Here is a 288,358-nt window from a genome sequence, read left to right as displayed (position 1 = left end):
CAATGCCAGTGATTACTTTCCATAAACTGATAGTAAGGCTCTATTGCTGAAAATAACATTCATTTCTATCATTTAATATGGAATATCTGAGCTAGTGCATGATTAGAAATTTTGCCTTTATTGATTAGCCCTCATGGTAGTAGAAGCTAATTCTGCTTGATACCAAAAGATAAAGGTAATCAGCAATATTACCAAACTACAAACCTGTGACTTACAACAGCAAGACATTCTAGCTTAATAATAAATTGTTATGGGAGCAACCAGCCACTTTGTGATTCCATGAGATAAAGCTCAGACCTACACTGACAAAGTGGCTTAGAACCCCAAACAGATATGTCACGGTCTTAAGGGATGCCTATTATTATTATTCTGATAAAGGAACATAGCAATAAAACATCTCTTAATGTCAGCTGCCTATACCCATAGATCAGTGCCTTGCCCAATCCACATCAGAGAAGCTTCTTCTTCTCGTGGATGGGAAACCCCCAAGTGCACAATGTGTAGAAAGTGACAGACACTGGAGCATTGAGTCCTAAATGGGATGTTTTGATTGAACCCCTCCCCACAAGGCTCAGGGAGGTATGAGGTGAGGAGGCAGAAAACCTGTAAGAGCCAGGGGTGATGGATAACTCCAAGGAAACAGTGACTTCCAGGCACAGAAGGACTGATGTACATATGAACTCATGTAGACTGTAGCAGCAAACACAAGATTTGCACAGATTCAATCCTGTAGTCCTAGCACTGAGAGGGGGAAGTGTTCATATAATTCTTTGAAACTTTTTTTATACATATAACATATTTTGGACATATTCACCGACGCAGCATTCCTCTCAATTTTAAAAATATACGTATTAATTATATATATATAATATATATTTTATATATATATATAATTCAGTGGGTTCAATTTGTGCTGCCGGTATATGGACAGGAGTTGGGCATTCATGAGACATGATTGACCAAAGGGGTTCCAGTTCTTAAAGCAAACTGACTCTCATTCCCCAGAAGAGATCAACCATCAACAGCTCCTCAGAAGCCCCGCCCCTACAAGGGGCGTTCCCTGGGGGGCGCAGCTGTCTACTCAAGGTCCACAGGTAGCGCATGTGCGGGTGGGCAAGGCTGTTGCAGTGGTAGTCAAGGAGGCCCCTGTTAAGCTTCGGGCTCCTTCAACACCATGGAGCACACACCTCTCCACAGCCGCTGCCAAGGAGCTGCTGCCTGTATTCGGTCACGGCCAAGGCGTGGAGCTGTTCAGACTTGGGTGAGCCCGGGAAGCCGACCAGTGAGAACTCAACTTATTTGAGGGAAGTCTGGGCTTGAGGAGCGGTCGCGCGCAATGGCCTCTCCGCCTCGTTTGCCCGCGGCCACGCGGGAGTTGCAGGGCCCGGGTCAGGCGAGAGCAACGCGAGTGGTGGACCCTTCTCCCTAGCATCCGTGGTCAGGGGTGAGTGGCGCGGCAGCCGATCCCAGCCTCCATGGATCCGTGTTCTGCTGACAGCTTCATTGGCTCCTCTGGGACTTTCCTCAGATGGACAGGTTCTCCGCGTGGACATCGCAGGAAAGAGCTCCCTGGTACAGTGGATCTGTCAGGTAAGCACTGTGAGCCCTGGCAGGCTTAGGGCATTTTCCCACCCTTTCTCTGAGGGAGGGGGCGTGACCAATGCTCAGAAAACTGCATTCAGATCCTCAGCTGGGGCCCTAGTGCATACCCAGCTAGTTGCTGCTTTTGGTAAATAGAACTCATGGGATGCATGAAACGATGTAGAAAACCGTTTTCTTCTAGCTGAGAAACTGTCTACTCCCATTCCCACCCCATCTTGCCTCTGAAAGATTAGGTCACGTTAAGTTTCTAGATCCTACTGTGAATTCAGGAATTCACAATGAAAACTGGATTTTAGTGTTCGGTCTTTGCTTTTCTACTCCATAATGAAGCTATTTTGAGAGTTCATTGCCAAAGTGATGTATCTTTTCTTGCTTACTACCGTCACTCCCTTATCATCCCCATTTATTTCCAGAAGTCGCTCATTCATGTTTTTAAACCATTCCATTTTCCCGGTCTGGAGAAGTGCTCAGGCTTTTGAAAGGTCATTGTCTGTAGAGGGGTCCCCATGAGCTGGGATGACTCTGAGATAAATCGATGTCATTTTGTACTCCTTCATTTCTTGGGGGTTTACAGACTGCATTAAGCACGTGCCTTCTTAATTTTGGGGTGCATTCATTCCCCTGCATTTCGTTGACTGGAGTTATGCTGTGATGATGATTCTGTTTTAATTCCCCAAGTGGATCTGGCTTAAGCATCCTATCATTCATATTGAAACTCAATGGTCATGTCATTTCATGTTAATTTCAGTTGCATCTCTTTGGCATCTGGAGAATGGTAAGTTCTTTTTATGAAAAAAAGATTAGGAAGTGAAGCCTTAAAGGTAGGGTTTGTTTCTGTTTTATTTTTTTTTAATTGCCAAAAGATTTAATAGAAAAGAGCCAGGCAATGGTAGCATACACTTTTAATCCCAGTGCTTCAGAGGCAGAGGCAGGTCAATATCTGAGTTTGAGGCCAGCCTGGTCTACAGGCTGATTTCCAGGACTGCCAGAGCTATATAGAGAAACCGTGTCTTGACAAAACAATACAAAACAAAAGGAATTAATAGAAAAGAAATACAATATTGTGGAGTTTTTTTTTCCCCTGTTGGCAGAATATAACCCCGTCAAAACTAACCTGGACTTTTATGTCTGAGGAACTGCTTTTTCACCCTCTGCTGCTGGAACGTCTGAGTTCTAAACAGGTATCCACTGATCTCCCTGTTAAACTAATTTTTGTTCTGGCCATTCAGTCTCCTGCACTTTCTCTAGCACTTGCTGCTCTCCTGTTTGGCCAGCAGGGAGCCACAGAGCCAAAGCCCTTGGATATTTCTAAACTAGCAACATGGAGTTCCCTGGTGAAAATTGCAATCTGCTTTTTCAGTTTTACCCAAACAAATCCTCTGCAGAAACAGTCTTTGATCTCCACTGAGGAAGGGCAGGGAGCAGAGGTTAAGGTTATGAAGTTGTTTGGAGGAAAGGGCGGGTCCTAAAGACAGACAGAAGGAAAGTTAAGGCAGCAACAGGAAGGCTTTCAAGGCCAAGAGTCCCTTCTCAGACGAAGAATGTGATTAGAACTGTCTACACTGAGAGTTTGATCCCAGATGTAAGGTACACGGAGTGATTTGGAGGAAGCCGATGGAAGCAGTCACCTATGAGCCTTGTCAGACTGAAAGCCTGCTTAGATAGCTAGACCTCTGCTGCTTCTATTTCTCCTTCCTCTGAGACCTGACTCAGAGCTATCATAAAATCTATGCCTTTCTAGAATTATCCATTGCACTGACATCTTTTTAAAAAAAAACATTTATTTTTTACATTTATGAATGTTTTGTCTGCATTTGTTAATGTCTGGTGCCCGTGGGGACCAGAAGTGGGCACCAGATCCCCTGGAACTGGAGCTACAGCGGGTTGTGAGCTGACACATAGGTTCTGGAAACCAAATCAGGGTCTTCTGAAAGAGCAGCAAGTGCCCTTAAGCTGTGAACCCTGTTTCTAGCCCGGGACACTGGCATCTTTATAGCTTCCCCAAAACAACTTAAAGGTGAAAGTCAAGACAAAGTCAGCAGGTTCTGTACCATCGTGGACACAGTATATACCAACTTTCTCCCTTGCCCCTTTTTCTGTGTGAAAATCTGGCTGCAAGTGCCCAAACCCAACTTGAACAAGAAGAAATTGGAAGTGGAATTTAGTGACTCATGGGCTCTTAGGAAAATCTGAAAAACTAAACCACAGAAAAGGCAGAGCCACAGCAGCATTTCAGACTTAGCGAAAAGCCAGAGCTCCGGCTCTGGCAGCAGGGCTGGCTCCCCATCTCTCTGCCCCCTTCCCAGGGTGTCTTCATTCCTTCTTCTACAGACAGCTTTTCATTTGTAAACCGGCACCCTGGTTTTATCACAACATCTAAGTGTGGTTTGTTTGGGTGCAGGTGCATGTGTGCATACATGCGTGCATGTGTGAGCAGGTCACTCCTCAGGTGCCTTCTGCCTTTTGTTTAAAATAAGTTCACTTATTGGACTGGGACTTTGCCAAGGAGCCTAGAGTGGGTGGCCAGGGAGCTTCTAGGGATCCGCCTGTCTCCATCTCATCTTAACACCTCTGAGATCACAAGCACATGCCATCATCCCCCAGCTCCAGGAGATCTGACACCCTCTTTTGGACTCTGGGGCACTTGCTCTCTCTCTGTCTGTCTGTCTGTCTGTCCATCTCTCTCTCTTGTGCACGCACACACACAACTGAAATGAATTTTTTATATTTAGTTCTTTTAGTAGCCAGGTGCAAGGGGGAGTAGGGAAACTGGAGGGAAGGTTTAGCAGGGAAGAAAAAGAACATGAGTGCTTTAGGCTCTGAGACCGGCCAACCCCAATCCTATCCAGAGAAGACCTATTTTTAAAAAAAAAATTGGGGGCTGGAGAGATGACTCAGTAGTTAAGAGCACTGGCTGCTCTTCCAGAGAACCCAGGTTTGATTCCCAGCTCCCTCATGGTGGCTCACAACCATCTGCAATTTCAGTTCCAGAAGATCCAGTAGCTGCCTCTGGCCTCCACAGGCTCCAGACACACATGCGATGGGCAGAGACACATGCAGGCAAAATACCCATACATACACAAAACTAAGATTAGCTAAATAAAACTCTGGGCCTATGAGATGCCTACCACCAAGTCTGATGACCAAATTTCATCCCTAGGAGCCTCGTGGTAGAAGAAGAAACCCTACTCCCCCTGGTTGTCCTCTGACCTCCACATGCATGTTATAATATGTTCACATACCCTGACCTCCCTATATACACACTCAGACACACAAATAAATAGATGAAGGTAATACAAATACTTTTAAGATGTTTGGCTTTGAGGAACTGAGGATATAGCTCAAGTAGAGTGCTTGTTGAGTATGTTGCAACCTAAGGTTTAATACCTAGCAATGCAAAACAAATATCTAGCTTTATATAAGTTATAATTTAAAGACTACTATAATACAAAACGGTGGGAGATGAAAATAAAACAACTGGTGGAACTTAGGAGAGTGCCAGTCTCTTGCTTTAAAAAGCATACAGTGTTTCATCTGCTGTGGAGAAAAATGCCCTGATCTGTTATTGCTAAAGCCAAGCAGCTGAGCCAGGCAGGGCTGGGCCCACACCACAGCCTCTTCTAAGGTAAGCATCTGACATCAGACGGGAAGTGGGTGGTGCTCCTCACAAGAATGACTTTGTCCTTTAAACCAGGCTTTTCAGAGCCAGCAGCAGGCATTCATAGTAAAGGAATGGGGTCCTTTCTGCCCTTTAAGTGAGAAGTGCAGACATCTCCAGGCCACAGGGACACTAGACCCCCAGTTAAGAAGTTGGAACTCCCTACCCCTGCCCAAGTTAGACAGAAAAATGTGGAGCTAAGTTCTGGAGAAGAGCAATCTAACCCTTCACCTCGGGTAAGAGTTTCCCCATGCAGTGAAGCTCTGAACACTCTTCCACCAGTGTGAGTGGTGATAGATGCCCCAAATGCTAGCCAGTCATTAAAAAAATAGTCGATTTAACTTAAGACTTACTTATCAGTTTTTTTAAAGAAAACTATATGAATCTGGGCATAACAAAGTAGCCGCAGCATCTTAATGTCTTCTAAGCTCATGAGATGACTTCCGTCTCAGTCATAATGACGACTTAGTTCCCGCACACCTCTTGTGCTGCAATCAACACCTCTGGGCCACTTGATCAAGATCATATCTGGAATTTATCCCACCATGTTGCTTACACCTTTAAAATAATCTTTTTAGAGAAGGAAGGTCTTTCTGTCACCCAGGATTCCTCAAGTTCACTGTGTAGCCCAGGCTAGTCTTAAACTCACAGCAGTTCTCCTGCCTCAGCCTTCTGAGTGCTGTGTTACAGGTGTATATTCCCACGTCTGACTCTCTACCTGATGTTTTGAACCCTGGCACTGATCAAAACCCAGCTTTCACTATTAATTTCATTAAACTTAGTATTTTTGTTCCATCAACCTCTCCTTCCCCCAGTGTTTTCCATCCTCTTGTCTTATCCACTGGTTTCATCCCTTCTCCCTGGCCCTGACTCTGTGACCAGTGGCTTCCATCCTCCCTCCCTTCGCCCTGGTGATTCTGAGTCTCTGACTACCTCCAGCTGTCCGTGAGCCTATTCTTGGTTCCTCCTCAAATGGTCCAGGCCTGCTGAGCTGTGCTAGAGTCAATGGCTTCACCTCTCCAGGTGACTCACTCCTAGCGTCGTGCTCTCCAGCCTGGCTGAGCACCTGTTGCTGCAGAGTGTCTTCCATGCTCCCACAGGGTCGGCTTCCTGTCTCCCTCCCTTCATTTCCTCTCTCAGTCAATCCTCTTTCCAGGAATGACCTACTTGGGGTAAATGGGACTGGGACCAACCTGTCAGCTTTCTGCTTGCCACCCCAACTCTTCTCCCACGACTCCTCACTCTGGATGGGAGGAAGTAGCTTTCCTCCCCTCCCAACCTTGCTGCATCAAGTGTCCCCGTCTTTCTGTCGTTTCCCCCTCACTGACCCCTTCCCCTGACCTGCAAATAGTCTCATCCTAAAAGCCACTCCTTCCCTGTCCTGTTGTCCTCTCTAGCTAGGACTCTGGCTCGCTCACTTCCTTCTTGTTTTTATTTTCCTGCCTCCTGGGGTCCTCTCAGTTCACTACCTCCTGACTGCAGCCTTGCAGCTCTGCAGGATCTGTTCCCCCGAAAAGTCACCAGACTCATCTTTTATTATTACATCAGATGGCCCTCCAGTTCCTCAGGCTGCTGCTGTCCTAGAGCCTCTCTTTGAATTCCTTGCCTCAAATTGCTCTGCCCTGATTCTTCCTAAGTCTCCTGATTTTTTTGTTGCTCATCTCACCATTCCCCCTTTACAGGTGTGTGTGTGTGTGTGTGTGTGTGTGTTTGTCACTACATATGTGTGGAAGCTAGAGGCTGATGTCAAGGGTCTTCCTTGATCACACACCACCTTGTATACTGAGGTAGACCTTGAACTTACCCTTCCTGGCTGGTCTGTCCAGCCAGCTTACTCTTTGGAATCCTCGTTACCACCTTCTCGCTGATCGTCATGCTCTCCTAGCTTGTGTGTTAAGCAGAGACATTTCCCTAGCCTGACCCTTCCACCCCCTTGAAAATCATTATGATGATGTGGTATGCATGACATGCATGCCACACACATGTGGTGGTCAGCGGACAACTTTGTGAAGTCCATTCTTTCTTTCCACCTTTATGCGGTATCTGGGGACTTAGTTCATTCAGTTCAGCAAGTGCCTTTACCTGCTGAGCTAAGGTCATCTCACTGGCCCACCACTTGTTGATAAGTCTCCAGTTTCTTTGTTATAGGAGAAATAATATATTCTTTGGAGTAAGATAGAATGGTTTGACTACTTATTAGAAGTGTGACTTAGTCATGTTTCCCCATATAAAAATGGCATAAATTACAATGATTTCAACGACTGGGTCTTATCTTAGTTTGCTCTCCATTGCTGTAATAAAGCACTATTACTAAAAGCAGTGTTGAGGAGGAAAGGGTTTGTTTGGCTTATACTTCCACATCAAAGTAATCATCATGGGAAGTAGGGGCAAGAACTGAAGCAGAGGTCATGGAAGAACACTGCTTACTAGCGTGCTCCTCATGGCTTGCTCAGCCTGCTTCCTTATGCCACCCAGGACCCTCTTCCTGGGGTAGCTCCACCCCCAGCAGCCTGGGCCCTCTCACACCAGTCAGTAATTGAGAAAGCATTGTGCGGATTTGCGTATGGACAGTTTGCTGGAGATACTTTCTCAATTGAGGGACTCCTCCCAGATGCCAGCCAGGTCTGATGGCAGAATGAGGTAATGCATGCATTCTCTCTCTCTCTCTCTCTCTCTCTCTCTCTCTCTCTCTCTCTCTCTCTCTCTCTCTCTCTCTCTCTCTCTCTCTCTCTCTCTCTCTCTCTCTCTCTCTCTCTCTCTCTCTCTCTCTCTCTCTCCTTGTCAGTGGCTAACTAGAATAGGCATTGAGTACACTTGAGTTCTCTTCTTTCCCTCACATGCCCTCCTCAAACTTTTCATACCAAGTAACTTCTTATAGTTTGCCTCACTTTCTGAAATGCTTTGGAAGGCAGTATTTGGAATAAGCACTGAATGCAAATTGTTGTTCTGCTGTTGACCAGCCCTGTGACAGTAGCTGTGCTGCTACTCATGACCTTGGTTTTCACACCTATCAAATATGAAGAATCGTTCCCAGAGGGATCAGGGTGTGCAAGCAAGGTGGTCAGTACGTGAAAATATGTGGTCAAATACTTAGCACAGTACCTGGCCCATAGGAAGTGCTCAGTGGAAGGCAGTCATTTGCAGAGTTCTTGCTTGACTTGTGCGCACGCACACACACACACACACTTTATTTTATATACACTGGTGTTTTTGCCTTTGTGCATATCTGTGTGAAGGTGTTGGATTCCCTGGAACTGGAGTCACACATAGTTATGAGTTGCCATATGGGTGCTGGGAATTGAACCCAGGTCCTTTGGAAGAGCAGTCACTGCTCTCAACTTCTGAGCCATCCCTCCAGCCCCACAGAGATACTTCTCAATGTGTATCTTCAGTCCAAGCCCCATGCCTTGTGATCTGAATCTGTATTTTGTCAGCTGCCTGGGAAACATCCCCACCCCGGTGTTCCACAAATAGTTCAGACTGTGCCCAAAACCGAACTGTTTGCTTTGCCCAGTTCTCCAGATCACCTTTATCCCTATAGCACTGCCAGTCAGTCAGCTAGTGCTCAGCATTGCTTTCTGGGTCCTTTCCCTCAGTGCCACTTCCTGTCACACCTTTGATTTGTTTCTGGAGTGTCATCTTCTACCTGGTAATGCTTTCACTTAGGGTCTTGTCTTCATCACTTGGTCTCTTCATTGCCTCTTTTGACAATGGATGTTCCTTATTAAAATTGATAGTTGCAAAGATTGGTGAACCATTAATTAACATAATAAAGAAGAAAGGGGGGAGAAAACAGAAATACATAAAATTAGAAATGGACATGGAAAAATAGCCACTGAATTGGAAAAAATGACAAAAGAGTATAGATCTCTGTATAGATATGTGGCCATTTTTAGGAAATTAGACAGAAATAGAAGGTCCCATGGAGAAATAAATAGACAAGACTAGTTAAGAAAGCAGCAAGATCATTTTCAAAGAAAGAGAATTGGCCATAGAAGATATTAACATATATCTCATGGGGATGGGAATATAGTTCACTTGTAGAGTACTTGCCTAGTATGTGTGAGGCCCAGGGTTTGACCCTCACCACCCTCGTGAGGATCATGGTCTGACCTGGTCGTGGTCACCCTTGGCTTCTTTGTGAATTGGAGGTCAGACTGGGACACACAAGCCAGCTGTCCCTCCACAAGCACCTGGGAGGCTGTCACAGAAGGATCACGAGTTTGAGGCCACGCTGGGCCACAAAGTGAGGCTTTGTCTTAGTAAATAGACTCTGGGTAGCACATTTTGGTGCTGGTGCAGGGGTAGACATAGACGAGTGAGGCAGAATAGAAAGCCCAGAAATAGGCCCAGGAATTTATGGAAATTTATTTTTTTTTTCTTTCTTTCTTTTTTTTTATTTTTTTTTTCCTCATGGTTTATTTTTTTTTATATTTAAAAATTACCATCTCCTTCCCTCCTCCTCCCCCCTCCCTCCCCTCCTTCTCCCCTTTCTCTCCCCTCCTTCTCCCTCTTCCCTCCCCTCCCCTCCACCCATACCTCCCCTCCCTCCCTCTCAAGGCCAAGGAGCCATCAGGGTTCCCCACTCTATGCTAAGACCAAGGTCCTCCCAACTCCCCCCAGGTCCAGGAAGGTGATCGACCAAGCTGAGAAGGCTCCCACAGAGCCCGTCCATGAAGAAGAATCAGAGCCCAGAGCCATTGTCCTTTGCTTCTCAGTCAGCCCCCGCTGTTGGCCACACTCAGAGAGACGGGTTTGGTCGCATGATCCATCAGTCCCATTCCAACTGGAGTTGGTGATCTCCCATTAGTTCTGTCCCACCGTCTCCATGAGTGAACGCACCCCTCTCGTTCCTGACTTTCTCCCTCATGTTCTCGCTCCTTCTGCTCCTCATCGGGACCTTGGGAGCTCAGTCCAGTGCTCCAATGTGGGGCTCAGTCACCTTCCCCATCTGTCGCCAGCTGGAGGTTCCCTCACGGTCCTGACTTTCTTTCTCATGTTCTCTCTCCTTCTGCTCCTCATCAGGACCTTGGGAGCTCAGTCCGGTGCTCCAAGGTGGGGCTCTGTCATTTTCTTCATCTATCGTCAGGTGGAGGTTCTTCTTATTATCTTCTCAAGGATCCCAAACTTATAGGCTCGATGTCCTATAATCATGGCTAGAAACCGAATATGAGTGAGTACATCCCATGTTCATCTTTATGGGTCTGGGTTACCTCACTCAGAATAGTGTTTTCTATTTCCATCCATTTGCCTGCAAAATTCAAGATGTCATTGTTTTTTACCGCTGAGTAGTATTCTAGCATGTATATATTCCACAGTTTCTTCATCCATTCTTCCACTGAAGGGCATCTAGGCTGTCTCCAGGATCTGGCTATTACAAATAATGCTGCTATGAACATAGATGAGCATATGCTTTTGTTGTATGATTGGGCATCTCTTGGGTAGATTCCCAATAGTGGAATTGCTGGGTCCTGGGGTAGGTTGATCCCGAATTTCCTGAGAAACCGCCACACTGCTTTCCAAAGTGGTTGCACAAGTTTGCATTCCCACCAGCAATGGATGAGTGTGCCCCTTACCCCACAACCTCTCCAGCAAAGGTTATTATTGGTGTTTTGGATTTTAGCCAATCTGACAGGTGTGAGATGATATCTCAAAGTTGTTTTGATTTGCATTTCCCTGATAGCTAGGGAGGTTGAGCATGACCTTAAGTGTCTTTTGGCCATTCGAACTTCTTCTGTTGAGAATTCTCTGTTCAGTTCATCGCCCCATTTTTTAATTGGGTTAATTGGCATTTTACCGTCTAGTCTCTTGAGTTCCTTATATATTTTAGAGATCAGACCTTTGTCAGTTGCAGGGTTGGTGAAGATCTTTTCCCAGTCAGTAGGCTGCCTTTGTGTCTTAGTGACAATGTCCTTTGCTTTACAGAAGCTGCTCAACTTCAGGAGGTCCCATTTATTCAATGTTGCCCTTAAAGTCTGTGCAGCTGGGGTTATGCATAGGAAACGGTTCCCTGTGCCCATTTGTTGTAGAGTACTTCCCACTTTCTCCTCTATCAATCTCAATGTGTTCAAATTAATATTGAGGTCTTTAATCCATTTGGACTTGAGTTTTGTGCATGGTGATAGATATGGATCTACTTTCATTCTTCTACAGGTTGACATCCAGTTATGCCAGCACCATTTGTTGAAGATGCCCTCTTTTTTCCATTGTGTACTTTTGGCTCCTTTATCAAAAATCAGGTGTTCATAGGTTTGTGGTTTAAGATCCGGGTCTTCTATACGATTCCATTGGTCAACTTCTCTGTTCTTATGCCAATACCAAGCCGTTTTCAATACTGTAGCTCTGTAATAGAGTTTGAAGTCAGGGATGGTAATGCCTCCAGAAGTACCTTTATTGTATAAGATTTTTTTGGCTATCCTGGGTTTCTTGTTTTTCCATATAAAGTTGATTATTGTCTTCTCAATCTCTGTGAAGAATTTTAATGGGACCTTGATTGGGATTGCATTGAATCTATAGATTGCTTTTGGTAGAATTGCCATTTTTACTATGTTGATCCTCCCAATCCACGAGCAGGGGAGATCCTTCCATTTTCTGGTATCCTCTTCAATTTCTTTCTTCAAAGACTTAAAGTTCTTGTCATATAAATCCTTCACTTCCTTGGTTAGCGATATTCCCAGATATCTTATGCTATTTGTGGCTATTGTGAAAGGTGATACTTCTCTGATTTCCCTCTCTGCTTCCTTATCCTTTGTGTATAGGAGGGCGACTGATTTTTTGGAGTTGATCTTGTATCCTGCCACGTTACTGAAGGAGTTTATCAGCTGTAGGAGTTCTTTGGTGGAGTTTTTGGGGTCGCTTATGTATACTATCATATCATCTGCAAATAATGAAAGTTTAACTTCTTCCTTTCCAAATTGGATCCCCTTGATTCCCTTATGTTGTCTTATTGCTATTGCTAGAACTTCAAGCACTATATTGAAGAGATAAGGAGAGAGTGGACAGCCTTGTCGTGTTCCTGAATTTAGTGGGATAGCCTTGAGTTTCTCTCCGTTTAATTTGATGTTAGCTGTCGGTTTGCTGTAAATAGCTTTTATTATATTTAGGAATGACCCTTGTATCCCTAATCTCTCCAAGACCTTTATCATAAAAGGGTGCTGAATTTTGTCAAATGCTTTTTCAGCATCTAATGAGATGACCATATGGTTTTTTTCCTTCAGTTTGTTTATATGATGGATTACATTAATAGATTTTCGTATGTTGAACCAGCCCTGCATCTCTGGGATGAAGCCTACTTGATCGTAATGGATAATTTTTCTAATGTGTTCTTGGATTCGGTTTGCCAGTATTTTATTGAGAATTTTTGCGTCAATGTTCATGAGTGAGATTGGCCTGTAATTCTCTTTCTTGGTTGAGTCTTTGTGTGGTTTAGGTATCAGGGTAACTGTAGCTTCATAGAAGGAATTTGGCAGTGACTCTTGTGTTTCTATATTATGAAATACCTTAAGGAGTATAGGTATTAGGTCTTCTTGGAAGTTCTGGTAGAATTCCGCATTGAAACCATCTGGTCCTGGGCTCTTTTTGGTAGGGAGGTTTCTGATAACAGTTTCTAATTCTTCGCGACTAACAGGACGATTTAGAGCATTTACCTGGTCCTGGTTTAACTTTGGTATATGGTATTTATCTAAAAAACTGTCCATTTCTTTTACATTTTCCAATTTTGTGGCATACAGGCTTTTGTAGTAAGATCTAATGATTTTCTGAATTTCCTCTGTGTCTGTGGTTATGTCCCCCTTTTCATTTCTGATCTTGTTAATGTGCGTGTTCTCCCTCTGCCGTTTGATTAGATTGGCTAAGGGTTTGTCAATCTTGTTGATTTTCTCCAAGAACCAGCTTCTTGTTTCATTGATTCTTTGGATTGTTTTCTGTGTTTCTATTTTGTTGATTTCTGCCCTCAGTTTGATTATTTCCAGTCTTCTACTTCTCCTAGGTGAGTCTGCTTCTTTTTTTTCCAGAGCTTTCAGGTGTGCTGTTAAGTCACCAATGAGTGCTTTCTCCGTTTTCTTTAAGTGGGCACTTAGTGCTATGAACTTTCCTCTTAGCACTGCTTTCATTGTGTCCCATAGGTTTGAGTATGTTGTGTCTTTGTTTTCATTAAATTCAAGAAAGACTTTAATTTCTTTCTTTATTTCTTCCTTGACCCAGGTGTGGGTCAGTAGTTGACTGTTCAGTTTCCATGAGTTTGTGGGCTTTCTGGGGGTAGCATTGTTGTTGAATTCTAATTTTAATCCATGGTGATCCGATAAGACACAGGTGGTTACTAATATTTTTTTGTAACTGTGGAAGTTTGCTTTGTTACCAAGTATATGGTCAATTTTCGAAAAGGTTCCATGAGCCGCAGAGAAGAAGGTATATTCTTTCCTATTTGGGTGGAATGTTCTATAGATGTCTGTTAAGTCCATTTGGTTCATTACCTCCATTAAGTCTTTCAATTCTCTGTTAGGTTTCTGTCTGATTGACCTGTCCATTGGTGAGAGAGGAGTGTTGAAGTCTCCAACTATTAGTGTGTGTGGTTTGATGGCTGCCTTGAGTTCTAGAAGTGTTTCTTTTACATAAGTGGGAGCTTTTATATTAGGGGCATAGATATTCAGGATTGAGACTTCATTCTGAAGGATTTTTCCTGTTATGAGTATAAAGTGTCCCTTTCCATCTCTTCTGATTGATTTTAGTTTGAAGTCAACTTTGTTGGAAATTAGTATGGCCACACCCGCTTGTTTCTTAGGGCCATTTGCTTGATAAACCTTTTCCCAACCCTTTACTCTGAGTAGGTGCCTGTCTTTGTGGTTGAGGTGTGTTTCTTGTAAACAGCAAAATGTTGGATTCTGTTTTCGTATCCAGTCTCTTAGCCTGTGCCTTTTTATAGGTGAATTGAGTCCATTGATATTAAGTGATATTAATGACCAGTGGTTGTTAACTTCAGCCATTTTTAGTAGTAGAGTTTGTGTGTTTCCCTTCTTCTAGTTGTGCTGGTGAAGGGTCGCTAGATGCCTGAGTTATTGTCGGCGTTGTTGGACTCCTTGGTTTGTGATTTTCCTTCTATTACTTTCTGCAAGGCTGGATTTGTGGCTGCGTATTGTTTAAATCTGTTTTTGTCCTGGAATATCTTGTTTTCTCCATCAATGGTGAATGCAAGCTTTGCTGGGTATAATAGTCTAGGCTTGCATCCATGTTCCCTAAGTGTCTGTAGCACATCTATCCAAGCTCTTCTGGCTTTCATGGTTTCCATTGAGAAATCAGGTGTAATTCTGATAGGTTTCCCTTTATATGTTACTTGACCTTTTTCCTTTGCAGCTCTTAATATCTGTTCTTTATTCTGTATGTTTTGTGTTTTGATTATTATATGGCGTGGGGATGCTTTCTTTTGATCCAGTCTATTTGGTGTTCTGTAGGCTTCTTGTACCTTCATAGGAACATCCTTCTTTAGGTTGGGGAAGTTTTCTTCTATAATTTTGTTGAATATGTTTTCTGGGCCTTTGAGTTGTAATTCTTCTCCTTCTTCTACCCCAATTATTCTTAGGTTTGGTCTTTTCATGGTGTCCCAGATTTCCTGAATGTTTTGTGTTAAGAATTTGTTAGATTTGTTTAGTTCTTTAATCTGTGAGTTTATTTCTTCTATAGTATCTTCAGAGTCCGAGATTCTTTCTTCCATCTCTTGTATTCGGTTGGAAATACTTGTCTCTGAAGTTTCTGTTCGTTTACTCAGAGTTTCCATTTCCAGTCGTCCCTCAGATTGTGTTTTCTTCAATACCTCCATTTCATTTATCAGGTCTTGTACTGTTTCCCTTACCTGTTTGATTGCTTTTTCTTGTTTTTCTTGTTTTTCTTGGGTATCTTTGAGAGATTTATTTATTTCGTCTACCTTTTTGTTTGTCATCTCCATTTCTTTATGGCAGTTTTTTACCTCCTGTTTAAAGTCCTCTATTATTTTTATAAAGTACTGTTTAATGTCGGTTTCTTCTATATCTTCTGGGGTAGGGTGTTCAATTCTTGTTGTTTCGGGATGTCTGGCTTGTGGTGATGTCATGTTGCCTTTCATGTTGTTGGAGGAGCTCCTGCATTGGCGCCTGCCCATCTCTTCCTTCAAAAGGAGCGCGGAGGTGTTTGGTGTCCCCAAAGAATGATGGATCCTCCCCAAAGAATGATGGATCCTCCTGCAGACTGTCAGGTCCCCTTGCAGGCCAAGCAGCTCTCAGACAAAGGCCTACCTTGCTCCGGGCAGTCAAATGCAGGAGGGGACCTCCCACCGGCCTGGGTGCACTCAATTCCAGGTCCCCAGAGCCCAAACAGGCTGAGCTGTGGGATTTTGTGGCCCCAAAGACGGGAGGATGAGGCAGGGGGAGGGGGGGAGGATTCTGGGTGCAAGCTGGGAAGGGACAGGGAGAGAGAGGCAGTATCCGGGGAGAATAACCCCTGCAGGAAGAGCAGGAAGTGTGCTGGTGGCAGGGGGAGTTGTGGAGAGTCGGTGGTCCCTCACCGGCAGCTGCCGAGGTTCGGGCACTCACTCCTCACTCACCCCAAAGAATGATGGATCCTTCTGCAGACTGTGAGGTCCCCTTGCAGGCCAAGCAGCTCTCGGACAAAGGCCTACCTTGCTCCGGGCAGTCAAATGAAGGAGGGGACCTCCCACCGGCCTGGGAGCACTCAATTCCAGGTCCCCAGAGCCCAAACAGGCTGAGCTGTGGGATTTTGTGGCCCCAAAGACGGGAGGATGAGGAAGGGGGACGGGGGAAAATTCTGGGTGCAAGCTGGGAAGGGACAGGGAGAGAGAGGCGGTATCCGGGGAGAATAACCCCTGCAGGAAGAGCAGGAAGTGTGCTGGTGGCAGGGGGAGTTGTGGAGAGTCGGTGGTCCCTCACCGGGCAGCTGCCGAGGTTCGGGCACTCACTCCTCACTCACCCCAAAGAACGATGGATCCTCCTGCAGACTTTCAGGTCCCCTTGCAGGCCAAGCAGCTCTCAGACAAAGGCCTACCTTACTCCGGGCAGTCAAATGAAGGAGGGGACCTCCCACCGGCCTGGGTGCACTCAATTCCAGGTCCCCAGAGCCCAAACAGGCTGAGCTGTGGGATTTTGTGGCCCCAAAGACGGGAGGATGAGGAAGGGGGAGGGGGGGAGGATTCTGGGTGCAAGCTGGGAAGGGACAGGGAGAGAGAGGCAGTATCCGGGGAGAATAACCCCTGCAGGAAGAGCAGGAAGTGTGCTGGTGGCAGGGGGGGTTGTGGAGAGTCGGTGGTCCCTCTCCGGGCAGCTGCCGCGGTTCGGGCACTCACTCCTCACTCACCCCAAAGAACGATGGATCCTCCTGCAGATTTTCAGGTCCCCTTGCAGGCCAAGCAGCTCTCGGACAAAGGCCTACCTTGCTCCGGGCAGTCAAATGAAGGAGGGGACCTCCCACCGGCCTGGGTGCACTCAATTCCAGGTCCCCAGAGCCCAAACAGGCTGAGCTGTGGGATTTTGTGGCCCCAAAGACGGGAGGATGAGGCAGGGGGAGGGGGGGAGGATTCTGGGTGCGAGCTGGGAAGGGACAGGAAGAGAGAGGCAGTATCCGGGGAGAATAACCCCTGCAGGAAGAGCAGGAAGTGTGCTGGTGGCAGGGGGGGTTGTGGAGAGTCGGTGGTCCCTCTCCGGGCAGCTGCCGCGGTTCGGGCACTCACTCCTCACTCACCCCAAAGAACGATGGATCCTCCTGCAGATTTTCAGGTCCCCTTGCAGGCCAAGCAGCTCTCGGACACTTTATGGAAATTTAGAATGTGATAAAGTAGTGTCTCAAATCATTGGAATAGAGGGCTCTGTTTATATAAATGGGTGCTGGAACAAGTGGCTAACCGTTTGGGAGAGGATAAATTAGAGCTGAATTTCATATCATATAAGAACTCCAACTGGATATAAGATCTAAAAGTGAAAATGAAAGCATACAAGGAATGTTTCTCTTACCTCTTAATTTATTTAGCTTTCTAACTATGTTTCAAAAATTAGGGGCTTAACAAAAATTAAAAACAAAAAACTCATAACACTCCACCATAAATAAAGTGATTACCCATTAACTGGACAGAATGTGTGACATAACACAAACTAGGATCTGACATTCTTAATATATGAAGAATGCCTGCTTGGGGCATTCAAATCCATTTCTCTCCTTTTCCTGGTCTGTCAGAGTGTAAGGAGTCCAGCCACTTTGTCCCAGCTCCGGGGATTCTGCCATGCTTTCTCTGCTGGAGATCTTTGTTGTGTCCGTAGGTTGAATGCTTGCTCGGCATGCATAAAGCTCTGGGTTTGGTCTTCAGCACCACGTACAACCAGGCATTGTAGCCTGCCTAGAATCCCAGAATTTGGGCGGTAGAGACAGGTGTTCAGTTTTCCTTGACTACATAACGAGTTCAAGACTAGCCTTGGACCCTTCATGAGACCCTATCTCAGAGAGAGAGGAGAGAGAGGAGAGAAAGAAGAGGAGATGAGGGGAGGGGAGGGGAAGAGAGGAGAGAAGAGGAGAAAGAAAAAATTAAAAGCCACCAGAAAGGCATGATATCCTTGCCAAAATCTATAACCTGAATTTCATCGTCAGAAAACCAGGGGTAAAACTAAAGACCAGTGAGATGAATCAGTGCTTGCCACCAATCCTGAATTTTTTGATCTCAGGACCCATGCAGCACCCTTTTAAAAAGTAAATTCAAAGGAAGCCTGTAGATTATGTAAATGGAAGTTCCCTGTTTTGATTGCTATGCTGTGGTTCTCTCGTGGTGATCTGAATAATGAGTATAGATGAACTCTTTGTATAGTTATCTTTTAAAAAAAACAAAACAAAACCAGGATTTCATACAGTCAAAGCCAGCCTCAAACTTGCTGTGTAGCTTCTGATCCTCCCTGCCTGAAGGTTACAGACACGTCATCACCATGCCCACTTTGAAGCCAGAGCCTTTTATATGGCAAGCTGTCTACCTGTGGAACCATATCCCCGGTCTACATTTACCTTTTCATGAGCCAGAAATTATTTCACAGTGAAAAGTTATTAAGTTAAAAAAATAATCCTTAGGGGTTTTGAATGACCCTGTCCATGTGAGCCAACAATGGAAACAAAAGGAAAAACAAGCGAGGAAAAAAAGAAAGCAGAGAAATAAGTAAGGGAGCTTCACACATCCTCTACCTCCGATGCACTGCACTAGGGTGAGCATTCCTGCAGGCTGAGGAGGCACTCTGGCTCTTCTTTGCCTTCCCATACATCTATGAAAGATGAAAGAGAAAAGAACCCGTGGCTGAGTTGGTATTTTTCACACTCAGATGGGCATACAGACATCAGGGATCCTGCTAAAACACAAGTTCTGATTTGACAGAGCTGGGAGATGCTAAGAATAGTCTGCTTTCCCAGCAGATTCCCAATTGATGCTGATATGGCTGGTCTGAATCACACTGAGCAGTCGAGAGCCACTTAGTGTAGATGAGAGGTACACAAGGGACCCATGTGTCACCTGTGGAGGGGTGCTTTAGACTAAAGAGCATCCTTCGAGGTTTACCGAATCCCTTACAGCTCAGAGATGCATTAATTTAGGTGTGGAAAGAACTTGTGCCTTGGGTATTAAATTTAAATCCCATAATTCATGGTTCACCATCTGGGTGGCCTTGAACAGCTTCTTTCACCTTTATTTTGAGTCTCAATTTTTGTGTCTTCCTCATAGTTAGAATATCCAAATCAGTCAGATTAACAAGAGAAAAACTGTTAAGCAAGAGAACTAGCATAGCTTTGGACAGAATAGATGTTCTGAAACTTGATGGCTGTCACTGTTGCTGCTGTGAACCCCCACTTGCTGGAGCACCCGGCAGGGATTAATGTGTGTGAGACACAGTTACGAGCCCCTCTGTTGTCTTGCCATGCATCAGATAGAGAGGACCAGTGGTCAGTTTTGTATCCTAGATAATTTGCTTCTTTGCAGCCAAGGCAAGGCTATGGTTACTTAAGAGAACATTATCTTGACCTACTGAAAAATCATGTCCCTGCCCAATAAACTTCTACAGTAGCTTAGGTGCAGACCTGATAAAATGTGACAAATGATTCTCTCTTGGAAGCAAATATATGTTGAGAACTTTTTATCCTAAGAAACAAATAGTTCTGAACTGTACCGTGATGTAGGTGTATCTTCTATCTATCTGGTGATTTCATTGATTAATTAAAGAAACTGCCTTGGCCAGCCCTTAGGTGGGTGGAGTAGACAGAACAGGAAGAAGGAAGTGAGGTAGATGGCTCAGTCAGATGCCACGCCTCTCCTAAGTTAGTCAGACAATTGCCCCACCTCTCCTCTCTGGGGCAGACTGCTGTGCCTCTCCTCCGGGAGAGAGATGCGATGAAGCCAGCCACCAGGTCAGACATGCTGAATCTTTCCCGGTAAGACACCACTTTGTGGTGTTACACAGATTATTAGATATGGGTTAGTCAAGATGTGAATAAGAGGCTGGAACTAATGAGCCAGGCAGTGTTTAAATGAATACAGTTTGTATGTTGTTATTTCGGGTAAAGCTAGCTGGGTCGCCAGGAGCCGGGTGGCAGGAATGCAGCCTGCAGCTCCCCACTACAGTACCGACTCCCTGCAGAGATCTTATTCCCACTTTAGGTCTTTGGAGTTTACTGACCTCTTTGTCACTTTTGCTTGTCAACCTCTTGAACTTCATGCTGGGCTAATGCCTGATGCCCTGTTCATCCCCTTGTAGCACTTGCCTTTTCCAGGTAGCAAGTTTGTGTGTGTGTGTGTGTGTGTGTGTGTGTGTATGTGTCCGTGTGTGCGTGGTGTGCATGTGTGGTGTGCGTGTATGTGCAGTGTGGTGTGAATACATGTGTGTATGTCTGTGTGTGGTGTGGTATGTTTGTGAGATGTGTGTGTGTGGTGTGTGTGGTGTGCATGTGTGTATGTGTGGTGTGGTGTATGTATATGTGGTGTGTGGGTGTGGTGTGCATTTGTGTGTGGTATGGTGTGTGTGTGGTGTGCATGTGTGTATGTGTGGTGTGGTGTATATATATGTGGTGTGTGGGTGTGGTGTGCATTTGTGTGTGGTATGGTGTGTGTGTGGTATGCAGGTGTGTGTGGTGTGGTGTTTGTGTGGTGTGCAAGTTTGTGTGTGTGTGATGTGGTGTGTGTATGGTGTGCTGTGTGTGTGGTGTGCATGTTTGTGTGTGTGTGTGGGTGGGTGTGTGTGGTGTACATGTGTGGTATGTGTATGGTGTGCATGTGTGGTATGGTGTGTGTATGTGTATATAGGCCAGAGACTGATGTTGGGATGCCTTCCTCCATCACTCTGTGTTATTTTTTGAGACAAGCTCTCTCACTGGACCTGGAGTTTTGGTAGACTGTCTGGTCAGGGACCTCCCATGCCTTACCTGTCACCTGTCTCCATGCCAGTGCTAGAGTTAGAGGTATGCACACCCACCATGCCCAGTTTTTTATGTGGGTGTTCAGGATCCAAACTCAGAGCCTTAGACTTGCATTTATACTAGCAGTTGACTCACTGAGCCATCTCCCTAGCCCTCCTGCACACTGTGTGAAGGTGGGAGATCTTTGTAGTCCCGTGGGTTGCGCTCAAATGATTGGTGAGCCAATTAAATGACACACAGAATCCTTCCTCACAGAGTCTGAGGAGTGTGAGAGGATTAGGGAAGGATTTCTAGAAAGAGTGACACTTGAGACTTTACAAAGTATCGGCAGGCAGAGGGAGGTGCAAGGGCATGGGAGAAACCATGATGCACTTGGGGAAATGTGTGCTGTCTGGATAGACCGAGGCATGACAGGGACATGGAGGAGAAGGGGTGTCTGAGACATGTCTTCTCACTCCCTCCCCTGAAGAAGACAGTAGGGCCAGCAACAGCGGAAGGTCACACAAATCATCACAGATTCCCAAGGTCTACTCCCATTGCACAGCCAAAGTCTCGAGTGAGGCAGAGCAGACAGGGCCTACTACAGGGCAGCTAAGAAATGGGATTTATCTTAAGGATAATGGAAGACCAATTAAGAACTTTAAGCAGGAATGCTTTGAGGGTGCATTAAAGGTGGCTGATATTATAGACAGGCAAGTTGAGCCAGTTGTAGTGGCACAGGCCCATAATTCCAGCACTTGGAAGGTAGAGGCAGGAGGATTTCTGAGAGTTCTTGATCAGTCTGGTCCATGTAGCAAGTTCCATCCAGCCAGGACTTCATCGTGAGACATGATTATTTCAAAATATAAATTAGATGAGAAAGATACAGGAAAAAAGATTAGCAGTTTTGTGTGTTTTGAGACAGGAACCCTTGTAGCCCAGGCTAGCCTGAAGCTGGCTCCATCTCCCCAAAGCTGGTATTGCAGGTGTGCATCTTTACCCCCAAAGCTGGTATTGCAGGAGTGAGCTTTACCACCTCAGTGTTACTATTAATGCCCTCTCTGCTCTGAACTTCTTTCCCCTAAGTCAGAGCACAGCACTCACTCCCGAGGTGTCCTTTGCCCGGCTCCTCAGGCAAGACCTTGGATCATTGTGTATCAGTGCATTCTGGGGATGAGTGTCTCGCTCACATTTTCTGCAGTGAGCTGGTTAGCAAGGCAATGTAATGCATAGGCAGTGCTAACTGGGTTTTAGAACTTCAAATGCTGTGTCCTAGTTCTGGGACATTGGGGAAGTCATATCACTTCTCCAAACATTATCCATAAAGTGGAAATAATACTGGCTTTACGGTTGTGATAGTTTGAATGTAATTGGCCACCATAAGCTCATAGGAATTGGCACCATCAGAAGGTGTGGCCTTGTTGGAGTTGGTATGGCCTTGTTGGAGGAAGTGTGTCACCATGGAGGTGAGCTTTGAGGTTTCCTATGCTGAAGATAGGCCCAGTGTCTCAGATCACTTCCTGTTGCCTGCAGGGATCAAGATGTAGCTCCTTCTCCACTCTCAGCTCCTCACCAGCACTGTGTCTGCCTGTACGCCACCATGTCCTACCATGATAATAATGAACTAAATCTCTGAAACTGTAAGCCACTCAAATGTTTTGCTTTGTAAGACTTGCTGTGGTCATGGTGTCTCTTCACAGCAATAGAAATCCTAAGATGATGGTTGTTTTGGGTTGTTTATATATTATACATATTTGTATATATATTTTATGTGTTTATATATAGTATTTTAATGTTAGATATAATATAGCATAGAGTATGTAGTATATTTTAATATATTATATATATTTGAGAATAAAGTTAGATGATGCTGGTAACAATGACCATGATTGGCAAGATGGCTCAGTGTGCAAGTCTGACATCCTAAGTTCAGTCACCACGTCCTGCAAGATGGATGGAGAGAACCAGCTCTTAATAGCTATCTTCTTACCTCCATGCTTGTACCATGTAATGTGCATAAGCACACACAAAATAAATAAAATGTAAAAACAATCAACCCTTTGGTAAGCATCAATTTTGTGTCAGACCCTGGGCCAGACACATTCATTGAGTCTTTAAACCAGAACACCAGAATCAGTAATTAAAATAGAATACCAGAAACAGGGCTGAAGATACTGCTCAAGGGGAGATCACTTGCTAGCACACACCAGTCCTTGGGTTCGATCCTTTGTACCACAAAAACAAGACAAACACCAGAAATGGTGTTTAGTTTGTGCAGGCTCTCAATCAATGTTAGATCCCTCCTGTCAATTCCTGCTGGTCATTACAGGTCCTATAGCTTAAGTAGCTGATGGATTATCGCTTTAGCACTGCCTTCCAATGGCGATCTCCAAAAATCAGCAATGAAACTAAGGCAAATTTCATCTGAGCCCAGGAAAGCAGCCAGTAAGTAATTTCCGGCTTCCTTTAATAATTTTCAGCTTCCTTTCACCCATGAAATGCTTGAGACTTAGAAATCAACTGTACTTTAACCAAATTATGATTTGATATCATTAACCCTTGAACTTAATTTTGAGGTTCAGGATTTTGGGCTGTTGCAGAAATGAAACATCTGCCTTCCAGAATGTGATGTTGTTTGTGTGCTTTTGAGATAACAATGTCTTTCTTTTGACTAGGTGGTGACAATAAGCATCAGAATACAAATTGTGCTTAAAAGGAACCTGGAATGTGTAGGGTTGTGTATGGGTTGGAATGAGTTCCCTAAATGTCTCAACCTAGAAGCCTCCTCGGTTCCTGGCAGCAAAGGGCCCCAACTTTCTGTGAAGTAAAGGAAAATGCTTTTTAGTCCTCAGAATCACGGTCCACTTGGTGGCTTTCTTTTCCTTCCCCGCATCAGTCTTATATAACCAGACCCCCTTTGACAATATAAAACAGAGATTAAAACTAACTCTCTAGCAATCCTAGGATTATGGGCTCAGGAGCGTAAATCTTCTGTCGAGGGTGAGATGACCGCACCCACTTCTCATGCTAGAGAAAGCAGTTGTGGGAGGCATACTTACACATGCCCATATACATAAAATAATAATAATGTTTTAGATTTGGGAGCATTTGTAAGTTCAAAGTTTTAGATTATGGATGATAAACCTATATTATTTTACTGATGAAGTTTACAAAGCTCAGCCACTTTGCAAGTTCATAAATATTGAAGTATCCAGGTAAAGGTGCAAACCTAATTCTGTTTCAATTCCAAAGACCTGACTAGAGAAATGACTCAGATATTAAGGGCATATATACTGATTTTGCAGATCATCTGAGTTTGGTTCCCACCACCCAAGTAGGGTGGCTCACAGACTTCTGTAATTCCAGCTCCATGCCCTCTTTCTTCTAGACTCCAAGGTCATCTGCACTTCTTTCTTTCTTTTTTTTTCAAGACAGGGTTTCCCTGTAGTTTCTAGAGCCTGTCCTGGCACTAGCTCTTGTAGACCAGGCTGGCCTCGACCTCAGAGATCCGCCTGCCTCTTAATCTGCACTTCTATGTACACACACACACACACACACACACACTCACATGCACACATACACACTCACATGCACATATGCATGCACTAAAAAAAATTTTAAAAATCCCCAAATCCTTTTTAAGCATTTTACTTTTCCCTATTTAAAAAGATTACATGTGGACTAACAGGAAGTATAGGCACAAAAGGATAAAAACGAAATCTCTTCTACCTGTATTTCTTCAACAGAAACTGTGTCAGAACTTTTGTTTTCTGTGACACAAAGCAGCTTAAAGAAGGAGGGTTTGCTTTGGCTCACAGTTTGAGGAGAAGACCAGCAGAGTGGGAAGAGTGGTGGCAGGGGTTCGAGGCAGTCGGTCAAGTTGCAGCCACACCCAGAGGACTGAGCAGTGAGTGCTGGTACTCGGCTCCCTTTCTCCTGTCCCCCAGTCCAGGATCCAAGCCCAGGGAATGGTGCTGCCCATTTTAAGGGTTCTTCCCACCTCGACTTACTTAATTAAAACACTCCCTCACAGATGTGGCCAGAAAGGCTAACCCAAAGTAAATAGTTCCTCAACTGAGGGACCTGTTTCCTAGGTGATTCTGTACCCTGTGAAGTTGAGCATCGGTGTTGGCCATCAGTTACTCATCCTCCATTTGTGGCGTAACCGGTGTTGTTTCCAGTTTTGTTTTCCCAAGATCCAGATTTCAAAACGCTGTCTTTTTGTAGGTGTGTGTGTTTCTGCAAATTGAACTGGGCCTTGAACATGCTAGGCAAGTGCTCCACAGCTAAGGTATATCCCCAGCCTGAAATAACCTCAAGGGGCTGAGGAACTGGTTCAGTGATGCTTCATGTGCAAGCATGAGGTTTAGAGTTTGAATCCCCAGTACCCATGTTTAAAAAGCCATACATAGTCACAAATGCATCTATAACTCCAGCTGTGGGGGATAAAGACAGGAGGATCACTGGGGTTTGCTGACCGCCACCCTTGCTCCAAGTTCAGGAAAAACAAAACAAAACAAAAAGTGTTTCAAGGGAATAAAGTATATAGTGACAGAGCAGATGCCAGCTTCTTCCATATGTGCATCCATGCACACACATGTGTGCACACACCACATACCTCATATACACTCAGATGTACATAACAAAAAGAGAAAACCTCATGGTATCTCCCTAATTTTGTATATTTAGCCTTCAGCTTTTCACTGAGTTCTTAACCTGCATATACAGTGTCCTGTTCACCACTGTTTGAATGTCTTACATGCAGCTAACCAGAACTTCATATTTCTTTGTCCATACCAAGCCCTTTACCATCCTTGCCCATCCCCACCTTCCATTTTTGTCAAGGAACACTTCAAGTCATTTTCTCACTTGCTATTGAGAACTCTTAGAAGTCATTCCTAAGTATTTTCTTTCCCTTCTGGACCACAGCCAGTTCTTAACATGTACTTTCTGCTTTGTATTCAAAATATATTCAGTATCTGACTTCTAGCCAGCCATTCTCTTCTATTTTAACCCTTACCATCCTTATCTCTTGCCTTGAATATTTAGAATCTCTTTCTAACTAATTTCTCGGTTTCATCACCCCTCATGATCTATATATACACACAGTCAACTTTGGAAAACAAATACAAACTTGTTAATGCCCCCATCATGTCTGAAAGTCCCCACTGGCTTTTCATTACCCTTGGAATAACATCCAGGGTCATTCCCGTTGGTCCCCAAGGCCCTGTGTGACTGGTCTTGCTTAGCTTGGTCTTGCCTCTGATAACTCCACTCTAGCCACACTGGTCTTTTCTTTCTCATTTGAGACAAGGTCTGATGTCGCCCAGGCTGGCCCAGTACTTGCTTTGTAGCCACGGCTAACTTCAATTAATCTGATTTGATTCCTGATCCTTGTGTCTCAGCCTCCCAACTGCTGAGATCGTAGGCATGTACTACGTGCCTAGCTAGCCACGCTGCTCTTTTTGCCCCTCAGATAGGCTGAGCTAATCCCATGTTGGGGTTTGTATGGCTCTTCAGCCTGGCATGTGCCCTTCTGTCTTAGTTAGTTAGGGTTTCTGTTGCTGTGAAGAGACACCAGAACCATGGCAACTCTTCAAGAGGAAAACATTTAATTGTGATGGATCATCATCACGTCAGAGAGCAAGGCTGCATGCAGGCAGACATTCTGCTAGAGATGGAGCTGAGAGTTCTTTCATCTTGACTCTCAGGCAACAGTAAATGGTCTGAGAACCTGGTATGGCTTGAGCATACATGAGACCTCAAAACCACAATGACATACTACTTCCAACAGGCCACACCTACTCCAACAAAGCCACACCTCCTAATAGTGCCACTCCCTTCGGGAGCCATTTTCTTTCAAACCACCATACTTTCCTAAATATAAATATTTCTTATTCAGACTTTTTAAGACTGTATTATTAGAAAGGCCATGATCACTATTCTTTTCTGTCTTTATTTTTACCCTAAATTATATTAAATGTAACTTGTTATATTGTTGTTAATCTAAGAGAGAAGACACTTTTTTACCTTGTTCCCTGCTCTCTGTTGTACCCAGAACAGTGTTTGGAACACAGCGTGAATATTTGTTGAATTAATGAACGTACACTCAATAACTTCACAGGACTGTGGGTGTACACCTGAAAGACTGAAGTGTTCTGAAAGTTTTTCATTTTTCTCCAACAAATTCCCCTGGTGCATACACCAGGACTTAACTCACTCCTTTGTTTATGGAGACTTTTAGTGTTTGTATCCCCTCCCTTGTTTGCGCCTGGCTGCTATGAAACCTTGATAATGTTCTTCTGACCTTATGTGTTACTGTTTTGTTTCCCCTCTCCTAACAGCAGGAGAAAAACTGAGTGGCGTACAGTTGAGTCCCAGTAACCAACAAGAGATGAAGGATAATGTGGAGAGATTGCTACAGTCTGTAGCTTCCAAAAAGATTCGCATGCATCAGACTTCAGCTAAAGGTTAGTCAGTACTTCATCCTTGGGGAACGGAGCACTTAACCTTTACCGGTGCTGGCCAGTTTGGCAGACTCCCGTGGCCATGTGGACTGGAGTAGGATGAGGGTCATGGTCTTATGTCCTTGTCCCATGAAGACAGGTAACTCCTTAGGTGACAGTTATCAAGTACTGAAATCCCAGTGCTCCAGAGACCTGGTTGGAGGTGATAGCGCTCTATTAATTTGAATTGAATATAGATATGCTTGAGTGTGGGGGGCAAAATTAATGATACAAGAAAAAATGACAAAATTGAGATAATAATTTTGGAATGTCTCATTTAAATTTTCACAAATGAAGATGGATCGTGTTTTCTGAGATCTTTGGGTTTTATGATCGAGTACTATTACAAACCCTCATAACTTAGGCTTTTCCATTCAATTTCCTAGAAGAAACTCTTTCATTATTTTTCTTTCCTTTCCTCCTTTCCTTTATTTCCTGAAACAGGACCTTATGTAGCCCAGGCTGATCTTGAAACTTCCATGTATACAGCCAAGGGTGACCTTGAACTTCTGATCCTCTGGCTTCCACCTCCTCTGTAGTCACATTACAAAAGTGCACTATCACCCATCTTTATGTGGAGTTGGAGACTGAACCCAGGGCTTTGTTAGTGCTAAGCAAGCACTGGAGTAACTGAAACACATCTCTAACTACTGCCCAGCCTCAATATGTGTATTTTTGAGACAGGGTCTCACTGTGTAGCCCTGGCTGGTCTAGAATTTGCTGTATCCTAGGCTTTCCTGAAATTAGGTGTTTCTCCTGTCTCTGTATCTTAAGTTATGGGATCAGAGACAGATGTGTGCCACACTCAGGTTAAAGGGAAAATATTTTATAGCACTTCTTTCTTCTTCTTCTTCTTCTTCTTCTTCTTCTTCTTCTTCTTCTTCTTCTTCTTCTTCTTCTTCTTCTTCTTCTTCTTCTTCTTCTCCTTTCCTCCCCCTCCTCCCCCTCCCTCTCCCCTCCACCCTCCCCCTCCCCCCCTCCCCCTCCCCTCCACTCCCTCATCCCCGTCCCCTCCCCCCTCCCCCTCCCTCTCCCCTCCACTCCCCCCTCCCCCTCCCTCTCCCCTCCTCTCCCTTCTCCCCCTCCCCTCCCCCCTCCCTTCCCTCTCCCCCTCCCCCCCCCCTTCCCCTCCCCTTCCCCTCCCCCTCCCCCTCCCCTTCCCTCCCCCTCCCCCTCCCTCTAGAAGAGTATCCAGTGCTCATAACCACTGAGCCATCTCTCTAGCCCTGCATGCTCTTTTTTATACTGTCTGAGATCTTTTGCATTCCCGTGTGTGTGTGAGGTATTTACTTAACTCTTAGTTACTGTACTTGCTTAGAACATATTCCAGTTCGTGGCTGAAACATTTAAGTGCTCAGTAGTCGCATGTGGCCTGCAGCTTGCTTAACAGATGATATCACCCTATTATACTGATCTCTAGACCTTGGCATGTACCTTTTCCTGAATTGTTCTTATCTCTTCTTCCCTATTATCTAAGAAGTAGCACTCCATTCTTAACTGAGGACTCACTTCCTCTAATAAAACATCCTTCAGAACTCCAAGATTATATTATCTCTCCACGAATTGCTGAAGACCCTGTACCTCTTTTGCCTAATTGTTTTATTATCATACTCTATGGTAATTGCCTTTAACCTTCTGTGTCCCTTGTTGAACACGGTGTTATGAAAGCAGAGACTGCCTGTTTGTTTACTATATCACCAGCAATATATAGTAAATGCATTAATCCATGGCCTCTGCCTCCCTCTCAGTACCTTTCCATCTGTCTTGTCCTTTAGATATTGTGGAAGGAAACCTGAAGTCCATCATGAGGCTGGTCCTCGCCTTGGCAGCTCATTTTAAACCTGGCTCGAGCAGGACGGTGAGCCAGGGGTGCGACTCCAGAGTCCCTGCACAGAGTCAACAATCACACTGTGCTAAGGCTGTGGCCCAAGGAGCAGCTGCCGCTCTGGCTGATGTGTGCCGTGATGTGTCTCGGTCAGGACAGGATGTCTTCTGGTATAGACAGAGGTAAAAACCTGGGAGGGGAACTGGCCCCTCTCTCTGGTATTTCTTTGCTTAGATAATTAACAGTGCAAGTAGATGGACATATTGACCAAGCAGACCCATGCTGCAGAAGCGACCACAGAATAGAGTGGAGGTTTGGGAAGGAAATCCTAGTGGGGAAAGCTTGGTCACTTCTGGATGGTACTAGATAATGAACCTGGAGCTCCCCTGTAACTATGCTACACCCTGAGGCTTTTGTGTCTTCTTTTGAGAGGGGTCTTATGTTGCCCAGTCTGGCCTTGAACTCATTCTGTAGTCCAGACAGGCTGTGAACTTGTGGTTCTGCTGTCTTAGCTTTCCAAATAGCTGGGATTATCAGCCCAGCTAAGCCAGGCTAAGCCTTTTCTTTCGAGATGTTTACTTTGCAGCTAGCAGAATTTAAGTAACCATGTATGTAAGTTTGCTCTCATGCCAAAAATTTAAATATATGTGGTTGGCACAGTGTTTTCTTCCCTGGGAGATATGTAGTCCATCTGGAGGAGGCTGTATCTGGAATGTATCCACAAGACTAATCTGTCTTGAAATTTCATGGCAGGAAGTGTTTTGAGGGTTGTGTGGTTGCTAAAGGTGAACATGACCCAAGGTGTCACAGAGTGGGCAAAATTACTTGTCTTTGTGTTTGCCTTCCCTGCTAGGTTTTAAGTGCCTTAGAAGAAGGAGTTTTACGTTGTTCACCTCCTAAATGTGTGTATTAGTGTGTGTGTGTGTGTGTGTGTGTGTGTGTATAGACAGGATCTTGCTACCTATGTAGCCCAAGCTGGTCTCAAACTCCTGATCCTTCTGTCTCTTCCTCCTGAGCTCTGGAATGACAGGTGTGTGATAGGCTGCCCGGGTGCCTTATTCATCTTCTTTCCTGGAGTGCACACCAAGAGGCAGGGTATCTTTTCTTGCAGAGCTGACCTAAACTGCAGACCTAACACTGTCTTTTCTGATCCTCTCCTGCCCCTGCTTTACAGGAATAGCACCATGGATGAGGAAATTGAGAACCCATACTGGAGCGTTCGAGCACTTGTGCAGCAATACGAAGGACAGCAGCGGTCCCCATCTGAGTCTAGCTGTTGCAGGTACGTGTGGCCTTGCCATCTTTACCCTTCCAGCCTTGGTAGAAAGCTGAGCTCTGGGGGAGTTTCAGATTCAGTAGCAAGACCAAAAGCACGAAGGCACCCATGGGGTTGAGTACCATACCCTGCCAGGCTTGGGTCTGGAAACCTGACTGGGGTACCGAGGGAGCGAAGAAAGGGCAGGCATTGAAGAAATGACTCATGTACATAAAAAATGTGGGGTCTGGTGGGATGTGCAAACCTTGCAGCATTTATTAGGTACATCACAGAGGGGAGGAGTTAGCTAGTCTTGGTAGGTCTCTAAGTGAACAGTCTGGGCTATAATCATGCAACACCCCTGAGCTGATAGTTTGGCACGGGCTGGTCAACCATTTGTGAACACTCATACTTGTACACTATCAGTGTTTGCACTCAGACAGAGGAAGCCTTTACCAGCTCTGAGCCCAACCATTCTGAGGAAGGCCTTGCCAATTTCCCATGGGTCTGAGGCAGTGGTCCTTGACATGACAGCGCCAATGTCAGTATACATTCCCTCAGGTGTTTATCTACGCTTGACTAATTCAGTCATGGCTTCTTCAGCTCCCCACAAACTGGTGTGTGTGTGGAGCTTACTGCTAGAGGGCTTGTCTTGCTGGAGGCCCTGGGTTCAGACCCTAGTGTTGAAAAACAAAGAGCACCTAACCTCTTTTGCTTCCCTCAGTTTATCTTTGGCATTCAAGGACTAGCTCTCAGCACAGCCTGTGAAGTCAGTGTTGATAGAAGAGTAGGATACAATGCTAGTGAATTTCCCACATATAGAAATTGCAGCATCCCAGTGACAATAGTTATCTCTGGCCACATGGGGGTGTGACTGGAACCCTCAGAGTTCAGTCCAACCCAGTGTTTGTGCCATCAGCTGCTAGTGTTTATGAAAGTCAGTTCCTGGGCCCTGTCCGGCAGGCTGAGTCTGATTCTTCAGTTATAACCACAGAAGGCTGGAGAAAGGATAGGAGAATGTGCAGGACTGTCTGACGCATTAGCGTTTCCACAGTCATTTATAGGACTGTGAACTGGGGCACATTAGTATACATTAAGGTGGGATATGGGTGTTTGTGACTCTGGAAAAGAGGCTCTCTGCATCTCTTAGCGCCCAGGGCAGGGGGCAGAACAGGACAGTCTGCTTTAATAAAGTCTTGACCAATGTCAAGTATAGTGGCAGAAAAGGATTACTCTCCTGGCTCATGGAGATTATGCACCAATAAATACATCCCCAGCCTACTTGCTAACTTGATTTTGTTTCTAAATTATATTGAGCGTGTCCTCTAATGATCTTTTCCCTCCTACTCAAACCCAGCATAGTCTGATCTATTTAAATTTAATTGTGCCTTGTGTGTATTTTCCATAATTTTTTCTTCCTCCTGTTTCTTTTCCTCATACAATCCCATCCTATTTTGACAGACAATTTTCTCATTTATGGAGGTCCTGTGGACCTCTTTCCATTAACTTAATATACCACTAACCTAGCTCAACCTTGAAATGCTTACATATAATGGGGGTAGTTTCTATTTCTGACATGGATCTCTAACAAACATTTCACCAGTAAACATTTCAAAGTGTTCAATGCACTACCTTTACAAGTCTGTGTAAGCCTCATCTCTATCCACTTAGAAGACATTTTGACCAGCCCCCAAAGAAACTCTCCTGTGAAGCAAGCAGTAGGTGTGCTTTTAATGAGACTCAAAACCACTGCTTTTTTTGCTCCTGGCTGGGACTATCTTTGGCTCTTTCCCATATCAAAGGCTGTTCTGTTGTCTAATGAGGCCTATTGCTTCCTGCATCTCTGCTGGCCTTTGGCTCTCCTGAGCCTGAGTGTGCCTGTGAATTAGAAGGAGAAGGGAAGAGAGCTTGAGTCCCTACGGGTGGCTGCTTCCTTCCTCCAGGCAAGACTCAGACTGCTGCTGGAGGTGTGAGATCAGTATGGGGGCCGCTAGATATCAGGCTGTGTTGGGCTAATGGTAGCCGAGGAGATGTGTCAATGATTACATTCCCTCTGTTGTCCTCTTCTTCCTGACTGTGCTATGTTCTTTGGGATAGGGTCAGCATTCTGCCAGCTTCTTCACTGACCCTCAGGAAAGGAGAGGGCTTCTAGCAGGTTCTGCCATTTGCCCACTTCCATTTGGGCACCTGTTGACCCTGTGACCCCTGAAAGAACCAGCAATCTTACAGACATTGGAGCTTTGGGTGGGGTATAGCTGCAAATAGGATAGACATCCATGGTGTCTCTCCCTGCTGCTCCCTCTCCCCACCCCCGCTGCTTCTCAAGGATGCCCTAGCAAAACAAAGCTCTACCCTCCTGTTGCTCCAGTAGACAGGCTAAATTCTCACTGTACCTAAGCAGAACGATCCTTTGGGGGAGGGTGTACGGACGGACAGACAGACATACTAACCACTAGAGGGGAAGGAAGGTGGGAGCAGCAGACGGGAGGGCATTATGCTGGTTTGCTGAGGATGGGGGTAGCTCCAGTCTCTATCCTGCCTGGGTCTCCCATTCTACATAGAGCGGAGCGAGGAGATTAGATCAGTCTCAAACCGACCTGTCCAAGGAAGGAGGGGTCAGAGAGGTGCAGCAACTAGGGAGGGGTCAGAGAGGTGTAGCAATGTCTTCGCTGCTGTCTTCCCAGCACCAGGACCATCAGATCCACGCGGTTTTGCCACTGCGCTGCCCATCCCCCGCTGCTCCCCGAGCTCTGGTCACCCTAGGTCCAGCCAGTTCCGGACCACGCCCTTGGCCCCTGCCTTGGTCGGCACCCCTACCTGTCTGCCCAGTGCTGTCGGCTGTGCTTGGGTCGAAGCCTGGCCCTGTGTGGCCGCATGTGACAGCCTGGAAAGGGGGTAGGGGGGAATAAGGGGGGAACGGGAAGGGAGGGATCAGGAGGTGGTGCCGAGCAGGAGCACATCACACTGCCTGTTTTATTTTTTTGAGGAAGGATCTAATGTCTCCCAAGCTGTCCTCACACTGGCTTTGCAGGTTCACCTTGAGCTTAGATCCTCCTACTTACACTTCACAAGTGCTGAGATTATAAGTGGAGCCACCAAGACCAGTGAGGACAGCACTAGTCATTGAACACAGTACTTGCTACATGCTAGGCAGGCACTCAACAACTGAGATATGTCTACAGTTGTTGTCTTTATTTTTCCGCTATTTTTTTTCCTCCATTAGTCAGAACCTCGCTATAACTTACAGAGCCCTGTAACTAATCCTGCTTTGGTGTCTTTCGTGCAGTGCGGAGATCATCACACTCAGCCTGAGGCCTTTCATCATGGTGGATCCACTATTTCAGCTTTCCTCTGCCAATGGATCATCACACTTTTGCCAGCAGCCTGATGAGTGCATTCTCTAAGTGCACCTGGGATTTAGTTTTCTAAATCTAAGCCTATGGCTTCTATGACTGTACCCTTATACCAAATCCTACACTGTAATCAGCCCTGGAGGTTCTTCTGTATGTGTTTTCAAACATTTGTACTTCAGGAAGGTGATGTTTTCTCATCTACTTTTATCCTAACATGGCTTCTCAGGAATATTTAATTGCTCATATTGATGAATAGAGTGATTTTAAGGAAGGAACAAGAAGTTTCTGGGCACTATTTAAAAGCATAGCTTATTTCTCAAAATGGAAACTACTATGGGCCTTCCAATCAAGCTAAGGGAACTCTAGCTTTAGAATGAAGAGGTGCTGAAGAATTTCTCCTGTGTTCCGAGAGAGGCTTATGGAAGGGAACCTGGGCTTCTGGTCATTTCAGGAAAGCTAATTTGCATGGTGGCAAAGGCTGTTCCCCCTGACATCAGCAGTCTCTTCTCTGCAGAATCTATTGTATCCTGGAAAGCTCCTGGAATCCAGTGATGCCACCAGTGATGTTGCAATACCAGCTGCCCTTAGGCCATTCCTTCAGTGCCTGTAGGGTACACCATTAGAGATGTTGTCAAGACTGAGGAGTCTCCATGGGAGAGAGAATGGTGATTGCCGTGCAGAGCGCAGAGAGATGCAGAAGAGTAAAACAAGATCAAATGAGCAGCTCTGGCAGAGAAGCAGTGAGTCCTGGGCAGGAGATGTTGAGCTTCCTGGAGGAGGTGGGCCTTCCAGGAATGGGGCAGAGGAGCTAGAGACTCTGAGATGCAAATGGGCTCTCCTGTTCATCATCACTCCTAAAAGACAAGGATTCCAGAACATTAGTTTGTCCATTCCCTAATCTAGGAGCTGGCTATGCCAAAACTGTTATGTGGGAATATCTAGCTTTTACATTTATTGGGGTCTTAGGATATAATTTGGAGGCAGAAGGAGAACAGCAGGAGGTAGGGAGGCATTAATGTATCCCCACTTTAGGACACACCTTACTGCACCTCATACTCAGTAGTTTCCTTTAGGCTCAGGGACTTTTCTGACACTGGCCACATGGGGAGAAAAGTGCTTCTGGCCAAGACATTGTGTCCCCAGACTGTACAGCAAAATTCCTCTGACCACCTCTCCCTGACAGTGACCCACTTAGGGTTCTGATCAGCAGTTGAGGGCAGCAGTTCTCTAGGGTAGCCAAGCAACTCTCAGAGGCATGGTACTAGGGCAGAAATTGACCCTTTGATGCCAGCTTCCATGTTCTGGACTGTCAGTGGGGTGATTTAGTGAGTCTGCTGATCATGTTCTGCCCCTGCGTGACTTTTCTATTCACATCCCTCCAGGCAGCAGATCTGGGCTCCTCACAGCACCTGAGTGCTTGTGCACTCTGTCATTTTTCTCCTGGTTTCTGAAACCACAGGCAGGCCATGTTTCATCCTGTGCTGCCGTGAATAAGCCTGAAGAGGTGGTCTCTGTTTTCAACTGAAACATGTGTAGAGAGGCAGAGAAAAACCCCTGGCTTCTTATGTAGCCACATCTCTACATAGTGATGGGAGAGCTGACATCCACAGAGGGGGCATCTCAACCTGGCCTAAAATATTTGGATTTTCACTTGTTTCCAGACATGATCTCTGTGTTTGGCCTCAGGGTGGTCGGTCTGTCCTCTATGCCTTGTCCTGTGCAGTTTCACTTGTGTTCTGTCTACCCACAGATGCTGCCGTGGAGCCACAATCCCACCCAATGCTCCTCCCCAAGGAGCAGATGAAGCAGGAAGTGGATAGGCGGACCACAGAACTGCAGCTGATCACCAGCCAAAGAAATGAGCTGCAAGATCACCTGACCTTCGTCAGTGAAGATACCACGGAGAACAGGTATTCATTGTTTCAGTCTTCAAGGGATTTCAGCAATGTCACCCTCACCTTTTTCCTTGAAGGTTTTGGGTTCTCAGGTACCGGACCTCCAGATTGACCCACATCTGAACTTCTCAGAGGACAGGCAGACCTGAAGCTTTGAGGGGAGGGAGATGGGGACTCTAGCTCTTCTGCTTTCTCCAAATAAAAAACAGAGCGCGCAGTCTGAGTCACATGACTCAGGGATTGAGGCAGGAATGTGTACTTCCCAGCAGGCATTTGGAAAGGACCTGATAGGTGAGGGCTTCTGTGAGATACAAGCTGCTGTGACTGTGTGTTCTCTTTGAACTTGCCTGGAAGGTGACTGTGTGCTGGAAGCTCCTGGGACTCATCACAGTTCCTCTCTAGTTTTGTGCCTTATAACCTTAGACAATACTGCTCTGTAAATTTCTTTAGCATGTAAATCTCTCTCTCTCTCTCTCTCTCTCTCTCACTCTCTCTCTCTCTCTCTCTCTCTCTTTCCTTCTCACCCTCAGGTGTTTTGTGTGTGTGTCTTTGTGTGTGCCTGTGTGTGTGTCTGTGTGTGCGCACACACATTTTCAGGTCTGTAGGGGGACAAGAGAATTTGCCGGCCCCAGTTTCCAACTGTTGCTAGTCTGAGGGCAGGGAACCCTACTTTAAGCAGTACTTCTCTTACCCTACATACTCACTTTCGTGGCCCCTAGGAATCCCTTGGAGAAGTTTGTATCGCTGTACTGCTGTTGGGCCTCTACCCCAGAAACAGGTGTTCTGTCTAACTGTTCAGTAGTCGTCACGCAAGACCTAGAATCGCAGTTATGAAATGTGAGAAACGTCATTGCAGTATTTGGTGTGCCAAGACTTGTGGCATAGACCCTGGGAACTTCGAGAGCTACACTGAACCTCTAGTCACACTCAGTAAATTCATGCAGCCACAGCAATCCCCATCTACAGACCTCAGCTGACCTAGGGCAAGGATAACAGTCTAATAGCACAAGGAGTTCCGCAGTATAGGAGCCAGAATGTGGCACCCACTGGGCTGTGGTGGAGCAGGACACAACCTGAGTTCCCTTGGTCCTTGAGTCATCTGTTCACAAGATTCTTTCCTCCTCTTTCTAGGCCATACCACAAGTCAAATAATTCCTATGAAGAGCTGAAATTGGATCATACAGAGATAATGTCAGAACTAAACAACTTGGAGATTGATTACATCGAAGCATCAAAGAAGTTCAGTGAGCTGAGGAAGGAGACAATATTCTATCGGTAAGTGCCCATGTAAGTGCCCATCGTGACATGGACCCCAAAAATTATGGAATGACCATATATGCCTTTACTTTTCTCTGGATGGAGCATCCCCAACTCTGGTTCATACCTTTCTGTTTCTTTTTTTCCTTTTTTTAATTGATTTTATTAGGTTATACATTTTTCTTTTCTCCCCTCCCTGCCTCTCCCCTCCCCTTCAACCCTCTCCCAAGGTCCCCATGCTCCCAATTTACTCAGGAGATCTTGTCTTTTTCTACTTCCCATGTAGATTAGATCCATGTATGTCTCTCTTAGGTTCCTTATTGTTGTTTTAAGTTCTCTGGGATTGTGATTTATAGGCTGGATTTCTTTGCTTTGTGTTTTAAAACCACTTATGAGTGAGTACATATGATAATTGTCTTTCTGGGTCTGGGTTACCTCACTCAATATGATGTTTTTTAGCTCATCCATTTGTCTGCAAATTTCAAGTTGTCATTATTTTTCTCTGCTGTGTAGTAGTCCATTGTGTAAACGTACCATATTTTCCTTATCCATTCTTTGGTTGAGGGGCATTTAGGTTGTTTCCAGGTTCTCACTATGACAAACAATGCTGCTATGAACATAGCTGAGCAAAAGTCCTTGTGGTGTGATTGAGCATCCTTTGGGTATATACCCAAAAGTGGTATTGCTGGGTCTTGAGGAAAGTTGTTTCCTAATTTTCTGAAAAATCACCATACGTATATCCAAAGGGGCTGTACCAGCCTGCACTGCCACCAGCAGTGCAGGAGTGTTCCCTTTGCCCCACAACCTCTCCAGCATAAGTTGTCAGTGCCGCAGTTCCAGTCACCTCATTTGTCACTCCATGTTTCTGAAGGTTGCTCAGTGCTCCAAGGGTTTGCTCTACTCCTGTGGAGTTCACTGCCTCAGGCCAGCTCTGGCCTAGGTTGCCAGCTCAGACCTGTTTCTGAAAACATCACTGTCCTGGATCCACTCCCAGACTCGGGTGCTCCTAGACCTGCATAAGTCCTGGCCTACTCCCTCAGAAGTCCCAGACTCACGTCTGGACCTGCAGGGGTCCTGGCTCAGGACTACTTCCTTGAAGGTCACAGACTCATGCCCTGATCCGCAGAGGTCTCTAGTTCCTGCCTACACCCTTGTAGGTCCCAGACTCATGCCTGGACCTGCAGAGGTCTCTGGCTCTGGCTCATTCCCTCAGTGGTTGCTCCCCTGTACCTGCTCCTGTGAAGTTTGCTGTCTCAGGTCTGCTCTGGTCTAGGTCGCTGGCTCAGTCCTACTCCTATGGAGTTTGCCATCACAGGCCCCCTCTGGCCCAGGTCACTGGCTCAGTCTTGCTCCTGTGGAGTTCACTGCCTCAGTCCTTTCAGCTTTTTATCAGGTAGCCTTACCATGCAGCTCTTGGACTTGTGTCTCTTGGACTCAGTATTGCCAGATTTGAAAGAGACTGTTAGCCCTTGCTAGCATTGTCCTGTGGCCTCAGGAGCTTCTAGATAGAAAAAGGATTTGCACTGTGAGGGGAATGTCACGCAGCCTTGGGTGTCTGAAGCTCAGGTTCAGGGTTTACTGATCAGGTGACTGTAGAAACTGTAGATAGACCATACTCACCATAGGTCTCCTGTCTTCCCTTGGAGGATATTTTCCCACTACGTGCTGATATTTTGCCATTACTAAAGACAGGTAAGGATAGTTGGGGGACTCCTTTCTATTGTAGGAATGTGGATCCTTTGTGATGTTTCGGTTTTTCTTAGTAGTTTGATACTTTCTGGTACCAGCTGCTCCCTCATTTTGGCTTTCTGAATGTAGCTGTCATAGCTTTATCAGACTCTTGGCTATGTCTCCCATGAAACACGAAGCCTTTTGGGGTGCTGTTTCCTGGAGACAGGAGTGTCAGGAAGAGGCTGGCAGGGACTTACTATGCAGAGTGTGTCCCCAGTGGTCTGCACAGTCGACTCCTGATGGAAAAGACTCAGCTGAAGAAGAAGGTTGTCATACTGCAGCAGGAGAAAAAGAAACTGCTGGATGATTGGGCCCTGCTGAAGCACCACTTGGAGGACATGACTGTGATTTGTAATGACGAAGAGGAAAAGACCAGTGACCTCAAACCCCAGCAACAAGAGGTAGGGCAGGCAAGTAAGGCTAAGGTCTGGCACCATTTGCCCATTTGACTGCCCCTCTGCCCATCCACCCACCTGTGCTTTCACCCATCACCTTAATCATTCATGGTCCCACCCAGCCACCCACTCACGCTACCCAGGTGTTCATTCCAGTGTCCACACACAAATACTTCTGGGAGTTAACCTCTTAAGAGAAACTGAGTTTTGGGCAAGCCATCCTTGATACTCTGCTTGAAGCTGCAGTCCAGAGAAGGAGAAGGGTCAAGAACATATCACACACCGACATGTGCACAGAGCTTTGAGTGAGTGCGTTTTGGGTCCTGGGGCTCATTTGCTCAGCAGGGCTCATGAGACATCACAGGTAAGAGGCAGTTTGCAAGGAGGAGATCCCCGTGCAAGTGCCAAACCAGGGCTTCTCACAGTCATGGACTTGTGGCCTGCAGTCTTCTTCTTACTTCCTGCATCCCAATGTTTTCTCTTCACTTTGCCCAACTCCTGGTTGACAGTGACAGAAGCTTGAGTGGCAGCTTGTCAGCCCTGTTTTCTGTGGTTTTCAGTGCTGCACAGTTCTCCAGCCCAGCAGTAAATACTCTGTGGTTACTGGCTGATCGGCTGGGGGCTTTTGACAAGATGGTAGTAGAAGGTGGGAGATTTGGGCCTTCAGGGGAAGAAGTTTTTAACAAGCTCAATATAATCTGGCCAAACAAATCATATTTCCCCCAACAGTATGTGTGTGGTGTAGTGTAACTTTGAGGGTGTTCTGGTACATCATGCATGTATGCAATTGTCTATAGGAGACCATTGTGTTTCTGGTCAGTCTCTAACTAGAATCAGGGTTTCTTAGTCCCCTGGATGTTTATACTGTTTAGTATGCTTAGCTAACCAGCAAGCTATTCAGATCCTTTTGATGTGCTTAAATCTGTACAACTGTCTGTAACCCTCCAGTAAGAAAACAATCTTCTAATAAACAGGAGTCCAAGAGATTGGAGGAAAGCCTTCAGTTCCTGCAGAAGCAGAAGGAAATGGTCACGCAGGAAAAGGACTTGGCAGAAAAGCTGCAGCATGATTTTGAGGTCTCCCAGATGAGGTAGGTACCAGGCTTTTGAGGTTAAGGTAGAGTCAAGTGGGTCCCCTTTACCTGGGATTTCTGTCTTTTACGGGTCTGCTCACATATACAGTTTCCAGGCAGAACCAGGGAAAGAAAACCTTAGAGAATTGTGCTGGTTCAGTCAACAAGAACTTCTCTTTAGAAAACAATGCATCTGATGTTCAGTGTGTCTGTAGAATTGAGTCTCCCTTTCTTCCTTCTGAGCTCTCTTATGTTCTGAGCAGGAGTTTCTTGAACTGGCAGAAATCTGCCTGCTTCAGCCTCCCAAGTGATAGGTTTAAAGGTATACATCACCACACCTGGCTGAAATAACATTTTTATTTAGGAAAATTCCATGTGAAGAAAAGATTCCCACCTTTGAACACTGCTCTCAGCAACAATTATCTATTTCCTGTGCAAAGCATTCTCTGGATAGAGTAGGTTAAAGACGTTCCAGGATGACCAGCAGATACCTCAGCCGCAGGATGACCCATGCAGCTCCAAACCTCTTCTGGATGTGCTGTAACAGACTCCCAGTAAGAGCCAGGATGCAGATTCCCAACTCTAGTCCTAAGGAAATCACAAGTTTTTGTTTCATCCCAGAGTCCTGGCAGGGTCAGTGTTCTCAGACACACATTTCAGGAAATGCTGCGCTAGTATGAAAAACACTCTCGTGCATGTTGGTCATGTACGATAGTCATGTACCTCCTTGACTGAGCTAGCCTCATGACCATGTTCAGCTGCCCAAATAGAAACACTGTCTTATGGCTATCAATAGAATGAAGTGCTTGATCAGTAACTCATCATCAATAACAAGTGTATTTTAGATACTGTTGGTTATCATATTAATATCCTATTGGTATATACAAAATGATTTCCCTGAACTGTAGGATTTTTGTCCTAAATTTTCTAGTAGAAAAGACATTATCCACACTCAGTTTAAGATATGAAATGTGTTTAGGGCTGAAAAAATTCTAGGTCCAGCTACTCTGTGATCATCTTTCTTTGGAGATACAAACATGATACCAGTTCAAAGGTCAATGTTGATTGTCCAGTACACGTGAAGTTGTGGGAGGTGTTAGCTAGACAGTTGATGCAGCATGTCCCCTCCTGACCTGTGTCTTAACTGCTTTCCTCTCCCAGGTTCAAAAGTCTTCAGGCTGAACTTGAACAGGCCACAGCCCAGGATGAGAACCAACTGCAGAAGGAGCTGGTACAGCAAGAGCCACCTGTTGCCCCTCATTCCCAGCAGCTACTGAATTCCGGGGATGCATTGTCTTCCTCAAGTTTGACGTCTTTTATGTAATAGGCCCTGATTATGCCTAGTCAGTGACCCAGCATTACTGCTTCTGGGCCTTGACACACATTCATTCTTGACAACGCTTTAGTGAGAACTGAGGAAACCAAGGGAAGTCATGGACAACTTGTCATTCTACCTCCTAGGATCTAGGCCTCCTCAGAAACGGACGCCCCTTTGTGGCTATGAACTCAGAAGAGGGAAAATACCTCACCCTTGGGGAGGATGGGACCTGAAAACACCAAAGAGAAATCGCTGTACACATCTTGACAATGTTGTAACAATTGGTGACTGTCTTCGCACTGTGTCTCCAAGGCCAGCCACAGGGTGTAGGTCTGTGCTGTTCAACCTGCAGCAAGACAATGCTGCTTAACTTCATTTTCTTCAGTTTTTGTTTAGGTTTTTGGTTTTAGTTGTTTAGGTTTTGGTTTTGCTATTTTGATGTTATTTGTTCTCGTTCTTGTTTTTCATAATTTGCTAAGACTTTTCACTGTTTATTTTGACTGCTTTTTAAAATCCTTTTCTGAGAAAAATGTGTTTTTTATTAACTAAAAAAAAGCAATTTCAGCTCTTCACTCATAAGCCCATCTTTTTAAGTCAGGTGTGGTGTCATACTCCTATAACCCCCGAACTCACAGGCACAGATAAATTTCTGCAAGATCTAGGCATCATGGGCTACATAGTGGGTTCCCAACAAGATAGGGAAATACAGGGGATTGATGTCGTGGGTGGTTTGTTCCGTACATACATACTTTCCATACTGTATTCATGCCGTCATGTTTTAGCTGACTGTAAAGTATGTACTCTATGAACACACTTTCATGAACTGGTCATAAGGACCAAATTATTGAGAAATACACATTTGTTGCTGTATAGCCTCTCAGGCAATAGAAGCATTCATCATGGGACTATAAAATAAATCAAGCCAGAGTTTTCTGCCTCTGTTTTTCTTGCAATACAATAGTGATAAGAACAAAACACAGATAATAGCCTCCCAAGTCATTTCAGAAATAAATTTTTACAGTGGCTGTTAGTTTTGAACACATAGTTGGTGTACTTTTCTTTTTAAGCTTATTATTCTTATTTATGTTAATGAGTAGGTTACCTGTGACCCACATGGGTGCAATTCCCCAAAAGGTCAGAAGAGGACACTGGATCCCATTTTGCAGATGGTTGGCACCATTTGAAAGCACCAAATTCTCTTAACCCATGAGCCATCTCTGCAATTTCTGCTCTTGGTTTTTGACTTCCAGCCCTATGTGCTGTATTAGTCAGACTGGATCACCCCAATCAAAGAGAGAAGTTTCTGGATCCATGTAGGGACGGGCACATGCAGGAGGCATGCTGGTTTTCTTCGGCTTCCTCGTATCTGTGTAGGGTTGTGGTGTCCCTCCTGATCCTGTGGGCTCAGGATCGTTCTCCAGCATCACTTCTGGTCAGTGTGGGACAGATCCGTCACTTTTCATCTGGTGTAAGATGTAGATTGGGCACATTCCTTGGTGGGAGTTCCTGCAGAGTTTTGCAGCTGGTGTGAGTTTGGAGTGTTAGCACCTGGTTTTGACTCTAACTTCTGTGTCCACTGCCTTCTGTTTGAAGTATGCACATCTTATCTGAGAGCTTCCTAAAGGTTCAAAGTCTATGAGAAACATGGCTGTGGGTAGACTCAGAACACTGAGATGTCCTGTGTGGCTGGGAATTGCTTTGGCATTTGTCTCATGGGGAGCTTCACGTACGAGGCTTTGGCATGAGGAAATTGACTTAGTGAGGCACTAAACATCATTTTAAGAGCCAAGTAGTCCATAAAATGTGGAGACACAGGTTGGAGATCAAGAGAAGAGAAAGTGACAGGAAATCCAGGGCTGGTGACAAATGCCTTCAATCCCAGGACTCGGTAGTCAGAGGGAAGAGTTCAAGGCTAGCCTGTTCTCCATTGCAAGTTCCTGGCCAGGCAAGCTACACATTGAGACCCCGTCTTCAAATAACATCAAAGTGAAGTAAAGAAGAGTGAGGAGGGCTAAAATTTGAAGAAACCCAGGCACAAGCCAGAATACAGCAGTCAGACCCCAGGACATGATTAATGGCAGTGAGTCACCATTCCTGACCTTAGCTCCTTGTGCTGACAGCTGTGGAATGGAAGAACTTTGCATGCCCTGGGCAGAAACCTGCATGACCTTAGCCAGTGCCCATGTCAGACAAGACCCGTGACCTCAGCAGGAACTTCTTAGATGTGGAGCTGGGATTCTCTTCCCTAACCTGTGGGGCTTCAGCACTGCTGCTCGTTTTGCCTCTGTGCCCATTCTACCTCACGCTGCCCCTGCAGGAGCTCTCAAGGTGCATCCATGCCTGCACGTGGGCCAGGTCTAGGCCCACAGAGGTCAGGACACAGTCATGACTTCCCACTTCTTGAATATGCTTGATTTTCCACTGATGGACTCGTGTTAATACATTACAGTTACGTATTTGTTCTGTTTGAGAGACATACAGTGTTTGTTGTTATTTTACTTTGAAATGGGAAGCTATAGAAACAAAACTAATTTCATGGCATTTCTGGAAAAGCACCGAGGATATGAGGTCCAGTGTGGGATGGCTAGGCCATGGCTAGGCCCTGACTATTTGAATTTAACTGCCTTAAAATCAAAGGGAATAGAAACTTTCAGGTTCTGAGTAATGCGAATCACTTTTTTTTATTTTTTTTTTTTTTGAGGCAGGGTTTCCTCTGCAGCTTTGGAGCCTGTACTGGAACTAGTTCTTTTTTTGATTTATTCATTTATTATGTATACAACATTCTGCCTCCACGTATGCCCACACGCCAGAGGAGGGCGCCAGATCTCAGTACAGATGGTTGTGGGCCACCATGTGGATGCTGGGAATTGAACTCAGGACCTCTGGAAGAGCAGCCAGTGCTCTTAACCTCTGAGCCATCTCTCCAGCCCCCTGGAACTAGCTCTTGTAGACCAGGCTGGCCTCCAACTCACAAAGATCCACCTGCCTCTGCCCTTCCCCCAACCCCCGAGATCTGGGACTAAAGGCATGTGCCACCACTGCCCCGGCAAGTCACTTTTGAAGGGCTCTGTAGCCCTTGGCTCCCAACTGAAGACTGTACATCATTCACAGTCCTGAGGAAGAAGGGGTGGTTCCCCTAAATTCTCTTATGGACAGAGGTCCTGGGCAGGGTCACCTCTTACTGTCAGCAGCATGTTGCTTATATATAGCGAGTCCTATAATAATCTGGACCTTGGGCAGAATACCAAGGTCCTCATCAGTGGTGTAGCTGTCTAAACTCTACCCTGAACTGAATTCTGAAGTGTGGGGTTGTGGGTATCAAGTGTAGTTAAATAGCCCACCTCATTTCAAATGGGTTGGCTACACTTAATATCTAGCTGAGGAAATGGAATGCCTCTGATAACTTCTGTCTAGCTGCTTGAATGGATCAGTAGGGTTTACCTCAGACATGACACTTCCTGTTAGGGCAGCATACCTCAGGGAAAGGCAGAGATTGTCGTAGGCAAAGTACTATGCTAACATCAGTGGCCGTTACTCAGTAGTTCAAATGGTCATACCCCAGTTTCATCTGCTCTCTATGTGGACCTAAGGAAAGGCAGGTCCTTAGATTAGAAAGATCATTTCATCTTCCTCTTTATCTCCCTAAGATGGAAGACTGGTAGGGGAAATGGTAAGCCTTTTCACTAGAAAGGATTGGTAGGTGAGGCCTTGGACGTAGTGTGTGTCTTATTCGTGTGTTTTATTTGTTGAGACAGGGTCTTATGTCTCCCCAGCTGTCCTCACAATGACTTTGCTGGTTCACCTTGAGCTTAGATCATTCTGCATCCTCATCATGGGTGCTAAGATTACAACCGAACAGCAGATGATCCCATGAATTTGTTATGTTTTGAATATTCACACAGGCAAATGCTAACTGAAAGAATCCCATAGTGGCCAACACCTTGCAGGTTTAGCCTGCTGTAGAACTTATACTTCTTCACAGCCCAGCTAGACAAGTCTGTGTATATTATGTCAGCAAAGGGCAGCAATTCATCAGAAAACATCCCTAGTGTCTCAAAAAATGCTGCATGAATAAGCCAAGGGCTTATCATTAATAGAAAAGAAGTTCTGTAAAATTCAGATACTGTTCTGATGCTCAACAACTGTGTCAGGTGTTCATGGATCATATGACCATCAGATGAAAGGCATGTGTACAGAATGTGCCAATCCAAAATTATCCAGAGGCAGCATGGCACCCCATATCCAGTGCAGGGGGGCCAACTTCCAGCCTCTGGCTTATGATGAGATCTTGCTGAGTATAAAGGGAAGATACATGGAATCACTTGTGCTTCGTGTGACAGTAGAACAACTAGACAGTACATCAAATGTTACCTGTAGGGAGCATGACCTAAACTTATTGCCAGTGTACCTGCAGCTTATGAGAATCAGACATGACCCTAAGACGACGTAAATATATCATAACCTTATCAATCTTAAGCTTGAGTTTTCAGGACAACTCTCATTTTCTGATCTTTGCGAGGAAAAGATCCTCAGAACCCTACAAATTTTTCCTCATGCAGACCTGATTCCCAGCAGGAGAATCATAGTGGATTAGAGGTTTAGCTTAACCCCACAGGTGACAGGAAATGAAGTAATTTGGGGGTGAGGAGGTGTGTGAAATAAGCGTGTTTGAGGAAGAGGGGGAACTGATAATACCTGTGAAGGTGTATGTTCCTAATGATGGAGCAGGAGATACTGTGAAGAAAAAAGCATGAGTTACTGTAGACTTGTGAATGAACAGAGGTCAGTGCATAAGGCTCAGCAGCCAGTTCAGAGCTGAGGAAGTTACACTGTATACAAACATGCATGCCTATGTGCAGGATGCCTGAGGAAAATGAAAGATTTGTGGGGTTCAGGACAGAGCACCAGGGAGACTCAGACTGCTAGAATCTGTATGGTACAACAGTATCGGTGCACATTAGGAAGATGAACTTTCAGAATGTTTATATCCTTAGGAATGGAATGATTGCAAATGAGGAAAAGCCTTGACCCAGGTATACTTAGATATGTCTGCAAATGGAAGTGTTTGGGACACCACTCTAGCTAAGGATGCACAGGGAGGGCTTCAGAAAAGAACTGAAGCAAATCCAGAGGTGCTGGACCTCCAGGAGGAGTCCGTGAGTGTAACCAGTGCTCGTTCTGATGGACCATCTAGGGCACTTTAGTGGACATGACTCAAGTGAATTCAACAGTCTTTGAGACAAAGAGTGTAACAGGCTTATCTGACCTTGGTGAGAACATGACATACGAAGCCCCAAAGAGACATGGCTATGCTCAACTTGAAAATGCTGTTACAACACTGGCCACCTTGCGACCACCTGCCCAAGGCCAGCTACAGGCTCTAGGTCTGTGCTGCTCGGTCTGCAGTGAGAGACTGCTGCATAACTTAATTTGTCATTTGTATTTTTGTTTTGGTTTTTTATTTTTGTTTTTTAGGTTTGGGTTTTATTATTTTGATATTATTTGTTCTTATTCTTGTTTTTCATAATTTCCCAAGGCTATCATTCACATTTTTAAAAGCCCCTTTTGAGAAAAATGTACTGTTTATAAATAAAATAAAAAGTGATTTCAAACTCTTCACACTTGAGACAAGTTTGTTTTGTCCGGTATGGTATCACATGCCTGTAACCTTAGAATTCACAGACAGAGATGTATCTCTGTTACTTCTAGGCATCATAGGCTACATAGTAAGTTCCCAGCCAGTCAGAGCTACACAGGTTATTGGTGTCTTGGTTTCAGACATCCTGGCTTGCTCCCTGGATACACACTTTATGATGGAATCAGTATCTATACTGTATCCATGCTGTCATATATTTACCTGCCCATAAAATATGGTGCTCTATAGACAAACTTTCAAGAAGTGCACAGGCATTACACATTATTAAGAAATATACCTTTATTGCTCTATAGCCTCTCGGGATATAAAAACATTCATTATGGGAGTATAAGAGAAATCAGGAGACCCAGAGCTTTCTGCTTCTGTTTTTCTTGCAATACAGCATCAGTGATAAGCACACAACACAGACCTTCCAAGTCACTTAGGGAAATGACCTTTTGTAGCTGGTGTTGACCTTGACCATGCATTTGGTGTTTTTCTTTTTATATTTATTTATTTTTATTTTATGTGAATGGGTGTTTTTCCTAGTGTACATTTGTATTTCACATGACTGCAGTTCCTGCACAGGACAGAAGAGGGCAACAGATCCCTTTAGCGATGGTTTTTATACTCCATGTCAGAGAGAACCAAATGCTCTTAACCTTAGACAGCCTGGCATCTTTGGAGAGCTCCTGTGTCCACACTGATCTGTGTGGGTTCAGGACCATGCTCCAGCATCACTTATTGTCAGGGTTGTGGCAGATCTGTCACCTCCCATCTAGGATAACCATGTACATTAGCCACATCTATGAAATGAAGAACTGACATGGACCTACTTGGGCCTTGGTGTGGGGTAAGGAATCCTTGATAAGAAAAGGCTGCAGCTAAGCAGTGTTGAGAGGAAGCTCCAGAGCAGCCAGAGTGCATGGAGCTGCAGCAGAGGACACAAGCTTCTGGTGGAAAGCATGCCTGTGCAAGCCTGGCTCATGAGAGGAACATGCAACGCTGCCCTTTGCCATGGCAGATCTCAGAGCATATTGAGGAAGGGTTTTTTTTCTAGGTGACTGTTTTTAATTGTAAAGCTCCTGGGGGCAGATCCTATTTCTGAGACTAGAAGTGAGAAGAGAGCTCAAACCTGTGGGTCCCCAGTCAGGTGCTGACAAACCCAGGCATTTACAAGCTCAGCAGGCAATGAAACACAGTAGAGACTTTGGTTACTCTCTGCCGTAGGTCACCGTCTCTTTCTGAGATGACCCTCACACAGAAGGAGCCATCGACACACTGGAAACTAGGTGAGACTTGGGTTAGGCCACACTGCTAAGTTATTGCTACATTGATTGGGTCTCCTTATCTGTTTTAGTACATGAAAAGATCTTGGGACAGCTATGCCTTACTCACCTGTGTGTCCTCAGCAGAGTAGCTGCTTTGGTAAATGCTGCCAGATGGGTATTATACTGGCTTCCTCTACTGGCATTTGTGCAGGTATATAATAATTTCTTGTCAGTCTTCCTCAGTCTAAACTGTCCTTATTTCACAGTGTAGACTGTGGACTTTCCTTTTATCTCCCAAATAACTAAACATTCCCTGTGTTGAAAGCATTCTGTCAACCATTCTCAAGGACCAGTGTTGGACTGGACAAATGCACAGCTGACTGTCTTTATCCAGCCTACCCTGTATTGTTGTAGAAGATGGGTGGAGGTTCAGACCCTGGATGTAACTCAGTGGTAGAATAGTCACACTGCCCTAGGTTTAATCCTAGCAATAGGAGCTGGGGGAGAACAATTAGGAATTCAATTGAATCTAGAGGTGCATCTGACAACAGAAGGGAAGGCTCCATAGAGGCTTTTTATTTCTCTAAACCATTGCCTCCCCTCAACTCCCTCCATGGACTGCATTTGTTGAATGTATTTTCACTAAAGCAATCATTTGTTCTTGGGGTAGAAAGAATCTACACCATATAAATAAAGCACTGATATATACATACTGAGAACATAAATACAGATACATAGCTTATTAAATTTCATTGTTGAGGAAATCGGCTGGTGAAATGGCTTAGTGCCGTGGGTAAAGGTACTTGATGACAAGGCTACAGACCTTGTTTCTTCCCTGGGTCCCACATGGTAGAAAGATTGAACAAACCTTCCCCAAACTGTCTTCCGATCTTTATGGGTATGTGCATATGCACCCACACACCCATCACAACTATTTTTTAAATGACTCAGAAGTCCAAGGTGAAAATGTGTCTGCAGACCTATCAGTAACGTCTTGTAGCTTGCTAGTAAACACTGGAAGAATAGGATAGGATACTTTATCCTATGCTGCAGCCTGTCGATGTGGATGTTCTCACAGAGGCTGTAGTGTGCATCGCCAGTGTGGAGAACAGCCAGAGCTCCATCTGTTACGTGCTGCAGTTCCCAAGGAGAGGAAAAGCCTCTTCTTGTGGAGAGACAGCAAGGAATAGGGCCTGGGATGGAGATCACTTTTGAGATCAAGGACCACACAACTTCCTTCCCATAATACTAAATGATTGGCCAGGATTTTGTGCTAGCCCCCACTCCAGAACTCAGTCCATTAGGCTTCCTTCTGTTCTCTCATCGGATTGAAGGTAAATGGGCTGCCTTTCTCCCTGACCCAGACAGCACACAAGCACTCCTAGGTTAAGAATATGCCTGACGGTCACTGCTAGCAACAGAATCAAGGACATAGTGTCCCCAGTTCTTGCAGACACCCAGACCCATGCAGAAGCCACCTGGTGTGTCTTTCTTGCAACAAAGTTCAGTGTAGCATTCCTGGTCTTTGCTCCTTACCCTACCTGCAGCTCAGTAAAAGCACTTTGTGCCCCTGAGACAGAAGTCTAGATAGCCTCACCTGTGCCCTTGTTCCTAGCATCCCTAGGAACAGCTCCTCAGATAGGCAGCAGCTCCTGGCCACCCGTGCCTGCACCACATTGTGTTGGATCTGGAGTGCTTGTTATTCCACAAGCAGTGTCAACACCATGCCTTCTGGACTGGAGCAGGCCCTAGTCAGGCATCCTTGATTCATCCACGTGTCAGTTGCCATGGCATCTCCATCCCTCTCCACCTGCTGCACTCATGTAATATATCAGTATTTGTTCCATTAGAGGAACATGGATTTTTGTTATTTTACTTTGTTCCCCAGAAGGTACAGAAACCAAAAACCTGGCCTCAAAGCCTCACCTGCAAAGCAGGTTAAGTGAATGTGACCATTGGGGATATGGGAAGTCCTTCTGTATATGTGTTGCTTTTATTGGTTAATGAATATAGATGCTTTGGCCTACAGCAGGGCAGAATAGAGTAAGGCAGGAATTCCAAGCAGATAGAGAGGAAAAAAGGTAGAGTCAGAGAGATGCCATGTAGCCACGGAAGGAGATAGACACAGGAACCTTACCAGTAAACCACGAGCCTCGAGGTAAAATACAAAATAATAGAAATGAGTTAATTTAACATGTAAGAGCTAGCTAGGAATATGCCTAAGCTATTGGCCAAGCAGTGTTGCAATTAATACAATTTCTGTGTGATTATTTCCGGTCTGGATGACAGGGAACAAACGAGCAGCCTCTGCCTACACATTGGGAATTTGTAACTGAGCGGAGACCTTTGTAAGGCCCAATGTCCTTTAAAAGGTCTTCTATATCTGCATGGATAAGCAATTTTGTTGTTTAGTTCTGAGTGTTTCCAAGAGTACCGAAGTCAGGCCATTCCCTGTGACTTGTTGAAGCATCACTGGAGCTTAGAGCATACTGTAGATGGCCTGGATGATGCACAGCTGGTCCAAGCCATCTGCACTGCCTTATGCTGTGATCCACACTCCTCTGAGATGTGAGAAGTCTGTCCCACCACCCAGAGCCAGAGAGCACACAGCACTAGCACTGCTACGTCCAGGCAGACACCAGCTGCAAAGTGGAAGGGACCTGACAATGTGGGCATTTACTCAGACTGACAACAGCTGGTTTATGGAAGGGTAAGTTCCCTGATAATAGGAAATGGACTGTGAGGAGGCAGAGGATCTGTAATGATCATTCAATAACTCCTCAGGCCTCCAACGGTTATTTCTCATTGCCAGGATCTCTTAGCATCTGGGGTCCATGCAGCACCGGGTAGCAATGAAAGTCACTGTCCTGGAGGCTTTGCTGCTGAGACAGTGTGGCCTTCATGTTGAATTGCTCGGTGCGGTTGGCCCAGGGCCGTGAAGAAATGACCATGGCCACGGTTCCCTCCCTCTGGAGAACATTCTATGGGCCTGTTCTCCTTCCCTTTCCTGCCTACATGAGTTGATTTTGTTCCTCCTTGCTCCCTGGACATTGAGATGACAAGAAGTAGTGATTTGATTCTGCTTTTGTGTGCTGTGTAGCCCAGGTTCACTTCCACAATGGCCCAGGTGGTCTAGTTTTCTCAACCTCTACAAGAAGCAATTGTCTGTCCAGCAACTGAGGCACATGCATTTGATACCAGCGGAGGTAGAAGCAAGAGATCACTATGAGCTTGAAGCCAATCTGGTGTACACAGAGAGTTCCAGGCCAGCCAAGTAGAACGGTTGAGTGATTAAAGAACTAGATGTGCAAAAGAAAGAAAGCAAAAGCAAGATATCAAAATATCAAAGCAATGTTTTCTAGAACACTTACATTCTTCATACTTCTCCTAGTTGATTTCCTAACCTCTGAGTTTATGTTGCTAAGAAGTTCAGTGTGGCTATGGATGTTGGGAGCAGACACTGAGGTATGTTTTTCTTCCATGCTGAAATGATCTTATTCTCTAGCCCAGGCTAGCTCTTCAACTCCAGGTCCCTCTTCCTCAACTTCCCCAGTGTGCCTAATTGTGAATGTTTTAAGAAACTGCACACAGTGGCACAGGCCTTTAATTCTAGCAGTGGGGAAGCAGAGAATCTCTTACAGGGAGGGCTGCACAGAGAAATCCTGTCTCAAAACAAAAGAAGAACCAATAACGATGATGATGATGATGATGATAATTTAATAAGAACAGTAAAGAGAAAACTAGTGGAAAATCCAATGAATCTTACATAATACAACAGATCCAAAATATCATTTCAACAGCTGTCAGCATGAAAGCTTACAACTGAGACATTTAGCAGTAGGAGTAGAAGTAGAGATGGAGTGGTAGTAGAAGCATTTGTCTGGTGTTCAGAAACCCAGTGTGCAGCTAACCTCTAAAAGCAGCTCAGATTCAGGAGCTCAATACCTCATAACCAAGGCTGGCCATCCATTCAGTCTCACTACTGGCCAAGGAAGTTCCCACTAAATTCCTCTTGGGCCTTACACTGACCAGAAGTCATTTCCTGTATCAATCACCCTGACCCTAAAGCCAAGGTCCAGTACAGTGGTTCTCAACGTGTGAGTCATGGGGCTATGACTCCTTTGGGGGTCAAATGACCCTTTCAAGGGAATGCCTAGAAACAATGGGGAAACTAATATTTTTACATACAATTTTTAACAGTAGCAAAATTGCAGTTATGAAGTTAGCAACAAACAATTTTATGGTTGGGGTCATCATGACATGAGAAACTGTATTAGAGGGTCTCAGCATTAGGAAGGTTGAAAACCACTGGTCTAGTGGGAGGTCATTAATTCTCTGTCATAAAAGTCAGAGCCCCTGGAATGACGGACTCTAGTATCAACCTTCTTTGAAAGCTCAAGGCCTAGGCTTCTCAGCTTCTCTTCCCAAGAGGAGCCCAGTGGAGGCAGGAAGTTCAAGGCTTCAAGAACCAGATTGCTGGCTGGCTGAGTAGCTAGAATATTTGCCGCTCTTCCAGAAGACCTTAGTTTGAATCCTAGCACGGGAGCTGTGTGGATTACCTGCTCTAGAAGATCTGATGGTCTTCTGCCTTGGAACAATCTCCCACATGTAGTATACCCACAAACAAACATACCTCCCACATATACATTAAAAAAAATCTTAAACAACCATGTTCCCATGCTACTCAGGCTGTCCCAAGCCAAACAGACCTGGCTGACTTGTTCAGCTCACACATTAGGCCAAGTGGACTATGATAAGTGTTGAGTCTGAGCTGTATATCATAACCTGGGGTTGATATTAGAAATAAGCCAGAGGCTGGGGAGTTGACTCAGCTTTTAAGAGCACTGGTTACTTTTCCAGAGGACCCAGGTTAGATTCCCAGCACCCACAAGGCAGTTCCTAGATATCTGGTACCCTCACATAGACATACATGCAAGTTAAATACCAATGCATATAAAAATAAAAACATATTTTAAAATAAAGCTGAGCAGTGGTGGTGCACATCTTTGATCCCAGTACTTAGGAGGCAGAGGCAGGAATATTTCTGTGAGTTCGAGGTCAGCCTGGTCTATAGAGCAATTTACAGAATAGCAAAGGCAATACAGAGAAACTGTGTTTTGAATAACTATAAAGGAAGAAGAGGAGGAGAAAGAAGAAATAATCAGGCTGTGAAAATGGCTAACTGGGTAAAGTGCTATCCACACAAGTGTGAAACCAACATTTGGATCCCAGAATCCATATAAAGCTAAGCATGGGAGCTGCTGTATCCTTCTAATACTAGTGTTCCTATGGTGAGCTAGGATTGAGATAAGAGAACCAAAGGAAACACTGGGGCCAGTATTCCAGGCATACACAGTGGCACAAACAATAAAAACGAACAGCTTAGATGGCTCAGCTGGTAAAAGAACTTGCCAAGGGGTTGGAGACGGGGTTGGAGTTATGGCTCAGAGGTTAAGAGCACTTGGCTGCTCTCCCAGAAGTACTGGCTTCAATTCCCAGCAGCAACATGGTAGCTCACAATCTTCTATAATGAGAGTTGGTGCCCTCTTCTGGCTTGCAGGTGAACATGCAAGTAGAACACTGTATACATAATAAATAAATAAATATAACTTTAAAAAAACAAAACTTTTCACAAGTCTGATGACCTAAACACTTGTTTCTTGGAACTTGTGTAAAGGTGGAAGAATAGAATAGACCCCACAAAGATCTCTGATCTCCACATGCAAGTCATGTCATCCATACACCTGACCCTATACACAATAAAAAATAAAATCCAAAGAGACCCTGTCTCTAGATAGAAGGTAAGGATCAACGCTTAAGGTCATCCACTGCCCTCAACATGCATGCTTTCACTCACACAAACACGTATGCACACATATTACACACACACCCTAACAACCATACACACACAGCCACAGTTTAAAAATCAGCCACAGCAAATTTTCCCAGTTAGCCTGCACTGTCACACAGCTCATACAGCCATCTCTAAAATACTACAAGGTAGGTGTATTAAATTTTAAGTTGGCACTAAACTCATTGGCCCAAAAGTAATGGGTCTAGACCAGAATGTCCAAGTCTCAAGTCCTAGTCACCATTCTGCACGCCCTGGGAATTAACCATCCAGAGGTGGAAGTCTGTGTGCATGCTTTAGCAAAACTCATTCTGGCCATCACTGCTCTGTTTCTATATTGGTCAATTCCTGCCTCATCCCTCTCCCTCCTCCCTTTCTAGGATTGTCTTGAGCACAATGATCATGAGTGTAACAATGCATAGGCCTCCCAGCACTGGTGTCATTGTGGGCTGCAGCTGACCTGACCCTCTTTAGTCGTCCTGACACTGGAACCTCGTCTAAGCTAGGTGTGCTTCATATCGCTCCCTGTCTGTCTCCCCAAGGAGATGTAAACAGTTGAGATTTGATTTGGTGCACAGTGCTCATCCTCAATGCTAGCACAAAGCCTGCTGTACAGTAAGTACTTTAAACCTACAAGTCGAAAGTAGCATGTGGTGGCCCATAACTTTAATCCTAGCCCTCAGAAGGCAGAGGCAGGTCGATTCCTGTGAGTTTGAGGCCAGCTTGGACTACAGATTGAGTTCCAGAACAGGCAGAACTATATGGTAAGACACTGTCTCCAAAAACAAACAAATAAAAAGTAGGTTTAGGAGTTGCTCAGCAGTTAAAATCATTGGCTGCTATCGTATAGGACCAGGGTTTGATTCCCAGTAGCCACACAGAGGTTCAAACACACTCTTCTAGTTTCCAGGAGCATCAGGAACACATGTGATGCTAAAACATACCTGCCAGCAAAACACCCATATACATAAAATAATAAAATAATCATTAAAAAGAAAGAAAGGGGGGAAAAGCAAAAAAAGAAAATAATATAAAAATTCAAGTCGGGGTTTATGAAGTGACTCAGAAAGTAAAGGCTTGCTGTCCAAACCTGGAGACTTCAGTTTATTCTCCAGAATTTTCTTAAACTTGGAGTGAAAGAAAAAGAGTCCCCACAAAGTAGTTGGTCTTTTGACCTCCATATGTGCACATACACAGAAAAATAATTTGTAAAAATAAAAAGATAAAAGAAATTTTCAAAAAGAAACAGCCAAAGAACTGTCAGATTCGTCAGGTTGGAGGTGTAACTCTGTGATAGAGCACTGGAAGATCCTGTTCCCGTAGTTAGCACCAAACCTAAAGCACATTAAATATGAAAGAAAAAGTGAATTCAGCTCCGAAGAGTGAGGGTCCTGGAGCCCAGCAGACCTCACTGGAATCTCAGCCAAGTCATTTGAGGTCCCCATGGCATTGCTCCTCCTCTAACCAGGAGCTGGGCTCAGGTGGCCACTTTGCTGCAGATTCTGCCTGTTCAAGAATTACATGAGCCAGAGGTCTCCTGTTCTTGAACTTTTTCACAAAGGCCCCATTGCAATTTTGCCAGAGAGGGCTCTTCATAGAACAACAGGCTGTGACCCTCCTTACTTCCTCCTCCCCCCATTTCTGGACTCCAATCCTGGCCCCCAATGCTGGCCCCCAACACAAGAACCAGAGCCAAATATTTCTAGCATAGACCACTATGGGTGATTTATTTAGGGGTCTCCAAATAATCACTTAAGTGTCACCATGGCAACTCTGCAAGTTGCCATGGAGATTGGAGCAGGAAATGTCCCCATGGAGATACCTGGGAGAAGCCATAGGAAATCATTACCAGGTGGAGGGGTTTGGAGAGGGGGGATGGGTGAACACATGGAGAGTCCTGTGGTCTGTTCTCTGATATGAGGAGGGAGGGGAAGGAGCAGAGTCAAAGAGAGCAGCTTGGAAAGGCAGGAGAGCTTATTATTTCCACCGGTGCCACAACCGCCTGATGAGAAGCTGCTAGAAGAAGCCTGAGGGATTCAGAAAGGAAGGACAAAACATGGGTGGCAGCGGAGAGGCCCTGGGAAGGGTGGGGGTTTATCCTATGTGGTGTTTTTGACTGTTTATTCTATGTGGTTTGTCTTTCATTTGGATTTATTTTATCACAGTTTGCAACTATTAACTGATCTTATCATTGTGATTATTGACCATTTCTCATGTTGACTACGTTGTCTCCTTAAACCAATCTCACATGGCAGGAATCACCCCTGTGACAGGAATCACCTCTATGACATGGGTGAGGAAACAGTGTCCACACCATGATCCACAGTCATCTCAAAGATTGCAGGAGCCAGATTCAGGTTTCTCAGTCTCCTTCGGAAGTCTGCATTTTTAAGCAACTACATTCCAACTACAGCACCGTCACACACGACATAACTTTGAACTTAGCCTTCTGTGATCAGTCCTTTTCTTTCAGGGATTAAAGAGGGAGCTTCCTGAGGAGAGGTACCTGAGCCTGCAGCTTCTGGAGCCCACAGCAGCCATCACCCTCACCCACTTTGCTTCTACACTCTATTCCACCCTTTACCAGGCCTTGTTCCACAGCACCCACTCTTGCTTTAAAGCCTTGAGATGGATTCCCATTCACAGAGAGCCACCCTGATGAGGGAACTAATATGGGAGCTCTAGAGTCAGCAGAGCAAACCTGGCTTTACTTTTGCCTCTGCATCCAAGGCCGAGTGTAAGACCTGAGCAGACAGCTCAGCTGACGCACTTGTACCTCCCCAGACATTCCACACCCCAAGTTAAGCTGGGGAGAAAGGAAAGGTATTAGAGGAGAATTAAGGCGAGGAAGTGACTCAGCCCAGCACTGGCCTGCAGGCATCTAGGAAAAACCCTCCAGAGACAGGGGCCCTGGGAGGCTCAGTTTGCAAACTGACCTGGAAGTATTGCTCCATGGCCAATCACAGCGAGTGCAAGGGACTAGCTGGCCAAGCTCCTGCCCTGGCCTGCCCCCCTAGAGCATCCCTGTCTGGCTAGTACTGGTGGGATCAGTGGGTTTACATTCTGACAGGCCTCATTCTTATGATTTGTGTGCCATGTGGGGAATGGAATCAGGCTAGGGAAATGGCTGGAAGCATGAGGTTCTGTAAACCTTGGGAGACTCTGCTCCTGCTGAAGATGAGCATCTGATAAGTGGAAACAAATCCCCTGAGGTTCAGAGACAAACTTCAAGGTAGCAACTTTGCAATCTGACAGTTCAAGCTCAAGTTGTTACTATTTGTTTGTTCATTTGCTTGTTTAAACAAGGTTTGTCTGTATCCCTGGCTGTCCTGGAACTTGCTCTGTAGATCAGGCTGGGCTAAAACCTTGCTCTGCCTCCCAAGTTCTGGGAGTAAAGGCACCTCCCTGCCAAATTCAAGGACATGACTTTTGCCAAGATGCTAACCTTTCAGAGACTGTTTCTTCATTGAATGAGCCCCGGGAACAAAGCCAATTCTGCTGTTGTGTCATTCACTCTTATGTTTACCCCATAAACGTCTGACACACAGGGTCGCAGCTCAGTGCAGACTGAATTTTAAGGAGTACACCTCCTCACTCTAAATAACACGGCTACTATGGGGAGCCTGTAATCTTTGCACTTGGGAGGTTAAGGCAAGAGAATCTCAAGTTGAAGTTTAGACTCAGCTTCCCAGAGAGACACTGTCTTAAAGACACACCAAAAGCACAAAGAACCCTAGTATTGGGGAGAAAAGAGAAAGTGGAATTCTTGTGCTTTTTACAAGAAAGATAACCCAACCAAGTTACAGCTCCAGACCCGAAAAATGTTTAACACACAGACAGATCTCCTTCCATCACCGCACCCACACTTACCTGGGCAGAGAGGAAGGGTGGAACCATGGCATCTGCGCATCCTGGGTCACCACTGACCATCTGTTGTAAATACTGCAAATAAAGTGTGACAGAGACAGCCCAGTGAGCAGGGAGGAGCAGGCGGGAAAGTGGGTCATGGAAGAAGTGGAGCAGAGCTGTGGGAAGATGAGCAGATCCGACCAGCCCAGAGATTTCTGCTTCTCATACTTAGCAGTTTTGTGGCTCTGGGGAGTACTTCTCAGAGCTCTTTGAACCTCAGTTTCCTCGTTTGTAAAAGATAATAAAATACCAGCATTATAATGCTGCCGAGAAGAATAAATGAGCAGCTGAACACAAGAATAGGCTCAAGGGGCTGGAGAGATGGCTCAGCAATTAAGATCACTGATTGTGCTTCCGAAGGAACCAGGTTCAGTTCCCAGCACCCTTGTGGCAGACCACACATGCCTATAACTCTAGTTCTAGGGGATCTGACACCCTCATATAGGCATACAAGCAATCAAAACACCATATATATATATATGTATATATATATACATATATATGTATATGTATATATGTATATATATATGTACGTATGTATACACACACAAATATATATATAAAATAAAAATAAAAAAATAAAGTTAAAATAAGAATAGGCTCAAAATAGATGTCCATATTCTGGAATTTCTACTTTTATTAAAATTATTTTTGTCATTGTTATATTTTGGTTCATGTTGTGCAATGATTTCAGGTGAAGCTTAGGCAGCTTGGGTTTGATTAAGAGTGTCTCTCATGGATAAGATGAGTTCAGTCTTGTTTCAGTAGCTGGAATCCTTGGATTCTCTTTGTGGCAAGGACTTCAGATTTCCTTGCAGTACCACATAAATGTGGGACTGGACTGGATGTGTGGCCATCCTGCCTAAGTCTCTATTGCAGTGCCTATGTGTCAGAGAGGTGGTAGATGGAGACTCCTTGGCAGAGGTCAGAAAGAAAAGCCAGGCTTAGAAAATCAGTTAAGGACTGGAAAAGAAGGCTGGCAAGGGTGGAACAGAAAAATTTGGCTCTAAAAGTAGTTCTCCTCTGACCTATTGTGCAGTCATGTAATCTCACTTACCTGGGGTGAAGGAGTGTGGTGTGTGTGTGTGTGTGTGTGTGTGTGTGTGTGTGTGTGTGTGTGTATGAATGTTGTGTGTGTGTAGAACCATAACAAGCTCACAGCCAGCCTGAGCGACTTAGTGAGATTCTGTCTCAAACTTGGTGAAAAGTTGTCCAGATGAGGTTGCTCACCTGTAATCCCAGGACTCAGAGTTGGAAGCTGGAAAATCAAGAATTTGAGGTTGGCTTGAGCTTCATAAGAACCTGTTTCAAATAAACCACGAGGGTAGGGAGGAAAGATTTTAAAAGTGGTAAAATGTTTGCCTAGCAAACAATCCTCTAGACTACTAAGAAGAAAAACATCACACACACACACACACACACACACACACACACACACACACCATAGAAGAAAAAGTACAGATGTATGTTGCACAAGGAAGGGGCCCTTTTGTTCCTTCCCTGCCACCTGGCTAGCTTAAACCCGAAATAATCACACAGAAACTGTATTCATTTAAACACTGCCTGGCCCATTAGCTCTAACTTCTTATTGGCTAATTCTTTCATCTTAATTTAACCCATTTCTATTAAATCTGTGTGTTGCCACGTGACTGTGGCTTACCGGCAAGATTCTAACCAGTGTCTGTCTCAGGCAGGAGATCCATGGCTTCTCTGCCACTCTGCCCTTCTTCCCAGAATTCAGTTCTGTCTACTCTGCCTACCTAAATTCTGCCCTATCAAAAGGACAAGGCAGTTACTTTATTCAACCAATGAAAGCAGCACATAAACAGAAGGACCTCCTACACCAGATGTAGAAATTTCAAAACCATGAGTTGATGAAGTGACTCAGTGTGTAAAGGCACTGGCTGCCAAGCTTGGCAACCCGAGTTTGACCCCCGGGTTGAACATGGGGGGAAGAGAGAACCAACTCCTGCAAGTTGTCCTCAGGCTCACACATGCCATGGTACAAGTATGCCCACTCATGTATATACACACACAAGTACATAAATGTAATAAAATTATTTTGGAAACAGATTTTAAATCCAGGCATCTCTAAACATTGTATTGTCTAGTGACATAGATATTCATGGCCCAATGATGTAGGAAAGGCAAGGTTCTCTCCATATTTGGGACACCGGTTGGATGAGGGAAGGGGGACTAACAGCATGATGCTAGCAGGGGGCTACAAAGGCTTTGGAGGTTCTGGAAGGTTTATTGCTCACAAGAGGGAGCATGGAGTCTTGGGTGTGTAAACAACAGTACACACACCTCTGATGTTCTCAGAATGGACAGAGACCTTAAGGCAGGGAACATTGACAATGCTGTGACAGTAGAAGTGAGGCAGTGTCTTTCCCCGTCATTTCCTGCTGTCTGTGACAAATTCCACTACCATGTAGCACTTATTCTCTTGGATTACTATTAACAATAGTCTGTCTTTCTTTGCCATTAATTTATTCATTCAGCTGACAATTAAAGAATGCCCTTAAAGTGTTAGCAAACAGGAAGGGATGCCACCGAAGGGAATAGCCAATAAAGAGGATCCTCTGGGCAGGGTGGTATGGTGACATGCCACTGATCCCAGCACCAGGGAAGTAGTGGCAGAAGGATCTGGAGTGTGAGGCAAGTCTGTGCTGCAGGAGACCTTATCTAAAATAATAATAAAAATACAATAAAGAAAAGCCTGGCTTCACAGTGATGAGAGGAAAAGAGACAGCTGTAGAGGAGCTGAAAACGTGTTCTGTCTGACAGCCCAGTCTGGATTTCCAACAGCAGGCAGAACCCTCCCTAGGCACCTAGCACAGCCAAGGACAGGGGGACACTTTCTGGTTCTGGGGACATGGAGGCCTTAAGAATAATTCAGGTGAAGCTCTAATTCAAGCAGAGTCTCTTCCTGGAGGGGACTTCATAGGGTCCTGTATCCCTGGAATCTTACTGATAAGATTCTCCATGGTGTATATGCAGGTTTATAACCCCAGATGTCCTGGACTGAGACAGGCCACTCTGTTGTCACGTGCATAGTCTGGGGATACATCTGCTCTGTGCTGAAGCAAGGTGCATCTCTGTAGAGGACAAAAGTCCTAGTGCACAGATAAGTACTGGAGAAGCCAGGAAAAGTTAAACATGCAAACTTGTCTCTTCAAAGAAAGGAGATGTTTACCTGTCTTCCTCCCAGAATGCTGGGCAAGGCTGTAGTTACACAACCTTTGATCCAGGCTTCACCCACATCCCCAGAAATTATATTTTATTTATCCCATAACCCTTTCCCCTAAATCTTAAGCCTTGCTTCTAAATCCATTAAACCCATCCTTATGAGAGATGTGTGTTGTGCTTTACAACAGCCTAAGTGACTCCCGTGTTATATTAGGGCCAGGCCAATCCTGACTCCCACAGGTATAGTGTTTACCCTAGTCCTTCTCTCTAGACCTTAAATCTTGAGCATTGCTTCTGAGTTAACAGTACCCATCTTTATGGAAGAAGCCGTTGTACTTTGTAAAGAGTTTCAATGTCAACATGTCTTAGGCTGAGTTAATTGTTTTCAGATATTAATTTTTTTTCAAAATTGTGCTGTGCTTAAATATGGCTAACATAATTATCTGGTGTCAGACTTTAGAAGTCTGAGCCAGTTATGGACTAAGTTGAGCTGATCAGAGATTCATTCTTGTCTCTTCCTTGATCATGGCACTTCTGGCCAAGAAGCTTTCAGGGATTCCCTACGTATCTCATTGTCTGGGAATCCTACGTGTTTGTGAGACCAAAATGGATGAAGAATAGATTAGCAAGAACCCTCTGAACCCTCATTCCTCTGAAATGCAAATGAATCTTTCAACTATGGAGTACCCAAAGAGTCAATTAGCATATTCCTCTGAAATGCAAATGAATCTCTCAACTATGGAGAACCCAGAATCAATTAGCATATTCCTTTGAAAACATTCCAGAAAGGTACAGTGAGAAGGAAAAGAGCTGGACTTGGGATGTGTGTGTGTGTGTGTGTGTGTGTGTGTGTGTGTGTGTGTGTGTCACTTTGGTTTGATTTTTTTCAGTGCTGAGACCTGGACCTAGGGCCTTCAGTATCCTAGGCAAGTTTTCTACCACAGGTCTGAATTTTAATCCCCCTTCTCCTTGGCTACATTAGTTGACTTCTCTGTGACTGCTCAGTAGACAGGATAAGAATGGTGGCTCTGAGGACTGAGTCTATACTGGAAAGCTGTGGAAACTGGGATCACACTGGGCTTCACACTGACATCTGCCATCCCTTGGCTTCTGTCTGGTGATGAAGAGGAGGGCAGTGTTAGGTAGGAGTCATTCCAGGGAAGGAGAAGCTGCCTCCCTAAAGAAGGTAGGGTCCTGCTCACAATCCTGAAACCAGAAGACAGAAATGACATGGAGGACCGAGCCCATGGCACAGCTGTGGTAGGCCTTTTCTGGTTGGGAAACTTCCATGGTCACTTGTTTCTCTGTGCACTACTGCTCTGAGCCCTCTTGCTTCACATTATACGGCTAAGCTGAAACTTGCAGTTTCCCAAAAGGGCCATGAACTTGCTCTTCGGGAGAGGTCCACCTGCAATAAGAAAACTCATCTTCTGCCTGGATATCAAGGTCCTCCCTGGAATAAAAAGGGAAGGAACCAGACTCCAGGTATGTTCAGAGTAAGTGAAAGTGAGTTTTATATGGCAGCTGAACTGAGGTGAGAGGGTCCTAGACAGTGGGGAAGTATCAGATGGTTCCCCCACATTCCAAGGCATTTTCATCCTAAAAGATTTATACTCAGAGTTATTAATCTAGTTCACAGATAAGGCAACTGAGCCAGTCACCCAGGAATTAGGCCAGTAGGATGTACAAGAATTAATTTAGTTTAACTGAAATGAGTAGAACACAGGCTCCTTGTTCTCATCTTGCTCCAACAGACAGGATCACACACTGTCCCTGGCTTTGGGTAAAGGTTTAAAGACAGGCAAGCTAGTGGGGGAGATATGGGTGGCTCAGGTGTGTCCTGTTCCTCATCAACGGAAGATGGAGGTAGGCTACGTAAATACAGAGCATCCTGTGTGACTGCATAGAGAAACAGGTTGTGGTTTTTGGGTTTTTTTTTTCCATTTGGTCCTTCATCCTGACTCACTGGAGTCTTACTCATAAGATACTCCATGGTGCAAGTACAGGCTTATTATCCCAGAGGGCCTGGCCTGAGGATGGTGCACTCGTCTGGAAAGCTAGTGGAGGGAAAAATGTGCAGAGCTGGTGTTTGTTTATCTATCTTGGAAATCAGGGGTAGATTTTGTAGAGATATGGCTTGGCTTCCTGAACGGACTGCTTAGACAGTGGGCTGGCTTTTGAACTGGCTGCAGGCTCTTTGATTTTTTTTTTTCTGGTGTGATTTTTTTTTTTTTTTGAGACAAGGCTTTTCTGTGTAGCTTTGGCTGTCCTGGATTAGCTCTTTAGACTTGGCTGACCCTGAGCTCCCAGAGATCCTCCTGCTTCTTCCTCATTAGTGCTGGGATTAGCCTGGTCTATAAAGAAAGTTTTAGAACAATCAGGGTTGTTACACAGAAAAACCCTGTCTCGAAAAACTAACTAATATTTGTATATATTTCTTAATTTTTTTTGGCCAGGCCTGGTGGTGCACACTTCAACCCAAACAGTCACAGGCAAATGCTGGTGAACCTCTATGATTTCACAGTCAACCAGATCAATATAGCAAGTTCCAGGCCAGCCAGAGGTACAAAGTGAAACTCTGTCTCAAAAAGAAAAAAAATATGTATTAATATATACATGTTCCTAGCACATATGTGTCAGGCTGGCACAGAACACTGAATTTCTTGGAACTGGAGTTATAGGCAGTTATAAGCTGCCTGTTGTGTGTCTTAGGAACTGAACCCAATGTCAGGTCCCAAAGAAACCTGGGACAAAAGGCTAACTCTGGTGCCTCTTAGCATACCAGTGACACCCTGATAGCCAGGTTCAGTCAGTACTCATGGTCCTCTCTGTACTTCTTACCCATAAATTTTGCCAGTTCAGGGGCTTCTCTTCCCTCCCCCCAGCTTCTCATTCCCACGTATCTAGACATTTCAACCATAGGCTGTCTTGATTCTTCTCACTCCCTTGATTCTCTTGGTCCTCTGCTCATGGCCAGTTGTGGCATGAGCACAACTTGCCCATCTTGTCTCTCTTCCTCTCTCACTTCTTCCCCTTTCTACTCTCATGGTCAGGTTCAGTCTGCTGGCCATGCTCAGATGCCTCTGGCTGTACGCTCCCTCATAGCTACAACATAAACTCCTCAACCACACCATGAAACAGCCATGCTCTCCTTTTACCACCCAGGTCCTCTGGATGAGCAGCAAGTGCTCTCACCCACTGAGCCATGTTCCCAGCTCCAGAGTCATTTATTTTATATATAGCCTGGCCATTGTCCTGTGTCCATTTGGTTTCCCAGACTTGACAGCCCTTCACGCAATAGTACCCAAGATGTCCCCACTGAAGTGTTCAAATCCTTGTGTGTCTTGGTCTGCCTTCCTTCTGGTGAACACCCTATCGGAAGTGCCCTAGCCTGGACACTTATGGCCATGTTCATCTGGCAGCTGCTTTCCAGCTGTCGCTTCTACGGAAAGGAGGGGAGTTTAGAGGGGTGACCTTGAGAGTTTCCTGAGGACGGTGATCCCATCACTTGACAGCTTTTCCGTCCTGACCAAGTTCACTGGCCTCTCTGAGCCTCAGTGGGGGACATGCACAGTTACTGCTGTCCCATGGTGGAGGGGTTGAAAGAAATGTTCGAGAAAGAAATATTCCAGCAACAGTTTCTAAGCTGGACTAATTCTCCTAGCAATTGGCTTCTTCCTCTGTGGTACTTTATGGCCTCTGAGAGCCTCCCTGGGCTGAGGCGACTTTACATCTGCCTTACACATGTCTCCACCCACTTGAGAGGACAACTCTTAAATTTTAGCTTGTTCCTCAGATGCTGGCTTTCATTCTTTTGAAAGCAGGGACTGCTCTTATGCACTAACAAGTCCTTCTAGACACCTCAGCTACGCTGCACTAGAGACTGCTCCTGTAGGATAGAAGGCACACTCTGCCAGAAGAGTGGAAAGACATGAAAATGCCGAAACTCAGGGAACTTATCCACAGCGTGGAACCAGTCAGGCTTTCCTGCCCATGCTGTCCCTTGAGAAGCATCATGGACGACTATGGGGAAAGTATCAGAATAGGGTCCACTTAGCACTCAGGAAAAGGGTCCTGTTCTGACCTGCTCGTGCACAGAGCTGTGTTTATCCATGGAGTCCCTTGTCTCAGAGCTGAGCTTTTGTCTACAGTAGAAAATGGAGGTGACCTCATCGGAGTTCTTGTATGTATCTCAGATCAATTATTGCAGGTCATCTCTCTGTTCCCAATTCATCCTTCCAACAAAATGCTCAGAGCCCTGCTTTCCATGAGGACACGGACTGGGGACAAAGGTTGACATGTCAGTGTTTAAAAGGATGACAAAGAAGCAGTCAGCTCAAAAAGGAAGCTGCCAATATTCCCTCCACTGAAGTTCATGCCAGTGAGAACCCTAGGAGGGAGTACTGGCTTTACATCCAGCATCCTGGAGGCAGAGCTATGCAGATCTCTGCAGTTTAAGGCTACGCTGGTTTATGTAGAGTCCTGAGGTAGCCAGGACTACATAGAGAGAGTCCTTGTCTCACAAGACAAAAGAAAACAGAAAACAGAACAAAACCAAAACAATGTAAGAGCCTCAAGACCATAACTGGGTCTTGAAGTAGGAGGGAGACAATTACTGAAACAATAAAATACTTGGAGTTCTGCATTAGCAGACCTTAAAGGGACCGAGTGGTTTCCCTTTAAAACCCAAAGAAGGGTGTTATTAAGAATGAAAATTGTAAAAAAAATAAAATAAAATAAAAAAAAAGAATGAAAATTGTGGGACAGTGGTGGCAAACACCTTAAATCTCAGCACTTAGAAGGTAGTGGAAGGTGGATCTCTGAGTTCAAGGCCAGTCTAGTCTACAGAGAGATTTCTACAACAGCCAGGGCTATCAAGAAACCCTGACTGGAAGCCTCTCCCACCCCCCAAAAAAGAGAGAGAAAGAGAGAGAGAAGCCACTGTTAAAAGGATGGAAGAGGCAAAGGTAGAAGAGCCCCTTCAGAGAACAACTTTCATCTCTGGGCCAAATTTCCCTGACGAGTTTCAGATCAATCTCCAGAACAAAAGAAGGGTCTGACTTCTTTCTATAACTTTTAAGAGATGGTTGGACATTTCACGACTCATCCTGTAGTTCAGCACAACATGTATGACACAGAGCATTGAGGAGTCAGGTTCCATAAAGAGAGAGCTGTCAATCAAAGCCCAGACTGCTTAACTCTGTTCTAGAGAGAGAGAAAGAGGGAGAGAGAGAGAGAGAGTCAGTGTGTGTATGTGTGTGTGTGTGTGTGTGTGTGTGTGTGTGTGTGTGTTGCAGTGAGGCATGGCTTGATTCTATAGAATCAGGTTTAAGGAACAGGTCCATGTGATTCCCAGAGTTCAGTGGTACGTAGTCACTAACTACAGAATGTGATGGGTGCCAGGTATATCTCAAGGACAGGCAGTGGATAGGTGGGCTTCTATGGAAAAGACCTTTAAAGTTAAATTGGTGCTAGGCCCCTCGCCCATGTTCTGTCACTTTGCTTCTTTTAAGCCTCAAGTGCTTCTGTAGCATCTGCCCCAGGTCTCCATTGCTCTAGGTCCTGTGCGGGATCTGAGGGAAATAGCAGCCAAGAGTTCCTGACCCCAGTGTGTTTGGGGAGGGGAGGGTAATATACCATGGAAAACTCATGAATTATGCAATAGGCAGTAGAAAGAACAGTTATTGAAAATGCAAACTTGCTGGGCAGTGGGGGTGCACACCTCCAACCCAAGCACTTGGAAAGCAGAAGCAGGCAGATCTCTGTGAGTTTGAGGCCATTCTGAGCTATAGAGATAGTTCCAGAGATACACAGGAAATCCTATATCCAAAAACAGAACAACAACAAATCAAAAACAAACAAATCAATAAAAATGTAAACTTCTCCAAGGGAAAGTAGGAGAGTTTTCTGTATCTAAGAACGAGAGTTTGCTCGGGTAATGAGGAAACAGAAGTAGGGACCAGGGCAGAAGTCACATTATTTTATTTTAAAGATTTATTTATTCTATTTGCTTCACTTGAGTGTTTTGTGTACATGTATGCTTGTATGTACACCATGTATGTGCAGTGCCCAAGAAGGCCAGGAGAGGGTTTCAGATCTCCTGGAACTAGAATTATGGATGGCTGTCGGCTGCCATGAAGGTACAAGGAACCAAACACAGGTCCTCCGGAAGAACACCAAGTTCTCTTAACCGCAGAGTCATGTCTCCAGCCCCTAGAAGGTGCATCGTGCTGGTGCAGGATAGGGTAGGTTACTTGCTGAAGCCTGGGCGCAATAAGAGGAGAAAACCTGTACTTTGACCAGAAGGCAGTTGGGAGCTAGTGAAGATAGAGGAATCTAGAGGTTCTAGTCTACCTAGACTACTCAACAGAGAAAACTACTAAGACCTTCGTTCCACGCACTCTTAAACCACCAGCACTTTTCCAAATGTGACTTCAAAAGAGATTCTGTAGAACACACTCCTCCTGTTTGCTAACCAAGAGGAGGGATAACTAAGGGTGGGAGCTGGGACTGGATTGTTGGCCGAAGTTTGTTTGCGCCTGAGGATGATACCTGGCTGAGGGCTCCTGAGGAAAGAACAGTGAGTTCAGGAAGGAGCAATAACTGGCTGGGGGTTTGCAAGCTGCTTCTTAGCTCTACCTTTGCGGAAGTGCAGTGAGTAGCCTCGGGGCTAGCCTAGCACCTGGCACAGGCCAGGCACTCAATCAATAATTACTTATAGAGTCATTAACCATTAGGTAATCCTTCCTCCAGTTTAATCCAAAGTTGTCAAAGACTTCCAATCTCTGATCCCAGGATTCTGTCTTGGATCATGTTCTCTGGGTAGGATTCTTTACTTGAAATGGGCTTCTCCCACATTTATCTTTTAACCAAGGGCACTTGGCTTTGGGCCATTCCTGAACTAGGAACAAAGCAAAAGGTAAGAAAATGTCTTCAGGGTTCACAAAGCTAGAGAGAGCCAAATTGAAAGTAATTCCCACCCCCCCCAAACAGGCCTTGATCATTTCATAGATAAAACATTTCTAATGTTTCATAATAGAGTTCACTTTCATAAATAGAGTTCCACTTCCAGGACCCTGGGTGTATGCATGTGTGGCGGGGGTGGGGGTCCTTCCTTTAAGCAGCACTGGAGTTGGCTAACTGTAGTTCCCAGGTGGGATGGGGAATGGGGCCTAAGAATGATGTTTTTCCACTGACAGCCACCCACATGTCCACACTCACACTCCGAGGTTTGCACTCACACCGACATGCCTCTGTCTGCCCTTAGTGCCCTTGCCTGTCCTCCTGCACCTACACTCTTACAGACAGCCTGTTTACCTCTACAACAGTCACTCATGTGAGCTGTCCTCTAAGAACAGCTGTCTGTAGCCATCAGCGCATAAAACCCAGGTCAGAGGCCCCTGCATCTCATCTCACTCAGCCAACAGCAAGACCCAGTGTCTAGTTCTTTATTTGGAAGTTTCCCCATTGATCCACTGAGGACTCTGGATTCTGCCATGGATGATAAATCCCAAGCAAAGCCTACTGAGAGCCTGGATGTCATCTGTTTGTACCCTGGGTTGTTTGGAGGGACTGCCAAGGGTACAGCAGTTATGGGAACATTTTCTGGAGAGAACAAATGATTGCTTGCCCCCACAGAGACTGAAACAAACCATTCCATCCAAGCACAACTTGGTGAACCAATAGGTTTAATTGGGGCTACTTACATGGGCATGGGCAACTTCTGGGTGATTATACTGTTGAGAGAAAGAAATCTCTCCTACTAACTGTTAAGTGCCTATAAATCCTCAGGGAAGGATGGGTCTTTTGAGTTCCTCATCTACAACAACCTTAAACTGTGTATACATTCTCAAGGGGTGTGGCCTGAGAAGCCCCTCCTCCTAGGAATTGCTAACTTGGGGCTATCTCTGCTGTTGTGGAATGATACCTCTGGCCAAGGCGTGGAAGTTCCTCATAGAGCCTCAGCACCGCTGATTACTATATGAAACTTGTACAATATTAATTGGTTCCTTTAAGATTCTGCCATGGAATAGGGAGGAGTTCAGGTGGCCCCACACCTCCTTGAGGTTTCCCCAGTCAGTGTCTATCTCAAGGCAGAAAGCAAGAGGGTCAGTACCCAGCTGGCCTTGCAAGCTCATTCAGGTTGTTGACAGGTCCCTGCAGAGTTAGGACTGAGGTTCCTCTCCTTACTGGCTGTCAGATGGGGACCACCATCTCAGAACTCATCTCTGGTGTCCGGACCCCTCTATCTAACAGCCAGTAATGTCGAGACTAATGCTTCCCACGCCAGGAATCTCTCTGCCTTCCAAGGCTGTCTACAGCTTTTTCTTGAGAAAATGCTTGGCTTGGTAATTAGATTGGTCCCTCCTAGTCTAGGGCAGTCTCTCAGTTTTTTTTAAATTTATTTAGTATGTATACAGTGTTCTGATTGTTGTGTCTCTGCAGGCCAGAAGAGGGTGTTTGTGAGCCACCATGTGGATGCTGGGAATTGAACTCTGGAAGAAACAGTCAAGTGTTCTTTTTTTCTTTTTTCTTTTTATTGTTTTTATTGTGCTATACATTTTCTCTACTCTCCTCCCTTCATCCCCTCTCCATTTCTACTTTCCAGTGACCCTCACACTCCTAATTTATTCAGGAGATCTTGTCTTTTTTTCCTTCCTATGTAGATCCATGTATCTCTCTCTTAGGGTCCTCTTTGTGGTCTAGGTTCTCTAGGATTGTGAATTGTAGGCTGGTTTTTCTTTGCTTTATGTCTAAAAGCTACTTATGAGTGAGCATATATTATATTTGTCTTTCTGGGTCTGGCTTACCTCACTCAATATTTTTTTCTAGATCCATCCATTTGCCAGCAAATTTCAAGATGTCATTATTTTTTTCTGCCAAGTAGTACTCCATTGTGTAAATGAACCTAATTTTCTTTTTTAAAAATATTTTTTATGATTTATTTAACTTGATTTTATGTGCATTGATGTGAAGGTGTCAGATCCCCTGCAACTGGATATGCAGACAGTTGTGAGCTGCCATGTGGGTGCTAGGAATTGAACCCTGGTCTTCTGGAAGAGCAGTCAGTGCTTTTAACCACTGAGCCATCTCTCCAGCCCCTGAACCTCATTTTCTTTATCCATTCTTCAGTTGAGGGGCATCTAAGTTGTTTCCAGATTTCAGCTATTACAAATAATGCTGTTATGAACAGAGTTGAACACATGCCCTTGTAGTATGATATTTTGGGTATATACCCCAAAGAGGTCAGTGTTATTAACCTCTGAGTCATCTCTCCAGCCCCCAGTCTCTCAGTTTTAATTAACCCCATAACCTTATCCATGCCAGCAAAACCCTTTAGCTATGCTCTAAAAGACAAAAACAAAGAAAGAAAAAACTATTTGTATGTCTCAGGACCTTAAGACAGGGGTGTCTTTGGTATGTGTGCCTATTACAAGGACAAAGAGAACTAAGTTGGCAGTGGTAACATGTCACATGTCAGCAAACAGGGAGATTAAAATTTGAAATGAGAAGTGCTCTGGAACAATGGTTTTACCCTGCAAAGATTTGTGGTTTTTTTGTGCTTGTTTAATAAATGTTGATTGGCCAGTAGCCAGGCAGGAAGTATAGACAGGGCAACCAGGCAGGAAGTAGAGGCAGGGCAACAAGAATTATGGGGAGAGGAAAGTTTTAGTCTGCAGTTGTGACCCAGATGCAGAGGACACAAGATGTGACTGCCTAGCTGAAAAAGGGTACTAAGCAACGTAGCTAACATAGACAAGAATAATGGACTAATATAAGTTATAAGAGTTAATAAGAAGCCTGAGCTAATGGGCCAATCAGTTTTATAATTAATGTAGATCTCCGTGTGATTTTTTTTTCAGGATTGAATGACTGTAGGACCTTGCGGGACAGAAAACCTTTGTCAACAATGAGCCTTACAGAATATTTCATTCAGGACTTGACCATAATTCTAAATTTTCTTTAGGTCCCTGTAAGATTATCAGCACCCCCAATCAGCAGGAAGTAAACTATGCCCACATTCTCAAAATATAGATTATGGATATTTATCTTTGTTTAGAGTGTTGGTTACAAGTTGTATGGATAATGGTCAGGAAGAAAGCTAAACAAGAGAAAGTTGATTCAGAGTTCTTGTTTTGAAAAAAAGGGGGGGCAGAAGTGTTGTGGGACAATGGTTTTACCCTGCAAAGATTTGTTTTTTGTACTTGTCTAATAAAATGCTGATTGGCCAGTATCCAGGCAGGAAGTAGAGGCAGGGCAATGACAACAAGAGAATCTGGGAAGAGGCCGTCTGCAGTTGTCACCCAGACACAGAGCAAGCAAAAAAGCCACATGTCCAACACAGATAAGAATTATGGACTAATGTAAGTTATAAGAATTAGTTACTAAGAAGAGCTTGAGATACTGGGCCAATCAGTCTATATTTGATGTAGACCTCTGTGTGATTCTTTGGGACTGAACAGCTGTAGGACGGGGTGGGAGAGAAAACCTTGGACAACAGAAAAGGGCTGGTGTGGTGGCCCAAGTGGTGCTGCTCTTCCAGAGGACTTGGCTCGATTCCCAATACCCATATGGTGGCTCACAACAGTCTAACCTAGTAACAGGAGACCCTCGTACCCTCTTCTGGCCTTTGAGGGCACCACAAATGCAAGTGCTGAGACCATATATGCAGGAAAAACATGCATATCCATAAGATAATAATAAAATGAATTTTTTCCTAATTTGAAATGAAAGTAAGTAGCTAAGAGTCCAAAGCCTTTGCAAATAGGCTGGTAATGGCTTCCTCAAGCACAGTACAACTCAAGTTAACACAGAGAATGTCTGTGAGGCAAAGGGTTAACACTCCCTGGCAGGCCTGTGCCTGCAGAGAGCCTGAGGAGACTCTCCCCAAAGCTCTACTTGCCTGATCCTTAGAGCAGGCCTGCATTTCTGAACAGGGGCACCCTTAGAAGACTCCCCTAGCCCAACTGTCTCTGTGAGGCTAGGCAGAGGAGAGGCATGCTGCCTGTGCCTCACAACCATGAGCTGGCTGCTCTGAAGAATTCTTGGTGCTGTGGCAAGCTTTCCACCTTCCATCACTTTATGGGGCATCACAGAGAGCTTGTGAACCTCCCTTGGGTTGTTCCCTTTTGTGGTGTTTTTTCCCCCTGAATTCCTTGTATGTTGTAGGAGGCTGCTTCTGCTCAGCACCAAAATAACCACACAGAAACTGTATTAATTAAATCACTGCTTGGCCTATTAGTTCTAACTTCCTATTGGCTAGCTCTTACAGCTAAATTTAACCCATTTCCATTAATTTATATTTTACCATGAGGCTCGTGGCCTACTGGCAGGGTTCCAGCTGGCAGCTTTTGTCTTTCCCCTCTGGCAGCTACTTTGCCTTCTTTCTCCCAGCATTCAGTTTAGTTTTCCCCACCTACCTCTATTCTGCCCTGCACAGGCCCAAGGTAGTCCTTTATTAACCAAAGGTATTCACAGCATACAGAGGGGAATCCCACATCACTTGTAGGATTTTTAATTATTAGTTTATTATTTTTATTGTTATTGTTGTTCCTTCACAGTGCTAGGGATCAAACTAAGTACATATATAAGTACATATATACAGAGTACATACTTCATCACAGTGCTAAATACCTTGTTCACCAAAAGTGAACTTTCAATGTTAAACACTTTAGTTCTTTCATTTATTTATATGTTCACTGAGTAATTTTTTAAAAAATCCAGTAACATATAACAAGTATTGTACACTAAAGAAACTCAGTTCCTGTGACTTGTATATAAATTTTGTTACACAGCTAAAGGGACAGTAGTAGGGAGATAGAGCAGGGAACAAGGTACAACATCCCAACCCCCCATACTTACTACCTGAATACATTCTAAAGGGAAAAATCTGTCTTTCAGTCCTGAGTCTGTAACTCTTTATTCACGAAACTGACATCATCTGTGAAAAGCCTGTTACGACACGCCACCTGACACCAGGCAGTCTTCCTCAGAGGGATGCCAGGAGAGCGCCTGCCTTAGAGCGAGCCCCGGTCTTACACTGTTATCCTATCATGCTTACCTCTATTTTGCACACAAGAAAACTGAAGCATAGAGGGTGGCACAGCATTACCCAGCTGGTTCACTGCAAGCTAGCCTTTCAGTAAAGCACTCTGACCAGCAGAAGTTGCCTGTGCCTGCCAGATGGTAGACCGAGCCAAGCGTTTTACAGCTGTCCTATTACTTAACTTTCCTAAGGACTCTACTAAAAAGAGGTGTGTGCCCCCAAGGTGGAAGAACAGGAAGCTCAGGAATGGTAAGTAAGCAGCTTGGGGACACAAGCATCAAGTGTCTGGTCAAACTTCCAAATGCTTTCTCTAAAGGAGGGAAGGTATATGGGGAGATAGGCATAGGACTGGACCCGTTATGGAGCTAGGAGTGTCCGTGCAGGGTGTGGTGGTGAGAGGAAGGGCAGGAAGGTGGTAGGAGGAGAAACCGGAGGTGCTAGGAGGTAGTAAGGAAGAACCTGTGAAGTGGCTTCAAGTTAGTGGGAGAGAGTCAGGTTTATTGTATCTGTTTTCTTGTTGTTTTGGTTTTTGGTTCTTGTTTTTGTTTTTATTGTACAGGTGCCCATGAAGGTCAGAAAAGGATGTTGAATACCCCTGGAGCTGGAGTTACAAGCATTAGTGAGCTGATGTGGGTGCTGGGAACCAAACTCAGTCTTCTGCAAGAAAAGCTATGGCTGAGTCAACTTGTCATCCCAGAGAATCATTTTCTGTGGTGAGTTATTGTCAGAAGCCGGGTTGCAATGTGCCAGACACAAATTACTGTCGCACAGGATGTGAGATCAGGTAACGATTCCTTTCTAAGAGAAAATAAGAAAGGACAAAGGAGGACCTCTGAGAATGGAGAGCTCCAATCCTATGTGGAGAAAGGGAGGAGATCTGGCAAAGCAAGTGGAGAGAATGTGTGTGCTACTGCGTGGGTGAGTGGGGGTTCAGAGTATGGAGGAGCTTTGCTCAAGGAAGAGAGACTCTTCCCTGCTTTTTTAAGAACTGAAGGGAAAAGAAAGGTGGGTAAATCAAGAGAGAAATTCTTAGGCAGTTGAATGAGGTGACCGTGGTTTGGAAAATGAAGACATCATCTTTTTCTTCATATTTCTCATTGATTGGTGTGTCTGTGTTTCCTAGAACTTCCATAACAACTGGACACAAATCGGGGTTTAAAACAATGAAGGCTTACTGGTTCACAGTTCTTAAGGAGAAAAGTTCAAAACAAGGGCTTTCCAAGTTGGCTCCTTCTGGAAGCCATGAGGGAGACTCTGTCCCAGGCCTTGTGCCTCCTCCTGCTGGTTCCCATAGTCTTTTTTTCTGAATTGAACATACACTGCCCCAGCCTCTGCCTTTCCCTCATAGGCTACTGACCCCACGGGTATCTGAGTCCAAATTTTCCTTTTTAGAACATTTATTTTGGCCAGGACGTGGTAACACATGCTTTTAATACCAGTATTGAGGAGCAGAGGCAGGTGGATCTCTGTGACTTTGAGGCCAGCCTGTTCTACAGAATGAGTTCCAGGACTGACAGAATCCAACTCAGGTCATCGGGGTTGGCAGCAGTGAGCCACTAAGTCATCTCACCAGCCTTTCCTCTTTGTATAAGCACACCGGTCTAATCCAGTACAACCTCATTTTAAGTTGATTATTAAAGACCCCATTTCTAGAGAGGGGAAAGCTACAAAAATGAGTTCATGCCAAGGTGATTGGTTAAATCAACCCTAAAACATTAAACATATCCATGGGCTTTCTCATCTAGATTTATATTTCACATAGCCCTCAAGAGCATCTTATAAAGGACAAAGGTCATGTGCACCTCTGCCCAGACCCTACTAGGAAGAACTCTCACCAACTCTGTTTCCTTGCTGATTCTTAAGAAGGCTTCCTGGAACAAACACTTATTCTCTTCGCCGTCCTTTGGGAGTTACTGGGAGACTACATCTCTTCTGTCTCAAGCACTCTTTAGATGTAAAACTTACAGTTTGTTCTAATCATTATTAGTATTCGTTTTTAACCTTTCCTCCCTCTCCCCACTTCCATCTTCCCCTTTTCACTTAGATATCTATTAATCCAAATAAGAACTGAGGTGGGAAGGAACCTCGGAAATGGGTTAAGTAGTGACCAGCCAGAGAGAAGGTTTCTTAGGGGCAGGAGAGAGAGAAAAGATCCAGGAAGTCTGAGCAAAACTATGGCACCATGATAGCAACCAACCTTCATTCCCCTAAAACCTCCTGTCACAGTTAGTATTAACTATCAACTTGACACAGCCTGGAATCACCTGAAAAAAGAGTCTCGGTGGAGCGATTGTCTTTTAAAAAGGTTGGTCTTTGAGCTTATCTGTGATATGGGCTTGTTTTGATTGATAACTGAGTAGGGGAGCCCAGCCCATTGTGGGTGGTACTACTCTGGGCAAGTGATCATGAACTGTATGAGGAAGCTAGCTGAGCGTCATCCTGACAAGCGTTGGCTCTGAGTGAGACTTCCTACCTCCACTTCTCTCAAAGAAGGTACTGTGACCTGGAAGTGTAAGTGGAAATATCAACTTTCTTCCCCTAAATCGGTTTTGGTCATGGCGTGTGCCACAGCAACAGAATAAATATGAAAGCTTGCTGAGTCACAAAAGTCCAGACTATCTGAACAGAGAGGGAGCTGCAGAGAGTTTGGCCCCATCACATTGGAATCCATGACTGGTTATAGAAGCCTTAAGAATTGACTAAAGCTATCGAGCCCAGCCCAGAAAACACAAGATCACAATAATGCTGAGATTAGTTCAGCACTGCAGTGAACCCTGTTGAACTTACTCATGAAGCCACAGCCGAGAACCCTGGTCTGATGCTCCTCTCATCCTTTCTCCCGAAGAAGAACCAGATGAGCAAGGGTAGCTGGTTCTCTTCCCCCTTGAGCATCATCCCGAGGTACTGGGCATCTCATGAACAAAGCCTGGTACTTTCATTCTAGTCACTATACGGTTTGTTTTCCAGAAATAACTTTGTCTTTGGTCAAAGAGTTAGGAAATTTAAAACACATTTGCTTTGGGCAACAGTTCCCTAGAAAGAGCTCTTGACTAGTCTCAGCAAGTGAATCAGTGGTTGCAAAGCAGAAGTTTGCAGACTTCCCTGGGATGCAGACACACCAGCACTGTGGAGGCTGCTGGGGGCAATTGCTTTGGATCCAGGCAAGGGTAAGTAGTAGTGTATAGATGGCTATCTGTGGCTGAAATCATTAGGGGAAGTAAGGTAACTCTGTAGTTTGCTTCAATCTTGGGGTGACACCAAGGGGGTGAGCATGTGCCAGAAATCTCCAGAAGCTCACAGTAAAAGCTATTTACGCACACCCCACTCCTGCAAACATCCAATTGCCTTTGACTGTGACGCTCAGATACAGGTGAGCAGGATGCTATTAACTGTGCTGCAGGTTGGGGGATTTTATTGGGAGATTTTTCTAAGAAAATCTTGGAATGGGGCCCGATTCTGGAGAGGTCTTAAATGGGAGACATCTAAGTTTAGTGGGGGGAGGGGCTCCATTGTGTCTTCGGTTTATTTTGAAATTCTCAGGAGACCCTGGATTAGGGGCAGTATGTGAACCGGGAGGGAGTTGTTTTTCCCAACAGTTTAGGGGCTACGGGCGGGTGGGGAAGGGGCGGGACCCTTCCTCTCCTTCTACCGTTTTAGTTGCTTGCCACCTCCTCCAGGCCAAAGGCGGGCCAGGGAGGAGAAAAGCCAGAGGGGCGGGCCACAGTTGTGCTGCCCCGGCGTGAGAGCCTGGTTGAGCCGGGCAGGAGCCGTCGGGCGCCTGGCGATTTCCACCCCCGCCCCCACCCCTGCTCCGCGGCGAACGCAGTGTGCGGTGAGGCGGTGGGCACGGAGGTGGAGCTGGAGGGGGCATGCTTGGCTGCTGCAAGGCCTCGGGACGCGCCCCGGCCGTTCCCACCTCCGCCTCCTCCTTCTCCTCCTCCGTCTCCTCCTCCTCTTCCAGTCCCGCCGCCGTCGCCGCCGCCGCCAACATGGCTGCGCCCCGGAGCCCGGGAGGCGGCCTCTGAGAGCGGCCCGATCTTCTGGGCCCAAGGCTCGCAGGCCCCAGCCCATGGGCCCCGCCGCCTCGCGGCTCCCGGTACGCTAGGCTGCCGCCCAGCTCGGCGTGCAGCCCGCCGGCCTCAGGGAGTCCCGGCGCCGTCCGGCGGGGCGGGGCGGGGCGGCGCGGCGCGGGCCGCCACCATGGAGCCGCAGCGCAGGGAGCTGCTCGCTCAGTGTCAGCAGAGCCTGGCCCAGGCCATGACCGAGGTGGAGACCGTGCTCGGGCTGCTGGAGGCCGCCGGGGCGCTGAGCCCGGGCGAGCGGCGGCAGCTGGACGAGGAGGCTGGAGGCGCCAAGGCGGAGCTCTTGCTCCAGCTGCTCCTGGCCAAGGAGCAGGATCACTTCCAGGACCTGCGTGCCGCGCTGGAGAAGACGCAGCCTCACCTGCTGCCCATTCTCTACCTGAACGGCGTCGTCGGGCCGCCGCAGTCCGCAGAGGGCGCGGGTGAGTGGCAGTCCCGCGGCCCCTCCTGCCCGCCGGCCACCCCTTCTCTCAGCAGCTCACAAGGGGCTGGGGGCTGGGGACTGGGGGGAGATGAAGGCTCCGGTCTCGGCTATTGCTCTACCTGTATGGCGCGGGTGACACCTTTCTTAGAGTACCTGGGGAAGGGGACCCATGCCTGGACCCGAATTCACACATCATGTCCCTGTCCTGCGGGTCTCTAGGAACAATAACCCCTCACCGAAAGCCTTGTTTTCCCTCTCCTGGTTGCTACTGCTGCAGAGTCCCCCGGAGGCCACCAGGTCCGGTGGCAGGGCGGAGGGCGGAGGACACCACCGAAGGATGTCTGTCGGTCAGCCGCTTTTCTAAGTGACTAGCCCTTTGGGAGCCAGAGGTTGCAATCAGCAATAGGTTATATAGGCCAGGGGCAGAAAGCCTAAGTTTTGATCCCTGCCACCCCGTTTTAGGATCGCTCGTGCCTTTTCACTTTGTGACCGTATCGGTTTCCTTCTCGCTGATGGATCTCAGTCTTTTAACTTGCCCAGATTTACTGTGAATTATGCACAACGCCTTCCCTCGGTTTCTCTGGAAATTGTGGGCCCGGAAAAGTTGAGGAAGTTGCATTGCACCATGGGAAAATCTTAGTAGTGGTTGCTGTGGCACGGTTCCCTCCCTGAGAGTTCTGAGTTCCCGGTGGAGGAGCACTGGTGACTGATTCCGTTGAGTGTTGCCCTTTGGAACCCCTGTGTTCTTGCTCCTGAAAGTGACTGATTTGGAAGTGTGTGTTGGGGGAGGGGTACTGCTGGGAGTTTGTTCCTAGTGGTAGACTTGTCCTGACTGAGCTGGGGAGAATGGAAGCCAGCCTCCTAGACAAGGAAGAACACATAGTGCAGAGGAAGGATGAGGGCTGGCATGCATGGTGTGTGTTGTGGCAGGAACTTTGCCTTATCACATTTAATCACTGTTAACAGCATGTGAACTATCTATTATCCCTGCTTTGCCGGAGAGAAAAATGGCTTGCAGTGGTTAAAATGCTCAGGAAAGATTGAATGCCAAGAGTTTTGAATTGTCTTGTTGCTTTTCAAAACATACTCAGAGCCTGGAAACAGCAAGTGTACCTTGTGTAGGTCTTGCCCTTGTTTTAAGTGAACCAATACAACAATAATCAGTAAAGACGCATATGTAAAGAATAGTGAATGAAGAGCTGGAATTTAAGGACCAGATGTTGAGGATACCCGTTTATGGGTCTGTTTTAGAAAGGGAGTGATTTTATTAGGTGTCTCTGGTAGCAGTGATCGTCTCCATGGGCCATCTCGACCCTACTTTCTCCGGTTGGAAGACACTGACATACCAAAGGCTGAAATGCCAACCACATAACTGCATTTCACTGGTGGCCCTGCCATTTACCCCTTAGGCTTTGGCACTCTTTCTTCAGACTTGCATTCTGTCCCAGCAAGTATGGTTTATTGGAGTTCATGGGCAAAGTCAGTAGTCTCTTTGAATAGCCCTTTGAAGTTTCAGAAGGGCCTGTCACATGCAACTGAGAGGATAAATGACCTAATCAGAATGACTTTTCTCTTCTAATTGCTTCTGTTTAATTTTTAAGAAGGAAGTTTGTCGCTGGGCGGTGGTGGCACACGCCTTTAATCCCAGCACTCGGGGGCAGAGGCGGGCAGATCTCTGTGAGACTAGTGTCAGGACAGGCTTCAAAGCTGCACAGAGAAATCCTGTCTCGAAAAACAAAACAAAACAAAAAAAAAGGAAGGAAGTTTTTCAAAAATCTGTTTCTGGAAGTCTTTCTGAAAAAACAGAGAAATTAGAGGACATCCAAGAAGTCCTCACAGGGGTGAGTATGCATCAGCTCTAGGATTAGTCTCTGGACTAGAGGAACTAGTGAACAAATAGTCACTTTTTACTTACACCCCCTCCCCATACCTGGCAGTTAAGTGCTTCTCTGGTCTTCCCTCTAAGGAGCTCTTGACCTCGAAGGAATGGGTTACCTTAAGGTTGAGATTTATCCTTAGGGCTGTAATTTTTTTTGATCCGTTTCCCCACACTTTAGAATTCTCTTGCTTCAAAAAGGGTCATGAAATCCTTAGAAAAACAATTGTCAAGGAGGTTATTTAATAGTCTAGAAGAAATTAGTATAGCACTTGATATGGCAAGAGCTTTTGGAGCCTTCTGTGGACATGGTGTGTAGTCAATGGGCATCTGTGTGCCTTTGTAATACTGTGATCAGAGGAACTCAGGGTTAGGTTGGTGAAGCAGGGGCTTCTGGGGCTGAGGTGCCATCATTTCCATCTCAGTGACTTGTGACAAACCCAGTGTCATGGAGTAGAGTCTTAATCTTCCTTACATTGAGTTCCCAGGGCCAGGTGTCAGATATCAGGAAGGTCAGAGGGCACGGAGGTGACAGACATCAAGAGCCTCCCTCTTATTTCTCAGCTGACCATGCCTTCCCGCCACCTTTTCAGGAGACTATTGGTTGTGAAGAATTCTGATATCTTGTGTACACAAGGATTTGGAGGGAAGGAAGCAAATTTCTTTGTCCCAGCTGGTGACAGCGAGAGGTGAGAACTGCCCCTCACTGAGTGACTAGAGTCTCCATGTCTTTTATTGTATTAGAGTTGAATTTGGTCACCCGTTTTGTGTTTCATGAATTTGATGGTGGCATATGATTTCTCTCACAAAGATACTGAGTTCTGCTTCTGTGCTCAGCCTCAGTGTCTGCATCTACATGATGGAGTTCAGGGTGCTCTGCTGCCTGCCTCAGTCCTCAGGGGCACAATGTCTGCAGCTCTGGGGCTTGGCTTGGTGGGCTGGACTGCAGGCAGGCAGGCAGGCAGGGGTGTGTCCATGTATCTTGATGCCTTTTTTGGGCAATAGGACATTGATGGGAGATGGATCTATTGAGTGACAGATCCAAGAGTAGATTGTGTACTAACTATATACTTTCCTCCAATACTCTCTTCTGTGCCACACTTCTCTTAGAAGACAGAAATTGACCGCCTGCTGGTTCACCCGCATGCTTAGAGTTGTCTTTGTCCTCTGCCTGCTTCTGTATTTCCTAGAAAGTAGTTGACTTGCTGTCACCACATGAAGAGAATGGCATAGGATTATCTGCTGAAGAAGTGGAGGAAAAACTGGAGCAGGGACTGGTACTTGAGCTGGAGCTGAAAGGGAACTCACCTTTTTTTTTTTTTTAAGATTTTTATTTTATTTTATGTGTATTTGTCCAGCATTTTATATGTGCACGACATGTGCACCTGGCACCTGCTGAGGTGAGAAGAGATTCAGAGTCCCTGGAACTTGAGTTACAAATTGTTGTGAGCTGCCAAGTGGATGCTGGAAATTGAACCAGGGTCCTCTTAAACACCAAGCCATGTCTCCAACTCCCTGAAGGGGAAGTTGGAATGCAGAGAGGGATGTAGGGAGGATGGCAGACACTGCAAGGACCGTTTGTCTCCAGCTGCAGAGAGTAGGAACTGGGACAGGGAGAATTGCCATTGGCTCTGAATGGATGTGGGGTAAGGAGGTCTCAGGGAACTGTGGTCCTGGGTCCAGAGAGAGGGTTGGGTGTTAAATACAGGAATTATAGAAGGTGAAGCTGAAGACTTTTTTTTTAAATTAAATCCTTCTCATTTATTTGTTTGGATAGGAATGTGCTATACATTTTCCCCCACTCCCCTTCCACCCTTCTGTCTCCCCTTTCACCATCCCCCCAACCTCCACGCTCCCAATTTATTCAGAAGATCCTGTCTTTTTTTCCCCTTCCTAGGCAGATTCATATATGTCTCTCTTAGGCCTTTTCTGTTTTTATAGGGTGTTCCTCTGTAGCCCAAGCTGTTTTCAAACTTGTGGAAGTCCTCATTCCTCAGCCTTCTGACCTAGACTCCCTCCTCCTTTTCTTCTTCTTTCCCTCTTCATTGAAAAAGGAGTGACCCTGCCAGGCTTTTCCAGAGACAAATGGGGTGGCTTTGTGTTGCCAGGTGTAGGCTATGTATTATTTTGTGATGGTTACCTGGGCCTTTGGTTTTCTCCTGCCTTTGGGCACAAGGTATTTTTGCTCAGTCCACTCTGCCACGGGGATCGTCGGGGAAGAAGCAGAAGTATAAACTCCAGTCCTCATTGACTTCCAAAGTTGTGTTATTTGAAGAGATGTGGCAGAGGAACCTGAACACTGTTGTACTTTCTAAATGGGGGCAGGTTGTAGTTAGATCTCTTTTATTTAGGGCACCATGAAAACTTGGCTCAAACCATCTTAGGCAAAAAGGACAACTAATTGAAATACAATAGTCTTAATGACTTTTCTTAAGGCAACATGTCTGACAGTGGTCTCATAAGATTATATTACTTAGTGACATTTCTATAAGTAAATTCCAAGATGGTTATATAATGGTAGAATCACCTAAACATATATGTTTCAGACCATTACCCCAGTGTTAAGTGACATATAGCTACATTCTAAAACAGTTGATGCCTGAATACTTTTCCATAGGCCTGAAATGTAGCCTCAGGTCTCGTGGGCTTTATGTTCACTGGTCCTGGCTAGAGAGGGAAGGCAGCTTTATCCAGTCAACCCAGGCAGAATTGTCTAATTGTCTTGACTATATGCCATACACCCATTTGAGGCAGAGTGGCTGTGGCCAAAGTTAGAAGACTAAGGTTGGTTTTGCTTTGTCCCTGTGAGAGTGGTCTGTTCCAGACAAGGCAGTTTTTAAAGAAGCAATTTCTCCAAGGGAAGATGAACAGGAGGGATATTGTAAAGATATAGACATTACGCCTGACACCATCCTTAGTAAATCGAAAAGACTAAGTCATTGCTAGAGTGCGCTGTTGGTGGTCAGGCCCTGCCTGAGCAGGGCGGTTAGCTTTTCTAAACACATTTCTTCCTGTGTTAAGTCATTTCAGGCAATTAATGGTGGTGGAAAAGCTGGTGGCCAACTGAACTTGTAGAATTCCAAGTATATGTACCCCTAGTGTTAGGTGGCCTGGAGTCTCTAGTTTGTCCATCCATGGTGCCTGTCCATCCATCCTTCCCCAGAGAGCTCTATATTCTAGAGCCAGGGTCTCTAGGATGCTAACACTTAGGTTAGCTTCCTCCATCCCTGTCACCTGACCTGCTGTGCCATCTTTAATCCCCTGGCTCCTGACCCAGGAAGGACGATGAACAAGAACATGAAAAAAACCTCAAAAAAAGTTGCACAGATACCCTAGTCCGGTCAGCATCCTCTCCTCTTTCTCTTCCGTCTTTCCCAGCAGTCACTGTCTTTGAACAAGGCCTGGACTGTTCCCTGTGAGGCTCCAGTTCTGCTCTCTGTCAGTGTTGTTCTGGGAAATTGAGCCCTGTGTCACCCATCCCTTTTCTTGCCACAGGTTGGCAAGGGCTTCTACTCCGCTTGGATAGATCTTAGCAGTCATGTGTTTAGCAGGTGGGGGTGGGTGTTTGGAACTGGGGAGACTTCTGAGCTTAAAGAAAACTTTACATTTTGCAAAAGTGATTGTTTTTAAAGTTTTCTTTTGTAATACTTGCAGTTGGGAGTTTTTATGGAAATTTTATGATGATGTAGAGCCTATTCCATATTTATTTATTTATTTATTGAATGATGGCGCACTTGGACAATTTTAGCAGCTCATGCCTTTCCCGGCAGGCCTCTTATCAACCACACTGTCAGCAAGCCTGTTGGGAAGCTGAGTCAAATGGGCCAGTGAGCCTGCCTGCTTCTCAGTATGTGTCTTAATATGCTATCTCAGGTCCTATTCTCCTTTCCCAGAGTTCTGCCCAAATACAGCAATTATAAAACACACACTACTTCAGGGTGCTGTTTGACAATGGTAAGGACAAAGGAAGGGCATTTTGTTAGTGTGGTGAACCATTTCACATAATAGTGGCAGTAGGGACCTGAATGGGATGGAGTGTGGAGGGCCTGTAGCAGTTCCTTGTGACCACTCCAGACAGGTGTTGGTGTTGCTGGCTCTGTGGCTGTGGGTCCCTAGCACAACATAATCTCCAGGAGGTGACATACCCTTTGAACATGTCTCAGATGCACACATTAATATTGCCACTCTCACTATGGAACTGCTGGTATGACATTGGTTTCTGAAGTCATCAAGCTCTCTCTCCAGGTACCAGCAGTGTAGGGCTGCTCCAGGGTTGTGTGGAGCAATCCAATATCAGCTAGGTGTCCTTGAAAGAGCCCCCCATGGGACCTGCTTTTAAGTGCCCTCGGTCTTGACCTTGGCTCAGCTTCTTGGCTTCCTGGCCCTTGTTCAACAGCAAAAGACCCAATTGGTGTGGCCCTGCCTGGGGAGTTCCTCAGCCCTGTGGGGCTCTGAACACTTTTAGACCCAGGAGGTGTGGCAATTGTGTTCTAGCTGCACACTTGGTTGCTGTTATTCTGCTTTAATGTTAGTTTTGAGTGGTGTTTGATATGCTGCCTGAAAAAGTAAGTAGAAGGAGGAGATATATTTTGTCTCAGTCCCCCCCCCCCACTTTATAGGAAGTACCTGTGTCTTCTGGGGCCCCAGTGGGAGGAACACTGTGCAGTGATTTCCTGGGAAGCTATGGGCTGCAGAGATGGCGGGCAGTGAGCAGGAGCATGGACATACATCGCTGGCTGGAGGAGGACTGCTTGGTGTGTTTAGCAAGGAACTTTAAACGGGATAGGACTAGAGTAGGGACAATGGAATTGTTTTTTCCTTTTTATTCTTCATCATTTGCCTAGAACAGATTGTAAATCTTTGTGTTGTGTCCCAGTTGATGTTTTTGAAGTAGAATTCTACGAAAGTACTGCAGAAGCATTTTTACCTGAACAGGTATTTAGAGTGTAATGTGTTGACTGTCAGCCCTCTAACCTGGGCAGGATGGTGACTGCCATTCATTTCAGTCTAAGGATCATGACTCATTTGCTGAGGGTGTGTGTGTGTGTGTGTGTGTGTGTGTTTAATTATAGTAAGACTTAACATACCATAAGACTTGCCCTGAGCCATTTCATTTCACTTTAGCGATGTATATATAAAATGTGGAAATAGCATCTTAAGTGTGCATTTCAGTGGTGGGTAGTATTTTTAGACTGTTGTGAGGCCCGTGTCATCATCTGTTTCCAGAACATTTCCATCTTATAGAAGAGTGTCTATTAAACAACTCTCTACTGCTCCCTCCCCCGCCCATGATAACTACTCTACTTTCTGCTTGCATGAACGTTAATTAATTTAGATATCTGTTATTGATGAACTCAGTATATCTGTCTTCCTCGTGTGTGTGTGTGTGTGTGAGTGAAAGAGAGAGAGAGAGAGAGAGAGAGAGAGAGAGGTATGTATATATACACACACATGTGCAGAGGATAGAGGAGGCTATTGAGTGTCTTCCTTCCCTCCCTCCCTCCCTCCCTCCCTCCTACACTCTCTCTCTCTGTCTCTCTCTCTCCCTCTCCCTCCTTCCCTCTCTCTCCCTCTCCCTCTCCCCTCCCTCCCTTCCTCTCTCTCCTTCTCCCCTTCCCTCCCTCCCTCCCTCCCTCCCTCCCTCTCTCTCCCTCTCCTCCTCCCTCCCTCCCTCCTTCCCTCCCTCCCTCCTACACTCTCTCTCTCCTTCTCCCCCTCCCTCCCTCCCTCCCTCTCTCTCCCTCTCCCCCTCCCTCCCTCCCTCCCTCCCTTCCTCCCTCTCTCTTCTTCCACCTCCCTCCCTTCCTCCCTTCCTCCCTCCCTCCCTCTCTCTCCCTCTCCCTCTCCCCTCCCTCCCTTCCTCTCTCTCCCTCTCCCCCTCCCTCCCTTCCTCTCTCTCCCTCTCCCCCTCCCTCCCTCTCTCTCCCCCTCCCTCCCTCCTACACTCCCTCTCCCCCTCCCTCCCTCCCTCCCTCCCTCTCTCTCTCTCTCTCTCTCTCTCTCTCTCTCTCTCTCTCTCTCTCTCTCTCTCTCTCTCTCTGGAGATAAGGCCTTTTGTCGACCTAGAGTAGTTGTTCTTGTTGGTTTTTAGCTATGTTGGTGGCCAGGAATCCCACAGTCCTCCTGTTTTTCCCAGATCCCTCCCTGTCCCTGCAGCATTGGTGTTAAAGTTATGTGTGGTCACCCCTGGCTTTTTATGTGGGTGCTCACCATCTGCACTCAGGTCCTCAAGCCCATTTCCGCAGCTCTTCAGTATTTGTCTTCTAGAGCCGACTGTAATGGCCCATGCCTTTAAACCCAGTACTAGGGAGACAGGCTGGCCGAGCTCTGTGAGTTCCAGGCCAGCCTGGACTACATACGAAGTTCTAGGACAGCCAGGAATACAAAGTGAGACCCTGTCTTGAAAAACAACAACAACAACAACAAAAAGCAACACATTTGTCTTCATAGTGTATGACATATGCCAGAATTTCCTTGTAGAGGTTGAATGATACTCCGTTCTTGATACATGTTGTACTTTCCTTGTCTGTTCGTCAGTTAGGGACACTCAGTGGTTTCCCCCTGTTGGCTGTTGGGATTCATGTTGCTGTGAGTTACATTATGCACATATCTATTTAGTGCCCTTACTTTTCCTTCTTAGGACCGTGTAGCAGCTCCATATGTGAGCTTTTAAAGAGCTGTCATATTGGCTGCTTTCTGTCTCTAATACCTCAACTTGGGATTGGGTGGAAGCCTATTTCTAACATTTTCTATGGTCTAAAATGTAAGTGTAATAAACAATCGCATATGCACATTCATACACGTTTGCGCGGGCATACACACACACACACACACACACACACACACACACACGCTTTCTTACACATAGAGACCTCCAAATACATGTTGGTGAGTTGCAGGCAGCTCCTTTGGATTGCAAGGAATTAATTTCAGAAGTTACTTGTGAATCCTTTGAGGCCAGAATTTAACCATGTCGTCCCAGCAGAACTCAGAGCCACAGCCAAGTGTAAAGCACTCATTTCCTCCTCTTTTGCAGTACTAATAACTTCATCCCAAAGGCCTTGAAGTATGCTGGGCATTTCTGCTCCCTAGACCACTCGGCTTGCTTTCTCATCTGGAGTCCAGGGTACCAGCTCTATCAAGTTGTTCTTTGAAAAGGCCGAGGTCAGCATTTCCCCAGGAAACTTGCCCTGAGCACTGGTTTGATGGGATGTGTTTTTTCCCTTGTCCTGACTCTGTGGTCCAGTGCTTTTGGGTAGTGCAGCTTTGAGCAGGCCTAACTTTTTACCATTGGGCCCTTGGGAGCCATTGTGGGCCAGTGCGCTTTGGGGCTTTGCTCGAATGGCTCCAGACTGAATAGATCACAGTCTTTTCTGTGGAGCTTGTTGTAGCATCCATGTTCAGAGCAATACATACGAGAAACCTCGGCATTACACATGGTGTTGGAGCACAGCATGTATTACTTATTTTCATTTCCTCTGGTCCTCTCATTTGGAAAACCCAAGCTATAAACATTCTCCTTCTTTTAGCTTCCAATGCCCGCTGAGCTAGACACGTGCAGGAACTGTCAGAATTTAGGTACGTGTTCTTATCGGGCCTGGTGTGGCTTAACTGAATGAAGTCAGATTTCATGAACGTTATTCTTTGAGATGCTTTTCCCCAGGACCAAAGCAGCGGGACTGGACCTTGGGCCACAAGTCAGTCCTTGGAAGGATGTATGTGGGAACTGCTTTGGTGTCTCAGCTGCGACAAGTCTGGGAAGACCTTGTAACTGTCCGTCAAGAATAAGTCTTTACTGAGCCTTTGATAGGAGCTGGCCTGGAGAACAGAGAAGACGGTCTCTGTTCTGAGAATCTCATGGAGGGTGGGTAACTTTGATGAATGGCCCAGGTGGTTTGAATGGTGTAGGTGGGATTGGAACTGGAGAGCAAGGCTCCAGGATTAGAGGCGGTTGGATGCTGCAGATGTACTCTTGAGGGCCTAGCAATTTAGGTTTACATCCTAGTATTTCCTATCTGAGCTCTGTGACTCCAGCAGCCATCTAACCTTTGGGACTACCTTTTCCCCATCTGTGGAAGGGATTAGTAGTGTTCTCTGAGGGCCTTGGTGAGGGCCACTGTCTCTCTGAGAACTGCTGAGAGTAGCAACAGCCTCAGCTTATATATGGACTCAAAAAGCATCACAAGACACATGCCAGGCATGGAGTTAGAATGAGAGAAGCTCAGGGAAGACTTTGGGGTGTCTATCAGCGAGGAGGATATCAATCTTTGGTGGATTGGTCCTTATGGAGGAATCACCTGCCCTATGAAAAGGACAAAAGCTCAAAGAGGTGAGCACAGGGAACTGAGAGAGACAGGGAGGGAAGCTGCACTGGGAACTCAAGGAGACTGGGAGGGAAACTGCACAGGGAACTCAGATACAGGGAGGGAAGCTGCACAGGGAACTCAAGGAGACAGGGAGGGAAGCTGCTCAGGGAACTCAAGGGAGACAGGGAGGGAAGCTCAAATGAAGCCTTTTAAACGCTTTGTCTTCTCAAGCATTTGGAAATGGACTGGGTGATAGAAGAGGCAACCCTGTAGCTGAATTGGCTTCTTCCAGCAACCTTAGATTCGTATATTTTAAAACAAATCCCAACTAGCCTATCACTTCTCTTAAAAATATCTCAGGTCTGTCTCAAAACAGCCAACACTCACCCTAGTTTTGCCCCAGCCTCCCTCATGATAAGACTTCTCAAGAAAGCTCAGTGGATGTGATTCCAGTATTGCCTATTTGTGTGAGGGCCCCACAGCCTTTGATTGGGGTAATCATGACAGATACAGTCACAGCTTCATCTTTCTGTGCGTCTGTCCCCTCCGTCACTTGTCAGTATGTGCATGGTCCTTACTGCACTTTTTGCGGTCTACTGTCTTGACTCTGCTAAGTGCTGGTCCCACAAAGGTTACACCCATATTAGCGTGATCCATGAAAGGACTCTGGGCCCATTCTGAGCACCCTGCTCTGGATTTGTTAAGCCATCTCCATGCCAAGCTGGCATTACGTTTTCCTTGTCTTATCAGGTAATTTGTTTAAATATGTATCTTAACAAGGTCTACCTGTTACATTTAGTTGATGCCATCTGGGAATCTTGGGAGGAATTAGGGAGCCGGGTCTCATCATGTAGGCTGGTACTTCTAAGAAACTGTCTGTGATGTCCCTTCCCGAACCCCATGCCTGGAGAGAGAAGAGGTACCTCACAGCTTCATTTCCTTCATTAGGGGTGAGTTCTGGCTGGTTCTGGAGACTGTTGTTTATGGAGCCTTCCTTCCACCTGCTTACTCCATGTACTTTTGTAGGTGTCCTTTTGAGGTGAACCATTTTAAAAATGACAAATGGCCCAATGTGGCTAATGAGAAACCAGTCCCTGCTACCCAGGACGGTGCTGTGGGAGAGTGAACCAAAGCCCTATTGGCCTTCTGGTCAGTTTTTGTGAGGTAGTTACACTTTATTTATTTTTGAAAAATTCTTCTTGGGTTTAAAATAAAACAAAACAAAAACTGTCACTAGCTAGCTCAACCCTACATTTCATAAGAGAACTATTATCCTGTTGACACATTAACCAGCCCCTGTGAGCTGCCTGTGTAGGAAGCAGCACCATTGGCGACAATTGCCTGTGAATGGGTCTGACTTTGGCAGGAGGGACCTCTGTGTGGCTTTCTGTGACAAAGCAAAAACCTCCCAGCTGCTATTCTGCTTGCCACTAAACAAAGGTGAGTTATGTCTGTTTTTTTTTTTAAAGATTTATTTTATGTGTATGAATGTTTTTGCCTGCATGTATGTGTCTTAACCACAAGTGTGCCTGTGGCCCATGGAGGTCAGAAAAGGGATCCCCTGGAGCTGGAGTTATGAATGGTGGTAAGCTGCAAGTGGGCACTGGGGATTGACAGCCAGTGCTGTTAACCAATGAGCTGTCTCTCCAGCCCCTGTGTCTGTTTTTATAGGTGTATTGTTCTCTCTCAGTCCAACTGTCAGTGTGATACACGTCTGACTCTTTAAGATGGCCCTGGACATGGATATGAATCTGCCTTCTTTTGACCTTTGAGAAAATACTTTCCACATGTGGTGGAAATCTGTCCAGTTGTTTTTTTTTTAAATACTAAGATAGCAGAAAAATGGAAAGAAGCAGTTTTATTTGTATTTCTGTGTGTGAGTGTGTGTAGAGATCAGAGAACCAACCACAGGAGCCAGTTTTCTCCTTCTGTGTTGTGGGCTGTCAGCTCTGGAGTCAAGTGCCCATACCTGCTGAGTCATCTTGACAACCCCTTTATATAGTCATTTATTTATTTTGTTTTTTCGAGAGAAGGTTTCATTGTATAGCCCTGGCTGTTCTGGAAAATGTTATGGTTTTGGTCCCTGTCCCTTTAAGAGACAAGCCACGCCCACTCCCTCCCCCATCCGCTGAGGCAGGCTGATCTTCAGCTTCCGGCCTGAGCTCACTCTCTTTTCCATCTTCCTCTCGGAGAGGCAGCTTCGCTTCTGCCTCTCTTCTCCCTTCTCTGTCCCCCCCCCTCCTTTCAACTCTTTTTTTTTTTTTTTTGGTTTTTCGAGACCCCCTCTCCTTTAATAAAGCTTTATGCCTATTTTCTGTGTCTGTGCCATTAACCCGCCGCTGCACCGCCTGTTCACCCGCTGCCCTGGTCACACGTGTTCTGCGAGTCTCCACGCAGCTACGCGCAGCTGCCCAGCTAATACCTTTTTAAGAACAAAATTGGTGCCGAAACCCAGACCAGGCTGGCCTCAAATTCACAGAGATCCTCCTGCCTCTGCCTCTGGAGTGCTGGGATTAAAGGTGTGGTCACCACCGCCTGGATTCCAACCTCTACATCTTTAAATGTTAAGTGTAATTTGTTAAAATGCTATACTGTTTTGAAAGCAACATGATGACCTTTTCTTTTCTTTTTTCTTTTTCCTTTTATTTTTCCCTTTTTGTTTTTTTTGAGACAGAGTTTCTCAGTGCAGCTCTGACTGTCCTGGCCTCAGACTCACAGAGACCCGCCTGCCTCTGCCTTCTCAGGGCTGAGATTAAAGGTGTGGCCACCACCGCTTACAATGACCTTTTCAATAGTTGCAACCATCTCGATTCTTTCCAAGTCACCTTCCTTTCTTTTATGACTTTCATTTTAAGTATTTATTCATTTATTTACTTATTTAATGTGTTTGGGTCTTTACATGCATATCTGTGCACCACATAAGTACCATTGTGTCCTCAAACAGCCAGTATCCTAGGAATTGAGCCCCAGTCCACTGGGACAGCATCCAGTTCTCTTGACTGCTGAGCCATCTCTCCAGCCCTTAACACTTTCTTCTTTTAAGCAACCTCAACTGGTTGTTTATATCATATATATGATTTATTATTTTATGTTTATGGATGCTTTGTCTGCTTGTACATCTGTCTGTACATCTGAAGAGGTCTTCTGATCCCATGAGACTACAGTTATAGATGGCTGTGAGCCACCTTGGGTGCTGGGAATTGAACTCGGGAACTTTGAAAGTACAGCCAGTGCTCTTAACCACTGAGCATTCTCTCCAGCCCCAAGCAGCCTCAAGTTTTGAGCATCATGGCTGGAAAGGCTCTTAGAAACTACTCTGCCCAGGTTCCTATTTTATTCAGAAAAACTAGCCGTCCAAGGATACAAAGTGACAGATCTGGGCCCAGGATCTCCTTTCAGTCTTGGAACAGCCTGGCTGGGTATCTGGAAGCTTGGCCTGCTTTTTTCCTCATGTGGGCCTGGCTTAGCAGTGAGCATGGGCAAGAAATAGGATACCCCAGTGTACCAAACCATGCTCCAGCTTTATTCCCAGGCATCGAACCCAATCCTCTACCAGCCCATGCGGTTGATATTTGTGTTCTACAGTTGGGCAAACTAGGCCAGTGTTGAGAGGTCACTGCTCGCTCAGGCCACCAGCTGCTCCAGGGCTGGCAAACGCTGGAGTCCTTGTCAGTTTCTTCATAAAGGCTGCATTTGTTCTCTCCTGCAGGCCTTCCTGTGAAAGTTCCCATTGAAATTTCTGGGTCCCCAGCCTGGGATAACCCTTCCCATTGCATCCCATCACTGATGCATCCAACCACTAGGCTCTGAGCACCTGTCTCCAGATAGGGCTTTTTGAACAGTCCCTGAATGTGAAGTCTAAAATTAGTGCTGAGTCAGACAATGGGCCTGACTTTGGCAGGAGGAGCCTCTAAGTGGCTTTCTTCCTGTGACACAGCAAAAACCTCTGACTGCTTGGTGCTTAGTCACAGGTCAAAGTTCAGGCAAGAAAAGCTTCTCTGAGTCTCTGGCCTCAGGGAAAAATTCTTTTCCAAAGATAAGATGTTGGAGGCCCACAGACCCTGAGCCAGGGCTCACTCAGATGGCTGGCTTCAAAGGGATTGGAAGGGAGAAATTAAAACCCTAACTTGGGGGCTCTGCACTCCTTCCCTGAAAGCAAGTTAGATCTGGTGGAGCCCAGTGTTCAGGGGCTTTGTGTGAATTCTTCCATATTCACACGTTTTTCTTCTTATTTCAGATAGAAAATGGCAGGTGACCTGTATCTGTTGTCACAGGCCTGCTCTATTTTACAGACCTAACTGTCCTGCCTCCAGCTTTTCACCAGACTAAGTTGAACTGGTCACCTGTGTAGGCCTCTTGCACTGGATCCTATGTTTTAGAGTGAAGCCCAGCCACATCAGATTTTATCTGTCTGTCTGTCCTTGTCTCCTTCCGTCAGCCTGCCTCTGGTCACTGCTTTGTAGTAGACTATTAAGTGCCCAGGCTGCCAGGACGAGGAGTCAATCCCATCCATGAGTAATGAATGCCTTACACCCATACTGAACCCTGAGAGTAGACAGCCTGCTGTTCCTCAAACATTTTCCTTGTTGTTCCTTGTAGTTCAGTCTTGGTGCTTTTAGAAACACAGGAAGCTGCCAATCTTCCTTATTGTCTTCTTGCTTCTCACCTGGTTTGTATGTAGTTTCTAGGCTATTGTGTGTAAAACCCTGCAAGATTATCAGAAGTCAACAAAAAGAAGGCTCAGCCTCCTTCCCCTGTGGAGTTTGACATCTCAGTGGGTAGCCCCAAGTGAACGAGCAGGTGTCTAGCAATACTGATGGGTGGCTTGGACTCATGGCTGGGACCTAAGGAAGGGGAGAATGTACAGCAAGCTGAGCTGGATGCAGGGCCTGAAGACTAGAGGGGGCTGGAGAGGAGGAAAGAAGGAGAGAGGCCTAGTAAGGGTGGTGCTCAAGGCAAAGGAAGGCTGTTTTTGGAGACATGACAGAGAATCCTTTCTGTGAATAGAGGTCTGTATGGGAATTCAGGGCTTCTGAACAGGGCATTTACTCTGGACAGAGGCGGGTGGATGCAGACATAGACCAACTGACCTTCCATATCTTCCAAGGGGTCTTATTGGCTGTGCATTGGTGAGTGGATTGGAACACCATCTTTTCCTAAATTTCAAGCCTGAGAATACTGCTTGCAGGGTTGGGAGGTGAGCATCTGGGAGTCTCTGTAGAGGCTGTGATGTGGTCCCTTGTGGGGATCTTCATTCTGGGGAAAAGAGAGTAGTTAAGCAAGGTGGCTGAAGGAAATGAATGACCAGCTCTCTAGTTTTGTCCCATGTCCCCTGTAATCTAGGTCTTGGTGTTCTGATGTCTGAATCCATCCTGTTGCCTCTGTTCAGCTACGAAAGGTGCCGGTGTGGCATAAGAAGCGAGCCCCTGCCTCTCAGCGGCTGGATGCTGAGCAGGGGGCATCAGTGCTGCTCCCTCAGTCATATTTGCATTCCTCATACCCTTCAGTCCCTCCAGCAACCCAGCAGGGGCCGGTTTGAGGTCCTGGTGTGAGTGTCAACGGCTGGCTGGCCTTCCCTCTGTTTCAGTTTCCTTATCTGCCAAGTGGGAAGAGTTGATCTTGAGAACTAAGGGGGTTACTGTCTGTGAGTAATCAAGAGAGTTGCTGTCTGCAAGTAGTGCCTGGAAAAGGTAAATACTGGGTCAGCCCTGCTTTTATCTTTGTATTGCCACAAGCAAGTGGCTCAGGGCCACCCTGGGGCTGGAGCCTGGCAATGACTTTTGGGGGACACATGTCTCTATAATATCACAGGTTAAAAACACTTCTGTTCCCTGCCCCCACTCCTCCACATTGTAGAAGTTCTGATCTATAATGAAGTGAGCATAGAGGTTCTGTGTGTTTTGTGACCTTTAGTGCGGTTCGACCTTGTGGGGACTAACTGAACAGGTGTACACCACCACAGGTGTTGGCAGGTCATGTGGTGAGTGTCATGTGATATGGGTTCCACGTCATAGGCCTTGGTAGTAGGACCAAATGATTGTAAATAAGAGTTGAGCCATTGCTGCCCGCTTCAACCGTGGCCTCCTTGGGAGGGGCCTGATCCCTTGGAGCAGAAAGAACCAGTGGCTGCTTGTTGGTCACTGTGTGATGTGCTCCTGTGCAGTTCTCACGAAGAGGCCACGGGGTCTCACAGAGGAGACTTCTTCAGATTTAGTTTTATTTTCTGTCATGATTGTTTTGCCTGTATGTATGTCTGGGCACCACATGCTTGCAGTGCCTGTGGAGGTCACAAGAGAGTGCCAGCTCCTGGAGCTGCAGTTACATGTGTTTGTGAGCTGCTGAGAGCTGAATCTGGGCCCTTTGTAAGAGCAGCAAACGCTTTAACCACTGGGCCACCTTTCTATCCCCAACAGTGGAGGCTTTTGTTGTTTGCATTTCCCATGACAGACACCTTTCTGGCTATTGTGACAGGGTGGTAAGGAAGCAACACTGAATAAGCCTTGGGCTCTAGCACTTTCCACTGGAGACAGGCAGGAACTAGAAAGCTGGAGATTGTCAATGGCCAAGGCTATGGAGCTATGGAAACTCCCGCCTCAGCTGCTGTGGCTGCCCCAGAATTATTGGTATGCCTTCACCAAAGCCTTGCCTGAGGTTCTGTCCTGAGTGTCACCCTCCCCAACCCCAAGTTCTTTTGCAAGCCTGGAGGGGAAGGTCCAGGATACTTACTGCCTTGTTCTATGTTGGAGGGGTGTCAGGGTCGGTGTCCATCCCTGGAGAGCAGAACGTAGAGATGGATGAGTTTGAGCCTGCAGTCACCAAAGCAGTAGTTGCCATGGGACAAATGACATGCATACATGATAGGCAACATGGTACACCTTAAAATTAATGCTTAGCCAAGCATGGTAGTGTACAAATTTAATCCCAGCACTTGGGAGACAGAGGCAGGCGGATCTTTTGAGTTTGATGCCAGCTGGTCTATGGAGTTCGGGTAAACTAAGGCTATACAGTAAGCCCTGTCTCAAAACAGCAATAACAACAGACAAACAAAACATCTAATGCTTGGCAGAAATGAGAGCAACAGAGTGAGGTGGGCTGGTGACACAAAACACCTCCTGTCGTGCAAGAGCATGGACACTGCCCTCACATCTGTGGTGTGGGAAGGATCTGGGCTTACGAGGAAATAAGCAAGACAAGGGAGAGAGAACACCGCTGCTTTGTTGCAGCTGTCTTCAAGAGAGGACCTCAGCTTTGCCCCGTTTCCAACCTCTGGCTCTGGTGTCTGTGGGACTGGACCGGGCTGGCAACCTCAGGCAGATTGCTCACACCAAAGGGGCCTTATTGTAGTGCTATCCATGCTGATCAAGCCACCCAGAAGATGAGTGGAGTGGTCGTGGTTCATAGGACAGTAATGCAGTTGTGATAAAGGCAAATGGATGGATCTAGAAAACATCATATTGAGTGAGGTAACCCAGACCCAGAAAGACAAATATTGTATATATTCACTTATAAGTGGCATTTAGACATAAAGGAAAAAAAAGCCTAGAATTGACAATCCCAGAGAACCTAGGCAACAAAGAAGACCCTAAGAGAGACTACATGGTTCTAATCTACATGGGAAGTAGAAAAAGGCAAGATCTCCTGAGTAAATTGGGAGCATGGCAGTCACAGGAAAGGTTAAAAAGAAAGAGTAGAGGAAGGGAGGGGAGCAGAGAAAAATATATAACTCAATAAAAACAATTTTAAAAAATGTTCTGGTATTTGAAACTTTGGAGTCGGGATGCTGAAATAGTACATAATTAACAATGATATTCATAGGCAATTTGGTAGATTTGAGGGACCAAAAGGGAAATAAGGCAGACAGTCTTATCATACGCACACACATACACACACACACAAACACACACAAACCCAAAACCTATCAGTAAGCCTTCTTTTCTTCTTCTTCTTCTTTTTTTTTTTTTAAAAAAAAAAAAACAAAACAAAAAAAAAACAGGTCCATATCTGCAGCCCCAGCATTAGGCTGGTAATAGAAGGAAATTTAGTAGTTCAAAGGTAGCTTTGGCTACATAATGGGTTAGAGGCCAGCCTGGGCTACATGAGACCCTGTTTCAATAAATGAAAACAAAGTTATAAAAAAATTCTTAAAAGAATGAAAAATGGACCCCACTGAATGATGTTCTTGACTGGAAGTTCCTCCTCCTCCCCATAAGGAAGCACCTTCTCCTCGCACACAGGTTCTTACCATGTCTGTGCTCCTCTGATAAGGCCCTGGAAGTGGTAGTGTTAGGTCAAATGGGGTGCATGCTTTCAAGGATGTAGGAGCAGATCTGAGAACACATTGTCTTCTCAACTTTTCCATTCCCAGTCTTTGCACTGACTCCTTCAGATCACTTGAGAACTTCTAAAAGACGTCCTGAAAGAACTTTCCTGAAAGAAAGCTTTCCCGAATCAGAACCCAGGGATGAGCTGGGCCCCAGGAGGCTGTTTTGTTCATTTGGTTGTTTATTTTGCAGTGGTGTTGGGGATAGAACCTGGGTCTCAGGTACGCTAGAGATAAGTGCTCTACTACTGGCTAGAGATAAGTGCTCTACTACTGAGCCATCCCAAGACCCCAGCCCTGGTTGCGATTTGGGAAAACATGTGTTGCATCTGCTCCGTGTGTGTGCCCTTCTAAGAAGGGATGCAGAGGTTACATGTGTTTAGTCATTGTCAGGAGAACCTTGGTGTGAGTGCAGGTCTGGGGCTAAGTGGATGAGACCAGCCCGATTCAGGGACACCGCTCTCTCATCTGTAAACTGGAAGTTTTAGTGTGTCTTTAATTAGTTCGAATGCTCGCTCTAATGTAAACACAAATTTCCCTCATTGACGTCACCAGGTGGGAAGGATGTCACAGTTGGCTTGGGACTGTGCTGCCAGCTCTGGGAACTGAGCTCGGAGAGAAGTGGGTCAGGACAGAGGGCTCGTCTTTCTACCTCTTTCCCCAAAGGGATCTCTGGCTTATATACTGTTGGAGCCGGCACTGTGCCCCAGGCCAGCCCTTCTTGGGCTCTTTCACTCCAGCGTAGAGTAACTGCACCTACACCTTGTTGCTATGCCCTGGTTTAGGAATGAGGGTGGCAGGGAGCAAGCAAGTGTAGGAGGATGCAGAGGAGACCTCAAGGCCCCCCCACCCCTTTCATGAATAGCTCCCACAGTTCACTGGTACCACTTTTCTCCTGCTGTGTATGAGTTTTCTTGCTGGCAATAGCTTCATCATGTGGACCCTGCTGCTGTTATCCCAGTTGTTTAGTTTTAATCACCCAGGGTTGAACTCCTTGCCAGCGTAACTTCTGGGAGGCCAGCCACTCTGTTAGCACTTGTCCCAGTGAACTGCTGTGCCTGCCCTGTGTGTGAGGTCTGTAAGTCTAGAGGTGAAGCGCATGTCCATTTCCTTATTCACAAAACATGCTACCTGGTGGTAGTGTCAGGAAGTCCCATCCACATCCACGGCAGGAAGCTGGTGAAAACCAGGCAACTAGGGACTGAGAAGTTGTGCTTCTCAGGAAGGTAAGAGACAGGACCCCTGGGAGGTAGCTGTGAGGAAGAGTTTGATTTTAAGGCCCAGCTGGGCTGAAGCACAATCTCCAGAAGGAGGTAACTTGAGACCTGGGCACGGAGGGTTGAGCTGAAGTTCATCACATGATAAATAGGTGTCTCCCAGGCAGGGTGCGGATTTTGGATTGTGCGGTGGGTAATTATGGGCACTGAGATGGCAGAATAATGGGCTGGTGAGGGACAGGATGAGTTAGAGTGGGAGGTAGGGGCCTTGCCTTGGACCTGACCTCCATATCTCCTTCTGTTTCTGGACTGTGGCTTGGGCACAGTGCTCTCACCTGTAGGGTGTAGTTGGTAAGATGAACTTCAGAGGGTGGTGTTAATGATGTAGTGGGTAGTACACAGTAGACCCATGTATGCCCACTGTGTGTGCCCACCGTGTATGCCCACCATGTGCTTCTTTCCTTCTGTTAAGTGCTTAGTGAGACTTGATGACTTTGTCCTACCTGGTGTACCTGAGGGAGCCTGTAAGGTTGTGGAAGACGACGTCTGATAGTATGCCATCCCTTTCATATTGTGCTCAGGTGTGTGTGTATTTTAAGGACTACCATGTGATCTGAGGGAAAGAAGCTTTGGGACATAGGATCTAGGGACTTGTACTGGATGCCAGCGTGACACAAGCTTAAGTCATCTGAGAAGAGGAGCTTCAGTTAAGTAAATGCCTCCTTAAGATTGGGCTGCAGGCAAGCCTGTAGGGCCCAGCCCATGGTGGGTAGGGCCATCCCTAGGCTGGTGGTCCTGGGTTCTGTAAGAAGCCAGGCTAAGCAAGCCATTAGGAACAATCCAGTAAGAAGTGTGACTTATGACCCCTGCATCATTTCTTGCCCCCAGGTTCCAGCCCTTCTTGAGTTCATAAGCAGAATAAACCCTTTCCTTTCCTACTTGCTTTGGGCTTGATGTTTTATCATAGTAAGAATAGTAACTCTAAGAAGACAGGGCTGGGTACCAACATCGCGTGGCATCATTATCTTACCCCTGACTCTGCTGGCCACTGGTGGAAGCCTAGAGCCCTGGCAGAGGTTTAGGTGAGAAAGACTGGGTTATATATGTATCCCTGGTAAGCCAGTTACCCCTGAGGTAGCTCACAGAGCTGGAAACTTGCTGAGTGGGATTCCAGCTGTGACAAAGGAAGGTGAGTGTCATCAGTGGGTAGAAAACTGGACCAGAGCCTGTGTACACAGGCCAAGCTGGTGTGACTGGACCGTGACCAAACTCACTGTGGTGCCAGGGAACTCGTATGGACCCTTTATCAAATCTAGCATAGCTAAAGGAAAATCTGTACTGTTCCTGCTTTTCAGATGGGGACTGAGACGCAGAGAGGTCAAGCCACTTGCTTATCTCAAGCTAGTCAGTCAGGGTTTGTCTCTTGGCTCCTGGGGATCAAGAGCACCCCCTTGAACTGGGCTGGGAATTGAGCTATGTGGGGGTGGTACGAGGTTTCAAGTTGATTTCTAGTTTTTCCTTCCTTTTGTTTGAGACAGAGTCTCATTTTGTAGCTTTGACTGGCCTGGAACTTACTATGTAGCTTAGTCAGGCTGGCCTCAAACTCTTGCCTGTTCTGTGCCAGCCTCCCAAGTGTTCTCATTACAGGAGCAAGCCACATGCCCAGCTATGGTTTGGAGGTGTTTGCCACCAGTTTCCGCTGGCAGGTTTTTGTCACCTGAGAGGCAGAGCTCCATCATGAAACTGATCATTGGTGGGACTTTTGCCTCCAGAAGTTGTGAGCTCCTCAGCATGGGAGGCCTGGGTGGCCTCCTGTCCTGTTTTGACTGTTGCAAAAGGAGCCAGCACTTACGTTGCTAAGGTGACAGTTACATCTGATCTCATCCTTGCCAATCTCAAGACTTTCCCATTCCTCCACGTGTGTTCATGTGTGTGTTTATTATACACACTTTGTCAAACTCCCTAGGACAGTGGTCTCTCTCCTTGATGTGGACAGGGGTATCTCAGAGAACCTAAGAGATGGTGGCTGCTGTGCCCTGGATAACTGCAGGGACCTCAGTGGGCAGTCCTCTGGTCTGGGAGAACCTAGGGACAGAGTCTTCCAGGCTGGCCTCTGATCAGCAGGCCGTGCGGAGTGGACCAAGGCAATTCTGTTTCCTTCTGCGTAGGGAGTCACCACACTGCTGAGCTTTTCTGCTGGCTGATTGGGTACCATGTCTGGGTGAGAGGAAGGTTCCAGGATTGCTGCTTAGACCCTGCATGGGTCTCCCTCCTGATATCTTGGTGTCTAGCCTTCAGTGACCCTGCACAGCCCAGGAGCCAATCTGACAGGACCAGGGACCACTTCCTCAGATACACACAAGGTCCCCAATCCTAAGGAACAGACCTGGAGTCCAGCCTGGTGACTCATGTGCCCTGGGGAGTTGCTTCTGCGCTGATGCCAGCTGGTATCTTCCCAGGGTCGGATTAAAAGATAACTGTTGGAGGGCTGAAGCAAGCTTTAGTAAGCACGCCGGGGGGGGGGGGGGGGTTGGGGGGGTGGGGTGGGGTGGGGGGGGTGGGCAGTTCTCTAGATCCCAGCACTGTTCTGGTCCCTCTGGCTCCTTCCTTTCTCTCCTCCCATGCCACACCTAGACGGCAGTCAGCCAGCCCATCTCCAGATGCTGTTGCAGGCTGTCTCCATCAGCTGGTCACCAACTTCCTTTGCAGAGGGCTTCTTAAATCCTAGTGAGTACTTTCAACAGGACTGGCTTCCTTCTCCCTCCTCCAGGTAAAGCAAAGGACCCAGGACACCACCTTCCTACTGCAGGGGGAACAGCAGTGTGGAAAGGAATCTGATAGAAAGGCAGAGGGCAGGGAAGTGCCAGGCCACTTCAACTAGGCCCGGCCAGGTCTGATGGACACAGGTCTGTCACACAGTCCCTGCCCTTGCTGACGGAGGAGGCTGTCTTGTCATAGGCAGGAAGGTGCTTGCCTCAGCAGCAGCTGTGCAGCCTGCTTGCAGCTGTGTCTGTGTGGCCCTGCACTCCTAGATCTTCAGTGAGCAGTCAGGACTTCAGAGGGCAGTGGAACTGGAACAGGATGCTCTGCTGGAGTAAGACCACCATCAGGTTCCTGGAGGCATGGGGACAGAGTATTCTGGGAACCACACCCTTTTTGGCTTATTGTCTATTTTGCAATTAAGATGTAGCACTATAAGCTGTTCCTTACTCAATAGCTATTCATTTGGGTACACAAAACACAGTGACCTTCATGCAGTGTTACTGGCCTGGTTTTAAACTGACAGTTAAATGACCTATCTGGGCTCTAGAGTGTTTTCTTCTGGTTTTTCCTCTCTACTTCACTCCCCTCCCTCTCCTTTTTTTGTCAACCTGGAACTTACTATGTTCCTGTCCAGACCACCACATGTAATTGGGTAATTGGGATTTTCTGTTTATTATTTTGTTGTTGTTGTTATTATTATTATAGACAGAGTCTAACCATGTAACTTGCAATGTAGACCAGGCTGGCCTTGAATTCACAAAAATTCACATGCATATGCCTCTTGAGTGCTGGTGTGGATTAAAAGGCATATACCACCATGCCCAATTGTTAAAGATTTTTAAAATTTCATTTTATTTTTGAGATGATTATATAATTACATCATTACATATTACACCATCCTTTTCCTCCTCCAAACTCTCCCATGTACCGCTCTTTGCTCTCTTCCAAATTCATGGCCTCTTTGTTTCATTGATTATTGTGTATATATGTGTATACATGTATATATTCCTAAATATAACCTGATTAGCCTGTATAATGTTACTTGTATGTATGTTTTCAGGGCTGACACATTTTTAATGGCACTGGTTTCTTCTACGTGTTTATTTTCTCTCTCTCCCTCTCCTCCAGGGAGACAGGGAGAATGACACCCCCCAGGCAGTCTTAGAAACCTCAGAACTTGAAAGGTCCCAGAGATCAGCTCTCCTCCCTTCTAGACAGTTTGCTGTCAGATTCTGGAGACTTTCCCAGTATGTCCATGTAAGGTTGGCTTGTGTGTTCTAAATCACTTCCTTTTATGAAATGTGTTTCTGGACAGTTTAAACTACCATGCTGAATTTTCAAGTACCCAGGACCAAAATGTGCCATTGCCTTGAGGATTGCAGGTTATGCGACCTAAATTGGAAAACCCAGAAGCATCTTTTAGGCATCTCAGAACTTTCCTCTGCCTTTGGGGTTGGGTAGCTGGTCTTAGTCTCTGCTTATCTTGCTTGATCCTTGGTAGAGCCTTTGCAAAACAGCACACAGCCTGGGAAGGAGGAAGGACAGGATGAACAGATGGGGAGGGAAAGGAAAAGGGAAGGGCAAAAGTCTGTTGGCTAGAGCCTTGTGCCTCTGCTGGAGAAACCAGGTTGACTGAGCCATCATAGAACTGGGTCAGGCTGAGTGCTGGTTCATGGCATCCATTCCCTGAACCCTGGTCACTTCTTCAGAGGCCACCTTGAGAAGAGATAGAATGGTGACCTTGTCCTCTGGTGGGAAAGAGCAGAGGTGGCATGACCTCTGGGTGGGTGAACAAATACTGGAGGAGGAGAGGCAAGAGAAAGAAAACTGCCAGAATAGCAAGGAGGGTCAGGAGCCTTTGTGGATGTGTGGCTGAGGTTTAAAGAGGGACTCACTGTGAGGGAGGGAGCAAGGAGGCTAGACTTGCCTGTCTGTAGAGCTTAAAGCCTTAAGGAGATCTCCAGGAGAAGTGAGCAGCGACTGACTTGACAGGGCTGCTTCAGCCCTGTGAACTAGAAGAAAAGATTACTTCGATTTCTAACTTGTGCTTCACAACAATAAAGCATTTGTTTAGGACATGACGAAAAAGGTACGAGAAACCCCAGAGGGAGCTACCATGCTAAGTGCTGTCTTAGTTACCCAACAGTCCTGGGCTGTGGACACTGTAGCATCTCTGTGTTATAGCTAAAGAGACTAAAGCACGGCTTGGCTAAAAAAAAAAAAAAAAACGGGCCTGAATCACAAGATAATTGGCTCATGAGCTGGGATTCCTGACCAGGTAGAGTCAGGCTCTAGAGCTCACACCAGTAGCACCCCCAAAGTCCTGGCTTCCCTTGCACCTTTACTGTATGTACCCATATCAAGGGTACTGATTCCAAGTAGGTGGTTGAGGCCATGGGCCACCAGGCAGTGGATATGCTGGATCTCTGCACCTCCCCACACTTCCTGTAAAGACCTGGAACTAGCGACTTGGCTTTTATGAAGGGGGCTTTGGCCACTTCTCTAATTCCCAAGGGACAGAAAGGTGACTCTCATGTGTGAGGAGGGATTGAGATGGCTGCTATTGGGAAGGGGTGGTGAGACAGCAGTGGACTCAGCTCAGGTGAAGTTCTGGGTACCCCTCATGGCATCCTCTGTTACTCATATTCCCTCTAGATAGGATTAGGAAACAGGGTGAGTTCCAGCCCACAGGGTGTAGTTATCAGTGCTCCTTTATACTGAACTTCTGGTCACTTTGTCCCAAAGCTTAGGACAGTACTGTCATGCTTGTCTGTTGCATTCAAGAAACTGGCTGCCCAATCAGACATGGATTGTGGGCATTGCAGGTTGCATATAGGGACTCTCAGGAGCTGCCTCTTAAGACCCAGGTTTTGAGTTTGGAGTAAGAGATAGTATGTGCTTCCTGAGGCACTGAAGACAGATACCTCTGAAGGCTTACTGTCTTCCCATCATCAGTAAAGCCTGATGGTGTCTGGTCCATTCTCATTGCTTAACAGGATCAGGGAGGAAGGAGTGAGCTGACAGATGAGGAAGACATGGTTGCATTACTGGAGCCTCCAGAAAGGACTGAAGCAGGTGTGTGTGTGTGTGTGTGTGTGTGTGTGTGTTCCTCACTGCACATTTGTGTTTTGTTAGCCATGGCTTGGCTTCCCTGTGTCTCTGGCCAGCTCTCTGGATCACCTATTCACACAGCACACTCTACTTTTGTTTATATTTTTTGGTGCTAGGGAGAGGACTTAGAATCTTAATCTTGCTAAGCACATGCTCTTTCACTGAGCTGTATTCCCAGCTCTTACTTTTTTTTTTTTTTATTAACTTGTAAAACACTGGCAGATAGAAACTGGGGCTATTATTGTAGACAACAGGCTGTTTTCGAAGCACAGCAGCCTTGTATAGGGCACCTGCTGGTTCAGGGCCCTGCAAGAGCTGCTAGAGCTAAATAAAGAACTGCCCTGGTGCTTAGGGACTCACTGGCGTGACAGTGACTTGTTAAATGGTCAGTGGCAATATGATGCACAGGAGTGGCGTCCAAGGGGACCCCAAAGGAAGGCAGAATCTGGCCCTGCTGGCATCTGTTTCCTTATCTGTCAGAGGCATACACTATACTATTTGGCCTTTGGAGACCCTCTGTCTTAACATTCTGAGACTCTTACTGGTAACCATGTTGCTTGGAGGTTAGGTAGAGCACGCACATGTAATCTCAGCCAGCTTTGTGCTGAAGGCACTTCCCAGATAGAAGGGAGAGCTAGTAGTGTTCTAAACATTTATCTGCTCCCAAGCAGGCCCTCATTCGCTGATGGGTTGGCTACATTGCTTTGCTTTTCCAGGTAGTGTTTTTTTCACAGGCAGCTTCCCTTCTGCCTGTATCCCATGCCAGCTAGCTGTTTGTGGGTCATGGTGTAGGGAGGGAGTGAGGGCGTGTATGAGATGTAAGCAAAGCAGGGGTAGATACTATTTTATTGGCTGGGACATCACCTATAAGCTGCTGCCACCACTCATCCCTGAGATCTGGCCTGTGAATATGTCTGAGACTTGGGGCACCATAAATAAAGACCAGGAGGGCAGGGTGAGATAGACACTCTTGGGGCTCATATTGTGGGGCTGACCTACAGGGAAGTGTAGGTGGAACAGAGGATCCTGTTCCCCAGGGCTCACCTTTCTGGCCGTGTTGTGGGGCTTGGTCCAGGTCTGAAATTGGTAGAGCTGCCGTGCTGTCATTTGCCTGTGCTGTGCTGCATGGGTGAGCTGTCTGCACACCTGCGCATCCGTCTGCCTGCAGCACTGTTTCTCTGAGATGGAGTGCTGGGCAGTTGTGTTTTCAAAACATCCAAGTATCTATTTCAAGTGTCTCCCTTTAGCTCCCTTCCCTTTCCTCCTCTCCCTTCCCCTCCTCTCCTTTCCCCTTCCTAATCTTCTTTTCCAGTCCCTCTCCTTCCCTTCTTCTTTCCCTTCCTTACTTCCTCCTTTCTTTTCCCCATGAGCTTTTGTTGGAGACATGGTCTCATATAGCCTAGCTTGTACTTGCTGTGTAGGTTAGGATGTCTGTGAGCCTCTGGTTCTCCTGCTTTCACCTCTGAGAGCTGGCTTTAAAGGTGAATGCCACTACACCCTGGGTTTATGTAGTTCTGGGAGCTGAATTCAGGGTTTTATGCATGTTAGGGAAGCACTCTACCAACTGAATACATCCCCAGCCATACCCGCATTTTCTTCTCCTACATCCCTAGTATTTCAAGGTACCATGTGCAGAAGCAGAGGTGCAGTAGTCTGTAATTAACCCCGCTTGACCCCTTCTGGTATCTGGAAGCAGAATACTGGCCATATTCGCTCCTGGCAGGTAAATTGCTGACTGTGTAACTCAATATCACTTTACTAATTATCTGGTGTAGTCACAGGGCACCCTTGTTACCACCCATCCACCAGGGTCACAGTTCCTGACTGGGCCAACTGGTTCCACTAATGCTCTGGGCACTCATGGGAAACAAATGGTCTTTGTGGTAGACGGAGGGTGTTCCATCTTGACCATGTGACTGCACTCAGGGCAACTGGCTTGGAACAGGTACCCAGAATAGACCCCATTTTTCTCCATGTTGTTGGAACAGAGTCTCAAGAATTATTGATCCCCTTCTGCTGTTATCGAAGACTTGTTTTCCATTTGTGTCTAGAGACTTCGTTGGTTTCCATTCCATACTTGCACATCTGGAAGAGGTGCGTCTGAGGGTTGTGGATCTTCCTGATTAGATGTTTACTCTGTCCCCTTAAATGTAAGATCCTGTAAGGACTTTTGGGAGCTCCATTGTGTCTACTTGGGGAACTCTTCCTCCCTTTTAGAAGGGGTCTCTTCATCACCCCCACTCCCAAAGCAGTATCATCACTCACTATGAAAGCCCACACTTTTAAGGTGAACTTGGTTTGGGACAGAACTTGAAACTTGAGAGGAAAGTGTTCTTAGTAACAAGTTGGGATGGTTCTTAGAGATGTCCTCATTTTAGAATGCATTTTTTCCAAGTTGTGGTAGCAGGAAATAGATTTGAACATGTGAATCTGTATTTTGAGATTCTTTTAGGAGGAACCAGGAAAGAGACTTAGGATAAAAAAGTATTTGGGCCTTTTGAATGGTTCCAGAAGAATTATGTCATCTACAAACCTTGTCTATAAGCTCTGGCAATGACTTAGTAATTCTCTGACTCTGTCTGTCCCTCCCTCTGCCCCTCCCTCCCTATTCCTTCCCTCCCTCCCTCCGTCCGTCCCTCCCTCCCTCCCTATTCCTTCCCTCCCTCCCCTCCTCTTGTGTGTGTGTGTGTGTGTGTGTGTGTGTGTGTGTGTGTGTGTATACATGTAGAAGCTAGAGGTCAACATTAGGTATCTGCCTTAATTGCTATCTCCCTTGTTCTTGAGAAAGGTTCTCTCTCTGAACCCAGAACTCAGGATTTGGCTACTGGTTTATGAGGAGCAAGCCCCAGGGATCCTCCTGTTTAGAGAGCTCCCCAATCACTGGGATTACAGAGACCTGCTGTTCGGCCTTTTATGTGGGTATAGGGGATCAAATGAGGGTTCTTATCAATGTGCAGCAAGCGCTTTACTGACTGAGTTTCCTTAGCTCTCTTGGTAATACTCCTGCTTCAGTTCTGTTCATCCCAGACTTTTGCTGTCCTCAGTCTCTGTTCAGTTTTTTCACATTCTCTTTTCCCCGCTCCTTTTGCAACACAGTGCAGGTACTCAGGAGGGGAGGGTGTGCCAACATGCGTGCTGGTGGGATGAGAAGAGCAGCTGGGTGACCCCTATTTTTGCCCCCTCCCATCCCTTATAATTTATTCAGCAATTCCTACATGCACTCCTTGCCTGCTCTGTGCTAGCATCCTGGAAGCTCCCTCTCCCCGCTGGCCTGTCTCATCTGTGATGTAGCCACCATGTACAAAAAGCTGTCAGAAAATGAAGAGCAAGTTGTATTCTCAGAGTGTTTGCCCCAAGGAAACTGTGTGTTTGCACAAAACCTATCTGACAGTTTCCATTTAAGCCAAGAAGCCTGGAGCCCTGCAGGCCCTAGGAAATATGAAAACTGGCACTTTGTGGGGCTGCTGATGGTTCCTCGCTGTTGGAGCCCTGCCTGCCATGAGAGATCTGAATTTTCCAGATGAAGATTGCTGGCTGGCTCTGGGTGGCTGCTATTGCCACAAGCACACCCACTCTTGTCACTGTGGGGCCTGTTTTTCTGCCCCCAAGGTCTTCTCTGTGTTTTTCTGAAATGTGATGAAATGAAACATGCTTTTAAAAATACATAATTTCTGGTGGTGGCCTAGGCAGGCGTACTGGCCTCAGCACCCACACTTCTGCCTTTTTTTTTTAAATCTTATTTTGGCTGATGTGACATTGGCAATGACAACTTGGATTTCTTTCACTTGTTCTTGGTAGTCTTTCCAGATACATTCCTTTTGATCAACTAATTTCTTTGCACAGAAGCTGGAGATTTAAAAGCATGTCTTAACTATGTTGGTTTACTTTTCCTAAAGAGTGATTTTCCCCCCTCTTGATTTCCAAAGCAATATAACACTAATTTAAAAAAAGAAAAGGAGAGAGAGAGAGAGAGAGAAAGAGAGAGAGAGAGAGAGATTAGAATTTTACACAGTAAATTGCTTGTCACCCTATACATGCATGCTGGGGGGTAGGGGTTGGGTTGGGGCAAATGGCTTCAGCTTTTGAGTATCCAGCAGGAACAGCCTGATGCCTCATGGGTGACAGACAGGTGGGCTCACGAAACAGACAGAGGCAGCTTGGTGGTTATTAGAGGCTTAGAGCTCAGAGATAGTGCATCTGGTGGGTCTTGGGTTATCTATTAACCTCTGAGAGCCTCAGGGTTCTTAGCCATAGAATGGGGCTAGAGGCAAAACCCCTCTCCCCAGCATGCTGCAAGCTAAGTATTGTTTCTATTTGCCTGTGTTTCATGGCGGGCACAGAGAATGGTATTTATATTGGAGTGGGCAACACACTGCCTGGTATGCCTGGGCACTGGGTGGGTGGGAATCCTAGACACCGTGAGGAGAGAAGACCTAGCCTGCCCTTAGATGATCAACAGACTCAAACTATAGAATTGCTTTGTGCCTTTGGGGACAGGCATACTGTGGTTTTATTTCTGTCCTTTGTGGTTGCAGATGTGGGATTTTGGTTTTAGTTGTTTTTTTTTTTTAATACAATATAGAGAAATACTTTCTCTTATTGCGCAAGGTCAACCCTTTCTCCCTAGGGCTTGTGTGTAAATGATAACCCACATCCTCTTAGCATTTGAAATACTTTTACTCTCCTTCCCCTTTTCCTGTGGTTGTCCCTGGGCACTCTGAAGACATTGTGGGGCCAGACTTTGCCTGAGATGGGTCAGGCAGCTCTGCCTTCTGCACTGGAAGTAGCAGCTGCTCTCTGGAGGATGAGATTGGCCATGTTCTTGGGCTAACGTTAATGTGAGCACTTGGGTCACTGAGATCACTGAAGAAAAGGGGGAATTTGCTGGCAGCATTTTGGGGAGTTTCAGGGAGGGGGCTGCTCAAGGTTTGTCCTCCTGCTTTGGTAGGGCCAGAGGATAACTTCTACAGCTGTTGTCCCTGCTTGAATATGTGGGTGTGGTAGCCCATTGCTCGGCTCTCAGCAGGAAGCTCCTTGCCCCTGTTTTGAATGTGGCAGAGGAAAGATAAGTGGATTCTGTAGGACTGGGCATGTCATTGTGCCCTGCAGTTTTGGGAACCAACTCTTTCCTCTGAAGGCTACTGTTTGACAATTCATGCCAGGTGCTAGGTAATTGGCAGTGGCGATGATTTCACATGGTGTCACTTTATCTGAGAGGATGTCTGGGATCAGAAGACTATGTCTTCAGGCAGGGCTTTACAAAATGAATCGGAATGAAGAGGCGGGCACCATTTTATTTTTCCTGAAGGACTCTTTTCTAATCCTAGTCATTTAAGAGGCTTGCAGAGAGCTGGAGTGATGGCTAAGAGGTTAAGAGCCCTTGTTGCTCAATCATGAGCTCCTAGCACCCACTCTAGTATCTCACAAACACCTCTAGCTCCAGTTTTACAGAGATCCCTGGTGGGCACCCGCACACACATGTGCATGCACACTCACACAGACTCAGACACGTACACACCCATAAATAAAACGGAGTTCAACAAAAAAGTTTGGAGAACAGATTGGATTTTGGAATTTAATTCCAATTAGCAATCAATTATAGTAAGCCTGCCAAGTACTACACACCATAAAATAGTTCATGGAGGTCGTGGGCCAGCCCGTAGAAACCCAAGGCTGATACTCAGTTCTTCATCTTGCACATGGCAGACATCACTAACGAGCCCTGGGCTCTTTTTCAGATCTGTAGGCTCAGGCTTTTGGAGCAAAGTCCTTCAGACAGGGCATGACAGATCTTTTTAGATGCCCCTTTTGGGTTTCTAGTTTAATATAAACCCATCCTTTCCCTGGTGGGAAAAATGCAGGCAAATCAATCACCTACATAACTGCCTCTCTGGGAAAGCATTTCTGAGACTCACATGACCCACCCAAAGAGGTTTTCGCATGCGTGCGTGTGTGCACGCGTGTGTGTGCGTGTGCGTGTGCGTGTGTGTGTGTGTGTGTGTGTAGGCCAGAAGACAACCTCCCCATGAGAGAAGATTTCTCACTGGCCTGAAGTTCACTGAGTAGGGTGGCCTGGCTGACTCTTGACGCCCAGGGATACACCTGTCTCTGTCTCCCTAGCACTGGGATGCAATTGTGTAACATCAGACTCAACTTTTTTCTTGAATCTTGGATTCTGGGATGGATTCTGGGGATCAACCTTGGATCCTTATGCAAGCATAGAAGCACTTCATTGACTGGATTATTAGCCCTGTTCCCAAAGCGAACTTTTTTGCCTTCTACTCTTTTTAGTATGTGTTGAGGTATATCAAGCATCTTCCTCCTCCTCCTCCTCCCCCTCCTCCTCCTCCTCCTCCTTCTCCTCCTCTTTTCACTAATAGATATGTATCTTCATCATCTCCATCCCCAGCTTTCTCCTTTTTATACAGTTCATGATCCCAGCAAAGGGAATGGCACTACCCATAATGGGTGAATGGTCTTACCTCAATTAGTGCCATGCAAATAACCCCCATAGGCATGTGCAGAGTGATAATTGAGAGGAACTGACAAGCCACCCTAGCCTATAAGAACAAGCTTTCATTTAGACATGGAGAGAGGGATGGAGTAGGTGTCACACAGGTTCTTCCTAAAAAGGGCTTTCTACCAGTGACCCTTCCAGGAACTGGACAAAGGCTGGGGACAGTCTGCCATAGCCAGTTCACGAGCCCTGAACTGCCCACTGCTCCCTTGCAAGCAGTACCTCAGAGGCTACCGAGACAGGGTTTTAGAGCACTTACTGGGTGCCCAGCTCTTCAAAGGATGCTGCTCCTCTGTACTCTAATTCCTCCTCTCATCACCTGTTCAGTAACCAGGGAAGAAACACAGACTGTGCAAACAGCCACTTAGGGTCACACAGTGGGGCACACTGTGAGCTGACCACAGCCACCTGACTTCCTGAGATGATGGGAAGCAGTGGAGTCTGTAGGACAGGAAGGCTAGAGATCCAGGGAGGGGAACCAAGCCCAGCCTGGGTACAGGAGCTGGCCAAGGCAGAGGCCTCTCAAAGATCTTCATCCTTCCTGTGTGGCTCCTAGGGTTCTAAGAGAGTGTATTTCAAGACAGGTTGACCATTGGTAGTGCTGTCTGGAGCCCAGAGGAACTTGGCTGTCACTCCCTGCCCCATCCACGTTGAGCGTGGTACAGGGCAGGGCAGTACTGCGGTCAGGCTCTTCCAGTGGCTGGCCCAAGTCAGGTTGGCTGCAGACATCACTAATGAATGAATGTGGTCTTGACTTTTTGCAAGCCACTCCTATACCTGGCCTACCCTGCCCCCACCCTCCCCTGAGGCATAATTGTGGTCCAGCATCCTCTTGCCAAGCCCCCAAACCCTGCCTTGTACGTCTGGTACCTATTGGATGCTAATATACCACCCATGCCAGTCAGTGGTGACAGCAGGGAGTCAGGCTTGTTTTCATGATGGAAGACAGTATTAAAGGTTGTCTCTGCTTGGTTCTGGTTGACAGTACTGGGCCCTTTCCACCACATAAAGCTCAGCCTCTCTGAAAGGAGTTAGTGTTCCCAGGCACTTGCTTGTGCTGTTCACAAACCTTCTGCTGGTGGAGAAGCTGCTATCTGACCTGACCTTTCTTCCCAGTAAAACAGGCACCAAATGCCCCACACCCACCAGCCTAGCAAACAAGAAGGGCATGTCTTTCCATTAAGTCTGGTTTTGCACGCTTTGTTTTCTCTCCTGTTTCATGGTATGGGTTCCACATTGGAGAACACATGCAGAGAGTCAGAACTGGCCTCTGAGTTTCCTGAGGTTCCATCTTCCAGATTCAATATCTACAGCATTGAGCTTCAAGCAAACTGTGCTTTCATTGCTCTGTGCCATTGTCCACCTCACGGGTGCCTGTTTCCATTGTCTGGGTGGTCTCAGCAGTGGACTCCTTGCCACTTTTGCAAATTAGATTAATAGCCCTAATGATGAGCCCAAAGGGGGAAGAGAAGGACCATTACTGTGCTGTTTTGTCCAGCTGAAGGCACCTGTTCTCAAACTTTGCAAGGAGCCCTATAGTGTTACTTCTCTGTGTGACAAACCCTAATGTACAAATCCAGTTGTTTCTGGTGGCTTGTGCACACTGAGGACAAGTCAGACATGGTCTGGATCTCCAGCTTTCTGTGCACAGAGATGGTTACCATCTTCCACCCTAAGGTTCATGGGCAGGACTCCTTTTTTTTTAATAATTTAAATTTATTTTATGTACATTGGTGTGAAGGTGTCAGATCCCCTGGAACTGGAGTTACAGACAGTTGTGGGTGGCCATGTGGGTGCCGAGAATTGAATCCAGGTTCCCTGAAAGAATAGCCAGTGCTCCTAATCACTGAGTCATCTCTCCAGTCCCAAGGACTTCTAGACTGACATGCCTTAGTCTGTGTGTGGTACATTCATGGTCACCCCTCTAGTTCTCTGAAATACCTGAGTTTTGTCAAGCTCTGTTGTTGGGTCTCAGGTGTACAGCTAGAACAGGGGTTGCCCTCCATGCAGCTCTTCAAGAGGTTTTCCTAATCCAGCACCACAGGAGCTGAGCAGTAAACAGTGGCTCTCACTACCCACCCTTCCCTCATCTCCATAGACAGGAAGAGAGTGGCTCTCCAATGAGCGCTGGTGATGTTACCTGTTCTCTAGGATGTCCTTCCACCTCAGAGCCCCAAGTGCTCTGATTCAAAGGGGAGCACATGCGTCCTGTTTGCCCCTAATAGCTCTCCCTTAAACTCCTTGAGTAATTGAGACAGCCTTGATTTCCTCCTCTGTAAAATGAACCTAATGACCACCTCAGGGTCATTATGGGTGTTAACTGAAGCCAGGTCTGCACCGTGAGCCAACATGTGCACAGTCTTAGCACTTACTAGGCTAAGGACCCATTAGCTGCTATCCTTGACTATTAAAGAGAGTGCCACACAGTCTGCAGTCTCTTTATGGACTGGATTTCATCACCAGCAGTCTTCCATTTAGGGAGTTGAGAAGGGTAGGGCAGGAAGGGCTTGCTGCAGGCTGGTTTACTGGAATCTAATCTCAGCAGCTTGTGCTTGGGGCCATGTCAGGTGTTGTTTCAGACACTCTGTGATTCCGTTGGTCTTCACAGGACCTTCACAAGGGACCTTCCCCAGGTTACCAGGTGCAGAATTGATACACAGAGAGCCCGAGGGTGAGATAAGGGTGGATTGGGGAGATAAACCCAGGGGAGCTGGGACTGGTCACTGCACTAGTCACTACTATCTCTTTTGGCCTACAGGCTCTGATGGGAAAGATTTTCTTTTTTTTTTTAATATTTATTTATTTATTATGGATACAATATTCTGTCTGTGTGTATGCCTGCTGGCCAGAAGAGGGCACCAGACCTCATTACAGATGGTGGTGAGCCACCATGTGGTTGCTGGCAATTGAACTCAGGACCTTTGGAAGAGCAGGCAATGCTCTTAACCTCTGAGCCATTTCTCCAGCCCGGGAAAGATTTTCTTAACCCTCCTAGCAAGTGTGCAACCTCTGGAGCTTCTGAGCCTATTTCCTCTCACCTGACCCAGGGCTCTGCAGAGATCTGTGGAATGATTGGACACGTGGGTTATAGTTCTTCAGGTGTGAGCTGTAGGAGGACAGCAGGGTGGGGCAAGTACCACTGTTGATACTTGCTGTCTTTGGGCTTTAGAGCTGCCTGAGAGTACCAAGCCCATTCCCTTGTGATGGAGTGGTAGGAGCTAGCCTGTCTGGGACCATGCTGTCTCAGGATAACTGGTGATCAGGGACCTCTGTATGCTAGCTCAGCAGTTTTTAATTTCTACAGTGAAAGCCTATTCACTCAGCCCTTTACAGGTCCAGGTGAATGAGGGGGAGGGTGTGAGGGACAGCCCAGGCCCTTGTAGGCTGCTGAAAGGGGCCTGGGAGTGTGGGGCCGTCCCTTATCACCACAGTTTTGGAAGTTCCTTTGAAGTTGGTCTTGGTGACCTGGCAGGACTGAGTCACACTGTAAACAGAATCAGCAGACCTTACCTCTTCTGAAGGACACAGATAACACTTGTGGAGGAGCAGTCCGGAGTGGCACTAGGTAAGCTGTCTCCCAGAGCTACCTACTTCCCCCAGGGCATTTGTGGAAGCTCTCATCTGCAGCCCACTCCTGTCTCTCTCTTTTAGCCTTGCTTCTTCCCTTGGTCCCTGCACCACGACTCTGTGGCCACATGTCCTGGGGCTTCCTAGCAATGCAGTCTCAGGTCCTGCCTTCATCTACCCTTTAACCAGGTCCCCAAGCAATTCCTCAGATGGTAGAGAACCTGCATAGATGACCCTCAAGCTCACACATCCATCTGAAGCTTGTCTTCTGTGGGAATGTCCATGTATGCCATTTAGGTTTCTTTAAGTTGCTTAGGATCTCACAAGATGGCCCTTGGGTCGCAAATGTTGACGAAAGCTGGGCTGATTCTATAGTGTCCAAAGGCCTGGGCTTCTAGGTAAAGAGTGTTCCACAGAAGCTTTTTAGGGTGCGTTACAGTTCAGGTAGCTTTAGCAGTCCCTTCTGGGCCTCAAACAAATTGTCACATTCTTATGGCTACTGCAGATGGAGGGGCTAGACAGGGGCATCTAAGTATGCTGGACTGAGGTGGGACTCCTGGTATCTTCAGGTTTGATTGTGAAACCCCAGAGGGAAATGACACCTGACAATTACCCCTCAGGAAGTTATCAGCTTTGAAAGGACACTGTGTAGCTTTGTGTGTGTGTGTGTGTGTGTGTGTGTGTGTGTTTAGTTCGGGGGAGGGGACTAACTTCCTGCCTTCTGTTAACAGTCCTGACACATAGGGCCTTGAAGACAATAGTTATAAAGACAAAACACCGTTCAGACAGTGTCATCTTTGGGTCCTTTCCCCTAATGATGTCCAAGGCTCTGAGGACGTTGTTAAAACAGTACCCTGTTTTGTCTCTATCAGTTACTCCTCACACCCACCAGCCTTGCCAGGGCAAGAAGCCCTGCCAACTGTCTGTGATGAGGGGCCAGGATGATGACCAGAGATGCAAATAAAGATGTCACTCTGCCCCAGGCAGGCCACACAGCCTAGTCAGGACTTTGGGGACAAGGAAGAGGAACAGAATGTGTTGGTTGCAGAAATGTGAAATGTACTCCCCCAGCTAGGGAGGATGCAAGGCAGGGAGGACGAAGGGCATCTGCCAACCTTAATTAGCAGTGGAAATTTGCCGTGGGGAGGAGGAGGCAGTGTGTGTGTGTGTTTGGGGGATGGGAACTGCTTTACTGGAAGATGGGACACTGTGGATGCACGTAAGAGAAGGAAGCAAGTGTTCCATTCTGGCAGAGGTGACTACAGAGCACAAGCTGACATGCCAAGCTGAATTGAGTTGAACATAGATTTATGAGGGTGTGACTGGGTGCATTTATTTGCGCTGGCATTCCCAAGGCGGTATCATTTCAAAACAATCTACCATATAGTGGCTGGCCAGCCTTCCTGGTCCACATAGAGAAAAAAGACGGAATCTAAAAAGATGGCTCCTTAGTTTCGAACCAGCTAGCTCCCTTCCAGGCCTTTGTTTTCATAGGTGGACCTCATCGCCTACTCAGTCTCCTCTGTCCTCTGAGATGCTTTTTGGTCCTCTGGAGGTTTCCTCACTATGCCTGCTGCACCAAGTGTCCCTCCCATTTTCCTTCCCTGTTTATGCCCCCTCCACTACTGTATCTCTCTCTTTCTTTCTTTCTTTCCCTTCCTTCCTTCCTTCCTTCCTTCCTTCCTTCCTTCCTTCCTTCCTTCCTTCCTTCCTTTCTTTCTTTCTTTCTTTCTTTCTTTCTTTCTTTCTTTCTTTCTACTTTTTCCTTCTATGATAACATTGGTCTTGGGGACCTAGGAAAAGAGGTAGAAGAAGGGAAGAGAAATTTCTGAATCTGTCCCCTTCTGCCTCTGGGTAATTCTTAGCAACTTTTTCACGTCAGATCCCTAAGGCTTGTTCAGAGCCCTTACAGCAAAATCCTACCTGTGCTCACCCACCTGGTTCTGGGAACAAAACATTCCTCTTCATACCTGTTTTTGCCACCTCTGCCTGGCATGCTTTTCTGCAACCCCCAACCCCCCCCCCCCCCAGTGTATTCTCCCAATGGCATTGGTTTGCTTTTAATTTTGTATCAGTTTTGACTTTAGAGAGCAATATATACACTTATTTTTTACTTATTTGTCACTGATGCAAGAGGCCTTATGTAGGACCAAACCTCTTCCTCACACAGGCTGGAATCAGGGTCCAGCAGGATCCAGTATGCTTTTCTTAGCATACTGAGTGCTGCCCACCCGATATCTCGGTCCGTAGGTTGGTTCCTGAGGTTGGCAAGTTGCACCTGGCATTATTTGAAACTAAGTATTTTTTAGTTTTGATGGTGGTGTGCACCCAATAAATTAATGACATTTTCCTACTCACTCCCAGTGCTCCTGTCCTCCCTCATGGTGTGTGTGGGCACCAAACAAAATGTGCTACTCACTGTTTGGTGACTTTATAATTGTTCATAAGTTTTTGAGTAACTTGATTCTTTATTATTAAAAATCATATTACATTTATTCTGTGTGTATGGGGAGGGCATTTTTTTTCTTTCACCATGTGGGACTTGTAGCACGTCTAATAACCTAGAGACAGGTGCTGGAGAGATGATGGCTCAGGGGTTAAGAGCATTGGCTGCTCTTCCAGAGGTTCTGAGTTCAATTCCCAGCAACCACATGGTGGCTCACAACCATCAACAATGAGATAAGGTGCCCTCTTCTGGCCTGCAGCATACATGTAGGCAGAACACTGTATACATAAAAACAAACAAACAAACAAATCTTAAAAAACAAACAAACAAACCCAGAGACAGATATGGTGATCAGTCTGAAGGTCAGAAAAGCAAAACAGCCAGCACTGGCTCTTTCCTCTACCTCAGTCCGAAATGGTGATCCTGCCTCCAGGAATCTCAGAATGAGACGGTCTGAAAGCTGTCTCCTTCCGTCTTATATTCCTCTCTAGTGCCGGGACTAAAGGTGTGCACTTCTACTGCCTGGTTTCTGTGGCAAACTAGTGTGGCTACTGAGATTAGAGGTGTGTGTCACCAGTGCCTAGTCTATAAGTGGGGCTGTTTTACTCTCTGATCTTCAAGCAAGCTTTGTTTATTAAAAATACAAATGAAATACCACTATAGGACCTGGGGATTGACTTAGGTCATCAGGATTGGTGGCAAGCACCCTTACCTTTTGAGCCATCTTTATGGCCATGTTTTTACTAATTATTATTGTTATGTGTCTGTCTGTGTGTGTGTGTGTGTGTGTGTGCACACGTGCACGCGTGTGAGTGCATGTGCGTGTGTAGGTCAGAGGACAGTTTGGTGGAGATGCTTCTTCTACCATGCATTCTGGGGATTGAACCTCAGGTGTTCATGTGGGACAGGAGGCAGCTGGCAGACTGGACTTCCTCTGCCCATTGATCAGATCTAGAGCAGCGGGGTGTGAGTGTGGAAAAAGAAAGGTGAACAAAATGAGTCAAGTCCAGATACTGCCTACCACACCTCTCTGTGGACCTGGAATCCAGGTTCCCAGCCCTGGTACAGCAAAATGATGTGACAGAGCTTGGGCTGTGGACTAGTGGCCCTTCTGGGTAGTAACATATTGGTCTCCCTTTGTGTCCCCAGGCTCCACCTACAGTGTCCTGTCCATCATGCCCTCAGACTCGGAGAGCAGCAGCTCCCTCAGCAGTGTGGGTAAGTTCTCCCCTGTTGGGGACGGGGGTGGGGTTTCCATGGCACGGGACATCAGTTCTGCCATCTGATTATATGTGAGGTCCTCCTCTGTTGATGACATTCTCATTTTCTCTTATCAACAAAAGTCCAGCTTTGGTGTTAGAGGTGGGTGTGGGAGGCGTGTTTCTTTACTTTATCACTCATGAGGTACCTACTCTGGGAATCTGGTCAGTCCCCCGAAAGCTTCCTTTTGAGATTGACCCCTCATGCTTGTCCTCTGCAACAGGGGTAGTGTGTTGTCCTGGCAAAGTAGCCACTCCATGCTGAAATGGATGTTTCCCTGAGCCTAGGAGAATGAAACCAGCCCTGTCTCAGCTCTCTGGACTTGCGCTGGCAGGAAGGCCAGGTGACTTCCTAGCCTTCCCACGCTTCTGTGTGTGACCTTTGCCCTGTGAAAGCTCACAGAGGTCATTTGGTCCAGTCATTGTGCATTCCTGATACAGAGAGATGGGAAAGTTGACACCCACCGAGGGGGAGTAGCATCCTTAGTTTCCCATCCAGCAGGGTTGACATCTCACTGGCTTGCTCACTTTCTGAACGCTTCATACCAGGTGTGAAGTAGTGTGTAGGGCAGGTGGTGGTACCTTGGCAGCTGGATCTTGGGGTAGGAGACTAAAAAAACCTTCTTAGAGCATGGGGGGTCAGTGTGATCAGAGGCATTCAGGTGCCAAGAATGGGCTGCGTGTGTGTTCCTGGGCTACCTTAGTGATGTCTCACAGTCTGGGATGTCGGCCATGGAAACGTGTCTCACAGTTCTGGGGGTCAGAAGTCCAAGATCAGAGATTTGGCAAGGCCGTGTGCTCTCAAAGGTTCAGGACAGCAATTCTCACGTTAGAGTTCTTCATGGATCGCCCCCTCACCTCCCACCGCTCCTCTCTCTGCCTCTCTCTGTGTACATATGAGTGCTGAGGACACTGGCCACAGCAGGCTCACGACCTGTCTTGTTCCGCTGTGGCCTCAAATTGCTCATCTGTAAAACATTGTATTTATAAATAAGGTTCACATTCTCCTTTTTCTGGATCAGGACTTCACATCTGAAAAGAGCACATTTTTAGCTCTCATGGCGTCTAGAGCACAAGAAGGACACACCATAGAGTCTGGCATTACAGTTTGACAACGGGTGTGGCTCTTCAGGAACAGGACTGTCAGGGTAAATAGGCTGGTTAGGTGAAGCTTCTGTTTCCTGTGTCCTGCTGCCCTTCTCATCTCTAGTGGATATTATAGACACATTCACGTTGTCACTCTGAACTGGTGGTTTCACCTTTCCATGGAGCATGTATGATCTCACAGGGGCTCCAGAGAGAGGCTCTGCCTCTTAAAGCATTTGTTGCTTATGTCGGCATTTGCACATGAGCAGGAAGATGGGATTTATGTTTTTCTGGTGAGGTCTCTCTGTAGCATGGGCTAGTTAAAAATTCTTTCTGAGTACAGGGATTACAGGCATCATGCCTAGCTCAATAGGCTGAACTCCAAGGCAAGTTAGCCCTTGTGCTGAGGATCAGCAGTGTCCCCAGATGCTTCTTGAGAATCATGAGCAGTCTGAGAGTAATAAGTCTTTGATGTATGTTCCATTGCAAGCTCAGCCTGCACTGGCTGTGCCCAGTTCTTTCATGGAAGAGCTGGTTGTGTTTCTGTGGTCAATCCTCGCAAACTCACAGGAACCAAGATTTGCTTTTCTTCCTCTTCTTCTCCACACCCACTCCCTTAAGCAGTAAGGAAATGTGTGACCTCATATAACAGGCATGGCTATGATCAGACTGGGTACACGAGGCTGGGGCTCTACCCCTCCGGAACATGGCAAGCTGCCTACAACAGCAGTTTAGCTTTCTTAGCCAGATCTGACAGCACCCAGGGCTGTGAGGGCCAATATGGAGTTACTACCAGGTGGCTATCCACATTTAAATGCCTTAAAATGAAGTGCAATTTCTAGTTCCTCAATTACACGAGTCTTATGTAATTGATTCTGTAGCTACCCGTGATCAGGGGTTTCCATCTGAGATGTTACAGGTGAAAATTCAGATGATGTAGACAACCAGTCCCTTAATGTGATCAAAGGCACCTTCCCCAGAGGCCTTGGGCAAGGAAGATGCCCTCTCATTGAGGGCATCAGAGTCACTGGTTTGTCCTTACACCTGTGGCCTGGACCCTGTGTTAACATGCTTGGTGCATCAGGGTTGCAGATTCCTGAGCATATGACCATTGGAAACTAGGTTAGGGCTCACCACCTGTAGTTAGCCCACCATGCTTGGGTGAGCAAGGCTCACCACCTGTAGTTAGACAGTTCCTGTTGCCCCAGTGCTGTCCAGTGAGAGGCAGAGCACGTCATAGGTACAGCAGGGTGGAGGTGCCTGTAAGGACAGGTAGATACCCACTTTTATTTGTCTTGGTTTGTAGACCTTAGGAAAGGTAAAAACAAGGTCCTTAGAGTAGAGAGATCCTGTCCACATTTCTGCTTCATCTCCTCAAGATGAAACAGTGGAAAAGAGCAAGTTGTGTTCAGCAGAGAAGGCCTTGGAAGGTTAGGGTTGGAGGCAGAGGCTTTCGATTTTGTTTCTGAGACAGCGTTGTCCTAGGTTGCTCTTTGCTGCAGTGATAAACACCAGGACCAAAAGGGACCTGGGGAGGAAAGGGTGTACTGGACTCGCACTTCCCGGTAACCTTCAGTCACTGAGGGAAGTCAGACAAGAACTCAAGCGGGAGCAGAGGCAGGGCCTGGAGGAGTGCTACATCGTGAATGCCCCTTTGCTGCTGGCTAGCTTTTCATACCTGCCTGAGGAATAGTCTGTCAACAGTGGGCTGGGCCCTTCTACATCAATCAATAATTGATTTCCCCACAGACATGGCAGAGGCCAATTTGATCAAGACAGGTCTTCAGTTGAGGTTCCCTCTTCCCAGGTGGTTCCAGTTTGTGGACAGTAAACACTAACACCTACAAGTGTCTCATGTGTCCCAGGCTGGTTGTGAACTCGCCTTGGAGACAAAAAATATCCTTGAACATCTTACCCTCTTGTCTCCACTTCATTAGTGCTAGGGCTTACAGGTGTACAGCAGCACATCCAGTGTATGCTAGTGTGGGGACTAAATGCAGGGCTCCCTGTGTGCTAGGGCAGTACTCTCCCAGCTGCGCTACATATAAGCCCATGTTTTGTCTGGTTTTTTTTTGTTTGTTTGTTTTTTAGGGACAGAATCTCACAATGTAATCCAGACTGGCCCCTCACTTGCCAGTCTTACTTCCTCAACTTCATAAATCCAGGATAGGGCTACCACACTCTGCCTAGAAGTGTTTTTGTATTTTTTCTAAGTGTCTGAGGGCTTACTCACTACATCAGTTTCTGTTGTCAACAGCCTGGTAGCTACAGTGTCCCCTCTGCTGAGGTGTCTTGGGAGGTAGTTTTGAAGATTCCATATCCTCAGTGTGAAAGCAGTGAGGGTCTTCCCGGGTGCACCCCATGCTTCTGTTTCTCCTCCTCGTCCACCCTGATCCAATCCCACAGTAGTCTCTCATTTCTCATCTTGAGTAAGGAGGGAGGCCTTCAGGAGCGGGGAGACACTCCCTGGCCCTGTTTGGGAAACCTTCAGCTCCAGCAGATGGAGGTAGTGCGAGGTTTCTCATGAACCAGAGAGATGGATCTCGGGCTTGTGGGAAGGCAAGGTGTTGAAGGATTTCCTTGTATTCCAGGCAAGGTTTCTGAAAAGAGTAACTTGGCTGTTGTGGGAGGAACCAAGTCAGCAGGGAAGCAAGGAGTATTCCCTGTGATCTCAGCATTTTCTTCCCTGGGCAGCCTTTATTATTATTATTTTCTTTTCTTTAGAGACAGGTATTCATACAGCTCAGACTGGCCGTGTACTCATTATAGGATGACCTAGCAATTGTGATCCTTTTCACTCCTCCACTGTAGTGCTAGGATCACAGGTATGCACTATGACCCTGGTTTCTACAGTGCTGGGATCAAACCCAGGGCCTTGTGTATGCCAGGCAAGTTATCAACCAGTTGAATTACGTTATCCCCAGCCCTTGGACAGTCTTTTGTTTTCTGGGGAAGCCCTTGACATTCTGGCATTCATGATGTTATCTATTATCTAGTCTTGTGAGAGCACCTTCTTCTCTTGGAGGAAATGACTATAGAGGTCACTTGGGAGCATTCTCACAAGTTCACACATGCCACTACACAGAGAGAATGGAGAACTCACAGAGGCATGAGAGAGGCAGAAGGAAGCTGGACTTTAGTCCCTGTGGAATACAGCAGGAAAGGCATGGTTCTGGGGAAGGTGCAGTCTTTAGCAGGGAATGGGGAGATTCTTGGAGGAGGTGGGGCTTGAGCCTGAGCTTCCCTGCTTGCCCTGGTTCCTAAAAAGCAGACCCTTAGTGGTGGATTCCAGAGCAATAGTTTGTCTGGCCAGGAAGCCAGAAAGTGGCAAGGCTGTTATGGGGGTCCCTGCTTTGACTTACTTCAGGAAAGAGGCCAGCAGGAGGCACCTGCATTTCACCTAGAGGGGATTTCTTTAGGTTTAGTAAGTGTATGATGCCCAAGCTTAGCAGCAGAATCACTAGGAGGTGTGTGTGTGGGGGGGGCATGTGTGTAGAAGCCAGAGGATAGCCTTTGGTGTGAATCCTTATTTATGCCCATTTGAGGTAGGGTCTCATTGGCCTGGAGCTTGTCAGTCTAGACCGTCTGGCCAGCTAGCCCCAGGAATCCTCCTGCCTCAGCCTCCTCAGCGCTGGTATTACCAAGGTATGCTACTGTGTTTGGCAATTTCATAAGGCTTATGGAGAGTCAAACTCAGGTCCTCGTATTTGTTAAGAAGGTAGGTAGTGTACTGACTGAGTTGTCTTCCCAGTCCCCGAAACTGTTTTCACTTGAGTGGCAATTGAGAGGATTTCCCAAATAACTTAGATTGTTTTAGATCTTCCTGGTTTATCACAACTTGGATTTGTCTTGAGGACTCTGTTAGGAATTGCTGTAGTTATCAGAGCTAAGTCAGAGAGGCTGCTGCCCCCTGGGGTCCCAGATCTGGTTGACCTCGCCTTGTTATGTTCCCTGTGTGTTTGTGTGTTTGTTATGGGTGATGGAGAAGAGGGTAGAGGTGAGAGTGGAGTGTAGAGATGAGAGGAGTCCAGTCCCATTGGAAAGTGTAGTAGTGGAGACCTGGATCTCAGCTCAGAGCTGAGTTTGTGGGGGCTCATATGTTACTGTCTGGTTTGTGGGTATCAGTTGAGCAGTTTGGGACTAATGAGGTGAGGATGGGGGCATGGTACAGAATTGAACACCTTGGCTGCATACCCTAGATGTCAGCCCCCACTGTTGTGTCTGGGTGGCCAGCTGGCTCGGGTCCTCCCACCGAGTCCCTGAGACCAGATGCTGCTCCATTCACAAAGATGGATGGATGCCTTAGTAGCCCTGAACTGGCTGAAGGCCTGGGGGATTCCTGGATAGCCACTGGCCTTTAGTTCATGTTGGAAGGCCAAGGAAGCTGAGTTCCAATGTCAGCTAAGGGCGATATAGTACCAGGAAGAAGCAAAGGCAGGCAGACCACAGCAGCTCTGCTCCCCACCTCCACATCTCTTTATCTCTGAGCTACAGTCCACTGGGATGGGGCAGGTATTCTCTGCTCAGCTAATCCTTCCTGGAAATTCTCTTCCAGACCTATCTAGAGGCATATCTCTTAGTTTATTCCAGATTCACTCAAGTTCATAGTCAATCAGGATGAATATGTTTTAGGAGTATTAGGTTCAGGGGTCGGGTTACCTCCACGTGGGATGCTGACAAATGCTGGGGTAATAGCTTGAGGCTCCCACCCCATCCCACGGCAAATCCAGCTCTTCAACTACGGGGAACTCCCTGCCTTTCCTGAAGCTGCTGAAAGGTACAAGGCTCACTTTTCATTTAATTGACATTGGTTTGGATCCGAAGAGGTTGGGCAGGGCCTCATAAATTGAAGGTGCATGTCATGCTCTTTGCATGTCTGGGTCCACTGGGGAGACAAGTGCCATGCCCCCAGGATGTCAGCCTTTCTGATGACATCTACAAAATGAGATGGTGCTATAAGCTCCTCTGACCCCACCCCAGATCTCTTAAGTGTTAGGTGAGGTGTCAGATGGACATACTGGCGGGGCTAATTATAAAAGGACCATGGTTTAATTTGTAAGAAGTATTTTATCTTTGGATTCTTAGAGATCTATTTGGATCTGGTCAGAGGCAGCAGTGTCTGTTAGCTTTCATAAAAATGTAAAACACGTGTGTGCTTGTGGTCCTGGGGACATGTGGTGAGAGCATGGTCTGGGTTAAACATGGATGCTTCAGGGTTTACCTGCATCACATCGACTGTGAACCATCAGCATCCTCTGCTTGCCTGGTCTGGCTTGGGCAGGTCCGGAGAAAGTGGATCTGCAGTAGGGACTGAGTTGCTTGTCTAGCCATGGAAAAGAAGATGGGGACATGACTTGTGGGTCCCAGTCTTGGGACAGCTACCCTGCTCCTTGGAGTATTCACTTTGCTCCAAGTGCGCCCCCTTTCTCAGGCCTCTGTTTGAGGTCCAGGGTCGTCTGCCCTGCCTCTTTCATCACGTGCTGTGTCCAGGACTGGGTGAGAGTGAGCATGCCCAGATGTCCAGGGCAGGCAAGGATTAGTGCCCCAAACAATTCCATCCTAGAGATGTGAGCTCCAGACTGGGGAGAGAGTGGGTATGCTCAGAGTCCTTGGACAAGACCTCATAGTCTAGTCCCTGGTGTCAACTTGTGGAAAGAGACTGAGATAGACCTACTTTGTAGGAGTGGGTGTTCCTGCAGCAGCTGCAGAGCCTGGTCCCACTTGGTGCCTTGCAGTGGGTGATGGGAAGGCCCAGCGCTCATCACTGCTTCATGAATATCTGAACAAGGCATGATTTCAGAACAGTGCTGGGAGTGGGCCCGAGTGTATGTTCTCTGTGCTTTCCTACCCATAGGGACCACTGGGAAGGCGCCGTCCCCGCCACCTCTCCTTACTGAGCAGCAGATCAGCGACAAGGTGGAGAACCTCTCCATTCAGCTACGGCTAATGACCCGAGAGAGGAACGAGCTACGCAAGCGCCTGGCCTTCGCCACGCATGGAGCCACCTTTGACAAGAGGTAGTCATTGTCCCAACTCCCCAGTGAACAGCTGACCTGACACACTGTGTCACCTTGAGCCACTTCTCCTTAGCCCCATGGTTTCTGGAGGCTTCACCTCTAAGGTGTCCTCTTATCCAAGCCTGGTGTCCTCCGGATGCTAGCCAGTTGCAGAACCTTAAGCCCAGGTGGGGGCAGGGTTCTGTCTCATTGTCTCTATCTCTGTTTCTGTCTCTCTGTGTGTCTTATACTTTCTCCAAGTGAAAATAGGAGCCTATGACCTAAGTCACACCAGTGAGGGATTTAGGTGCGTATCTGTATGTTTCCATCATACACTTGAGGAAACCCTGAGAATCAGTAGCTACTGTGGTTTGAGTCTGAGGTAGAGGAGCTAGGCCAGCCCCCTTGGCATTGGTGCTTGCCTCACAGGTGATTGTGTAGGAGGTGCTTCTGGTAATAGTTGGAGGGGCCTGGTCCCTGGGGGCTAGTTAGTGGGTTATGGAAGACCTGGGGCTCTCAACTGCTGCTGCCAGGTCCTGTGCTGTCAGTGCTGAGACAACAGGCTTTCCCCTGTATCCCCATTCTGCTGCGTCCATTGTACGTGTGTATGTGCTGTGTGCTCACGGGCCTGCACACACATATACTGTCTCCCCGAAGACCCCAACCTGCCACGTTGTTGGCTGGAACTTTCTGTGGTTTGTAAATCCATACTGTGTTCTCGACATATAGGCATCTTATAAAGGTACATTTTACCTGGTGTCTTTTGTTTTGAAGAAATTTTTGGGAGTTTTAGTATCTGTTCCCTTTGCAGAAGTGTTTGCTTAGCCCTCTGTATGGAACCATGTACCAACATTCCCTAGAGAGCCTATTGAATTGCAGGATGCAGGGTTCCCTTCTTTCCCTCCAGATCCTGGGAGTCAGGTTTCTGGGGTGGGGCCTGATGATTTGCCTGTCTCTCAGTTTTCATGTGATACCAGTGCTGACGCCCTGCAGCATCTCTTTAAGCTGCACTGCCCTTGGCCCATAAGCTCACCTTGGCATCACAGTGGAATCCCCTAGGGAGTCTTTAAAGCCATCTTGATGTAGGGTCTCCTTCTGAAAATACTGATTGTATGCTCTGGGAATCCATGTAGTAATAGGCACCCAGGATTGAAAATCCCTGTTCTGAAGACAGGAGAAATATTATTCTAGTTTCTGGTGGGTCCAGACCTCTGGCATAGACTCTGGGAAATTCTTAGAGAGCGAGTCTTATTCCCCAGGCCTACTGAGGGAGCTCATGAAGCCAGGGCTTCCTCCGTGTGGACACCATGACTCTGTTGCCTGAAAGCAGGACTGCAAGTTTAGTAAACATCAGGAGGCCACAGTGCACAGGAGCCAGAACCTGGCACCCACTGGGCTGGGATAGTCTAGGACATAGCCTAAATTCAGACTCCTTGAGGCTTGTGTTCATGGGGTTCTTTGCTCCTGGGGCCAGGCCCTACCACAGGCTGAATCCTGATTATGAGAGGCTTAAGATCCAGTGTGTGCGGGCCATGTCGGACCTGCAGAGTTTACAGAACCAGCACACCAACGCCTTGAAGAGGTGCGAGGAGGTGGCCAAGGAGACAGACTTCTATCAGTGAGTGTCGTGCTGGGAAGGGCCCAGGTCTTGTGGAGTAGCCACCTTCTGTCCTTCTCAGTTTCTAGGCAGAGTCCGGGGCTCTGGTGCTCACAAGCAGCCTGCCTTCTATGAGAGGCCATGTGTCTCTTGAACTCAGTTTTGCTAAGTGTGAAAGAGACTGTTAGCCCCTCCCAGCATTCTTGTCAGCCTCAGAAGCTGATAGATTTGAAAAAAATGATTTAAAACACAAGGCAGGGTCAGGCACCCGGAGCCTTCCGGATCTCTGACTGGTGGCTTTACTACAGCCTATTCTCATGGGACAGACAGGTTGGGCGTTCTCTCCTCAGGGCTCCTGACCTCCTTCAGAGGGTATTTGCCGTCTACCTGCCATGTTGCCCTAGGTCCCAGGTCATATAGGCACAGGTTGGGGCTGTCTCATTTCCTTGGAGATATTTGTATCCCTTTTGGTGTTGGGGTTTTCAGAATTGGGATTGAGCTTTTTTTTTTTTTGAGTTTACTTGTTATCTAGGTTTGGCCTCCCTCTGAGTGCTGACCTGACAACTATGGCCATTGTCTTGATCTCTTTGGGGACCTGGGGCTAGTGGTTCCTGGAGATGGGGTGTGGGGGAGAAATTGGTCAAGACTAAATGTGTCTGTGGGGTTTCAGCACCCTCCACAGCCGGCTCCTGAGTGACCAGACTCAGCTGAAGGATGACGTGGACATGCTGAGACGGGAGAATGGGAAGCTGCTGCGTGAGCGGAACCTCCTGCAGCAGTCCTGGGAGGACATGAAGCGACTCAGGGAGGAGGACCAGAAGGAGATAGGCGATCTCCGGGCCCAGCAGCAGCAGGTAAGCCTACAGAGTCAGGGGCCAGCCAAAGACCTCCCTGCCCATCTGTGTACCTACCTATCCCTCCATCCATTCATTCATCCATCTACCTATCCTACCATCCAAATACTTTCCACACAATTGTGCATTTCTGTGAACATTAACAAGCGTTTCTGGGAAGTCTGTCTCTTTTGAGAACTCAGAATATTGACAAATGAACTGTCTTGCTCTGCTAGAAGCTGTCTCCTATGAGAAAGACAGACTACTCACATTATCACACGATTCCCTGTCATAAGCATTTCACGTGCTGTCAAGTAGGGTGATCTCTGAGGCATGCAACTTGGGATACAGCGGGCCATTGGGGGAGTGTGTGAGTTATTTGGTTTGCAGGGGTTATGTGACAACACAAGGGGAAAGCAGGTTGCAAGAAGAGCCTCCATGAAAATACCAAAGGAGTGCTTTTCTTTGTCATTCTTTTGGGTGGCATGTCACCTTCTCCTTTCTTCCTGTATTCCAATGTGTTCTCTTCCTTTCTCCAAGCTCTTAGTTCACAGCACAGAAGCCTGAGTAGCAGCTTGCCAGCTCTGTTTTTGTGAGAGGTGCTGCACAGCTCTCCTGTACTGGAGCTGACTGGATGACCAGGGATGTGGGAAGGGCTTTGACAGACTGAATGCACTGGGTGGGAGAACTGAGCCTTCAAGGGAGGAATTTCCCCACATAACAGTTTTAGTTCCTAAGGGATAGAGAGCAGAGTCTTGGGGTTCTCCTCAAAGAGCTGGTGTGCTTAGTCTAAACTTACCTGTTCATCTAGCATGATGTCCTCATAAGTGGGCTTCTGCTCAGTTATGATTCTTAAAAATAATTATTAAGAAGCTATTCTAAATCTAAAATGTTTGCAAGTGTGCTAGAGTGAACCCCTGACCCACAACCAGTTTGTATTTACTGGTGTGAACGCTGCCTCTCACCTCAAACACACCAATGTGTGTTTCTTATAAACAAGGATATTCTGTTCTATGTCAGCATCGCCATCTGAGCATCCGACCCCACCACCTCTGCCAGCCACAAGAGTCCTTTTAAAGCACGCATTTATTGTACAGCATGTTGGTTTTTCTTTTGCCAGTTTTGTCCATGCCAATAACACACTCTGGTCATCTCCTCCACCTTCCCTCACCATTTTATCTCCCATTCCTCCTGCCTCAGCACTCTGGTCCTTTTAACAATGTGTTTTCTTAGTAAGGGACCCAGTTCAGTAGGAAATACTATACAGTAGCCTTCTTTTTCTGTCTGATCTCCCTTCATTCTTAAGGCCTTCCTTGGCTTTCATGACCTTGATCCTGTTGAAGGTTACAGTTCAGCTGTTTAATGGGATGCCCCTAGGCTTAGGTCTATCTGATTTTTATCGTCTGCCCATTTTTGATGGACTATGAGAGAATCCTTGCTATGTTCTTAAATCCTGTGGATTGAATTTTGACTAAGTTCTGGCTTATTCCTGGTGCTGTTCTGTTCTTGGTCACTCCTAAGCTGGTGTTTTCAGGACTCGCCACTGTCATTACCTGGCTTCTGTTCACCGTTTCTTTTTTCTTCCCTCTTCCTTTCCTCTGCTCTTCTGTGTTGTAGCCCATGCTGGCAATTGTTGGTTCCTCAAGCTTAATCCTTCTTTCTTTTGACATAGCTCCTCTATTTCTTTTTCGCCTTGGTTTCTGGCTTACCAGCCACCTCAGGTTCATTTTACACTTTTTCTCTAGCCTCCAGTACCAGTCATTAATTTTTCTTTTCTTCCTTTTGATGGGGGAAAATATTATTTAAAAGTATAACAAGGGAAAGTCTGCCAGCTTTGGTGTCTCATATCTTTCTAATCCCAGACTAAGTAGAAGGCTGGCTATCCTGGGCTATACAGTGAGGTCCTGGTTCACCCATGCTGCAGCCCAGCCTCCCACCTCCCAAACAAAGCAAGAGTTGAGTGCTAAATGTGTGTATGGATATGGAGATATCATCCTTCCCAGCCTCTCACAGTAGAAAGGATGTTAGCAATATCCGAGTACTGTCACATACACTGGGCCATGCAATCACACACACACACACACACACACACACACACACACACACACAGAGAGAGAGAGAGAGAGAGACAGAAAGAGAAAAACAGACAGACATAGACAGTGACAGACATACAGAGACAGAAAGAGATAGTAAGACAGAGACAGGAAAGAGAGTGACAGAGACAAACAGACAAAGTAGGGAGAAGAGAGACAGACAGAGATAGAGAGTGGGGAGAAGAGAGACAGACAGATAAGGATTGAGATTGATTGAAGCCTGTGACCCTCAAAGCTGAGCAGGAAATCACAAGGATGGGCAACGCAGCACAGCACAGCCACACAAGTGGTTCACAGACATACATGCAGGCGAAATACCCATGCATATAAAATGAATAAATCTTTATATAAAAAAGGTAATGTTTTTATATACTACTCCATGAAGCTTCCCATGGACTCATGCTTAACTTAGACCCCCTCAGCCCCTCCTCATCCACAGCTGCTTATGTATCTTGGGATACTTAGTGAAAGCCATGAGTCCCAAAGGCACTTCCACTCCCAGCCTGGGTTCCTTCTGCTTCCCTCCTGTCCATCTCCGTAACTCCCCGTTAAAGCAGCAGTGAGAAGAAATTGACTGGAGCCCAGTTCTAGTTAGCTTGGTATTTTGTTTTTATTTTAAACACACCCCAGGCTTCCCAAGAGCATGCTTTTCTCTTACTTTAGTCTCCGGGGTGCTGGGATGATAGGCTCAAGCCACCATGTACTGCCCCTCCTGGTCATTTACTCTGTCATTTCCCCTGAGTGTCCCAAACTCCCAATCCCTCTGTAGCTACCCTCCTCACACCATGCTCTTTTTGCTCTTTCTGGGTCCTTGTGCCCCTGCCCAACAGTTCTCAGCCCCAACAGGTTTGAGTCCTTCTCTGTGCCCCCATGTGCAGCCTTCTGTCTTCTGCCTCACCGAATGGCTGCAGGGTTCAGGTGACCAGAAATAAAAGGGACATGGCTTTGTCTTTGATTCTGTGATTTTTTAGTTTTACAGAATTAATTAATATGTTTTGTAAGAAATAGCAAAGGAGTGAAACTATAGAGACGCTTTATAAATAAAAGTTTGTTTCTTTTTACTGCACAGAGGTAACTCCCACCCAGTGTGTTTCAGGTTTGCCTGTGTGTCTGGAGAGCTATACACATGTAAGTCATCTCACACTGCATCTCCTTGCTGAGTAGATTGTGTGCTTTACTCTGTCTTAGGACAAATTCCCCTTCATAGGAAAGGTTGAGTTTGGGGAGAGCACCATAGTTGATTAGGCTGGCCTCCCATTGACTGATCCTGAGGCTGTTTTCAGAATTTCCACTACCCACTGTGTCCTATTGAAAATGTGCTTCCCTGGGTTAATTGTTTTCATCCACCTCTTCTGTGGAGAAGTGGCTCAGTTCTAGAGCTATGAGGTGGATTCGAAGCTGTCAGGAGGCTTTGCTGTGAGCCCTCCTCCTTGAGGACTTGGTCTTGTGTGATCCGGCTTAGCTGTGTAGATGTTATAACTTACCTGTGGGATCAGTGAGTCTTGGAATGGATAAAGTTCCTGGGAGGGGAAGGAAGCACAGGTCAGAGCAGCAGGGCCTGACTGAGGACCCACTACTTCCCCCTGCAGGAGAAAAGCTGCTGCAACAGGACAGTCCTCTCCCTGGCCCTTCTGGACTCAGGAGGGGTATGTGTGTATGTGAGCCTGTGTCTGTCTGTCTCTGTGTGTGTTTGAGATGGGATCTTATATATTCCAATGGTGTTGAACTTCTGATCCTTCTGCATCTACTTCCTTAGTGCTAAGGTTACAGGCATTCGCTACCACTACACATTTCAGTGTCAGGAATCAAACCCAGGACCTCATGAATGCTAGGTGAGCACTCTGTCGTCTGAGCTTACGGCTGCACCTCAGTCCACCAAAGTCCCATAGCCATGCTGAGGTTGAAAATGGGGCTATTTCAGTGTGGCCCACTTGTTCTTGTGATTGTGGTGAGGTGGAATGGCACCAGGCTTAAAGCTTTCACTCTACTGTGTGTGGCACAAAACAAAAAATTGCTTTTATTCCAAATTTGTTCACTCTGAGTTAAAATGGCTTCATAGAGGGTGGGGAGAAAAGAAGACCCGCGGATGTTGCTGGAGGTATAAAGTTGGTGTAACTCTGTGAGAAGTTTGAACATTAATGACCAGGTGAGCCAGTCATTCCAGAACTGAAAGTAGGTATTCACCCAAAACTAGGGGACAAAGGATTGTAGTAGCATTGCTCAGAGCAGCCCAGAAGTAGAAACAACCCAGCCGTCCATCAATCAATAAATAAAAAGTACCATGTGGTCCAGCCCTTTCTCATTATTCTGCATGAAAATAATACATATGGATAAACCTTAAAACCATTGGGCAATTTTTATTTAAAGAAGTCTTTACTGGGCATGATGGCCCATGACTATAATCTCAGCACTTGGGAGGCTGAGGCAGGAGGATTGTGAGCTCTAAGCCAGCATGAGCAATGTAATAAGACCCTCTGTCAAAACTGATGATGATGATGATGCTCCCTGGGGGCATAAAGCTTTCTGTGTTTCAGTGTGTTGAAGACCTACAATCTTCACACACATTTACATACATTATCCCTGCCCATTCTCTCCTCTCTTCCTTGCTTACACCACATATGCTATGGGAAGGCCTTCTTCCTCCACTGTGCCATTACTTGATTCCTTTTATTTCAGAATAGCTATGGCCTTTGTGGGTGTGTTGCATTTGCTTTCAGATCAGATTAGTCTGACTGTGATTTCAACAAAGTACCCCACCAAGAGAGAAGGTTAGTCTGCCAGAGGGAGAGGCAGTGAAGTCTATGAGCTGATGTGTTCCTTCTTTTACTCAGCTGGCTTTCTCACCTTCCCAGACACTGCCCAGGTAGAGGAAAAGCTACCAACAGGGGGAGCAGGTGACATGGGATAGCCACAGGCTTGCTCCGCTCTGGGCCTAAAGGCAAAGGTCAGCCTTACTGGACAAGGCTGGTTTTGTTGCCTGGTTCCTCCCACGCCTTGTAAACCTGAAGAGGCCCTTACAAGGGTAAATGGTGCTGTTTGACTTGCATGTTTGCTGGAGGGATTTGTGCGGCCTTCCAGTACTCTGCATGATTTATCTCGAGGAAATGAGGTTGCCCCCAGTGAGAGGGGTTGGGTGATCCTGGGCCTGGGCCTCTGTCCTCAGGAGCTGCAGACAGGTGCTTTGTGCTGCTTGTGAGCTTTGGGGGAGGAGGCTGAGGGCTGAAGCCTGGCCCTTGTTCCGTTTTCTTGGTGGGAAATGGGTCATATTGGATTCTTCTGGGGGTGTGTCAGGCATGCTGAGAAGCTCCTAGGTTGGGAAAGCCAAGTAGAGGGTATTTTTGTACCAGTCTTCCTGTCCTAAACTAATGTTCAGTTTTTGGTTTAAAAAAAAAGAAAATTATAAAAACATCGATGAAGTCACCCCAAACTCAGTGCTGTCTTACTTTGTAGACATGACCAACTTCTATCACCTTTAGCACATAGGCTTGTGACATTTTTTCCTATGTCATGTTTTAAAGAAAAGCCTTATTTTCTCCTCCAAGTTTGCGTTTGATTTTTTTTTAACCCTAAAGTGAGTGTGTCATGGGTCTTCTTATTTTGTCTGTTTCTGTAAACATCCACAAACCTATACTATTTTACTGTTAGTGGCATCTGACTTCTATTCTGTATGTTGACTATTTTAATTCTCAAGACTCCTGCCTTATTACATTCAGTTGACAAAAATGTGTAAGCGGAGGTTTCTCTGTCCCGCCCCATCCCACAACCACTTTTAAATAATCACCCAGAGTTTTAATATTAGTTGCAAAATATTTGGCCTGTAGCTCAGACTTATTGCTAACTAGCTCTTACATTTAAGTAACCTATTTCTATTAGTCTTCATTTGCCACAAGGCTCATGGCTTCACCTGTTCTCTAGCATGTCTTGTGTCTTCAGCAACTGGCTCGCATCTCTCTCAACTCCACTCCTCTCCCTGTATCTCCACTTGGCTTTTCTGCCTAGATTTATTCTACCTGGCTATAGGCCAAATCAGCTTTATTATTTAATTAATAGGAGCAATACATTTTCACAGCATGCAGAAGGATTATCTCACAGCATAAATGTATCTGTCATTGTTTTGTGCATACATTAAGTTTTTTATTGTCATTCTTATTTATTTAATACCTGGGGGTGGTAGGTGTGCTCACATGTCACAGAGCATGTGTGAAAGTCAGAGGACAAATTTTGGGAGTTGGTTTTCTCTTTACCATGTGGGTTTCTGAGATTGAACTCAGGTCAGGCATCAGACTTCACAGCACATGCCTTTACATACTGAGCCATTAGCCAGCCCTTGTATGTATCTTTAACATTTTTATTGTTATAAATAAAATTTCTGTGTCCATGGAAACATACCTTTCTTTCATCAATTCAACCAGGTCATTTGAGTTTCCTCTCTCCTTGCTCAATGTCTAGTTCTAAAATGTTCTTTTTGGATCTGTGAAAGTTGACTTTTCTCCTGAGGTATCCCAGATATTTTCTTCTTCCATTAGTCTACCTGGGAAGCTGAACATGTGACCAACTCTCTCTCTCTCTCTCTCTCTCTCTCTCTGTGTGTGTGTGTGTGTATGTTGCTTAGTTTTAATTATCAACTTGACATGACCTAGAATTACCTGAGAAGGTAGTCTAATGAGGGATTGTCTGGATTAGTTGGCCTGTGGGTATGTCTATGGAGGATTGCCTTGATGGCTCATTGACCCAGCATCTTAGTCTATGTCCTATGGCTTTGAAGAGACACAATGATCATGGCAGCTCTTATAAAGGAAAGCATTTAGTTGGGGCTGGCTTACAGTTCAGAAGTTTAGTTCATTATTGTCATGGTGGGAAACATGGCAGTGCACAGGCAGACATGGTGCTGGAGAAGTGGAGAGTTCTACAGTCAGATCTGCAGGCAGCAGAAGAGAAAGCCTCTGGAACTGGCTTTGGCTTTTGAAACCCCAAAGTCCACCCCCAATGACATACTTCCTCTAACAAAGCCACAGCTCCTAATTCCTCTCAAGTACTGCCACTCCCTAGTGACCAAGCATTCAAATACATGAGCCTATGGACCCAGCCTACTGTGCAGTGCGCCATTCCCTAGATTGGGCCCTGAAATGAGTCGGAGTGAAGAAAGCTAGCAGAGAACAAGTAGTCCGAATCCATGTCTTTACTCCCCTCTGCTTTTGACTTTGGATATGGTGCTTCAAGTTTCTGCCTTGACTTCCCCTCTGTAGTAGACTGGAACCTTGAAGGGGCATGGTCCCATCACTACAGAACCTGGAATTGTAAGTCACATAAACCCGTTTCTTTCCCAAGTTTCTTTTGGCTGGGTTTTTTTTTAATCACAGCAACAGAAAAGTAAGCCCTCCCCGTCTGTGTGTGTGTCTCTCTCTCTGTCTCTGTCTGTCTGTCTCTGTCTCTGTCTGTCTGTCTGTCTGTCTGTCTGTCTCTCTCTCTCTCTGTGTGTGTGTGTGTGTGTGTGTGTGTGTGTTGTTTGTAATCCTCCACTAAGAACATAATCTTCTAATGATGAACAGGAAACATTGTAGACTGGCAGATAGCATCTTTTCCAGTTCTTGGGAATTCACATGACTGTAATTCTTATTAATTTCTTTGAAGCTGTTGATGATAAAATGCAGGCTTGAGTCTGAGCCCTTATGAGAGAAGTTGAGAAATGCTTGGGGCCTGGGAGTCTCTTTGAAGGTCTGGATGCTGTGCTTTGCGAGCCTGTGCCTCTCCAAGGCTTCAGTGAGCCAGAGGCCAGGAGGTACAGGGAGGTGGAGCCAAGCTTACAGCAGTGATGCCTCTTCAGTCAGGGTTTTAGCCAGGGAACTGCACTGTGCCCTGGGGGCTCTGTCTCACCAGTCTCTTTTGGCTCTACAATCCACCATGTCTTCAGAGCTGTGCTGAGCCTCATAAGGACACATTTCCATAGGCCTGACCTCTCTTAACCAGGAATGAAAGCACAACCTGGCAGCCTGCTTCCCGCATCCTGGGTTGTCTAGCACACCTGGCTCTAAATCTGGGAAATTGGTTCTCAGTAAAGATCGAGTGTGGTGGTACAGACTCAGAGTCTAGTGTGGAATGATGAAGTAACACTGTCACCAAACTAGCTGCGTTGAAAATGGGTGTTTCTTAAAGGAAAGCTGGAGAGCCTCTGCGTACCCACAGCTGCCCTCTTGTGGGGAATTCAGAACATGGCAACAGTGCCTTTGGAGGTTTTCCCTGCCTGGGAAAGAGGAGGATTAGAGAGTGAAGCATATGAAGTCAGTCTTAAATGAAGTACCTGAGGTGTTTGTCCAACACGGTAGATAATCCAGTACAGATGCCATACCCTCTCCAGACACAGGCGCAAGGCAGTGGTGTTCTGTTGACCATGGTGAGTCCTGTGCCGGTGGGATGGTCTTCTCATGTCTCGGTGGCACTGTCTGAGGATGTCCCCCATGTCCTCTGGAGCTCATTGCCGGCTCCTGAAGAGTTCAGGTGTCCTCAGTTGGTGCTGTACCTTTGTGCCCAGTTCCCATTGGTCAGTGATTTGCGTCCATTTCAAGCCATGCACAGAAATGTATTTCAAGGAGTTTAAGGGTTTAAATGGGAAAAGTGAATCTTGATTACATTTTTGAAATCATAGCAAGAAGATAACCTTATAATCTCAAGGTAGGAAGGAGAGGCTTTGTTAAGGCATCTGAGGCACAAACTACAAAGGGCATCCTTGGGGGTTTTGCCATAGAGAAGAGTGAAACCCTGGCATCGAAGATACCATCAGCCACGTGGTGGCAGAAGATCCTTTTGATGAATATACCCAGAAAAAGTGGCTGGAGTTTAAAACTGGCTCCTAGAGGGCTGGTGCAGCTCAGGTAGAGAATTCTTACCCAGCATACAAGCGGTCGTGGGGTAGAAATGAGAGACCAAAGGGAAACTGAAGTTTAGAAACGGGGATTCCTGGAAGACAAGCACAGAACAGATGCCCATAGTGGCTCCTAACTATCTGTAATTCCCGTTCCAGGGCACCTGGCGCCCTCTACTGGCCTCTACAGGTAAAGTACACCTGTGGTGCATATGACATTCATGCAGACAGAATACTCATACATATAAAATAAAAATAAATCATTAAAAAATTAAACAAAGGTCCACTTATTAGCTAGTGGAACTGGCAATGCCTTAAAAATCTGACTACTGCATAATAGCTCAGAGGTGAGTGGAGACTTAGGTGACCACTGACAGTGAGACAAAGTCATGGACTACCCGAAGACCTGTTGTTGGGCTTGAGGAGGGGAAGTGAGACAAAGTCATGGACTACCCGAAGAACTGTTGTTGGGCTTGAGGAAGGGGAAAGTTCATGCATCCCTCAGCATGGGTGAGCTTCCAGCTTAATGATATAAACTCGATCTCCTCTTTAAAAAAACTTTTTAAAAAAATGTATGCATTTTAGTCTTTTTAAAATGTATGCATTATTTTTTTAAAAATATATGCATATATGTGTGTGCCTGCGTGAATTTGTATATTTGTCATGTGTGCAGGCACCAAGAGAGGGCATCAGATATTCTGGAACTGTGTAGTTAAGGGGGTTGTGAGCCACATGACCAGGGTACCAGGAACTGAGCTTGGGTCCTCTGCAAGTGCATTAACTTTTGACCCAGCTCTCTAGCTGATTTTATTTTTTTGTGACAAGGTCTCACGTGGCTCAGGCTGGCCTCTAACTTGCCATGTCTCTGAGGATGGCCGTGAACTCCTGATTATCATGATGCTGCTGTTTCTCAAGTGCTAGAATTGTAGGCCTTGTGCCATCAGGACCAGAAGGTCCTACTTTGCCACAGCTGCTGTTTCTCCTCCCATTCCCCAACCCCTCCCTCCTGCTCCTTCTCCCTCCTCCTCTTGTAAAGGAGATTTAGTGACAGAATGGTGCTTGGCCCACAGTTTTGTCTGTGTCTCAATGTACGTTTCCTGAGAGTAAAGGTGTTTCCACAATACAGTGGGGTTTTTACCTTCTGTGTTGTAGATAAGTTTTTGTATTTCAATATCCTAAAGTTCCCCTTTGAAAGGAGCAGTTTCTGAAGAGTAGGCTAGGTGTCATAGCACACGCTATAATCCAAGAATTCAGTAAGTTGAAATAGAAAAAAGGGAATATGTTTAACATCTAGGCTACCTACATTTTTACAAATAGAGGAAAAAATGAAAGACAGAAGGAGATTGGTGGAGCTTGTTTCTGACAGTCTTTTTTTTGGCCGCTTGCAGGCATCTGAGCCTGGGGTGTCAGAGAGAGTCTCTGGGATTCTGTTTTTTTAAAATAATATATTTAGTTTTTATTTTTCTGTGTGTGTGTGTTTGCATGTGCGCGCGTGTGCAACTGTGCATGTGAGTGCTCACAGAGGCCAGATGAAGGTGCGAGATCTCCCATCGCTGGAGCTACCAACATCAGGGATGCTGGGAACCAACCCTGGATCTTCAAGAGCCACGAGTGCTCTTAATCACTGAGCCATCTCTCTAGCCTTCCTGATTTTTTCCCCAAAGATTTTATTATTGTTTTATATGTGAGTGTTTTGCCTGCATGTATGAACACCACGTATGTGCAGTTCCTGTGGTGGCTAGAAGAGGGTGTTGGAACCCTGGAGCTGGACTCACAATGTGGTCCTGGGATCTGAACCTGGATCATCCGGAGGAGTAGCTGGAGCTCTTAACCACAGAGCCATCTCTCCATCTCGATTCTGGTTGTTTTAGTCAGTTGTTCTTTCTGTGTAGATGTTCCGTCTGTCTCTGGAGGAAATGTTCCACAGTTCAGGCTTGTGACTGTCTGGGCCTCTGGGCTGCAAAGATGGTGTTGATAACTCAGGACCCACAGGGTGAAAAAGGTTGTTCCTGGGCTGTGGGAGCTGCGGAGAGTTAAGCCAGCCTTTCCAGTTTTGTCCTGTCATTTGAGAAATAAGGAAGCAAACCCACAGAGGTGGTGAGTCATCAAGGGCTAAGGATCTTTGAGAGGTTCTCAGCAGGATGCATTCTTGTGCTCACACTCTTTCTGTGTCTCTTGTCGTGGTTGTTCGTCTGGTTTGGGGGATGTTGTCGTTGCGTTTTACTCACTGCTCTTGAGACAGAGTTTGGCTCCATAGCCATGGCTGACATGTTTGCTGTGTAGCTCAGTCTGACCTTGCACTTAAGAGACTGCTCCAGCCGCGGCCTGCCTGTGGAGTGGGATGACAGGCATGCACCAGCCACCATGCTCGTTTCTAGAATTCTCTTTTGCTTGATAGACTGCCACAATCTGCTCAGTTCTCAAGATTTAGCCTTCTCTATGAGCCTTGTACATGTGAATGCTTTTTTTTTTTCCCTCTGTTTTTTTGAGACAGGGTTTCTCTGTAGCTTTGGAGCTTGTCCTGGAAATCACTCTGTAGACTAGGCTGGCTGAAAACTCACAGAGATTCGCCTGTCTCTGCCTCCTGAGTGCTGGGATTAAAGGCTTGTGCCACCACCACCTGGTGTAAATGCTTCTTTAAACCTCTATTTGTACTTGGTTGTACCTATTTTGCATTCTCTTCTTGCTGACTTTTTAGAACATTGTGGTTCTGCCCCCACTGTATTGGTGTCCATGCCTTTGGCTGTATCCCTGATCTTTGGTTATTTTTCTTTGTTAGCTACACTTAGGAATCACTTTCTTAGAAAGATATCCCTAGGCAGGAGCCTCCCTTACAACCTCGCTCTCTGACTCTGTGCTACTGAGAATATTCTCCTGCATATTGTACTCTTTCCCTTTTCATTTCTTGGAAGCCTACATCAATTTAGGAAGATACTGTTCCATTGGTGATCCATTTCTTCCCACCCTGGCATGGGGATGAAAAGAGCACAAGGCACAGTCTCTTTGTCCTGCCCAACACTGCTAGTGCCTAGATCAACACTGGACATTTTATGTCCTTATTTTAGAACCATCCATTGGTTCTGTGATTTGCCTAGTCCTCATAAGATTCAATATATAATCATCACCATTGGCTAAAATTTTAGCAATAGGATATAAGGCAAAGTCAGCATGAGGAAGGAGAAAGGACATGGGGTAACCCAGGGTAACTAGGTGCTAGTTTCTCAGCTCCTTTACCTGATGCAGTTGATCTCTAGGGGGTAGGTGCAGCCGCACATATGCCCCTCCTACTCTGGAAGCACAGTGGACAGGAAGTGTTTGATCACAGTTCCTCTCTGCTTAGTAGGGACCAAAGTCACAGTCTCAGTATGGGCTGGTCTTACTTTGACAAGTGCTCGCTATCAGGTTCTTGGATGCCAGTCAGTCAGGAGGCAGCCCCGAACACAGAACTTTCCAGAACATGATAGTCGCAGGCTGGCCATTCTAGCCTTCCTGTGCTAGGATGGGGGTTCTCTGTAACACTCGAGAAGGGAGACATCTGCTCTGCCCATCTTGCTCCTTGGTCCCCAGGTGCTGAAGCACAATGGCTCCTCAGAGATCCTCAACAAGCTGTATGACACAGCCATGGACAAGCTGGAAGTGGTCAAGAAGGACTATGATGCCCTGAGGAAGAGGTACAGCGAGAAGGTCGCCATGCACAACTCAGACCTGAGCCGCTTGGAGCAGCTTGGGGAGGAGAACCAGCGCCTGCAAAAGCAGACGGAGATGTTGACCCAACAGAGGGACACAGCCATCCAGTTGCAGCATCAGTGCGCCCTCTCTCTGAGGAGGTAGGAGCCCAAGCTGGGTACAGGGCAGTGTGTGTTAGGGGTAGCAAAATGGGTGTCTTTTGTTTGGGGCTCCTGTCTTTTGTGGGCTTCTGCTCCTCTGTACAATTTCCAGGAGAAAAATACCTAAGAACATTGTGTTTTCCAGTCAATGAGAACATTGTGCTTGTTGCTGCATTAGTCTTGAAATGACTTCCTTTCCTTTCATCTGAGTGCACTGTTGTGTCCTGAGTACCCTGACTCCTAGATTTCCTTATAAACCTAGCTCTCCATAGTGGCTACCCACCTTGCAAATGGGAACGGTATGTCCTGGACAGCATGTCCCTTGAAATTTCATTTTTATTAAGGACCATTGCTTTAGATATATATGTTTACCACCCTGGACAGTATTGCATGCAGTGCATTCCTGCAGTGTGTGAGTTCTTAGGAACTGCCAGTTTGGACCCAGGCAGGTGTCTCTGCTGCAGGATTCAGGAATGTGACTGTTACTGTTTTGCTGGAGCCCCTAAGGTATTCTCAGGCACACATCTCAGGAAATGCTGCTTGTGTGCAAGATGCCTCCTGGGCAGGAAGAATGAGCTAGCCTCATGACCTTGTTCAAGTGCCCGGGTTGCAAGGCTATACTAGGTCTACCTATAAAATGAAGTGGTTGCATAGTGAGTTATCATGAGGCTATGTTCGCCTTTCCTATGCTGTGATTCTGGCATTGTTTTGTTTTTTATGTTGTTCCTCCCCCCCCCCCCCCCCCCCCGCAATAGCATAGCTTGATTATAAGGAGAAATGTGCTGTTTTTTTTAGTAGAGTAGAGAGCATGCAGTCCTCACTTCAATTTCTGGCATGTGTTAAAGCCTGAGAAACATTCCAGGCCCAGGGCACTAGCACTCTGTGATCATTCTCTCTGGGGTTGCAGAGAATGACCTCAGTCGAAACTTTATGCTTGACTGTGTACAGTGGGGCTGGTGCAGGGGGTAACAGCTGACATGCAGTTCCCTGCCCCTCCCACCTCGCATTTTCCTCCCCAGGTTTGAGACAATCCACCACGAGTTGAGCAAAGCCACAGCTCAGAACAAGGACCTTCAATGGGAGATGGAGTTGCTGCAGTCTGAGCTGACAGAGCTGAGGAGCAAGCAGGTGAAAACCGCCAAGGAATCTGAGAAATACAAGGAGGAGCGTGACGCTGTGTACAGCGAGTACAAGCTCATCATGAGTGAGCGCGACCAGGTCATCTCCGAGCTGGACAAGCTACAGACAGAGGTGGAGCTGGCGGAATCCAAACTCAAGAGCAGCACATCTGAGAAGAAGGCAGCCAGCGAGGAAATGGAGGCCCTGCGGCAGGTAGGCAGTGGTTCAGCATTGAAGGCGGCCATAGAGTTCTTGAGGGCTGAAGGAGAAGGTCTGAGGGGGAAGGGGCTTTTCTTTGAAGGTTATCAGTAGCTGGGTTGTGAAATACTACTCAGGCCTCTGCTGATCTTAGGCTTGGTGTTTAACTTTAGTCTGGGATCCAGAGAAGAAATGGGACAGAGTGTCTGACCATTTTCCCAGACATAGGAAGACATCAGAGGACACACACAGCTGAGTGGGTGCAAAGTGCCTTCTGGGTAGGAAGACTGAACTAGCCTCATGACCTTGTTCGGGTGCCCAGGCTGCCAGGCTGTATTATATCTATATATAAAATGAAATGATTACATAGTAAGTCGTCAAGAGGCCATGTTTGTCTCTTTCATGCTGTGATACTGACATTGCTTTGTTTGTTTGTTTCAAAATAGCATAGTTTGATTATAGGAGAAATGTCCTGTTCTTTCTGGTAGAGTGGAGGGCTACATTTACGTAATCACAGACCATCTTGAATTGTCTCAGACTGACTCTCTGTGAACAAGGTCCCAAGACCAAAGTTCTAGGCTGCATAGACCTGTTGGCCTCATGGGTTCAGAAGAGCACTCTTGGGGGCCTTTGTCCACCAGCCATCTGTGTACTCAGAGGAGTTTCTGGTTTTCTTCTCAGGGCACTTTGGGGTTTAAAGTTCTTGTGTGCACAACTTTCTGCTGAGTTGAACCATAGACCTTGTCTTAAAACCTTGCTCCCTAGGATGCTGTTCTTGATTCATGCCTCTACTCCGTGATTCTGATTTTCAGTGTAGGTCTGTTAGGGTACAAAGTGATGCATGGGAAACAGAAAGCAGGGTCAGGAAGCTTGGCAGGGTGCTCTGCAGAGATCACTGTGTACCAGGTGGTGTGGGAATGTGGGTAGCCAGGTTACCTGTCTTGTGTGCTTTCTGTTACTGTGATAAACTCCATGACCCCAAACAACATGTTGAGGAAAGGGTTTATTTCATCTGCCAGGCTTTAGTCCATCATTGTGGGAAGTCTGAGCAAGAGGTTCAGCAGGGCAGGAGCTTGAAGCAAACCCCTGGAGGAATGCTGCTCACTGGCTTATTCCCAGGACCACATCAAGCTACCTTTCTTATATGGCTCAAGCCCACCTGCCTAGGGACAGTACTGCTCATATTGCTGGACCCTCCAATATCAATTTGCAATCAAGAAAATATCCCACAGGGGTAGGGAAGTGATTCAGCAGTTAAGAGCACTGGCTGTGCTTCCAGAGGACCCAGCACCCACATGTTGGCTCACAAAAATCTGTAACTCCAATTGTAGGGGATCCAGTGCCCTCTTCTGGCCTCTGTAGGCACAAGGCACACATGCAGTGCACATACATATGTGCAGGCAACATACTCACACACAAAAATATAAAAGTAAATCTTAAAAAGTACGTTAAAGAAAATGATGTCTCACGGGCACGCCTGCAGGCCAATTTGTTAGAGGCAGTTCTTCAGTTGCATTTCCCTACTCTAGGTGTGTCAAGTTGACAACCAAGATTAGCCATCACACCGGTGGCTTTTCTGCCTGCACTGAATTCTTCTATGTTCAGGTAGAAGTGGGGGCTGTGAGAAGTGAGGGAGACTGAGGCTCTGTACTGGAGTGTGAGCCTTCCTCATTTTCATGGCCTCTTGTCTCTCTGACACTGCAGACTGGCTGTGATAGTCACATTTGTCCTAGAGGGATGGTTTTCAGGTGATACAAACAGAAAACATGGTGAGCAGTTATGTCCTCATGGAGTTATAGCGACAGGAGTCCTTTCCATTACTGCCCATTTAGGATGAGCAGAAGCCCTATGCAACTGTTTGTATGGTAAAATGGGCCAATAATGGCAATCCATACAGAAGGATTGATGTTCTCAGACGGCTGGGTGAAGGTCAGTGCCAAGAGGAACATGTAGTACAACAACATTGTGTGTGTGTGTGTGTGTGTGTGTAGGTGTATATGTGTATGTCTCTTTCTCTCTGTGTGTGTCTGTGTATATATTTGTATGTCTCTCTCAATCTGTTGTGTGTGTGCATGTGTGTCTGTGTATGTATATGTACGTCTGTCTGTTTCTCTCTCAGTATCTTTCCCGTTCTATCTCTCTCCCTCCCCCTCACGCTCTCTCTCTCCCCCTCCCTTCCCCCCTCTTGCACTCACTCACTCACTCTTTCTCCCTGTGTGTGTGTAGGGCCTTGCTTTCAGTATCACTTGCTCTACCATTGAGCTACCTGTTCTGTCTGACGTTGATAAATTTTAGAAAAAAAGAATTATGTAAAAAAACCCAATCTTCCTGTCTTCCTTCCTTCTTTCTTTTTTTCTTATATATAGGGTCTCATTTTGTAGTCCTGGCTAGTCTGGAACTCTCTGTATAGAGCAGGTAGGTTATCCTTGAGTTCAGAGATGTGCCTCTGTTTCCTGAGTGCAAGTGCTGGGATTGCAGGCAAGCACTACCACACACATCCATAAAGGAGCTTTGAATAAGTCACTTTAGTGCACTAGAGTTTAGTTAATGTCCTAGATAGTTTGCCTGTTCCTTTTTGTGTCCTAGTATCTGAGTGTGTGCCTACTGAAAACAGAGATGTAATATCAGGGTAGGAAATCATAGTGACAAAATAAAACAAAACAAAATACAAAGCAAAACAAAACAACACTTTGGAGAATGACTAAATTGGTCACTAGATAGGACAGCAAGCCTGCTCCATAGGATTTTCAGATTCCAGAAGTTACCCGCGTAGGCTATGGTCATGCACGCAGAAAAATCTGAAGATCACCCAGTACCCCCTGGTGCTGGCTTCTTGAATGTGGAGGCTTGACCTCTGAGCCACAGCCCTCAGCCCTTGGTACTCAGCACTCAGGCAATCAGGCATGCCCTTTAGTCTGAGTCCCCTGGGCCTGTGCAGGGGGTGTTGGCTGGGTGACAGGTGGCTTGTCAGCTGAGGCAGGAATCTTTTTCCAGGGCTGTTCTGAGTCAGCAAGCAGCAGGGGAGAATCCCCTGCCTTACACCCTCCCGCAGCCACTTGAATTGACATTCTTAACTTCTCTGCACATTGTTCTAGGTTCACGCCCCACTGACACTAGCCAGAAGGAAGCCAGAGCTGTGGTCCTTAGGTGTGATGTGGCCCTGGGGAATGATAACCACATTGTTTGGCCACCTGTTCAAGGTCAGCTGTATAGGTCTTCCAGTTCATCTGGATTCCTGATCACAGAGTGTCTTCGTGGAGTTCGCCTTTGCAAAGTTCTCCCAGGTCCAAGCTTACTAAATGGAGCACCGTGATACAAGGGCTATCTGAGATACCCTGGCCAGCTGTGCCTTCCCACTGCCTCTGGGTACAGCTGTGTCTACATGAGGAACTGAGCTCAGCTGTGCAGGCAGAACAGTAAGATAGTACTTTAAGGGGCCCTGCCACAGGGAAGGTGTCCAAAGAGAAACAAAACTCTCACACCTGGAAGTCATATTCTCCGACACACAGCTGGGGCCTCTGGGTGGGCAGTGTATCTGCTGGGGTCTGGGGTGCAGCCCCTGGGCCCTTCTTTTTAGGTGAGAAGTTTCTGAAACAGCCCGTATCTTCCCAAGCCCACGCATCAGAAGTACCTAGGGCCACAGGACCACTAAGGATGTCAGGGTGAGACCCCAGGCTGAGTTCCTGGAGGCTGAGTCCTGGTGTAGAGGTCAGCAGAAGGCAGAGAGGAAGCACCGGCAAGGGTGGTCTCTTGGCAAGGGCAGTACTGTTCTGTTGGCAAGTCACTGCTGGCTTCCTGCAGTTTGTCATTAATCAGATTGAGGGATCAGATAGAGGTTGGTTGCCTGGACTGTCGTGGCTCCCTAGTTCCTCTGGTATCTTAATCTCCCTACCCCATCTTACTAAAGTGTCTGAGGAGCAGTGTTTTAGGGTGATTCGTCTCAGAGGCTAGCAGTTTGGAGAAGCCCAGTGGGAATCAAGCGGAGGCAGAGGTGGATGGGAGCCCCCATTCTCCACCACGGGTTCTCTGTGCATGTGCACCTCCTGTGCGCAGTGAGGCCAGCATCCTGGGCAAAGGAGAAGAGCCTTACAGGGAGACAAATGCTGGTGTGTTTCAGATGTGCCTGGGCTCAGTGCTTCCCTTGAAACTCAGAGCCTCTACTTTGGAACTGGTCAGGTTTCTAGTTCAGAAGGCTGGGTAACCCCTTTCACCTACCTCTTGCCCTCAGATCAAAGACACAGTGACCATGGATGCTGGGAGAGCCAACAAAGAGGTGGAAATCCTCCGAAAGCAGTGCAAGGCGTTGTGCCAGGAGCTGAAGGAAGCCCTCCAGGAAGCAGATGTGGCCAAGTGCCGGCGGGACTGGGCCTTTCAGGAGCGGGACAAGATTGTGGCAGAGCGTGACAGCATCCGGTAAGGGTGCTCTTGGATGGGTGTGGTCCTGTATTTCTCTTGAACACTGAGGTCTATTGGTAGGGTCATTGGCCATGTGTCCAGGTAAAAAAGGCAGGGACTATGGCACCTCCTTCTCCCCCTGAGCTCATTCTTGCCTCGTCTCTTGTCTTTAGGATTTTCTATTGTAATTCCTTTCTGCTTCACTTTTGGACATCTTGAGTGTGTGCTATGACCAGGTCAAATCCACCTTTCTCTTTAAGGTCTTCATAGAAGCAACTTGTATGAATGTGTCTGTTGTTTTCTCCTCTCTGTGCGCGTCCATTGTGTCAGCATCTTAGGCTCCTGAACAGCAAGCGTTCAGAGGAGACTGCCGTGTATCTGTGCCTAGAAGGGCTCTGGGTCTGAATAGCAAGCGTTCAGAGGAGACTGCCGTGTATCTGTGCCTAGAATGGGCTCTGGATCTGAACAGCAAGCGTTCAGAGGAGACTGCCGTGTATCTGTGCCTAGAATGGGCTCTGGATCTGAATAGCAAGCGTTCAGAGGAGACTGCCGTGTATCTGTGCCTAGAATGGGCTCTGGATCTGAACAGCAAGCGTTCAGAGGAGACTGCCGTGTATCTGTGCCTAGAATGGGCTCTGGATCTGAATAGCAAGCGTTCAGAGGAGACTGCCGTGTATCTGTGCCTAGAAGGGCTCTGGGTCTGAATAGCAAGCGTTCAGAGGAGACTGCCGTGTATCTGTGCCTAGAAGGGCTCTGGGTCTGAATAGCAAGCGTTCAGAGGAGACTGCCGTGTATCTGTGCCTAGAATGGGCTCTGGATCTGAATAGCAAGTGTTCAGAGGAGACTGCCGTGTATCTGTGCCTAGAAGGGCTCTGGGTCGGGGTGGGGGCTGGGGGAGACAAGGCCCACTGCCATTTGAGCTAGAGCTTGAAGCTTGAGTGCAGCTTCCTCAGCAAGAGAGGAAGTGTGAACATTGTAGATGGAGGGGGCGCACGTGTTTTCACACGTGGATGTGGCCAGGTCCTGGTCTGGAAAATCACAAGGAGTAGAGTGACAGTGTCCTTGAGTTTGGGTTCTGAGGGTCTTGACGGGAAGCTGAGGAGTGTAGGTAAGATCCTGAGCTGGAGCAGAACCAGGGATGGTGGGGGTGGTACAATGAGTTGGTCATTGAGGGACTCTGGAACCCCTGCCCCGGGCTATGAAAGGGTCAGACCTATGCCCTAGCAGGGAGGGCCAGGAACTGAAGGTGGATGAGAGGTGCTTGGTGTGCGGTGTGGCAAGAGCTGAGGCCTCTAGGGTGCTTCCTATGTTCTCTTGCTGTGGCTTGCTCTCCAAGAGTGGGATCCTGAGCTGGCTCTTGTCAAGGAGGTGGAGGTTTCAGGCTGTGCAGGCTTGGGGACCAGCTGGAGGGCGCATTATTTTGGAGGTGGCCAAGCACAGGCTCTTCTGCTATGGGCCTGTGTATCCTTCTAGGTGGAGGAAATTTGGTTTTCTTTTTTTTGGAGTTCCATTGTGCTTCCACATTGCACCTATACAGAACTGCAGAGACAGAGGATTGAGTACTGGCTCAGGGCCCCTCAGCCTGGTAATGGCGTGGCTAGAAAGCACTGCATATGGTCCGTTAAGGAACTTGTGGGTGTTGGAGCACAAAAGCCCACCAGGGGGAGCTCCACTGCCACAAAACTCATGCTGGAAGGGTGTGTGGAACATGGGCCTTCTGCCCCAGGGACATGGGCATTGAGGTCTGACTGGTGTCTTTGGTTACATGGTGGGCTGGTCTGGGTGTTTGACGAGACTGAACCTGAGGAATAGGGGCTGACAGGTGGTGTGGTACAGACCACGTGCCCTTTCTGCATTCTTGCCATTCACAGTGACCGTGGCTTCTCCTTTCTCTACCAGGACTCTGTGTGACAATCTGAGGCGGGAGCGGGATCGGGCTGTGAGTGAACTGGCTGAAGCCCTTCGTAGCCTGGACGACACCCGGAAGCAGAAGAATGATGTCAGCCGTGAACTTAAGGAGCTCAAGTAGGCTTGGGTGTTACCAGTGTGGAGTGGGCTTGTGCGTAGGCTGTCCCCTCTGCCTTTTGGGTGAGGCAGCCTGAGTGCACTGAGGAGGGACGCGTCCTCTGTTTTCCACCTCACTGTGTAGTCTATAGAATGAATGCTGACAGTTCTCAGAAGATGGCACCAGTCCCTTGATAGCTCATGAAAGAATGACAAGTACCCCATGCAAGGCACATGACATGGAACGTCCTGTTCCCAGGCAGTCCTTTTGGGGACAAACATGCCAACACCATTTGCAGCCCATTCATTTTCTTATTCATTCAACACAAAGTGTATTGAGTATCTGTTTTGATTCCTTAGAGGCACAAAGCAAATAATACTCATTAAACAGACCACACTGCTGTAGTAATTGGATTAAAAGTGTACAGGAAGAGAAAGTCAGCCTGCCCCCTCCCCTACCCCAGAATAGCACATACTTAAGTTTTCCAGAGAATTACAACTGTGGCTTGGTAGTCTGCTCTACCTGGGTTTTGTAGATGCCCATCTAGAAGGCTGTTTGGGGTGTTGGGCACCTGCCTTTGAGTCACAGCACCCTCCAAGAGGGTCATTTGGACACTTGGTAGCACTTAGATATGAATAGGAATGATAAAGTACAGTTTAAAAGAAATTGGCAGAGCCCAATAACTTAGAGTCTGCACTCAGATTCTACCTGGGAGGCAGCAGCTCAGCTCACCATGTGATAGCTCCAGAGCCGGTGTAATGAGAGATAGCGGGAAAGCTCACGTGTGCACGTGTAGGCAGCCAAACCTCACACAGTGAGTGAGTCCTTTCAGGAGGGAGTGGCAGCTTCCCTTCCTCCCATTTGAGATCTGTCAAGATCAGTAGCTTCATTATTTAATAACCTACAGCAGAGCTGGGTACTCCAAGGAATAGTTTGGGGCTCCAGAGACAATGTGGCAGGTTCTTGCCCAGGAACAAGGGGTGGAATCAGGTACGGGATCCCGTCAGGTGGGAATGCAGCTTATTGGTAGAACGTGGCATGTGTAAGACTCTCATTTCGTCTAGCACTGAAATCAAAAAAAAAGAAAGATCCATTTTAAGGAAAACTCTGGAAGCTCCAGAGTGTGGTTTGGAAGGAGGTTTTGCATATTGCTTGAGCCAGAAGGCATACGAAGCACTGGGTTCTGTTGGTTTATTCAGTATTTCAACTATATTTGTGTGTGTGTGTGTGTGTGTGTGTATTGATATACATCAATATATTTTGAGTTAATTAAAAAAAGATGAGAGGTTTAGTTGAGAAGTTTTTGTTTAAGATTTACTTTATTATTTATTTATGTATATGTGTGTATCTGTATGGGTGCGAATGCAGCAGCTGCCAGAAGAGGGTGTCCAGTTCCTAGGAACTGGAGTCATAGATGGTTGTGAGCTGCATGTGGATGCGGGAACTGAACAATTGAACTTAGGTCCTCTGTAAGAGCAGCCAGTGCTCTTAACCCTGAGCCATCTCTCCACCCCCGTCTCTCCTCTTTATAAGCTATGGATGCTGACCTGCTCAGGTCTTTCCTGTTGAATTACTTTTGTGCCTTTGCATCATTTGGAGGTATTTCTGGGGCACACATTCCATAACTCTGACCCAAGTGTCACCATGTAGGCTCCATTGCAGATGCTTTAGAAGTTTTAAGTTGAATGACTCTTCACATAATTATTTTAAAATGTTTGTGTGTGTGTGTGTGTGTGTGTGTGTGTGTGTATGAGAGGGAGAGGAGTCAGTTCTCTCTCTCTCTCACCTTCCATCTTGTTGAGACACGTTTCTCTTATTTCTGCATGCTGTCCACTCTAAGACTGACTGGCCTGTAAGCTTCTGGGTGGTTTTTCTTCTCTCCTTCCCATCTCACTGTAGGAGTGCCTGGATTACAGATGCATGCCATCATATCCAGCTTTTTAATTTGGTTCCAGGCCAGGGCTCCACCTTGGGGCATCGGGCTTGCACTACATCCATGTCTGTCCACTGAGCTGTGTCACTATCTCTCATGTTGTATTTCATTGTATTTCATTTCCAAGACGGCATTAGGTGCCTAAATCTCTTCCTCCTGCATTTGTGTGAATGTTCTTAAAAGGTTCCTTTCTTGTGTGTGTGACATCATACCTGCCACAAATAACCCAGCAGAGGAGGAATTTATTTGGGTTCATGGTTTTGGTGATGTTGGTCCATGGTTGCCTGCCCCCATTCTTTGGGCAGGATGATGTCATGTGGTGGAGGACAGCTGTTCACTTACTGGAGTCCTGGAAACAGAAAAGGGACTTCAAGAGGAGCGGGGACATGGTATGGATTGACCCTGAGGGGGTATTCCGAATGACCTACTTCTTCTAGAGTCCCACTTTCTACTTCTTACCACCTCCCAATAATGCTATCGTATCAGAAAGCAAGAAAAGATTTAGCCATAGATTAAGTCATAGCTCTCGTTGTCTTATTGTCTCTGGGGCAGCAGTTCTCAAACTGCGGATCATAATCCGTTTGGGAGATGGTATCAGATACCCTGCATATCAGATATTTATGTTATAATTCATAACAGTAGCAAAATTATGTTATAAAATAGCAACAAAACCCGAGGAACTGTGTTAAATAAAGTCTGAGAACCACTGCTCTAGAGACACTCCCAGAGGCACATCCACAGTTGTTACTAGTCAAAACATTCCTCAGTTCAGCCGAGGTGACAGTCGAGACTAACACCGTGCCTGGAGAGATGCTTCAGCCGTTAAGAGAGTGCACTGCTTTTACAGAGGACCTGATTTGGCTCGCAGCACATGTCAGGCACTTCATCTCCTGCGACTCCAGTTCCAGGGGATCCAGTGCTTTTGGCTGCTGTGGGCACCTACACATGTCTCCGACCCATAATTTGTTTTTAAGAAAGACTAACTATCGGGGCCGTGGTGAACTCCAACACTCAGAAGGTAGAGACAGGTAGATCTCTGTGAGTTCAAGGCCAGCCTGGTCTACAAGAGCTAGTTTTCAGGACAGACTCCATAGCTGCAGAGAAACCCTGTATTGAAAAACAAACAAAAAAAAAAAAAAAAAAAAAAAAAAAAGGAAGAGAGAAAAGAAAGACCACAGCCCTATATGCTAGGTAAACACTCTAACATTGTGCTACATTTCTAAGCCTCTTGCTGGCCTTTGATCTGAATTGCTTTATCTTGCTAGCTAAATTTTGGGAGAATTTCTGTGTTCAAAAAACATTAGTATGGAAACCTACTTTGGGAGAATTTCGGTGTTCAAAATATGCTACTAAGGAAACCCAGTGATAATTCCAGAAAGCTTTACCTAGCTTACCAGGAAGCTGAGTGCCAGGGCGAAGAAGCCCCACTTTGTTTTCTGGAGTAGCTGCTGAAGTTTGGTGCTGAGTCAGTGAAATGTTTCCCCCTCAAAAGGCCACTGCCACAGTTCTTTCTGTTCTCAGGGAGCAGATGGAATGCCAGCTGGAGAAGGAGGCCCGGTTCCGGCAGCTGATGGCCCACAGTTCCCACGACTCAGCCATTGACACAGATTCCATGGAGTGGGAGACAGAAGTTGTGGAGTTTGAGAGAGAGACGGTGAGCTGCCTCAGGTGGCTGTGCTAGTCCACTGTCTGGGTGCCATGACTTTGAACGAGTGGAGGATGGTTCTGTTGGGTATTGTTTCATGGCTACCTCCCCCAGGGTAGAATGCATCTTCTTCCCTGTAGCCTTCTGTCCTGCATTGGGGTTACTCTTGCTGTGATGAAACACCATGGCCAAAGCCACTTGGGAAGTAGAGAATTATTTGGCTTATGCTTCCATACCTTTGTTCATCATGGAAAGAACAGGGACTCAGACCGGGCAAGAACTGGAGATAGGAACTGATGCAGAGGTTACGGAGGGATGCTGCTTATGTAACCCAGGGTCTGCAGCCCCAGGATAGCCCCACCCACAATGGGATGGGCCTTCCTACATCAATCACTAATAAAGAAAATGCCCTACAGTCTTGCCTGTGGTCTGCTCTTAGGGAGGCACTTTCTCAGTTGAGGTTCCCATTTCTCAAATGGTTCTAGCCTATGTCAAGTTGACATAAAACTTGCCAAGAAAACAGCCAAGCTGGGTTACATCACTCTTGTGTCTCATGGTGGTGCTGGCAAATCACATGGAAGGCAAAGGCCCCAGTAGAGGAGCAGGGGCAACACTGACAAGGCTGTCCGCAGTAGCTAGAGTCGGACTGAGTGACTTGGGTCTAGGGTATTTCTCTTCCCTGCTTGGTAAAAATCTGCTGGTGCTGTTTTGACAGGATATAGACTTGAAAGCGCTTGGGTTTGACATGGCAGAAGGTGTGAATGAGCCTTGTTTTCCTGGGGACTGTGGCATATTTGTTACCAAAGTGGACAAAGGAAGTATTGCTGATGGTCGCTTAAGGTAAGAACTGAGAGGGTCCAGTCCCTGGGGCCTGCCACCCAACCTAGAGCATCCCAAGGAAGACAGGTGGCAACCAAGTGAACATTTCCCAGTAGCCGAGAACTCACTGAGCTATCTAAAGCCCTGGGCTCAGCTGGGGTGATCTTAAAGGAAACTGCCTCTTGGATCCCCGAGTCTGGCTTTTCTCTGGGTACCAGGGCCTGTCTTACTTCTCTGGGTAGCATGGGCTCAGGTTGTGATGAGAGGAGGATGTTGACTTTCTGTACATCCCATGTAATAGTGAGCTCAATGGAGTGGTACACCACCCTAACTACTGCCAGTGCTGGTGTAAGCATAGTGTACCCTTTAATCATTCTTCTCTGTAATTCTTTGAGGCAGGTACAAATATTACCTCACCTTACAGATACACTAAGCCGGGCTAAGTTCTACAGCTAGTAAGTGGCAGAGTCAGGAATGAAGCCAAGCTGTTTAACACCAGCACCTGTGAGTTTCACAACTTTATAGGCAGAAGCCTATGTAAGTGTGGATGCAGGGAACTTGCTCGCTCACTGGTACCTGAGCCTGTAAATGGGCGTGCAGTGAGGTACAGCTAGAGGTCTTAGGTTCTGAGTGGGTGTCTGCCTGGCCTTGTTGACCCTCATCAGGGTCAACGACTGGCTGCTGAGAATCAACGATGTGGACCTCATCAACAAGGACAAGAAGCAGGCCATCAAGGCGCTTCTCAATGGAGACGGAGCCATCAACATGGTCGTGAGGCGGAGGAAGTCCTTGGGTGGAAAGGTCGTTACCCCTCTGCACATCAACCTTAGCGGACAGAAAGGTAGTGGGCCTACCAGATCATCGTGTCCCTGGGCGGTGCATGTTGTTGGTGTCCTAATGCAGCCCAACTGCTCTCCTGGTGGGAGGTCCTAGGAGTCCCCCCGTATCCGACTCACCAGACAGGATGTAATGAGCCCTGTGGTGGGAGAGTCACAGAGTGGGGTTTAGTCCCTTTTATAAACTTAGTCAGCAGAATTGGGATGGGACAGCCAGGCCAGGTCACCCAGTGCCCTCCTCTGGCTCACAGATAGTGGCATCAGTTTGGAAAACGGAGTGTATGCTGCTGCTGTGGTACCTGGAAGCCCGGCCGCCAAAGAGGGGTCTCTCGCCGTGGGAGACAGGATTGTTGCGGTGAGTCTCCAGAACAGGGCGAACTGTCCGCTACACATGGACACTGTACCGTGTGATCATTAGAAGCAAAAATCCCAAAAAGCTTTCTCCTAAGGATACTGCAGCAATGGGTACTGTAGACAGGAAGAACAGTCTGGGACGGAGTTCAGACTCATTTCTGTTGCTCCCACACACTGATAGCAGCGGAGTTTCTCTTACTCATCCCTCAGTGTGTGAATGTCTGTAACGGACAGTTTTCCAAGAAAGAGTATCTATGTGATTTATTTTTCTAATCACGTATGTGTATTTTGAGAAATTAAGCAAGCCAACTGCCTCAGAGTCATTGTATCTGTTTTAAATATTTTTTTTTTACTCATCAGTATACCTATTCTTTTAACTTTTTTCTCCATTATCAACATAATAGGGAAATGGTCAAGTGTAATGTAATATAAAATGGTCAAGTGATTAAAAAGCAAAAAATAACAAAAACACATAGAGAGCAAAGTGTTGTAGCTCCCCGTCTCCCTCGAGTCCGCTGATAGAGGTCTGCCCCCACATGGAAGGTGCCTGCGCCTGCAGCCCAGACTCGAGTGTTCGTGTAGGTCTCTCTGTATATGTAGGGTTCTGGCATCTGGGTTTAAACACAGCGGTGGGATCTGCAGTTCGCATTCTATGTCATGGGTGGCTTTTGAAGTCATCTTCACTCACCGTACCACCTCATGAAGCTGGGTTGCTTGGTGATGCACACTTAAAACTGTCTCCTCCTGATCGACATATGAGCTGCTGTCACCATCTGCTGTTACACAAGGGCCTGCAGTACAGCCACTTCAGCACCCCTTAATCTCTGCACTCAACAAGAAGTGTGGGTGTTAGCTGAGTAGCAGGGTTTGTTGTGTCAGTCTTGGGACCAACCCACAGAGCTGGAAAACGCTGGAAAAGGCATATGCCTTTCATGGCACATATGTGTGAAATTCCAGTCCTACACTAGTGATAGCACGTCACCTGGGTCTGGACCCGTCTGTGGTTCCCATCCTGCCAAAACCGTGATTAGCAATTTACTGCGTTTCAAGCATGTCTACCTCTGGTTCATTTGGAACCATGACATCCTTCTTTGTTCACCTTGCATTTTTGTCTGGCTGATGTCCTAGAGAGATTAATGTCCTTGGATCTGCCTGTGGTTCTTTCTAAATTAATATAATTAATCAATCAATGATGTTGGAGATGGAACCGGGGTATAGAGAGTCATGTGTGCTTGGTAAACTCTCTACCCTGAGAACATCTTCATCCCCTATATGGGCCCTCAGAGGCATCGGCTAAAATGCTGCTAGCCATTCCTTTGTGCTTTTATAAGCAGTGCTTAGTGGCTACCAGAAACCCTCTCATGGGGGGAGAGCGCTGTGGAGCAAATTCCTGCCTGGGTGGGCTTCCCTCAGTCAGAGTGCATAGGCATTGAGTGAGTACCTATGCTGCTGTGCCCTTGTGTTTCCACAAGAGTCATGAGTCATGTCAGCCTCACAGGTACCCGATGAAAAGGCTCACCACTGAGTGTGTTCTTGTTCTTCGGACTTGAGAAACAGTGCTTCCAAACAGCATGGTCACATGGAAATGTCTTAAAAATGGAGACGAAGTACAAGGAAAACACATTAGTTGCCCTTGCCAATATAGTTACATCCTGTAGATACCTTTTTAGCTTTTGTGTGTGGAGGTGGTAGTGTGTGTGTGTGTGTTCATATGGCTGCCTGTATGTGCAGATGTGCATATGCATATGTTCCAGTGCATGTGGAGACCAGGACCAGAGGTCACCACCTTGAGAGTTGCTCGTTAAGAATCGTTTTTTTTAACCTCTTTTTAAATGAAATCATATGTAGGATTGTGAGGGCACAATGGAACATTGTGATGTCACAGTGGAGCATTGTAATGTCACAGTGGAGCATTGTAATGTCATAAAAAATTTTCATGTCTTGATATAATTGATCGTTGTGATATGACAGTGTACCATTATGATAGCACAACTGAGCAGTGTTTACAGCATTGCGGTAGAAGAGTAGACTACTGTGAATACACAGTAGAGCATTGTGATATCAGGGCGGATCATTCTGATATCACAGCAGAGTGTAAAGTCATACGCAGTATTGTGACAGCAGCATGGAGCATTGTGATGCCACTCTGAGACAGTGTCACAGTGAAACTCTGACAACAGTGAGAGCCACTGGAAGCCCAGTGTTACACTGTGATGTCACACTGAACTGTGATATAATAATGTAACACTGTCTTGGCACAACTGAGCATTTTAATATGGCTATGTATTACGTGAGACTTTAAAAGTCTTTTATTTATTTTTTTTGACAACTTCACACATGTATACAATGTATCCTGATTCCCACCTGATGCTTCTGCCAACTCCCAACAGTTATGGCAACTGCCATGCGGTGTTCAGAAGACAGCACTTCACAGAACCTCTCCCATCTTAAGTTCTTTCTGTCCCCTCTTTTCCATGTTCTCTGAGCCTTGGGCAGTTGATACAGATGTTCAGCTTAGGACTGAACACTCAACAGTCACTTATTCTCTACACTTTGGTTACTTATGAGTCAGTACATTAACCAAAGGCCACCACAGCAAGAAGCTTCTTTGTCTAAGGTTGGAAGCATCACAAATCTATAGATATAAACATATGTATTTAGAATATAGTTTGACAATGTGGCCATTTAGCAAAACAATAGACTCCAAAGCCATGGACTTTGACCAGGTTTATAATAGAAATCATAAATTCTCTCCTTTGGAGCAGACTTCACATTTAGTCAGAAAGCATTTGGTTATCCCCTACTGTTCATGCTGCTATTAGACCACTTGACATGTTGTCCACCCATACAGGGTACCTCTGTTCAAACTCACATATATAAATGGGTTCCCATAAGAGTTAGTGATTAACTCACATCTTCCCCATCTCTTTCTAATTCTTCCTGAGCCTTTAATCCTCATTCACCTTGTTTTTTGAGATAGTGTCTCTCATTAGCCCAGCTTTTCCAAATAGGCTGGGTTGTTGACTAGTGAATCTTAGACCTGCCTGTGTCTGTTTCCCTAGCACCCGTATTACAACCACATGTCACCATACCAAACTTTTTACCTGGGTTCTGAGCATCAAACTCAAGGGTGCACAGCAATCACTTCACCAAGTGAGTGCTCTCCCCAATTACTCCCTTTTTAAGCTTTTGACTTTGAAATAATTATAGAATCAAAAGAAGTAATAGAGTACAGGGAGGCCTTATGTCCCATTCATCCTCTGTTCCCTGTAGTAAAGCCAGCATGGTGACACTGGTGTGGTGTGTGCATAGTTCTGGGTGGTGTGATCACAAGTAGTTTTGTATAAACATTGTAGTCACATGTAGAACCATTTCTTCATCATGCCTGCTTCCCTTCTGTCTCCTTATAGTTATCCCCTCTGCACACCCTACACACACAGTCTCTCACCTGGCAGTTAAGCTGTACTTGTATGAATGACATCATGTAATATGTGACTCCATCAAGGCTTTATTCACCCAACATGATCCCGTGAGAGCCTCCCAGGTGTTTCCCTATAGCTCAGGTACACCAGTGTGGACATTCACTGTTCCAAATGCCCTTTTTGAGAAGCTTTGACCGTGCCGGTGAGGGGTGAGGACAGATTCCAGGAGAGGGTGTTGATTCTCTTTGACAATGGCAGTGCTTCATTCTATGTGGTACTTTCTATGTCACAAATGCTTCTCATAGCCATGGTCTCCTTTCCATTAGCCACCCACCTCCGTGAGGCATATGTATTTCCTGGCCACTCACAAATGAAGGAGTGGGCTACTATCACACAGTAGAATGTCTCCCTGCAGTCCCCCGTGTTCTGGTCCCATCCAGCTTGATGTTATGATTGTGTTCCCCTTGATTCAGAAGGCCCTGCTTCTTAAGTGACTCCAGGCACTGCTGGTTAGCTACCTTCCTTTCCTTTGCTAACCCCTGAGTTTGGCTCCTTATGTAAATAGTCTCAGTATTGGCAGATGGGCCCAGCCCCTGGCTTGGCAGCCTGGGAGCCTGAGGCCACCCCATTGATAGGCCTGACCAGTTCTCTCTTTGGTCCTAGATCAATGGTATTGCACTGGACAATAAATCTCTGAATGAATGTGAATCTCTGCTGCGAAACTGTCAAGACTCCTTGACCCTCTCCCTCCTGAAGGTGGGCACTGGGCACCTCTGCCACTGTTGGGAGGGTGAGAAGTGCCTCAGCTCCATGCACCTGAGCTGTTTCTAAAGGGCACCAGGATTGTTGGGGAAAATATATTGATTTTAAAATGCAGGGTATAGGAAGCCTGAGAGGATGTAGATTGAAAACAGTACTATTGAGAGTAGTTGGGTACATTTCAGTCTCTGGACAATCTGAAGGCCCTAGAGATGGTTAGCTTCCTTAGGCCTGGCAGTGGACTTGGAGTTTTGAGGAGAATAGCCATATTTGGTGGTAAACTTGAAAGTTCTTAGCCTGGGAAATACCAAAATATATGTGACTTTCCAGTGTTCATCAATGTCAGCATAGACAAAGATGATAAAGAGTATCTGGTAAAATCGTTGAATCTGGTGAGTGGGTTTATAGGTACTCATTATACTTTTTTTAAATCAACTTTTCTACATAGGTGGAAAGGTTAGTAATAGAAATGTAGGCAAATGGGTCCAGCTAGTTCACTAAGAGACGCTTTCTAAGTTATTTCTTAAAATTAATTGATGTTGGGGGACTGTTTTAGGTCTACAGACCATCTGAACTGGCAGATTGTTCTCATGTGTCCCCTCACGTGAGCGCTCCAGCCTAGGTTTCCCCTGGTATTGCCACCTTACATTTGTGTGGTGCATTTGATACACATGAGGAGCCATCACTGCTGCATGGCTTACTGGGGGTTGGTTCACTGTTGATACTGTGTATCCTGTGAGTATGGACAGATGCATACGTGGTCATCATAAAGTTCTCCACAGGTACTGTCACTGCTCTGCAAGTCTCTCGTGTCCTTCTTTGTCATTGGCACTCAAGCCTGCAAGAACCATTGGCCCTTTTCCTGTCTGCAGGCGTCTGTCCCTTCGAGACATCATGTAGCTGTGGCACCCGTTCACATAGACTTGCTCACTCAAGCACAGTTCTTTGCTGTGTCTTTTTGTGGTGTCTGAGCTCACCTCTTAGCCCTGGCTAGTTTCCTGTTGCCTGGGTTACCATGAATAATTTACTTTGATGCTCAGTGATTCTTACACAGTGTGCACGTGGCTGCATATCATGCTCAAAGTCGACAGAATTTTATTGCTCTTATAATTTCTACGTAGCCAGGCCCATGAGAAAACTTCACCGTTAGACAGTAATATGTACATGAATCTGTGTTTGCCTTCTGTGTGTCTGTCTGTCCATCACTCCTGTCGGGATGGTTCCCAGTGACAGTTGTAAGCGATGACGTCTCACTTTTTTCCTCACCTCTCTGCATCCCTGGCTCAGGTGTTTCCCCAGAGCTCCTCGTGGAGTGGCCAGAACATCTTTGAAAATATCAAGGACTCAGATAAGATGCTGAGTTGTCGAGCGCACGGCCCAGAGGTCCAGGCACATAACAAACGGAACTTGTTGCAGCACAATAACTCCACACAGACAGATATCTTCTATGCAGATCAACTGGAGGACAGGAAGGAGCTGGGCCCCCCTGGAGGCAGCAGTTCATTTCTGCACAAGCCGTTCCCCAGAGCCGCCTCTCCAGCCTCTCCCCGGGCCTGTCCCAGCACCTCAGAGCGTAGTCTGAACTCATTCCGTTCTGATGCCTCTGCTGAACGTGGCTATGGGCTGGTGGACGTGCAGAGCCAGCAGCCTCTGCTGTCTTTCGAGACTGGGGTGGGCCCCTGTGGGACAGTAGAGGCTCCACTGGACAAGGTAGATCCTGATGGCTCCAGCAGTGGTGGGACCTGGCCCAAGGCTGTGCTTGGTTCCACATCAGTGCCTGAGAAGCTTTCTGTCTACAAGAAACCCAAACAAAGGAAGTCCATCTTTGACCCAAATACTTTCAAGCGCCCACAGACACCCCCTAAAATAGACTACCTGCTTCCAGTCCCTGGGCTTGCTCACTCCCCGCAGCCCTCCAATAGGGTAGGGTCTCTGACACCCCCGAAGCCCCCCAGGAGAAGTGACTCTATCAAGTTTCAACACAGGCTGGACACCAGTTCTGAGTCAGAAGCCACTTTGGTGGGCAGCTCACCTTCCACCAGCCCTCCAAGTGCCCCACCCCCCAGCATGGACCCCGGGGAGCCCATGCATGCTTCACCCACACGCAAGGCAAGGGTCCACATCGCCTCCAGCTACCACTCTGAAGGGGATGGAGAAACCTCCTACCTGCCTGCCAAGAAGTCCTGTGATGAGGACCTCACCTCCCAGAAAGCGGACGAGCTAGGGCCGAAGCGGCGCCGGCCGAAGTCTGCCCCTAGTTTTCGGCCCAAGATTGCTCCAGTAGTGATCCCTACTCAGTGCATGGAGGTAGAGGTTGGCCTGGAACTGGAGCAGTGGGGTGGGAGCCTGCAAAGTCGCCTCTCAGAGTTTCCCACAGAGCTGGGGCCCTGTGCTGGCGGTGTGTACCTGCAAGAGTGACAGGGTGGCAGGGGGATGCCAGTGAGCAGCAGTCCCTGTAGATGGGAAAGGGTCGTGGGATAGCATGGGTGCGAAGTGACACTAAGAACACTTGCTGAAAATAATGTTTGGTTTGCTTGTTAAAGAAGTTTTTGAGCTTATAAAAAAAGGGGGGGAAAGATAAGTCCTCCTGAGTAAATTGAGAGCCTGTAGGGGAGAGGTAGAAGGGAAGAAAGGAGGAAGGAAGGGGAGTAGGGGGAAATGTATAGCTCAATTAAAAATATAGAAGTTTTTGAGCTTGTTAAAAAAAAAAAAACTAAATGACATATTTGCCCCAGAAAGGTTGGGGAAAATGAGTGGTACACTTGAAGCTGGCTGTAGGGCAGGCTAGCTTTGTGTGCTGAAGTTTCCAGAAGGGGAGATTGCTGAGAGATTGAAACTTCTGGGGCCCAATGCACACTGCTCACTGTGCTTCCTGTCAGGCATGTCTTCTCATCTCCCACTTCCACAGTCTGTTTATTTGAAAGGCAGAGTCTAACTACTACAACAGCAAAGCCAGGCAGTGGTGGTGCACATCCAGCACTTGGGAGGCAGAGGCAGGTGGATCTCTGTGAGTTCGAGGCCAGCCTGGTCTACCGAGTGAGTTCTAGGACAGACAGGCTACACAGAGACTCCGTCTCAGGGGAAAAAAGGAAAGGAAAGGAAAGAAAAGAAAGGAAGGGAGGACAGAAAAGAGAAAGAAGGAAGGAATGAGGGAGGGAGTGAAGGAAGGCAGGCAGGAAAGCAGATTCTTTCTCTGCACTTGCTGTATGATGGGTCTGTACAGGGGATCCTTTGCTCCCAGGTGTCAGGCAATGTGAATAGGTAGCACCTCTCCGATTGGTCACTCCTTTGCCTGAGTGGGAGGAGCCTGGTGCATGGGACTGAAGTCAGTTTGCAAGCATACTAAGTATTCACTTTCCATAGCAGACACTCTTGCTTTTGATTCTGCAGGAACAGGACTGTGTTCCAACCAGTGGAGAACTCTCTGCAGAGGTCCAGGAATGGTCCCCGTACTCACCAGGGCATGCTAGCCGCCATGGCAACCCCCCACTCTACCCCAGCCGGCCATCTGTGGGTAAGTAAGCTGCTGGGATAGGAATTGGAAACAGGGTCGTTGTGGGCTCACAGGGATGTCCAGTCTTTGGAAAGAGGGGATATTGTCATATGTCCTCAACCCATAATTTCTTGACCCCCATCTCTATTGGATGTAATCTTTGCTCGTTGCAACAGATCAGTTCTTTCTAACAGTTGGGGAAGGCCACTAGTAAAAGCCATATGGCAGACTGGTAACTAAAAGCCTCTACCTAGAATCCCTTTTCCCTAAGACTGAGACTGCCTGGTGTCTACGGGAGGGTGCGGTCCAGTCCAGGGCTGTCTAGGTGTTTTGGAACCACTGTTCTGATCCAGCTCATTTCTAGGCACTGTTCCCCGGAGTATGACTCCCAGCACCACTGTGAGCTCCATTCTGCGGAACCCCATCTACACTGTGCGCAGCCACAGGGTGGTTCCCTGTGGCTCTCCACCCGTGTCCCGTGATGCTGGCCCCCAGGGCCTGTCTCCCAGGTATGCCAACACACTTACACTTTGCTGTGTACCAGTTGTCCAGTCTCCTAGTTGGAGAGTTACTGCAGCAGAAAGCCTCTTGACTAGCTGGGAAAGGGCTGAGGAATGCTGTGTGAACTCACTCTGGTATTCAGAGGATAGTGATGGCAGGGCCGGTGCCAGTGCTGAAATTTCAATAGAGAAGTTTTTCTGACTAGGTAGAATACCACTTAATATATTAAAAAAGAAACCTGAAGTTAAGGCGGGGGGGGGGGGGCAGAGACAGATCAGAATTACCCTAATCCATTCATTTGGCAAATTTTTAATGATCAACTTCTATGTCCCAATGGCTATTTGGGTTTCAAGGACAGACAGTGGTAAAGCTGAATGGCAACACCCCATTCACAGGGCTTTGTGTTCAGTGCAGGAGTCCAGACATATGAGAATAAGATAGTGGTAACGTGTGGTGATGAGTCAGGGAAACAGGTGACTACAGGGGTGTGACTGGAGAGAGGTGTCTAGGAAACAGTGCCTGAGGGTCCTGTGCTGTAAGCGCAGCTGCTGTGACTAGAACACTTTCCTTATGTGCAGGGCTGAGGGCTGAGTGTCTGGGAGCATGGGAGGGTCTGGGGGGGTGTATGGCAGCGGGGAGGCCCAGACTCTAGGACACAAAACCTGAAAGACTACCTGGGAGACCCCTGGGGTGTTTTAAACAGGGAAGGGATGTCAACATTACACAACCTAAGCCAGCTTGTTGGTACTGACTGCTGGCTAGCCGGATGTGGGCGGTCCCTGGGTACTGTCCCCTGGCTTCAGCTTCCTGGGCGTGCCATCCTGAGTGAGGTATAACACTGCTCTCTCCAGGACCCTCTATGCACATCCAGCCCCCCATACCATTCCACAAGGCAGAGCCATCCAATCCCATTCTTGGCCTTGTGTGCTCCCTTTACTGCATAGATGCCATCTGTGGGAAGTGACTGGGGTCAGTCTGCTATCCTAGGCAAATAGCAAGGGCACTTCACTCTTCTGTCTTAGGGAATACAGGCTGATTGCTGTGTTTTCCCCTTTGGTCATGTCTGGTCTTAGTCCTTCTCCAGAGCCCCTCACCTTTCTGATTTACTCACAGTGTCCAGCACCAGGGACGCCTCAGCCTGGACCTGAGTCACAGGGCCTGCAGTGACTATTCTGAGATGAGAACCTCCCAGGGTTCCAACTCTCTGCCCTCCAGTGCTCGTCTTGGTAACTACCACTGGTGCTTGTATTTTGATAACAGGTCTCTGGGTGGGCTGCTCTTGTGACTCCTTTCCCTCCAGAGGCTGAGCTCAGCTCCCTCCCCTGAATGGCTGCTATCTTGTGGCCTGTCTAGCATGCCTATGTTTTCAGAGCCACTGCCTTCTGCCTGCAGCTCCAAGATGGTTGCAGTTGTTTCAGGTGACATCTTGGTTGGAGTCTTGTTTCCTGACCCTGAGTTAGTTCATCCTGGGTGTCCTGTATGGACATACACCTGGGGGAAGTGTAACTTTGAGGAGAGTGTCAGTGGTAACAAGACTGGGTAATAAGTCTTTAGGGCTCCAGAGACAAGATGGAGCATCTGTTGCAGCAGTTAGGTGTAGAAGGAGCGGGCTTCACTCTGTAGTGTGGAGGCGGGCAGGCCTGCTTTTTGTCCCGCCCGGCTCTTGCATGGCTAGCTTAGCCCCGGAAATAACAACCACAAATTGTATTCTTTTAAAACACTGCCTGGCCCATTATATCTGGCCTCTTATTGGCTAATTCTCACATCTTGCTTTAACCCATATTTAGTAATCTGTGTAGCACCACGAGGTGGTGGCTTACCAGGAAAGATTCTAGCCTACATCCATCTCGGGTCTACTCCACCCACCTATGTTTTGACCTATCAGGCCAAGCAGTTTCTTTATTAATTAACCAATGAAAGCAACAGATGACCCTCCTCCATCAGTTAGGTTACTGTTGCATTTTGGCCTGAAGCAAGGCAACGTGCTTCTGTCCTGGCGCATTCTGAGCCTGCTAAGTTCCATCTAGCATGAAGCACCAACGGTCTCCTCTGTAGTTCCCCACAGATCATTTTCCTCAGGGATATCAAACAGGTTTTTATGTTACTGCATTGAATGCTGAGAGGTGGTGAGGACTGAGGGCTGTTCAGTCAAGAGGCCTAACGCTGTCTCCTCCTGGAACAACAGGGTCTTCCAGTAACCTGCAGTTCAAGGCAGAGCGGATTAAGATCCCATTAACACCGAGATATCCCCGGTCTGTCATGGGCTCTGACAGAGGTAAGTACTGGGCATTCCCTCTTGTGCTTGCTCCTTTGGGTCCTCTCTAGTCATCTCAGTGGGTTGATGAGGATCGTCTGAGTCTAGCCCTCATCTGTTGCCGTGGGGACCATCAAGGCCCAGGTCGTAGGATGAGACCCACACAGCCCACATCTAGATGGCAGATCCAGTCCCATCCACCTCTTCTCTCATGACAGGTTCATTGTCACATTCTGAATGCAGCACTCCTCCCCGTTCCCCACTGAACATCGATACCCTGTCCTCCTGTAGCCAGCCTCAGACCTCAGCCTCCACATTGCCCAGAATTGCTGTCAACCCCACTTCCCATGGGGAGCGGAGAAAGGACAGGTGAGTGTTAATGAGCACCTTTGGTTGGGGCAAGCCAGGTCTGCTCTGGCCATGGGGCAGTCCAGAGAGCATGAGGCATACTGTCGTAACAATACAAGTTAGAGACTGGGCAGGTCAGGTGTATATGGCAAGGGCAGAGCAAGGTGGGCTCCTCCCCTGAGCAGTGACTAAGCATGATGCTTTAGAGGTGACAGGGATAACAGGGTGCTGCTTCCTGCTTGCCAGAACCATTTACATACACTGTTTAAACGTCTCAGTTACACACTGTTATAAAAGTCTCAGTTGCATGAGTGTCTAGAGTTAGCTCCATTTTCTAAGAGTACACTGTGTCCAGACCACCTGAGTAAGCTCTGTGTATACAAACTCAGTGACTGGCCTGACCTAGCTAGAACCGGGATTCATTCTTATCCCTTCATCTTTGGCTCCAGGTATAATTTGCTACATTTCTTGGTTCTTTGACTCTACCCAAAATTGTTTCTTTGTTTATTTGTTTGTTTCTATTGAGAGATGAAATGCACATAGGCAGGCAGATCTCTGTGAGTTCCAAGACAGCCAAGGCTATGTAGTGAGACCTTGCCTCAAAAAAACGTAAATAAATAAATATATTAGATCATATTTGATTTGAAAATCTGAACTTGTAAGAAAAGGAACCCAGTGCGTATTAACTTGAGAGCCCAGGGGAGCAAATGTATGTAATGCTACAGCCCTGTCCCAGGTCATCAGCCACAGGACTAGGGTCCTTTCTGGGTGACACCCATGGGAGTGTGGAGGCGTGGCTCTGCCCAGCTCTAGCTCTGGCTTCTCCACATGAAGTGTGTCTTCAGAAGTAGAAAGGGCCTGAGACATGAGACACACAGCCTATCGGCTTCCTCCTCCTAAAGGTATGAGTGATCCCTGCCTTGCTGGGGCTTACAGTCCAGTTAGAGATGAATTTAGCCCCTGTGACCCAAGCAACATTCCCAATGAAAGGTAGTCTCCTATCCAGAACCCAGAGTTCCCTATCATAGAGTCATGAGAGAAAATCAGGGAAATGGAAAAAGTAAAAAGAAGACAAAAGTCCCATGCAGTCAGTTGAGACGTTTGCTGGACACGGCAGAGAGTAGAGTATCTGTTTTAGTGTCATGTCGTATTTACAACACAGTTCCTCTAGCAAGTATTTGTAGTGCTAAGTAAACGTAATAAACTTGATGTACAAATTAGCTTTGCTCTGAGAAAACTTTTGTCATAGTGTAAAAAATTAATCAGGTCACTGGGAAGATGGAGAAAGTAGAGATCATGCCATTGGTCACATTCTCCAGGATGCCCTCTCTCTGTAGAAATCTGCCCATGCACAGATACATAAATTAAAAAATTAAAAATAAAATACTGACATAAATATGTATATAAGTCCCAAAAGTGGAGTTGCTTTTCTCTGTTCTCCACATCTTTCCAGGTCAGGAAACCCTGATTCATAGGGTCATTTGGAAGTTTCCTCTGTGTGTGTGTGTGTGTGTGTGTGTGTGTGTGTGTGTGTGTGTGTGTGTCTGTATGTATGTATATTGATGTTTGTGTGTGTTGGAATATGTGCACATGAATGTAGGTGCCCTTGGAGGTCAGAAGAGGCCATCAGATCCCATGGCACTGGAGTTAACAGGTGGTTGTTAGTGACCCAATATGGATGTTGACAACTGAACTCGGGTCCTAAATGAGAAATTCACACTATTCACTGTGGAGTTCTCTCTCCAGCCCCAGCTTCCTGGCTTTTATGTGACATTGTTAGACTTGATCACCCACTTTTGTATTGTGCTGAGCACACTGTGTTAATGTGGACAGAGGAAAGGTCAGCCACTGGGTGAGGAGGAACCTCGGATGGACCCTAGACCTGCTTTCTCCTTTCGGTGTCTATTCTCCGTTCCATCTTCTTAGCCTGAGCTGTGAGGATGGTCTTTAGATGACTAGCTGCAAGGGACTTAGAATTCTAAACTGCCCGACACTCTAATGGACGTTCAGTGGCAGAATTGACTGTATGCAGGAGCTAGAAGGTTAAGGGGAAATTTTTCATGGGACGGTGAGATGGCTCACTTGCTGCCAGGCCTGGTGACCTAAGTTTGACCTCCTGGACCCACGTGGTGAAGGAGAGAACTGACTCCACCCCCACCCCACAAATTGTCCTCTTATCGCCACACATGCGCCATGGCATGTCCACACATGCGCCATGGCATGCACAGGTGTACACGCCCATATATACACACAAATGAATAAGTAAACGTGAAGATGAATATTTTTAAATTGGGGTGTGTGAGGCATTTTACTCTCTGCTATTCCAAGACACAGCTGTGGGGACCCAGACTAAGGTCCTCTGAACTTGTGGGTTTTCTCTTTGTCTCACAGTAGTGACAGAGCAGGTATTTCCTGCTTACAACCTAGAACTTCCCATGGCTTTGACTGAGACTGAGGGGCCCGTCAGCTGGAAAAGCTGCTTCTAGGGGGAGGACTTGCAGAGTTCTGGGTCTTCTGTTCAAGTGTGGTCCTTCTGCGTATCCCTTCTCTTCTAACCTTTGTTCATCGATGTATCTCTTCCACCACAGATCCCTTCTGAGGCTGCCCGTGGCCATTAGGCCCAGGTCCTCCTCGCTGAGGAGTCTGAGGTTGGCCTGACATGAGGCTCTCACATCCTTTCATGCCCTTGGATATGGGGACGGCTCCCTGGCCAGTAAATGCATGGGCACATCTTGCTCCATTAGTCCCTTAGCCCTCTTCTCATGCTTATAGCTGTTTCATTTTCACTCTAGGGACCCATAAATATAAGAACTAGCTAGTCAGTCATCTTTGGGGGAGGGATTAGGGGACAACTTTTTGTTGTCATCTTTTTGCCAGTGGGTGTCTTCAGAACTCCCTCCGTGGGATATGCATAGTGCATATCCTGAGATGACTCTTTCATCAAATAAAAGTGTGTGTGTGTGGGGGGGGTGTGTGTGTGTGTGTGTGTGTGTGTGTGTCACTCCCAGTTACAGTTCACATCGGTCATCCTCTGTCTTTTCCATGTTTGTTTGGATGTGTTGTGTTTGTACTGCATGAAATTTCAGGAACGTGTTCCTTTGTCCAAAGTCAGTTTGCCATCTCCCATCTTACCAGAACACCTGAGCTCTGGGCCTTCCTTCACACTGCTGACTGCATGCCTGATCTCAGCCTCCCCGTTCTGTCCCTTTGGGTCTGTGTCCCTGAAACTTTGACTGTGTCTCCAGGCCTTACCTGGAGGAGCCACGCCATGTGAAAGTGCAGAAGGGTTCAGAGCCTCTGGGAATCTCCATCGTGAGTGGAGAGAAGGGTGGTGTCTACGTCTCCAAGGTGACCACAGGGAGCATCGCCCACCAGGCCGGCCTTGAGTATGGGGACCAGTTACTTGAGGTAAGAGGGAATGGCCCGCCTGCCCTCCCTCCCCTCTTCTGTCTTGTCCTACAAAGCAGTGTTCCCAAGTCTGTTCACTGCCTCAGTCATTACCCGTCACTGATCCACTTTGGGCATCTTCCCAGTTCAATGGCATAAACCTGAGGAGTGCCACCGAGCAGCAGGCCCGGCTGATCATCGGACAGCAGTGCGATACCATCACCATCCTGGCCCAGTACAACCCACACATTCACCAGCTCAATAGCCACTCCCATTCCAGGTGAGCTTCCTGGGGCTGCCTAGGCTGGGGTGGACAAGGGGTTTCCAGAGAGGGGATGTCTCCTCCTGAAACATTAAGAGTACAGGCAAGGGTGCAGGGAGCCACAGTAACCAAAACCTCAGTCCCTGGCACAGGATTCATACTCAGTGCTTGACTTTGTGGGGGAGCAAACACTGGACACCTGCCTGTACCTGCACATGAACTGTGGGTCCCGAGGTAGATGACAGGAGTGGTACATGTCCTGTAGAGTCACCACGCATAACTTGGTGGGGAATAAAAGCAGATGAGAAGGGAAGGGGGCTTTGGTGTCCTCTAGGTTGGACACCTTTGGAGAGAATCCCTGATTGGAGACAGGCAGACCTATAGGGCAGGCGGCACAAGTCCAGACTCCTTATGTGTCCGCCTTTCCAGGACTCAGTGTGTGAAGCCGGTTCCCTATTCACAGTCTGGACCCATTGCCACACTGCAGGGGTGGTGGCTCTGGCTGCTTGAATGCATCATATTCTTTCTGTTTCCCACCTCCAGCTCCCACCTGGACCCTGCTGCCACCCCTCACTCTACTCTCCAGGGCAGCAGTGCTGTAACCCCAGAACATCCCTCTGTCATTGATCCACTGATGGAACAGGATGAAGGCCCTGGCACCCCCCCAGCCAAGCAAAGTACCCCCAACTCCAGGTCAGCATAGGCATGCTACGGGACTCCATTTGCCCATCTGCTCCACTGGGACAGACCCCATACCAGGCCTGTCTTTTTCCTTCATCCCTCCTCCTCTTCTCTCCTTTTGTCTTTCCTTCTCCTATTCTGTCTCCAGACATTCTACCTTTATCAGCCAGGAAGGCCCTGGGTCTCTGCTCAGCGGTGACAATGTTGATGTTAGGCCAGGGACCCTGAGGTGTGCTGAGTGGCAGTGCTGAGAGAGGCAGCTAGGGCTGAGCTCTGCCGCAGGGAGAATTGTCAGCTAGATGTGCACACTTCCTGTGAGCAGATGGGGTTCTCCCCTTAGAGAAGCTAGAGAAGAGAGCAGTATCAGGAGGAGAGGGTTCTCATAGGAGCCTTGTGTCAGTCTAACCTAGAATTGCCGCATCCCCTAAGTGTCCCAGTGTCATGCAGATTGAGGCAGCCTGGGAACTCACGAGAGGTGGACTCTTCCTTTATATCTCCTTCATGGTTTCCTAGGGTGTCTGGCTTCCTCACTGTGTTCCCAGCTTCACCCTGACCCTACTCCACTACTACTGCTACTACCACTACTTCCTCTTCCTCCTCTTCCTCCTCCTCCTCCTTCTCCTCCTCCTCTTCCTCCTCCTCCTCCTCCTTCTCTTCCTCCTCCTCCTCTTCTTTCTCTTTCTCCTCTTCTTCCTCCTCCTCATCCTCTCCTTCTCTTCCTCCTCCTCCTTCTCTTCCTCCTCCTCCTCTCCATCTTCTTCCTCCCCCATCTCCTCCTCCTTCTCCTTCTTCTTCCCCTTCCTTTTTCATTAATTTATTTTACATCCTGACCCCAGCCTCCTCTCCCTCTTCTCTTTCCACTCATACCCCTCCACCTGTCCTCTGCCACCCCAACCCACCCCTTCTCTGTATTTGCTCAGAAAGAGCAGGCCTTCCAAGGGCATCAGCATAGCATATCAAGCTGTCATAAGACCAGGCACCTCCCTCAGTATTCAGGCTGGACAGGGCAATCCAGTATGAGGATTAGGTTCCCAGAGTCAGCCATAGCACCAGGGACAGCCCTGCTCCCATTCCTAGAGTCCCACAGATAGACCAAGCTACACAACTGTTGCATATATGCAGATGGCCTAGGCCAGTCCCATGCAGGCTTCCTGGTTTTTGGTTTAGACTCTGAGTTCCCATGACCCAGGCTAGCCATTTCTATGGGTTTTCCTTTGATGTCACTGACCCCTGGCTTCTAAGATCCCTCCTTCTTTCTGTCTTCTCTCAGTCCAATGTTTGACCATGGGTTTTTGAATCTGCTTCCATCAGTCACTGGATGAAGGCTCTCCACTGACAACCTAGGTAGTCACCAATCTGATCATGGCATAGTCAGTTCAGATTGTGTATCCATTGCTGTCTGAAGTCTTAGTTGGGACCATCCTTGTGGAAGTTTCCTTTGCATCAGGCTTCCACCTGGGTCCGTAAAGCTCCCCCTTTCCAGTCACCTCTCTCAGCACTCTCCCTCTCTGTTCACCTTCCAACCCAATCCCTCAAGTCCCCAATCCAACCAGAGGATCTCCTCTATTTCCCCCCTCTGAGGGAGTTCCATGCATTCCCCCTTGGCACCTCTGGTCTTGATAGCAAGAGCCCCCACATTAGCTGGCATAGAGACTGCTCAGGTGTTTCCCTGAGTGAACTGTCTGTCTCTAAATAGCAAGGCCAGGTCAGGCAAGCTCAGTAGAGGAAGAGATGCCCCCTCAGGCATCCAATGACAGCTGGGTCAGAAGCATGTCCCTTACTGGCTTTCTTGTTTTCTCTCTGAATGGCTTGTTGCCCTCTTTCTTCTGTCTCTCTTTCCGTTCACATTGCCACTCTCGGTCTCCGACTCTGTACTGAGTCAGTAGAGGAGAACCTGTGGCCAGTCAGACCCTTGGCTCTTAGAAGTCCAAGCCTGCGAAACAAGCAGGCAGGGCATCGACCATGGCTCTCTTCACTTGTGCCCAACTCTCTCCTTGCACATGTTAAGGACTTCGTTTTCCTTCTTAAAAGGATTGTGGGAGATAGCAGCAAGAAGAGCCCTGAACCCCGCATTGTTTTCATCAAGAAATCCCAGTTGGATCTCGGAGTGCACTTGTGTGGTGGGAACCTGCACGGGGTGTTTGTGGCCGAGGTGGAAGATGATAGTCCTGCCAAGGGTCCCGATGGCCTCGTGCCAGGGGACCTCATCCTGGAGGTGAGTTCTGCCACTGTGTGTGTGTGCCAGGTCATGTTCATGCGTTATCAGCACTGTCCTCTTACATGACACAGAAGATGGGATTTTACTTTACCTATAGTAACTTGTCAAGGTGGGTTATTCATCTTGTAAATGAGGGCTACTCCCAGGCCCATGAGCAGTGAGGTGGGCTGCTGAGGCAACCCAAGGGCTTAACTTAAGTTGACACCGATCCTGAGGAGCCAGAAGGAAGTGCCCAGTCTCATGAGTACTAGGTCTCTGAGCTGACTGATTTGGCTTTCTTTCTCTCTCACTCTCTGGGTCTCCCATCCCATGGGGGAGATGGCACATAGATGACTGTCCTAGTTAGGGTTACTGTTGCTGTGATGAAATCCCATGGCCAACGCAACTTGGGGAGGAAAGGATTTATTTCAGCTTATACTTCCAGGTAACATTCCATTACTGAGGGACATCAGGGCAGAACTCAAACAGAACCTGGAGGCAGGAGCTGATGCAGAGACCATGGAGGAGTACTGCTTACTGACTTGCTCTCTGTAGCCTGCTCAGTCTGCTTTCTTATAGAATTCAGAACCAGCGGCCCAGGGGTGGTCTCCTCTACCCCTGCCACCAACAATGGGCTGGGCCCTCCTCCCCCGTCAATTACTAATTAAGAAAATGCTCTACAGGCTTGCCTATAGATCAGTCTTATGAAGGCATTTTCTCAATTGGTGTTCCCTCTTCTCAGATGGCTCTAGCCTATTTTAAATTAACATGAAATTATACAGTACATAAGTATAAAGTAGAAATCTTCATTGCTAGGTAGTTCCACTGTATCTAGTAGCCAGGAAGTCACATAGAGCACAGGCACAGGGGAGACCAGGATCAGTAGAGGGGAGGCAGGCAGAATCTAAGACCGTCCTGGAACCTTTTGAGTATCCAAGCTATCCCCGCCACTGTCTTTCTGACCCTGGTGCTCTTACCCTGCTCAGTATGGCAACCAGGATGTGCGCAGCAGGACAGTGGAGGATGTCTATGTGGAGATGTTGAAGCCAAAGGATAATATCCGCCTGAAGGTGCAGTATCGCCATGAGGAATTCTCCAGAGTCAAGGGCCTGCCTGGTGACAGCTTCTACATCAGGTGCCAGTAGCAAGGGCTAGGGCCAGGGGAGGGGCTCTCTGTGGAAAGTTCGTAGGGTAAATGGATTCCCTGGACTATTTGCCCTGAGGGTTCAGGCCATCATTGATTAGCATGACTTTTGCCTATGTGAGATACTTGGGGGTGGGGGGGGGGGTGAAGACTACAAGAGTCTTAAGACCTGGAGCTCTTACTCTATGGGTTGTGTTCCTCTTGTGGTCTCTCCTGAGTCCCACAGAGCCCTCTGCAGTATGCATGGATCTCAGGTGCCCATGGTGCCTGTAAGTCATGTGGGAATCATGTGGGAATGGCATCAGGCATCTTCAGTGAGCGGCTCAGGACTCTTGTCATGTCCCCCATGACCTCAGACCACAACGTAGATGAAAACACACATGGGTAATAACTTCCCATTCTGCAGGTGGGAAATGGTGTGCTTGCATCTATGGGAGGTGCTAGACTGCAGGAAGCAGCCTCTTTTATTGCTGAGACAAGTGGATAGAAAATGTCTGTTTGAAAGGATGAGGTGCAGGAAGTTCTTTCTTCAGTGGGGATGAGCCCTTAGTGTTAGAAAGAAAAGGTGATAGATATCTCTATCCTGCTCTGGAAAATGTGTGTTGCGGGCCTCTTCAGGATGCCCCCAAATCCTTTCCCGTGGTGTTTGGAGACAGCACAGACAGCTGCCTCAAGAGACGGGTGTGTGTGATGTGGCCTCAACCCATGTCATCTGTTCCATGGTCCAGGGCCCTGTACGACCGTCTGGCGGAGGTGGAGCCTGAACTGAGTTTTAAGAAAGATGACATCCTGTATGTGGATGACACATTGCCCCAGGGCATGTTTGGGTCCTGGATGGCTTGGCAGCTGGATGAGAATGCCCAGAAGATCCAGCGTGGGCAAATTCCCAGCAAATATGTGTAAGTCTTCTCCATCTCCAGGCAGGGACCACAGGGGCCACCAGTGTGGTATGGGACCTCACAGAGCTGCAGTGACCCAGATCACTGTCCAGAAGCTGTGCGTCCGTCCTCCCAGTGATGCGGAGACACAGATATTCACAGATACGTGCAACCGTCTCCACCATTATTTTATTTACTGATGACTGAGGTAGGGTCTCATGCATCCCAGGCTAACCTCCCGTTTGCTCTGTAGCTAAGATGGCCTTGAGCTGCTTCTCCCGCATTCATCTCTTGAGTGCTCAGGTCGCAGGCATGTGCCACAACATCCAGTTCATGTGTTGCAGGGGATTAGAATCAGGGCCTCGAGCATGCTAGGCAAGCACTTCACCACATTGCCAGCTCCTTCAGAATTAATTTTAAAACATGTCCATCGCCTCTGAAAGAAACCCAATTAGCTATTACCCCATATCTGTTTTCTTTGCTGTAACAAATATTTGAGGCTGAGAAATTCATAAGAAAAGGAAGTTTGTTTACCCCCCAGTTCTGGAGACTGAAAGCGTGGAGTCAGGTCACCTCCTCTGTTCATCTGGTGAAGACGTCATTGGCCACTTCACAGTGTGGTCAGGAAACAGAAGGAAGAAAGAGACCCTGTGGCGAGCTAGGATGTCTTAATGTTCTTTTGCTGTGAAGAGGCACCAGGACCACAGCAACTCTTATGAAAGAAAGCATTTAAGTGGGGCTGGCTTACAGTCTCAGAGGTTTAGTCCGTTATCTTTATGGCAGGGAGCATGGTGGCACACAGACAGACGTGGTGCCGGAGAAGTCTAGATCTTGATCCGTAGGTAACAGGAAAAGAAGGATTCTGCACCTGGCTTTGGCTTTTGAAACCCCAAAGTCCACCCCAAGTGACACACTTCCTCCAACAAAGCCACACCTCCTAAGCCCTCTCAAGCAGTGCCATTCCCTTATGACCAGACATTCAAATATATGAGCCAGAGGGTGTCATTCTCATTCAGATCACCACAAGAATCAAAGGAGGATCATGTAGTGGGATTTTTCTTGGAGCTACCAGCTCACAAAAAACACAGAGATTTATTATTAATTATGAAAGCTCAGCTTAGCTAAGGTTTGTTCTTAACTAGTTCTTGTAACTTAAATTAGTGCATATCTTTCCATCTACATTCTTTGATGTCCCTCGGCTGCTTTTACTCTGTAATGCCCATCCTGTTTCCTCTCCATATGGCTGGTAACTCTGCCTTTCTTCTTCCCAGAGTTCTCTGTGTCCAGAAGTCCCTGCTATATCTCCTGCCTAGCTATCGGCCATTTAGCTTTTTATTAAGTCAGTTACAGTGTAAAGGAATGTTCCACAAAAGACTCAGGTTTGCTCTTTCTTTAATAACCTTCCACTGGAGGAAATACCTGAGGTTCTGAGAGGACTCCTTTGATCACTTCTGAGGGTAAATACCCAACCATTCTTCACCACGCAGTGGTAGTGGCGATGCCTGAGGGTCCTGGGGCATGGGGAAGGCTGGTAGTTAGGAGACCTCAGGGAGCTGGGGGAACCTAGCTTCTTCCCTTAGCAGGGCCCTCCCCACATTGTCCTTCTCTCTGACTGCAGGATGGACCAAGAGTTCTCAAGGAGGCTTAGCATGTCTGAGGTCAAAGATGACAACACAGCAAAGACATTGTCAGCAGCTGCACGTCGGTCCTTCTTCCGAAGGAAACACAAACACAAACGCAGTGGGTCTAAAGACGGCAAGGATCTATTGGCCCTGGACACCTTCTCCAGTGACTCCATTCCACTCTTTGAAGGCAAGTGCTGGGCTCCTTCCAAAGGGCGGGCTCCATGGGTGGGGTTGGCAGGGTGGGAGAGCCTCGCGATGGGGGATTCCCAAAGGTTCCTTACTTTTTATGTACTTGTCTGGAGGTGGACATTCAGGCTGGCAGAGTGGTTCTGAAAATCTGTCACATCAGTGTTTGTCTTTAATCCTCAAGTCTCCTCTTGGCCACCATGTTTCTTTGTTCCTCCAGCCCTGTTTCAGGAAGAAGGGCACAGTGAGAGTGTCGGGACTTGGGAGGCAGGGGGGTGGCTCAGTGTGTGAAGTGCTGTGCAAGCTTGAGGACCTGACTTCAGATCAGATACTACAGCCAAGTGGGGCGTGTCTGGGAGCCCAGCACAGGAAAGAAGAAAAATGGAGGTGGCTCATGGCTGCCAGCCTCGCTGAGAGGCGAAGCTCCAAGTTCATTCAGCGAGAGGCCCTGGGCCAGTGGACGTAGTGTCCGGCTTGTGTTGGTCACTGTTCAGCCTTTCTCGCTTCATTTACATGTTCATTGGTGACTTTGACAAAATCCTTCGCAGAGAATGCTGAGTAAGGCAGGAGTTGAGGACTAGGAATGTCAGATATTCTCCTAGAAGATGGCCCTTGTAGAAGGAGGGTATTGATCCTGAGTGGCAACAGATCCTTGCCATCAAAGTGGTTCCTAGGGCTGTGTATATATCCAGTGTCCTGGACAGACAGGGTGTGGAGTCATCAGGCAGTTCTAGAATGTGGGACTGATGGGTCCCCTCTTTCCTCTCTCCTTTCTTACCTTCTTATCTTTAAAGTGAAGATCTTGCCAGGTGTAAGATAAAGGTGTACACACCTTTAATCTCAGCACTTTGGAGGCAGAGGTATGCAGATCTCTATGAGTTCGAGAATACTCTGGTGTGTGTGTGTGTGTGTGTGCGTGTGCGTGTGCGTGTGTGTGTGTGTGTGTGTGTGTGTGTGTGTATTAACTAGCCAGGGCTACATAGTGAGACCCCGTCTCAAAAAATAAATAAATAAAATAAAGTGCAGTGAGATATTCCCTGTCACCATCATGCAGGCTGGATAGACCACAGCCTGTGGGAAGCTCTAGTCTGCTCTCAGTTTCTGTATAACATATAACATACAGCTTTGGTGTGGGATTTCATGTATATAAGTGTATATATGAAAATGTCTTTTGTGATAATGTCAGCTCATTTTTGCCCTTTTACCTCAAAAGCCTGAGATGTGCTATCCTGTCAGTAACAGAATTAAGTTGCTGTCGTGTTATGGTGAGGTTTCTCTTGGGTTTCTAGCCTTCCTCCTTCCTTCTTTTGGGCTGTGCTCTGGGACAGCCCGTGCCATCTCTCGTGTGTTCAGTGAGGGTCTGGTGGGTGTGTCTGTGTCAGTACCTTGGAGTTTCTGCACTGCTTATTTTTTTAAAAAATTAAATATTTATTTTTAATGTGTGTGAATGACCTGTATGTATGTGCACCATGTGTGTGCCTACAGAGACCAGAAGAGGGTGTCAGGTCCCCTGGGACTGGAGTTGGAGGAGGTTGTGAACCACCATAGGGGGATGCTGGAAATCAAACCTACTCCTCTGGAAGAATAACCTGCACTCTTAGTGGCTGAGCCATCCCTCCAGCCTCACCGCTCATTTTGAAACTGTTACTGGAAACATACACCTTCTGGATCATTCCGTTTTCCTGCAATGACCCTTCTACCACTGATAAATGTCCTCGTTTCCAGTAGTGTCCCCTTTGAAAGGTCCTGGACGGTGTGATGCTTTGCTTCTACTCGTTCTCTCTTGCTTAGTCTCCATACACTTGGCCTTTTTCTGGCTTCGTTCATACTTTGAACTTCTTTGTAGTTTTATTTACTGTCCCTGGAGTAGGGTAAGGCAGAGTAGAGTAACTTTTATTTCACTCACTGGCAGCCAGTGTTTTAACACATTGTATCAAAGGATTACCTGAGTATCAATGTATCCATAGATGGCAGATAGAAGTTTTCACTTTCTGTGAAATCAGAAAGTTTCAAATGTCACTATAGTGGATGCTGTCTTTTCTTTGTGTTTGCTGGCTCCACCTCTTTTATGTTTCCTTGTCTCTCCATATTGGGAATAATCCATTGTTTCTGTTACCTCTCCAGTTTTCCGTATGTAGTCGTTTGGAGATTTCAGTGTCCCCCCACATATGCATCTGACTGCCTGCTAGCCCAGGCCACCATAGTGACCTAAGAAGCCTCCGTCCACTCACCGCGTCCCAGCTTCCATGGCGTGCCTGTTGTCACCCAGTGTGCGTTAAGTGTTTTCACGCTGTTCTCTTCACTCTTTTCACTAGTCATTCCTTCCCTGCTTCCGTTTGATCTTGTCATCTTTCTGCTTTCCTTCAACATTTCTTAGAATGTCTGATTTGTGCTTCGTGATATATTTTATTTTGTCTGACAATGTCCATTTGACCACTTTCAGAATTTCCCTTGTATATAGAACCTTAGGTTGGTGTTCACAGCCACACCTTGGTATGTCAGAGAGGTGGTACCAAGCCCCCTCTAGGTATCCAGACCCATAGGTGTTCTGTTAACTCATGTCAATCAGATGTTTTTATTTGGCCTAATGCATTCCCCATATACTTAAATGGTCTCTAAATTACTTAATGATACTATTTGAATATTTTCTATCCCAAATTGCTTGAATCCATGAAATCAAAACTGATCCTGAGGGTTGACTTCGTTTGACTCAGGGGGTAAAGGAGCTGTCCATGTAAGCCTGGTGACTGGAGTCGGTTCCCTGAGCTCACACAAAGGTGTAAGGAAAGGCCTAACTCCTCCAACCTCCACATATGGCATTTATGCCCACTCCCCATCATGCACATGTGAAAAAAGTGCTGTTCAAGGAGCTGGGGAGACTGTTTCGTGAGCAAAGCAAGTACTTTCCTGGACAAAGCGGAGGACCAGAGTTCAGATCTCCAGCACTTCCATAAATACCATAGGAGAGTTATCAAGGAGGACACCTAATGCCAGCTTCTAGCCTACACACACACACACACACACACACACACACACAAAATGCAAACGGGGTTGTATTTATGGCTGCTGTAACAAATCTCTATAAACAGTAACAACACAATGTCTATTCATTCTAAAAGCCAGATGTCTTAATACCAATGCCACCAGGTGAGCCTGAAGGTGCCAGAGCCTCCACTGCCCCTGCAAGCTCTGAAGGATGCATCTGCTCCTAGCCTTCCTTCTTCTGAGCAGTGGCTACCAACATTCATTTGCTTGTGGACACATCACTGTTATCTTGAAACATCTTTCTACTCCTTCCTCACGTCCCCTTCTCTGCCATGTGTGTCTGCTTCAAAAATTCCTTTTCTGGTGGGAACACCTGTGAGGGCATTTAGGCTCTCCCTAGACAACCCAGGAGAACTTTCTCACTAGAAAAGGTAAGAGTCACAGGTTATTGGGATCAAGAAGTGTCCTGGCTAGTTTTGTGTCAGTTTAACAAACTAAAGTCATCAGAGAAGAAGGACCCTCCGTTGAGAAAGTGTCTCATGAGATGTAGTTTCTCAACTAGTGATCAGTGAGGGAGGGCCCAGTCTTTGTGGGTGGGGGCCACCCCTCAGCTGGTAGTTCTGGGTTCTATAAGAAAGCAAGCTGAACAAGCCAGGGGAAGCAAGCCAGTAAGCAGCACCCCTCCATGTCCTCTGCATCAGCTCTTGTTTGAGTTCATGTCTTGACTTCCCACAGTGATGAACTGCAATGCTGGAGTGTAAGCCAAATAACCCTTTCCTCCCTGACTTACTTATTGGTCATTGTGTTTCATTGCAGCAATAGGATCTGTCTTAGTTAGGGTTTTTTTTTCTTTTTTTATTGCCGTGAAGACCATGACTATGACAACTCTTACAAAGGCAAAGGAAAAACATTGAATTGGGGGTGGCTTACATTTTCGAGGTGTAGTCCATTGTCATCATGGTGGGAAACAAGGCAGCATGCAAGTATGAGAGTCCCTACATCTGGGCAACAGGAAGTGGTCTGTCTCACTGAGTGGAACTTAAGCATAGGAGGCCTAGCAGCCCGTGATGCACTTTCTCCAACAAAGCCACACATACTCCTACATGGCCACACCTCCTAATAGTACCACTCCCCTTGGGGGGGGGGGGTCATTTTTCTTCAAACCGCCTGTGAACCCTAGATAAAACAAGAAGTGACCCAGCCCTTAAGGATGCATTTTAACCTACCACGATGTTTCCGCGAGGGTTTGCTTCTAATGTTTTTATGCTGAAGGTCACATCCCCTAGGCCAGTGGGTTTTGGCATTGTCTCTGTTCCTAGCATCAGGCCTCACTATGGTGCCCAGGTATGTTTACCTTCTTGTTCTTAAGTCTATAGCTTGCTGTTGCTTCTGTGGTCTTTTCATCTCCCTCCTCTGAGTTCCCCTGTCCAGGTCTTGTTGGTCTCCTGTCTTTGCAATGCTTCCCCCATTCTTTTCAAGCGTTTTCTCTCAATGCTTCAGCCAGCCAGGGTGCTTACCGGTGTCCTTTACCCTGCTCAGTGTCTAGCTCATCTTTGGTGTCCCATGTCTTAATTTCAGAAATTGCCTTGCCTAGTGCCAGAGTTTCTATTTGATATTTGTAACAGGCTTTCATTCTCTGCCAAGACTTTCTGGATCTTGTGATTAAAGTCTTGGCATCTGTGAGGACTGTCCATCAGCTGCCCCGATTGGTCATCTCTGTGTCGACTTTGCTCTTTTGGTCTGCTCCGTAAATGTGCCTGGAGACTGTCAGTTGGAATGTCAAGAAGAGGAAGTGTTAAGGCTGAGAGTAAAGCTCCGGTAACTTGTGAGCCAGCACTGGTGGCCACCTGGGTCAAGGGGACCCTGAGCTGACCCTGGACTGGGCTGCAACTTCTGTGCTGGTGTGGAGTTTACCCCAGACTGGTAGATCTGGCACCTGGGTTTCAGCTCCATGGGGGGCCTCGTCCCAGGGCAACCTTTTACTTTCCACACAAGAGTCACTGGAACACTTTGCTCCATGGTTTTGTGTTTTCCTACACATTTAGCTTTGTTCCTCAAAGCTTTGGAATTTGGCAAGGGATTCGGGAGGAGCCTCTGATTGAGACTTTTTATTTTTCTTTGTGTTTATTTACTTGTGAGTGGGGATATATGTGTGTGTGTGTGTGTATGTGTGTGTGTATACATACATATATACATACATACAATATATTATAATTAAATATATTAATTATATGCACATGTGTGTTTATGGTTGAGCATGTAAAGAGACCAGAGAAGGACTCTTTGCCTTGTTTCTTTGAGCAGGGTCTCACTGAACCAGGAGCTAGGCTGGCAGCCAGCAGCCTCTCATATCGCTGTTTTGTATTGCTGGGTTATAGCCAGGTGGCCATGCCTGGCCTTTCACATGCGTGCTGGGGATTGAAGCTCAGGAGCTCATGCTTGCAGAGGAGACACTTGTACCCACTGAGCCATTTCTCCAGTTTTATGGACTTAGTTCTTGCCTCCTCCCTTCTTGCTGCATTTTTTGGTTCTTCCAATTGTGGCTGCTGTGACTGCCCTAAACTCCATTTTTTTGGGTCTCATTTGCTATTGGGTATTTCCTGCATACTCTACCTGAGTGAGTTCCCAGTGTCTTGGCAGCAGCATTTTGTCCAGGTTTACATTTTACCTGTGCATGAAATATTGCAGAGTCCTCGGGAGAGGACCATGAATTCCTGTGATGTATTCTGTGGGGGAGATGAAGCTACAAGCCATTCATAGTATCATGTTATTTTGTTGAATATAACACCCCCCCCACCACACATATACCTTATTTGCTAGGTTTTTTCCTCAGCCTATAAAAATTAGCTTACAGTAGTAAGAGTCATGTGGAAAAGATATACTTCCGACTCAGAGTAATGGTTGCATCTGAGGAGGCTAGTGTGGAGGGGTCAGTGATGTTGGCTACATCTGTGTCTCTGTTTTAAAGAGAAAGTGCATGGACATTCCAAGGTCATGAATGTAGACCACAGACCAGCTGCTCCCCAGGTTAGGAAGGACCATATAGACACTTGTATAATCCATCTTCAAATGCAAGCACACAAGTATGCTGATTGATATGAGGCATCTTTCTTTGTTTCTGCCCATGGGGTTGGTCTCTGCAGAGAATGGGTGTTTGTGCTTCCAGGTAGCTGTGTCTTCTATCAAGTGTGCAGACCCTACAGGAGTCCTAACCCTTCCTGCAGCTGCCTACCAAAGTCATCTTGTGCCCTCTTCCAGCCTGGTCTTGCTCTCATCCAGTTTGAGATGGGGGGTTTTGCCTTGCCTGTTAACTGGGAAAGTGGGAAAGTGGCGTGATCATTAGAACTATACCAGAGAGAGGGAGCTCCCAAAGCACTCTTCTGTGTATCACACATGATCTGACCTGGTGGGCAGCCTCAGGGACGTGGCCCTGTGTTGAAAAGCCCAGGTCCGCTCTGCCTTTTAGCTCAGACAGTTCCTAAGGGTTGTCACCATCCCTACAGGCAGAACTGGAGTACACACCATCTTTTTCTGGTCCAAAGACTTAATTGCATCACTCTATCCTCCATGTCCAAGTAAGAGTCTGTAACCATACCTGCGGAGGCGGGCTATTGTCTTCCAAACCTTAGAGCCACATCTCTAGTGAGCAGAGAATGTAAGGTGTGGGTACAGTGGGCGTGGGTAAACTGAGGAAGACCTGGAGTAGAATGAAGGGCCAAGATTATTGACATCAGTCTGTCCCAGCATCCTAAGTGGCAGAAGGACTCTTGCAGTCTCCTGAAAGACTTCATTAGTGATTGTGCCCTGGTGTGTCTGAGATGTGAGACTGGTCCTGATTTTAAACCAGGTCACTGTCGCTGGCCTGCTTTTGAGACAAAGACGACAGGCCTGTCCAGGTAACTAAGTTTAGGGTGGGCCTATTTAGATGAGCAAGGTCGGGGATATGGCTGCCCAGCTTTGCTTTTTTCCTCTGTTCCAGGCGGGGGCCCATGACCCTGCCCCCCTCTTGTCCCTTAGACTCAGTGAGCCTGGCCTATCAGCGGGTCCAGAAGGTGGACTGTACCTCTCTGCGGCCTGTCCTCATCCTGGGGCCTTTACTGGATGTGGTTGAAGGAGATGCTGGTCAGTGAAGCACCTGGCAAGTTGTTCTGCAGATGGCCCGCTTGGTAAGGGGTGCCTTCTGCCTTTAGGTTGTGTCTGTTCTGTTTGCCTACCTTTCTGGCCATGCAGAGAAACTGGCATACAGCGTCTAAGAGCACCTACTGATGTAGAGAGGCCCACCTGTGACCATCCGTTCCAGGAGAGCAGGCAGTAGTGTGGTATCCATGCTGCTGCTCAGTGTGGCCCTCAGCATCGGGGCCCTTCTATGTATCCACACCCTGACTTCTGCATCTTACCATACAGAGGTGATGAAGGCCTCCAGCAAAGCCATCGAGCGGGGTGTCAAAGAATGCTATTTGTGGACTACAAGCTGGAGGAGTGGCCATTTTGACGTTACCCACCGCTTGGCTTCGATAAAGGAGGATCACAGAAAAGGTACCCTAGAACTTTGGCCCAACTGGGCTCCTTTTATATCCAGGACCCCTCTCTCTGCCCTGGCCCTTAAGCCTCAGCCAGCTCACCATGCCCTAGCTATCTGAGGCCTCCTGCCCTTTGGTCTCATCCTCCGTGAGCTATGAGTCTCGGCCTTCACCACCAGCACACAGATCCATAGAAGGACCTGGGAGTCAATACCTTGGGTACCCACAGCCTCTGCTCTCTGAAGGGCACTAAGGAGAGCTTTGAACTCTGGGGAGACCTTCTCCTAGACCATTCTGGGATGGGTTCCTGAACACAAGCATACAGAGAGCCACCTACCAGGTCTCTGGCCCACGTTAAAGCTAACACTGTTTCTTGATTTGCATTTGGACATCCCTGTGGTTCATTTGCCAGGGAATGGGTTAGCTGCAAGGTGTGTTGGGGAAGTAGCCAGTCCTAGCTGCTCCTCAGCCTCTGGCCTCTGGGCTTCTCCAGCCACTTCTTGGGCTGTGGTTTCCTCCTCTTCCAGAAAATATGAGCTTTCTTAGTTGTAATGCTTATTTTTTGATGGGGAGGAAACGCTTCATTTAGGGAAAACACATCCATCGAGAGTTGCACAGAGTGCCTTGTGGTCTTATGCTGACCGCCATCCTGGAGGGTGGAAGGGCTCATGGGGTGTGTTTCTGTCATAGCCAATGCAAACCTTGTATGCCCCACCCACAAATCCCAGAGTCTCACTCTTATTCAGTAGAGCAGATTTGTGAGGCCAGGATAGGATGGGGCTCCAGAAAAGTCCCTATCTTAGTTAGGATTTCTGTTGCTACAAGGAAACACCGTGACCCTAAAAGCAAATTGGACAGGAAAGGGTTTATTTCACTTCCACTTCCACATGTGCTATTCATCACCAAAGGAAGTCAAGACAAAAACTCAAAGAGGGCAGGATCCTGGAGGCCAGAGCTGATGCAGAGGCCTTGAAGGAGTACTACTTACTGGCTGCTTCCTACGGCTTGCTAGCCCACCTTCTTATAGAATCCAGGACCCAGGGATGGCACCACCCACCCACCACAGGCTAGTTAGTTGTTACTACTAAGATGCCTTACAGCTGGCTCTCATTGAGGCATTTCTCAACTGAGGCTTCTCCTTTCTGATGACTCTATCTGGTGACAGGTTGATACACAACAACCAGCCAATGTAGTTCCATCTTGAGGTGTGGCTTGCTGGCCAGTTCCACTCCCACCTCAGCAGCCATCAGTTGGGGAGGGGAAGGTATAATCACCAATGAAGTCTCCTTCCTAAGTGGTCTTGTTGAAGTCCTGCTTTTGCTGCCTGGTATTTCTGAGTGTGAGGAAGGTAGAGTTGTGAGTGGGGGGGGGCAAGGGGTGGGTCCTCAGGGAAACAAAGACCGTCCCTCTTGTCTGCACTACGTACTTACTGCTACACCATTGTCTCGCAGAACGGCACTGTCTTCTGGACATCGCACCGCATGCCATCGAGAGCGCTTGCACCATATGCACATCTACCCCATTGTCATCTTCATCCGTTACAAGAGCAGCCAAGCACACATCAAGTGGGTGTCTGGCCCTGTTTAGCGTCCTGTGCTGGAGCAATGACGCTCCGCTCTGACCCTGGCTTGTATGTAGAGATGCTAGCCCGAGTTTGCCACCTCCTTCCGTCTGGGCACAACCACACTTTCGGGGAATGGCTGTGCTTTGTCTGTAGGCACCCCCCTCGTCCCACCCCCCTTTCCTCTAATGTTGTGTGAAAGTCCAGGGCAATTGTTGTAGTCTGAGCTAAGTCCACCTCAGCTGTACTCACTGAGGCCCCCTTTTCTTCTTGACTTCCTTGTGCTGTTGAGAAGCTCCTGGTGCTTCTGCTGGAGACAGCTAGTATGTCTGCTAGCTTTGTCCAGCACTGGGGTACTGAGTGGGGCCCAGATTCCCTGTCAGCCCAGAGTTCCCCATACAGCCTAGAGGCTACTGATTTATGGGAAAGCACCCTAAATTCCCCTGCCCTAGCCCTGGCTTCCGGACCAAGGAAGGAAGAAGGAACCTGGGGTTAGGTTTGAGACTCAGCCCAGTTCCCTGGCTATCCCCACAGGGAACAAAAGAGACCCTGTATACCCTGAGGGACAAGGTGACACGAGGCATTCCAAAGAGCAATTTTGAGACTGCCCCCAAGAAGATGATCAAGAGTTACAAGCAGGGTACTTCACAGGTAAGTGGGTGGGGCCCAGCCAGTAGCAGAATTTTCCCTCAAGTCACAAGTCCTAGGAACTGAAAGTAGCCCAATTTTACTGGACAGTCTAGGCTGAGCTGCCATATACCTTCGATACATAGACATTTTGACTTACAGGTCCAGCCAGTGACTAAGCTATGCCAGGCGGCAGGGTTCTACCACACTGGCCTCTTGGGCATGGGTAGCCTCATCCTCAGCATGCAGTAGGAACTGTCTCCGCACAAAACACTCAGGAGCATAACTGTGGTGGACTCGCAGGACAGGTTGGGAACCCAAGAACCCAGGTGGGCCAGCAGTGCAGACAAGCTGTCTCTTCCTGAGTGCTGCCCAGGGGCCAGTCTAGGGAGAGTGAGAGGTAAGTTGGGTGATGAGGCAAGGCCAGTTTGGCATCTCTGCTTGTGAACGAGCCTCCTGTGGATGGCAGGTTTCCTGCTTCCCCACCTTGTTGGGTGAAAGTCAACCATTTTTGTAGGAGCAAGGGAGCATCTTTTAGCACATCACAGAAAGGGTTAGGACCTATAGAGCACTTCCAGGGGGCTCAACCTGGTCCTATTTTCATTTCCAGTTTATCACAGACCAGTAAACCAATAGGAAAAACAAAAGAAAATGTTAAAAAATGGACAAACTTAACTATATGCTGATTTTTAAAAATTAGGTTAAACAGAAATAAAATTGCATAAACTTCGCTACTTTCTGATTGTACCTGGCCCTCTGTGGTGTATTCTGCCCTCTGTGGGTTTATTCTGCCCACTGTGAGTGTATTCTGCCCTCTGTGGTGTATTCTGCCCACTGTGCTTTGGAGTAGCACTAGCTTGCTAACCTGGGCACTAGTCCCCAATTCCTGCCAGTTGTCCTACAGTCCTGCTGGCAGTGAAGCAATCCTAGCATACCCCTCCCCAATGCTGCTTCATTCCCCCTAGCCAGTAGAGGGCAGGCCAGGCCAATCCCTCCCCTTGACCTGCCATTGTGGGCAATTTGTGAGCAGCCAACTTCCCTAAGGGAAGGTTTGGGTCATGTGGTGGAGAGTCAGGGAGAGTCAGAGAGCCCACCGACAGAGTATTTCATATCCCTTGAAGGGTGGACTGTCTTACTTAGAGCTGACCGACTGCTTGTGTTGGTGGGTTGTTCTGCAGGGGGTGTCCAAGGAGGAGCCCTGTCGGGCATTTGCACCTCAGATCTGGCAAGGTCAATCAAGAACAAAGTAAAGTCCTGTGGATCCCTGCTTGCCACCTTAGCAGAGAAGCTGGACCAGAGGAAGCTCCCTGACCATAGATGGAGGGGACAGCTGGCTGACTCTTTTTCAGCCACTAGATGTCTGTCTTTCTGTGGACACGCTGGAAGGACCCGGCACCAGGACTCCAGCAACACCTCCTTTGTAGACAGAGCCCACCAAGATTTGTGCCCAGCTGGTGGATGGGCACACTCACGCATGTCCACTTAGAAACAGAAAAACAGAAACACAAAGACTTGATCCTTCCCATAGCCAGCCGAGCAGAGGTGCTGTGCCCCATGACCTCGCTAATCAGAAGTTACAAGCCCTTTCTAAGTATTTGGTTGTCTATGTTTACTTGAATAGCTCCATGTTGTCGGTTGTGCCCAGTCCCTTGATCCCAACATCCTCTGTCACGTCCTTTTGGTTTGATGTTCCTTGTTGGGCAGAGAACCTGTTCAGGGGGCAACTGCTTTGTTAACAGGAGTGTTTCTGTCAGTGGGACCCAGAGCTGTGACAGACTTCCTGCTCCTCGGCCCCTCTCCTGGAAGATATCACAAATCTGCAGGTGCTCAGTACCACTGTTGGTACCAGAACCAGTGCCTTGTGGGGGCCACTTTGCCGTGGCAGCACTTTCTTCCCACACCCGGAAGGAAGCTTTGGCATTCTGCAGATTCACCTCTTGGCCTTCTCCTACATCCCTGGCCTCTTGTTTCTTCTCCACCTGTGCTTATATTTAAGCATCATGTCTAGTCCATCAGGGCTTTTGTGGTCCTGGATGACACCAATTGGATCCTCAGCTGGAGGGGAGGGCAGAGCATGGGCATGCCATTGTTCCCATAGGCGCTGAGATACCCAGCAGTCTTTGTCAGTGTAAGGTTGCAGGATAACCCTTAAAACTGGCACAGTGTACCAGCTTTTTCTGTCATGACACTATTCACGTCACAAACTTTGAAATAAGAACTTGTAGTGGGCATACTGGTCAGACGCGCCTATTGAAAATGGAAGAAGAAACCTGGGTGCTCTTTCATCCTGGTCGCAGCAATATCCTCAGCTTGACTTCACGAGGACATCTCCGGTCTTTGTTGGGTTTCATTTTCTTTTTTTCCTTAAATTCATTTTCTCACCCCACCCCTGCCCCGCATCTACACTTCTGATGCCAGATCTATCTGCTAAAGAGCTGATGCAGTCCCTTCTTCAACTGTGTGCCCCATTAATAGGTACTGTACTGGGTTCTGTGTGTCATTGGGGTAGGATCTATATTTTAATAATGTTCCTAACATTTCATTTTACTAGCAAGAAATCTTTGATTTCCATTTTTTTCTTTGTAATTCTAGACATTAGATTGTAGTTTAGTTGTTATTGACAATTTTTTTAAAGGGATATATTTTCTTGCACAGCTGTTTAAAAAGAGAGAGAAGAGTTGCAGCCCTCAAGGCTGTTCTGTGCCTTACAGGCACACATTTTCTAGCTCAGACAACTGAGATGCTGCCAACCACTCTCAAGGTCTTCCGCGCACAGTTGCGGGACAAGAACTGTTTCCCTGGGCATAGGCCTGGTTCTGCCATCATGGACAAGCAGGTGTGGCTCTGATAGGTGGGATATGCTGTACTAAAATGTTACTTTGTATCAAAAAACAAACCAGACTTCAGTACAGCAAATAAAGGTCAGTTTGTGTAACCCTGTGTGTGCAGATAACTGGTGGATGCAGGGTACCCAGTCTGTGTGCAGATACTGGTGGTTGTATGTACCCATTCTGTGTGCAGATACTGGTGGATGCAGGTACCCATCTGTGTGCAGATACTGGTGGATTATGTTACCCATTCTGTGTGCCAATACTGGTGGATGCAGGTACCCATTCTGTGTGCAGATTACTGGTGGATGTATGTACCCATTCTTGTGTGCAGATACTGGTGGATGCAGGTACCCAGTTCGTGTGCAGATATTGGTGGATGCAGGTACCCATTCTGTGTGCAGATACTGGTGGATGTATGTACCCATTCTGTGTGCAGATACTGGTGATGCAGGTACCACTTCTGTGTGCGATATTGGTGGATGCCCGGTACCCATTCTGCTTCAACTTGGATGTAGCCTCTTTCCTTCTCCCTCACCTTCCTTTTCCTCCAGAAGCAGGCCTGTGCTGCTCCTCTCCACGGGGACCCATGCAGTACTGGAGCCTGCATTTCTTTGGCTGAGGAATATGGGTTCATTGATAATCAGTAGTCTGTTACTGATGCATCCTCATCTGCATGCCTCCTGTCATGCCTCTGATGTCTGTCATCTGTCAAGAGGTGCATCGGATGGTGGTTGCAGCTGTGCAGCCACCCAAGTCCTGGTTCAGACTTCCAGGTATGAAGTTGTGCTGGTGAGAAACAAAGAGGAGAGTGAACTGAGCATTTTGGACCTGACGTGTCCAGTTTCTATGTGAAGCCTAGGTTGGAAGTGCCCTACCTGGCTCAGGCCCCTGTTTGTCAAAACTTCAGAGTATCACATTGTAGTACCCAGAACTACAGGACCCCAGAAGCAGCCTGCAGTGAAGGAAGGTCTAAGTCCCCAGGTGCTGGAAGAATTGAGGAAAGTGGAGGGGAGAGTCATGTCTGTGGTTACAAAGAGACAAGTCTCAGACCAAGGGTAAAGCCTGCCTCTCTGCTCCTTTTTATTATTTGCATGTACATGTATGTGTGCATGTGGTGCACACACTTGCCGTGTGTGTATGTAAAAGTCAGAGATCAATGTCAGAAGTCTTCTATTGTCGCTCTCCACCTCATTTTTTGAGGTGGGGTCTCATTGAACCCAGAGCTCACTGTTTTTCTAGTCTTCTCTGGCCGTTAAGTCCCAAGGATTCACAGTTCTGGGGGTGTGGACTTAAATTGCCACCTCTGACTCTGTTTTATTTTTTATTTTTAGCATGGGTGCTTGGATCTGAACTATGTTTTTTAGACTTACACAACAAAGCACCTAACCTACTGAGCCATCTCCCCAGGTTGTCTGCCCCTTCTGTTTGTGTGGGGGCCCCAGGGATAGAATCCTTCCAAAACCCCATGCTAGTGTGATGGTCAGACCAATGGAGGCAGACTTGGTGTGATGCCTCCCTCATTCCCTTCCTTGTGGCAACCAAGTTCCATGTTGGCCATATTGTCACCCTACAGTGTCACCTATGTGAAAGTGTGACACTTATGAAGGAGGGGTAGACTAGGCCTGCCCGGGCTTTTCCAGATAGGTACTCAAGGCCACAAAGGTACACTATTGCATCTGTAGCCCAGACCGTGGATCATCCTCAGAGTGGAAACCTTCTCTCTTGCATTAATCATGATCTAAAACAAACCTTAGCAGTTCCCCCTATAACACTGTAACATGATCTACTATTTTAGGCTTCTCTGTGTCTCTCCCAGATCACAGGGACTTTTTCTTTTGAAGCAGATGGCTACGTTTGCCTCTGAGACCACAGGCTGTTTCTAAAGGCACTAATGACTAATCAGGGCAGCCCTGTGGCCATTGCTACAAGTTGTCTTGAAAGGGGGGCTTTCAAGGTTGTCTTGCTACACTGTACGGGATGTGGCCACAGCACGTGGGTCTGTGCCCAATGTGGCTTAGTAATTGTATGGGGTGGCTCAAGGGACAGGCCAACCTGACATGTTACCCTCAGTCTTGGGTATCTGTGCCAAAGAGAGTGAAAACATGGTCTTTCTATCAGTTCCATTTCTCTTGAATAAAGACCTGCAGAAAGCAGCCTTTCCTCTGGCTCACACTGGGGAGGCATGCTGGGGAGGTGTGGCAGCAAGGAGCCGGAGACTGGCCACATGCATTGCCTCTGCAGTCTGGAAGCAGAGAGGAAACACAGAAGTGGGGCCAAGCTATTGAACGGGCCCAGACCCTCATCCCCCCTCACTTTGACAGCCATGACAGACCTGCAGAAAAGAACCAGCAAGATGTAGGCCCTGATTTCAGCAGGATGTGCGAGCCCCAGCCATGCTCGACACTTCCTGACCTTGCCTGAGTACTGGGAAAAAGCTGCCAGGTGTCCCATCTCCATGTGATACGGAACCAATCATAAGTTAGCTGGTGGGTTCATGGATGTGCTTTACTGATGGTTGGTGGAATGCAGTAACCCACCCCCACACACGGCCTCCAGGTATAGCAACCTTTCTGCAGCTGCAGCTGATCAATCAGCTCAGTGACAGGTCCCCCAGCCCGGCCGGTGCGCCAGTCCTAAGACTGTATACTGCAACTAGCAGACCCCCAGATAACCCTCTTGCTCTACACCCAATAATACTCTGCCCCACTGCAAGCTTGGGGTCCCTCCTACTCCACACCTGTGTTGGACGGACCGAAGACCCAAGTTAACTTATAATTAAAAAAGACTCTTCGCTTTGCATTGGATCTGGTCTCTGTTTTTGTTTGTTTGTTGTTTTGTTTTTTCGCGGGGGGGGGAGCTGTTAGACTATGGGCACAACACTAATACATCAAAGCCCACTCCCCCAGTGAGTGATGTATTTCCCCCTAGCAAGGATCCGCTTCCCAAGAGTTCCAACATCTCCCCAAACAGTGCTATCATCTAGGGACCAAGTGTTCATATGCATGAATTTTGGGGGTACATTTCACATTCAAACCACAACCACCTCTAAGGCCACTTGCTGTGACATCGTTTAGGATTCTGTGATGGAAATAGTTTGAAAGGGTTAGTGAAGAACGACACTGAATCCCACACTAGCTCAGAATTGAGAAATCGATGGTTATTATTGTAGTGGTGGAGCTGCAGGCAAGGCCTGCGTTTCGTCCCACCCGGCTCCCACCAACAGCTAGCTTTTACCACCGAAATAACAACACACAAACTATTCATTTAAACACTTGCCTGACCCATTAGTTTCAGCCTCTTACATCTTGATTAACCCATATCTAATTAATCTGTGTAGCACCACAAAGTGGTGCCTTACTGGGAAGATTCTAGCATATGTCCATCTTGGCAGGAGCTTCATTGCATCTGACCCAGAGAGGAGAGGCTATGGCATCTGTCTGAGCCATCTACCCTCATTTCCTTCTTCCTGTTCTGTCTACTCCACCCACTTAAGGGGCTGGCCTATTAAATGGGCCAAGGCAGTTTCTTTATTAACAAATGAAAATCAACACAAACAGAAGACTCTCACACATCCCAATTTATTTAGGGGTAAATTCACAAATCAGAATCCAGTGCTGGAACGGAGATCAGAAAACCCGAAATCCGCAACAGGAACAGAGAGGCCGGAAAAGAGGCCAGATGCAGGTTCTGCATCAACATATATAGTATAAGAGGCCTCGCCCAGTGGGCAGATAACCACTAGCTGTAAGACTTCCTACAACACCTCCCCCTTTTGTTTAAATAAGAGAGTTCTAAGCCTAATACAAAATTATATACAATAAGAACAAGTATACTTAATTATCCTATCCTAACTAGTTTACGTCTTGTATAATAAATAACTTGGCCAAGTCATGAGAGGAAAGTAACTACAACTGTCTAGTCTTCAACCCCATCAAAGACTGGAGAAAGGAAAAATATTACTTGACTCAACAGGAAGTGCAATCAAGCAACTTCCAAATGGCAACAAATGAACAGAGACAACTGGCTACTTGGGCAGTCACCCAAAGTTTGATTTGCAAAGCTGAAGCAACCAACTTTGGCTAAGGCCTTGAATAACTGACAGACCATTTTTAAAGGCAGGAAATTTTTCAAAACTGTCTTACTTTGTCTTGGCAAGATTTGACAGTCCTGCTTATCTATTTCCGGATACTATATATTTTGCCAGTGGTTGAGGCTATGGGCATTTCTTTGCCCAAAGGCCAGTTTTGCCAAGAAGAAAACAAGCTCCATGTGGAGTGTCTTTGGAGCTCACCAACTCTCGTGAATGGATCGGTGCTGCGCAGGAGCACATCGTGTCTCACTTCAACAGAACTCTAAGTTATTTAATGCCATATCTACACCTCTTTGAAGTGGTTGAAGATTACCTATCTATCCAAATATAATCTCTATGTATCTAAAGAAACCTTATTAGTATAAATATAAGTATGACAAACAGATGACTATTGATCTATAATTTTTAATACCTATATAACTTAAAGACTAAGACTTTAACAGAACAAAGGAAATGTTCTGCATTAAAGGGGTACAGGGGGTAGCACTGGAAGGATGGGCCTCTCAGAAAAGGCCAGGCTCCAGAGGCCCCTTGTCACTGCATCCTGCCGTTGACTGTTGGGTATCTTCGTCAACTTTCCTAGTCCTTCAATCTATCTCTCCCATCAGATCATGTCTATCATCAACCTCTAGGGCCTTGTCCTCCACTTTTCATAGTTCTTCTATATTAACTAGAATCTTTCTGTCCATCCATCCATTTATCCATGTACACTCACATTTAAATTTAAATCTAGATTCCACCGATAAGAGAAAATACTGTTTCCAAGTCTGGCTTATTTCTCTAGTTCCATGAACTCTCTCATAGTTCCATCTAGGCTATTGTATCTCCATGATGCACTGACTCACAATCTTTTGGATATATGCCCAGGAGTAGAATAGCTGGATTATACGGTAGTTCTGCTTTCCTGCTGTGAGGATTTCCATAGTGGCTGCACCTGACTGTGCTCCCAACAGAGTGTATAAATATTCCTCTTTCCCGGCATTCTCAGCACCATTTATTTTCTTGGTAACCATTCTGACTAGGGTGAGATGGATGGTCAAAACAGTTTTTATTTGCATTTTGATGGCTAAACATGTTGAAGATGTTGAACACAGGTTTCAATCACTTATTGGGCATTTATACTTTTTCCTTTGAGAATAGTCTGTTCAGTTCATTAGCTCATTTTATCAGATGACTTTTTTTAAGATGATGTCGGATGTAGACCTGGCAAAGACTTTTTCCTATCCCATAGTCTCTCTCTTCGCTCGAATAACTTTTTCCTTCCTAAGAGGAGCTTTTTCATTTCAGACAGTCCCATTTGCCAACTATTGGGATTATTTTGCCCATGAAGAAATCTTCAAGTATTTTCCCTGTGTTCCTCCAACAATCTTAGATTTTCTTTTCAAGTTTTACATCGAAGCCTTTGGTCCATTTTGTATTGGTTTTTGTGCAGGGTGGGAGATAAAGAATTTCATTCTTTCACATGTAATATCCAATTTTATTTAGCATTATTTTTTCAAAGAGACTTTCCCCAATGTGTGTGTACATACTTTAAAAATAAATTTTATTATAAAAATCATGCAAATAGAAAATATCACACACCAAAATTAACCAGACCCAAAGTCTATCCATTTCAATGAGCTTTTTAGTTAGAACAGCTAATCTGAGTTTCACAATGGATTTTACACTTCACTTATCAAATATTTTTTTATATACTTGTCTACCACTCAAACAGGAAAGCTGAAGGCAGAGTTAAAGCTAGGAAACCACTTAGCTTTATGTAATAACTCATTATATAGCAATCCTTCCTTGTTCTTACTTCTATGTGTTATACTGTGTATACATGTACATTTGTTTACATATACATATTTATATACATTTGTTAGGTTCTAAAAATAAGAATACATGCTCCCCTCTGAGATTCAGTGGCCTTGCTCACTATTATACATTCTAACTCCTATTTCCCTGAACATTTTGTGATTATATTTTTCTTGTCCATCTGTAAATAGATTGGTTCCAGTTCTTCACTAGAGTGAACGCAGCAGCAGTGAGCACGAGGCCGCAAATAAACGTCTCGGTTGTAGGGTGTGCGGGCCTCTCAGTATATGCCCAGAAATGGAACTTCTATTTTAATATTTAAAATTAATTTCAACAATGGCTGTGCTAATTGGCACCCCCGCCGACAGTGGGAAAGGGTTCTCTCTCCACATCCTCTCCAGCATGTCAGATTTGATGATCGCCGTTCTGACTGGAGTGAGGCTTTGTCTCAGAGAACTTCTGACTTGCGCTTTTTCTGATGGTGAAGAACATTGAATACTTTTTTTTTAAAAAAAAAAAAAAGGTTATTAGCCATTTGTGTTTCTTTTGTGAAAATTCTCTTTTCAGTTCGCTTGCCCAGGTGCTGTTTGACAGCTTCATCCCCTTGCTATTTAGTTTGTAAACTCTGGTTACTAGCCCCTCATCTGAAGAGTAACTGGTAAAGCTTTTCTCCCATTCTGTGAGCTGTCTGTTTCCCTTGGCATAGAAGACCTTTTCTCCAGTGTGCATTTTGACTCTTGTTAAGGATTATGTAGCTGTAACTATGTGGATTGCCCCCTTGGTCCTCTGCTTTGTTTCATTGATCTGCTCTTATGCTTTGACATGCTGATTGTATCATATAGCTCTGTAGATGGCGCTGTGATAACTGCAGCGTCCCTCTTTGAGCTTAGTGTGGCTTTAACTTCCCAGGCTGCTTCTTAATATTTTGCTTCCATATGATTTTAGAAATCCTTTTTTCTAGTTCTGGGGCAAAATGTCATTGGAATTTTAAAGGGGCCACATAGAATTATACACCAGGTAAAACAGCTATTTTTTGCATTAATTCACTTATTTTTGAAGATATTATGAATGGCATTTTTTTCTTTCTAATTTCTTCTTTGGCCAGTTTATTATTGGTGTCTGGAAAAGTTACTTTCTGTTCATTTCTTTTGAATCCTACTGCCTTGATAAGAGTTTTTGGTAGAGTTTTAAGGTTTCTTTCTTTAAGATTTAATTTTATGTGTATGGGTGTTTACCTGCATGTGTACATGTTCACCATGTGTGTGTATGGTACCTGTGGAGGCCATAGAAGGGCTTCAGGTCCCCTGGAACTGGAGTTATTGATGGTTGTGAGCTACCATGTGGGTGCTGGGAGACAAGCTTGGACCTACTGTAAGGCAACAATTATTTTTATTTATCTTGTGTCTTTTACATCATGTATCTTGATCCCATTTATTTCCCTGTCTCCCACATCCACCCTCTACCCCTGTACTGCCATAAAGTAAAACAAAATTTAAGAGGAAAAAGGAAACAATTTAAAAATGTCATCCTGGAAGCTAGAGTACAGCACAGTGAGTCACACAGTGACCCCTTGTCAGCGTATCTTTATTCTAAGTGTCCACTGTAAAAAGTCATTGGCCTGGTTTAAGGCCTCTGGCTTCTATTCCTCTATTGACATTGTACCCTCACTAGGACTCCTCCCAATATCCTGTGTTGTTGTCGTGGAGACTATGCAGCTTTGGGTCTGCAGGTCAGGTTCCTTCATGTGCTCCAGTAGATCATTGATGGGGTAGATGTTGGGGCAGGCCAAGTTATAACCCTCTGGACCTGGGCAGCTGTAGGGTTAGTCTGCCTGCTAGTTCTTCCCTGTCCTCATCACTAGGGTGAGTTCTTCAGTATTGCCCTGACTAATTCACCTTTTTCAGCATTAGCGAGGGGTGGGACCAGTTCTATTGCTTTAAGGCCATCATGGTTGATTCTCCCATACCTACACGACATCACCACCAGCTCTATTGTGTTGTTCTGGTGAGGTATAGAGGCCACTCTCCTGAGTATTACAACCAGTAAAGAACTGGAACAGCCTTCCTGCTCTTATGGTCCCAGGACCAGCTCCTCCACTTGTCTTAGGCATTGATGGGTGTGGGAGGGAATGTCTCCTCCATTCATGTCGCTACATGTCAGATGAATAATGAGGACAGCTCTCCTTTGCTCGCTATATTGGGTCTGGGTCACCCTCACCTCTAACCACTGTGCCAGCTCTGCTGTGTTGTCTAGGCAAGGAGCAGGACCTGCTTTCCTGAGTGCTGCAGCTGGTAAGGGAGAGAGTTAGCTCTCTTGCCTGTCATAAGTGGTAAGGGGTGAGAAGTAAGGGGGCGCCTCTCTCCCACCCACACTGCTGCATGACAGATGAGTATTAGGGACCACACTCCAATGCTTACAACTTTGGAGCTACTCACACCTCTGCCAACAGGGTTGACGCTATTGTGTTACCCAGGTGAGATGCAGGACCTGCTCTCCCAAATGTTGCAGCTGGTGGGGGTCAGGGAAGCTCTCCTGCTCCTGTGACCTTAGGGCCCATTCTCCCACTTGCCTTGGGTGTTTATGGGTATGGGAAAGGGGGACAACTCTCCCCTGTTCATGCTGCCACAAGACAGAAGTTTTCCCATGCTCACAACTTTGGGGCTGGCTTGCGCAGACCCTCGCTAACAGGGTTGGCTCTATTGTGCTGCCCTAGTGAGGTGTTGCAGCTGGTGGGAGCCAGGGACAGTTCTCCTGCTCTTGTGACCTCAGGGTCAGTTCTCCCACCTGCCTCGGGTGTTGATCGGCAGTTGCAGGGGGACAGCGTATGGGTGATGTGGACAGCTCCCTCATGCTCACAGTTTCGGGGCTGGCTCACCCATACCTCCACTAACAGGGTTGGTTCTACTGTACTGCATGTGTTCTTAACCTCTGGCCATCAGTCCTTAGCTCTAAAGTATGGAGTCATGTTGTCTACAAATGGAGACGATTTGAATTCTTTCCTAAACATATCCTTTTAATGTCATTTTTCTTTGTTGTCCTAGCTATGGGTTAGAGCACTGTTAAATAAGAGGAGAAGAGTAACACTTGTCACTTTTATTTTACAAGAAATACTTTGTTTTTCCCCATTAAGCATATAGTTCTGGTTACAGGTTTGCTTTGAGATTGGATTTGTTCTTTTCTGAGACCTTGAAGTATAGAGTGTCATTTGCAATGAGTGTGTGTGTGTGTGTGTGTGTGTGTATGCTGCACTCTCCTTTGCCTACATGTGTGGGAGCCAGAGCTAAGTCTTTCCTCCATCACTATCCACCTTGAGTTTTTTTCAGACAGAGTCGCTCACTGAACGTGGAGCTTACTGTTTTGACTAGGCTGGATGGCTGGTGAGTTTCCGGCATCTACCAGATTCTATTCCCACAGCTCTGGGGTTATAAACTTGTGACTCTGTACCTCAATTTTATATGGGTGCTAGCCATCTGGACACAGGAGATTCCACTTGCATAGCAGATACTTCCTGCACTGAGCCACCTCCTGAGCCTGAGATGGGACTTTTCTTCTTCTCTTCTACTTTTTTATACTATGCAGCCCCAGGTTATCTGAAACTCACTATGTAGAATAGCAGGCCTCAAATACACAGGGATCTGCCTGCCTCGGCCCTCCAAATACTGAGATTAATGGTGTGCACCACCCCACTGGCCCTGAGTTGGGATTTTTAAAAAACATAGTACACTGTAAGTTTTCCTAGAATACCCTGCTGTGTCACAAGAGTTCTAGCTAACTTGTGCTTTCAGTTTTGTTTGATTCTAAGAATCTTTAAGTTTCCTATCAGGTTTCTTCAGTGGTACACTGTTCTTTCCAGAGTGTGTTCACAGGCTTCTTGAATGTATTTATGCACTTACTCTGGTTTCTCTTGCTGTTCTAATTTTATTTCACTGTGCTCTTATAAAATACAAGACTTTATTCGTATTTGTTGAGACTCACTTTGAGGCCTAGAATGGGGCCTATTTCATGTGTATCCGTGTTTTGCCTGTGTGAACGTCTACCTGTGTACCACATGCATATGGTGCTCATGAAGACAAGAAGAAGGTGTCAAATCCCCTGGAACCAGAGTTACAGATGGTCATGAGCTGCTGTGTGGAAGCTGGGGTTCCAACCTGGGTCCTGTCGAAGAGAAGCCTGTGTTCTTAACTACTGAGCCATCTCTGCAGTCCTGCATCTGTATTTATGATCATGTCTTCTTTTGCTGTCATATTTTATCAGAGATTGGAATGGCTACATCAGCTTTGATGTGGGAGCCCCCTCTGTATGCTGTGAATACCATTGGTTAATGAGTAAAACCGCTTTGGCCTACAGCAGGGCAGAATTGAGTAAGGCAGGAATTCCAAGCAGATAGAGAAGGAAAGAAGACAGAGTCAGGGAGACACCATGTAGCCACTGGAGGAGAAAGATGTCCATGTACCAGTACCGGTAAACCATAATCCTCATGGCAAAATATAAAATATTAGAAATGGGTTAATTTAAGATGTAAGAGCTAGCTAGAAATATACTTAAGCTATTGGCCAAACAATATTGTAGTTAATATAGGTTCTGTGTGATTATTTTGGGTCTGAGTGGCTGGGAAGGAAACAAGTATCCTCTGCCTACATAGCTTGGTTTCAGTTTTTGTTTGCTTTGATTCCCAGGCAGTGGTAGTTGTTTGTTTTATGGAGGCAACAGACAGTTGGATAGTTTCATAATCCAGTCAGATCGTCTGCATCTTTTCAGTGGTGAATTGAGGTATTTTAACACTTAAGGTTTTAATTGAGAGAGGTCTGTTGGCTCCTGTAATTTGCTGGTTGTTTTCCTTGTTGGTTGGGTTGTTTTTGTCCTTTGCCCATTAGTACAGGGTTTGGGAGGTTTGCTATGCCCAAGAATGAAGGATTTCTTCCTAGCTCTCTTCCTGCCCTTGGTTCACCTGTCCTTCACATGCCTTTCCTGTGCTGTTATATACAGGCTTACTTTCTTCTTTCTTTGTGTACAGTGTCTCTTTAAGTGTCTTCTGTGGTACTAAAGCTGCTTTAGTTTGTGCTTTTCTTGAAACACCGCCTTTCTCTCAAAATTTTAAAGCTTTGCAGGACACAGCAGTCTTGGTTGTCATCTATTTTCTTACAAGGCTTGAAATACACCATTCTGTTCTCTATTGACTTCTAGGGTTTCCGATAGAGATCTGATGCAATTCTGATGTTTCTGCCTTTGTAGATGAGTTGATATTTTTTTTAAATATTTATTTATTTATTATGTATACAATATTCTGTATATGTGTGTATGCCTGTAGGCCAGAAGGGGGCACCAGACCCCATTACAGATGGTTGTGAGCCACCATGTGGTTGCTGGGAATTGAACTCAGGACCTTTGGAAGAACAGGCAATGCTCTTAACCTCTGAGCCATCTCTCCAGCCCCAGATGAGTTGATATTTTGAACTTACAGGTCCATTCTGTCCCTGTCCACTCTCTGCCTTGGGGCAGGGATGGGATCCAGGGTTTGAACAAGACAAGACTGTGGTGAAACACCACAGCATCTAGTGCTGGTGCCTTTGTGTAGTCATTGGGTCTGTGTCCCCTGATTCCCTTCTCCCCATGTGCACTGAGGTCTGTTGGGAGGGTCAGAATCATTTGCTGTATGTTCAAGATACAGGGAACATGGTACTACCCCTATAGTCTTTAGCTAATACCTGCCTCATTTCTAGACTTTAGATTTTCTCTCACTGGGTTTCTACTCTTCATGCTGCATCTGCATCAAGTGTATGCTAAAAAGGGAGCCCACAGCTGGAAGCAGAGTTGGGAGAAGGAAGATCCATGGTCCCAGGTAAAAGATTTTCTTCTGGAGGTTCCATATGTAGGACCATTTCCATCTTGATACCCTTTGTTCTAATGGATAAAATTTTTGCAAAATGGTTAGGAAGGCAGGAGCCAAATATCAACAAAGGTAGAATACTCAGTGCAGGTCTTAATCAGGGAGAACTCAGGTGACAGAGGACACCACAAGGTAAGTTCAGATAGGTGAGAGAAGTGGGATCAGGGAAACCAAAGAAAAGGAGAATGCATGCGCAGCTGTACTGCAGCCATAGAGGAGCGGGCATAAAGTGATACCCCCGGGGGAGGATGTTTACAGAACAACAGTTTATAAGCCTTTTTAAAAAGTGAAGTATACCTCTTCCCACTTTCCTTTCCTCTCATATCCCCTTCCTCAAACCCCTCCCACATGGTGTCTCCTCATTCTTGATAGCCTTTTTTCTTTATTCTTATACATGTGTATATAAATGCATAAATATATAAATACAACCTGCTGAGTTTTGTGTTGTTTGTTTATATATAATTTCAGTGCTGACCATTTCAGATTGGGTATTGGAGGGCCCATCCCTGGGCAAGGTTAATTCTCCCTCTTTCATCATCCATTGGTTGCCTGCAGTTCTTTGTCTAGAGGTAGGACCTCATGCATATCTGTCGGTATTGTCACCATTCAGATCTTCTTTAGGCAGCCATATGATTAAAGTTGCATAGGTACAGCCTGTCTACTTGTATTTCTAGGAGATGCAATCTCACAGCAGATTTCCTGGTCTTCTTTGGCTCCCTCTCTTCTGTGATGTTCCCTAAACCTCGGGTGTAGGAGTTATGTTAGAGACAGATCTGTTGGATCTAGACATCCCAAGTTTAGCTATCTCTGTTTTATGATCAGTTGTGGTTTTCTGTGATGGTCTTTTTTTTCTGCAAAGAGAAGCTTTTCTGGCAAAGGATGAGAGCTACACTTATTTATGGATATAAGGATAACTTTTAGAATGCAGTTAGGAATTATGTTGGCCTAGTAAAGTGATCTTCCTCCCTTTGAATAAGTCTTAAGACCAACTTTGTGTGGTTATTGCCAAGACGTGAGTGCCACTATTGTACTTTTAGGAACAGCTGGCCATACTGGTCATTGTTGTTCATAGGTATCACTACTGGACAGTACTATCGATTATTCCCTCCCTTAGCATCTTGCATAGCCCCTTCTGGTACTTTAAGAGCTGAACCACAGGAAAGAAGCTGTGAGGTTAGATCCAGCTCTGTCCTGTGTCCAAGGTGTATGCTGTCTTCATAGGGACTTGTATTCAACCTCTGAGAAACAACTTAGGGAAACAACGAAAGGGAGATTCTTGGATTACTTTAACCAACAACTTGAAAAGAGGTTTCTTATATCTGGTGCTGGGGTTTTGTTACATAGTCTATGGCTCTTTGGGAAGCATGTCAGCCCCAGTAAGATAACTTAATTAAGCTACATATGTATATAAACATATATGCACACATAAGTGTATACACATGCACACTTATATGTATTATATATAATTTTAGGTTAATAAAATATGATTCCTTAAGATATTTCAAACATCCTTAGTATTTGTGTCTCTTCCTCTGCCCCCTCAGCCTTTCTCTCCCTCTTCCCCTTTCATATCATGGAAAACAGTTTAAGACCCTTGAGTGGCTTCTAGGATACAAATGTTTCTCTTTCTCTTAGTGTCTTTCTCAGTGGTCTCAGGATTCCAGCGTTTTAGGGAAGTGTGATAGACAGTCCCACCAAGGCAGGAGAGAGAGAAGCTTTGATACTCTGCTCCAAGATTCCCAAGAAAATCTTGAACAGGATCTTTGGGAATTAGGCTCGCTAGGTAAAATGAATAATAAGCTTTGCCGACTTAGATGCTAGGACAAGTTTGTTGGGGCAGCTGGCCCAATCCCTGCGTTCAGGGGCGTGGCTGCCCCAGCGGAGTAGCATTCCCCTTAAATAGGATCGGGGCACCGGAAGGAGCCCGTTTGGTTCTCCCCTGCGTACCTTCTGCTCCACTGGACCCTTGGATCTGTAAGTTCCCTTATTTTCCCTTGTATTAAAACTGATTTATTATAAAGGACTACCGTGGTTATTTCCCTAAACCCTATAACCGCTGGTACCTTGCCGGTACACAAGTTCATTGGTTAGAAAGGACCACACACTTAGAGTCTCAAAAGGAGTAAGTCCTCGTTTGTCCTGGGGTGGGGACATGTTTCTGAAGTAGGTTAAGGCAACAGGACCCATGAGGAGTGGGTTTCTGGAAAGTGACTCTTAAGAAGTCCTTGTGACTGGAGATAGAGAGATGTCACAGCAGTTAAGACCCCACACTGCTCTTGCTGAGGACCCAAGTTTGGTTGCCCAAACCTATTCAGGGGTGGCTCACAACTGCATGTAACTCTAGCTCCACTGGTCACGGCAGGTACCTGCACACATCTACACAAACTCTCACACAGATACATACACATTAGTTTGTAAAGTAAATATTTAAAAAGTAGTCTTTGACTACTTCCATGATGGGTATTCAAGAACACATTGCTGTCTAAAATTAACCATTTTTTTGTTGACTCTGGTTGAGGTCCTCAGGGTCATTTTGGTCTAGGGAGAAGTAGGCCTCTTTTAGAAACATGATTTATAATCCTCTGGGATTTACTTGACCTTACAGGGCCAGGGCAAAATATAGCCCCTTTGATTCCTCTGACTATATTAGCATAAGCCTCCAGGTTACTGAGCACCTAAAAGGTAAGTTACACCATTGTGATACCTCTAACTTCTGTGTAACATTTCAGATGAAGTGTGGGCAAAAGCCAAACACAATGGACATACATTTTTGTTTGCTATTAGAAATGGGTCTGGAATCTCAAGAAATTGGTCACAAAACCCAAGTATTTGGGTAAGGCAAAAAGTTTTACTTCTGCCAAAGGGTGCCATGCCAAACCAAGGAAGCAAGAAAGCATAACCAGCAGAGGCCACGCTGGGCTTCTATTCCAAGTGCAAAGGGGTCCTGTGCCTCGCTCTGAGTTGTCAGAGCTCAGCCTCATAGTCTTATGTGACTGGTTGGTTTAAAGAGGCCAGCTAATAGGCAGATGCATTTTTTACTCCAAAATGCTGGGTTTCAAGAAATGCTGACCCTGAAAAAAATTTGACTTTCTGCCAAATGTCTTCTTTACAGTTCTTTGAAATGAAGTTTTGTCTTGTTTAATCCTTTGATAGAATTTCTTTTATACTGCTTACATTCTCTAAGCCAGTGTTAGCACATGCTGTCAAGAGCTGGTGCAATAGTGGCACAAGTGTTGTGGGAGTTACCAGCCACTCTCTGATTGGATATAAGACCCACTGCATGAGATAGAACCCATGGCTGCCCCCAGACATCTGACACCGAATACTGCCTGGCTGGCTAAGAACCTGAAACTAGATAGGCCATGGGCCTAGGAGGAAAGCATATGCTAGGGTACCGCTAAAGGAGCCTAGCAATAGAATGACTCCTGACAACACTCTGTTATACCCAGCCATCATCAGAGAAGTCTACTCTTGCAGTTGATGGCAACAAACACAGAGACCCACAACTGGACAATGTGCAGAGAGTGAGAGAATTTGGATCATTCAATTCTAATTATGATGTCTTCACCAAACCGTTTCCTCAAGACTCAGGAAGCTATGCAGAAGTTGAAGCAGAAAGATTGTAAGAGCCAGAGGGCATGGATGATATCAATAGTGTCTTCCAGATACAACAGGACCAACATACATATGAACTCACTAAGACCGTGACAGTATGCACAGTGCCTGCACAAGTTCAAGCCAGGTGGGGTCCCAGTGGTGTGGGACAATTCTGTATTCTGTCAATTATGTTTTAAATAAATTCTGATTGGCTAGTAGACAGGCAGGAAGTATAGGCGGGACAACCAGACAAGAAGTAGAGGTGGGGCAATGAGAACAGGAGAATTCTGGGAAGAGGAAAGCCCATTCCTCTGCAGTACACACCTTTAATCCCAACACTTGGGAGACAGAGGCAGACAAACCTCTGTGAGTTCAAGGTGTGATGACACACGCCTTTAATCCCAATGCTTGGAAGGCAGAGGCAGACAGACCTCTGTGAGTTCAAGGTGTGGTGGCACACACCTTTAATCCCAGCATTTGGGAGGCAGATACAGGTGGATCTCTGTGAGTTCAAGGACAGCCTGGTCTACAGAGTGAGTTCCAGGACAAAGATACACAGAAAACCTGTCTCAAAAAGACAAAAATTAATAGTAAAAATAAAATAGAGGTTAAAATAAATCCACATAAAGATGAAAAATACACAGAGAGTCTGGATACTGCATATTATTATGTTCTCTTTGAATTGTTTGAATGCTGAGGAAGGAGCAACAGCTGCTAAAAGATATTTGTTTATTAATGCTGCTGAATTAATCCAAGATAGGTATTTTGAAAATACCTTGACTTCAAATTGAAGTCAAAAGGTATGTTACTTTGGAGAAGAAGTTTTGCTTTTGTTTCACAGGAAATGAGAGGCTTGGATTCATTCTGAGTTAAGAAATAATCAGGTTGATCAAGGAAGACCACCTGAGAAATCTCCAGTAAGAACAGATGGCTCAGATGTCAGAGTTCTAAATCCAGAACAGGTTCAAGACTGCTGCCTGAGATGATCAAGACTCACAGGATACTCCAGTCAGGACTTGGTCATAATTCTAAATTTCCTTTAGGTCCCCATAAGATTATCAGCACCCCCAACCGGCAGGAAGTAGCCTGGAATACTATGCCTACATTCCCAAAAAATGGACTATGGATATTTTCCTTTGTTTAAAAAAAAGAGGGGGAAGTGGTGTGGGACAATTCTGTATTCTTTCAATTATGTTTTAAATAAATGCTGATTGGCCAGTAGCCAGGCAGAAAGTATAGGCAGGACAACCAGACAGGAAGTAGAGGTGGGGCAATGAGAATAGGAGAATTCTGGGAAGAGGAAAGCCTATTCCTCTGTAGCCCTACCCAGACACGGAAGAAGGAAGATGTGACTGCCTCACTGAAAAAGGTACCGAGCCATGTGGCTAACATAGACAAGAATAATAGGTTAATATAAGTTATAAGAGTTAATAAGAAGCCTGAGCTAGTGGGCCAATTAGATGATAACTAATGTAGACCTCTGTGTGATTTCTTTGGGACTTAATGATTGCAGGAACCAGGCAGACAGAAAACCTCAGACAACATCCCAGTGCTGGAGAGGGGAAGTGGACACAAACTCCCATCCCTAACCATGGAGCCATCTCCAACTGACATTCACTTGCAAAGGAAAAATTAGTTTTCTGCAATGGAGTTTTACTGAATATTTTAACCTCAAACGCCCCATGCCCAGACCTGCACAAAATTAACTGAGTGGTGCTCTTAAAGACTTTTTGTCTTAAGCTGCTTTTTTTTTTTTGAAGCATTTTGCTGGTCATTTGCTTGTATATTATGGTTTCTGATTTTGTGTTTTTATGGGATTTGTTTTTAATGTGTGTTTCTTGTGTTTTGTCTTTTTTTTATCTGTTTTTTTGTTTGTTTGCTTGCTTGTTTTTTTTTCTTCCTAAAGAGAGAAAGAAAGAAAGGTCATGAAGTTGGATGAGTGGAGAAGTAGAGGAGCTATGATCACAATATATTGCATGAAAAAAAGGCAGGTGGATGTCTGTGAGTTCAAGTCCAAACTGGTCTACGTAATGAGTTCTCATCCAGCCACAACTACATAGTGAGAGAGGCCTGTATTAAAGAAAGAAAAGGGCCAGTATAGATTTGTCTATATGTGTCCAGTTATTTGTGGGTCATTCTTGGAAACAGAGACTGACAAAAGGTCAATAATGGTGTCCCTACCTGCCTCAGGGTGCTCTCTGGGAGGGAACACTTGCTTTTGGAGGGTCATTTTTTGATACCCTCACATATTATGAGGTCAATGGTATGGATGGCCCTCATAATTGAGAAGGAACAAGCTGACAGAAGCATCTGCCTTTACCTGTGCCTACCCCCTGGCTAGATTTGTTTATTTGAAAACTGGTAACCGTAATCAACATGTGCTTGTAAGTGAAGGCTGGGGACCTGGAAAATTCTACTAATACCCTCTCCTTCTATAAAGAGGTCAAATTGTAAGATAATATTATAATTCATATCTCCCACTAAAGGCCATTTTCCTATCCTATTTTTTTCTTGCCTCCAAATTTAAATCAGACCCAGGTGCAAAGAAAAGAAAAATGCCAGGCCTTTTCTTTTAAGGTCCCATCCTAGATCAAACTTCTGTAGCTCGGGGAGTCTAGTTCTCTAGGGTGTAAACAAGGGTGTGTTAGGTTCTGTAAGAGAAAATGAAGAGATGGGGCTAGAGAGATGGCTCAGCAGTTAAGAGCATTGGCTAAAAGCAGAAGACACTGGTTTGATTCCGGCCACCACAATTATCTATAACTCTAGTTCCATGAACTGGATACCCTCCTCTGGCCTCCTCCATCACCGGTCACCATATATTTGGGCAAAACATCCACACACAAGCAATTTTAAATTAACAAGAGAAAAGATGGAAGTAGGGGCACTCCCTTCAGGTCTGGGTACATTTCTGGCTTGTGTCCTTAGTTGGATAAGAGTTTATCATGGGCTACTACAACTCCCTGGGGGACCCTTACTGAGTATTAGAAATATCTGTATCTCAAGAGCCAGCTCCCTGCTATATTTATTTAAGGTTAAGTTGACTTTAATTGATTCTCCCTGCATTTTTTACCTGGTTAATTCGTATTTGCCTGTGCAGGATCCACCATGCATTAAAAATGTCTGAAGTCAACATTGAGCTTCACGTGTCAGGGTAGTCAAACAATTTTAATGGTGAGGAAACCTAAGCTTCCTTGTGGGCTGATCCTTCAATATTCCCCTCATGTTTCTTCAGCCCTTTCTTTTTATTTTCTTAGTCCACATACATTTCTCAGTCTAGCTAGGGTGCCATCATAATAGAGCTTAGGGTGACTGTCCCATTTGAGACGTTAAAAAGAGGCTGCCTACTGGGCTTCCTGGCTTAGAAAAACCTCCTTGTAATTTACCAGTAGTATCTTGGATTCAAGAGCCCACCTGCCATGTAGCAAAGAAAATATAAACATAGAAAACGAAAGCACTTTCATAAGAACTTGGGTGAAAGTGGTATCAGAATGTTCCTTCTTTATATCTCTGTGTCACTGCACTGGATGTGGGTCACTATACAGAGTGGAAAGCAAGGGTACCCAAGGCAGGAAGGAGCAGAAGGAAGAGTGGGGAGTAGGGCTCCCACCTCAAAGGGGACAATGCTGATTAGGTTTTTAGTTTTTATTTTTTTTGTTTTTGTTTTTGTTTTCTTTTGTTTTCCACTTGATGCAAACTAGAATCTTTTGGGAAGAGGACACCTCAGCTGAGACAACTGCCTCAGTCATATGTCCCGTAGGTGAGTCCATGGGGAGTTATTTTGTTTAATGTTTGATGTGGGAGGTCCTAGCCCATTGTGGGCAGTGACACCCATAGGCAGCTCGTCTTGAGTGCTGTAAGAAAGCAAACTGAAGCCAGGCAGTGGTGGCACATGCTTTTAATCCAAGCACTCAGGATGTAAAGGCAGGTGGATGGATCCCTGTAAGTTCAAGGCTAGCCTGGTCCAAGGCCATCCTGGTCTACAAGAGCTTGTCCCAGGATAGGCTCCAAAGCTACAGAGAAACCCTGTCTCAAAAAACCAAAACAAAAAACCCCAAAAGAATGCAGACTGAGGGAGCCATGAGGCACATGTCAGTAAGCACCACTATTCCATGGACCCTGCTTTTAGTTCCTGTCTCCAGGGTACTGCCTTGAGTTCCTGCCCTGACTTCTTTCTTTAATGATGAATGTGACCTGAGAATTGTATGATGAAATAAATCCTTTCCTCCCCACATGACTTCTGGTCATGTTGTTTTATCACAACGATAGAAAGCAAACTAGGATAGGGACAGATATACTCTTTTACTCAGAGTACAAGCAGGACTGGAGACGTTGGGAAGCGAGGACAATTAGCAAGTCACAGTGGAACTGGCATCCCGAGTCTACCTTTTTCTGACCAGGCTTATGGTTTTTTCCACAGCCCTCTTCCTAGTGATGACTGTCCAACTCCAGTCAATTATCTTTTAGGGCCACTGGCAGGATCTGTTACCTAAGTCTAGACACCTAACTGGTGGTGGCTTTGAAGCCTGGTACTAACTCAGCACACCAAGGCTTGTCCCTTTCTTTTTAGTGACAAACAACTGAACCAGAGAAGCTAGTTGTATCAGCCTACCTGGTCCCCCATCCATTCCACTAGCTCATTTATCTTCGAGGCAAAAGTCATTTAAGGAGGAGAGTGGAACTTTGTCTTCTAGTTGACGTCTCATCTCTGAAACTTCAAGACAGGAATGACTGAAGTGGAGGTTTCCCTGGACGCAGGTGAGATACAGAGAGAAGCAATGCCCCAGGGGTTGTCCTGAGAGTCCTTGAGCAGTGTTTTAGTGTTTTAATCTGGGCCCAGGAGAGGACAGAAGAGCCAAAAATTGGTGTTCAGGATCTGAAAGGAAGGTGACATAGTGCTCTCTCATTCTCTGTCAAGATTGTATGTGATTCTTCAAGTTAGATGGGAGAGACAGGAGCCTGGAGGTGAGGCCCCAAGACTCATTATTGCCCTTCAGGAAGAGAGGGCCCATGGCAGAAAGATTGTGACCATGTCTATCTAGCCTTCTAATGGTTCCTCTTGTGAGTTAAACAGGATACAGGATCAGGCCTCTCTCCAATCTGTGAGCTGCAGGCTGTGAAATGACCTTCCACTTCACAATGGAAGCACATTCTTGGGTTCGAATCAGTTCATTGGATGCAAAGAATTTGATCTAGCAGGTTCTGACCACACAGTGGTCAAGAGTCCCCTATGCTTTTATTTTTCTGGTCCCAATTACAGAAAACTTCACAGCAGCTTGAACCAAATCATCCTATGACTTGCCTAGTTTAGCCATCAGATTTTAGAGCTTTCTATGAATACTGAGGCAGTTTAGGTTAAGAATGAGTTATGGAGTTTATGACCCCTGGTAAAACACCACAGACTCAACCCAATCATAAACAAGTTTTTGATTAACTCTATCAGGACCAATGATCTCAGCTCCAAATTTGAGACTGTGGTGAAAGAGGACTATGGGAAAGGATTTTTTACCCTATGTACCAGTGTATTTTCAATCCTTCTCATGTTAATTGTTTGGATAGGAATGTACTGTACATTTCTCCCCACTCCCCTGGGAAAGGATTTTTTACCCTATGTACCAGTATGTATTTTCAATCCTTCTCATGTTAATTGTTTGGATAGGAATGTACTGTACATTTCTCCCCACTCCCCTGGGAAAGGATTTTTTTTTACCCTATATACCAGTATGTATTTTCAATCCTTCTCATGTTAATTGTTTGGATAGGAATGTACTGTACATTTCTCCCCACTCCCCTGGGAAAGGATTTTTTTTACCCTATATACCAGTATGTATTTTCAATCCTTCTCATGTTAATTGTTTGGATAGGAATGTACTGTACATTTCTCCCCACTCCCCTGGGAAAGGATTTTTAAGGAGAAAACCACATGAAGACCTTCAACGTCTGCGCAAGCGAGCAGAAACTATTCTGTTCTGCCAAGTTAACTGGTAAAGGCAACTCAAAACAGTCTTTGGATCTCTCCATAAGCAACTTAAAGAAGACAAGAAACAGTCATATCATAACAAGTAGATGGTTACAGCTGTACATTTTTGGGTAGGGTCAGGGGTTACTGAGTCAGGGTTCCTGGGAACTTATCTTCCAGGGACTAGAGTCAGAGACAACTGACTATTTGGCACCAAGACAGATGCCTGTTTTTTTTTTTTAACAGTCACAAATGTCTTTAAGAACTGACCTCAGACCAGTGTTCCTGATTCTATCATGCTGTATCTGCTCACAGCTCATTGCAACCTCTGGCGCTGGAGGATTCCTTTTTCTCCAGACACATTGTCACAAGTTAGGCATGATTTATGGTCTTGCTCTTTGAGTCTGTCATCCCTTCTATAATGCAATATAAGAAATAAGAAATGATGCTGGGTGGTGGTGGCACACGCCTTTAGTCCCATCCTGTTGGAGGCAGAGACAGGTGGATCTCTGTGAGTTCGAGACCAGCTTGGTCTACAGAGTGAGTTCCAGGATAACCAGGGTTACACAGAGAAACCCTGTCTCAAAAACAAAAGAAATGATTCATTCTTTAGTCCCCAGGGGCATCATGGTGAGTCCCAACTAGGGGAGATTTGCCTGCTGGACACAGGAACATTGTCATGCTCCCCCTTAGCCACTGAATAGATAGTAATGATCGGTATTTGGACATACTGACCAGGATTATCAGTGGAATTTCTTAGGTTCTTACTTAATTTCTTTGAGTTTAGAGAAAATAAGATATGTGTTCTTTCCCAGGCCCCCAGAGTCAATCTCCTTAAGAGGGTGTACCCCTTTTGAGAGAACTCAGGGTTAAGAGTGTAGAGTGAGGATGGCCGCACCTCTGGGTAGAGTGCAAGGATGTTACAAATTGTGGACAAGTGAATCAGCAGATGCCTCAGAAAGGGAAAGAAGTGGTTCACATTAGGATAACCATGTGTCCCTTCTGGTACCAGGATTGACTCTACAGAAAGGAAGGACAAGGAGAGCAGAGAATCTTTCAAATCTCTAGAGTTGGCCTCCTGAGGACACAGTCATTAGAAGAAATTTAATATTTAAGATCATAAGAAAGAAAAATCTGCTTGGGAGTTCAGCTGAGACTCATTTCAGAAATGTGGATGAGTATAAAAGGTAAGTTGGTAGCCTTTCAACCCCCTGTAGCTCATTATGAGAGGGAAAGAGATAGAGAATCCAGTTCCCATGAGTTCTGTTGTGCTAATCAGTTTTTCTCTCCAGATCTGGACCCCAAAGAGAATGCAAGGCAGTCCTGGTTGTTTCTCCTGATTCCATGTCAGGAAGGCTCACTCATTACTGACCTTGGTGTCCAAGATAAACATCTTGGGTCCCATGCTGAGTGTCAAGATGACACTGGCTAGTCATTGTGTTCTTATGCTTCATCAGTTAATGAATTAAAAGTTGGGAGAACATTGAGGGCAAAGCGAAAGTCAAGTCACCAGCAGGTGCTACAGACTCCTCCAAGCTAAGGAGGGGTTCCCAGAGCCAGACCACTGCTTTATACGGTTGGGACAGGGGCTATCCTTTTATTGGATTTTCTTCCTCTTTTTTTGGTCCTAAGAAGCTTGTGTGTCACCTCTGATGCAGGGATTAGGTCTCCCACTTTTACCCATGAACATGGAAAAGTTACAGGATCCCCTGTCTTAGAGCATGGTTTTATAAGCAACTGCTGATTGGTTGGGTTAGATTAGCAACTTCCAACCCCTACATTTTCCCTTTCCTTATTGGTGTAATGATGAGACGGACACTTATTTCTGGGGAAATGAAACTTATTATAGGAAACAACAATAAGGAAACAGAGAAAAGGGACGGGTCACCATTTTTCCTTTCTCTCCTCCTAGGGCCCCAGGGCCTCAATATGATTGTGATCTTGTGTGTGGCCCTTTTACTGCTCAAAGGTCCTTTTAGATGGCTCTTCTAATAAGTGGCTAGGGTCAGCCTGCTAACCTAGAATCAGGAAAGCCTAGGTTCAATGTATTTCTCTCCAGTGTCTATATCTTGTCTTGGCCCTCCTTCTGGGCTCGTCGCCTCTCTAGCTCTCCTCCAATGTCCAGTGCCAAGAACCCGGCAGCCTGGGCCTCACAGGGCCTTAAGTGACTGCTCTGAGAGCCCACCACCACTCCAACTCACTGTCGTTCAGCACCTACCTTGGTAACTTCCACAGGCTCCCACATACCAATGTCCTCTCCTTCCTGGGGCTCAGCCTCCTCCCACCCACTCACCCAGAAGTCAGATCTGTCCTATCTAAAGTGTGCTCAAAGCCACTGCTTTTTACCTGAAGCTGCTGTAATGACTGTTGTACTGTTCTAAATGACCCTGGGACATACTTTTTATCCCAGTCCCTGGGTTTTTTGGTCATTCTGAGTGGCCTCTGGCTGCTTACTCCAAGAAAATGAATGCCTCAGGACACTCAGGCCCTGAGGGAACTCTGCATGGGCTGGGGAAAGGAAAGCAGTTGTCTGCATCATTGAGGTTATCAAGCTTTTAGTGTGGAAGTGAGGAATATAGTCCTGTTCTGGAACATTCCTGGCATGATCTCATTAAAATCATCTTACTGCCAAGATAACCAACCCTATGACTGTCTTGGGCTACAACAATGGTAAGAACCAGGCACCCCCTCCAGAGCCTTGGCCTCTCGGGTCCCCTGGGCACAGTTTCCAGTCATCTCAGTTGGTGGGTGAATGTTTGCTTTGAGGAAGTGAGACAATATGGAGCCCAGTGTCAAGAGTCCAAGCCATGTGACGAGCTCCCCTCAGGCAGATTCAGTAGTGCTCCCCTGCCCATCACATCCCAAATGTGGAACTTCTGTCACCCGTGACCGTAAGCACCCACGTCCGTCCTCACGTCACCACCCTCAGATCGCAACCTCAGCATTGCCCAGAATTGCTGTTAACCTGAATCTACCCCAAGGGATAGTCCAGTGTGCATGAGTACCTGTGGCTGGGGAAACTGATAACAGCACATCTGGATTGGTGGTAGGGTCTTGGAGGTAGAAGTAGCAATGTCTGGAAAGCACTATTTACATTGTAAATAGGACCCTGGTGTCTATAGTTTGGGCCCTCCCAGCATCCAGTGGGGGTCTTGCTTAGCATATCACTTTTATATCTCATGGAATATGTCTTTTTCAGTGGGAAGGTAGGCCATGTGTAGAAGTAGCAATAGGTACCTGCTGGCTAGCAGGGACAGAAGTTCCAGACACCCAGAAGAAAGCAGGTGTTCAGCAGTAGCCATATTGTGTAGTCTAGGCCTGGCTTATCACTCAGGTAAAGACAGAACCATTGACCCTGGGTTTCCAGATACCAGTCAGGAGGATGCTGTAGGCCTTTCTAACCATAATGAGTTTGCAGCCAGCCATGGCCTTTCTCTGCATGGCACATTCTTGCAGTACTTAAGGATTGTCCTTATAATTTGCAGTAAATATCTGAGAAGGAATCCCCATTCATGAGTCATTCCAAAATAATGGTCAGGCCTATAAATCAGACTTCATAACCCCTTACCCGCTCCGAGGGTCTTATCATCAGTCCTATTCCTAGATATGGAGGCTAGGTGGAGAAAGTCTATCCTGCCTATCTTGATTCTTGAGTATGAGTCCCGCCTGTTCCCAGAGGTTGAAGCATAATGGATCATCAGACAACCTCAGCAAGCTGTATGACACCACAGTGGGCAAGCTGGGGGGTAGCCCGGTGGGAGAAGTGTACCAGGAAGGTCAGTCACTATGTACACCTGGGATCCGAGTTTCCTGGAGCAGCTGGGGGAAGAGTCAGAGCCTGCTGAAGCAGACAGAGATGTTGACTCTGCAGAAGAGAATGGAGCATTGCTGTGTACTCTTTCAGAGGAGGCAAGAGTTCAGACTGGGAGAAGGAAGAAGAAGGAGGAAGCCTAATAGGTCTTCTTTGCCCCAGGACCTTATCCTTTCTGGCTTCCGATCATCTCCAAGGCTCTCAGTCACAGCCAGGGGGAAAACACAGTTATGCTACTTCAGTCACCAAGAACTTCTGCCCCAGAGACATTTTGTTTGGTGCTTAATCCATCTGGTCTTTATGTCATTGTATACTAAGCTGAACTCATTCTGTGTGTTCTGAGCATCCAATCTCTTAGATCTCCCCCAAAACCTTTCCTTCTCTGGTAGAAGTCCACCTAGTAGTTGGGACAGTTAAATGGTGGAGTAGCGCATCACCTGGAATTTCATGTTTATTCAGAACATTGCATTTAGAGATATGATGCCACCCATCCTCAGGCTCTCTTTCGAACACTGAATTTCTACATAGCCCTGGCTCTCCTCCTGGAAAGTTATCAGCTTCCCTCTGAGAAACATTTGCAAGGTAGGAGTAGGTTTGGGGAATCGATAGCTTGAACCCTTTTCAGAGCCTTCACTGGAGTGTTGTGTAGCTGACTTCCCAAAAGAGCCAGGATTCAATTTCCCAAACATAGGTGCTTGGGGAACACTACCATTTTTGGTGCTGGACCCCATGCAGGATCAGTGTTGTCAAGCACACATTTGGGGAAATGCTGTGGCACTCTACATCTTGCATGTGGCCCAGGTGTCTGAAGCCCCAGGGCTGGAAGAACTGAACAAAAGATTTCAAGACCCTGGCCAGTTGCCCAGGTATAAGGATATATACTATCACTGTCTGCAAAATGAGGGGGTTGGACAGTAAATCTGGAGAATGGAGCAGATGCTGCTAAAAAGGGATTATTTTTCACAGGACCAAGGATAACTAATGGAAGTTTCTGGAAATCCTCCAACCACAGTGCAAGGTATTATGTTAAGATAGAGCAAGCTGCCTGCCACATGTAGATAGGGAATCTTGAGCACAAGTCATGGGCCTTGTACCGCATGAACATTTTCCCTGATAAGTGCTGAGTGAGATTACCGCCTCAGTGAATGCTATTAAAAATTAGGAAGAGCAGAACAGCCTATGAAGGAAGTGAGAGTCTATTTCTATTGCTGATGCACACCCACAGCCCTGAAACATCTTTTCATAGTTCTCAATGCGTGAAGGCCTATAGCAGACAATGGTACCTGTATGACTTGTTTTTTAAATTTGTGTGTGTATGTGTGTGTGTGTGTGTGAGTGTGTGTCTGTGTGTGTTTTGAGACAAAGTCTCACTATGTCTCCCAGGCTAGATTCAAATTCTTGAGCTCAGGCAATCTTCCTGCCTCAGACTCCCAGCGTAGCTAGGACCACAGGTGAGCATCACTACAGCCAGTTTCTGATAGGAAGCAGCAGCTCCTTCCATAAAGGACAGGCAGATCCTCATTTTGTACATGTTCCAGGCCACTTCCTCATCCAGTTTAGAGTCAAACCACCTGCAGAACAAGAAATAATGACCTATTGTGTGGGCTGGAGCTACTACAGTCAGAACTGAAGGATCTGGGGACCAAACTTCAGGACGTCCAAATATCAGCACAGGCAGAGAACTACAGAGAGGTATGGGCACATGTGTAGTCATCAAATGCAAGCTCAGAACAAACTAGAGTCACCTCACCAGGTTATCCTTCAGCCAGACAAAGCTGCAGACAGAGGTGGAGATCAATGATAATGTGACAATGGACCTTAAGAGGACCAATAAAGGAATCCAGAACTTGATAATATAGCAATGCAAGGTACTGTTCTGGGAACTGAAGGAAATCCCCAACATACCTGCAGATGAATGCAGTGGAGCGCAAGGACTGGGCCTTTCAGGATGGTGACATGGTTGTGGTCAGTCATGACAGCATGTGATACAGATGCACTTAGGTAGCTGTGGGCCCTGTGTCTATTGAAATATCACAATTGGCCATGTGTCCAGGTAAGGAGGTATGACCATAGTTCCTCCCTTCTGCCCCCTAGTTGAAACTTGCCTGGCCTCTTGGCTTTAGGGTTTCCCATTGTTTTTCCTGTCTAAACATGCTGAGTGTGCTCTGTGTCCAAGTCAAGGACAAACCTCTTTGAAGAGATCCCATTAGAGAGAAACATGTTGGAAGTACATTTGTTTTCTGTATATTTTCTGAGTACCTACTGTGCCAGTGTCTTAGGTCCCTAAACACAGAAGTTGAAGAGAGATCCCAGTAAGTCCATGCGGGGTCCTGGGCCAAAGATCAAGATGTATGATGACAAGGTAAAGCAAAATGACATCCATGACCTCAGCCAAGGCTGAGATTGGATGCTCCAGGCACTCGGGATATGAAGAGGACTCCCAGGAACAGATGCCATTTAAGCTAGAACTTGAAGCACAAGTGGGGTTTCTGCAGAAGACCAAGTAAGTAAAAACTACTTGGGGAGTCATAAAATTACCATGGGGAGCCAGATACACACAAGTACAGTAAGCATAATTTCATAAAAGACCAATGTGACTGGGTCATCCTCTTGCTGGACAGGCTAACAGCTGAAGGTGGAGATCAAAGACAGTGACCGGAGGGCCTGGGAAGAGTGAGCAGGAAACGCTTTGGAAACCCTTTGAAAATATTGCAAGACATTGTATAAGGAGCTGAAGGAAGCCCTGCAGGACCTAGTTCTGGCCAGCTCTGAGTACAACCTGGCCAGTGTGTGTAACAAGAGTATTGCAGATGGCCACAGGGTCAGCTACAGCTACCCTTTCGGTAGATGCCTGTCCATCTCAGCTGCCGTCTGATGTCTCAGCCGCCTTCCTCTGGTTAGCCAGGAGGGTGAGTAAGACCCCAGCCAAAACAACATGTTGGAGTTGGAGGTGGAAACTGTTGTGGTTGGAGCTGGCTGAACTAGTGACCAAGCTGGAGAAAAATATGAAGTCTAGCCGGACAGTGTGTCCAGTAAGTACCAACAAGTGAGTGGCTGGCCAGGCCAAGTCCTCTCAGAGCTGGGCAAACTGCAGACAAGAGTGGAGCTTACCAAGTTCCACCTCAAGAGCAGAACATCTGAAAAAATCAGCCAGTGCGGAGATGGAGGCCTTGAGTTCACGGCCGTCCCTCAGCAGCAGGGCTGTGGGAGAAGGCCTAAGTTAGGTCAGGGGCTCCTTATTGTTGGCTGTGGGGGCCTTTACTAGGTCTCTTTTGACCTTGTGATTCATGACTGGGTTCCAGAGGGGAAGTGGGTGAGTGTCCAGCCATGGTCCTGGACTTCCAAGAAGAACACCAGAGGACATACATACATGGCTGCTTATTACATTAAAACCTATGCTCAAGTAATCACAGACCATCTTGTACTGAACAAGTGATATCCCAGTGACTGTCTGTGAACAAGATCCCAAGGCCCAGTTTCTGGCTCTATAGACCTGGTGGCCTAGTGGGCTCAAAAGAACACCCCCAGAGGCATTGTCTACTAGCCTTATGTGCTCTCAGGAGGTCTGCTTTCCTTTGACAGGGACGTTCCAGGCCTTTGCTGGCACCGTGTCCTGAGAAACAGCCTCTGGAGAGAGGTTGCATTCAGTGTCCTGCATTCCTTTTCAACACTTCAACACCAGATGAAGTGTAAGAGAGATGAGGTTAGGACAGGGGAGCCCCTCTGTCTCATAGGGTTTGAACCCAAATTTGGAGGAAGTTATACAGCACAGGCAAGGACAAACTGCAGGAGACAGAGAACTCCATGTTCTGATGTTCTGAGGAAGTGGTAATCTTAACATCTTAAAAGCCATGTGGCCTTTATTATGTGTCAAGTGCCACCTCCCACCCCATTGTCTCAACAATCATTCCAACCCTGTAGGTTTTGTTGTCTTTCTCAAGGATAAGAGAAACTGAGGTGCAAAGAGGTTGAGGAACTTGCCTCATGTCATACAGATAGTAGCAGGGCCAGGGGCTTCACTGCTCTCCTAGGATGCCTGTCAGGGCTGCTAGGTAGTGGCTATCCTTGAATGACAGTGGCCTAGAGGGGTTCCAGCATCTTCAGAACAGGCCAGCTATACTGATCCCCAGTGGCCACTACAAAAGGAAGTCACAGCAAAGGAGCTATTCATCAGGACCAAAGGACCTGTCCTTAAACTCAGTCTCATTGAGGGACATTGACTCTGAAGCATACGTATGAGTGGTCCTTAGGACAGGGCTAGTTGCCTTTGCAGCCACCTTTGCACTCCCATTACCCAGGCACCACAGCTCTGCCTGTCAAGGCAGTTCCTGTGCTGTCTGGCTAACATCATGGTCCAGAGGCCAGGGGTTAGCAGCTCCAGTAATGCTGCTTGCAACATGGAGGAGGCAGGGATGCCATTAGGGAGTTGGTGTGGTACTGCACTGAGACACAATGTGCTGGTAATGTTGGTGCATTCCACATTCTGCAGAGTGAGAGGCAATCCCAGTTGGGACAACGATGCAGTCAGGACACCAACGAGAGTTAAACTATCTTACGACAGGCACTCGGCTTTGGGCAGCTTGCTGGGGCTGATACCCTCTCCTAGTCCTGTCTCTCTCCAGTATCAACCCCCAACAGTACTTGTTTCCACAGTGGGTACTGCTGGCTGTCATTGAACTAGAGTCCTAAAAGAACCTTCTCATATGCTTAATTCTAGAAGTCTATGTTAGACTCTGTAGTGCCAAGGTAACTAGCTATTTTACACAGACATGTTTTCTGGCTGTGTAGATAGATATTCTTTTCAAACTATCAACAAAGTTCCAGTATTCCAACACCATGCTACTTCTAGGTGTAGATTTAATCCTACAACAAGACCTTTGACTATAGGAAATGTCTGGAGAAAAAAGCCTCTCTTACATGCCTCTATGTGAGATGAGAAGGCAACATCACCTTGTATGTCAGTCAAAAGTCTTGGACAAAGCTCTGAACTCATGGAGAGAGATCAGTATAATTCTTCCTGGGAGGCAAGCTTCCCTTGGGTTGAGACCTAGGCCTCACAGCTGAGTACCACAGCAGAGAAAGGTTACTCAGGGAGGTGATAAGCTAAAGGAGCTTTGGTACCACAGAAGAACCGAGGAGGCGAACTGGAGTGGCTCAGCATGTAAGGCACTGTGGTGCACTTTGTAATCTTGTTGGGGGCTCTGAGCCATCAAGAACACCATCCTATTTGCAAGGAAGAGTTAGGGTTTGCTGTTCATGGTTGGTGGTGAGCCAGGAATGCGGCTCTGATTCATCTTTGGTCATATTACTAGCCTAAGGCATGACGGTTGAAATCTATAAATCCATCTACTGCTTAACATTTGTGCCAGGGATGTAAGAGGCTCAATTATTTCCCCAGGAAAAACAAGGCTGAGGTATCTTTGAACAAATAAGGAACACCAGGGAATCTCCAGAAATGCCCCTGGATCTGTGGACTAATTTTGTATGCAGAAGGCCCAGTGGCTTTAAATCAAACACAAAGTGCACTGTGAGACTATGCTCAGAGCACAGCTGAACCCCCAAGTAATCCAACCCTGCCACAAACCATGAACTGCCTCAACACAGTTTAGGAAGATAAGATAAACACTACAAATATCCACAGGCCCACCAGAGCCCCACCCCAACTCCAGTCCAGTTCCACATGGGACTACTCTAGAGGAATCAGAAATGACCCTCACTATTTTCAAGTAGGCAACTCTTTGCTGGTATACGTGGCACTGCACTTTTTCCTTGTGCTTCACAGTCTTGCTGTCATCTCATCCTGGCCATTCAGTGCAGAAACACAAACCATTCCAGTTCTTCCAGCATTGGCCCCTGGGAATGTGGGTTTGAGTGGGCTGAGAATAGCCCTGCTGGGAAGAGATCAAGACCATGTCCTAAGATGGCCGCCTAACATCATACCTGGTACAACTAAAACATCATCTTAAATTCTAAATTTAATCTTCATCTCAATGAAGTCATCAAATAGCAGGAAAAATTATGACAGAAAGGGCTACTGGTGAGCTTCTCTCCCAACGCTTCCTGCCTGAAAGACCCACAGAGCCACACTGTAGCTTCCTCAGGAGCTCTGGAAGCCAGCCTGGGAAGTTTGAGGGGGCTCTAGCTGTGCCCAGGGCATGGCTACATGGGGACCAACTACATTTGCTGCTTGGATGGTGGTGCCAGAATTTCCCCCTGATGCCTGGATCCTGAGAGAGTCAGTATTAAGGGGTCCTTCCTGTGAGTGGGAGGGAACCACTTGCGGCATGGGCTAAGGGATCCCATCTGCAAAGACAAAGCAAGGAGTGCTTTCTTTGACTGTGGAAAAGGCCCAGAAAAGCTCCCAAGGAGAGCATCCACCTTGTTTGGGGAGTTCACTGAGGAACACTTGCGAGGTGCCCTCGGACTGCTTCCAGCTCAGGCTGCTTGGTCTCTGTGTGAGTCATTGACATTCAGAGGGAAGGGGGTGATGCTCGGCGCGGCCTTGGCCTGTCTCCAGAAGGTTTCTGGGGACAGTTGCTCAGGGTTGAGTCAGCAACATTCTCAGTGTGCAGTTACACTGGAAGCTCAGTGTCTGCCTCTGCACCCCAACTAGGTCCAGTGTCCCCACACTCTGCTCCAGAACACCCAAGACCCACCATTAACTCCTCACTGCTTCTGTAAAAGTCTCTTTCCATAACCTTCATGCAGCACAGTGGAACTTCTGCTCCGGTGGGTAAGCCCATTAGATCAAAGCTGAATAGAATTATGATTCTTGACTTTCTCTAATGACTAAGACAAGAATGTTGTGCATTGTATAAAACATTTCTCTACCCAGACTATTCTGTCCAGCCTAGCAAAGGAATAATTTCTGACCCAGGAGACAGTTTGTGTCAAAACATTTCTCTCTGGACTCATGGAAGCATAGCCTGAGCTGTATTTGTCTGTTTTTTTTTTTTGAAATGGGAATTTTAGACTATAAAGGTAATTTACACACCTGTTGTGAGGGACTCAGACAACATTAAGAAGAAAGAACCTAAGGGAAGAAAAGTCCCCTGCTGTTCCAGAACCTTTCAGCAAGCATTCTTCTTTCCAAGTAGGATTGTTGTAGGAACCTGCCTAGAACTTTCTCAGTGTAGGTAGAAATATCATCTTTCTATACAAATACAGGCATGTACTGTGTACACTGTACTTGCTCTTTTTTTAAAGGGTAAAAACTCAGTTTATGTGAACTCACTGCTAGTCAGAGAGTATCACTGTGGCAAAGCTTTGTGTCTCAGTAGGTTAGAGACAGAGGTTAGATAAGAGGGAACTTGGGGGAACCGGGTCTGAATAGTGTGGTTTAGAATCAGTCAGCAGCCACAGTGCTGCAGTGGCTGTGGGTAAGCAAATGGCTTGCTCAGGTGTATGAGCCAACGACTTGGAGAAATGCACTCATTGTTCCTCTCCTCGTACACCTGTTTCTCTCATGCAGATCCCAATGCCCCATGTGATGTTTCATTCCTCCTAGCTGGACAATTTTCTTCAGGCTTCCTTACAGTGGAGGTCTTGGGTAATGGCTTTGCCCACCTTTAGTCCATTGGAAAGGCCCAGAGGTTAGGAGCACATACTGGTCTCTTTCAGAGGACCCAAGTTTGATTCCCAGCACCCATGTTAGGTGACTCCTGGCTGCCTGTAACACCAGCTCCAGCAGATCTGATACCATTTTAGGCATCCGTGGGCACCTGCACTCACATACAAGCACACATAATTAAAAATATAAAAATCTTTAGAAAAATCACCTAAGTAAATTTTGCTGTTAGGTTGGTTTCGTTTGGAAGCATTTTAAAACTGACCACCGTTTGTTAAACTACCCCGGATGACAGCGTGGCTGTGCATTCCCATAGAATTCCATTGTTTAGCTTAAAAGCCCGTGCCTGGTGGCTCCTAAAGCAGGGAGTCACTAGTGGCTTTTGCCCTAACATGCTTGTTCTCTCCTCCACTGAGGTAAAGCTCACATGACATGAAATTAAGTTACCTCAAAGTCACAGCTCAGGCACATTGTGTACAGTCACAGTGCCCATCACCTCTGGTCTAGTTTCAAACACTTCGTCTCTCCACCCCAGCTGGTCCCCATCCTCCAACCTGCTGCCCCAGGCCCTAGAAACCATGAATCTTCAGGTTCTATGGGTTTTCCTGTTTTGGGTACTTTATATAATGGAACCATATGCATTTGTTTGTCTGGCTTCTTTCAGATTTTATAAGTTCATCTGCACTGTTGAACTTGTACCCTCATTTTTAAGGGTTGACTAGTCATGGAATCATTGAGTGGGTATAGCCCACATTACCCATCCATCTGTCAACAGGCGATGTTGTAGCATCTTTCGCTGCTGAGACTGGTGCCGCAATAAATAAATATGCACCCATGTAAATTTCCTTTTATTCAAAGTCAAAACAGTGGAATGAACTAGTTATTAGCTGGTTGCAGCATTCACAGGAGAGACCCTGATCATGCACCAGGACAATGAGCTCTGAGAGTCCTGAGCTGATCATCCCCCCCACCTGGCAGCCACCAGAACACAGTACAAGAACAGACTGAAAGGCTGAAGGAGAGTGGTGTCCAGTCAAAGTTAGGTGGTGATGTGAAGGGTGATTTTATTTTATTTTTGTAGACTTAGTGTTTTTAAGTTGCCACAATGAGAGAATGAGGTAGCATCCTTTTGAAAGAAGTCAGACAGAGCAGTAGCTATCTAGTCCATTCTGTGCCCTGTACTCACAAAAATAAAATGCCTTTGTGGCATACAAGAATGGGATTTTATTCAGCCATAAGGAGAATGCAATTATGACATTTTCAGGACAATGGATGAAACTGGAGTCATCATGTTAAGTGAAATAAGCCAGCCTCAGAAAGACAATGTTTTCTCTTATAATACACAATCTGTGTGTATGGGATGTGTATATATATTTGCACACACAACACATATAAATAAAATATAAACACATATAAAGGGGGTTCTTTAACTTATTGTAGCTTGGGAACCAGAGTCAAGATTCTGGATATATATGTATGTGTGACATGAAAGCAAACAGGGCACTGATGGTAGGGAATTAAGGGATCAGGAAGCAGAAGGAGAAAGGATAATGGGTATAGAATTATCCTGGGTCAAAGAATCCCAGGCTAACTCCAAGATATACCAATTTATATTTTCTTTATTATAAGGGGTAACTCACGAAACAAGAACAAGAAGTCCAATCTCAGCTGTGTAGGACAGGAACCACACAGAGAGAGAGAGAGAGGCGGTTTTCCCTCCAGGTACCCAAAAAGTCATGCCTTAACCTGATCCAACCTCTTCAAGATCATTGACTGACAGAGATTCCCCTTCAAGCAAGTGTTCGTGTTACAGCTCTGGAGCTGCAAAGACAATCCTAAACTATCGGGAAGCCAAGCTATACCTAGAGCCTCAATAAGACAGCTTCTGGAGGGTAGAGCTGTGATAAGACAGCTCAGCCCTGGAGGGAAAGGTGTCCTGACTTGTTGGGAAGCCAGGCTACCTGAAGCTGGGGTTCAGTGGGGGAAGGGGAATGGTTTCCCCCTCAGGGGTATATAATGCTGCTTCTCTCCTAGAGAGTTGCTACAGCTGAGCTCTGGCTCTGTTTGCCTAAGGGAACATCCTAGGTGGCCCAAGGTGTTACTCTTCTGCTATCACATTGCTAAAAGGGGACACTCTTGAGAGAGAGGGGGGGAGGAGAGAAGAAAAAGAGAGGAGAGGGGGGAGAGAGGCTGCCTCTGCAGAAATGGGAAAGGACAGCCAGCAACTGAACAGGCAGAGGGGCTTATATAGGACTTCTTGAGTTTTCCCAGGGAGAAGTTTTTCTGCTCAGGGATTAGTTAGTTTTTCTGCTCAGGGACAGGTTAGTTTTAGTTGGTCAGGGGCAAAAGATGGCTCTGATTTCAGGGTCAAACTATGGATTCTTTCACTGATTCTTTTAACCTTTTGGCTCTGATTTTAGGGTCAAGGCATATTGCTTTCACTGGCTCTGATTCTAGAAACAATATGTTTCTTTGGAACTGGTTTCAGAGTCAGGGGTGTGTTTCTTTGGTTCTGGGTTTACAGGGTAAAGTGTTCCTTTCATTGGCTCAGGTGTCAGAGTCTGGGTGTTTCCTTTCACTGACTCAGGGTTCAGTGTCAGTGTGCTCAGGGATTACTTGGTTATTTTATTACTGGTTATTTTTAGCCGTTGGCTTTAATTTTAGAGCCAGGACATATTTCTTTCACTGGCTCTGATTCTAGGGACAAAGTGTGTTTCTTTGGAACGGTTTCCAGAGTCAGGGTATGTTTCTTTGGTTTCTGGGTTCACAGGGATAAAGTGTTTCACTGGCTCAGGTTTCAAATCTTAGGTGTGCTTCTTTCAATGGCTTTGGGTTCAGAGTCAGTATGCTCAGGGATTGGCTGATTTTCCTTGATTGGCCTTTGTTACCCTACGAATGAGTTGTAGGTATGTATAAGAACAAGGTACCATTATGTTATCTAAATTTATATACATGTATACATATATATTGAGAAAATGTCATAATGAAATATGTTACCTTATATATTAACTTAAAAAACCCTCAATTCCTAAATAGCTATATTATAGGGGCCTTATACTGACCACTTGTCATCACAGGAGGGGTTCTTTAACTTATTGTAGCTTGGGAACCAGAGTCAAGATTCTGGAGTAAAGTAAGGATTCAAAAAGTACTAGAGGATTCTTGCTCACTATGTAAAGTTTACCCTGGCAAGAAAGTCTCTTTTCATCACACCTTTGGGTAGTGGCTTATGTGGACATTTGCTCACAATGACTGGCTCCCAGCCCCTGCAAGAAGAAATGATGAGTCCAGACTAAAGCATGCCCCAAGCGATATAGTCCTTGTTCCTGGTGGGCAGAACTGAAGCTACCTAGCTGAGAGAATTGGGGTGAGAAGTATTAGAAGGGTCTGCGGGCAGGAATGGAGAGGGAGGCTGCAGGTCAAGGAGTGACAGGGTGGACAAGGAGGACTGGGGTAGACGGGGAGGACTGAGGTGGACAGGGAGGACTAGGGTGGACAGGAAGGACAAGGGTAGACCAAGAGAGCTGGAGTAGACAGGAAGAGCCGTATCTATTTTGTAGCTTCAGGGTATCCCAGAGAGTAAGATTAGGTCTGAGGCTCGGGTGGGGTCAAAAATTTAAGACAACTCAGTGGTCAGTGGGATATGTCCCCCTCTTTGTTGTTATTATATTGTTTGAGGAGTCTGGGGATTAAACCCAAGTCTTCCTCAAAGCATGCTAGACATGCGCTATTCCACCCAGCTAGGGCACAAACCCTTGATTGAATTTTTGTTTTCCTGTGTTTTAGTTTTTAGATCATGAAGGGTGGAACTGTAGGTTGTTGGTAATCCTGTTTTGACTTTAGGAGGAATTTCACCTTCTTTTTCTGAGAATGTGTTCCCTTTTTGAAGTCTCCCCCAGACTCTTGGGTGAATTTTCTTGTTGCGGAAAAGACAGCATCTGGTCATCTTCCTGAGTTGCAGGAACTCCTGGGGCATGTGGTTTGCCTTTGATTAAAAATAAATTTGCTCACGAAATTCTTTTGCATGTTTGGGTTTAAAACTATTTTCCTTCTGAAACTCCAAATGTTTTAGGCTGGTCAGGTGTGGGTGGTGAGGGGCCTTCAATCTAGTACTATATGGTGGGTGGATCCAGGTCTGCTAGGGAAGCATAATAAAACCCTGTTTCAAATAGGTGTTTACATTGTCAAGCCAACTCTTTGATATTCTTATGTGAGTTACTTGGTTTATCAATTTAGGTTTCTTTTCTTTCTGTGTGTGTATTAGGGACAGTCTTTTGAATGTTAAACTCATTCACCAAGCTACACCACAACCCATCAAATTACATAATTCCTATTGGTCTAATCTTTTGAGCTCAGTGATTCTCTCCTTGGTTTGGTTGCCCTCTGCTGAGGAGCATGCCAAGTCAGTTCATCTCAGACATTAAATTTATGGCACCCAGTATTTTTTGCTTGGTTCTCTGTCCCTGGCTGGAAATGTCTTCTTCTAATCCTCTACAAGTGGATTTTTTAAAGAGAGGGTTTCTCTGTGTAGCCCTGGCTGTCCAGGAACTCACTCGTAGACCAGGCTAGCCTTGAACTCAGAGATCCACCTGCCTCTGTCTCCCAGTGCTGGGATTAAAGGCATGCACTACCATGCTAAGCTCAAGTGGATTATTTAACACATCCATCCCAGCCTTCTCATATCTCTGGTCTGATAGTTACAAGGTGTCATTCACTTCTAAATTCTGTTTTGATTTTATTCTTTTAAAAAGTAAAAAAAATTGAAATTTATTGAAAAGAATTTGCCAATAAAAGCATCATATTCAAGATTAGCAGATCTACATCCATACATCTCAACGAACTTCTATGGTTAAGAGTAACCATATGGGAGGCTGGAGAGGAGGTTCAGAAGTTAAGAGCACTGGTTCCTGGCTGCTCTTCCAGAGGTCCTGAGTTCAATTCCTAGCAACCACATGGTGGCTCACAATCATCTACAATGAGATCTGATGCCCTCTTTTGGCGAGTAGGCATAAATGCAGACAGAATACTGTATACATAATAAATTTTAGAAATTAAAAAAGAGTAACCATGTGAATGTTTAAAATGTTATTGAAACTGTGTATATGTGCCTAGGGGTATCTGCATGTGAGTGCAGTGCCTCCAGAAGCCAGAGGTAAAAGGTGCCCTTAGAGCTAGAGTTCTAGGTGGCTGTGGTCCAGATGTGGGTGTGGGGTACTGAACTCTTGTCCTCTGCAAAAACCTGTGTCTGGTCTTAATTGTTGAGCCGTCTTTTCATCCTCCAAGTTATCTTTTTAAAGTCAATTATGTTGTGGTTTTTATTTAACGTTGGTCATCAATTTAGACTGGAGAGTTTGAAGAAAATGATGTTCGTGATAAGCCCTGCCTCTCCTGTCAGCTGTTGGTGTGGGGACTGGACAAGCTTTCCCCAGTGTGCTTTCCCTCAGTAGACTTCAAAGTCCAGCAGCAGCAGGCTGCTATTAGCTTGTGCGGGGACAGACTCAGGGCATGGGCGGGGGAAGTTATGCCATCATCAAGCACCCCTAACTTCTATGCTTTGTTATGTCTCCACCACACACCCATGCTTTCTTTCCCTCCAGGAGCAGATGGCTGTCGCTCCTTGCCTCTGTTCAGTATTAGTAGTAGTTGTGGATTCTTCTATTGACCTTGTCTTAGGCAGGTATTGACTTTGGTGTGACCTCCCCCAGCCCCGGTATTTCTGCTTTTCTTGCATAGTACCAGTCTCTGCTTCACATGTGTGGCTGGACACGGACAGGGCTACTTGCTGTTGTTTTCCCATGGCGGCACACCTAAGTTTTGGTAGAAGCACAGGATCTGGAGTTCAATATTATTTCATGCTGACCTGTTATGCCAATAGTTTTATTTATATTCTCGTTGGTGGTTCCCCTGCTAATGACCATGCCTGGATACTATGCTACAATATTGGTACTCATTTCTCTAAATATCCTGAAGTAGAATTTTAGGATAATATCCACAGTTTAAAGTGTTGATAAACACTAAATTACACTCAAACAAGGTCGGCTTTCTTTTTATAACTTTCTCTTTAAAAATGCACTCTTAGTTTGAATTTTTAAAAAGTGCTTTATTGTTTTTCAATTATAGATACTTCAAATAATAAAAGGAGCTTTGATTAAAATTTTTACAAAAGGAGGAACTGTATGTTTCCCTCTCCTCTCATGTCCTCACTTTAAGCCTGTCTGATCTTCTCAACACACCTCCTGAAGTCCTGACTTCTCCCTCATCACCTGATTGGTGAGACGAAGCTTCTGGCCACAGCCCACTCCTTATCCACAGTCGCAGACAAGAGCCCAGAGTCGGGATTCTCCTCTCCACACACCTAGCTCCCTTTGCTTCTTTGCACTATGTTCTGAGTTCTTCATGCCACCTCTCTGGTGGTGATGGACAGACGCAGGCTGTGTCAGTACTTGTGGAGGGCTGAGCCCGGGACTTCAGGCACAAACGCTGTCACACAAATGCTGGACTACCATGAACTACAGCTCCCCCCCCCCCCACCAAGTTGTTACTCTAATTTCAACTAGTGACTTTTTAAATTTTTTATTTATGTGCATGTGTGTTTCTGTGTTTTACTTGTGTGTATGAGGGTGCCCACAGGGGCCAGAAGAAGGCATTGGATCCCCTAGAGCTGAAGTTACAGATGGTTGTGAGATACTTGAATCCTCAGAGAGAGCAACCAGTGCACTGAACTGCTGAAACATCTCCCCAACTGCAGTTATTCAAAAAAATTTTTTTAAAAAATAAGTATGTCTTACTTCTATAGCAGCTGTGATTATTTAGTCACACCTTACTTGTTTAATCTCTTGTCAGTCTTAATTACTGAAGTAATCAAAAGGAATTGGAAAAACTATTTTTTAAGGATTGAAAATGGTTATTCCGAATCCACTTGTTAGGTGAGACATTGCATACAGAACCCCTTCTAGGCCCTTGGACAGCATTTGATTCTTAGTGTTATCATTATGTGTTTCACACCCCAGAGTTGGGTCAGACGTCCGACAAGGACTGTTTCACGTTCACTCGAAGCTCTGCAACAGCGCTGCAGACTGAACAGACTGGAGCAGACACACTTTGGGCCTTCTGGCCTGTGGGGGGCCCCCGTCTGCTTGCATCTTGCTTGCCTGGTAGCAGGAAATGGTACCGTTAGGGAAGTCAGGGTGGACAGTGGGCAGTGAGCACACATTGCTTCCTCTATTGGGTCTAATGACATCTAGTTAGCGCCTGCTGGGTTTTGTCTATTCAAAGGCCTGGCATGTACTAGGTGTTGCACACATGTTATTGTAGTTGCCCAATGACTTTTGAAAAATAACTATTCTTTATTGTCATTTCATAAATGAAAACCTAAGGGTATAGAGTAGGAGAGAGGTGTGAAACCAGTACAGGTTTCCCCTGCTCTGGCACTGTGGTTTAGAAGAGAAAGTGGCTAAAGTGTTGTGGAATGTTTAAGATGTGTTACCTATGTTTATACTGGGAAATATTTTTAATGATGTAAATATATGTTGCATTCTTTTATGTTGCCTTTGTTTAACTCTGTAAAGCTTTGCTACCGCACCTGTCTACAACACCTGATTGGTCTAATAAAGAGCTGAACAGCCAATAGCAATGCAGGAGAAAGGATAGGTGGGGCTGCCAAGCAGATAAAATAAATAGGAGGAGAAATCTAGAGAAGAAAAGAGCTTGGAGTGAGTAAAGGGGGAGAGGACGATGCCAAGGACAGCCACCCAGCCACACAACCAGCCACAGAGTAAGAAGGGAAGAAAGACATACAGAGTAAAGAAAGGTGAGAAGCCCAGCATCAAAATATAGAAGAAGAGAAACAGGTTAATTTAAGAAAAGCTGGCTAGTTAAACAAGCCAGCTAAGATCAGGCATTCATAAGTAAGAATAAGTCTCTGTGTATTTATTTGGGAGCTGGGTGGCAGGCCAGCTAGGGAGTGGGGAAAAGACAGGAGAAAACCATGCTTTTCTTAACCTCTACAATCCCAGCATCAGCTGTGAAGACACACCCACAGGATATACAAGGGCACCTGTATTCTTTGGCTTTTAGATTGTGTTACTTTTGTCTCTCAATGAAAGGTCCCATTTCCTTACTATAGATGTGGGCAGTGGTGCAGGACCTCAAGTAAATGGGCCCAAGCAGGCAGAATGGATTCAGTCTTGCCCCACAAGCTTGTCTGTGTTCCCTAAAAGCCAGTGAAGCATGTAAAATTTGGCAGAACAATTAGTCTTAGACAATCTTGTGTACCTTGCATAGCTTGCAAATGTCATCGTATCCTGGTAACTACCATTGCATTCTGTTTCTGCTAAGGGTCTAAGAAGTTTGATTGCACTGGGCAGAGGTGGCGCTCACCTTCAATCCCAGCACTTGGGAGGCAGAGGCAGGCAGATCTGAGTTCAAGACAAGTCTGGCCTATGAAACGAGTTCTGGGACAGGCTCCAAATCTACCCCAATAAATCCTGTCTTGATAAACCACACACACACAAAAAAGGTATATGATTGCTACAATAAACTTTTCTCAGGCTCAGTCTTGCTGAGCCGCTCTCCACCTGGGCCTGGTTTTTCATTCCCACAGTCATCATCAGGAGACCCTGGCCAGGTAAGTAAGCACTGGAAACTTACACCAGAAGATGGGTGCAACCTGGGCTATGTCCACTTCCACTGGCCACTCCTGGACCTTGGAGATCATTTGTTGCTTCTCTTCCTTAAACACTTGGTCTGTGCCAGGCAAAGGGGACAAAGTGAGTAAGACAGGGTCTCTGTCCTAAGAGGTTTGTGTTCTTGAATGGGGCAATACGCCAGCAACTGACTGTGCCTCCAAGAACCAGTATCTGTCCCATGCTCCCAGGCCTCTCACCATCTCTTTCACAGAGCTCTTCAGCTTGGCATAAGCTGCCTGGGTTTGGAAGCTTCTTTCCCTTTCCCAGATGAGAAAGGAGGACCATTTCTATTCAGGGTTTCTTTGCTGTTGCGTTCTAGACATGGGACAAGATGCAAGGTGGTTAATTTGGGGATCATGGAACTGGGCTTTCCTAGTACTTTTTGGCATAGGATTCAGTCATAGAACCAGACACAAGAGAAGTAAAATACTTTAGGGACAAAGAGTCAAAGGAGTTACTGGGAAATGATGTGACCTCCTCTGTAGAGTCCCCCTTTTGCTATTGACCCCCTGTGGTGGGCTCCACAACAGGTGGGAAGGGAGTGTGGTAGTGAGTTGCTTGGCTAGGAAAGGAAAGAGGGTCGTATATCAGTTGAGAGAGTCTTAGTTAGAGGCAGCCCTTACAGCGTTTTTATGCCCGAAGAAAGGCCACCAGTTAGGGAATGTTGACTTGTGTCTCTATGTAAAGTTGCACCATGGTCCTCCAATGACGTGTTTTGTGTACAGGGGATGCTTGACTATCATGACCAAATATAACAAAGGGACTATTAGTCTCCTGATGGAGAGATGGCCGTAAAGAAGTAGGAACATCAGTGAATCCCTTTTACTGAAAGTGTGCATGAAACCTGAGCCCCGGGACTCATGCTTAGCGTGTGCCTTTCCCTCCCCGCTGTCGCCCCTTCTCTTTCAGGCCCCAGTATTAAAATGGTTTTGAAAGGTCTGTGTACAATTTTGGTCACAGAGCAACTATTGCCACAGAATTAGTCAGAACTAATTGAGGGCATCCCAGGTCTGGAAAGTTCGGGTGCTCAGAGCAACAAGGGGCTTTGTGCTCCATTCACACTGCCCACCCTGCTGCATTCAGCTTCTGTGAGCTTCTCCATGTTTCTCTAAACACTCAGCATCAACAGGGAAGTCATATCCTTGGCTGGAAATGCCTGTGTAGGCACAGCAGTGGATTGGGCTTGGAGATGCTAGCGTAACAGCACTAGTAAATCCTATCTCAGAAGAGTCTTGTAGGTGTGTGAGCTATGAAATGGTGGGTGCTGCCCATGTTACCTAATTCCAGGGTCTCCCAGGACACTGCTAGCTATGCTCTGGCTACCCATGGCTGTGACATTCAGAGCCCCACACTGTGTTTCAGTTAGCTCTCTTCTCCTCATCCCTGCTTCCTTGGATGTGGGTTTTCTGAGCTGTATATATGGGCCATACTGGGTCTGAAGAATGATGGCCTCATCCCTGGTGCCTCTCGTCAGACTTGGTTTGATTTCCTTGGATGAACTTGACCATCTGAGGGTGCTGGTGGACACCAAGTACTCAGGCATCAGCTCTGCCCCCCAAATGCTGATTGTCATCTAGTGGTACCAATGCCTTCTAAGAGGCCCATCATTTTCCACCTAGAGGTGAGGAGCAACATTCAGCCTCATTCCAGAGTGTCAAAAACACACTCCATTTAGCAAAAAGCAAAATGAGAATGAGAGAAAGAGATGGACCACATTCTTTATGCTGTTGTTTTTCCTGTATCCTTTGTGTTTACCATCCCTAGGCTTTTCAGATTCTGGGTGATGTAAGAATTCTCACTGGTCATTTCTGGCCCGTGTTTGGAACCCCAGGATTTGGTTCTTATCCCCACCTATTCTCTACCTGAACCATATCTCTAACAAACAGTCAAATGATAACCATGTATTGGGGGTTATCTGTCTTTAAACAGACCACCTTCTCCCCAGAGGCTTCCTCTCAGACATGGTTCATGTGCTGTCAGAGAAGCAGGTGGGGCTAAATGCATGTTGGCTAAAAGAAAAAGAAGTAAAAATAAGTCGGAAAAGTAAGGGCTAGGAGGCTTGTATCCTAATCTTGACTCTGGCATGAAGTAGCTCATGGGGTTTCTTTGGGAGCAGCATCAGCAGACATGAGGCTGCAAATGAGGGTCTGTGTTGTCTATGTAATGAGTCTATGCAGTCCCAAGTGCAAAACCATGTGTGGGAAGTGCAAAGAATTCAGTGACCTCTTTCGTGAAGAAAAAAAAAGGAACACAATTCTTAAGAGTAAAATTCTTAAGAGTGGACTTCTGGCAAAGCTAAAGGAAGTGAAATGTTAAAAAAAAAAAAAGGCACTGTGCCAGGAGCTGAATAAAACCCTTTATAAGGTGGCTGTGGTCAAGTCTGGTGCAAATGGCTTTGGGGAGTATGACAAAATTGTGGCAGAGCATGACAGTATCTAGTATTGTGTCCTTGGGAGGGAATAAGCCTTGCATTTCCCCATGTGCACTGAGGACTATCGTGGGGGGATGCATTGTTAGCTGCATATAAAGGAGACCTTGGTGACTGGCTGCAACTATCAAGAACACCATCCTATTTGTACAAAAAGGTGCTTCCTGTCCATTGTTGATAGTAAGCCAAGAATGCCTCACCTTAGAGGCGGCTATAGGTCATGACGACCACCACGACAGCTGAAATCTATGAACTGGTCAACTTTCTCACGGCGGGAAGTAAAGGGCCCATTCTTTTTCTCCCAAGGGAAATCAAGACCGAGGGGCCTGACAACTGAAGGGTCCCAGAGAGTCTCCAGGAATGATTTTGGACCTTTGTACTAATGGGGGGTGGCACAGAAGGCCCAGTTGGTTTAATGTTAATGTAAAGTGCTGCTCACATGGCCATCAGCAATGACGTTCCAGGGGCCTTGAACTGGCTCTCCAGGGGCTTTGAGAAAACCAACCCTACAACAAACCCTGTGGATGGGAATGAGATAATCACCACAAATACCCAAAGGCTCATCTAATCCCCTGCTCCGTACTCCAGCTTCTGTCTGGGTCATTCAAGTCTAGGAGACTCACGAGGACCCCAGGGACCCTGCCTCCGTGCTCTTCACTGCACTGACTATTTTCAGGCAGACAACTCTTTACCAGGGATTCACGGTGCTGTGCCTTCTCCCTGGGCTCCACAGCCTCACTGTCTTACCCTAGCCATTCAGGGCAGAAACACAGGGCATTCCAGTTCTCCCAGCCTCGGTCCCTGGGAATGTGGATTTGAATGGATGGAGATCACCCCTCCTGGGTAGAAATCAAGACCACGTCTAAAACGGATGTGCAAGAGAGGGTACCCTCTGAGGGTACCATCTGAGCTAGAACTTGGAAGCATGAGTGGGGTTTCTGCAGAAGACCAACCAAGTGAAAACTGCTCGTATCCGAGGAGGAACATGACAGACTTAAACATGTGTTTAAGGTCCTAAGGACTAGCACCAATGCGTCTCTTCTCCACGCCGGATTAGTTGCAGACACAGGTGGAGATAAAGACGGTGTGGCAATAGGCCCTGTGAGAACAGCAACCGTTTCTGGAAATCTTGGGAAAACACTGCAAGTTGTTGTGCTGAGAGTTGCAGGAAACCCTCCATGAGGCGGATGGGGCAAAGTGCCAGTAAAATTGGGCCTTTTGGGAATGTGACAGGCAGGCTTGCTGCTGGGTACTAGGGTATGGGGGGGATACTGTTTCGCTTTGTTGTTACTGTTTCAAAATAATGAAGCTGGACTCTAGGAGAAATGTGCTGTAATGGAGGAGAGGGTGTGTAGTCCTCAGTGAAACTTCTGGTATTCATTAAAGGCACAGTGACCTTGAGGGTATAGACCCCAGCTAATAGATCTTTCTTGGCCATCCTGCTCTGTGGAGTTTGTTGGGAGACAGAAGTTTGACAGCTGACATAGCAAGCCCCCACCTCTCCCACATTCCTGCCGCCTTTCATCTAGGTTTTAGAACAGCCCACAGCAATATACTGTGGTTAGGGAGGCCGTGGTGGCAGCGGCAACTGTAGTCAGAACTGACTGAACTGAGGACTGAGTAGGCGGAAAACAAAACAAAACACAATATAGAAAAAAGCAGATAGAGAAATAAAAGGTCTAGCTGGACAATGTATACAGCAAGTTAAACAAATTGCAGGCTAGCAGGACCAGGTTTTCTCCATACACTTAATGGAGGTAGAGCTAGCTAATTCTAAGCTTAAGAGTAGCATGTCTCAGAAGAAGTTGATCACCAAGGAGATAGATGCCCTGTGACAAAAGGAACAGTGGTTCAGCAGAGAAAGCAATCCCAGAGTGTACAAGGCAGGGGTGGAGGGTGCAGGAGAAGGCCCAAGTCAGAGTAGGGGCTTCTCATTGTTCAGTGGGCTATGAGATATCATCCGTGCTCGGTGTCTTTCTCCAAAGGGAGAAACAGGGGGAGAGTGGCCATCCAGTCATCCAGGAAGGCCTTCAGAAGACATACACAGATACTTATAACATCCCAACATATACTTGAGAAATCATTGACTATTTTGAAGTCATTGATGTCTCAGACAGATTCTCTGTGAACAAGATCCCAAGGCTAAGTTCTTGGTTTCATAGCCCTAATGGCCCTGTGGGTTCTGAAGAGCACCCCCAGAAGGCTTTATCTACCAGCCTCAGCCACATGGAAGCTCACTGGTAAGGGGCAGCAAGATGGCATCAGGGTGCCCTCCAACTACAGGGTGCTTGGCCTGTGTGGGGGTCACCGACACTTAGTGGGAAGGGAGTGATACTTTATCGCCTGGACTGGACCTGGCTGTTGGGTCCTGGGGACAGTTACTCAGAGGACGAGTTGGTGAAATCCTCAGTGTGCAATCAGGCCAAGAAACCCAGTGTCTGCCCACAGCCTCTGCATTCTGGCTGGAGTCAGTGTGCTAATTCTCTGATTCAAAACAGTGGAGGCGTTGCCTTTTAGCCCCTACTAACTCTTCCCCCTTTGCTATTGCTATATTGGGGGTGTTGACACTTGTACCCCAAAACTTTCATATTCAGTAAACTAAAGGACCTGCTTTTGCCTGAAGTCCTTTTCTGTTGTCAGTTGAGAGCAGCTGCAGGTGTTGTGGTGAGAGGTGATCTTCACCAGAGGAAAACAGCATGCTTTGATATTTGGACAATCAACTTTACTGAACTGGTGGTGGTCAAGGCTTCAATCACCAAATCTCTGGGGAGCCACGGCCTTGTGCCTCAGGCTGGCGTCCTGTGAGCTTATTCATCACTTGACCTAGGGAAAACTGCTCCTCAAGACCTCCTTGAGGGCCCAAGGTGACTCCTGCTTTGTCCCACTTCACAGGGAGGAGGAGGGGGGTATGCCCCACTCACCCTGCCCAGCAGTAAGCACAAATCTCTGATTCCCAGGCACAGAAGCATGATGACGATTGATAGATCTTCAGGCTATGTGACAAGGCCATAGTCCAATCCCCTGATGCTGCTGAGGCGGCACAGGGAGAAGATCGCCATGTAGAGCTCAGACCTGTGCCACCAGGAACAAATGGGCGAAGGGAGCCAATTACTGCTAAAAATAGACTGGATCCTGACCCAGCATAGGTACTAGCATCAATGTGTTGTTGCTCTGGGGTAGGTCTGCTCTTCTCATCTTGCCCTTTGGTAAACCAGTGAAACTTGTCAGAGCTACATAGATGGTCCAAAGGCTATTCATTCAGTTGACTTAAGTTGAGATTTTCAGTCACTTTAAATATTTCTTGAGGGACCTAACTATGTGATTAAGACCCTTTTCTGCTTATGGTTGAGTATAGCCTTTAAGTGTCTGGTCTCATTTGTATCTGCAGAGGGGCAACATGGGATTCTTTGGTGTGAGAGCTTTTCAGTGATCCAAACAGTTTTGATGCATTGATAATGAACAGCCACTTGACAAAATCCTAGAAGACTGCAGTCCCTTACTTAAAGACTGGATTCTGTGACCACATCCAGCAGTTGACACAGGCATTCTCAGTGACCCCAAAGCAAGCTAGTTTTTCTTTCCAGATGGGCCATCTTATCCATCAGTACAACAGAGGTCGGGGAGAGGGGAGGGTGACTGCTTAGAGAGGTGACTACGAATCCTATTCATGGTTTCCACGTCCGATTGTATGTTAGTGGTCGAGTGGGAATGAGTAGCCAAGTTAGTTTGATCAGTGTCTTTTTTATGAAGTCAAAGAAAATTCCTACAGCATCAAGAGGAGAATGAATGTTATAATAGTACAGGCTTGGTACCTGGGGTGAAGACCTTGTAAAAAAAGTTAGGCTTTGGAGCAGATTGCAGGCAGTTTCTCTCAGAAGTGTGTGACCCACTGAATGATGTCAGTTTGTTTAAAAGGTTATCAAGCCTTGTAGGATTTCAGATTGCCCTTAGTGGTGGCTTCTTTTTATCTGATATGCCCAAATGAATATTACATAACACAAGCTGTATTATGTGCATTCAAGCAAGTTCTAAAAGGATATTCTGAAGCACACCCCCCCCAAAAAGGAATCGAAGAATCCCTTTAGTGGTAAAAATTAAAATGCACATACAATTTATGAGATGACTTCACTGGGAAGGCGTGACAAAAAAAAATGTTCTCCATAGCTTGTTGCCTAAGAAACATTAACAAATGAGAATGTGGGGTGGTGCTTGGGCTTGTCCATCCTTCGTCTAACCTAACCACCCACCTCTCTTCCACCACCTCTAATCCTGGCCTCATCTCCAACCTCCTCTTCATCTTCCAGTGCTCAGTAAAATAGAGTTCATCGTGTGAGGAAGATCTTAAGACCACTGAGGACCCTACTCTCTATATCCTCCCTGTTAACACCACCAATGAAAACATGGTTTGGGGGTCCAATCCACTCCACCTCTTCTAGGAAGGATCAGAGAGTTTCCCCTACTGCCCCTCCTTTATCTGGACCACTCCTCCTCCTCAAGGCTGTCTGACCAGAGAACACTCGTGACCTCTAAGCACACTATTAAGATGAGTCTGCTGTTTGCAGAGGGGCACAGTGGAATAGGAGAGAAGAGGATTACCATCTGCTAAGTCCAGTGAGCCGCATAGATATTGGAACGATGCTGAATCACAGTCCTCAACCCCTGTCTTGGATCAGTAGCTCATTTGTCCAGTGCCAGTCTTCGGCCAGGTCTGCTACATTTGCCTCTGTCTTTTCTCACTTGAGAGACTACATTTAATTTTTCAAAGGGAGCTAACACTCATATTTTATATCCTTTTTGATACCTAACATAGGGCCAGGTAGACCAGAGGTTACCAACAAGTGTGTGTTGAATGAATAAATGAATTATCAACTGTTTCTCTTCTATCCCTACCTTCTCAGGCATCAGGTGACTGTCTCAAATGCCCAAATATCTCAAGTCTTAATCCAATTTTCCTTCAAATCTGCCCCTGTCCTCAGCCTTTCCATTCTCTTAGTGCCTTAGCGATTCTCTGATACTCAGCAGAGAACTCCGTTGTCAGAAAAACCCATCTTCTCACAGCCTTTCCCTCCCCTTCTCAGTGCCCCAGTCCCCCAATCCCATATACTTGGCTATTTCCATTTTCACTCACATGGCCAGAACCTGGGCTTCCTCTGCTACCTGCCTTTCAGGCCCTTCTCCTAGACTGGGCTTCCTCTGCTACCTGCCTTTCAGGCCCTTCTCCTAGACTAGTCTTTGTAAACCCCTCGTGTTTTATGCCTTGCATCATAATGTCAGGCTTTTGGAACTTCTGGAAATCCAAATCACTAGACTACAGTTAAAAACAAGTAAAGGTTCCTGTAATCAGCAAAATGTAACCCACACATATCCAGTCTGTTCAGTGGTTCTTAGGATCACCTAACCTTTCTACCCAGTTGGTCTGGTTTGCTAAGTAGCTCCCCTGTAAATCTCCGTTGTTCTTTAAGCTCTGTATTCCTCCTGCCACAATTGCCCTTTTCATTTGGTCTTTCCAAATCCTCTGAGTCTTCTAGATGATCTAGATTGAGTCTTATTTGACACCCTTGCTAGTCACCAGCTAAGACCAGTTTATTTACCCTGAACATTCTTGTGTCAACTGCCAGTCCCAAGTCCTGTGCCTTATTTCTGTATTTGTATTATATGTCTATCATCACTTTTAGGCTTCCAATCCTCTCTACCTTCTCCAGAAGATTTTCCGGTATATGAATAATTCCACGAAAACTTATGCCCTCCCCCATGCCTGATATAGTTGCTACTGAACTTAGCAGCTGCACTCTAGTATCTTTCTCGTATCTTCTCTGCCCACTTGGATCAAATTCCCAAAGGTTCACAGAGCAAGTATTTTGTGCAAGACTTAAGAGCTTCCAGATGCCCAAGGAGAGAGGGCTTAGCCATTGGCATTAACATTTTGGGAACTACCAATGATTGTGAAAGGAGACCAAGAACGTGCATAAAGCCAAAGTAAAAATATCTCCCAACACTAACTTCCCACGTCAGTGTTTTAAAATCCCCACCTGTGAAGGTGAATTGAGCTTGCAAAATCAATTGAAAGAAAAAAAAAGCTTTAAGTATACAGAATTTGCCCTGGTTGGGGGGGTGGGGGGACACGAGGGACAGAAAGAGGGAAGACACTCCAGGGGGTCCCAAGTCTAGAGGTTGGAGGTCAAGTTACATTAACAATGAGGCCTTGGCTTTTGGTCAGTTTCATTCTTTTGAGCTGAACTTTCCCTTTTTCTGTTTGATACCCAACCTCAGTATCACTGTGCCGTCTATGTTCCCTTTGCTATGGATACTGATTGCCATGAGCAGTGGGAAGAAATACAAGGAGAAGCTGTGGTTCGTGCCTTACTCAGAACTCAAAAGGATGGTTTCTTTTTCTTAAAAAATAAATAAAATGGTAGCAAGGCTTCACTCTGCTAATCAAGAATCCAAGTGTTACTCATCTGCCCCTCCTGTTTTGACTGCCAGTGAGAGCAGAGCTACCCTATGCACAGTTACTTCTACCTCCTGAAGCTACTTCTTCAAACGCATTTGCTACTCCCTCTCCACTGCCTGACTTTGTCTCTCCGGCTCTGATTTTCTGTAACAAACTTTGGTCCCAGTGTAGCTTAGACTATTCTTATAGATCACATTTAAGCATAGCTGAATCCCCATGTCACAAACAAACTGTGCTGGACTAGCTTTCTCTTCAAGGCTATCCTCGATTGTGGTTCTGAGGAACAGGCAGTTTCTCTCAGGCCTGTCAGCAGTAGCCCAGAGACCTTCTGCTGATCCAAACACTGAAAGATGTCCTATAAAGCTTCTGAGGTCTGATGTCCTAAAAGCCCTTGAAGTGGGGGGAGGAACCACTGCTTTTCCAACCAGCTAAGCAACCTCCTTCAACCTCCTCTGCTCTTTTCTACACCCAAGCTGCTTTGCTTATGAACCCCAGAGGTGGTGCCAGTGCCTGCCAAGCCAGGTTGCCCAGCAACAAGGCGGGGGCTAATCCTACCAACTGCCAAAGAACGATTAACAGTCATTCAAGAGCTTTCAGTTGCTGGTCACCTGCCTTTCAGGAAGATGACCTGGCAGTGACGGTTTAACTGCATCCTTTAGTCACGTGGTGTGGCTTGGTCAGCATCATTTAAACTGGCACCGGAATGTCTCCTACATTCTATTCTTTGCCACCAGTGCTCCAGGGCCACTCTTAACCCTATATTAGGAATGGTGGATTTGAAGGAATCTCAGAGCCCAGACTAGATGCGCAAACATGATTTGCTTCTAACCCAGGAGGGAGATGTAGTGGTAGACTTCACATAGGGCAAGTTTTCCAAAGTGTGCTCAGAGGGACCTGAATCTCATACCTTCAAGATTGCTTATTTGAAATGCTAAGTCTCAGCATTTCATACCAAATTTGGGGAGAAGGGAGGTGCTGAGTCTGAGAAGATGAGCTTTCAAACACATCTGTCAGGTGATACTATGACTGTCTGGAGTGAATATAGAAAGAGAAAGCCCATATTTCTAGTTAATTTTTGTTTTATCTATTTTTAAGTGCTATGGATTAAACTCTATCACTGAGTTACATATCCAGCCATTATTTATTTTTAGAGTCTATGTAGTCAAATTTAGGATCCTCCTCCCTCAGCATATTGACTGCTGGAAAGGCATGTGCTACCATGCCTGGCCTGTTTAAACTGGTGTCTTAAACACCAGTTTATCCAGGTGTAATTTATATACAATAAAATGTGTCCATCGAAAATTGTCATTTGAAGGAGCTGGAGAGATGGTTCAGAGGTTAAGAGCATTGACTGCTCTTTCAGAGGACCTGGGTTTGATTTACAGCACCCACAAGTGACCTACAACCACCTGTAATTCTAGCTTCAGGGACTTGGATTCTCTTCTGGCCTCTGTGGGCACCAGGTATGCAAAGTGGTGCCCAGACATACATGTAGACAAAACACCCATATACATAAAAAAATTTTTAAAAATGTACAATTTGAAAACTTTTGACAAATATTTTTACAGCCCTCACCCCAACTGGAATAATCCCTTTGAATTAATGTCCCCCAACCACCAAGGGCATTGTCCTTCCTAGGACCTCACAAACAAAAATATGCAGAGTCTTTTTATTACTAATTTTTAGTTAATATATAAAATCTGGGTTCCATCAGCCAAAATTTTTTAAACAATTGTGTGTGTGTGTGTGTGTGTGTGTGTGTGTGTGTGTGTGCATCTCACATTCTCAACTAAATTTGATCTAAATGGGTGTTTTGCCTGCATGTGTGTCTGTATACCATATGCATGCTGTTACCTTCAGGGGTCCGAAGAAGAGCTGGACTAATACATGGGTGGGAATTCTCCAGTGGACTGGGGTCCTCTGGAAGAACAGCAAGTGTTTCCAACTGCGGACCCGTCTCTCTCGTTCAGAAGTCCTCTTTTGATTCTGAGTTTGATATTACTCGTGCTGCACCTGCCAACCGTTTACCCTTTGTTTGCTAAGTGACATTCTGTTCCTGCACATGGCAGTTTCTCTGTTCCTCTACGGTGGCTTGGGCTGCTTTTCGTGTGTACATTTCTGAGTATAGTTAGACACATTCTATGATCCATCTCAGGTTAATGCTCATGTGAGGTAAATAAAGGCTGAGATCATTTTTAAGTCATTTTGCATATGGTCTTCCAGTACCAGTTGTTGAAGTATCTTGGCACTTTGGGATCATGTGATCATGCATCCCTGGGGTCCATTTGGGGACTGTGCAATCCACTAACTGCATGGCTGTCCTCTGTCGCGTCTCCACTCTCAGTACTCTAGCTTCACATTCAATCTGAAGGTCAGGCTGTGTAAAGCAGAGCACGGGATCTGGGGCAGAAAGTTCATGAGTGGCCAGCTTGGGTCACAGAGAGTTCCAGGCTAGCCCTTGTTACACAGTGAGACCTTATCTCAAAAAATAATCAGGTAATGTCTATATTCCCAATGATATTCTAGGTTCTTTTTCCTTTCATATGAATTTTAGAGTTAGGTTGTTCACATCTACATAAAACCTGCTAAGGGTCTGGTAGGTATTATATTGAGTGTGTAGGTCAGTTTGGGGAAAATTGACAGCAAAATTTGATTCTTTAGTCCATAAACATATTCCTAAATGTATCTGTCTAACATTTAAATTTTTTCATGGAGGTTTTGTAGAAGTTCAGTGTGGAGATCTTGATTATATTTTAGATCATTTAGGAATGATGTCTGGCTGCTGTGTACCACTGGGCACAGTTGCTTGTTATTAAATGAGTGATACACTGGGGAAAGCGATTGTTTTTTGTATGTTGACTTGCATCCTGTACATCTCTTAGCTGTAGCTGCTCTATTCATGTTCTTTTGGACTTTCTAATCTGACCTTTTCATGTCTTAGTGTAGCAGCCAGGCCTTGCCGTGGGATGGCAATGGAGCTGATGACCTCTTCCCAGTCCCAGAGAAGGGAGCATTCTCTTATCAGCGAGTGGTGTCGGCTCAAGGTTTTCTACAATGTCTCCCCAAACACAGTCCAATGACACAATTCAGGAAATTAACCTGAGTTCAGCACTACTTGGGAATCCAAGACATTATTCAAATTCCATCAGTTTCCCTTCTAATATTATCTTATAGGTTCAGGGTCCTAGTTTGTGAATCCATAATTCTATCATTCTATTCAGTCATTGTAGTTCCTTAATAGCCTTTTTCTTTGACCCAGGTGACACATTATTTTGCACTGTTATTCAATGTGGGCTTGTCTGGAATTTTCTCATGGTTAGACTGAGATTGTGCAATTCTGGCAAGAGCACCACAGATAGTCACTTGGTGCCCCTCTCAGTGTGTCCCATCAAGGGTACAGATGCCAATATGTCAGCACTGTGATGTCAACTTTTATTTTTTATGATTCGTGCTTTAGGTTTCTGACATGAAACCATTGTGTATCCTACAAACCACATCCACTGATGGAATGAGTAAAAATATATAACCTCCCCCCCCAAAAAAGCTACAAAGAAAAATTAGGTCACAGTGAAAAGGGGTCTTACACCTCTGACCAAATGCCCAGTGATAACATTCCAAACCATAATGCCAGGCCATGATGGAAGTCACCACCCTCTGAGAGTCCTTTACAGACGTCTGGGTTATATAGGTTATAGGCTCAGGACTTTGCGGTCCTGAATGTGTAGCTGCATTTCCCCTTCCTTGGAGATTTTGGGAAGGCTTGTCCCGGGATCTTTTAGTTCATAGGACCTGGAACCTATGAAAGGCAGTTGCTTAGGATCCCCTTCCCCTGGCTCAGCTACTAAAAGGTATTAATTCTTGAGTGGAATTGAAGGTGAAAGATACTTTGTGGGGGTGGAGGGGCTTCTTTGGAGAGGACTCTGGCAGGGAAGAAAGCACATTGAACTCCAGGAGGAACTTCTTCCCATTTGCATACACCTGCTCTGGACACCTGCTCTGCACCCCTACTCCAGACATCTGTTCCACATACCTGCTCTGGGCACCTGCTCTGGACACTTGATCCACAAAGCTACTCCAGACATCTGCTCCAGACACCTGCTCTGCACACCTGCTCTGGACAATTGCTCTTCACACCTGCTCTGCCTGGGTTTGCTTCCTGGTGTTGGAGGTCCTCCTGCTTATGTGTTGTTTTTATTGGTTAATAAATAAAGAACTGGCTTGGCGTATAACATAGGAGGGTGAAGTTAGAGAGAAGCTATGAAGCCACCAGAGACAGACGTGTTGAAATTTTGCTGGTAGGCTATGACCTCGTGGTGATGCACAGACTAATAGAAATGGGTTAAATTAATATGTAAGAGTTAGCCAATAAGAAGCTAGAGCCAAGGGGCCAAGCAGTGTTTTAATTAATATAGTTTCTGTGTGATCATTTAGGGTCTAAGCTAGCCAGGCTTCCGGGAATCAACAAGCGGCCCCCTCCTTCCAACAGCTTCCATCTCTGGGCACAGATGCACTGGACTCTGGAGCAGGACTGCATTTGTTGCTGCTCTCCTATTGGAAGGGGTTAACTGTCTCCTGTGGAGCTCTGTTGCTGCTAATTCCATGCAGGTCCATTATTCCCAGTGGGGACCTGTTGCCCCACTTCTTACTCTTGCCTTCCTTTTTCAAAAAAATTATTATTGTTGTTGTAGGGTGGGGACACTAGTATCATAGCATATCTGTGGAGTCAGAAGACAACTTTCATACTGGTTCTTTCCCTCCAGCTGATGTTGCACCTGTACCACTCCGGTCACCAGGCATGACCCCACTAAGCACTTCAACCACTGAGAGAACTCACACCCCCCATTGTGTTTGTTATCAGTTTTTTGCTTTATCACTGGGATCCACTTGTAGTGCCACCAAAGGTCATCCACCTGTCCCATTTGTATGTGTTTTCCTTAGCTGCCGTGACTCTCCTAATAGCCTCTTGGGCCAAGCCCCTGGTATCTCTTGGAACCTACCTGGCTGCATGCTTTTGGCCAGGAAAGCAATAACGTGGGTGGCATCCAGTGATCCTACCTGGGCTCTGTGGAGCAACGTGTGCACGTATCTGGTCACTCATGCACACATAGAACTTTTGATAACTTAAACGTTTATAGTTTTATTTATGTGTGCTTTTCTGTGTGTGCATATGTGTGTAGGTGCCCACAGAGGCCTGAAGAAGGTATAGGATCTCCTGGAGTTGAATTTACAGGTGGTTGTAAATGGTGTCACATGGATGCTGGGCCCTAAACTCAGGCCCTCTACTAGAACAGCAAGTGCTTTTAATCACTGAGCTTTCTCTCCAGCCCCCAAAGTAATCTTCCTTAAATTGTACAGAATTTATCTTATCCAGCGGAATGAAACCACTCTCCATCCTTAGAGCCTAAATATCATATATTGGCCTATTTTTTTTTTTTTTTGGTTTTTCCAGACAGGGTTTCTCTGCAGCTTTAGAGCCTGTCCTGGAGCTAGCTCTTGTAGACCAGGCTGGTCTCAAGCTCACAGAGATCCTCCTGCCTCTGCCTCCTGAGTGCTGGGATTAAAGGCATGCGCCACCACCGCCTGGGGATATTGGCCTATTTTAATACTGTGCCAGTTCAAATAGAAATCATGTGGTAGACATAATCTTTGATTTTAATAACCGACATAAATTCATAGTCAAAATTGCATTTAAGAAAAGAGGGAGAATACTCTGCGATCTAGCCGTAAGTTATTCCAATCTTTCTGCCAAGTGCAAACGTACACTCATAAAACCAGCTAAATAAACTCCTCACAAGCACCTTCAAAAGTTAGATTTCAGTTTCAAACTAATGAACCGAAACAATGCCAAGAATCCATTGTAAGACTTGGCTCCTTATCGGCTCACATCTGCTCCATTCTACTTTGTATTAAATAGACCTGATGATGATTTCATTTACCTGGGAACCTGAGATTTCAGATGGGCTCTCTGACATTCCATATCCTCTTAGGGATTTATCATTTATCTGTCCACAGGGCGGCCCTGGCTGACAGGTACAGGCGGCTCATCAAAGCAGGTGGACAATTTCCAACTTCAAGCACAGGAAATGATTAAAGACAGACAGTGGCACATGACCACAGTTTACCAAGGCAGCAGATAAGCTGTTCTTCAACCTGGGTCATCAACTGCCGGGAAAATACTGTGCACAATTTCTGTGCACGAGTCTGTTTTACCCTAATACACCTGCCTTTGGACTCTAAACAAAAAGCATGCAAGAGTTCAATCCTTACTGCTCTTGACTGTGGATGTGATGAATTAGCTGCTTCAAGCTCCGCAGATATGACTGCCCCATGGTGATGGACCTGGGATTGTAAACTTAAATGAACACATTTCCCCCTAAGTTGCCTTTTGTTGGTATCTTTTATCATGGTAGCAGAAATGAAGGTAGGATTGGTTGAATTCTCTGTTTTCCAAATCAGAGCCAGCTGTACTTTACACAGGCTATTTTATAAGAAGCCCCGAAAGAAACAGCTTATAAACAAATGCCTCTATTGGAGCTCTTTTGTCCCTGCTCATCAATAGCTTGTTTAAGAAGCAGTTGTAGGTTAGGTTTGAGACATAAGGTCTGAGACAGTCAAAGAAGGCAACGTGAACTCACATGCAAACAGCTCTGGCTGAACACCAGCCGGCCCGGAGGAAGTGGAATCTGAGGATGGTTAAGTCACAGTGCTACTCCGAGGTCTGGCTAGACAGGTTGATTTCAAATCCACCCAGACAGCAGTCTTTTTTTGGGGGGGGGGGGCCATGCCGTGGCTTCTTCATCTGTCCAGCCTGCTTTTCAGTATTTTCCTGCTGCAAATATTCTGTTGTCTATGAGCTGCGTCTGGGCTTGGACTCATGGAGAGAAAACAGGAGGGAAGGATGAGGCACTATACCCAGCACCATTTTGGCTTCTTCCCTCCCTCCATGTAACGGAAAGAGCAAGCCTGAGGCAAATGGCCCTGCCTAGCACACCAGCTGCCTGAGCCTTGTTGAACTTCCTTCTAGTGTTTGTCTCATCAGGCCTCATGGCACACACAGGGTGCTGGATTCCCAGAGCTGGGGCTACAGGTGGTTGTGAGCTACCAGACATAGGAACAGAACGAGGGTCCTCTGCAAGAGCAGCAAGTGCTCCTCACCTGGGAACCATCTCTCCAGCATTCCCTCCTTTTATTGGCAGATCTAATAAATCTTTACTCCACCTTTGGTGATAAAGATTTCCTTCAATGTTTTCTCCCATGAGTTTTTTAGTTATGTTTTAAATTTATGACTTTAAGTTAGTGTTTGCACAAATATTCTGTCTGGAGACTATTTGTAGACATCCTTTGCTGAGGATGTTCCCTTCAAGGACTTGAAGAGTTTATATACTAAGGGGAAACTCTGAATTTTGTAAAATGCTTTCCCCACTCCAACAGATCAACAGTGACTTCTGCAGCTGATCTCAAAACAGCAGCCCATACTGACTGATCTTCAAATACAGACCAGCTCTTGTCTTAGTGGAGCGACTCCCACTTGATGATGCTGTGTATTTATTATTAACATTATTTAGTTATCTTTGTTAGGGATTTTTTTATTTTGTGCAGTAGCATGTCCAAAAGCAGCCTCCTAGGAGCCTTGGAACCTTCCTGCCTGCCTCCGCTGAGACCTTGGAGTAGCGCAGTTGAGGTAAGAACTGCTTGCGGACCAGGTTATCCGTGTGAAAACTGTTCTCTGCGGCACCTTTGTTAGAGTTCAGGGGCGAAGCCATCTGGGCCTGGGTGAAGCCGTTTGTGAGGATTCTAAAGTTATTTACTAGATATAGGACATTCAGCTGCCGTCAGCTGAGTTGAGGTGACTTGTGTTCCGTGAATTTGCTAGTCAGACCTCCACCACTGACAAGTGGGGGGACAGTGTTAGGGAGAATGTATTAGGGTTCACACTTCAGATACTTCAGTTATTTGTGGTGAGCAGGGTGACTGGGAAGTGAGCCCCAGAGCCTGTGTTGGTCCCCAATTATTCCATCTGGTCCCTTGGCCCTAGGATGGTGGCGCACATACTCAGGGCATGACTTTTCCTCTTATTGCCCCGTGGGAAGCTCACACAGACACACCCAGAAGAATGCTTTACCAGTCTCAGGGATGGAATGCCTCTCAGTCCAATCAAACTGACGGTATTAACCATCACAAATCCACCCCTTGTCAGCTTGATTCCAAACCCATCTCCTTAAATCATCACATTCTTCACCTGGGCTTCAGAAGGCTCACATACGTCTTATAATTCAAAGCGCATTTAGTGCATCTCCAAGACTCTCCACTATCTTAACAGTTCCGGTGTTTCTCAAAAGCTCAAGTTCTAAGCCTCTTCTCCGACTCTAGGCAAACTCTTTAGAATATATTTTGTTATGCACGCCGTCAGAAGCATTACCTCCACCATTCTCTGCCAGCTCCCATGCCCTTACACTCGGTCCCTTGTAAAGGATCTTCTGGGGAAGGCTGAGCCTGGGCTGGACCTGGAGACCGTGCTCTCTGGAGCTCTAAGACCTAGGGATCCTGGAGGAGCTACCCTGTTTTCCCTCGTTAATTTCTGGCTCTGCAGCAGCAGCCTGCTTCTGCAGTCAAAGCAGTTACGTCATCACCTGTCGCCAGCTGCCTTTCTGCTGTCAGTTACGTGTGCACCTTTGAAAGTGCCCGCCAGGCACAACTTACTCTCTTTACATCTACCTCTCTTGTCTCTCTTGCCTCTTACTCCGCTCTTTGCCGCTTCTTTTCTCTCTTGCTTCTCTTCTTCCTCTTGTCTGTCTGCCTCTCTCAAGTCCCCACTCTGCTATGGCCCTTTACTCTGTCGCTCTCCCCCTCCCCAAATAAACCTCTTGCACTAACTCTGTTGTGATGTGTTTGCATAATGTCATACCTTAGCAGGGCCAGCTGAAAGGTACCCACTTTTCTTTTCTTTTTATTTATCCTTTTAAGGGCTACCTGTGTTTCTTGCGTGCTTTTGACCTTGTTTCATTTCCCCAGATCGGTAACAACCGCCATGTGTTTGGTGTTGTGCCTAAAGCCACTGACCCTCTGACAAATCTCCAGGCAGGGAACTGGGGAACAGCCTCTGAAAAACTGCCTGCACCAGATCTGGGCTGCAAAAGAGGAAGAACCAGAGCGCGTCAGTACCTCTTTCTACCAGATGGGGGAGCCAGCCTACAGGCTAGATGGCAGCTGTAGGTAGGCTCACCAGTTTCTGCTGCAATTCATGGGGTAAGGAGCAAAGGGATCGGGCCTAGGGCTAAGAGACAAGAATTTAACAGAAGGTGTGGGTATTTATGAGCTCTGCTTCAAAATGCACCAAGGAGGTAAGGGTCCTGCTTTTTTGAAATAGCCAGGGTGACTATGAAGGTTCAAATCATCAGGACTCAGGGCTGGGCTACCCTGGGCCCTGGGCCAGGCATCGAGGCCTTTCTGAGACTCAGATGTTCTAACTCGGAGGGCACTATGTATGAGGACAGTTACAAAAAACCTAACAAAACAGACAGACATAAGACACAGCAACTGTGACTTCTCGTTGCCTGCAGAGGCAGGGAAAGTTCTTCAAACAGGATCCCAGCGAATAAAGGACCCAGACTTAAACTTTGCACATAGTTTCCAAACCATAGTATGAATATAAGAGGGATTTCCCCTGGTGAGATATGAGAACACGATTTCACTTGTCAAAACAAAGGCATTTAGGATGCAACATGGCAACTGGATGTAGCTCAGCACTAGAGCATATTGTAGCACATGTGAAGCCCTGGGTTCTGTACTCCAACTCCTCACCCTCACCTCCATACAGAAAAAAATGGAAGGCATGCAATATTTTAGGTAGCCAGTTGTCATAGTTAGCTTTAGCTGGCAACTTGACACAAACCTCTAGCCACCTGCAAAGAAGGAACTTCAGTTGAGGAATTGCCTCCATCACTTCGGCTTGTGAGTGTGTCTGTAAGATATTTTCTTAATTGCTAATTGATGTAGGAGGGCCCAGCCCTCTGTGAGCAGTGCCATCCCTAGGCCAGGTCTATGAACGAAAAGTAATCGAGCAAGCCAACAAGCAGTGTTCCTCTGAAATTACTGCTTCAAGCATCTGCCTTGACTCCCTCGATGATGGACTGAAACCTGTAAGCCAAATCAGCTTTTCCCTCAAGTCTCTTTTGGTCATAATGTCTATAACAGCAACAGAAGTCCAGTTAAGATGTTTCTTCAATTCTGTATTAGCAGGATGCCTTGGAAGACAAGAAGCCTAAGCCTCCAGTTGCCTCTCAGAGCCTGTGGTACCAGTGCCCTCTGCTGCCCATCCCTTGTTCTGCAAAAGGAAAGTGGAGGACCGGTGTTTGCCAGTTCCATTTTCCTAAGAACAAAATATTAAACGACAGCAACAGCAAAAAAAGGCAAATGGAGTGCTCTCCTCAATGATACGAGTAATCTGAGAACAGCCTACTGAGTTTATTCACTTATGCTTTTAGGATCAATTGAATACCACAGCATTGCCAAGTACCTCAGCAGGGTCTAAAGACGAAGCAGAGCCGGGCGGTGGTGGCGCACGCCTTTAATCCCAGCACTCGGGAGGCAGAGGCAGGCGAATCTCTGTGAGTTTGAGACCAGCCTGGTCTACAAGAGCTAGCTCCAGGACAGGCTCTAAAGCTGCAGAGAAACCCTGTCTCGAAAAACCAAAAAAAAAAAAAAAAAGACGAAGCAGAGAACCCAACAGACTCCTTGTATTGATCCTGTGGGATCCAATGCAGTCACAAATAAGCATCAGAGCCAGACTATCACAGCTCACAGACAAATGGGTTCCACGGGTACATGGGGAGCCTGGATGAGAACCTGTAGGTTAGAAGCAAATGGTCATACTGTCTCTATTTAGGCAAATGTCTCCTTTTCTGAGCCATCACCCCACTAGCCATTCATATATTTCTACTGACTTGTGAGTCTGAACTGGCCGGTGTAGCAGTGCCCAGAAGGGGGAGCTATGCACTAGCTCTTCTCTTTGCTCCCCATAGACTGGCTTATCTCCTGCAGGTACCTTTCTGTTTCTGTGTGAGACACACAACCCCCATTCTCAATTTCCGCAAGTATCTCTAAGGATGCTGTGGTGGGTGACAATGGTTGGGGGAAGCTGTGTCTGCTGGGGCTCTTTATGTGGTGAACTCTGATGACCTCCCTGGGAGGATGACATCCTGATAGACCCCCAGGACTTACACACAGTGCATGTGTGGATGACCTTGCTGTCCTCGTCCTGCTGTTTGGTCTTGGGTTATCATCCCAGGCATCCTCTTTGGACCTCAGCATTTAACCAGTAACCGGATCAGCTGATATGACTTAGGTGATGGCTAATTTCATTTCTTGGCTGGATAGGAAAAAACAACCTAAAGGCCGGGCGGTGGTGATGCACGCCTTTAATCCCAGCACTTGGGAGGCAGAGGCAGGTGGATCTCTGAGTTCGAGGCCAGCCTGGTCTACAAGAGCTAGTTCCAGGACAGGCTCTAGAAACTAAAGGGAAAACCTGTCTCGAAAAACCAAAAAAAAAAAAAAAACAAAAAAACCCTAAAGACCTTGAGACACTATTCTATGGCTACAGACGCTGTGCAACATGAGACCCATGTTCAAATCCCTATTGCCCAAGTAACAGTCAAGAATGACCACATGTGCCTCTAACCCCAAAGCTTCCACTGAGAATGACCAGAGAACAGGGGGATTGCTAGGCCTTGTTGCCTGCTAGCCTATCTGAAGTGAAAGACCTTGCCTCAAGAGAAGATGGCAGGGACGTTTACTTGACATACATCATTCTCTTCTAGCCTCTGTATCTACCTGCACATATGTGCATATACCACACACTCACACACACACACACACACAGACACGCACACACAGACACGCACACACAGACAAGCACACACAGACACAAGCAAACACACATATGCACATGAACCTTCACATAGATGCACAAAGACAAACACGCAAATATACACAGTCTCACACAAGCGCACACACACAGAAACATGGACACAGACACATGAGCATGCATACAGGCTGTAGGAAATCCTTTCAGCCTTTAAGTTACCTGCCCACTTGGGCATGGCCTTTCATACTATAAATGCTGATGTAAAGCACACACTCCCTCTCTCTTCCGGCTGTTGGATTTCCCACTTGAGCAGAGGACTACGACCTGTGAGTCTACCCCTAAATACATAACCCTTTATTATATTCAATTCTGAGCAGGTGTGGGATTTTTTTTAGCATCCCTCTTCATCTGGCACCCAACTTGGGGCCTGACTCCACACCTACTGTGTGCACCCATCCAAAACGTCCAAATGGCCCACGACCCAGAAAGTCTCCCACCCATGCCCATCTGGCTGACTTTCACCTACTCCCCTGCCACAGCGAAGCTAATGGCATGGTGGTGTGGTAATGTGGAAGTTTTCCAAGCTCACGCACATTTCTCCCACCACTGCTGCATTCCCTGCTGTGCTGCTACCTGTGCAGCTTCTGGTTATGCTCCCTGCTTATGAGTTCTGGGCTCCTTGCTCCATGTATGGAGTTGATTTGACCAGCACCAAGGCAGAAGGCCAAAGCTGCGCAGACTGTTTGTGCCACCACTAGTCGCGTTGCTGGTTGCTACTCTGCAACTGCTAATTTTTTAGGAGAGATTAATAGCAATTATCCCAAAAGTGATAGAATTAACCCTATAAAATATCTACTTGGATCATTCCCCACATTGTATGTGGCACACCAATAACTGGAGCCTATTCATTCTATACTGATGCAAATAAACCAGGAAAAGCAGCTTACAAATAAGAAGAGTTAAGTAAGGTGGAACAAAGCCCTTATAATTCTGTACAAAAGGCAGAATTATATGCTATTCTCATGGTACTAAGGGATTTTAAAGAACCTCTCAATATAGTTACTGATTCACAATATGCAGAAAGAGTTGTCTTGCATATTGAAATTGCTAAATTTATATCAGATGATACAGAACTGACTTAATTATTCTTACAGGTTCAAGCTATAATCAGGAATAGGCTTGGTCCCATATACATAACACACATCCGATCCCATATGGGTCTGCCAGGTCCTCTAGCACAAGGTAATGCAGAAATTGACCGATTATTTATTGGAAGTGTGCTGATGGCCACAGAATTTCATAAGAAACATCATGTCAATAGCAAAGGTTTAAAAAAAGAGTTTTCTATTACATGACAACAAGCTAAGGAGATTATAAAGAGATGTCCTACTTGCTCTTTCTATAACCAAACACTGCAACCTGCAGGGACTAATCCAAAGGGTACTCAAAGGAATGAAATCTGGCAGATGGATGTGTTCCACTTTAAGGATTTTGGAAAATTAAAATATGTACTCTACACCATTGAGACTTATTCAGGTTTTCTATTGGCAACTGCTTTGAGCTCAGAAAAGGCTGATTCAGTAATCACGCATTTATTAGAGGTTATGGCCATCATGGATTTACCTGAACAAATAAAGACAGACGATGTCTGTCTTTAAACATATGTCTTTAAGAAAATGAAACATTTTTGCTTATTACAATATTAAGCATATTACAAGTATACCAAACAATTCTACAGGTCAGGCAGTTATAGAAAGATCAAATCGAACTATAAATGATATGTTAAACAAACAGAAAGGGATAGAAAATACCCCCAGAAATATATTACATAATGTTTTATTAACCTTGAATTTTCTTAACACTAATGAGAAAAAGACAACAGCAACAGAGAGACATTGGATAATAGAAAAGTCTTCTGACTTAAATCAGCTGGTGTATTTCAAGGATGTGTTGACCTCACAATGGAAACCAGGAGATGTGCTATGTTGGGGAAGGGGTTTCATTCTTGTTTCCACGGGAGAAGAAAAGTTAGGGATACCATTGAAATTAAGGATTCAGTTTGAAAAAGAGAAATCTCTTGAGAAAAAAAATGATGGCTCATCCACAGAGGTGACAACCATACAGGTGGTAAGAAAACCTCATACGGGTTGGGGCAGGGTTCTGTTCCTGTATTTGCAGGAAAATACTCATCTTCAAAAAATCAAGAGACCCTGTACATCTAGATGCCTAAAGAGGAAAAGATAATTATCCATATAGGATCACCAAGCAAGGAGAATTATGACTTATGAGTACAGGTCATTTGAAGGTAAACAAGAATAGTCATGACTCACTTAAAAATCAAAGCTGGCTTTGGAGTTGGACAATGGCTCTGTCCTTCTCTAAATCCAAGCACATTGTTAAAGTAAAAATTCAGAGTTTCTGTCTCATGTCAGGAGCCATGGTTTGGGACAGAAAGAAGAATTTAGAAAAAAAATTTTAATTTTCTTCATACCTATTTTTGTCTCTATTATACCTTTCATTGAATATATGTCTGTATAAATAACGGTTAAGTTTCCCACAACGACCAGTGAATTTTCCTGCAGTAATCTTTGAAGTTTCCAGGAAGAAGATGGGGCCCCACAACAACGACTTCACCTGGTTGATATGACGTCATGATGCTGGTAGCGCTACTATCAGACCTGTTTTGGGTACCAGCTGCTCAAGATGTTTCCAACTTGGTTAGCTGAAATGGTGTGCCTTCTTACAACTTTCTGGCCAGAACTCCAAATAGGAACCTCAAAAAAAAAAAAACCCCAATGAATACCCAGAAACTATTTGCAATTATACTAGACAGTAATCTTGAAACTTAACCATCATTTTACTTTCACAGGATCCCAAGAAAGAACATCGCCCCCATGATAGCTAGACGAAATTCTAGAAGGCGACATCACCTCTCCCAGTAATGTTTGTCCTCAGGGTTAGGGACATCAATTAGGAGTTGATTATAATTGGTATAGGGTTGGGGGTTAGGGGTTGGGGGAATTATGTAGGCTCAGGGATTTCTTTGAAAAAAATGGAAATTGGATGGGATAATAGATTAGTGTGAGCTTATACTAATAATATTAGTGAGTAATAGAGTGAATACTTATGAGCCATTATTTATAGGCAATTTACATTGGTATAGATCCTGTATATTGATACAAACTTAAATTATATTGAATATGTTCCTTAATTTTGTCTACAATATTTTGTCTTAAATAACTAGGCAAAGTTATTTTATCATATTATATACATGCATACTTCTACCTCTGCTTAAAACAGCTCAGAGGTTAAGAGCACTGATTGCCCTTCCAGAGGTCCTGAGTTCAATTCCCAGTGTAGAAGGAACAGCAGGCTGCTTCCTGCCACCCGGCTAGCTTTACCCAAAATAATTACATGGAAACTGTATTTATTTAAACACTGCCTGGTCCATTATCTGTAGCCTCTTATTGGCTAATTCTCATATCTTGCTTTAACCCATATTTAGTAATCTGTGTAGCACCACGAGGTGGTGTTTTACTGGGAAGGATCTTAGCCTGTGTCCATCTCGGAGAGGAGAGCTATGGCATCTGCCTGAGACATCTGCCTGACTCTGCTTTCTTTTTCCCACAATTCTGTTCTGTCTACTCCGCCTACCTAATTTTCTGCCCTATTAAAGGGCCAAGGCAGTTTCTTTATTAACCAATGAAAGTAACACATAGACAGATGACCCTACTCCATCATCCCAGCAACCACATTATGTCTCACAGCCATCTGTTAGGAGATCTGATACCCTCTTCCGGCCTGCAGGCATACATGCAGGCAGAATACTGTATACATAATAAATAAATAAATAAATCTTTTTTAAAAAGACATTTTGTATATTGTCATTGTCCTTATTCATTGCAGTTGTTTAAAGATTGTTTAATATTCTAATATGAAGTCTTAGTGTTTGTGTTATATAGGTATTAAGAATTATAGGTCAATAGTCACCCATGTTTGTTATAATTAGACTAATCGGGTTCTTTAGATACATAGAGATTATATTCTGCATAATATTCAACCACTTCAAAGAGCTGTAGAATATGGCATTTAAATAACCTACGGCTCTGTTGATGTGAGACATGATTGCTCCTAGCAATTCCTGAGAGAATATTCAGCACTTAAGACACTCTACTTGGAGCTTGTTTTCTTCTGGGCAAAACTGGACTTTAGGCAAGGAATTGCCCATGCATCGACCACTGAAAAAAATGCATAATGTCCAGACAGGACAAGTAGGATACAAGAAAAAAGACTGTCAAATCCTGCCAAGACAGGGTAAGATGGCTTTGAAATTTTTCCTCCCTCTGAAAATAGTCTGTCAGTTACTCTAGGACTTAGCCAAAATTGGTAGCTCCAATGTTGCAAATGAGACTTTCGGTGATTTCTCAGGTAGCCAGTTGTCTCTGTCATTTGTTGCACATTTTGGAAGTTGCTTGATTGCACTTCCTGCTTACTCAAGTAATATTATTTCCCTTCTCAGGTCTTTGATGGGGTTGAAGACTAGATAGTCATAGTTACTTTTCTCTTATGACTTAGCCAATTATAATACAAGACTTAGACTCCTTAGGATAGGATAATTATTGAAACTTATCACATGTTTCTCACTTGATATTGTTCATGCTGGTTGTAATTCTAATTTTTTATGGATTATTTTTTTATATTTTAAAATTTCCATCTCCTCCCCTCCTCCTCCCCCTTCCCTCCCCTCCCCTCCACCCATACCCCCTTTCCTCCCTCTCCAGGCCAAGGAGCCATCAGGGTTCCCTACTCTATGTTAAGACCAAGGTTCTCCCAACTCCCCCCAGGTCCAGGAAGGTGATCAACTAAGCTGAGAAGGCTCCCACAGAGCCCGTCCATGTAGAAGAATCAAAGCCCAGCGCCATTGTCCTTGGCTTCTCAGTCAGCCTCCACCGTCGGCCATGGCCACATTCAGAGAGTCCGGTTTGGTCACATGATCCATCAGTCCCATTCCAACTGGAGTTGGTGATCTCCCATTAGTTCTGTCCCAATGTCCCCATAGGTGAACGCACCCCTCACGGTCCTGACTTTCTTTCTCATGATCTCCCTCCTTCTGCTCTTAATCAGGACCTTGGAAGCTCAGTCTGGTGCTCCAATGTGGGGTTCAGTCATTTTCTTCATCTATCGCCAGGTGGAGGTTCTACGGTGATATGCAAGAAATTCATCAGTATGGCTATAGGAACTGGCCTTTTCAGGCTCCCTCTCCTCAGCTGCCCAAGGAACTAGATGGGGGCATCTTCCTGGAAACCAGGGAACCCCTCTAGAGTCAAGTCTCTTGACAACCCTCAGATGGCTCCCTAAGATATATGCTTCCCTGCTCCCATATCCACCCTTCCTGTATCCCAAGCATCCCATTCCTCCGAGCTCCCCCCATTCTCCCCTTCACGCTTTTCTCTCCCCATCTTCCCTTGGCCCTGTCTCGCCCCACCCTCAAGATCCCAATTTTTGCCCGGCGATCGTGTCTACTTCCAATATCCAGGAGGATAACTATATGTTTTTCTTTGGGTTCACCTTCTTATTATCTTCTCAAGGATCCCGAATTATAGGCTCGATGTCCTTTAATTATGGCTAGAAACCGATTATGAGTGAGTACATCCCATGTTCATCTTTTTGGGTCTGGGTTACCTCACTCAGAATAGTGTTTTCTATTTCCATCCAATTGCATGCAAAATTCAAGATGTCATTGTTTTTTTACCGCTGAGTAGTATTCTAACCTGTATATATTCCACAGTTTCTTCATCCATTCTTCCACTGAAGGGCATCTAGGTTGTTTCCAGGATCTGCCTATTACAAATAATGCTGCTATGAACATAGTTGAGCAAATGCTTTTGTAGTATGATTGGGCATCTCTTGGGTTAATTCCCAAGAGTGGAATTACTGAGTCCTGGGGTAGGTTGATCCCGAATTTCCTGAGAAACTGCCCCACTGCTTTGCAAAGTGGTTGCACAAGTGTGCATTCCCACCAGCAATAGATGAGTGTACCCCTTACCCCACAACCTCTCCAGCAAAAGTTATCATTGGTGTTTTGGATTTTAGCCAATCTGACAGGTGTAAGATGGTATCTCAAAGTTGTTTTGATTTGTATTTCCCTAATAGCTAAGGAGGTTGAGCATGACCTTAAGTGTCTTTTGGCCATTTGAACTTCTTCTGTTGAGAATTCTCTGTTCAGTTCAGCGCCTCATTTTTTAATTGGGTTAATTAGCATTTTAAAGTCTAGTCTCTTGAGTTCCTTATATATTTTAGAGATCAGACCTTTGTCAGTTGCAGGGTTGGTGAAGATCTTTTCCCAGTCAGTAGGCTGCCTTTGTGTCTTAGTGACAGTGTCCTTTGCTTCACAGAAGCTGCTCAGCTTCAGGAGGTCCCATTTATTCAATGTTGCCCTTAAAGTCTGTGCTGCTGGGGTTATACGTAGGAAACAGTCTCCTGTGCCCATTTGTTGTAGAGTACTTCCCACTGTCTCCTCTTTCAAGCTCAGTGTGTTCAGATTAATATTGAGGTCTTTAATCCATTTGGACTTGAGTTTTGTGCATGGTGATAGATATGGATCTACTTTCATTCTTCTACAGGTTGACATCCAGTTATGCCAGCACCATTTGTTGAAGATGCCCTCTTTCTTCCATTGTGTACTTTTGGCTCCTTTATCAAAAATCAGGTGTTCATAGGTTTGTGGTTTAAGATCTGGGTCTTCAATTCGATTCTATTGGTCGACTTCTCTGTTTTTATACCAATACCAAGCTGTTTTCAATACTGTAGCTCTGTAATAGAGTTTGAAGTCAGGGATGGTAATGCCTCCAGAAGTACCTTTATTGTATAAGATTGTTTTGGCTATCCTGGGTTTCTTGTTTTTCCATATAAAGTTGATTATTGTCCTCTCAAGATCTGTGAAGAATTTTGATGGGATCTTTCAGGGGATTGCATTAAATCTATAGATTGCCTTTGGTAGTATTGCTATTTTTACTATGTTGATCCTCCCAATCCAAGAGCAAGGGAGATCCTTCCATTTTCTGGTATCCTCTTCAATTTCTTTCTTCAAAGACTTAAAGTTCTTGTCAAATAAATCCTTCACTTCCTTGGTTAGAGTTACTCCCAGATATCTTATGCTATTTGTGGCTATTGTGAAAGGTGATACTTCTCTGATTTCCCTCTCTGCTTCCTTATCCTTTGTATATAGGAGGGCAACTGATTTTTTGGAGTTGATCTTGTATCCTGCCATGTTACTGAAGGAGTTTATCAGCTGTAGGAGTTCTTTGGTGGAGTTTTTGGGGTCGCTTATGTACACTATCATATCATCTGAAAATAACGAAAGTTTAACTTCTTCCTTTCCAAATCGAATCCCCTTGATTCCCTTATGTTGTCTTATTGCTATTGTGAGAACTTCAAGCACTATATTGAAGAGATAAGGAGAGAGTGGACAGCCTTGTCGTGTTCCTGAATTTAGTGGGATGGCCTTGAGTTTCTCTCCGCTTAATTTGATGTTAGCTGTCGGCTTGCTGTAACATATTATATTTATTATATTATATTTATTATATTATATTATTATATTTAGGAATGACCCTTGTATCCCTAATCTCTCCAAGACCTTTATCATAAAGGGGTGCTGAATTTTGTCAAATGCTTTTTCAGCATCTAATGAGATGACCATATGGTTTTTTTCCTTCAGTTTATTTATATGATGGATTACATTGATAGATTTTCATATGTTGAACCAGTCCTGCATCTCTGGGATGAAGCCTACTTGATCACAGTGAATAATTTTTCTAATGTGTTCTTGGATTCGGTTTGCCAGTATTTTATTGAGAATTTCTGTCTCAATGTTCATGAGTGAGATTGGCCTGTAATTCTCTTTCTTGGTTGAGTCTTTGTGTGGTTTAGGTATCAGGGTAACTGTAGCTTCATAAAAGGAATTTGGCAGTGACTCTTGTGTTTCTATATTATGAAATACCTTAAGGAGTATTGGTATTAGGTCTTCTTGGAAGTTCTGCTAGAATTCTGCATTGAAACCATGTGGTCCTGGGCTCTTTTTGGTAGGGAGGTTTTTGATAACAGTTTCTAATTCTTCGCGGCTAACAGGACTATTTAGAGCATTTACCTGGTCTTGGTTTAACTTTGGTATATGGTATTTATCTAAAAAAGTGTCCATTTCTTTTACATTTTCCAATTTTGTGGCATACAGGCTTTTGTAGTAAGATCTAATGATTCTCTGAATTTCCTCTGTGTCTGTGGTTATGTCCCCCTTTTCATTTCTGATCTTATTAATTTGCGTGTTCTCTCTCTGCCATTTGATTAGTTTGGCTAAGGGTTTGTCAATCTTGTTGATTTTCTCCAAGAACGAGCTTTTTGTTTCATTGATTCTTTGGATTGTTTTCTGTGTTTCTATTTTGTTGATTTCTGCCCTCAGTTTGATTATTTCCAGTCTTCTACTTCTCCTAGGTGAGTCTTCTTCTTTTTTTCCAGAGCTTTCAGGTGTGCTGTTAAGTCACCAATGAGTGCTTTCTCCATTTTCTTTAAGTGGGCACTTAGTGCTATGAACTTTCCTCTTAGCACTGCTTTCATTGTGTCCCTCCCATAGGTTTGAGTATGTTGTGTCTTTGTTTTCATTAAATTCAAGAAAGACTTTAATTTCTTTCTTTATTTCTTCCTTGACCCAGGTGTGGTTCAGTAGTTGACTGTTCAATTTCCATGAGTTTGTGGGCTTCTGGGGGTAGCATTATTGTTGATTTCTAATTTTAATCCATGGTGATCTGATAAGACACAGGTGGTTACTAATATGTTTTTGTAACTGTGGAAGTTTGCTTTGTTACCAAGTATATGGTCAATTTTCAAAAAGGTTCCATGAGTCGCAGAGAAGAAGGTATATTCTTTCCTATTTGGGTGGAATGTTCTATAGATATCTGTTAAGTCCATTTGGTTCATTACCTCCATTAAGTCTTTCAATTCTCTGTTAGGTTTCTGTCTGATTGACCTGTCCATTGGTGAGAGAGGAGTGTTGAAGTCTCCAACTATCAGTGTGTGTGGTTTGATGGCTGCCTTGAGTTCTAGAAGTGTTTCTTTTACATAAGTGGGATCTTTTATATTAGGGGCATAGATATTCAGGATTGAGACTTCATTCTAAAGGATTTTTCCTGTTATGAGTATAAAGTGTCCCTTTCCATCTCTTCTGATTGATTTTAGTTTGAAGTCAACTTTGTTAGAAATAAGTATGGCTACACCAGCTTGTTTCTTAGGTCCATTTGCTTTATAAACCTTTTCCCAACCCTTTACTCTGAGCGTGTGTCTGTCTTTGTGGTTGAGGTGTGTTTCTTGTAAACAGCAGAATGTTGGATCCTGTTTTCATATCCAATCTTTTAGCCTGTGCCTTTTTATAGGTGAATTGAGTCCATTGATATTAAGTGACATTAATGACCAGTGGTTGTTAACTCCGGACATTTTTTTTGTAGTAGAGTTTGTGTTTCCCTTCTTCTAGTTGTGCTGGTGAAGGGTCGCTAGATGCCTGAGTTATTGTGGGCATTGTTGGACTCCTTGGTTTGTGATTTTCCTTCTATTACTTTCTGCAAGGCTGGATTTGTGGCTACGTATTGTTTAAATCTGTTTTTGTCCTGGAATATCTTGTTTTCTCCATCTATGGTGAATGCAAGCTTTGCTGGGTATAGTAGTCTAGGTTTGCATCCACGTTCCCTTAGGTCTGTAGCACATCTATCCAAGCTCTTCTGGCTTTCATGGTTTCCATTGAGAAATCAGGTGTAATTCTGATATGTTTCCCTTTATATGTTACTTGACCTTTTTCCTTTGCAGCTCTTAATATCTGTTCTTTATTCTGTATGTTTTGTGTTTTGATTATTATATGGCATGGGGATGCTTCCTTTTGATCCAGTCTATTCGGTGTTCTGTAGGCTTCTTGTACCTTCATAGGAACATCCTTCTTTAGGTTGGGGAAGTTTTCTTCTGTAATTTGTTGAATATGTTTTCTGGGCCTTTGAGTTGTAATTCTTCTCCTTCTTCTACCCTAATTATTCTTAGGTTTGGTTTTTTCATTGTGTCCCAGATTTCCTGGATAATTTGTGTTAAGAATTTGTTATATTTGTTTTGTTCTGTAATCTGTGAATTTATTTCCTCTATAATATCTTCAGAGTCCGAGATTCTTTCTTCCATCTCTTGTATTCGGTCGGAAATACTTGTCTCTGAAGTTTCTGTTCATTTACTCAGAGTTTCCATTTCCAGTCTTCCCTCAGATTGTGTTTTCTTCATTACCTCCATTTCATTTATCAGGTCTTGTACTGTTTCCCTTACCTGTTTGATTGCTTTTTCTTGTTTTTCTTGTTTTCTTGGGTATCTTTGAGAGATTTATTTATTTTGTCTACCTTTTTGTTTGTCATCTCCATTTCTTTATGGCAGTTTTTTACCTCCTGTTTAAGATCCTCTATTATTTTCATAAAGTACTGTTTAAGGTCGGTTTCTTCTATATCTTCTGGAGTAGGGTGTTCAATTCTTGTTGTTTCGGGTTGTCTGGCTTGTGGTGATGTCATGTTGCCTTTCATGTTGTTGGAGGAGTTCTTGCATTGGCGCCTTCCCATCTCTTCCTTCAAATGGAGCCGTGACGTGCTTGGTGTCTTAGACCAACCTTTGCTGTGACTGAATCTGGTTGGATCTCCTCAGTGCCAGAGCAGGTGCTATTCCTTGCAGCACAATCTGAAGGAGCCCGCACCCCTCCGCAGGAATCCTCAGACCTGCCTGGAGGCCAGAGTCTGACCTCTTTGGGTGGATGGCTTTAGTACCGGAGCAGGACACCTGAATACACTAGGGAAGGCTTGGGAGAGGCAGGGACATGAGAAGCAAAGACAAGCCTGCAGCGGGAGCTGGGGGAGGGGGTCTGTGCTCTCTTCCAGAGCAGGTTGCCTCAGAGTCGTACTCACTCACCAGTCCAGATGGAACTCCACTGCACAGGATCAGGGATTGCTGGCAGCCCAGGGATGCTGCCCGGACAAAAGGGCCAAGGTGGTGGCAGCACGGGATGGAATATCACACAGCGAACCTGGCAGCACAATCTGAAGGAGCCCGCACTCCCTTGCAGGAATCCCTGCAATTCTAATTTTTATGCTTGATATTTGTTCTGATTGTGTATAATTTTGTATTGGGCTTAGAACTCTCTTATTTAAAGAAAAGGGGGAGGTGCTGTAGGAAATCCTTCAGCTGGTAGCCTTTAAGTTACCTGCCCACTTGTTTATGGTTTTTTATACTATAAATGCTGATGTAAAGCATTCATTCCCTCTCTCTTCTGACTGCTGGATTCCCCGTTCAAGCAGAGGACTGTGAGCTGTAAGTTTACCCCTAAATAAATAACCCTTTATTATATTCAATTCTGATCTAGTGCAGGATTTCTTTTTAATGTCCCTCTTCACATACACAGGCACACAGACACAAACAGATGCAGATGTATGCATAAACACACAGACAGACAGACAGATGCATGTTTTGTTGCTACTTTATGACTGCAGTTTTGCTACTGTTATGAATCATGATATACAGGCTATCTGATATGCAATCCCAAATGGGTCACAACCCACAGTGTAGTGAGGAGCTGCAGGCTGGCCTGCTTTTCATCCCTCCCGGATCCTACACGGCTAGCTTTACACCCGAAATAACAACACACAAATTGTATTCATTTAAACACTGCCTGGCCCATTAGTTTCAGTCTCTAATTCTCACATCTTGCTTTAACCCATATTTAGTAATCTGTGTAGCATGATGAGGTGGTGGCTTACTGGGAAGATTCTAACCTCCATCCATCTTGGGCCGGAGCTTCATGGCGACTGTCCCAGAGAGGAGAGGCAGGGAGACTGCCTGAGGCATCTGCCTCACTTCCCTTCTTCCCAGCATTCTTTTCTGTCTACTATACCCACCTAAGGGCTGGCCTATCAAATGGGCCAAGGCAGTTTCTTTATTAACCAATGAAATCAACCCAAACAGAAGACACTCCCACATCACCACAGACTGAGAACCACTGTCATAGACTGTTTTCAGCCTCCCTATCTCTTTCCCCACAACAGTTCCATCTGCCTTGGCAACATATATGACATTTCCATGGCCTTCACCACTCTCCAGATGTATTAACCAAAATAATCAGCAAGTTATGTCTAAAATAACTACTATACTCTGCCAGGAATGAAGGCTTCAAGGTTACTCTGACCTTCATGTACCTTTGTTGTATTTTTGCCTTTAAAAACTGTATCCGTGAGCTTGGGCACAAAGAGGTATTTCAAAGGCTCAAATCTACCTAGTCTGATCATCAATATAAAGGACTTAAAACTTTTAATTGACTTAATCATCATGGTTGTCAATAACTATCTTGTGTAGTTCAAATATGTGTGTATACATATACATACATACATACATACATACATACATAGAGAGAGGGGGGGGGGAGAGAGAGAAAGAAATAGGAGAGAAAGCTTTAGAGAAGCACACCACACACTCTGTTAGGGTGACAGAGGAAGACTCTCTTCCATGGAGAAAGGCAGAGAGCACCATCCCCATGGTCTGAGATCCTGGACTGAGCAGAAACGGAAAGCGGAGAAGGCCAGGTAAGTGTGCCATTACTGCATCTATGCTTCCCGATCTTCTGAGATGCAGAGTCCCAGATGCATGCTCCTGCTGCTATGGAGTCACCTGCTACCATGCCTTCCCTGGCCTGATGTGCGTATACTCCACCAAAACACAAATCAAAACAAACCTGTCTTCCCTGAAGACACTTCTCATGTATGCTTTCACAGCAATGTAAAAAGTAATCAAACCAACCTCTAAGCTAAGCTGTATTCAGTAAAGTGGCCTGGGAAGAGTTGGTCAGAGGTCTGCCAACCACAGAAGGCAGGAAGGAGGACCTGGCCAAGGGGCTGGTGGGGGTGACAGGGAAGAGGGAAGGTGTCAACACCAGTCCCCAGGCACATGCTTTAGAATCTCCCCAGACTCTGCTACAAATAAGTCTTGTCCTGATCCTGTGGGGAGCCAGCCTGAGATAAAGTCACTCCACAGGTGGCAGGGTGGATTCCAGCCTCAGATGCAGCATCTTCTGAAGCAGGAGTTGAAACTCATCTGTTAACCAGAAACATCGCTGACTTTTTCTTTCTTTTCCTCAGTTTGCCTCTTTTTAACTTAGGTGTGGTGGCTCATTCTTTTAATCTTAGTACTTGAGAGGACGAGGCAGGGGGAATAGTAAATTTGAGGGCAACCTAGGCTACCTCTTAAGACTCTATTTCAGAACAAACAAGCAAGCAGAAGGAGGAAAACAGCAAAAACATAATTATCTTTATGGTTAAGAAAAGTCAAATTAGAAATAAAAAGCTGAACCCCTCCCCCGTCATTAACAAATTCCCCTGCAGGGTCACAATGCCCAAAGGTGTGTGTCTGTCCACCCATGAACAGTCATTGACAAATGCCCTTCCAGGGTCACAATGCCCAAAGGTGTGTGTCAGTTTGCTATTTAACAGACATGGAGTCACAGTCTCTGTGGCAGTCTGCTACTTGTCAATTAAGTATTCTCATTCTCCTTGGTAACAGGACTCTTAGCAAAATTCATTCTCAGGGTTCCTTAACAGACAGATGTGACATGGTTGTTAAGGTTCCTGCAACAGCTGTTGTGGCCTTCCTCCTGGGATTCCCTTGTCATGAGGGCCAAAGTCCCCTTTTGGCTCTGGAGGGCCCCTCTTTCCCAGTGGCACCTCGACATCCTGGTGGCCCACTATTTTGCACTGCCTTCTGGCTGTCACTTTCCCCAGACCAGGCTGAATTTCCAGTAGCCATAACTGGGTCTTAGGGTTGTGAGCAAAGGGACAGAAAGGTCCTGAACTTCTGGTGAGTTCAAGGTTTTGACACAAGTTTGTGTCTCTCTATTTGATGAACAGAATGAACCATTAGTCCATTTAAAATATGATGTTCATCTGTGCATATTTTCTGTTAACACCTGAAAACTATTTTTTTTTCCTTTTGAGAGAGGGTCTCACTATGTAGTCAAGGCTGGCCTTGAATTCACAATCTTCTTGCCTCAGACTCTCAAACACTGGGATAAGAGATGAGTGCCTCCACCCAATAACATCTAAAAATTATGAGTTTAAATAGTTGCAGGAAGTAATTCTGACTTCTTGAGACTATTAACATTCCAAAGTGATCATATTGGTCTTCAAAATATAGCCAGGAGGCTGGGGAAATGGCTCAGTTGACAAAGTTCTTTCAGAGGAGGCAAGAGGACCTGAGATCAATTCCCTGGCCTTTAAAATAATGGCCAGGCAGAATAGTGTGCACTCATCATCCTGGTGACGGAGGCAGAGACAGGAGGATTCCAGTATCCTCTGGACAGGCAGCTCTGTTGGCAGAGGCTGCTTGTTCATTTCCTGGCAAACCAGACCTGAAATAATCACTCAGAAACCACTAGTTACAACACTGCCTGGCCTATTAGTTTGTGCATATTTCTAGCTAGCTCTTGCATCTTAAATTAACTGATTTCTATTAATCTGTACATTCCCACGAGGTTGTGGCCTACCAGCAAGGTTCCAATCTCTGTCTCTTCCAGTGGCTACATGGTTTCTTTCTGACTCCACCTTCTTTACCCCCTCTATCTGCTCCGAATTCCTGCCTTGCCCTATTCCGCTAAGCCACTGGCTGAAACAGCTTTATTCATTAACCAATAAAGGCAGCACATAGACAGAAGGACAGAAGGACATTCCACACCAGGCAGCTTTTCCTGATGGCAAGTGCCAAGACAATGAAAAAACCCTTCTCAAAGGAGTTACTGACAGTTGATGGCTGATGGGGAGGAAAAGCCAGTTTTCTTCAGGGCCACAGCCTATAAGAGGCTTTCCATGCTCCAGTACCACACCCATACTCATTCAGGCAGTGCTAAGTCTGCCTTAGTGAAGGGAGAGAGAACGGGTGGGAAAGAAAGAGAAGGGGGGAGAAATAATGACATTGGGAGGAAAAAAGTAGAGGTAGGAATAGGATAAAAGGGTAGATTAGATCCAAACACATTATTATTAATCTTATTTTATTTTTCTGAGACAGGGTCTCTCTATGTAACAGCCCTGGCTGTCCTGGAACTCACTCTGTAGACCAGGCTGGCCTTGAACTCACAGAGATCTGCCTGCCTCTGCCTCCCGAGTGCTGGGATTAAAGGCGTGTGACACCACTGCCCAGCTCAAACACATTATTAAATAAAGGGTTTAAAAACATAGTGGTACTTGATGAATTATACAAAAAGTTGTCCTCCATAGGAACACACACATGTGCACACAAGGCCCTGTGCACAGACAAGCACACAAAGTATTCAAAGAAATGCAACATTTATAGTAATTTGATATTCACCATTGGGTATTTGAAAATACAGTGTCTCTTTGGACAGCTACATTTTCAATAGCTTTCTTTGTGAACTCCTCTATAGCCTTTGTACCACTGTGTGTTTAATGGGGAAGTGTGCTCACTTGTCTGTGGGGACCAGGGTTGATGTCAGGTGTTGTGAGCACTCTGGGTCTTAGTTTTTGAGACACAATCTCTCATGAAACTGGAGCTCATTGATAGGATTAGACAGGCTGACCAGCAAGCTCCAGGGATCCACCTTTCCAGCACTGGGATTACCAGGGTTTTATGTGGGTGTTCTGAACTCAGGACATCACACTTGCATAGTGTGTAGGCTCCCCAAACTCAGTACCCCATGCTTGCACAGCGTGTAGGCTCCCCAATATTCAGTCTCCACATCTTACAGGATTATTTTGTCTTAAATTAGCTGGTGTTTCTATAATAAAATCAAACACGCATGCACATTAAAACACTTTCCTAATTCTTGAACCCACAAATCTTGAAGGATTAAGACTGTGTCTCAGGAGACCATCAAGATGGCTCAGTGGGTAAAGGCACAATGCTGTCAAACCAGACGACAGGAACCTGATCCCTGGGGTCCCCATGGTGAAAGGAACTGACTCTCACAAACTGTTCTCTGCCCCCACCTGCACCATCATACGTATGTACATACATGCACATACACAAACAAAAATGCAATTTAAAACTCTTTATTTTAAAAAATTGTGTCTTGGATTGGGGTATATTGCAACCTTCATGACTGTACATAATCAAAACAATACATTTTAAAACTTTATAGTGACCTATAGCCTGCTGCCAGGCTAGGACAGGGTCCAGCTTTCTCCTTTTCCCATTGTTTTTCTAGCCATAACCATGAAGAATCCTGCTCATGGAAAAAAACAGGATGTTTTGTCATGGCTGTTTAGATTTTTACTCTATATACTAAAATCATATAAGGCATCACTAAAACAGGTCCTTCGATTTTGTTAAAGTAAGAAGATCACTGACTTGCAAAGCATTTATGAGCCAGTCACTGGGGCAGTTCACACTCTCGAATTCTGGGTAGGATCTCAAAAATCTGTACACTGTGTCCTGTCAAATGGTTATCAGTTATCTTCTCGTTCCTTTACAAAAGAGCACTGGCTTATACTGCTACACACACAAACACACACACACACACACACACACACACACACACACACACCAGTTGGGAAAACTCCAAATGTGAATTTCAATTTGCTTTATCAGCATAGTATTTTTTTTTAATGAAATGCTATAATGTGAGCGCAAGCTGTTTTCATATTTCATCTAAACCTTGGAAAATGTCCACCCAATATTGTCTCTGGCGAAGCTAACTCTCATGGCCAAGCCTGTTAACCTCGTCAAATTTGCTTATTTTGACAACTGGCACACATTCATAAAAACGCCCTAAGAAAGGCCACACATCTCTGTAAAGTGTGGGAAGGCAGCCACAAGCAATCGCCATTATTGGCCAGCACCACAAAAAACCCTTTTCATGTCCTTCAGAACAATACGTAAAATTTTGCATAATTATAACCATTAAGTTTTTAAAAAAGATTTACTTTTAATCTTATGTGAATATATGTGCTGAGGAGTACGAAGGTGCGCCACATGTATGCAAGTGTGTGGGGAGGCCAGAAGAGGGCAGCAGACGCCCTGGAACTGGAGTTAGCGCTGTGAGCTACAGACACGCATTCTGCTGCTGATAGTTGCCCTAATACCTTGACTCTGTTTCCATGGATCCTGAAATACAGAATAACTTTTTATGTCATTGATAACTCACAGCATAGCCTTAATAAAAACTTTTAACAGGCAATTCAGCTCAAGACATAACTCGTGTTACTTACATCTATTGCTAAATAGAAATCGCAACATTTTGATCAGCTATGACAAACCCAGCAGCTGGGCTCATGACAAACACCCCAAACCCTCAAGTATCTCATAGTGGCTAAGTTAATACAGAAGTGTGCCTTTTTTAAGAGGGATGGTGAAATTGTGTGAACCGGTGTAAAAATATGTCCACAAATTATTATAGAACCAAAAGTTTTCAAATAAAACAGAAAACCAAGAGGGTGGCAGGGAGAAATAGAGTATTTGGTGTTATCCTGACATGTTTTTATTTTAGATACATCATAGTATGATGGCAGTTTTCACATACTCACTGTGGAGGCTAATACTGTGAATTTAGGGTAAGCCTCTGGGCACACCTGTGAAGGATCATGAAGATTAGGCTGGCCTCTGGCAAGCCCATACAGGATTATCTAGATTGGGTTAGCTGAGCTAAGAAGCCCAACCTTAATGGTGGGCGGTGCCACAATATGGGCTAAAGTCCTGGGTAAATGGAAAATAGAAAGCCAGAAGGGCACTGGTATTTACATCTTTCTGTTTCCTGATTTTCTCTGCTCCCCACCCTGGTGTGTGTGTGTGCGTGTGTGTGTGTGTGTGTGCGTCTGTGTGTGTGTGCGTCTGTGTGTCTGTGTGTGTGTGTGTGTGTGTGTGCGTCTGTGTGTCTGTGTGTGTGTGTGTCTATGTGTGTATGTGCGTCTGTGTGTCTGTGCGTCTGTGTGTCTGTGTGTCTGTGCATCTCTGTGTGTGTGTGCGTCTGTGTGTCTGTGCGTCTGTGTGTGTGTGTGTGTGTGCGTCTGTGTGTCTGTGTGTGTGTGTGTGCGTCTGTGTGTCTGCGTGTGTGTGTGCGTCTGTGTGTCTGTGTGTGTGTGTGTGTGTGTGTGCGTCTGTGTGTCTGCGTGTGTACATGAGGACAATCTGTGGTGTTGGTCCACCTTCCACTTTGAGGATGGGTCTCTTTGTTAACGTTTGTTTGTTTATTTTTGCTACCTGTTTGTACAGTAGGCTAGCGGGACCATAGTGTCCAGGGACTCTCCCGTCTCTGTCTCTCATCTTGCTGGAAGGGCACTGCGATTACAGACACGTGGTGATATTTTGTTTGTCATTTTAACAAATAAAGCTTGCCTGAAGGTCAGAGTGCGAAGCTAAGCCACTAGTTAGCTATAGAGGCCAGGCAGTGGTGGCACACACCTTTAATCCCAGCAATAGGAGATGGAGACAGGAGTGATATGGCTGGGTGGAAAGAGGAATATAAGGTGGAAGAAGACAGGAGCTCAGATGCAGCCTGAGGAGGTAGTCTGAGGAGGCAGTCTGAAGATTCAGTCTGAGCATGCAGTCTGAGGTTTCAAAGAGACAGGATCACACATTTGTTCTGAACATTGGTAGAGGTGAGAACTCCCTGGTGGCTGGCTGCCCTGCTTCTCTGATCTTTCAGCATTAACTCCTATATCTGACCCCATGGTTTTATTATTAGGACCAATTAGAATTCGTGCTACAGAGACCAGCAGCTTTAGCTGGTTCCAGGGATTCAAGCTCAGGTCCTCATGCTTGCATAATGAGTGTTTTACACCCTGAGCCATTTCCCCATCCCAGGAAACAGCATTTTAAAGGCATGTCCACATAATGTGTTTAAAGCATTAAAGCAAATTAGTAAAGGAAAAAACCTAGCCAAAATGCAGGTAAGATAGAATTCTAGAGGTGAGTGTGGTCCCTGGATGTTAACACAACTCTCCCATCTGAATAGAACAAAATACCCTATTTCAGTGTGTGTTTGTTGCTGTGTGTGGCGTGAATGTGTGGTGCTCTCCAGTGTGTGCTCATGGAGATGCTAGAGACTGACCCCAGGCACATTCCTCTACCATTTTCTGCTTTATTTTTGTTTTTGTTTTTCAAGACAAGGTTGCTCTGTGTTGCCCTGGCTGACCAAGTAAGCCTTGAACTTAGAGATCTGACCACCTCTGCATCTGGAGTGCTGGGACTAAAGACCTGTACTACCATGCCTGCATAACCTTATTTTTTTGAAACAGGATCTTTCAGTGAATCAAGAGTTCACGGTTTCAGTAATATAGCAGCAGCTGGGATTGTAGGCTGTGTGCTATTACAGCTGGCCTTATGTATTAAGAAAGAATATGAGCCCCCAGTACCCCCAGGCTCTGTCTCAAGTTACAGGTGTGTGCCAACATGCCTTACTTTAATGTGGATCTTGAGGCTCCAAGCTTAAATCCCCATGCTTGCTCTGCAAACGCTTTAGCTGTTGAGCCATCTCAGGCCTGGGCTGCTGCTGCTGCTGCTGCTGCTACTACTACTACTTCTTCTTCTTCTTCTTCTTCTTCTTCTTCTTCTTCTTCTTCTTCTTCTTCTTCTTCTTCTTCGTTGTCGTCATCTTCCTCTTCCTCCTCCTCCTCCTTCTTAACCTTCTCCTTCTGCTAGCAGATACACACAGCTTAGCACTCCTTTGGGGTGATAGGAGGACAGAGGCAATTGAAGTGGTTGGAAGCTGACCTGACACAAACCAAGGTGGCCATAAGTTTGAGTCCCTCAGAATACCCAGGTCATGTGGTACAACTTGATGTGCCTTTTTCTCAAACCCCACAAGGTTTTGTAGAAAGAGCTGAGGGCTGCATTCCTGCCTGGTTCCCGCATGGCTAGCTTAGCCCCAGAAATAACAACACACAAATTGTATTCATTTAAACACTGCTTGGCCCATTAGCTCTAACCTCTTACTGGCTAACTCTTACATCTTGATTAACCCATTTCTATTAATCTGTGTAGCACCACGAGGTGGTGGCTTACCAGGAAAGATCTTAACCTGCATCCATCTCAGAGAGGAGAGCTATGGCATCTGACTCACTTCCCTTCTTCCCAGCATTCTGTTCTGTCTACTCCACCTACCTATGTTCTGACCAATCAGGCCAAGCAGTTTCTTTATTAATTAACCAATGAAAGCAACACATAGAAAAAAGACCCACCTACATCAAGGTTTTAAGATTCCAGAAAATCATTTCCTCTGGTGGACTTGTATCTGACCTCTTTGTGAAGCAACTAACCCCCGTCATAAAATCTAAGGCTCAGGAAAGGATTTTTCCTTCCTCTGACCACTCTGCAGACATTTAGATTTTTTTTTCTTAACAGAAATATGTGTAAGATGGTGGAAAGTAGTGAGTTATTGTCTGGGAATAGGAGCTTTGGCTTATGACACTTTGATGAAAAGATACTTCATGAGATGGGGCAGGTGCGTAAGAATGCTTGCCATGCAAGCATGAGGACCTAAGTTCAAATCCCTAGCTTCATGTTAAAACTGGGCATAGATGCAAGCAACTCCAGCACTAGGGATCCTTTGAGCTTAATTTCCAGCCAGCATAGCAAAGTACTGAGCTTCCAGCCTAGTGAGAAACCCCACTTCTGTTCCTGGCTCCAGATTTCTGCTATGGCTCCCTTCGATGATGGACTATAAGTTGAAATCTGAAATAAACCCTTTCCCCCCAAAGTGGTTTTTGGTCAGTGTTTTTATCCCAGCAAGAGAAAACATGCTAGGACATGAACTAACGTCCATTGTAAAGGATTATTTTATAGGTTTAGTTGGACAGTGATAAGTCTCTTAGTAACGATTGCTTGGCATGTCATCAGAAGGCAGTAACTCAGTCGCAGATAGATGAATATTCATTTAACCACTCATTCTGTGTTTTATGGCAGACTGCTAAGGTATTTAAGAGGAAACTGCTGGCAGCGGCAAAGAACTCAAGCTGGTGAGGCTGGGTCCTACCTTGACCCAGTCCTTTGTAGCTATGACCCTCTGAGTCTCAGTTTACTGTTATTGGCTTTAATTTTCCTCTAGATTGGTCAAGAACTAGGGTGAATGCAAAGTCACTCTAAAGTGTCACGGAGTGGACAAAGAACCCTTAAGATGTCTTTCCAGTCCCTAGCACTGAGATTACTCTGCATACGTTGGTCTTGACCCCTCCACTGAGCTTCATCCCCAGTTGGTCAACTTGCCCCTAAGGCACAGTTCCTTAGACATTGTAATTCTCCATTACAGAGTTGGGAAGGATTCTAGGAAGAAGCTAGGAAAACAAGAGTGGAAAAGCTCCTTGGAGCATCCAAAGCCTTCTCTCGGGCATGGGTACTCATTCTCAGTCTCCCAGGACACTATTGCTTGACTGCCTATTTCTAAATTGTTTGGAAAGTGGTTCTGGGTAGCTGGCAGGAAGAACATAAAAGAGTATATGAGAAGGTGAGACAGTGGGTCCCCTTTGGTTCATTTACATCAAGAAAGTCCTGATTTGTAGATTGTTGGCCTTTTTGCCTCTGTTCATCTCTGTTTTCAACACAGATGAAGCTGGTGTTCAACCTTTAAACTCTAACAAATTGGTTGACACATCATTTATGTCTTCAGTTACTACTTATTTTTAGGAGGATGTTAACTCATAGCTATTACTTATAATGTTAAGTCACAGCTAACCTTCCCAAGCTCCATGTGATTTTGTGTTGGGGATACTTTCTGATTAGCCCTCTCACGAGTCATCTTTGCAGCCAGCTGTGGAAAAGATGTGCCTACTGAATGAAATGCAGACAAGACTGCTCCAAAGTGTGGTTGAGGAGGAGTTTTTTTTTTTTTTTTTTTATGTAGCTATGAAGGAGAGTATAGCCCGAGGCACCGGGAAGAGTCCAGAGCAGGGAGAGGAAGTAGTAGCCTAAGCACAGCCAGTAAACTGCACCAGGCCATATGTGGGGAGGGGGGCAGCAAGAGAGGACAAGAAGAGAGAGGGAACAAAAGAATCAGAGAGAGTTGACCAAGAGACACACTGCCCAAACTGCAGTTCTATAGGAATAAGAAACTGGGGAAGAGAAGCCATGGGCTAGAGGTGCTTTGGCTAGAGGGTGGGGAGCAGCCCTGAGAGGAGCCAGGATGCCAGCAGGAAACTCTGTAACAGGTACTTGCTGAGGGAGCCCAGAGGCCAGCTTGCACTTTGGTAGGCTAATAGGCACCACAGTTAGCCATTTGTCCTGAGTTTCCTTTGGATCTGATAAACTACTTCATCTTAACAGATATGGAAACTGAGACGTGGAGAATTTTAGTAAATTCCTCTTTGTGGGAGGGCGAGAAGTGGCAGAGGACTAGAAGCAGAGGTTCTCCAGCATTCCTAGGAGGAAGGTCCCTAATGAGCTGCCCTATGCTAGCTACATAAGGCCTCTGTCTCCTGACAGGACTTGCTTCAGCCCAGGTGGTTGAAGGGAATCTGCTGGGGCCAGTATGAGTGTGGACTCACTGTGCTATGGATGCTGAAACAGCATCTAGTCTACCACCTGGTATCACCAGCAACAGGCAGGCTCTACTTCCACAAAAGTCAAATGCCCCAGGCTTCTTGTAGAAACACTCACGACGCCCCTGCCTGTGTTGAGAGCTGCTTTGAAGACTCTCTGGAGGCTGTACTTCCAGAGATGGACTCCAGAGAGCAGAGTGGGCTTTCAAGTTACAGGAGACAGATCTCTCTAAACTTATTGGGCAGGCAGTCTAAGACCTAGAGAACAGGGTAAGGCAAAGCAAGGCTGTGGCTTCTCAGTGAACTCAAGTGCTTAGAGGTTAGGAGTGGGGAGCATGTCTCTACTCATCTCCGTGGCAATGCTTGCTACAGGGCTTTGGCTTACAGGGTGTCTACAGGCATGTCTGTGGCCCAGTCTAGAACTTTGGAGAGAATGAACAGGTACATTAGACACTAGCTGTCTAGACCTGGGCAAGTTATTTATCCATTGCGTCTCTGCTTCCTCAGATGTGGTGATGAGAATGTACCTTAGAGTGTTGTGCTGCAGAGTATATTGATGAACCAGAAGGTGCATGCCTGCTTAATCAGCGGTAACATGAGTTACTGTTGGCCACTGTGCTGAATTACACGACTCTTGAAACTTACTTGACAGATAAAAAGAGTACGTTTCAGGGAGGTGATGTGACTAACCCAGGACATTTGAATTCTGAATGTTAGGGCCCCTTTTCAATCCCTGACCTATATCTGCCTTGGACCATGGGTCAATGGTGTGACATCTACAAGCCTCAAAGTACAGTAATAAAGTTAACCACTCAGAGATCAGCCTGGAATTTCTATAGCTCAGAGACAAGGGCATTTTATATGATTTTTATCACAGCAAGGACAAAAAATATATATATAAAATAAAAAACAGGGCCAGCATCTTCTGTTAGGGGAAGGGACTAGTAAATTAAACAAAGAGAAACTTTATTTCCATCCTTGAACCCAATAAGTTTTACAGGTTTATATTGTGTGTGTGCCTGGGTTCCAATCTTGACTATGACTTTTGAGTCCGGTGGTCTTCTGGGAAGCATCCGCATCCTCATGTAATAGCAGATGACGACAGTGGCATCTAAGCCATAGCCTTTCTTTTAATTAAGGTAAGGCTAAATAGAGTGCACTCCGTGGGGCAGTCAGAACAGGGGCTGATACACTGGAGGGACTTCATCATGACAGCCTGTACCATCATTAAGACAGAATCTAAGCAAGATTTAGAGAGCTCCATCACTGACAGCCAAAATTAAAAGCAGATTAAGCAGATTGTTCTTCCTAGTTGTTACCAGCTGTGGGTCAGTCTGGAACTTCCAGAAGCCAGTCCCTATGTTGTGTCTGTTTCCTGCTGCAAGTCACCTCTTCCTCAGGCCCAGTGCTCAGCCCAATGGGAATCTCCACAGTAGCTGTTCCACTCATCACTGAGGCGGGGCTGGGGTGGACTGCAGAGTAGATGGCTCAACACTGCTGGGGCACAGAGTCTAGGGAAAGGAAGGACATGGAGCTTGGAAGACTGCACAGCCAGGTGAGACTTCACCAGAGCCTTTCTCAGTTAAGGGGTGGGGCATTCTAAGGAACCTTTCAGAAGAGATTTTAGAAAATCTTTGCTGGGATGGTTATATCTCAAGAGAGCTTGATTACAGCTGATTCTGAACTGGTCGCTTAGTACATCTCTGCCTCAGTTTCATATGAAAGTAGAAATTAAGAATATGAGCCTCACCAAGGCTTTATGTGTTTTTTATATTTATTTTATTTGGAGGTAGAGCATAAGCCCACCCTGACACATTTGTAGAGGACAGCTTGCAGGAGTTGGTGCTCCCCTTTTCCATGTGGATCCTTGGAGCTTACCCATTGAACCATATCATTGTATTTCTATTCTGAGTGTGTGTTGAAGGCCAGAGGACAACCAGAGGTGTTACTTCCCATGTGCCATTCACCTCTTTTATTATTATTATTATTATTATTATTATTATTATTATTAATGGTTGTTTGAGACAGGATGTCACTATTGTAGCTCTGACTATCTTGGAACTCACTATGTAGATCAGGCTAGCCTTGAACTTGCAGAGATCTGCTTTCCTTCTGCCTCCAAGTGCTGGTATTGGAGATGTGTGTCACAACACCCAGATCTTTTTCATTTTTTTAAGGACCAGATCTCTAATTGAATCTCTCAGTGGCCTAGTACCTGCCAAATAAAGCTATGCCATCAAAACTGTAATGTTCTGTAAGTGTTTGTTCTCTCTCTCTCTGTCTCTCTCTGTCTCTCTCTGTCTCTCTCTCTCTCTCTCTCTTTCTCTCTCTCTCCCGTCCTTCCTATTCCTTGGGTTTTTCATCTTATCCACTAATAAGCTACTGGTGAGCTAGGAGGAGAGATTGACACGCCACTTGCAATAGGCAGAGCATCATAAAAGACAAAGAGGAGTGTCTGGGTGATCCATCTCCACAGTCAACTTAGGAAGGAGACAGTTTACAGATATTGATTCATGAGCAAAGGCCATTTTACTTTGAAAGCAAACTTCTTGGAGCTGGTAGCCGAAGAAAGACAAGACATCTGTTCTCAGTAGTCACCTAAATCCATCAGTATCTGTCCACTTTGCTTCTAGTTCAGTTCTGTGGTTGCCACTTACAATGGGCAGGATGTTGTCGTCACCATCATCACCATCATCTGTCATCTGTTGTCATGCCACTGTAGAGATTGTTTTATTTAGTTCTCATGGCATCGCAGCAAGGCGAGTACTAGTTTACAGACAGGTAAACTGAGTCACAGGTAGAAGTGCATCATGTTATCAAGTTACAAACCTGGTAGATGAGAATTCATGGAAGTCTGACTCAAACCTAAATTTCTTTGTATGCCTTTCTTGTCTCTCCCCATTCAGACAGAAGGGCATTAAAGGACTGAGAGAAGGAGGGAGGGAGAGAGGGAGGAAGAAAGGAGAGAGGAAAGGAGAGAGGGAGGGAGAGAAGCATTTAACATGAAAATCATCTTAGCCCCGCCCAAGCCAGGAGGTTAGACTCTATGTTTGTGTAGACCAAATGCAGTAGCCATTCTACATTATGGCTTAGCAAATACCTGTCACATTGAGCAACACAGCCATAGAACACATCCCTTTCTGTAGAACGTTCTATTGAATAGTATGACCAGAATTTAATATTTAACTTTTTTCCTTTGAAGGTAAAATGAACACAAAATAAATGTACAAACTTAGGCAAAAAATTTTTTTCTATCACTCCAGAAAGTCCCCTCAAGCCCAGCCCAGTGTCAGTGTCCAGCCCCCTCCCCAGAGGCATCTATTACTTTACTTTCAGTGTGTGAAAGTAAATTATTTTACTTTCTGTATATGGCATATGTGTATATCTGTGTATGTGTGCATATGCACATGTACATGAGTGCGCTGAGGCCAGAGGTCAATGTCATGTGGCTTTCTCGATAGGGTTCCAACTTAGTTTTTGAGACAGGATCTTTCAGAAAATCTGTATTTCACTCACTGGCTAGGTTGGCTGACTAATGAGTTCCAGGAATCCACCAGTCTCTGTTCCCTCCCTGCTCCCTCCTGACACCCCTTCCCCACCCTTCCCACTCCCACTTCACTGAGCAATAGAGTACTATCACACTGTGGTGGTTTGAAAGAAAATGCCCCTCAAAGGGAGTGGCCTTGTTGGAGTAGGAGTGATCTTGTTGGAGGAAGTGTGTCACTGTGGAGACGGGCTTTGAGATCTCATGTAATCACAAGTCACACCCCGTGAGACATTATTTCCTGTTGCCCGTAAGTCAAGATGTAAGAACTCTCAGCTCCTTCTCTAGCACCGTGCCTGCCTGCATGCTGTCTTGCTTACTGCCATGTCAACAATGGACTAAACCTCTGAACTGTAAGCCACCACCACAATGAAATGTTTTCCTTTATAAGAGTCGCTGTGGTCATAGTGGCTCTTCATAGTAATAGAAACCCTAATGAAGACACACACACCAGTTTTTTGTTTGTTTATTTGGTTTTTGTTTTTGTTTTATTTGTTTTTCGAGATAGGGTTTCTCTGTAGCTTTGGGGCCTATCCTGAAACTAGCTCTTGTAGACCAGGATGGTCTCAAACTCACAAAGATCCTCCTGCCTCTGCTTCCCAAGTGCTGGGATTAATGGCGTGCGCCACCACTGCCCAGCCACACACCAGTGTTTATTCAGGTGCTGAAGTTCTGAACTCAGGTCCTCACCCTATACAGTAGGCACTTTACTGATGACCCTGTCTCTTCAAGCCTCCTGAATTCTAAAATCTTAAAATTAGTTTTGACCACTTATGAAGGACTTTGAATTGCATCACCAAGGTCTCCTGAAAGCAGGCACCCTTTTTCATTTTTGTTGGGAGTACAAGAAAATCTTATTTTGTCTCTTCTCAGCTCACTAATAGTCACATGTCCAATGAGTGACACTTCTAGCCCTGAACATCTAAGGAAGGTGTGCCTTTGGGGTCAATCACTGCCATCTCCCTTTGCTTAGATTAGACTCTTCATGCTTCAGTTGGATGTATTTCTGATGTGTCCTTTTCTCAGCTTGTCTGCTCAGTGCTCTCAAGGCAGGCTTTCTTCCACCCATTGCAGCAGGGTGAGTGAGGGCGGTCAAGGAGCGCAGAGGCTGCTCCCTCTAAGGACTATTCCTGAGACACCACCTAAAGCCCTGCCATCAGCTTTACTATAGAAAATCCTTGAAGCCATCAACTTAGAAAAGTTGGCCTAGTCCATGATGCATGATGGGTTGGCTCTGCTGATTTGGACCTGTGGGGAGACAGCTCATCATAGTGGAAACTGATCACTTTATCAACTACAAAACAAAAGAGAGGAAGAGGAGGGGCTTAGCTCTGCTCCCAATAACCTGAAGATCTCTACATCACTTATCAATAGTGCCACACTGGTAACTAAGTCTTTACCACATTTGTCTTTGTAGACATTCAGCGTCCAATCAATAGCACAGACCTACCTTGATGGGTTGCTGATAACCCTGATGTTATAGTGCATTGCAGAAGATTCAGATCAAGCCCAAACAGCAAATCAAGAGACTGTAGGCTTCTTTTTGCTTAAAATTCTGAAAAGGGTGGGGCTAGAGAGATCTCTTAGGCAGTAAAGTATATGCTACACAAGCTTAAGGACCTGAGTTTGGAGCCCTGGCACCCATATCAAAACAGGGAGTGGCCATGCACATCTGTAACTCATCACTAAGGAGGACAGGGGCAGGCAGATCCCCAGAGCTCCCTGATCAGTCAATGGAGTCAATCGATGAGCTCTGGGTTTGAGGAGAAATCCTGTTTCAAAAGATAAGGTAGAAGGTGATAATGGAAGACACTTGATGCCCAGATCTGGCTTTCACCTGCACACACACACACACACTCACACACACACAAACACACACATGCACACACAGACACACACAACTCTCAACACACAAATGCACGCACACACATGCACTGTCCCCCCCCCCCCCCACACACACACACACAATTGCGGAAACGTATACCCAGTTACTTTCTAGTATTTGCTTCAGTAAGTTAAGAAAAGGTTCAAGCACAAAAAGTGAAGTACAACTTTGTAGCTGGACTCAGAAAATTGCCAGGTACCCATTGTCTATCATAGACGGCCTTCCCCCTTGCCTGTCATCTGCAGGAGCGGCCAGAGAAGACATCCCTGTGCTGAGAGCCTAGAAGATAGGGATTGTGACTGCGGTGGCTCTCTGACCTGGTGACAGTGGCCTTAGACAGGGGTCTCTGCCTCCACCGTGGTCATAGTGGTTCCAGGGAAGCAAGAGGGTGGTTGTTTGATTAAAACAGGATTCAGTAGCTGGCGCTGGTTCAGACTTGGATTAGTTCTGACCCACAGTAGTTTATTTAGGTATATTTACAGCATAGCAAAATTTTTTCCTGATGAAACTAACTTAATCCATGTGCACAATATAAAGTTATAATATGACTGCATTGGAATTCCTTTGTAAAGTACATATGACATCTTCCTTACAACAAATTCTATAAATTGATAAGCTCATGATAGGGATCTGAAGGAGGACTTGGTGTGATCTCTGGTCTTGGCCATACATATAGTGCAAAAGTTACCAGGCTATTAATGGCTTTTAGCTCTCAGCCTTCCTGAGCAGATAACAGGTTATGCATCCCTTCTTTTGAAGGAACAGCCTTGTGTGTTTTAACATTCCTGGCTCCCCTAGTGCTTATCTGTGAGCACAAGGACTGTTGTGCCTCCCACAGCCTTAACTGCTTTCAAGTGGGTGAGGGAAGAGTAGGGGCAGCAGGACAAGGATAAATGTCATAGCTTAAGCCTGGAGACATCCTGAGCCATCAAAAGGATGGGAACATGGCTTCAGTGCCCAGTGGGATGAGCCTCATCTGCAAATCCTGGAGTCTACTGTGCCCCCTGCCTGTAGTTTGCTTACGTTAATGTGCATTGATTGGATTGGCAGATGGTCAGGATGAAAGCAAAAGACACAGGGCAGCTGAGGACTCTGCAGCCAGGAAGGAGGAGTCCCAGAGGGTTGCAGCCGGGAGAGACTCCAGGGGCTGCTAGAGATAATAGGTACGATCTCTGAGGTTGACGGGCAAGAAATAGGTGAACTGCGGCAGAGTCTAAAGAGTCACCTGGCACCAAAGGACTACAGACACTTTTGAAAACGCAGGTTAATTGTTCACAAGGCCAGAAAGTGATGGGCATTTTTCTCATGAGGCAGATGACACCAGGGAGCCCTTGCGGGTCCACTGGACAGGGCCATGTGTGCTGCATGTAGCAGAGAAAAGCGGGGCCTAACCTTGGACTCAGACATACTTCCTATACCAGAGCCTATACTTGACATTTTTATGTCAACATAGACTAGAGTCATTTGGAAAGAAGGAACTTCAATAAGAAGTCACCCCTCCCCCTTCTCCTCCCCCCTCCCCGTCCACATACCAGATCAGCTTGGTGGTATAATTTTCTTGGTAAAGCAGGAGGGCCCAGCTCACTGTGGGGAATGCCACCTTTTGGCTAATAGTCCTGGGTGCCATAAGAAAGCAGGCTGAGCTAACCATGCCGAGCAAGTCAGTAAGCAGCACCTCTCCCATGGCTTCTGCTTCAGTTCCTGCCTCTGGGATCCTGTCTTGAGTTCCTTCCTGGATGGTAGACCTACAAACTAGAAGAAAAGTGAAGTAGTTAACTCCCCCCCTAGACTTGGTTTTCATTAGGGTGTTAAAAACCTCTATTGCAAAAGGCTCACAACAGAAAATTAGTGCTTTGAATAAAAATGGCCCCCCATAGGTCATAGGGAGTCGCAGTATTAGGAGGTGTGGCCTGTTGGAGTAGGTTGTGGTTTTGTTGAGGAGGAGGTGAGTCACTAGGGGGTGGGATTTGAGTCTCAGAAACTCAATTCCAGGGCCCTGTGGCTCACTCCTACATCCTTCAGATTTCAAATGTAGAACTCTCAGCTACCTCTCCAAACCATCATTCTTGAATCAAGTTGGGAGGAACATTAGAGCTGCTCAAGACCCCAGTAATCCTCAAACCAGAGGCCATGCTGTGTAGCTGGAGAAAGTATAGGCTGTAGGGTAATGGGGTTTTCTAAAGAGCAAGTTGTCTAATGGCAATTTGGCGTGGTGTGGTGGCTAATCTTTGCTGGCTGATATTACCTGGGAAGAAGGACTCTCACCTGAGGGAACTGCCTTTATCAGATTGGCCCTGTGGCCGTTGTCTGCAAGGCATTTCCCTTAATTGCCCACTGATAGAGGAGGGCCAGCCCCACTGTACCGCCTCTTGGCAGGTGGGTTTTGGGGTGTATGAGAATGCGCTGAGCAAGCCAGCCAGCAGCACTGCTCCTCCATACTGCAGTTCCTAGGGATGGCTCTGATGGCAGTTTGTAATCTGTCAGATGAAAAGAACCTCCCCACAAGTTGCTTTTGGTCATGGAATTTATCATGGAAATAGAGAAAACAAATCAGAGAACCCATGATTTCCACACATGGTATCACACAGGAAGGGGCCATGCACCCTCTCTGCTCATTCCTGACTGCTAATAAGGTCTTAGGGCAGTCTACTTGGAAAAGACCCCTCATGCAGAAGGATTATTCCTTTTTTTCTTTTTTTAAATTGATTTTATTGAGCTATACATTTTCCTCTGCTTCCCCCCCACTCCAGCCTCTCCCTTCCCCCTCTACCCTCTCCCCATGGATGAGTAACCCTAATACCCACAATCACCAAAGACAAGTTGGAGACTGAAGCTACAGTAAGGCAGTTTCAAATGCTGGGGATGTGGGAAGCTCCACTGTCGAGAAAGGATCTTCCAAACAATGCTTCCTGAGACCATCAGCAGAGTTGGGAATGACCCAAGGGGTAAGCGCCCCTCTCCTGCTGTGACCATTAACTGTACGTGGGCATCATCCCTATTCACCAGGGACCCAGTGTGCTTCACGCTGTAGTCCCTTACCCCATCTGGACTGTAAAATAGGACTTTCAATTGGGTTGCACGGCTGCCAGCATTTGCAGCTCTAACATATTTTTACCCAGCTTGACCCAGGGAGTTTACCCTTCCCGATAAAGGTATGAACCTTCATCTGCTTGTCACGGGTGAGTTAGTGCATGGCGCCGCCATCCGCTTCTTCCACCCCGAGCTCCTGCTCTGCCAAGCAGGAAAAACCTGCTTCCCTGTGAGCATAGGCCGTCAAACCCGTCAAACCTTTTCAAGTCCTTTCTGTTTACCCCACGTTCCTGCTTCAGTCTTGCCCCATTGGGAGCCTCACGGAGGATAACTGTCAGTTTGAAAAATAGGATTCCATTAAAGGATTACCGTCTGCCTTCCTTAGTCAGGCTGGGAGATGTGGTCTAGTCTGATTGGATTTGGGTCTGGGCCACTTTCTAAGGAATGGGGAAGAGAGTATCCATTTATCACCGAGTGTGAGATGATCAGAAAGCGGTTTCATTTGGGGCTTTGTGTATAATTTGGCAATCATATTCCGAGATGTTCCCACAGGCAGGGGGTCAGCAGGGGAGATGTCTGAGTTAAGCACATCACCTGTGCCAGGGTCCAGCAACATCTGGCCTGAAGCAAGTTCATGTTGTGAAAATGAGGCCGGAGGTGCAAAAGGTAAATTAGTAGGTGATTATGTGCTGTGTACAGAACCTTACTGCAAGGAATCCTTTAAGCAGGCACCTGGTCCCTCACCCCCCGTCCCCCAGGTGTGGTAAAGACTTGGTAAGAGGACTGGTTCCCACCAGATGTGTTTCTAGGATGGGATTCTCTTTTTAAACTGAAAATTGCTTTCTGTCTGTACAGCTTGATCCCTTTCTAGCCTTTAAAAATTATTTTTAGTTTTCTGTATGTGTGTTTTTGCCTGCATGTGTGTACGTGTAACAATGCCTGTGGATGCAAGGAAGCACACCAAATACTCTGGAATTGGAGTCCTGATTTGTAAACCACCATGTGGGTGCTGGGACTAGCAATCCTAAGCTCTCCTGTAAAGGCAGCAAGTACTTGTATAACTGTGCAGGTATCTCTCCACCCCTTTTCGCTCCCCTCCCCTCCTTTCCCACTCTTTTATAGAAAGGAAAGTTTACGATATGCACCCTTTGTATCTTGTTTCTTTCACTTAGTCATGAGGAGGTTCACCCCGCCCCCATCAGCATTCCATTCATTTGTATGGCCAAAGAGTCCCATCCCTTTGTATGATGTGTCAGGGATCTTCATTTGTTCACTGACATTTTGATAGCTTCCTGACTGTGGAATGACAATTGTCATTTGTATTTGTGCTCACAATCTCCATGTATGAGAAATTTGGGTTTTCATTTCTTTGGGATACGTACCCAGGAATGGAATTGCTAAGTCATAGAGTAATTCTGTGTTTACCTTAAAACAAACAAACAAACAAACAAACCTCAGAACTTTGGGAAATCATTCTTCACAGCCCTTGCATGCACCGTTCCACCAGAATGCAGCAGAGGGTTTCAGTTTCTACCCTTCCTTGTGACACTTCTTCACCCATCTCGTTACCTACTCATCCCACTGTCTGGGAAGTCATGTCTTCTTGTGGATTTGATTTGCATTTCCCAATAGCAACTTGGTCTTCTCTCCAACTCTCTCTAACCCCAGTCCTCTGCTCTATCCCACACATGGAAGGACAGAGATGAAGAATTCTAGTCTGGAGGGAAAAAATTGTCCAGTGTTACCTCCTGACCTAAGGGAAAAATGCTTTCTCAGGTTCATAGTGTGAACATTATATTTAATGTAATTTAATTTAGATGATACAAAACATTTTGGCCCATATAGACTTAGAAAGGCAGAGAAGATGTCATAGAAATTTGGACCCAGCTCATTTAAGATACAACAGTGAAAAAAATGAAGCAAAAAACCATGCTCCAGAATCCCTACCCTTTCCTAAACTTTCCAATGGTTTGAATAGTACTAGATCTTATATATGCTATGGTTTCTCCCATGTATATCTACTTACTACCATAAGTTTAATTTGTAAATCAGACACAGTAAGAAATTAACAACAATATCTAATAATAGAAAGTGATGATGATACCATGAAATCATATGTGAGCATACATGGTCCCTCATCTCTCTTAAGAGTATCTTTGTATACTGTACTTGCCCCTGTTCCCTATCTTGGGAGAATGTCAGGTGAGCAGAAGCTTACAGGATGTGATGGAGGTGAATGGCATGGTACTCAGCTGCTGCAGGGGGGGTCGCTAGAACAGAAGAACTGCTACACCAGGACAGGCAATCTGAAAACTGGGCTCCTACGTGAGTAATGGGGGAGGAGTATGTATAGAAAGAACAAGTTAAGGGATCATGTAGTCTTGAGCAGGACAGAGCTGGATGGCAGGTGGTCCCATCATGTCACGTAGAACAATACACAACTTAAAACCTGTGAATTGTTTATTTCTGCAATTTTCTATTTATTATTTCCAGACTGCAGTTGACTGGTAGTCATGGGAAGAATAGGAAATTCTTGGAAAGCAACATTTCAAGTAAGGAGGACTCACATTATCCAATGGATGGTGCATCTACTGCTGATGATGTCAATAAGCACCATGTCATGATGTCGATGATGTAAATAAGTACATTGATTCTGAAGGGCTCATCCTTCCACTTCCCCTTTCTTCTATTCCTGAAAGGCTGATGTACAGCCAGCTCTGGTTGGCTTGGTGTGGTCTCTCAGTATAGTTAGGGCAAAATCAGCACTGAATCTAAGGCTATCCTGGGTAATTGTAACTCACACAACAATTGCATTTCATTACTTTACAGGCAAAAATGTCAATTTTAGTTCTAGAGATCAAGTAACATTTTTTAATCTTTGAATCCTTAGTGCTTGGATTATAGATAATTTTTTGTTGGCGGTCCACATACATGCATGCACACATTCATCTACTTATACATCTATAAATAAAGCATCCATATATCCTGCCACACATGCATCTATCTATCTATCTATCTATCTATCTATCTATCTATCTATCTATCTATCTATCTATCCATCTTTCTATTCATCCACCCAGGCAAGTATTTAACCATCCATCCATCCATCCATCCATCCATCCATCACCCATACACCTATTTATCCATGCATTCATCCATCTAAGCATACACACACACATCATCATCATCATCATCACCACCACCACCATCATCATCATCCATTTTCACGTGACTTCTTTGGAAAGCTAAAATGTGAAGCCAGGTATAAAACTGTAGCACTCATGTGCCCCATCACTATGTCACAGGCCCCATCTATGTGAATTTTGCATAAATTGATGCTTTGTGCTCCAAGGTGGGCTGGCACACCAAAGGTCCATTGTGCTAGTGTGAGCCTGAGATATCAGGTTTGGCAACAAGCTAGCCAGACCGTCAGAGTAAAGACAAGAATGATCTTTGGGGACTCACTAGGTTGTCTTCATTCTGTGTGAACCATTACTTTATTCCCTTGAACTTAGGTCCCTCATTCAGCCCTCTTGCTACCTTCCTCCTAAGAGACTTTGTGTCTGTACCCATTTGCTGCAGTATTGAGCAGTGGTGTGACTGCTCAGAGACTTTTAAAAACAGAAGCCAGAAGAACTGGGAGTCAGGAGCCAGGACGCCACAGAAGGTGTAATTTGTCTTGTAAGAGTTGATATATTGGATGCACTGTCCTTGATGTGGGGATGTTGAAAGGGGGTGGGACCTTTAAGGAGTAAGGCCTTACCGGGCAGTGGTAGCGCTTGCCTTTAATCCTATAACTAGGGAGGCAGAGGTAGGCAGATCTCTGTGAGTTCAGGGCTAGCCTGGTTTACAGAGCTAGTTCCAGGACAACCAGGGCTGTTACACAGAGAAACCCTATCTCGAAAAACCCAAAAAAAAAAAAATCTTATTTTTTTTTAAAGGAATAAGGCCTAGAGGGAACTCACTGACCCCCTCCTTTCCACCCATTTCCTGTCTTTCTGAAGTTGCTCATTCTCCAATGGGCCACTGCCATTGAGATGACACCCACTATGACACCCACTATGAGGGTTTCATGGTGCTGTGCTCTTGAACACTCAGAACTGTAAGTTAAGTAAGCTTTTTTAAAAAAATAAAATAAAACAAAGTACCCATCCCAGATATATTGCAATAGACAGAAAAGTTACCATTATGCAAGAACCCTTAGTATTAAGCTCCTAGACCACTAAAGCTTTCAACTAAGCTGCAAAAGGAGAGTTGGTTTCACTTATTTATGGTTGTAGTTATCACCTAAGCTAGGGAGGTATGTGCAGTGACTCTCCAGGATATATTTGCTGAATGATAAGTAGATCCATCTAGTCCTTTCATTTACAAAAAAAAAGAGGTTAACTTTTTTATTTTTAATTATGTATATGTTTGTGTGGTGGTTTGAATAAAATGGCTCTCATAGGCCCATAGGGAGTGGTACTATTAGGAGGCCTGGCCTTGTAGTAGGTGTGGTCTTGTTGGAGGAGCTATGAAACTGGAGGTGGGAGTGGGCTTTGAGGTTTCAGAAGCTCAAGCCGGGCCTAGTGGTTTACTGTGTCTCCCTGCTGCCTTTAGATCCAGATATAGAGCTCTCAGCTAGCTCTCCAGCACCATGCTTGTTGCCCTGCTTCCCACCATGACAATAATGGACTAAACCTCTGAACTGTAAGCCACCCCCAGTTAAATATTTTCCTTTATAAGAGTTTCCATGGTCATCATATTTCTTCACAGCAATAAAACCCGAACTAATACAGTTTGGGTGTCTCTGTGTGTATGCACCTGAAAGTGCAGATACTGGTAGGGACAAGAAGAGGGTATTTGATTTCCTGGGGCTGGAGTTACAGGTCGTTATTTGAGTGCTAGAACTTGAAGTCAAGTCTTTTTCTGTAAGAGTATTGCATACTCTTAACCCCTAAGTCTTCTTTCTAGGTCTTTGCATTTTGCGGCAAGGAACCAATAAGGCTCAGCAAAGGAAAATAACTTGGCCTAAGCTATTATTTATAACCAACAAATGTGAGATCCAGGGAACCAGACCAGGCTTCTGCTGTGAAGGTTAGAGCTGGGGTTTTTTTTCTGCGGCATCAGGTGGCGGGTGTCCATGGGATGCCTCTCCTGAGGAGAAGAGCCATGCACCAAATCCCTGCCCTCCCTTGGCCCCGAGCTCCAGGCACATCTGCTAATTATTAACCCAAAACAGATAGCTAAGAGGCAGAGAGGAGCCAACTAACCTTTATAGTGTGAAATGCTTTCATGAGAGGAAGGGAAGGGAAGGAGGGGATGGTGACAATAATAGTAAGGCTTATGATTTATTAAAGACCACCAACTAGCCAGACACTGCAAGCCAGCCTCTTTGCATTTGCTGTTTTTGATTATTCAGCTTTCTCATTATATATTAGTCACCATGGCCAAATGGTTCTGGATGCTACTTTAACCAACCAAAGCAATCCATCAGTCGCTTACTCAATCAAAACTTTCTATATACAATGAAACAAAACTGTGGGATGGGCCAGATACCTTAGACTTTAATATTTGCCCTCAGATTTTTCTACATGGTACAGAAAATCACAGTGCAGTCTATTATATTCACTGGAAAGGTGTGTTCTCTTTTATGTTGTATGGAATCATCCTGGGAGAGAGTTGGGGACTGCATTAGAGGGGGTGTGACCATGTGCCTCCATCCCAGGCAAATGACTTTGAGCATAGATGATAAACACCACTGCCATACCTGGCTCATTGGGACTTCCCATTACCTCCCCTCCATGGTGCCGGGACAGGGTTATGTGAGCCTGGCCTCTGATATAGGGATGATAACTGTCTTGTTTTAGACTGTTAAATTAACCTTTTTATTTTAGGCTTTTTTATTTAGTAATTAAAACATAGCCCTTTTGAATCTATATTCTATATACTTTTTAAAAAAGGTTTATATATTTACTATTTTTATGTGTATGTATGTGTCCTTGCATGAGTTTATATACACCATGAGAATGCCCATAGAAGCCGGAAGAGGACATCTAACCTCCTAGCATTGGAGTTACAGGCAATTGTGAGCAGCTGTGTGGGTGCTGGCAACTGAACTAGGGTCCTCTGCAAGAGCAGTAAGCCCTGTTAATCACTCTTAACCACTGAGCTTTCTTTCCAGCCCCATTGGATTTATATTCTAGATATATTTAGTATTTGTTTTAGATACTTCCTATATTATTATTATTATTTTACCTATCAGCTAACTTTTTAAAACATGATCAACATTTTGGTGATTTGTGAGTTTTGTGACATCTTTTGAGAGAACCTCTATCTGAAGATTATTTCAAAAAGTGTTATGTGGAACTCTTTTTCATGGTAGCTACAAACGCAGAGCCTTAAGCATGTTAGACAAGAACTCTAGCACTGAGCTGCATCCCCATCCTCTCCTCTAGGTAGTTGGTTTTTTTAGTGTGTGTGTGTGTGTGTGTGTGTGTGTGTGTGTGTGTGTGTGTGTACATTACATGCATGTGGGTACCCATCAAGGCCAGAAGAGGGCATCCGATCTCTTGGAGCCAGAGTGACAGGTGGTTCTAAAGCACCAGACTTGGGTACTAGGAGCCAAACTTAGGTCTTCTGCAGGAGCTGGAGCCACTCTTAACTACCCAGCCATTTGCCAGGCCCAAGAATTAAAAAAAATATATATGGTTTACATTTAAAACTTTTAGTCCATCAGGAACTTATTTTGATGTAACTTGTGAAGTTGGCTTTCAACTTAGTCCCTTATGACATTCCAATTGCACATATTGGAACATCTTTCAAAATGACTGGTTTGAGCCACACCTGCATAGCAGATAAACTCCGTGTGTATCTAGGCTTACCTCTGGGCTCTGTTCTGCTCCATGACTGTTGGTCTATAAGGAACCACACTGTTTTGATTATTGTAAGTTTAGGACAAATGCATTTGGAAATCTGAAAGGACTCCACTCTTCATTTTTCTACATAATCTTCCAAGCTATTTTCATTTGCCTGTTTTGTTTCCCAGATAAACTACAGAATAAGTTGTTTAGTCAAAAGAAATTGTGCTGATAGTTCGGTCAGAATTTTTTTGAATGAGAACTTGAAATTTCTATAACACCGAGACTTTGTATTTCTGGGAGTATGTATTTTTAAATTATTTAAGCATTATTGAAATTTCTAAGAGAGACTTAACATTGCTGTCTTTTTAGAGAGATCTTGCACTGTACTTGTAAATTTATTCTTATTTTTTTAAATCCTTTTTATTCTTACTACAAATGACTTTTTTTCTTCCAGGATATTCTCTTAATCCTCTGTGGTTTGTATAAGAAGCTATTCAAATGAATTTTCCTTTTGCTCCTAAAGTTTTTTGGGCTTATAATCAAATCATAGCAAATCAGATTAAATTTGCTTCCTCTTTTTAAATACACTTTCCTCTCATTTCTCCCTGTCTAATTGCATTGGCTTGTGCTTCCAGAACAATGCTGACAGTGAAGGAGGGAGTGTGTTACAGGAGGCCCATGGGGAAAGGCAGTGACCCTAGCCTGGAAGGTCTTCCTAGGAGTTGGACAGAAGGCTCAGCAGTTAAGAGCACTTGGAGAGGACCTGGGTTGGGCTGCCAGAACCAACAAGGAGGTCTACAACCACCTGTAACTCTAGTTCCAGGGGATCTGATACTGTCTTCTAGCCTTTGTGGGCATTGCATGCATGTGATATATGACCATCCTTTCAAGTGCATACACATACACATAAAATAAATACACAAATTAATATTTTATAAAAATTTAGTTTTATTTATATGATTTTGCCTGCATGTATGTATGAGTACCATGTATGTAGAGTGCCAGCAGAAGACAAGTTATCAGACACCCAAGAACATACAGTTGTGAGCTACCATGTAAGTGCCGGAATTGAACCTGGGTCCTCCTGAGGAGCAGCCAGTGTTCTGAACCTCTGAGACATCTCTCCAGCAAACAAATACTTCCTTTTAAAAAGGTTTTCCTCGCACCCTTGCCCTGTCTCACACACAGTCTGTGACCCTCGCCTGCAACTGTGCACCTGTGTCTCTATGGGAGCCTTCTCAGCTTGGTCGTTCACCTTCCTGGACCTGGGGGGAGTTGGGAGGACCTTGGTCTTAGCATAGAGTGGGGAACCCTGATGGCTCCTTGGCCTTGAGAGGGAGGGAGGGGAGGTATGGGTGGAGGGGAGGGGAGGGAAGGGGGAGAAGGAGGGGAGAGAAGGGGGAGGAGGAGGGGAGGGAGGGGGGAGGAGGAGGGAAGGAGATGGAAATTTTTAAATATAAAAAAAATAAACCATGAGGGAAAAAAAAAGATATATGAGAAAAAAAAAGGTTTTCCTCGCACCCTTGCCCTGTCTCACACACAGTCTGTGACCCTCGCCTGCAACTGTGCACCTGTGTCTCTAAGCACTGCATCCAAGATCCCAACAACTTCAGGTTAGAAATGGTCTAAAATGTTGTTCCTGTACTGGATGCAGACACTGACTTGTCCTTTCGTTTTTACAGCATTTATGTTTCTGAGCACCATAGAGTATCTAGACATGACTCCAAGCATACAGGTTCTGTGCTTACACACTGCACCATGTTATAGGGAACTTCAACACTCAAGGTTTCAATGTTCACAGAAAGTCCTGGAGCAATGGGAGGTCCCCCCATGAGCACTGAGGAAGGCCAGATTTTCTTCCTTATAATATTAATTACAATAATTAACATCCACTTCCCTGACAGGATTATGGGAGCCCCGCCCTCTCCCTCTGCTGTTTCTCTCAACCTATGCCTGACCTGTCATACAGGACAAACACACACCCCTTGTCAAGTCACTGAGAGATCTCCTCAGACTGTGTCATTTGGAAGGACGCTCTTTGCGATACCTGTCCATCATCTTTGACAGCGCTCCCTGTTGAAAACTGTTTCCTGTTGGC

General features: G+C 45.9%; 2 protein-coding genes across 4 annotated transcripts; both read left to right on the top strand.

The window, feature by feature from the left end:
* Positions 1–26,960: 26,960 nt before the first annotated feature.
* LOC121676979 (dixin-like) lies at positions 26,961–34,199 on the top strand. The gene is made up of 5 exons (XM_042054095.1): positions 26,961–27,120; positions 28,932–29,163; positions 30,156–30,263; positions 30,840–31,005; positions 34,104–34,199. Exons 1-5 carry the CDS (start codon positions 26,961–26,963, stop codon positions 34,197–34,199), a joined length of 762 nt encoding a protein of 253 aa, XP_041910029.1.
* Positions 34,200–77,168: 42,969 nt separating this feature from the next.
* On the top strand, positions 77,169–180,923 carry Dlg5 (discs large MAGUK scaffold protein 5). Of its 3 annotated transcripts, XM_038310632.1 has the most exons (29): positions 77,169–77,662; positions 116,937–117,005; positions 123,987–124,149; positions 125,603–125,746; positions 126,396–126,579; positions 139,078–139,337; positions 140,357–140,669; positions 144,883–145,067; positions 146,949–147,074; positions 149,293–149,376; positions 150,509–150,641; positions 151,348–151,472; positions 152,117–152,292; positions 152,539–152,642; positions 156,727–156,819; positions 158,110–159,129; positions 160,213–160,336; positions 160,680–160,824; positions 161,930–162,042; positions 163,002–163,091; positions 163,289–163,439; positions 166,664–166,826; positions 166,952–167,085; positions 167,611–167,760; positions 169,780–169,963; positions 170,932–171,080; positions 171,818–171,988; positions 173,586–173,779; positions 180,781–180,923. In XM_038310632.1, the coding sequence occupies exons 1-29, from the start codon at positions 77,359–77,361 to the stop codon at positions 180,891–180,893; spliced, it is 5,364 nt and encodes a 1,787-aa protein (XP_038166560.1). In that variant the 5' UTR covers positions 77,169–77,358; the 3' UTR covers positions 180,894–180,923. The 3 variants fall into 3 exon arrangements, with proteins under 3 accessions (XP_038166560.1, XP_038166561.1, XP_038166562.1); XM_038310633.1 differs by lacking the exon at positions 149,293–149,376; XM_038310634.1 differs by lacking the exons at positions 156,727–156,819; positions 158,110–159,129.
* The last annotated feature ends 107,435 nt before the right edge of the window (positions 180,924–288,358 follow it).

This window comes from Arvicola amphibius, chromosome 13 (genome assembly GCF_903992535.2).
Source record: "Arvicola amphibius chromosome 13, mArvAmp1.2, whole genome shotgun sequence".
NCBI lineage: Eukaryota > Metazoa > Chordata > Mammalia > Rodentia > Cricetidae > Arvicola > Arvicola amphibius.
Note: the sequence above shows the minus strand (reverse complement) of the source record. Positions and strands in the feature narration are given on the sequence as shown.

What these genes read in the sequence shown, in the direction of transcription:
- LOC121676979 (XM_042054095.1), top strand. Translation starts at nt 26,961, where the DNA reads ATGTGTTACTGTTTTGTTTCCCCTCTCCTAACAGCAGGAGAAAAACTG. An exon ending in GTCTTCTGGTATAGACAGAG is followed by an intron (nt 29,164 to 30,155) that starts GTAAAAACCTGG and finishes CCTGCTTTACAG; the next exon opens with GAATAGCACCATGGATGAGG. An exon ending in TCTGAGTCTAGCTGTTGCAG is followed by an intron (nt 30,264 to 30,839) that starts GTACGTGTGGCC and finishes TGGCTTCTTCAG; the next exon opens with CTCCCCACAAACTGGTGTGT.
- Dlg5 (XM_038310632.1), top strand. Translation starts at nt 77,359, where the DNA reads ATGGAGCCGCAGCGCAGGGAGCTGCTCGCTCAGTGTCAGCAGAGCCTG. An exon ending in GGAGCCACCTTTGACAAGAG is followed by an intron (nt 124,150 to 125,602) that starts GTAGTCATTGTC and finishes TCCTGGGGCCAG; the next exon opens with GCCCTACCACAGGCTGAATC. An exon ending in CCCCAGGGCCTGTCTCCCAG is followed by an intron (nt 160,825 to 161,929) that starts GTATGCCAACAC and finishes ATTTACTCACAG; the next exon opens with TGTCCAGCACCAGGGACGCC.